Source organism: Globicephala melas, chromosome 19, assembly GCF_963455315.2.
Source record: "Globicephala melas chromosome 19, mGloMel1.2, whole genome shotgun sequence".
Taxonomy (NCBI): domain Eukaryota; kingdom Metazoa; phylum Chordata; class Mammalia; order Artiodactyla; family Delphinidae; genus Globicephala; species Globicephala melas.
Window position 1 is genome coordinate 16,547,326 of NC_083332.1, and position 288,358 is coordinate 16,835,683.

The window sequence follows — 288,358 nt, forward strand, 5'->3', positions numbered from 1 at the left end:
ACCACAACAAAGAGTAGCCCCCGCTCACCACAACTAGAGAAAGGCCACGCAGCAAAGACCCAACGCAGCCAAAAACAAATAAATAAAATAAAAAAATATTCGCTGTTCCAACATTAGAATAAAGTACTTCCATGAAGTGGGAAATTCATTAAGCAGTTATTTATAAATACCTTTAAAATATTTAATGATGTGGGGAATCCTACCATCATGCCATTAAGTGGATACAAAGTAGGATTCAAAAGCACATGTTCTTATCTATACGTTACCTGAATGTGTCCCAGACCCCATCTCCTTTTGTATCCTCAATAAAGGGTGGGTTTTGATCTCAGTTTGCTGGCTTTCTGCCTGAGAAGCACAATGGGGTGCTCTCTGGCCTTTTTCTTCCTGAGTCCAGGGGTGTGCGTAAAAGATGAACAACCAGCGCTCTGGGGGAGATTTGTACAAATCAGGAGCCCTGATTTGTACAAATGGTCAATTCTAAACTACCAACATGATGTCACTGAACAGACTTGGGAAGAAATGGGTATAATCAGCTCTCGAAAGCTAGTATGAGCTGGCTCCAATGACCACTGCCTGGGTCCCACTGTTGGAGAAAGAAGTTTCACAACAGAACTGCTGGGTCTCTAGTTCTATCATTCTTTCAACCAGAATCTTCTTTGTCTAGACAAACGGACCAATACTCGGGAGGCTAGAACAGGACATGTTCAATCTAGTCTCACACCAAACCCTGAACCACCATCTTTTCCTTCTAAGGCCCCAGATGCTGATCCTACCCAGACTCTGTCTACACTAATGGTGATTTTTTTTTTTTTTTTAAGAGAGCCCATTGTCTCACCTTGTAATGAGACCCCCTTATCTGTCTGTAGTGTCCATATTTTCTGGACCCCAATTATGGACAAAATTCAGTGGTTTTCCCACAGTCTTGGGACACACTCAAATGTCAATCACATATGGACTAAGTAACTTGGGTTATGAGGAAAGGGGGATGGCATGCAGTCAAACACCATATGGAAGAATCGCTGGGATCCACAGTTCTTTCTCTCCCCTCAGCTTACAGCAGTATTTACTTTTATAAAATAATTTTTCCTGGGGAGAGCAGAAGTAATCTTTCACCTAAAGCACACTCGTACCTCTCCCAGCTCAGCACCTAAGGGCCAGTCCTCCCATTAACACACAGCACCAGACCCAAGGTGCATGTTCTGCCTAATCCACTGGGAGTTGTGCCCAAAGGGATTTTTTTCATCCCCTTTTCTGAGGCCCAGTTCTTTCTACCAGATTGAGTCCACCAGCTTCCCCTGGTCCTAGTTCATCCCTTAGGCCTCTCTGGGGGCACAGAAGTTTCAGAGCATTGACCACTAAAGCCATAGATGGTTGGTTCCCCAATCTAAGAATTAGGGTTAGGATCTGACAATTACAGCTTGCTTCCTCCATCAGGGAGCAAGTGGCCATCTTGGGAGGACCTTCACTTTCCTGCCCTGAAACCTTATCCTGCACTCAGGAATGGGAATTTATGCACAAACTTTACATGGCAAAGACCCCAGCCAGTCTGCATCTCCATGGGGAGGAGCTATTTGGGGATGACCAAATTCCTACAGCCTTTGGAATCACATTTTTGAGCATGAGGTTGGTGTTCATGACTTTCAGTGCTGCTGGAAGCTGCCACTGGGACCAACTGGGAAGCTTGGCAACACACAGGCTGCAGGTCCTCAGATTCTCATTGCTACCTATTGCTGCCTTAAGATGAGAAGATTCGTGCACACCAGCCCTTAGTTTCTTACTGCTTTTAAAGATTTCTACAGGCTGGCAAATTTCGCAAGGTTTTCCAAGAGCAGCATAGTGCAGAGTAGGGATGCAATGTTTATAGAATGAGTGAATGATGGTATGTACAATGCTTACATTCTGAGAAAGTAAATTTCAGAAGATTTATAAAGTAAATCTTGAGGACCTTCTTGGAGCACTATACATTCTAGTAAAATTTTTGCTCAGCCTTTCCTTGTGTAGTAAGTCATCATTTGCTGCAAGATTTAAAATTCTTGGAGACTTTCCTGGTGGCGCAGTGGTTAAGAATCCACCTGCCAATGCAAGGGACACGGGTTTGATCCTGCTCCGGGAAGATCCCACATGCCACAGAGCAACTAAGCCCATGCTCTCCAACTACTGAACCTGTACTCTAGAGCCTTCGAGCCACAACTACTGAGCCCACATGCCACAACTACTGAAGCCCGCATGCCTAGAGCCCGTGCTCCGCAACAAGAGAAGCCACCGCAATGAGAAGCCCACGCACTGCAACGAAGAGTAGCCCCCACTCGCCGCAACTAGAGAAAGCCCACACACAGCAACAAAGACCCAACGCAGCCAAAAATAATAAATAAATTTATTAAAAAATAAGATAAACTTCTTAAAACTGTTATAGGGAATTCCCTGGCGGTCCAGTGGTTAGGACTCTGTGCTTTCACTGCCGGGGCCGGGTTCCATCCCTGTTTGGGGAACAAAGATCCCTCATGCTGCTTGGTCAAAAAAAATTAAATAAATAAATAAATAAAATGAATATATAAGAGAGATATATATATATACATGCAAGCACAAAGCAGCATCAGAGCCCTATAGTTCAACGCAGTTTATTTAGTGAGAGCAGTTCAAAAGGAGTTCCCTGTGTGCAGAATGCAAATAATGTATTCCCAGTATGAAAGTGTCTATAGAAATACTTCACTAAATATGTCTTGCAAAACAATCAAATGGATCCTGGTCCTCAGGAACGCTACTTTAAGATGCAAGGAAATGAGAGATCTTCACGACACCTACAAGCCCCAATGACTAGAAACACGTGCCAACAGTTTTTCTTCCCTAATTTCTTTGGGTTTGTAATAGTTTTTGCTTTCTGTATTACCAGAGGCTTAAATTTGCCCATCGTCCTTGGCCATGGGGCAAGTCCCCTTCAGACATATGTGCCATCAATGGGCCATTTTCAGGAACAGGAACATGCACTATGAACCAAACGTTTTCTGGCCGCTTCTAAGTGGCCCTTTAATCTCCTGGGAACAATTTGGTCCTCTTCTTAGTTCTCCGGAGGCTCAAATGAAGACTTCCTCCTAAGTCTCAGCCTAGCGATACGGACGAGCAAAGCTGATTTCATCAATGCCAACCCAGGAATCGCTGTAACACTTTCTCATTCCATCTGATATTTTTAATAATCTTTATTACCTTTCTGACTTCAATCATAGGATATACTCAATACGAAACTTGAAAAAGAGACAGGCACTAAAGAAAAATACAGAATATATATCTCCACTTTTACTATGAAAGTTTTCAGAGAAAAGTTAGATGGCAGAGTGAACAACGTATATAGGCTCCATCTATATTCAATGTTAATTTTGCTTTTTTTTCTTCCGGTATTATTTGCTGAGCCATTTAAAAGTTGTAGGTATTTTGAGCTTCATCTCTAATGTCACAATAAGGACAATGGCCTATATAAGAACATTACCATAGCTACGAAAATAATTCCATTATCACCTAACTTATTCCACTTTCAAATTTCTAATTGTCACAAGAATTGTCATTTATTTTGCACTTGAGTTCTAGAATATCACACATTCTATACTTGTCCAATTATTTCCTCTAAATGTTTAATTTGTTCCTGTACCCCTTCTACTTCCCGTCAGTTGGAGGTCTAGATGCTATATATAAGTTACTTTTTTCGGGGGGTGCCTAGGTGGTGTTGTGTTCTTTAAATCAACATCTCATCAGTAAGCACATACCAGGTTGTCCCATTAGTGATGCTAGGTTTGATCACTTGATTACAGTGATGACAGATCAGTCCATTGTCAAGACTGAGCTTTTTCCTTTCACGAGTTTTTTATACAGCAACATTTGAGCACTCTGCAAAGGTTCTGTTCTCAGGAGCCTTTTACTAAAGGTTTTGATATCCACTGATGATCTTTGCCTGATTAGTTATTTCGTTAATGGTTCAGGCTCTATATTAAAACACTGAATCCTTTCATGGTACATGCCAAGTACGTGGAATGATCTTTGGGACAATGAACTCTCTAGGTAAACTTGAGTCGCCAGACTGCTCCCAATGAGGCTGGAAGATGGTTTGTCAGACTGTATTTCAGGCTGGAGCTGCCAGGGATACACTATTGTGGAGCCTTGCTTCCAGCCCGCCCACTAAGAAGACCCATGTGGGAAAACCATGAATACAAGGCCAGATCTAAAGTATCTCCACTCTCCAGGGACATGGGAGCAGCTTGAATCTTAGTCTAGTTAAACAAGACACTGCAGTCAGACCTGCTTTGCTGGTAAACCCAGATTTTATAAAAACAAGTAGAAAACGGACAGAAACTGCTGGAAAAGTGGTCACAGAGTTGTTGCAAAGATGACCACCACTGCTCTGCCAAGATAGAAACACACCTCTACAGATCAAACAGGCGTTTAACGCCACATACGATCAAACGGGAAAGAGAAAACCAAAGAACGTACACAACCTGCCAGAAATACACTGTTGACAATTGTGTCTAAAAAGGCAGGGTGAAGGGTGAGGTTTTAAGGAATGGAGAGACTTTCAAATCTGGAGAGCTCTTCGGAATGAAAAATTTCAAAATGGGAGTTGATCGTCAGGGACCAACCAGTTAACCAAAACTTGCTTCTGAGAGGTGGTATTCCAGAATATCTCATTTTTATCTGTTACACAGCTCTGTAATTTTGACATTTATTTTTCTGGAGGAAAATGAAACCTCCAAAAAAATCTAGAGGCCAAGTGAACCTCACAGGGTCATAGAGTTGTGGGTGGGAACCTAGCCTGCTTGTAGTTGTCGTATCTGAAGAACGGAAGTCGGTTCATCCTGGAGGCGTCAAGCAGCATGCTCCTGCGGGCTGAGTCTTGCTCGCCACGATTTTTCTGAAGGCTTTGATTACATGATGAATTTAGAAATGACAGAGACGAGGAGTAAGCTGGATGGCAGAGTAAGAATTACACAAAGTGGAACAATACAGAGAATTATCAACTTGAAATTTGGCTGACTGTGGCCAAAAATACCAAAGGCAGAGAGGTACAGAACTGGGCAAACAGCTTCATGGGTTTCTGTTACCCAAAAACTCCAGGCACATCTGTGTGACAGCGGCCTAAAGGCCAAGGCCTTCCGAGGTCCGAGACAGAGATGTGAGTACTGCCCCTTCAGCACTGGTGTGGTCACATCTGCTGGCCAGAGTTGGGTCCTGAATGGTACAATGCAAGAAGGGATTTGGATGACCTGGGGACAACCCAGAGTGGAGGAAAGGCTTTCCCCGTGGAGTCTCAAATCGAAGGCTCCAAGTTACTGGGGCCGAGCAAAGATCACTTAAACGTTCTCAACAGAAGGCCAACTGTTTACAATCCGAATGGCATTAGAAGCTTTCTTTCAGAACATACTCACCTGTGGTAAACAGCAGAGGTCTTGTAACCTCCACGTCCGTTTCTGAGTTAATTTTCTAAAAGCAAAGAATATAGCATGCCTGCAGCAAATACAACGCATAAACCCGGCAGAAACGTGAACTGTGCAGGCATGTGTAACAAGTATGCAGATGCCATTTATTTGGTCCATAAGTACAGTATAGTCGTATTTGAGTTTTACAAAACATCAAATATAAATAACCTGAAACTGGAACAATACACAAAATTGGCTTCTTACACAGACATACCAGGCAGTACAAGCTGAAAACTTGAGTAAATTAACAACTGTTTTACATTAATATACATAGTGCCAGTTAACATTTAAAAACAAGTTTCAATGCATAGCACTCGATACTTCTTTGAATCTGTTTCAGTCAATTAAGAGTATGAAAATGGTTAGATCTAGGCTAAAAATAATTCTTCTTCTAACCAAAAATAAAGGCATAATATTTATAACCAGGTATCAACTTTACTAAACCACAATATTGTAAAACTGTTAAATGATACCTAAGGGTATTTACATTAAAAAGGCAACATGCATTGTGTTGTTCCATCTCATGACTGGTTATGCACACACTTTGTTCAAAGGGTTTTAAAACTATATTCCTACTTTCAATACAGCATACTGCAATGTTTCTAATAGTTCTAGCAAAATGAATGCTTTCAAAGGGAGCAGAATCATCTTCAAGTCACTGGTGCCAATTTTTTCCCTTTGGAACAAAGGACATAACAAATAACCTGGTTCTGCCCAGAAGGCCTACTGCAGTGAGAGGGTTCTGTTCAGAGGCATTTCCGTTCAATCTAATGCTATAACATCATCAAGCTCCTCTGTCTGCTCTGTGCGTGACTTTTTCGCACTGACATTCTCTTTCTCATCTAATTTCCTCTTGCGACTTCTTTCTTCTTCACTGATGTCGGCATTATTTGAGGGACCTTCTTCATCCGAATCAACTATGAGCACATCATCTTGCTCTTGTGCTTATTTCAGAAAAAAAGGGAAAAAATGGTTAAAAGTGGGGGGTTACTAGCAGCTCACTAAAATTTTACGTATGTGAAAAACTAACTCTTCTAATACACACCAAACTTTAGAATGGCTACCCTTAGGACCTTGGCTTTACACATTACATATTTCCGTAGTGTTTTAATGTTTTCTGTTACAAGCACCTCTTTCTTTTTTAATCAAAACAAAAATTTTAACAAGCATTATATAATTCAAAGGAATTGTTACAGTTCCTTGTTTCTACTTCTCCAACAGAAAAGAGGAGGGTGAATATCCTAATATTCGCAGCAGTGGTAGTAATAAACAACAACATATACATAGCACTTACAACGTGCCAGGAACTGTTCTGAGCACTTCACATATACAACTCATTTAATCATCACAACCACCGTATAAAGAAGATAACATTATTATCCATTTTCCAGAAAAGGAAACTGAGGCAGAGGCTTGCCCACGGTCACACAGTAGCAGAGGATGAGGTCAGGATTCAAACCTGCAGAGTGGGGCTCTACAGTGTATGCTCTTAACCCTACACTACGGTTGGTTTTGTGTCACCCATCTCCCACCACTGCACTAAATCAAAGGCAGAACACCTACCTTACTCATTGCTAGAGCCTCCAAAACCTATCCACAGCAGTGCATCGATAAATGCACATTTTGAATTATGATTTTTGAAAAACTACCAGTCCTTTCCTTAAAGGAGGATGATGAACCTTTCTATTTTCAGAGGGGGGAAAAGGTCATGAACCCATGGCCCACACACTCTGGACTACCTCAAAGTCCATCTTTACAACTCTCAGAGAACATGAAAACCAAGGAACCACCATATTCCAAAGAACACCAAAGACACAGGGTCAAAGAAATGAAAACAAGTGAAAAAGTAGTAACGAGAGACTGTGAGAGTGAGAGTGAGAGTGAGAGTGAGAGAGAGAGAGAGAGAGAGAGAGAGAGAGAGAGAGAGAGAGAGAGAGAGAGAGGGAGGGAGTTGGGGTGGGGTGAGGCAGGTAGTAAACGTTTACGTTAGAGCACAGTAAAGCACCAACACTGAACACCCAGGAAAAGAAAGCTTCTGGTGCACTTTATCGAAGTCACACTGGTTCTGAGAAAACTGTGAAATGCTAAAATGTTATACTTACCAAGCATCTGTTCACTCAAAATAGTTAGATGCACTGATTTACTGCCCCTACGAACAGGCATACAAAATCCAAAACTACTACTACTAAGAATGAACCATCTTTCTACACCAGTAAACTGACATTTCCAGTCGTAAAAACAAACGAACAAAAAAATAAAGTGTCTATTTTCCATAAAAATTTTACCCAGTCTTAAATATCTTCATGGTTCATACATTCAAAGCTTCATTAAAACAATGCCAAACCAACACACACCTCTAGTAGTCCTACGGAGTTCTACTTTATGGTCAACATTCATAAAATAATCAGTTTGTTCTAAACAGTCGTGCTTGGTGGGTAAATTAACAACCTGCTGGCCGGGGGGCCATGACTCACCTGTGGATGTGGAAGGCTGAGCTCCATCGTCACTGCCATTGGTTATGCTTTTGGCAGCATCTTCAGCTTGCTTGGGCCCCACTTTTTCTGGGGCATCACCAACAACTTCAAATTCAACATCCTTTCCTAGGTCTTCACTGTAAGAGAACCATGTACTATAACACTGGACCACTGCTATACTACTTACAAAAGCAAAGGCACACCAGACAGAAACTGTCCTCAAAGCTCAAAAAGCGTATACTACGTACACACCAAATATTTGGATTCTGATTTTCAAAGAGTTTTAAAAAAGACTATAACAGATTTTTATGATAATTCAAAACTCTAATTCAAATGGTCAATAACATCGCACTTTCAATTCAGGGAAAGGGTTTTTTAAAAAAATGTTAAGTAACTTTTATTGCTAAAGCAGAAAATGAGTTGAAAACTGTGAGGCCTGATGTAATTCTTAGGCATTATTTCTTCAGCTACTAGGTGAAAAGATTCTATACACTGTACTCTGATCTTGACCAGAGTAATTTAGTGTTTGGGGGTAGAGTTACATGGATTCTCGGTTTTCTCCCCATCTTTACAGGCAGCACCCTGCTTTTGTAATGAGTTCCCAAAAACATGTATAAAAGTTTAATGCATGAAAGTCAAACAAAAGACTTACATGTTATAAGGGGGGTTCTGTTCCCAGAGAGCTAAAAAATATGATAAAAAAAACCCTAATTATGCCTCCTTTTTTAGACACCATGTGATATATTTCCATTTTATTGTACATGTCCTTTCACAACTGAACACAAGCACACCACTAACATCCAACTGGTGTCTCATCGAGGCCAGATATCACTCCCTAGCGATATCTACCTTTCACTCAATTGTCTCATTTTATACTAATAACCCACATTCAGTTTTTCCTGTCATTTTATGCTTTTTATAAACTAAGTATATATATAATACTCTCCAAACAACTACACAAGTTCTAAATGTTTGGATATATAGATAGCAACATTGGCAAAAAACATGTGGATGCAGGTGGCAGCCTTTGCATTTTGTTAGATGCTACCTAAAGTTATGAGTCAGGGTGCAGTTTAAGGGTAGCAACGAGCATGTTACCTCATTCAGCAGATAAACACACCAAAGTGGAGGACCATCTGTATTTAAATTGTGTTACATATGTGCAAATATCCTGTAACGCAAGCACTTTGGATGCTTTTTTATAAAGTGGGCAGGATATAAAATCAAATAAAAAGAAAAAAATACATGACCCAGGAATCTATATAGGATAAATTTTAATGCTCTCTTGTTACTGTTCCGGATCACAATGAAATACTTGTTTTATGGGAGAAATATTTCTTTCTTCCAAATCATCTTTAAAACTAATTAAAATTTTTTATTCTAGTTCAATTATCAAAATGAATGCACCCTTGATTATAACTATTCAAACACCTGAATTTCTACCCTCTCTAGGTCTTTCTGATCAGCCACCACTGATGAGTTAGTTAACCCTTAAACATTTCTCGCTTATCCCTTTTCTTTCTGGATTCTCAGATTTTTCTGTAGGTCAAACCTCAGGGAACTTAGCGGCCAACTTGAGCATATACATGGTGCAGCTTCAAATGAACAGTAAGGTTTAAAGGTAAGAAAACATTTTCTCTCCACTTTATCTTAAGTTTGTATATTCAAATAACTTCTTACACTTAAAATATTAATAGTTCCTACCTATGAAGGATGTTGATCAATAAAGTGTAGTCCTGAAGGAAGTCGTCTGCTTGAAGCCGGCTCCCATTTCTAATTCCAAATTCTGATAACTTCTTGTGATTATTAGCTAGAAAATTTGAAAGAAATTTAGATGCTTTAGTTATATGTCCGTGGAGCAGTCACTTTAAGTTTTTAAAGGTAAACCCCCTGCTATAAGCTGAACTCTATCTCCCAAAAATTCGTACACTGAAGCTCTAACACCAGTGCCTCAGAATGTGGCTATACTTCGAGACAGTGCTTTTTAAAGAGGTGATTAAGTTAAAATGAGGCTGTTGGAGTGGACCCTAATCCAATCTAATTGGTATCCTTAGAAGAAGCCAAGGCGGGAGGCCTCAGGAGAAACCAAACCCATCAACTCCCCCCACCCTCCCAACACTTTGATCTTAAGAGTTCTAGCCTACAGAAATAGGAGAAAATAAATGTTATTTAAGTCCTTGTCTGTGTATTTTGATATGGCAGCCCTAGTAAACTAGTCCACTAAAGTATTACTCACTTAGCTACTCAGCCCTGAAAACTTAACTACCAAAATTACTTCAAGGGAATCGAACTGTGAGAAGTTCTGAGAACCTTCTCCCCTTGAAACCAAATTAATCTGGAATCCTACAGGAGTCAGTGACAACTTTTAGAATTGTTCAAAATATACTCTATTTCTAAAGAGGTTATCCACAGAAATGCCAACAAACTACTTTTAGCAAATTTTACAATTCAGAAGTATGAGGAAACTTTATTTCAATGAATTTTTCAACATAAATTTTCAACATTTCTCAATGGACAGCAGGGTCTCCAAAAACTAATAATTCCAACTTAGTTCTCTCTTCCACATGTCATTTCTGCTTCATTTGAATATCCCCAGCATGTAGCCCACCATGCTTAGCATCTACTGGCACTCAATAAGCCTTTGCTACATGGATTATAAATACTCCAATGAAGAACAATCTCTCCAACCAAACTTTTGGTGTCACCACCTCCTCCTACCTATTCTAGGGCCATCCTGCCTTAACTATCCTTTCTCTCCTGCATGTTCAAATGCTCCTCTCTCCTGACCTGTAAAAGCACTCAAGTTTCATTTACAAACTGCTTCCTCATTTAGCTGCCAATTTACACTCTCCCCTCACAACAGTCAGCTTTACTGAGTATCTGCTCTGTGTCTACAGACTGTGTATAACCTGTTGACCTACAGCCACCATGCCTGGCACATACTAAGTAAACTGTATTTTAAATTCTACTTACGTTTAAATTTACATAATTTTTTTACATAATCTAATAATCTTTTGCGTTCTTAGTTTTTATTTCTTATTTTACCTTTTTAGTCTCCCTGGAATGTCTCTGGAAAATAGTTTCTATCCAGACTTCCATCTCCAAGCCCTTTCACACTCACTAAAACTCCTCAGCCCAACATGTTCAAAAGGGAACCCAGTCACTGAGCATTCTATCCTGGTGAATTAGCATCACCTCTGAAGCCAGAGTCTTGGCAACAGTTCTGTCCAAGCCTAACAATGTTACTCTTCTTCACCTGTGCTCTAAATTCTGCCTCTGCAAATCTCAAATCTGCCATTTGCTTCTGCCTTAGTAAAAATCCCTCACTTCCCTCCATTTTTTTCTGACTCCCTGCCTCTACTCTTACATCCTTATCTCACCCCCCTGCAGATTATGTATTACTTCCCTGCTTAAACCCTGGTGGGAGCAGGATACTGGGGGAGGAGGAAGACAAACAGACATTACACATATGACACAGCGAATCCTCCAGCTGCACAGTCACTGCCAACCCCCACAGCACCCCACCTTCCTGTGAAACAAAATACCTGGCCATTTCTAAAGCTTTTACATTGCTTCATAAGTTTATGCCTTTGTAGATGCTGTTCATTCTGCCCAAATGCAGACTCTCCCCCCTCAGCTCTTCTTCAAGAACTGGTCCATGAGTCCTCTTTCTCCTGGGACACCCCACCCCCTCCCCGACCCTCCTTTTACAAAGCTTCAATTCAAACTTTGTACACTTTCTCTCTATAGTATTTCTTAGATGGCACTAAATCTACTTGTTGATAATCCCTCCTCTCCTTCTAGGCTGTAAGCACTTCAAGCCAGGGACAATTACCTTATTCATCTTTGAATTAGGAATATCTATGACTATGCCTGCAATACAGAAGGACTCCAAACATATTTGAATAAATGCTCTCTCACCCTCAGTAGCACAAGTATTTTGTGGAAAAGGACCACATTTAAGCCACTGAGATTCTTGACCAGTTTCCATTTTTAAGGTCCTAGCCTTTAAAAGAGACAGATGGCTAGAATGGGGCTTAAATATTCAACTAGATTCTTAAAACAGATTATGACCCAGCCAAAACGCAACCTCCAATTACTCATGACCTAATATCTCCAAATTTCTTAACAAGGAGCTATAGCCAAAAAGAATCCTGACACTCCCCGTCAGGACAAATGAGGTGTGGGAACTTCTAAGTCCAATCAGATTGACCAGTGTGGTCTGAAGGAGGCATAACCACAACACAATTCTCACTTGGAAAGCTTAAACAGAAACTAATGCATTACACCTTATATAACAAATACATTAACAAAAGGGATGAACTGCTTAAACTTCCGAAAAGGAAAGCCAAGAAAACCAAAACTGGGCACTGATTTCAGCAATACTCTCTGCTCTATATCACGAGCAGGCTATCAAGGCTTCCCCACTCTTGGACAAACATCACCCCTGTCAGCTGAGGTACTGAGTACCATATGTAGTGAACGGATAAACTAACATGCACTCCTTCACACAGGCAGTCTGCATCCAAATGAGGGGGAGTGAACACAGGCCATGTATAATAAATACCTTCTGTCTCTCCCTCTTCTGAAGATATTAGGATTGTTCCTTTTCCATCTTCAATTTGGACATCTGGTGCTACCATAGCAAATTTTTCTTTCACTATCTATAAGGAAAAAAAAGATTCAAAATATTAACATATGGAATTAAAGACCATAAAAAGCCTAGACTTTTTTTTTCATAAAGGCTCTTAACTTTCCCCTTCCATTGGAAATGAGCCAAGTTGCTCTTCAAGGTACCTTAGGGCAAGCAGGAAAGCAATGGGAATGTACCCAATTATCTCCTGCCCATGTTCCACCCCCATGTTTGACCACTGATAAAGATCAGGTAAAACTTCCTCCAGATGGGGACTGAGAACTCCTTGGCTGGCTCTTGGTATTTTGTCGTTCCCAGCAGATTAGGTACTAAGCTAGACACTTGACATATTTTATCTTAGTCTCTATTCCAAACCCGTACTGACAGATGTTTTATAGGTGAAATATTTCTCATCAATCTGATTCTCAGATAAACAGTCTTCCCCTTCCCAAGTTCCATCTCTAAATTCAGAGACGGATCAGGAGTGATAATACTGTTAAATTCTACCTGATCCTATAAAACAAACAAATAAACAGAAAAACCAAACAATGGAGGAACTCTCTAAAGGTCCAATAGTGGAATTACCTTTAGCTCAAGAATGAGTAGATACCAACTATAATCGTTTCTTTCCTAAGAAGGAAGATGGGGCAACCACCCTCCAGTATATCAAGTCCTGCTGCTTCCCCATCCAAAACATAAGCTCAAATCAACCCGCCCTCTGTAACCATTTCTGGGAGAAAGGCCATTCATTCTCAAGCAGCCATTAGGGCCACGAAGGTCTACTCCCCCATGTCAGGAGATATATAAATATGTAGCACCATGATGGACATAATCAGAGGAACTATCTGAAACGATCCCCAAAGTGGGAAGTGGAACCCATTCAGGCTTTTTTTTTTTTTTTTTTTTTGCGGTATGCGGACCTCTCACTGTTGTGGCTTCTCCCTTTGTGGAGCACAGGCTCTGGACGCACAGGCTCAGCAGCCATGGCTCACGGGCCCAGCCGCCCCGCGGCATGTGGGATCTTCCCGGACTGGGGCACGAACCCGTGTCCCCTGCATCAGCAGGCGGACTCTCAACCACTGCGCCACCAGGGAAGCCCCAGGCCATTTTTTAAATCTTTCCTAATTTAAAAAAAACTAGGAGGAACTGAAGGACCAAGCTATAGAACCAGACCATATCCTAACCCTCCATTTCTCACTCCAGAGCTCTACAGGTGAATCCAAGTGTGCAAACGATGCACCTTCTCAGGGACTAACTTAACATACCAGAATCAGGACCGTCACTAGATCACGTAAGGATACCTCCTATCTGCCAAGAAAATACAGAATTTACACACTGCCTGAGAAACAAAGAACTTGCTTACTAAGATACTGTCCACCAATGTACCACCTGTGCTCCATATTCTAGCCAAAAACACCTATTCCCTTCTGGGATGTGAAGCACATATTCTGGAACCACAGACAGGAAAGACAACAGGACCCAGATGGTAAAACAACCCAGGGTACCAGAGCAACACACCTCAGTAATTAGGGTAATTATCTGGCTTTTAGTTTGTTATCACAGTAACACTGTAAAAGGCAAAAGGGGACTTGTTTTTTCTTATAAAAAGAAAAATGAACAACCTTTCTTATAAAAAGAAAAATGAACAACCAGGAAGAGAACTAGGTCCTGCATTTACCTTATCTTGTAAGGTGAGAACAGTCACTTTATGGACGTTCAGCCGCACAGTCACCTCTGGCTTGCTGGCACATACGTAACAATTAGGGTTGGGAGGATCCAGTGCACAAGGCACAAGGAGCTTCTTTCTTGGGTTTGGTTGTTTATTCAAAAAAATCTTTGGGAAAAAAAAAACACAAGCAAAAATCAGAAATTTGAGTCATAATTCATATATCATACAGTGTTCACTTAAATACTCCCTTCCAGAAGGAAAATCAAGACCTTTTGTTTTTTTTTAAAAAAAGTTTGAGTATGTACTTATTTATTTGTTTATTTATTTATGGCTGTGTTGGGTCTTCATTGCTGCGTGCGGGCTTCCTCTAGTTGTGGCGAGCGGGGCCTACTCTTCATTGTGGTGGCTTCTCTTGTTGCGGAGCATGGGCTCTAGGCATGTGGGCTTCAGCAGTGGAGGAACATGGGCTCAGTAGTTGTGGCTCACGAGTTCTAGAGCGCAGGCTCAGCAGTTGTAGCACACAGGCTTAGCTGCTCCATGGCATGTGGGATCTTCCCAGACCAGGGCTTGAACCCGCGTTCCCTGCATTGGCAGGCAGATTCTTAACCCATGCGCCACCAGGGAAGTCCCAAAACCTTGTTAAGAGACTGATTTTTCCAACCTTCTTTTTAAATTAGCTACCTTGTAAATAAGGCTGAGCTTACTGGAAAGAAATCTCCGTGTACTGAAGACTCTATATAGACTATTCTGCAGACTAATTTGGCATGAATAAGGGCCTAACCATACTTGTCTCTGGTACCATCATTAAATCAGTTTTGGGGTTCCTTCCTAGTGGTTATTCTTATCAACTTTAAGCCAACTTCTAACAAGACCAATAAACTAATTTCTCTAATTAATGATAATGCTTTCGTAGATATATGGAACAAATGTGCTGCCTTTTTTTCAAATTTTCACATGACTATGATATTAACATTTACATAATAAAAGGAAAAATAATGTATGTCTGGCCCTATTACTATTTCCCTAATACGCAAACAAAAAAATAATAAGAAGCAAGGGGGGGAAAAAAAACTGCACTAAAGTTACAAATGTCAGAACGTTGGAAACTGATACACAAATTCTCATCGTGCAATTACCATGTAGTATGGTATCTGCTAAGATGAATTAACTCTAAAGAAGAACCCCATTAATTCCCCGAAGCTTAAAGAAGTAAATCCCTTGACAGGCATTAAGTGCTAGGAAGAGCCCTACTGTAGCCTCTCCCCACAATAAATACTAGGATATACATTTGTACTGTCAGGGCTGGAAGCAGGGTACAATGAGAGAACAGACTTATTTGATCTTGATCTTCACTGGGAAGGTAGAAATGAACAGTAATAAAAACAATTGCTAACACTACTAATACTCAGGCTAACACTATTATTAATCTATCCTGGCATTCATTTATAAATGTGAACAAATGAAGCCCGGACATACAGGTATCATTAGCCCAAGAGAAGAAGAGAGATAAGAAAGCAAAGAAATGGAAAGGATGTTACAGAACAAAGTAGACACTTGTTCAGGCTGCTATAAAAAGGTAGAAATCAAAAAATATATAGTTCTTATAAATTAAAAACATGACAACCAAAATAAAAATTTAAATAGAAAACTGAACCTAGATGGCAGGTTCACTGATCATATGAGTCTACATTCCCTCACCCTGAAATTTCACGGAAACAGTAAAAGGTATTTTAAGAGTGCATTAATAATGGCACTGGGTGCCTTCCCTGGTGGCCCACTGGTTAAGAATCTGCCTGCCAATGCAGGGGACATGGGTTCAAGCCCTGATCCTAGAGCCCGTGCTCCGCAACAAGAGAGAAACCACCGCAATGAGAGGCCCATGCACTGCAAGGAGGAGTGACCCCCGCTCGCCGCAACTAGAGAAAGCCCGTGCACACAGCAACGAAGACCCAATGCAGCCATAAATAAATGAATAAATAAAATTTTAAAGACTAAATAAATAAAATTAAACACAAAATCCTCTCTGAAGAAACACACCTTCAACAGGTCCTTAAAGAATTATCACAGATATAGTTTTAACAAATACTAATTGTTTTTTTAAAAAATCATGTATCACATAAGCAAACAAAACACTATGAGAGAGATCTAGCAGATGACTGTAAACTCATCCATAAAAAGATTTCAGACATAAACATGATCAAATATAAGTTTAAAATAAAAAAGTGACAAAAAATGACTGAAGAACAGGGGACTATAAAATAACCAAATAGAATTTTAAACCAGAGAACTCTTAGAACTGAAAAACAATTGAGAAAAGTTAATATAAGAACTCACACAATGAGTTCTTCCAAGGAATCAGTAAAACTAGAAATGTTAGAAGCAAACTAGCTTCTGCAAATGTGACAAAAATAAGAGAAGCAAATGTGTTTTCCTTTTTGTTATAATTTCCAGGAAGCTTACTTAAACATGCAACTCACAAGGTAACTTGAATTACTTTTCCATTGCTTTAAACCAATTTTATTGTTTTAATTTAAAAATTGCAAATAGAAACACTCACTGTTCTACACTGGTCTATTTTTCCTGATAAAATCTTCAATCCTTCCAATACTATCAACCCAGCAATCACTGCATTAGTAGTAGCGATAGCAGGAATAATGTTCCCTGCCATTGCTGGAAAAAAAAAAAAAAAAAAAAAAAAGTTTAGCTGTTAAAAACCTTAGAATTTTAGATGATACAACTGAAGTACAAAAAAACTTACATTTGATATCAAATCTGCTCTTCATATTCATACTGAAAATATGCATCCTGAGGTTTGCAGCAGAGGTGACGAAATCCATTGCAGATGGGTCATCCTGCCAATAATTTAAACAATTTAACAAGTCTCCCCACAAATTTACTCATTTGGCTAGTATTTCTTTCAGAACAGCAGTTTCACACATTTATAACAAGTCAACTAGAACAAGAGATGGCCTCTCTGGATGAGAAGGGGGCAGGGGCTCATCATCAGCTCCTGTGATCCAGGAATGTGGTCTTACCAAGAGCCAGCAGGTTCTAGGAATTCATTCCTGCTTAAACAAATGCACTGGAGACTAAGGGTATAGACCAGAATACCAATTCCATTTATTGATTGTGGCAATCCTTCCCTGGGTCCATCAGTCAACAATAAGGTTGTTTGACAAGTACAGACCCCAGGGAACACAAGCTGTTTTGAGAAAGCTATTTCATTGAAGCCTCAGAAACAGCTGAACTACTCCTTTTGGCTTTCCTTCTCCAAACTCCCTTCATGTACTCCACAGACCTATACTGTTTCTTTTCAGATGTGGCAGGACAATAATTTTCCCTTTACAACTTCTGTTCTTCCTGAGCCTATATCCTAGTCTCTCTAGTTAGATTTCAGCAAGGTTTCCGGCTTTGAACTGAGAAGAAACTATCGTAGCCCATAATTCAGAAACACCAAAGTATAAAAGAAAAAGCATTGATAGAACGTGGGTTCTTTACATACTTATTTAGCTGGCTATGTAACCACAGGCAAATAAACCTCCCTGAGCCAATATTCATTAATCTGTTAAACAGGGAAAATTATATAAACATCTTGTAAGGTTGTGGTGAGGATTAAATATGATTATTTAACACAGTGTCCATCAGGTACTTCCCCAGGCAATTGGCTTATCACACCCATTAGTTTCAGAGTTTACTCACAGAGGCTAACAATTCAGTTCCAAGTTTTGTTATGTAGCCCCTGTGTATAGATGAAAACCTCCCAAACCACTAGTGTAACAGTAACAATGAAAAAAAAATTTTTTAAGTTACTCCTTATAGCACACAAACCCTAAAGACTAATGTTTACAAGACTCCCCCAATCTAAATTTACCAGCTTTATTTCAGATGACTGATTCAACCCATCTCAAAATTTGCACATAAAGTTACCTTAGTTTTCTTAAACTGATCAAACTTTTCTCCTTACTTTAAAACTCACAGCAAATCTTTACCAATACATGAACATATAAACTTTATCAGATAAATCATTTACAGCCACAGAAAATATTGACTACAATTAAAAATAAGTAAACTCACCAAATTTCAAAATGTAACATTTAACTGCAAAATACTTTTAAATATTGTTTTAACTTGTAAGAAAGACTACATCTCATTTTTCAATTGAGAAGTCTCTCAGACTTTTAAGAGTTAAAAGGCAATTTTATTACTCTCAAGGCCAAATTAGGCCTATGAGCTGCTGTCTCCAAAAAGATATTATGACTTCTATTAACAAATCTCTATTACGTAAGAAGTTCTCTTAAGCCTATTTGCTTAAGTCAGATAAACATTTTACTCCATTAAAGTCACATTTATAAACCATGAACACGTGAGAATCTAAAATGAGGTTTTATGATATTGCTTAAATTCACATATAGAAAATTCATAGTTCAATGTAGTAATTAGAGATGAAAACATCCAAACAAAAATCAACATGTCCTCAAAATCTGGTAGAATAAACAATATCCCCAAATTACTAGGTTCTGGTACAGCTCAAGAACTAAAATATACATTTGATATACAAGTAATTGCCCCACATTTTCAAAACAAACCTTGTCCCATATAAGCTCAGCTCCATCTCCCTTTTCTGCTAAGTGAACTCTCAAAGTCTCAATGCTCTTTGAAAAAAGACGTGCATAGCTCTTCACATCTAGAACTTGCTGGTCTCTCAGACCTAACTGTGGTTCATTTTGTTGATCTGATGCATTGGTTTCTTCTCCTAAAGAAAAGAATATTAGAAATTTCACTATTAACATCATTCCTCTACTCTGTTTAACAATTCAATACCCGACGATAAGAAAATCAAATAATATGAAACAAATTCCATTAAAGTAATTATCACTAAGATACACTTATGTGTACAAGAAAATCGCTAATATTGATATGGGAAAGGTGCAAGACTGTCTCAGAACTTCATAAGGAGATTACTAGAGGATTCAAGAATATAATGTAGATAAGATAATAATCACTATGCCCAGAACATAGTTAGCATTCAGAAAGCGGAAGCTATTAGAGCAATAATTGAATTGGGCCATAAAGTGACATATCCGTTACTGTAGATAACTATAGAAAACTGCTCCAAACTGACATCCTAAGTCTCCTGGTACCTTTTAAGTTCCACTATGCTGAACACTGCTGTGAAAAACAAGCTGAGACACAATGTGTTGAAGGAGAGTGGGTAAGGAAGTAGTCACTACTACAATAGTTTTTCTTGCACTTAAAGTTATAAATAAGTTAAAGGAACAACACTTTATGTCAGGGAAAATATGAAACAACTAAATGTTAACTGATAAGGGACTAGTTAAATAATACTGACTGAAAAGAGCAAGTCAGAGTATATAAATAGTGTGATTCCATTTACGGAAAGTGCATATACAACTGTCTGAGTCTACGTGCACGGAGTTATCACCAAGACATTCCCTAAAACATTAATAGTAACTATTTCCCTAGGTGATGAGATTTCCAGTGATTTTCCTTCTTCATACTTTGCTGAACTGTCTGAATTTCTTACCATGAGTGTATACCACTGTACACCAAGAAATGACAGGGCTGTTTAAAGACTTTAGGTTAGAGAATTTCCAATTTAGGTTATCCCAAAGACAAAAATGTATCCTTCACCTTGACTTTGCACTTCGGCCCAATCCAATGGAACTGGAGGTTTCCTTTTCCGCCACAGTTTGTCCATTGTCAACAGATACCTGATATCATCTTTAAAAAGCTAAGATAGAAAGAAGGGAAGAAGGAAAGAAGGAAAGGAAGAAAGGTAAATTCCATGAACTCTACAGTCCCTATGCTGACAAAATATAACAAAATTTCCCTGCTGATTTACTTTAAACATTACACTATAAAATCTGATTTAAAGAACACATGTTATATACCAGTAGATTAACAATTCTCAAAGGGGCAGGGGGAGCTTAAAACTTTGTGTAAAAGGAAATTTTACACAAAACCCCCGTATGTGAAAACAGTTAAAATCAGAGATGCTGGTGAAAGCAGAGTAAGGGAACTCTGAACTGTGCTGACTGACCCTGTCCTCCCAAGTCACCTCCCCTAAATTAGCTCCTCAGATCAGTCGGAAGCACAATCATACCATTCAAGCAGACTAAGTGAATACACACGAACTCCATAAGAACTGAGCCTAAAGGTACCAGTTAGCAACATCTCCAAGTTTGTGGGACATACCAGTAAAGCACACACATTTAAAAAGGGCTCAAAAACAGAATTTCTTAACCATCTGCAACATCTTTGAAATGTGCTCCCGCCCCCCCCAAATAACCTCAAACACACAAAACAATTCCTATTTCGAAAATAAAAACATAAACATTACCACATGTAGACTGAGAGACCATCACATGAATCACACTTCCTATGTGGCAGAATACCAGATGATTTTAATAGTTTTACCTTTTCCTTAGCTATATTTTCTATTGTTGACTGATTTATTCCACAGGTTTGTTGTATGTACCGGGTATGAATTTAGATGTAGCTAAGTTAAAAGAACTATTTCTATCAAAATATACTCAATTCAATAAATATTTATTAAGCATCCTTAATCTTTGAAAACCAGCCAAATATACAACTAATTAGAGTACAACTCAGTGTGAAAACCACACAGTTCTGAGTACTGTAAGTTTTTTAAAATATTTCTTTATTTATTTTTGGCAGCGTTGGGTCTTCGTTGCTGTGTGCAGGCTTTCTCTAGTTGCGGTGAGCGGGAGCTACTCTTCGTTGTGGTGTGCAGGGTTCTCACTGCGGTGGCTCCTCTTGTTACAGAGCACAGGCTCTAGGCACGCGGGCTTCAGTAGTTGTAGCACGTGAGCTCAGCAGTTCTGGCTGACGGGCTCTAGAGCGCAGGCTCAGTGGTTGTGGCGCATGGGCTTAGTTGCTCCGCAGCATGTGGGCTATTCCCAGACCAGGGCTTGAACCCGTGTCCCCTGCATTGGCAGGTGGATTCTAACCACTGAACCACCTGGGAAGTCCCTATCTTCACACTCCTGTCTCCTTCTATAAACCTATGAATCTCAACCAAATCCCTAGTCTAAACTGCTCTATTTACCTATAGAACCACCTGTCATCTCGCTAATATCCGAGAAGAATCTCAAAATTAATTCTATCACCTTCCCCTCTTCCCCAACCCTCACGCACACATCTGTTTCCCACCCTACCTATCTCAGAGAACGGCACCTCTGTTCACCTGCTGCCCAGCAGGAAACCAGTTAGTATTATTCTTCGTTCCTGACTTTATACATACAAAGTCCTGCTGAGTCTAACTTTTCCTCCACACTCCACTGGGAATGCAGATGGGTTGTACTTCAGATTTCTCTGGCATTGCACACTCCAGAAGGCACTGTCCCATACTGGTTACAAGAGGAACATCAGGTCCTACAATAGTGCACTGCATACTTTCTATACCTTATACACTACCCTTTAATGGATTCCCACTGTCTTCGTATAACATCCTTATCGTGACCTAGAAAGTCCTGCCAGATCTAACCTCAGCTTACCTTTCCAGTCCTCTTTCCACTCTCCCGTTTAATGGGAATTATTTCAGTTCTTCAACCTAAAACTTTCTTTCTATATGCTGCACACTCATCCCCACCCTTATTCTTTAAAGTCTTGAGTTGAAATGTCAAGACTTTAAAGAAGTCTTGACAGCCTCTGGACAGCCTCTTCCGAACCCTCATACTAGGTTTAATAATAATGTTTAATAATAAGTGGGGTTAAGTTTACTTATTATTAGAGGGTTCCAACGCATCTGAACTTGAAATTCCTTGTTCAATGTTTGACTTCCCTTCTAGATGCTGAGTTCCCTCCCTAAAAAGAGCTGGGACCCTATTTTCTGTCTTTCACCACTAAATCCTCTGTACTTAAAGTGGTCCCTGGCACACAGCAGATGCTTAAAGTTACCTGCTGAACAACGGATTGGAGAGGTACTTCAGATTATTCTGGCATTCAACTGCTGCTCAGGTTGGAATGGAAATAGGTATATGGATACTAGTTTGGAAAACACTGTCGATATCCGTATCAGAGTTAAGTGCATTTGATTTTAAGTATAATCAAAATAAAAACCATTTTCTAAGGTAAAGGCTGTAGTGAGGAAATAAATGCAGTAGGTTTAAGAAAGTCAACCTGTGACATGTACTGTCACTGAGGAAAGATGAAATAGAAGCTGGAGGGAGCAGTAGGCCATTTGCTTAGGACAACAGGACGTGTGCATGTCAGAAAGCAGACAGGAGGAGCCAGGAGACTCAAGATGCAGGGGAGAGAGAAAATACTATTTGAAGAAAAAGGTACAAGACAGAAAAATAGCAGGTGGAAGCGCCAGCCTTTACTCAAAGGGATTTCTCTCAAACAGGAAAGAGCTAGTAAGAACCTACTGTATAGCACAGGGAATTCAGTACTCTGTAATGACCTATATGGGAAAAGAATCTTAAAAAAAGTGAATATACATATATGTATAACTGACTCACTTTGCTGCACACCTGAAACTAACACAACACTGTAAATCAACTATATTCCAATTAAAAAAAATTTTTTTTTTTTTTTTTTTTTTGCGGTACGCGGGTCTCTCACTGTTGTGGCCTCTCCCGCTGCGGAGCACAGGCTCCGGACGCGCAGGCTCAGCGGCCATGGCTCACGGGCCTAGCCGCTCCACAGCATGTGGGATCTTCCCGGACCGGGGCACGAACCTGTGTCCCCTGCATCGGCAGGCAGACTCTCAACCACTGCGCCACCAGGGAAGCACCCCCCCGCCAAAAAAATTTTTTTTAATTAAAAAAAAAAAGAAGCAGGGAAAAGAGAAAAGACTTTTAAAAACACAGATCTGGGGGCCTAGCTGAGCCATAATTAGGTAGATCTAATTAAAGCAATCTTACAGATTTCTCTAAAAATACTGAGCAAACAATATATAAAATGAAGAGGAATTCACCCAAGAACACAGGCTTAGGGATTCAAGAGCAATTTAGAACATGTCACCCAAACTCTCAATAGAAGATTTGAGCAGCAAAGGGATATAAGACGAGAAACAGCAGGAACCAAAAGTCAGTTATATAAAGAAAATCAAGAAGTTCAGTGAAATTCAGGGAAGGAAAGACAACCAAGAGTGAATAAGCAAGCCTCTGTATTTTACCTTCTATAAAGATGCTATACTGATTTAGTATTGATGTTAAAATCTCAAACTTGTTTATCCCACCTGCATCAATGAATTCACTAAGACAGCAGTAGGCATAAAAAGAAGTGTAATTCAATCATGTACTAGTTTAAAACAGAGTAACAAAAATCTATCTACAATTATAAAAAAAAGTAAACCTAACCTTGGTAAAAAGTTTAACTGGATCATATCCAGTTGATTTAGCCCATTCCTTGGTGGAAATACGTTTAATGTCACCATCTTCATTAGATGCTCTGGCTCTGGCTTCGGCTTCCATTGGTTCCCCTACAAAACAAACACCATTTTATTTTCAACTGTAGTTAGTATAGAACTAAGCTCTCATCTACCCTTAGGGGAAAAAAGAGTCACTCATGGAGGTCACCAGCATCTGACACATTCTGAGTTCAAGGAGACAGAATTATAACATGCTCATCACCATCTTTTTCTGCCTCAGTTTCTGAAGGCCATATGTAGAGCAGTTCCAAGTACAGACCTATAATCAGATCTGGAAACAACTCCTGGCTCTATTTACTAGATTTCTAAAATTTCCCTGAACACTGTTTCCTCACAAGTAAAATGGCAGTACCCATTTTTAAAAACACATCTTAAATACATATTATCTAGCACATAACAGCAATTATTTCCCCCCGCATTAAGCTATCAATATTAAATTAGCAAAATAAAGATAGTGCTCACCAATAAGAAAATATACCCCAACTGGTTTACTCACAGGAAGCTTCAGGGTCAGCTCTGTCAGGAGACACTTCTTGATCAGCATCCTCTTCCCCAAACAACTGGCTATAATTTAAGAATAGTAAATATTTATGTACAAAAAAATACTCTGAACAAAGGTTAACTTTTCCTACTTTTCTCAAAAACAACAAATTTAGTTATCTCAAATCTTTAGTAGGGATGAAAAATAAACAACTGACAAATTATGTTCCATAAACTTAAAAGTATTAAAACATTCTGTTTAAAACAGCTTGCAGGGACTTCCCTGGTGGCACAGTGGTTAAGAATCTGCCTGCCAATGCAGGGGACACGGGTTTGAGCCTTGGTCTGGGAAGATCCCACATGCTGCAGAGCAACTAAGCTCATGCGCCCATACTGAGCCTGTGCTCTAGAGCCCACGAGCCACAAGTACTGAGCCCGTGTGCCACAACTACTGAAGCCCACACGCCTAGAGCCCATGCTCCGCCAGAAGAGAAGCTACCGCAATGAGAAGCCCACGCACCACAACAAAGAGTAGCCCCGCTCGCCACAACTAGAGAAAGCCTGCACGCAGCAACGAAGACCCAACGTAGCCAAAACTAACTAAATAAAAAAAAAAAACTGCTTGCATTCTCATTTCAACCACAACACAGGCAAGGCTACATTTTAGTAGACCTAGGTTCACTTCTGCCAGCTAGGCTCTGCAAATTCCTATGTTAAAATCTTTGATCAAGAGACACGTGAGCAGCTTTTACATTCCAACATGGATAATATTCCACTGCCAGAATAATAATTGTGAAGTATACCTGCAGCTAGCTGTTAAACAAATACTGACCCACCTATTATGTGCGAGGCACTGGTCTAGGTGCAAGAAACTCAGCAGTGAATAAGATGGTTTTCTTTTATAAGAAATAACAGAAAAGCATTAAGCTGAAATTCTCTTTCGTTAAGCAAGTTATCCTAAGAATTGTTTAATAACTTTCCAACCATTCCTCAAGCACGTAGCTTAAAATAAAGCTATCTTAAAAAGCTATGTTTTTGTTTTTGTTTTTTTTTTGGCTGCAACACGCGGAACTTCCCCGACCAGGGATCGAACCTGTGCCCGCTACATGGGAAGTACGGAGTCTTAACCACTGGACCACCAGGGAAGTCTGATAATAAAGCTATCTTAAAGAAATCCTTTGCACAGTAAAAATCTCAAAGATCCTGATACACTTTACAAGAAAATGGCCATTTGTTTCCCACACTGGCTGTGCCCCAAAATACAGCCCCACAACGGCATATAAGAGTTCCTATCGACTTACTTCCTCTCCGCACCTAATGTTCTGCGCCAAACTAGCAAGTATAAAATAGTATGTTACTGTGGGTTTATTCATGATTTTGCAAGTCAATCATAAAGTTAAACACTATCTTCATTTGCTTATTGCCTATTTGGGTTTCCCTTTAAGTGAAAAAATGTCTGTTAGTATTATTTTGTCAGGTTGTCTTTTTCCTATTGATTACAGGAATATATTCCAGATCACAGTTTTAGTTGCTTATATGTTACAGCTATTTCATCCCATATAACAGCTTATTATTTATACATCATTTAATGTCTCTTGATGACGAAACACTAAATGAATTTGAATGTATCAATCCTTTATAATTAACACTTCTGTATCTTGAGAAATTGTTCCTTAACCCCAAAGATAAAGATTTTCTTCTATATTAGAAAAATTTAAAGTTTTGTCTTTCACATCTGAATAATTAATCCACTTGGACTTAATTTCTATATATTGTTAATTTACACATATCGTTTGAAGTAGAGAATACAATTTTTTTCCACATTGGTAGTGAACTGCCTTCCCTTCTATTTAGTCCCTTCTTTCATCTGGGATCTACTGTGCAACCTCAGTTACAGTCTGTTTTTCTATCCCTGCACCAGCAACTCACTAAATTATTTTTACCTTATATTAAATCTTGAAATCTGATAGAGCAAGTCCCCTCAACTTACTCTTTTCCAAGAGTGTTTTGTGGTTCTGCTTAGGCTTTATTCTTCCATATAAATTTCAGAATCAGCTGAACAAGTTCCAATAAAATCCCTGATGAGATTTTAATTAGAATTGCATTGAATCATATCAATATTTTATATATACAAATTAGTATAAACATATTTTTTGCTCTGTCAGCTAAGAGGGCCTAAAAGAAATGGCACCCCAGAACTATGCCTAAGCACTTGCATCTTGGTTGCTAGTATCATTCTTCAATTAAAGGAACCAGGGCTCCTTGAAGAAATGTCTAATTCTAGGGCTGAAGCAGGAAACATAAAAGATGAGCGTGGAGCATCTTGTAGTACCAGAAAGTAAGGAATTGCTCCAAAAAACCCCCACACATTGATGGCAGTATATCAAAGAGCACAAAGCCAACTGAAGAGCTCCCAGTGGCCAAAGCTGGAACAATTTGAGCAACAAAATAAAACAGTATAAGATTATAACCGAAACCATATTCAATATCAATGAGTCCACACTGATATCAATAAATGGGTGAGAAGAGACAGGACAATATAGAAAGGGGAGAGAGTAACTTTACAGTGGAGAAAACAAACACTACCTTAAAGTAATCAAGGCCTATATTAATAGTCATAAAACATGTTGACAACATGTACCCTTCATATGATATGATGAAAATGGCACTTTACCTCTGTGATCTTTCTCCCAAAAATCCATAACCACAGTATCATCAAGAGAAAAACATCAGACAAATTCCGACAGTGGGGCATCCTAAAAAATACCTGACCAGGGACTTCCCTGGTGGTGCAGTGGTTAAGAATCCGCCTGCCAATGCAGGGGGACACGGGTTCAATCCCTGGTCCGGGAAGATCCCACGTGCTGTGGAGCAACTAAGCCCGTGCGTCACAACTACTGAGCCTGCACCCCAGAGCCCGCGCACCGCAACTACTGAGCCTGCGTGCCTAGAGCCCATGCTCCGCACAAGAAGCCACCGCAATGAGAAGCCTGTGCACCACAATGAAGAGCAGCACCCACTCGCTGCAACTAGAAAGCCTGCACGCAGCAACGAAGACCCAATGCAGCCAAAAAAAAACCTGACCAGTACTCTTCAAAACTAACAAGGTCATCAAAAACAAGCAAAGTCTTAAGAAACTGTCACAGCCCCCTTAAGGTGGGCCTAAAGATATAACTAACTATAATGGGGTATCCTGGAACAGAAAAAAAGACATTGGGCAAAAACTAAGGAGATTTAAATAAACTATGGACTTTGGTTAATAAATAATGTATCAATATTGGCTCATTGTTATGTACGTCATACTAAGATGTTAGTAACAGGAAACTGGGTGTGGGAACTCTGTGCTATCTTCTCAATCGTTCTGTAAATCTGAAGCTGTTCTAAAAAGTCTATTAAAAAAGAAAAAAAAATGTCTGCCAAGTAAATAAAGCTTGCAAGTGTATTTCTTGTGAAATTTTGTTGTTATACTATTATATGTGTACTTTTCTGAGTGATTATACCTTAATCAAAAAATAAAGAAAACTAATGTTTGCTGTAGATCTCTAGAAAATATTTTTTATCAGGTTGATAAAGTACTCTTCCTAGTTTACTAAGAATTTTTGTCATGAAAAGGTGTTTGCTAAATTTTACCAAATGCTTTTTCGACATCTATGAAGATTATATAGTTTCTCTTTAAATTCTTAATGAAGTAAATGCCATTTATAGATTTTTCTAGTGTTAAACCATGCTTGCATTCCTGGAATAAATACAGCTTGGTTATGGTATACTTTTGTTTTACACCATTCTAGATTTGTATGCTAATGTTTTGTATAGGATTTTTTCATCTACATTTATGAATGAGAATGTCTCGCAATTTTCCTCTTATAACAGCCTTAACTGTTTTGTTTTTTAAATAATGTATGTAGGACATCCCTGGTGGCACAGTGGTTAAGAACTCGCCTGCCAATGCAGGGGTCACGGGTTCGAGCCCTGGTCTGGGAAGATCCCACATGCCGCAGATCCAGGAAGCCTGTGCACCACAACTACTGAGCCTGCGCTCTAGAGCCCACGAGTCACAACTACTGAGCCTGCGAGCCACAACTACTAAAGCCCGCGCACCTAGAGCCCATGCTCCACAACAAGAGAAGCCACTACAATAAGACCGCACACCACAACAAACAGCAGCCCCTGCTCGCCGCAACTAGAGAAAGCCTGCGTGCAGCAACGAAGACCCAATGCAGCCAAAAGTAAATAAATACATAAGTAAATAAATAAATAACAAAATGCCCTCTCTTAAAAAAGAAGAGGTTATTTATTTATTCATGCATGCATGCATGCAGTGCCTGGTCTTAGTTGTGGCATGCGGACTCTTAGTTGCAGCATGCATGCAGGATCTAGTTCCCTGACCCAGGATCGAACCTGGGCCCCCTGCATTAGGAGCGCATAGTCTTACCCAGTGGACCACCAGAGAAGTCCCCAGCCTTAACTGGTTTTGCTATCAAAGATATGATAGCCCCTGGGGGCTTCCCTGGTGGCCCAGTGGTTGAGAGTCCGCCTGCCGATGCAGGGGACACGGGTTCGTGCGGTCCGGGAAGATCCCACATGACGCGGAGTGGCTAGGCCCACGAGCCATGGCCGCTGAGCCTGCGCATCCGGAGCCTGTGCTCCGCCAATGGGAGAGCCCACAACAGTGAGAGGCCTGCGTACCGCAAAAAAAAAAAAAAAAAGATATGATAGCCCCAAAACATGAAGTATTCCATTTTTTAAAAAAGTTTCTCTGAAACTTTATATAAGATTAGAATGATATATCCCTTGCAAATTTAGTGGAAATCACCTATAAATTCACATAGGTTTGGTGCATCAGTCAGAGAAATTTAAACCACTGATTAAATTTCCCTAGGGAGCCTTTTACTTCTTTTTGAGTCAGTTTTCTAAGTTTTTAAAATGAATTTATCCAATCATTAAGTTTTTAAAATGTACTGACATAGGGACTTCCCTGCTGGTCTAGTGCTTAAGAATCCACCTTCCAATGCAGGGGATGCGGGTTCCACCCTTGGTCAGGGAACTAAGCCCACACGCAGCCTGAGTATGAGGGCCACAACTAGAGAGCCTGCATGCCACAGCAGAGGCTTCTGCATGCCGCAACAAAGACCCACCGCAGCTGGGGGTGGGGGGAATATGTAGCGGCATAATCTTTTATTATCATCCCTTTTTTCCCCCTTATTATTCTAATCTGTGTTGAGATTATATTCCCCACTTAGTTAACTATCCCCCTCTCCTTTTTATGATCAAACTTGCCAACTTACTTTTTGCTCTTACCTCAATTATACCGTTCCTTCTAATTTTTTTGACTTTATGTTGTTCTTTTTCTAACATAAGTTGGATGCTTTGCTCATTAATGTTCACCTCTCTTCATATGTGTAAGCCTGTATCTTTTCTTCCAACTACCACATTCAATGTATCTTACAAGTTCCACATGTAGTATTTTCAGTATTATTACGAAGTATTTTCAACTTCCATTATTTCTTTTTTAACCAATGAGTTACTTCTAAGTATGTTTTAGTATTTCCAAATACATAGATTTGTATTTATTTAGTTACATGCCTGTCTCCAGTCAGACTAAGCTTCATCATCATAAGTACAATTTCTCCAAGGTATTTAAGTAAGAATGACCCCACTGTCCATTATCAGTACTAAAAATATGCCCAGAAATATATATACTCTTACTTGAACAAATATTTTGCCCAAACGATGCAATGAATAGGTTCTGAAGGTGTGTTACGAATTGTACAGCCAGGAAAAGTTCTCTGGGTTGGTTTGGGATGACATTCGTAACACTCAGTCACACCCTGCAAAGTCAGGACATGAGAAAAACATTTATCCCATCGTAGTGGCTTCTCAATATTGTAATATAATCATAAACATTTCATTCATCTATATTCCAACTGTCAAGAAAATTTTAAAATATTAGTGACTCAAAAATCCTTACTTTACAGATAAGGAACTACAACATAAAAGTTAATTGAATCTACCATAGTCACAGCTAAGACTAAGCCAGGACTTCTCTGATTCCTGGCCCGGTGAGGAGAAAATACAAGTTTACCTTGATCACACTAAACAGACGGGGAAAGACAAATAACTTTCCAACCAATTATCTCTCAAAGTTGTGAAACTCAGTTATTTAAATATTATTTATAGATTTACCTTATAAGCTCCTGAAGATTAAGTGAATTTAAAGCACTAATTTCCAGATCTATCCAGATACATGGAAAAATCCTAAGTATTACCAAACCAAATACTCTTCATTTCGTTGCTAAAGGGTTATGTTTAAAGTTATACTGTAAGGAATCCTTCAAAGAAGTCCACGGCACCTGAGATAATTTTCTAAAACTTAGAATATTCTTTATCTTGGCAATTCTCAATCTCAGTCTTAACACACACTAGTGTCTCAGGATCATGGTAAAGACCCCAAACCTGCAAATAATATTTTAATATAAATTGCAGCAGATGAAGTGTTTTCTCCGTAATGCCATTTCTGGTGTCCTTCCAATGTGCTTTCTTGGGGGCAGCGATATGGCAAGCAGTCACCCCTCATAAACTGATATTTATAAGTCTTTGTAGAATGATATAAATTAAGCTTTCGAAGAGTAATATTAAACAGTAAAAACTGAAGCACAGCCACAATTTTCAATATGGAAAAACTGCCAAAGAGCAGACAAAAATACCAAATTTCAAGTAGAGTTTAATTCCTTTTAGTTTCAAAACCTGCAAAATAAGTCTTCAAACGTATCTATGTTTAATTTCTTAAAAGAATTCAAAGAAAAAAGATTTGAGCAGCAAATGAATAACAATGCTGAGATTGTATAAAACTGGGTTTATGAACACACACGTATTTGTTCTTATTCTCTAGTTTTATCTAAATATTTGAAATGTCAGTACTCACAAATACTCCAAAAATTTTTTTCAAAGTACTCTTCAGATCTATAAATCCAGACTTTAGACAAGTAACTTTTCAGAAGGCTGGTTTACCATATATCAACTACAACATGACATGTAGTCTCACGGCTACTAAGAATTTAAAAAGGCAAGTTTATTATGCTTGCCAGCCTAAGGATTTTAATATATAAGCTACATGAAACAAAATAGCACAGAGCTAAAAGATCTTTGCACAGAGCTAAAAGATCCAAAGTTTACTTCTTCCCTCCTTAAGGTCCCAAATAAATATTTGGGAAGCAAAAAACAAACCAAAACAAACCAAACCAAAAAAAGTACTTTACCTTTTTGATAGTGGTTACTTGCCCAAGATAACCAGCAGTTCCACTCTCAATAAGAGGGACATCAGCTGCTAGACACATTCTATTAACATGGTTTCGGGCAGCTGGAAGAAAAATACTAGTTAACAGGAGTTTACCAAAAAAAAGAAAAAAAAGAAAAAAGAAATTATGTAGTTACCTTTAATTAGGATGAAATTTACCCAAACCATTTTTTATTGTTTTTATTTCATGTACAACTTTCTTAGCTATGACCAGAGTAATACAACTGTTATAGACATTTAAGAGACATTCAACAAAATTTCAAAGGTAAGGAATTTGTATCACAAATTTACTGTAGGAGAAGCACCCCTATATATTACTTTTTAATACCGAAGTGCCACCTTCCTCCTCTATTGCTGTACCTACTTCTATTAAATATGGCTAAAACATTGTTTCAACGTTTTCCAACCCCTTAACTCTTATTCCAATAAAATTATCAGGTAATACATGGAAATAAATGGAGAATGTGGAATATCAACTTTGGAACTATTTATCTTTTTTTTTTTTTTTTTGCCTCACGGCATGCAGGGTATTAGTTCCCCGACCAAGGATCAAACCCACGCCACCTGCAGTAGAAACTCAAGAGTCTCAACCACTGGACCACCAGGGAAGTCCCAACTTGGAACTATTAAGGCAGTTTAAGGTGAGGGGAAAAAAGATGAGTCTGGTTAAAAGAGTTACCCTCTTTCTAATGCTACTTTGTATGTTTTTTCTTTTGATATTTCTGGCCCCAAATTGTTACAAACTCATTTGACAGATGTACTTTTACATGTGGAAGTAGTTACAGAAAGAGTATTTTAAGTTATTTTCACCCCACATTCCAGACACAAAGATTTGTTAACAATAACTGGCTTTATGATACTTGATTATATGAAATATCACCAACTTGTGTAAAGTTTAAATGGTCCAAAATGTGTACACGTAATAGGATCCAGTCTGATATATTGCAGCACCAGATATACCCAAAATAATTCAAGAGCCATGACTTCTATGCTAACTTTGACATCCTATTGCCTTACTCTCAAAACAGTGGTTTTCAGTCTTCATTGCCCTTTAGATCATCTGGGGAACTGAAAAAATATGATCTTTAGGTCCCATTTACAGAGTTTGACTCAATTGGTTTTGGGTGAAATTTGGGCACTGATATTTCTTAGATCTCCACATACACGAAGGAAGTCACACTGTGCTTAAGTGCTGGGATAATCTGAAACAAATATACATGCACGCAACCTATGCATCATCCTCTTTAATGATTTTAACTTCCCCTATATTCACACTAGTTCTAGTTAAAATTACAATCAATTGGCAAGCTTTAAACCTGATCTTACTTCCCTTTAGGTCTTTTAAGTTCTAACTCATAAGGAAATATTTTAATTAACACTAATTTTGTAAACAACCTTGTTATGGAGGAAGGGAAATACTTAGAATTAAAAGTATTAAAATAATCTCACCTCTGTTATCTAAAGCATTCATAACCAATATAAATTGTCGAAAAAATTCCACATTATAGTCAGGGCTACAAAGTAAAACAACAACAAAAAAAAAAGGTCACCAAAACAACCGGCCTTACACATGAGCTTCACAGTATAATACAGGGTCCTAAAAAGCACATTAAAGTAATAAAAGTACAAAAATAACTGATATTAGGGGTCTCTACAATATAGATAGGTTTGATTTTTCCCCAAACACCAGAAACAGATTTAAACCACACATCTGTTTTGGCCAGCTACCTCGGGCACAGAGCAGAATCTCAAACTGGCATGACTTCGAGAGTCCCACCAGGCCTTCTTGGGGCAGCAAGTGCCTGGGAACATACAAAGAATACATTCCCAGGATCTGCCTGGCCTGTAGCTTCACCTCACATGGTCAGGATCAGGCAGGGTTCAGGCCCCTAGGGTCCCTGCTTTTAGCAGCACTGGGAAAGCAACACAGGGTAAGGAGGTTGTAGGGCTATAGGCAAGGTTGTAGAGCAAACATCCAGAGAATGAAAAGGAAGCTGGAAACACAAATTCCCTGAGAAAGCATAAGACTTTCTCTAATCCAGGCCTCAAACAAGAACTCATTATTTTTAAAACCACTTACTTGTGGACAACAACTATAGATAAAGGACATTTTAGACGCAGGGTTCCTTTGCCCCAACGCCTCCAAAATTATATTTTTACTCTATCTTTACTGAGATCAGAGTATATTTATGTACCATCAAAACTACTGCCCCATCACAATTCCCAGTGTTATATTACAGAAGTCACAGTCCTAACAAACAAATTATTTTGAGAGGGAACCTTTTAAACTGAAAAAGGCCACAGCTGAAATCGATCAGAATGAGAGCAATATATTTAGAAAAGTCTGAATCATCATGTATATTGATTTCTTATAGTTTAGAATATCTCTTTATTTAAAACAAGAATATAAGGTCCTTTTAGGTTTCCAAGTAACTTATTTATTGAAAGTATTAGAGTAAATGACCTCTTATCTAAATCATTCAAATTATATATATATACATATATATATATACACACACACACATATATATATATGAACTGTTAAAAGAATGTCACTTATGTGGACACAACCTACTACATTTTAATTATTCTAGAAAAATTTTTAAATAAGCAGAATGACTCTGAGTTCATATATTTAGCTAATAAAAGTATTATACTTTAAAGGTTCAATTAAAAATTCACAGCAAACACAATTTTGCAACATAATAATTAGCGCATACTTCATGATGCTGTCATGGTAGGCTATGATATTAGCTTTCGGGTAAAACTGCAGTACACTTTCTTTGGCAACCTGGAAAAACAAACAACACTAAATTACTAATTTACTAAATTACTACAACATTTCTATCTGAATATGAACTCTATCTATGGCAGACAATAGTTATTTCACCTACTTACATACACTTGTACATGAATGGCAAGCTTCAGCAAAAATATCAAATGCAGTAACCAAGTGTCATTCATCCATTCAACAAATATTTACTAAGCATCTTCCATATATCAGAAACTGTATAAGGCACTTGGTGAGCAAAAGTGACATTAATCAAATAACCATCCAGATAAATTTAACTACAAACTATGATAAATGATACACAGAAAAAGTAGAGGCTGTAAAGAGTGGAAGATATGATTTAGTCTAAGAGATTCAGGAAAGCATGCCTAGAGAAAATCTGAAAAATGAAAAGGAGAAGAGTGTAAGTTTGCCCAAAAAGCTGGGAGAAAAAGCAAAGAGAAAGATGTTTTAAAACCCTGAATCAAGATGGAACATTCAAGGAACTAAAGAAAGATCTGGATGGCTAGAACCTCAGGGGAGGCTGTTTTCTTCTAAAGGGGACAATGACATAAGCTGTAGCTTCTCTTGCCCACAAACACAGGAGCAGCCAAGCTCTAGGCAATGTAGGAACACAAGGCTCATTCTAAGTAAACAATCAGAAATTTAAGAAGGGGACACCATTTACAGGATTGGGTAGAGCACTTTTATTTCCTCTGTAGATAAGAAAGGATGGCACAGTCTTCTGTCCTTTTCTAGACATCTTCTTATTCTTCCTAATCCCTCAGCTAAAAAGAGATGGCTTCCCCCATATTCTCCCTCCTGCTAGAGAGTCCAAATTAACCTAATACCATAAATAGAAGATCCACCAAAGGGCAGAAATATAAGTGAATAAATAGAAATGATATGAGAAATGCAAAGTTACCTGAGCCTTTGATCTTCCAACATGTTTCTTTTGAAACAAAAACTGCCTGTTGAGGTTGCTGACATCAATAGTATCCAGGTCAATCTACAAATGCATAAACCCCAGATAAATCACAAATTTCCTGGTATGTCTGAGCAATACGTATCCCTATCCTCAGCATCCATAACCCAGAAGTTTTGATATCTGCCACGTTAGGGGAGAAAATGCTTTTTGACCAATATACTAAAGTTGTTAAATTGATAAAAGTAATTTAATGCGTATTAAAACAAAACAAGATTTAATTTCAGATACAACTTTCTCAAAGATATTTTAGAAAGGATGCTTTTTTGTTCATTTGTTTAATCATACTGGCAAATATGTTAGGAAATTCCTTAGATGACAAAATGATGCTAAAAATGCATTATATTTCCATCATTTCTCTATCAATCTGAATACTCTTTCAAATCCAACATAATAGATCTAACTGTGCCCTGTTCTTTTTCTTAAATGATACTTGCCAAATAGATTTACTGAATTTTTGCTTTCTTTAATTCAAAAGTCTTTACCCACACACAATTTCATTTACAATCATTACTTGAGGGCTGTGGAGGGAAGCTTCTACACAAGGTTAGAAGTCTCACGTTTTAAGTCTTATCTAATTGCTGCTTCTAAGTAAATATAAGAGAAGAAATAATTATAACTAAAACCATTTTCACTCCATTTCAATAAAGTTACATGAAGAGTAATCAAATGTTCTAACTGTGAAACACCCTAATGGTTTTGGTGAAAATCACCAAAACATATAATCACCTAACATTTTTTATCTGTGCTTTCTAAATTTACTACAAAAATTAAACCAAATAAAAAAGGATCAGCATTTATTTTTCAGGTGCCCAAATTCACTGCCTTGTCTATTACAAAATGATCCTTTTGAAGAAGTATTAGTAGGTATTAGCTATGCCACATTCATATTTGGGATACAGAACTGAATGGAAAGACTAACCCTATAAAAACCAATGGAAAACGCGTAAATGCTTTTCCCCCCAGTCACTCATTTATTAGTTCAGTCGGCCACCTCTACTTTTTTTTTTTTAATTCCCTGTTTCCACTACACCTTAAGATTCTATAAACTCACATCCAAATTTCAGGCTACAACTCCAATCTCTAAAAAGTTTACATTAACAGAAATGACTTGACTCAGAATTACAGTAGCTTCCCGTCACTGTTCAACAATGCAAAAGTTAAAATCCTAACCAATACCTTTAACGAAATAATCTACGGTGATAACAATGACTGTCACGCAGATTGCACCCAGCCAGAAGAGAGGAGCGCGAGCCACAAAGGAGTCCTAGGTAAGTCACTAAACCCCACAGTACCTCACTTTTCCTCTTATCTGTTAAAAATAAAATGGGGTGAAGACAGCGTTTACAAGCCTATGATGGTAGTGAAGATTAAGTGCGTTAAGGCGAGTAAACCGCGCAGGACAGCGCCGGGCTCGGGACAAGCCCTCAGTAGGTCCTGGTTGTTACCACCGCCATCCTCTGCTCTGCATATTATTTGAGTTAAGGGGGACTTCGAATTGAACACTCACAACATCCCCAAGGGACTCGAGACAATCCTCTCCTGCCTCCGGTTAAAGCTGGGGAACCGCTCTGAAGCGAAGACACGAGGACTCTTCCACACCCCAGAGCCGCCACAAATTGGCGCTGCCTGGGAGGCGGGGGACGGCTCTTCGCGGGACGCCCGGAAGACCCGGGCCCTTGGCCTCCTCAGCGTGCGGAGCGGGCCCGGCGTGCAGCGGCGCCCGCCCCGCAGCCGCCGAAGAGCTCCCTCTAGGTGGGCAGCGACGACCCCAGGGCCTCTTGGTCCGCCCCCGCACCCACAGCTCAGGTCCGGACCTCCGGGCCCCGATCCCCCGGCCCCGGCTCCACGGCCCGCCATTCAGCCCGCGCACGCCTGGCCCTCACCAGGTCGATGTGGGAGAAGCCGGTGAGCACGAGGTTTTTGAGGAGCTCGCAGCCGATGCCGCCCGCGCCCACCACCAGGACCCGGCCCCCGGCCACGGCCTCGGCCAGCTCCCGCGGAAGCCCCCGCGACAGTGCCATGGCGGGACAACCACGAGCCTCGGCGCAGGCGGAGGCGGGAGAACTGAGCCGCGGCCGGAAGTGAGTGGGGGAGGGGCGGCCTAGCTTCCGTTCCTGCGCACTGCGGCCGCCTGTCGGCGCTGAATGGGCGGGGCCTGGGGACCTGGCCAGTCCGCGAGCGGCCCGGACTGGGCTGGACTGTGAGAAGACTCTTCACACCTCCGGCTGTACTCCAGGCTGGTAGTGCTTCGCACCGACGCGCGTAGTTCTGCTATCTGGCTTAAGATTTATTAGATTTTTGATGTGTATTTTAAAAAAATACTTTGCAGCATATATGTAAACGAGCAAAGGCCTCTTATGCCCCAAGTGAAGAAAGCCAAACTTTGACAAGGGGAGTTTGCAGCAAAGTAAGGACTTACTGCAGGGTGCCAAGCAAGGGAGTGGGAAGCACGCCTCAGATCCACTTCAACTTGGTCTCTGAGTTAGAGGGTTTTTTTTTGTTTTTTGTTTTTAAGTACGCGGGTCTCTCACTGTTGTGGCCTCTCCCGTTGCGGAGCACAGGCTCCGGACGCGCAGGCCCAGCGGCCATGGCTCACGGGCCCAGCTGCTCTGCGGCATGTGGGATCTTCCCGGACCGGGGCACGAACCCGTGTCCCCTGCATCGGCAGGCGGGACTCTCAACCACTGCGCCACCAGGGAAGCCCTAGGGGTTTTTTTTAAGGGTGAGGAATGGAATATTTCCTGCCACATCAGTAAACAAAGGATGTCAGTCATCAGCAATTGCAGCCCTCCATCCGTGAGCTGGTGAGCCCCAAGGAAACTCAGGAAGGAAAGAATACCTGCCATCTAGCAGCCATCAGACTACAGCCACTCCCTACCGTAAGCCCTGAGGGAACTGAGGATGTGAAAACACAGGATACTGGCGCCAGATAGCTGAGGTGCATATCAAAGGAATGATTTCAGTGAGCCCAGACTCTTGCATCTTCCCATACAGAGAAAAGCACTAAATTCCTTAATTTGGGGTATCTGGTTTTCTTTAATTTAGAATAATCCTTTGATGTTCCAACTACCTGCCCTGTGTTGCAAAACTTCTATATAACCTGTCTCTCCCCACCCCACCACCTCCTCAGAGCAGTTTTCTCAGGGTTACTTGAGATGCTGCCTCCCGGGCTTGAAGACCTAAAAATTCCCGCCAAATAAAACATAACTCTCAACTTTTAGGTTGTGAATAATTTTTTAAGTCCACAAGGGGAAGAACAAAGAGGCTGGGATTAATCATCATCTTGTGACATTTCTGTGACATTTCTTAATTGGGAGTTAGGATGTCTGTCTCTGGTTTACAGTTTTCTGGCCACGTGGTCCATGGTTCAGGAGTCTGTTAGCTCATCTTCCTCTGGAGAAACAACATGAGTTTATACCTTAATGATGACATCTATAATAGCAAGCTTAGTACATTAACGATGTTATCAACAGCAATTTTAGCCATCTGACTCTGGGTGATTAGTGTTCAGTTAGCACAGGATTGAGATCAGAGGGGATAAGAAAGGGAATAAAGTTTTGGAGAGAGATTTATCATAAACTCAGTAAAGGAACTCGATTTCCAAGGGACTCAGTTTCAGTTACAAAGTACGTCCTGGGAAAATATTGATGGTGGAAACGCTCATAATATTGAATGAAAAAGATACAAGGACTTCCCTGGTGGTCCAGTGGTTAAGAATCTGCCTGCAAATGCAGGGGATGCGAGTTCCATCACTGATCAGGGAACTAAGATCCCACATGCCACAGGGAAACTAAGCCAGCACCTGCAACTACTGAGCACATGCACTCTGGAGCCCACGAGCCACAATGAAGAGCCCGGCAGGCAAAAAAAAAAAAAGAAAAAGAAAACACAAAGATACAAAACCACACATATGATTAAATTTTGTTAAAAAGAACTTTTTTTAAACAGGAAGAAAATAACCATGGTTAATATTTTTGTGTATCTGTGTGTGATGAAATTATGGATAATTTTTATTTCTCCTCTAAACTTTACTGTATTTCCCAGATGCTCATTCTCCTCAAAGAAAATGTGAATTTTAAAATCAGAAAAAATTATTAGAAGAAAAAAGGAAAAGATGGTGTGAAAGGAAAATCAAAATAGAGTATTGCTAAGAGAGCTCTCCAAAATGGAGCTGGAAGGCCACTGACAAAGTAATTTATGTATGGCTCAGCCTGGATGAAATCTGACGTTTTGACCACTTACTGTCCTAAGGAAGGCATCCAGAACATCTGCCAGAAACTTGATACTTACCCTTACCCTAATATAACTCATGACAGCCTATCTATTTATCAGATCCTTAACCTAAAACAACTCGTGACCGCCATCCCTAAGGACGAGTATTTCTTTTCTTGTGTCAGAGTACAGTCTCGTGGCTTTTGCCTTTCTAAGCCCCTGACTTTTTCTCTTCCCCGGAACACTCCTTCCCTTTTAATCAAATCTGTGTCTTCCAAATTGCAATTCTTATGACGCCAAATATACTCTTTTCTTATCTTCTTTCTTCGTTTTGTTGGTTGACAGTGGAAAACAGAGGAAAATGCTTTTGACTTCTGTGGTCTTCCTCATCAGTTGCTTGGTTCACGAACCACACACCAAGCCTGATCTGTGAGGAGTACTCAGTCTGTTGCCCTGATCCATGAGACGAAGGAAGGGCCAGGGCACCCAACCATGGTTGGGGTGGGAGGCACCCTTGCATAGTAAGCTGCTGATGTTCCTTCCCTACTACTGGCTCTCATAAAGGCCCCCTGTGGCAGCTAACGCTAACAGAGGTCTTCAACAAAATGCTGACCTTCCTTCTCCCACTAGACACACAGTGGATAGAGCCACCTTCCTTTGCTTCTTTCCTGCCTCCCTCCTCTTTCCTTTGCCTGGGCTGGACACCTAACCCTGAGGCTTTGCTATTCTTCGTGGGTTGGTGTGTTGTTAAAAACAAGATACAAGCTCAGAATGGAGTCGCTTATGCTAAGCCCCATGTCACCAAACTGAGACTTAATTACAGTTTCGGCTCTCCCAGAAATGGAATTTTAAACCATCAATCAGGAATCACCGGATCAGCACTGGTTAGGTAATCTACCTGAAAGACCCCTGCCGTCCCCTAAAGGAAAGTAAGTTGGCAATAACCAACCCCCTATTTTGCTGATAAAACTTTCTTGTTCCTGTCCCTTTCTGCCTGTAAAAGTCATTTTGTTTAGCTCCTTGAAGCTCCTTCCTTTCTGCTAGATTGGGTGCTGCCTGGTTCCAATTGATTTTTGCTCAAATAAATTCTTATGCCTCAGTTTATCTTTTAACAGTGTGTATAAAGTATAAAATGCTTGCCCACCTTAACAAATTCAAATAGGATGCCAGTGCAGGAAGTAAAAATTGAAAAGCACCACTCACAAAATTGCACACCTAATCCTACTCCTCAGGGCCTTGCTGGCGTTTATATTTCCAGATCTAGATCTTTTACACAGCACTATGAAGAGTTTTACATTTAAGTGGGTTCGCACTAGTCTTGTTTTCTCATATCTTGCTTCCTTGACAATATGTCACAAACATTATTTCTATGGGATCATGGGAAATGCCCCTGCTAATCTGTACTCTATTTTGGTAAGACCTCATACAAACATGTATAACTAGATTCGAGAAATGTTTGGTTGGAAGCACAAGTTGTCTCTACCTAAAAGTCAGCCAGATATCTGCAAATGTCTGTATCAACAGTTGAAAGCAACAATTCTACCCCATCCTCTCCTCAAAAGAGGGTACTCTCTGGCCATTTAAATAAATCCAAAGTGATATACCTGCAAGTATGAGCAGTATGTTTTCTGCTCCAGTTGGAGTGAGTGGTCTGACAGTCTGAGGGATTCTCCACCCACAACGTAAGTGCCACAGGGGAACCGGTGGTCACTTCTCCAGCATGACAGAGGAGGAGTCAAAACCTCTCTCTGCAGGTCCACACTCAGCCGCAGCCCTGCAAACCCAGTGATCCTGAAATATCACTGACCAACACCTTCGCTTTCTTCTACACAGCCAGCCACTTTCCCCCAGGTGCCTCCCACCCTCCCAGGAAAGGGGGAGAGGGCAGGGCAGCATCAGGTAGGGTTCTCACCAGTCACACACTGCCCAGGAGAACCACATCTCATGATAATATGGGCCTAATGTGTTATTTACCAAAGTTTATGTTTATTAACATAAATCAACCAAATTGTTTATGTTAATACCCAGTTTCCTCATCTATGCAGGCAAACAGCAGGTCTGTACACAGCTGGTGGAGGTGTTTTCATGCTGCTGTCAAGGGGTAGCAGAATGGAAGCAGCTGATAACATAAAAACTGAATGGAGAAAGGGGAGATTGGAGAGGTAGACAGCTGGATGGAAGGACAATGTCCAGAAGAGAGAAAGGGCCCCCTTCCTGTGATGCTTTAGGGGCAGGAGGTGAGGGCGGAGAGCCTGGGGTGGGAGAACACCAGGCAAGTATAAACAGCTCATGTCACAGGGCAGGAGCCTCAAGCAGCTGGAGCAGTTCCAGTAGTTTGCTCTGTCAGCACCCAGGGACAGCAAAAGTGCCAAGGCTGCAGGGGTAGTACGTGGCTGGCTGCGCTCATGGCTCTCCAGCTGCTCTCCCTCCTAGAACCCACCGGTCTGCTTACATAGGATCACCTGCCCTCTGGGCTACAGAGGAGCCACATTCTGAGCTGCCACTGTGGACACAGGCCACTGACCCTGGAAGGGTTAACCAGCCCACAGCTGGGAGGTTCTAGTCCTGGCTCCAGACCCATCAGGGGTGCGAAAAAGCAAAAAGAAACAAGAGCTAATAAATTGTGAGTCAAAATGAGGTAAAAACACAATTTAAACATTAAAATTTGCTTTAATTTATATAAACAAAAGGAAAGGGTTTCCCAGGTGGCACAGAGGTTAAGAATACGCCCTGGTCCAGGAAGATCCCACATGCCACAGAGCAACTAAGCCCATGGGCCACAACTACTGAGCCTGTGCTCTAGAGCCTGTACTCCGCAACAAGAGAAGCCACCGCAATGAGAAGCCCGCGCACTGTAATGAAGAGTAGCCCCCTCTCTCTGCAACTAGAGAAAGCCCACGTGCAGCAACAAAGACCTAACGCAGCCAAAAATGAAAACAAACAAAAAAACACAAAAGGAAATGCACTACTTAAATAATAATTCATCTGGGTCCTCTTGGATAATACAAAATTCTTCCACGGGAGTCTGATGATTTTGAGGCCAGCAACTCTTCTCACATGTGTATATTAGAATGGTTCCGAATTCCACAGAAAGACCTGAAAAATACAACATATTCAGGATTCCAGCAAAGAGAAAACTTATGAGATACACTCAATATTCAAAGTTTGCCCTGTTTGGGGAAAGCATCTTAGGAACTTGTGTAGAAATCAGCGATTTTTAGAACATGGCTGCTGTCATCTGCCGATGCTGGCCTTCAGGTGCAACATTTCCAGCCTCCAGCCAACCCTGCTCACTTCAGACTGGTCCCCACAATCTGAATTGGTTCTGGCAAGTCCATCCTGTTACTAAAGGCAGTGGTTTTTGTATACTGACAGACTCCCTCGGTTTGTCTCATGTCTGAAGTCAAGGGGAGATTCTGTCAGCAACCAAAGACCTCTGTTCAGTCCTGAATGGCAGGTTTTTCTTCCAATTCCAGGGCTTGTTCCTGTACTTGGTGCTCCTAAGTGTATAGTCATACCACCCCTTCGATTGTCTAGTTGGTGAATATATTGGGCAGTGTTAAATACATCGCACGCTCAAAGCCGTCTGCCCATTTTGTCTTTATTTCAAAAATCTGAACAAATGGCTAGCATATACTTGAACTCTTGGTGAAATTTAAATGTTAATAAAATAGTATACCCATCAAAAAAAAAAAATTTCAAAGTTTGCTTAGTGGATAGAGCCCAGACTCTGGAACAAGATTGCTGGAGTTTAAACCCCAGCTCTACCACCCTGAGCAAGTGATTTCATCTCTATGTTATAATGACTCTATTTATCATGATGACAAGGTTGCTGTAAGGAGGAGTAAACAAGCCAATACATGTAAGATACTTAGAACAGAGCCTGGCACATCTTAAGTGTGAACTGTTAAGCAATTAGAAGAAAATACAAAGGAAGGAAAAAGATGGCTCAATATGAGGATAACTGGCGTTGCCACAGGGAGTGATTCTACCTTACACACTGAAAAAATAATTACTTAAAGCAAAAACAGTGCTCACTAGTTTTCAGTCACAATACAGTTGCAGTATTCCTACAAAAAGTGACTGCTGATTGCAAAAAAACCCACAGATTTCTCAGTAAAATATACTTTTTTTAAAAAAAATATTTATTTATTTGGCTGCATCGGGTCTTAGTTGCGGCATGTGAGTTCTTTAGTTGTGGCATGTGAACTCTTAGGTGTGGCATGTGGGATCTACTTCCCTGACCAGGGACCGAACCCAGGCCACCTGCATTGGGAGCACAGAGTCCCAGCCACTAGACCACCAGGGAAGTCCCAGTAAAATATACTTTGAAAATAAACAAAAAATCTCAATTAGTCTTCATTGCAAATGTCTAGACTATCTGACATTGAAGATCATTTTAAAATATGTCACACTGACAGAACACTACCTCCAAGAAAGGATACAGGCAAAAAGTAGAAAATAAATCGTAAGAATTTATAGAAGTTTATTGATGGATGGAGCCACGAAGAATGTCATCAAGAGAACATGAGCAACAAGAACTCCTGTTGAAATCAGAATAGGAAATCAGGAGTGAAAAGGAGCAGTTGGGCAACTGGTTTGCAGCAGCAAAAGAAAAATATTTTTTAAAAATGTAGACAGCAATAATGGAAAGAAAATCAAAGACAGTACAAAGAAAGGCCAAAATAGAGCTGATTTTGAAAAAACAACGTGGTGAATTTGAGATAATTCCCAACTAGAATGAGCAACAGGCAGTTTTCAGAGGGCATTAGAAGGCTGAAACTCAGTACTAGTAACCACCAGGAGATGAAAGAAGGAGGTGTAAAGAATTAGAGAGAATAAAATACCAAGTAGCTGAGTATTATACATGAGCCCAGAGACCTGCCACATTTGGGGGATGAGGAAGGGGGAGGAGAAAGACACGGCATATGGAGATCAAAACAGTCCCATTACACATCCAATGAAAAACATCAGAAACCACAAGAAACAGAAAAGACAGGTGAAACTTAATTACAGGTAGAAAAAAAGGCTTGAGAGAATCTCAATGAATGTAGAGGGAAAGGGAAAAGCATGCATTTGAGAGGAGAAAGGTGACCAAAGCAACTGGTGTTGCTTCCGTAGAAAAGCTGCAAATTCAACAGAAAAGATACTCAGAAATAAAAAGGAAGAAAAACTAAATATATAGGTCAGAAGACCTATCCTGTCCCACAATAAAAGGATTATAGAACAATGGGACGGCAAGACATATGTTAGTTCAGTGCCTGGACTTCATAAATAAATAAAATTCTACAGGCATCCTAGCATAAAGTTAGTTACAAAGGTGGCGGCGGTGGGGCAGGATGGAAATCAGTCCACCCTCAGACTTCTACAAAGCAACATTCAATGCCAAAACATACTTCCCGGTGAGACGCAGCCATGGGAGATGACAGGAGGTACCAGATAAAAGGACTGGCGGGGCTCTCACTGTTGACAGCATGGGCAATTACAAAGTTTTGAAGAAAGAAAGTGGGGCTTAAGAACTTTATACATAAGCTGTCCTTCAAATATAAAGGCAGACCAGCACACACATTCTAAAGTAAGAACAACACCTACGAGCCCTCTTTGAGGCTATTACTTGATAGATTCCAGCTAGGAGAGAACAGTCAAAATAAAGAATTCATAGGCTAAACAGCTATGAGAATTATGGCTATAGAATACAGATTTAAAAACCTTGATAAAGCAAAAATGATACTCAAATATTTGGAGATGGAGTAGGGTATACATTTCCTTATCTGTTATAGTAAAGATAATGCATACTATTCAAAATTGAAATACAGAATGAATATAATTCTCTTAATTTCAGAGGATCTTATAGAAACTAGGGCCTCTTGAATAAAGAACCCATTACCTAGGAACTTCCCTGGTGGCGCAGTGGTTAAGAATCTGCCTGCCAATGCAGGGGACACGGGTTCAAGCCCTGCTCTGGGAAGATCCCACAGGCCACAGAGCAACTAAGCCCGTGCACCACAACTACTGAGCCTAAGCTCTGGAGCCCGCGAGCCACGACTACTGAAGCCCACGTGCCTAGAGCCCGTGCTCCGCAACAAGAGAAGCCACCGCAACGAGAAGCCCGGGCACCACAACGAAGAGTAGCCCCGGCTCGCCACAACTAGAAAAAGCCCGCACGCAGCAACAAAGACCCAACGCAGCCATTACATACATAAATAAATAAATAATAAATTAAAACGAAGTACATGGTAAGGATTTCCTGGATATGACAGCAAAACACAGGCAACAAAAGAAAAAACAGACAAACTGGACTATAACAAAATTAAAAACTTACGTGCATCAAAGGACACAATCAGTGGAATGGGAGAAAATATTTGCAAATCATATCTGATAAGGAGGTAACATCTAGAATATATAAGCAGCTCCTACAACTCAACAACAAAAAATAAATACACTGATTAAAAAATGGACAAAGGGGGCTTCCCTGGTGGCGCAGTGGTTGAGAGTCCGCCTGCCGACGCAGGGGACACGGCTTCGTGCCCCGGTCCGGGAAGATCCCACATGCCGCAGAGCGGCTGGGCGCGTGAGCCATGGCCGCTGGGCCTGCGCGTCTGGGGCCTGTGCTCCGCAGCGGGAGAGGCCACAACGGTGAGAGGCCCGCGTACCACAGAAATAAATAAATAAATAAATAAAACTAACGTTTTTTCCTAAAGAATGAATGTTCATTATTTAAGTTGGCTTAATTACCTCCATTGGGACTTCCCTGATGGTCCAGTGGTTAAGAAACCACCTTCCAATGCAGGGGATGCCAGTTCGATCCCTGGTCAGGGAACTAAGATCCCACATGCTGCAGGGCAACTAAGCCCGTGCACCACAACTACTGAGCCCACGTGCCACAAGAGGGAAGCCCATGCACCGCGACAAAGATCCCGAGTGCCACAACTAACACCCGACACAGCCAAAAAATAAATATTTTAAAAAAATTGTTTTTCCTCCATTAAACCTAATTGTTATAATTGTCACTTTGCTGTCATAATTGTTGTTCCTGTCATCCTTATAAGGATCACCAAAGGCATTATGAGTTTGTGCAGCTGCTTACACGGTGTTTTTCTTAATTAAAATATGATTCACATGCCATAAAATTTACCATTCTAAAGCTACAGTTCATTGGTTTTTAGCATATTCACATAGTTATACAAACATCTCCACTATCAGATTCCAGAACATTTTCATCACCCCAAAAAGACACCCCAGGCCCATACCCGTTAGCAGTCACTCCCCATTCTCTCCTGCTTCCAGGTACAAGCAACCACTAATCTTCTCTTTCAATGGATTTGCCTATTAGGGACATTGCATATAAAAGGAATCGTATAATTTGTAGCCTTTTGTGTCCGGCTTCTTTCACTTAGCATAATGTTTTCAAGGCACAAGTATTTGCTGCACGTTTATCATGTAGTACTTCCTTTCTTTTCATGGCAGAATAATACTCACTGGAGATACCACATTTTGTTTGTATACTGATTTGTTGATGAACATTTCAGTTACTTCCACTTTTTGGGTATTTCGAATAATGCTGATACGAGCATTTGTGTACAGGTTTTGGTGTACGTATGTTTTCAATTATTTTGGGTGGAACTGCTAGGTTATGACGTTTTTAACAATAATATTTGCAAAACTTTTCCAAAATTTTGTACCAGATGCTGCAAAAGATGCTGGGACATCAACAACTTCCTATGTGGCTGATGGCAACAGAAACTGGTAGATACCTACCATGCAACAATTTGCTAAACATGACTTAAATAATACTTGTATACACAGCTATTAAAAAGAACTCAAAGGGACTTCCCTGATGGCGCAGTGGTTAAGAATCTGCCTGCCAATGCAGGGTTCACGGGTTCAAGCCCTACTCTGGAAAGACCCCACATGCCACGGAGCAAGTAAGCCCATGCACCACAACTACTGAGCCTGCGCTCTAGAGCCCGTAAGCCATAACTTCTGAGCCCACATGCCACAGCTACCGAGGCCTGTACGCCTAGACCCATGCTCCACAACAAAAGAAGCCACCACAGTGAGAAGCCCGCACACCGCAACGAAGAGTAGCCCCTGCTAGCCACAACTAGAGAAAGTCCACACACAGCAACGAAGACCCAACGTGGCCAAAAATAAATAATTAAATAAATTTGTTAAGGAAAAAAAAAAAGAATGCAAAAAAATAGGATTAGACAGGCACTTCTTTAACCTGATGAGAGCATTTACAAAAAACCTACAGTTAACAAGTTACTAAGTTACCTAACGATTAAAGACTGACTGCTTTACTCCTATGATCAGAAATATGACAAGGATGTCTGCTCTCATATTTACATTCAACACTGTATTGAGGTTCTAGTCAGTGCAGTAGGCAAAAAAAAGAAAAAAAAAAAGAAGAAGAAAAGAAAAGAAAAAAAAGACAGCCAGCTAAGGAAAGGAAGAAGTAACTGTCTTCATCCCCAAACGACATGATTGTCTATGTTCAAAACCTGATGTAATCAACAAAATAACAGAACAGTTGCAGGGCACAAGATCAGTATACAAAAATCAATTGTGGAAATAATGTCAAGGAACATGGCAGAGTAGGAAGCTCTAGGAATCTGACCTTGCACTAAGGCAGCTACTGAGCTGGAAGAACTATCTGAAACTATCTATTTTGGAACTCTGGAGTCTAGTGAAATACTTCATCATCTAGTAAGAGCTCAATTAAGACATTTAGAGATTTTCCTTCTTTCATTTAGCAACTAGCTCCAACACCATATCCAAGAAGCTCAACAAACTTCAAGCAGTAAAAACTCAGATATCCACACCAGACACACGGTAGTCAAATGTTAAATTGACAAACTGTTAAAACTCAAAGACAAAAGGGTAACTTTGAAAGCAGCAAGACAGAAGTAACTAGCTGCATACAAGATAGCCTCAATAAGATTTAACAGTTGATTTCTCAGAAACCAGGAAAGCCAGGAGGCAATAGGATGACACATTTCATCCTGAAAGACTGTAAATAAAGAATTATGTATCTGTCAAAACTATGTTTCAAAATTGAAGGAGAATTAAGATATTACCAGATTTTCTTTTCTTTTTTTTTTTAAAGCTGAGGGAGTTCATAACAGTACATTTTCCCTGTAAGAAATGCTAGGGGCTTCCCTGGTGGCACAGTGGTTAAGAATCTGCCTGCCAATGCAAGGTACACGGGTTCTATCCCTGGCCTGGGAAGATTTTACATGCCGTGGAGCAACTAAGCCCATGCGCCACAACTACTGAGCCTACACTCTAGGGCCCATGAACCACAACTACTGAGCCCGCGTGCCACAACTACTGAAGCCCGCACGCGTAGAGTGCATGCTCCGCAACAAGAGAAGCCACCGCAATGAGAAGCCTGCACACCACAACGAAGGGTAGCCCCTGCTCGCTGCAACTAGAGAAGGCCCATGCGCAGCAACGAAGACCCAACACAGCCAAAAATAAAAACAAACAAATAAATAAATAAATTTATATATATATAAAAAAGAAATGCTAAAAGGAGTTCTCCAGGTTGAAATTAAAGGATACTAGACAGTAACTCAAAAACAGGAAAAATAAAGAACTTCATAAAGGACAGCTTTATTATACTTCTGGTTTAGTTTGTAACTTCTTTCTCCTATACAATTTAACAAGCAAATGCATAAAATAGCAATTATGAATCTATGTTAAGAGACATACAAGGTATAAAGATATAATCTGTGATGTTAACAATATAAAGGGAAAAGAATAGATGTATATAGAAGTAGAAGTGTTTGTATACTATTGAAAGAAAGTTGGTATTATTCAAACTAGGTTGCTAAAATTTTAAGACGTTAATTGCAAAGTAATCACTAAGTAAAATACTAAAAAATACAGTAAGTCCCCTACCTATGAACCTTCAAGTTGCGAACTTTCAAAGATGCAAACATGTGTTCCATCAACATCAGGCGTGAGTGAAATTGCCGATTGCCCTCCATTTCCTATTGCTGACGATCCTTCAGCTCTATTATCTCCCACCTCCTCTCCCTCCTCCAGTCAGTAACTCCTCTTGCCTGTTCACTCGATGCCAGCCCCTGTACACCAGCTGTTGTACTGTACTACTGTACTTTTCAAGGTACTGTACTGTAAGATTTTAAATGTTTTCTTTATTTTTTGTTATTTTTGTGAATAGTATTACAAACCTATTACAGTATAGTACTACATAGCAGATTGTGTTAGTTGGGTATCTAGGCTAACTTTGTTGGACTTACGAACAAATTGGACTTACAAACACGCTCTCAGAAAGGAGCTCATTCGTATGTAGGAGACTTACTGTATACAGACAATGAAAGAGGGAATCTAAATGGTATACTACAATAAAATCACCTAAATACCAAAAAAAAGGCAATAATGGAAGAACTGAGGAACAAAAATATTATAAGACATACAGAAAATAGCTAAATGGCTGAAGTAAATCCTTTATCAGTAATGACATTAAATGTACATGGATTAAACTCTCCTATTTAAAAAAAAGCATTGACAGATGGGATATAAAAAAATAATAAAATAACACTAATCTATATACTATTAGAAATACTCTCTTTAGATAATAGGGACACAAAGAGGATGAAAGCAAAAGGATAGAAAAAGATATTCTAGGCAAACAGTAACTAAAAGAGAGCTAGGTTGGCTATCTTTTTCTTTCTTTTTTTTTTTTTTTTGTGGTATGCGGGCCTCTCACTGTTGTGGCCTCTCCCGTTGCGGAGCACAGGCTCCGGACGTGCAGGCTCAGCGGCCATGGCTCACAGGCCCAGCCACTCCACAGCATGTGGGATCTTCCCGGACCGGGGCATGAACCCGTGTCCCCTGCATCGGCAGGCGGACCCTCAACCACTGCGCCACCGGGGAAGCCCTGGCTATCTTATTGTTAGACAAAACTTCAAATAAAAAGTGGTTACAAGAGACAAACAGGGACATTATGTGTTGATAAAAGGTTCAATAGGGCAAGAAAATATAAGGGCAAGAAAATATAATAATTATAAACATATAAGCTTCTATGTGCAGAGACCCTAAATATGTGAAGCAAAAATTGAAAGATTTAAAGAGAGAAATAGACAGTGCTACAATAATACTTGATATCAATAACTCACTTATATGGGCTTCCCTGGTGGCGCAGTGATTGAACGTTCGTCTGCCGATGCAGGGGACACGGGTTCGTGCCCCGGTCCGGGAGGATCCCATATGCCACGGAGCGGCTGGGCCCGTGAGCCATGGCCGCTGAGCCTGCGCGTCCAGAGCCTGTGCTCCGCAATGGGAGAGGTCACAACAGTGAGAGGCCCACGTACGGCAAAAAACAAACAAACAAACAAACAAACAAAAAACTAACTCACTTATAATAATAAATAAAACAACCAGAGAGAAGATCAATAAGGAAACAGAAGGTTTGACAATGCAATAGTTTCACAACTGGAACTAACAGACACATAAAGAACACACCACTTAACACCACATTCTTTTCAAGTGTACATAGAACATCTCTAGGATATACCATAAGTCTCGATTAATTGAAGAAGACTTACCTCATACTAAGTATCTTTATGATCACAATGAAATGAAACTAGAAATCAATAACAGGACAAAAACTGGAAAATTCACAAATATGTGAAAAATAAACAGAACATTTTTAAACAACCAACAGGTCAAAAAAGAAGTCACAAAGGAAATTAGACAATACCTTGAAACAAATGAAAATGAAAGCACAACATACCAAACTGCAGTGAAAGCAGTGCTAAGAGGAAATTTTCAGATATAAGCACACACAATAAAAACAAAGAAAGATCTCAAGTCAATGACCTTAATGGTCTATACCTTAAGGAACTAGAAAAAGACCACACTATCAAAGCCAGCAGAAGAAAGGAAAAAATAAAGACTAGAGCAGAATTCTTTTTTAAATGGAAATATAAAAACAATAGAGAAAAACCCACAGAACCAAAAGTTTGTTCTTTGTAAAGATCAACAAAATTGACAAATCTTTAGCTAGAATGACTAAGAAAAAGAGAAGACTCAAATTACTAAAACCAGAAATGAAAGTAGAAACATTGGGACTTCCCTGGTGGCGCAGTGGTTAAGAATCCACCTGCCAATGCAAGGGACATGGGTTTGAGCCCTGGTCTGGGAAGATCCCACATGCCGTGGAGCAACTAAGCCCATGTGCCACAGCTACTGAGCCTGCACTCTAGAGCCCTCAAGCCACAACTACTGAGCCCACGTGCCACAACTACTGAAGCCCGTGCTCTGCAAGAGAAGCCACCGCAATGAGAAGCCCGCACACCGCAACGAAGAGTAGCCCCCACTTGCTGCAACTAGAGAAAGCCCGCATGCAGCAACGAAGACCCAACACAGCCAAAAATAAAAAAAAATTAGGGCTTCCCTGGTGGCGCAGTGGTTGAGAGTCTGCCTACCAACGCACAGGACACGGGTTCAAGCCCTGGTCTGGGAAGATCCCACATGCCGTGGAGCAACTAGGCCCGTGAGCCACAACTACTGAGCCTGGGCGTCTGGAGCCTGTGCTCCGCAACAAGAGAGGCCACGATAGTGAGAGGCCTGAGCACCGCAATGAAGAGTGGCCCCCGCTTGCGGCAACTAAAGAAAGCCCTTGCACAGAAACGAAGACCCAACACAGCCAAAAATAAATAAATAAAATACTGAATACATAACTACTTTAAAAAAAAAAGTAGAAACATTAAGACAAATTTCATAGAAATAAAAGATTATAAGAGAATAATATGAACAGTTGTATACCAACAAATTGAATAACCTAAAAGAAATGATAAACTCCTAGAAACATGCAATCTACCAAAACTGACTCAAGAAGAAACAGAAAATTTGAACAGACCTATAGCAAGGAAACTGAACGAGTAATCAAAACCCTTCCAGTAAAAAAAAGCCAAGGGGCTTCCCTGGTAGCACAGTGGTTAAGAATCCACCTGCCAATGCAGGGGACACGGGTACAAGCCCTGGTCCAAGAAGATCCCACGCCCGCGCACCACAATGAAGAGTAGTCCCCACTCACCGCAACTAGAGAAAGCCCGTGCACAGCAACAAAGACCCAACGCAGCCAAAGATAAATAAATAAATTTATAAAGAAAAGCCAAGGACTAGAGGATATAACTAGTAAATGTTACAAAACATTTAAAGAAGAATAAACACCAATCCTTCTTTAAGTCTCCCAAAAAATTGAATAGAAGGGACTACTTACTCATTCTCAGAGGCTAGTATTATCCTAATACCAAAGCCAGACAGAGATATTAAAAGAAAAGTACAAACCAATGTCCCTTATACGGATGCAAAAATCCTCAACAAAGTATTAGCAAACCAAATCCAGGAGCTTATAAAAAGGTTTATATGCTATGATCCAATGGGATTTATCCCAAGAATGGAAAGATGTTTAAACATACCAAAATCAATATAATATACCACATTAACAGAATCCACAGAATTACCATGATCATCTCAATTGATGCAGAAAAAAAGCATTTGACAAAATTCAATACTCTGTAGTGATAAAAATCACTCAATAAACTAGAAATAGAAGGTAAATTCCTCAATCTGAAAAAGGCCATACATATGAAAAACTCACAGCTAACTTAATACTAATGGTGAAAAACTAAAAGCTATTCCCCTAAGACCAGGAACAAGTAAAGGATGCCTACTTTTACTTTTGTAACTTCTATTCGATACAGAAGTTCTATATAGGGCGACTGAACAAGAAAAATAAAAGGCATACAAATCAGAAAGAAGGAAGTAAAATTATCTCTGTTGGGGACTTCCCAGGTGGCCCAGTCGGTAAGACTCTGTGCTCCCAATGCAGGAGGCCTGGGTTCGATCCCTGGTCGGGGAACTAGATCCCACATGCATGCCACAACTAAGAGTTCACATGCCGCAACTAAAAAGCCCGCATGCTGCAACTAAAGGTCCCGCATGTTGCAACAAAGATCCTGTGTGCTACAGCTAAGACCCAGCACAGCCAAAATAAATAAATATTTTAAAAATAAAAAAATAAAATTACCTCTCTTGCAGATGATGTGATCTTTTTTCCAAGAATACTTGTTTTTTTAAGTTTATTTCTTTTTAATTTATTTAATTAATTTATTTATTATTTTATTTTTGGCTGCATTGGGTCTTTGTTGCTGTGCGTGGGCTTTCTCTAGTTGCAGCGAGTAGGGGCTACTCTTTTTCTTTTCTTTTTTTTTAATTTTATTTTTTATTTTTTTGGCTGCATTGGGTCTTCATCGCTACACGTGGGCTTTCTCTAGTTGCAGCAAGCGGGGGCTACTCTTCATTGCAGTGTGCGGGCTTCTCATTGCGGTGGCTTCTTTTGTTGCAGAGCACAGGCTCTAGGCACACGGGCTTCAATAGTTGAAGCGCGCGGGCTTCAGTAGTTGTGGCACACAGGCTCTAGAGTGCAGGCTCAGTAGTTGTGGCGCACGGGCTCAGTAGTTGTGGCTCGGGGGTTCCAGAACGCAGGCTCAGTAGTTGTGGTGCATGGGCTTAGTTACTCCGCAGCATGTGGGATCTTCCCAGACCACAGACTGAACCCGTGTCCTCTGTGTTGACAGGCGGATTCTTAACCACTGCACCACCAGGGAAATCTGACAGGGGGCTACTCTTCATTGCAGTGCATGGGCTTCTCATTGAGGTGGCTTTTCTTGTTGTGGAGCATGGGCTCTGGGCACGCAGGCTTCAGTAGTTGTGGCACGTGGGCTCTAGAGTGCAGGCTCAGTAGTTGTGGCACACAGGCTTAGTTACTCCACAGCATGTGGGATCTTCCCGGACCAGGGCTCGAACCCGTGTCCCCTGCATTGGCAGGTGGATTCTTAACCACTGCGCCACCAGGGAAATCCCAAGAATGCTTGTTTTTATTTTGTCTTTGTCTCCATACTTACATTTCCACACTAACAGATCAAAATCAAATTATCTTCAACTCAAATATTCATATTAGAATAATGATAACAGAATTTCTGACCACAAAGATTCAGTGTTTCATCTTGATGTTTTCTAATCAGAATTGTTTAAAAAATACCTAGAACTCACCAGTTCCTAGGATAGTTACCAGAAAGTGACAAAAATTTTTTTTTTTTTTGGCTGCACTCCACAGCTTGCAGAACTTCCCCAATGAGGGATCAAACCCGTGCCCTTAAGCACCAGAGTCTTAACCACTGGACCACCAGGGAAGCCCCCAAAACTGACAAATTTAAAGAAACAAAAATAGTAGACAATCCTGCAAGTGATTTTAGTTGTTGCTATATTTTGTCCCAGGAACAAGTCACCTCTTAGAAAAACTACTCCAAGATCAAAGCCTGAAATGATTTTCAGTGTAGTAAAAAAAAATTACATGTTATTATAATGTCCATACACCTAATGATGTAGGTAAAGATAAAAAGTGATCTCTTCTTATGTACTTCAAGCAATTCAAAAGAAATATATAAAGGTCCTAAGAAATCAGGTTAGATCTGAAATGCAGTAGGGAATACAAAAAGCAAACAACTTTCCTTGTTTCTGATTGTAAAAGAGAAGTAGGCCATGGTAAACAAATACGTCACATGACAAGGTATGTTCATGTTAAGAACACTTCCATAACCACAGAAGAAAGGTTTACTGATTGCTGAAATAAAAGAGGAAATGGATATGATGTACCTCAGGGAATTACTGGTAAACCGGAAAAAGATAATGCTGACATAAAAATGCCCTCATTGCAGATACTATACATGAGTGACTATGGCAGTTGTGCAAAGAGATAGAAGCCATTATTCCTCAACTGTATATGATTATGCCAAACGTGTGCCTTGGTCAACTCATCATCTTAAGAGACAGAATTTCTGCTTCTAAAATTAAACCACGCTAACCTTTTAAAATATTGTACAATGAATAAACATGTTTTGTGAATTCGATGAGTAGATGGAATATTTTCATGTCTGTTCTAAAAGTACTTTAGATACACATAAGAATACTCAATGGTCATAAAGATCAAATGTAATCAGCCACCATCCCATGTAAAATCATTACATTTGGCAAAAACTATTATGTGTGTGTGTATATATATAAAATATATATTAGTAAATAGAGATGATCTGATCTTATATGTAGAAAATCCTAAAGAATCCACACCAAAAAATTTGGTTTAGAACACTTGTCTCTGTTGTTTTTATATTATCCTTTAAGATCTCTGCTCTAGCCTTTATTCCTTCCTTTCTTCTGTGAGCTTTGCTTGGTTGGTCTTCTTTTTCAAGTTCCTTAAAAGGTAAACAGTTAGGTCATTGATTTGAGATTTTTCTTTGTTTTCAATGTATGTGTTTACAGCTCTAAAAATGACCCAGCAATGCCATTCCTAGGATATACCCAAAAGAACTAAAAACAGGGAGTCAAACAGATATTTGTATACCACTGTTCACAGCAGCATTACTCATAATAGCTAAAGGATGGAAATCTCATCAAGTTAAAGAATTTTTAAAATTTGTATATACATACAATGAACTATAAAAAGGAAGGTAATTTTGATACATGCTACAACATGGACAAACCCTGAAAACATTATGCTAAGGGAAATACGCCAGACACAAAAGGACAAATGTTGTATGATTCCACTTGTATGAGGTATCTGGAACAGGTAAATTCACAGAGACAGAAAGAGATAGAATAGAGGTTACCAGCAACTAGGGGAAGAGAAAATGGGGGGGTTAATTCCTTTCTGGGAGTGGGCGAGTAGTTAATTCTTAATGGGTACAGATTTTCTGTTTGGGATAACAAAGAAGTTTTGGAAATAGATAGTGGTGATGGTTACATAACATTGTGAATATACTTAATGCCACTAAACTATACACTTAAAGAAATGGCTAAAATGGTAAATTTTTTTTAACATCTTTATTGGAGTATAATTGCTTTACAATGGTGTGTTAGTTTCTGCTTTATAACAAAGGGAATCAGGTATACATATACATATATCCCCATATCTCTTCCCTCTTGCATCTCCCTCCCTCCCACCCTTCCTATCCCACCCCTCTAGGTGGTCACAAAGCACGGAGCTGATCTCCCTGTGCTATGCGGCTGCTTCCCACTAGCTATCGATTTTACATTTGGTAGTGTATATATGTCCATGCCACTCTCTCACTTTGTCCCAGCTTAGCCTTCCCCCTCCCCATGTCCTCAAGTCCATTCTCCAGTAGGTTTGCATCTTTACTGCCATCTTGCCCCTAGATTCTTCATGACCACAAAATGGTAAATTTTAAGTATGTATATTTTACAACACATCTTTTAAAAAATCAATTATATTTAAATATACTAGCAGCAAACATCAGAAATTGAAATTTTTTAAATGCCATTTACAATAACATAAAAAAGCAGTTAATATTTAGAGACAAAACTGAAAAAAGATGTGTAAGACTATACATTGAAAAGTATAAGACCCTGCTGCAAGAAATTAAAGAGAACGTAAATAAATGGAAAGACATACTATGTACATGAGTTGGAAGACTCAACATTAAGATATCAATTCTCCCCACACTGATCCAGAGAATCAATGCAATCCCAATCAAAACCCCAGAATGCCTTTTACTTTTTAAAGAAACTGACAAGCTGATTCTTAAAAACACAGAAATGCAAAGGACTTGGAAGAGTCAAAATATCTTTGAAAAGGAAGAATAAAGCTGCAAGATTGACACTACCAGATTACAAATCCTACAAAGCTACAGTAGTCGAGACAGTGTGGCAGCGGTGTCAAAACAGAAAAACAGATTAATGGAACAGAATGCAGAACAGAGAGTACACAAATAAATTAATACATATATGGACAACCAATTTTCAACAAAGGTAAAAGATAATTCAGCAGAGAAAGAATATCCTTATCAATAAATGGTGCTGAAACAACTGGATATTCACATGGAAAAGAATGAACTTGATCCATACCTCACACTATATATAAAAGTTAACTCAAAATGGACATAAATCTAAATGTAAAACATAAAACTAGGAAAAAACTAGTGTCCTTGGGCTAGGCAATTATTTCTTAGACAAGACATTAAAAACATGATCCATACAAGAAAAAATTAATCAATTGTCCTTCAAAATTAAAAACTGTTTTTTGAAAGGACACTGTTTAGAGAATAAAAAGACAAGTCATTTTATTCTGACTAGGGGGAGAAAAAGGAATTGTTTTCAAGTGGAGAAACCTGAAACACCAGGTGATCAAGGCTAACATCAACAGTCAATGTATAAAGATGCACCCTTGATATCATGTGTGACATGAAGAAAATGGCATTTTACCCCTGTGATTTTCCTCTCAATAACCCATAATCTCATTCTGATCATAAGAAAAAAATCAGACAAATTCCAATATAGGGGCATCTTACAAAGTAAGTGACCAGTACTCCCCAAAATTGTCAAGGTCTTCAAAAATGAGGAAGTCTGAAAATCCATCACAGGCAAGAGACACAACAACTAAATGCACTGTGGTATCCAGGACAGGCGCTTGGGTATCAGGTAAAAATTAAGGAAATCTAAATAAACTATGGATTTTAGTTAATAATGTATTAATACTGGTTCATTAATTGTAATAAAAGTACCACATTAATGTAAAATGTTAATAAAGGGGAAACTGGGTGTGAGGTATATGGGAACTCTATGTACTATTTCTTAATTTTTCTGTAAATTGAAAGCTTCTGAAGAATAAAGTCCATACCAAAAAAACAAATAAAAAAAGGCAAGCCACAGACTTGGAGAAAATATTTATAAATTATATACTAAAGGACTTGTATCCAGAATAGATACAAAACTCTCAAAATTCAGTAATAAGAAGACAAACTATCCAATTTTTAAAAACAGAAAATGATTAGAACAGATACTGCACCAAAGAAAACATATAGTGGTAAATAAACACATGAAAAGATGCTCAAAATCATTAGTTGTCAGAGAAATGCAAATTAAAACCATGTGACATCACTACACACCTGTGAGACTGGCTAAAATGAAAAAGACAGACCATATCAAGTGTTGCCAAGGATGTGCAACTCTCATGTATTGCTGGTTGGGATATAAGTGGCACAACCTCTTTGGAAAACAGTTTGGCAATGTCTTAAAAAGTTAAACACACACTTACCATATAATTCAACCATTTTTCTCCTAGATACTTACCGAAAAGCCTATGTCCATATAAAGACTTGTACACAAATGTTGATAGTAACTTTACAATAGCCCCAAATGGAAGCAACACAAGTTTTCTTAAAATAATTCTAATTTTGCTGTGGGGCAACTAAGCCTGCACGCCACAACTACTGAGCTCGCGCACCTCAACAAGAGAGCCCACGTGCCGCAAACTACAGAGCCCACATGCTCTGGACCCCGTGTTCCACAACTAGAGAGAGAAAACCCGCATGCCAAACTAGAGAGAAGCCCGCACGCCTCAACGAAGATCCCGCGTGCCGCAACTAAGACGCAGTGCAGCCAAAAAAAATAAAGAAAATTAAAAAATAAAATAAATATTTAAAAAAAAATAATAATTCTAATTTCCCAAATTTTATGTAATATGCTTACATTTTTTAAGGAAACAAAAATGAAACAATAGTCTTTCATTTTAAAAATAATTCCAAATTAGTGCTAGAAACCCACAAACTCAAATAAATGAATGGCTTATTACCTAAATTAGCACTTCTGAGCATGCTGACCAGCGCTGGCATAAGCTGAAACTCAAATATCCTTCGGATTCCACAGTGACTGCAGGCTGGGAGCTCAGTGACTTCTGATGTAGGGCAGGTCAAGAAAAGTGGTTCTCCACTCCAGGAATACCTAGAGCAACGAAATAAAGAACCGTGAATCAGGGCCACGTACAAGTCACATTCCAACATCTAAGACCACGCTTTGCAAATTTTGTTTCTTTCTTGGAGAGTATCCGGAGCAAAACCAGAGAACAAAGAAAATCCAAAGGCCCAGAAAACTAGCTGCAAGGTTGTATATCAGAGCAAGATATCTGAATTCTTATCAATGGTTACCAAGTCTAGATGAAGGCACTAAAGCTAATGTTGAACTGAATCTAACTAAAACTGCAACAAACCCCGGGGTTTGAAAATCCCGGGGTACCACAAAAATAAATAAATAAAAATAATGTATATTAGTTTGGGAAACACAGGAAAGTATAACAAGAAAACCAAAATCTACAGTATTCCTCAAACCATGAAGCTAAGATTTTTCTTAAGTTCACTTATTTTTTATGCATTTGGATGCACACATGTAAGTAGGTTTTGCTTTTTTTTTTTTTTTCCGGTATGCGGGCCTCTCACTGTTGTGGCCTCTCCCGTTGCGGAGCACAGGCTCCAGACGCGCAGGCTCAGTGGCCATGGCTCACGGGCCCAGCCGCTCTGTGGCATGTGGGATCCTCCCAGACTGGGGCACGAACCCGTGTCCCCTGCATCAGCAGGCAGACTCTCAACCACTGCGCCACCAGGGAAGCCCAGTTTTGTGTATTTTTTAAAAACAATAATTGGGGTCATAGAATATTTATAATTTTTCTCTTTTCTTTCTTTAAAAAAATATTTATTTATTTAGGCTGCACTGGGTCTTAGTTGCGGCCCGCAGGATCTTTGTTGCAGCATGTTAAGTTGCAGCATGTGGGCTTAGCTGTAGCACGCAGGCTTCTTAGTTACAGCATGTGGACTCTTAGTTGCAGCTTGCAGGCTTCTTAGTTGTGGCAATGCAGACTCTTAATTGCAACATGCATGTGGGATCTTAGTTCCTTGAGTAGGGATGGAACCTGGGCCCCCTGCATTGGGAATGCGGAGTCTTCCCCACTGGACCACCAGGGAAGTTCCTGTGGGATATTTTTATAATGGCAGTTCTTGGTGACCCTTGGATATGAGAGTAAAAGAAGGCAACAGAAGTGGTTTTGAGCTTCTGGCTTGTGAAACTGGGTGAGTGTTGATGCTATTCTTGAGATGGGGGTTTAGGAGGCTGTTATCTGGGGTGTGGGGTCTTGATTTTTCTTGAACTACAGAGTGTGTCCTTATCAGTTTGACTTCCATCTTTGTAATTAAATCTTTGTTAATTATAATAGTTTTGATTTTATTTCCCCTGTGCATTCTACTTTATAAGTTTCATATATTGAAGACATAATACTTTGTAGTAAGTAACAAGTGCTCATAGGATATTGAATCATACGTCTTGGAAGTTCATTGCCCAGGTCTTCCATTTCTACCTGTGGGTCCGTGGGCAAGTCACTTAACCTTTCTTATCCTCAGTGCCTCATCTCTAACGTGAGGATGATGATACAACTACCTATTTCATAGGATTCCTATGAGAATCAAATGAGGTGATGAGGCAAATACTCTGTAAAATATACGTAAATACTGGCTGTTGTTTGAAATCCACTATGCTATGTTTTGGGGAAGCAGAGATCTGTTAGGATCTTTTCGTTTTGTTTTATTTTTAATTGGCCATGCTGCGTGGCTTGTGGGATCTTAATTCCCCAACCAGGGATCGAACCCGGGCCCTCGGCAGTGAAAGTGCAGAGTCCTAACCACTGGACCGCCAGGGAATTCCCTAGGATCTTTTTTTTTTTTTTTTTTGCCGTACACGGGCCTCTCACTGTGTGGCCTCTCCCGTTGCAGAGCACAGGCTCCGGACGCGCAGGCTCAGCGGCCATGGCTCACGGGCCCAGCCGCTCTGTGGCATGTGGGATCTTCCCGGACCGGGGCACGAGCCCGTGTCCCCTGCATCGGCAGGCGGACTCTCAACCACTGCGCCACCAGGGAAGCCCTAGGATCTCTTAATAGCACTGGCATATTTATCTATTCTTCATCATCTTAGGACAAGGGTCTACTGAATCACCTAATTTCTGTAAACTCTTTGGTGGTAAGGACAGTATATAACTCTCATGCAAAACACAGTGCCCATGTATAGGAGGTATTTGGTGGAGCCAATACCTTTTCAAATGTGGTATGGGTGAAAAGAACCTTGGTTTAGGTCTTAGAAGACTTGGCCTTGGGCAGATGACTTTACCTTTATTTTCTCTTCTGTAAAATGGGCCTAATACCTACTTTACAGCATGTTTGGAAGGATTCAGTGAACGTATTCATTCATCCAGCAAATATTTATTGGGTCTATTTTAGATGCTGCAGGTGCAGCAGGAAATGACACAAAGTCCGTGTTTTTATAGCTTTAGCTTTCTAGTGAGGGAAGTTAAAAATAAATAGACATGTTGTATGATTTCCACAAGTGATAAATGAGGAAAATAAAACATAGCTATTATAACTAGGATGTCAGAGAGGCCTCAGAGGAAATGACATACCCAGCAGGTTATAGTATATAAAAATAATGACATAGGGAAAACTTGGAAAAATGGGTCCAGATAAAGTGGACAGAGTAAAATAAAATGGTCTTTCTCCCCTAATACCTGATATGATGAATATAAAAGGTAAAAGTCAGCCAAAAATAAAATAGAAAAAAACAAGTATTAAAAAGAAAATCCCTTCCATCAGCATTGAAATAAGGAAAGGAACTTAATACCATAAAACTCAAGAGTGGCAGCTCAGGACATAATATCACTAAATGTCTAATACAGGTCTGGGTACCTCACATGTATTTAAATATTTATTTTTGTAATTAATTTACTTTTCACAGAGGAAGGTAGAGAAATTTCTGGAATGGTTTAGTGTGAGTTCTAACCATACAGCCTTCTTCTTTCACCTCTTCAAAATATACTGATTAGCCCACAAAATCCTGAGAATTGCAGTAATAATCTTGAATCTGGAAAGCAGCAAATAGGAAAAGAATCTGTATCTTCTGCTGTAGGGCTGTTGGCCAGAGAACTGGGTGTGGTGGGGTGAGGATGCAGGGAATTAGGAATTGCCTCTCAGAAGCAAAAGTTGTTGACTAGTTACAGTAATGATAAAGAGGTCAAGGGCAATTTCTTCCCCATTAAAATGGGATCTCCCAACATGTAAGACATTTTACACTATCTGAGAAGTCAAAGTGAAACCCAGGTGTTCTAGTAGATTGCATCTGGTCTTACAGAACCATATCCCCGCCCCACTTCACTACAGAAAAGTAGAAGAAATGAAAAATATGCTTGGAGAAGGGGAAAAGAGCAGATCTCTGATATGAGATAGACAGAAAATCAGTAAGAAAGCCCACACACCGTTTTGGAGAAACCTGGTGGTCTAAACAGAGTTGCCCCCTTCAGGCATGAGCTAGATGCAAAGTGGCATTCCACTCCTGTAATCAGTAAAATTAAAGAAATGAATAGTACAAACAAAAATGAGCCAGGAACCATATCTGGAAGAAAACATAAACTGAGAACACATAATTCCCAGCAGAGTTTTCAAGATATAGAAGAACTTTGTAAGAAAATACATTCAGTGAAACCCAAGAGCTCAAAGTTGAGAAAATGAAGTAACTATGAGAGGCCAAGGGAAATTGAATTGCTAAAGAAACCAAGCCACACATTACATATTGAATAAATTTAGAAATAATAGACTTGGCTGAAAATCGAAGTACTGACGTGGTTAAAAGAGTTGTGAAAATCTAGTGAATGCAAAAGAAAAAGACAAAGCAATTAGAGAGAAGGTGATATCTATGGAAGGTTGATAGATATAACTACTATAAGGATAATTGGTGTCCAAAATAAAGAACTCAACAAATGGATGAAAAACAATACTCAACGATGAAACAGGAAATTTTCCCCAAAATGAAATAAGAACTGAAATTAAAGTACAAGAGTGATTGAAGTGAGAGACCTAGCCTGGTGGTGGTTTTAAAAGTATTTTCTTTTCTTTTCTTTTTTTTTTTTTTGCGGTACGCAGGCCTCTCACTGTTGTGGCCTCTCCCGTTGCGGAGTACAGGCTCCGGACGCGCAGGCTCAGCGGCCATGGCTCACGGGCCCAGCCGCTCCGCGGCATGCGGGACCATCCCGTACCGGGGCACGAACCCGTGTCCCCTGCATCGGCAGGCGGACTCTCAACCACTGCGCCACCAGGGAAGCCCTATATACATTACTTTTACAATCAAGAAAAACAATTTAAAAAAATGTGCCTTTACCTCAAAATCTGCTCTTGACAAGCAGCAATTCTCTTCATGAATTTGTAAAACATCTTATCTCCACTTTTAATTATGGTCTTCTCATATTTTTCATCACCATCGCTAGAAAGACTAAAAAGAGAAGCAAAAAACACTTTTGCCTGTATATATCCAGAGAATTACAGTATTTAGAAATATACTGAAAATTATACTGAACAGCAGTAACCCCCCCGCTACCCTTCTCTCAAGCCCTGCTTCCTCGCCATTTTCAACTCTGGATAATTATTTGCAATTTAAAAAGTCATTATGTCCACTCACTCTCTCCATTTCTTTCTCCATTATGGATTATTTTCAAACACCAACACTTCTTCACACACTCCAACAGTATTCTGAAAAAGCTTACAAATGATACAGCTCTGGTAAAGAACCAGGTCAACTCCCCATATATCCTACTGTAATTCTATTATAATAGCAAAGTGATTATTCTTACTTCAAACTTTAGAGGGTTTTGGTTTATAAAGCCTTTCAAGACCTATTCTCACACTTAACTCCAAAAACCATGTGAAGAGATACACCACCCAGATATCAGTATCATCCCCATTTTACAGGGGAGAATTGAGGCTCTGGGAGGGTCTCTGAGGTCCTAGGCCAGTTCTTGAGCCACAGGCAAGAGTCAATAAACAAATGGCATTTTTCTAACTTACCTGTCTCTGTTATACATTTAACAACAGGAAAGTTAAAGAGCTAGTAAAGCCATCTTGTGTAAATACTTGGTGTCCCTAACTCGTTTGTTCACTTTCCTGAGGGTCCCTATAAACAGGACCAAGTGTTTTCAAGCTAACTCAAGGGTGGCTCGTAAGATCCCCTTGTCTGTCTCCCTTTCTCATCTGAGAGGCATGAAGCAGAAAGGTCCTACACACACAAGTGCTGCCTGAAAAAGTTTCCCCAGATACGAGGGTAAAACCAAAGGGTACCTACTGTGGCAGCTTCCTGATCAAATCACCTCTCACGCTCAGCAGTACGCACTCTCACCTTTGGGAAAGCAAGTGTTCCATGTCAATTCCCTCTCTCTGTTGATACTCCCTCAGAAGGCTCTGAGCATGATCTAGACTGACAAAGTCTCTGTAGTCATCCTCATCAACAACACAGATGTAGTAGGGCAGGAACTGTGGCAGCACGGAAGGCAAGGCCATCCCTTCCCCAGGAGGCAGAGGAAGAGCAGCACCCGGGACAGTATCCTGCAGGCGGAGGTCTTGGAGCTGGGCAGTCCAGTCTCTGTCTTTGGCACGGCTGGAATCATTTCCAAAATCTGAGATAAACTGTGGTGGAGGCGCCTCCTCCCCGTCACTTCCCCAGTCATCTGCACCTTCACACCAATCCTCAGCTGTGAGGCCGTTCTCCTGTTTCTGGAAAAATATCCAGTGAATGTGGTTCAAGCACACTTGGGTGATCTCACCTACTCCCTTGGCTTCCTGAGCCACCCATCCCTTCACCTTCCTGAGGGAGCCTTAACACCAGCACCCCCCGCCCTCCACTCTGGCACACTCTGATTCAACTTCCTGGACCCCATTTACTCAAAAGCATGTTGGAGGTGACAAATACTGTGTTTCCTTTTCAGGGGCACCATGGCAAATGCAGTACAGTGGTTTCTTCAACGTCTCTTTCAGTTGTGCTTCATGTATTGCACATGGTAAGAAAGAACTACATTTCCCAGACTCCTAAGCACCTGGGGTCCTAGGTGTGATCAGGGGGTCTGTCTGTGTCTAGAGGGAGACACAAACTTGAGACAGAGTGAAGTGGAAAGAAGAGCCATGAAAAAAAAGGTAGCTGATCTGTAGATGGAGACAGCAAGGCTCTGGAGTCAACAGTTCTGAACAGGGCAGCTTCCATTCACCGGAACACATCTCAGTTTCCTGACTGCAAGCGAGGTTAGCAGCTCCTTGACAGGCCAGTTCTGAGGTGTGGTTCCGGAGGTCACTCCTGGAGTCATCTCCTCCAGGCTATCCAAATAAGTTAGTAAAAACCTAATTTTAAGTCTGTCTCAGCTTTAAAAAGTCAAAGTGCTTTTCTATTATCTGCAATTGAACCCTGACAAATATAGGCAGACACCACCTTTTTATTCCCAGTACTGCTAGTACTGTGCTTGGCACACATTAAGAATTCAGTGTATATATAAAGCAGCATTCACAGGCAAAGGGAAGCTGAATTTTGTTCTGCAGCTACCAGCTTGCCAGATTTTTTTAATTTAATAAATTCGAGTTTTGTCGTATTAAATATGTTTGTTACATACACATATACTTATCACAGTAAGTGTATTTACTATAAACACACACATATAATGATATGTATGTACACACCCATACTTTTTCCCAAACAGAAAAATCCGTAAGCTATGTGCTTCCATATCTCCAGTGCATAATTAAAACAACTAACAAGACGTTAAGGAAGTACCATTTTACGGTTCAAAAAAAAAGCAAACTGTGGTGTGATGAATTGGGAGATTGGGATTGACATGTATACACTGATGGGTATAAAATGGATGACTAATAAGAAAAAGTAATAAAAACTAAACATAAAAAAGGCTGAAACCATTCCAAAGTACTTCAAAGAATATGGCTTAAAGTTTGTCTTAAACGAAATTCTGGAAAATACCCTCAAATGACAGCAGATCATAATATGATAGTCACAAGCGCTTTACCTGAGCGTCCTGCGTCTCTTTCTCTCGCGTTTGCAGGCACTGGGAGCGGAACACCTTCCAACTTCATAGTAAACAAAAACTGCGGTGAAGGGTCCATAGCCGACTGCCAGCCGACTGACCAGTCCCCTCCGGGTGCGCCGGGGGCTGGCCCCCCACCCCCGCTCCCGCCTACCTGCGCGCCCTGCCGCTAGCGCACCCCGGGCGGGGGCAAGCGAACACGTGCAGGAGCCGATGAAAGGGGGAGCCTTCCAGCGGGCAGTACACCTGCACGACCAGGACAAGCGGCTGCCTGCAAAGTTCACACACTGGCCTCGGCGCTGCCACGGCGGGCAGGGCGTCCTGAGGGCAAGGGAGGCACTCAGACCCTGACTCTTACCCGAGACCTCGCCCACTCCCTCACCCCGTAGCCCTCACCAGCACCCGCCGACCCCGGCTCCGACGCCCCACCTCACCGGAATGCCGCCCAGCTTGCTCGTGGTCCAGGCGCCCAGCCCCGTGGGGCAGCAGTGCACCGCAGTATCGCGAAGCCCGAGCAGCACCGGCTTCCGAACGGCCGCCATGACGACGAGGCGCCCAAGCGAAGAGGCGAACTACGGCAGCCGAGAGGGTGCGCCTCTCTGTGCACGCGCACTGCCTACGCCTGAGAGACGGCCCCGCCCCCTTCAGACCGCTTCCGGGGATACAGTTTGGAACCCGGGGAAGATCCCGGAGCGGCAAGGCTTTTTGGCTCGTAGTGCGCGCTGCTAAAGGAAGTTGGCACCCTCTACCGTGAACTAGTCTTACCAAAAAGTTTTATCTAAAATAAGTGGGATATGGGACATCTCTGGCGGTCCAACGGTTAGGGCTACGCGCGTCCACTGCAGGGGGCGCGGATTGGATCCCGGATGGGGGAACTAAGATCCCGCATGCCATTCGGTGCGTGAAAAATAAATAAATTAAATAAAATAAGTTGGATAATAGTACTGTCGTTAACAAGCCCCTCCCCCAAAAAACAAAAACACGAAGTCCTAAATTTTTATTTATTTATTTTCTAAATTACTTTTTAGATTTTTATTGGAGTATAGTTGACTTACAATGTTGTTAGTTTCAGGTGTACAGCAAAGTGAGTCAGTTATACATATACATATAGCCACTCTTTTTTTTTTTTAAGATGCTTTTCCCATATAGGCCACTATTGAGTAGAGTTCCCTGTGCTGTACAGTAGGTTCTTATTAGTTATCTATTTTATATATAGCAGTGTGTATATGTCAATCCCAGTCTCCCAGTTTATCCCTTCCCCCCCAAGAAAGCCCTAAATTTTTAGAGAAGACACATCGAAATGCCTATAGATGAAATGATATATCTGGGATTTGCTACATGATGGGCGGGACTGTAGATGAAATTAAATGGGCCCTGGGTTGATAATTGTTCAAATTTGGTGTCAGGCACAGGGTGGTCTCTATGCTATTTGACTTTTATATGTTCGAAATTTTCAGTAATAAAGTTTTTTAAATGCCTGTGGCACACATAGGTGAATTTCAAAAACATCGTGCTAAGTGAAAGAAGCCAGACACAAAAGGCCACATTCTGGAAAAGGTGAACTTTTTGTAATCAAATGGATGGTTGCCAGGGTTTGGGTTTAGGGGTTTAGGGGGCAGAGGTTGACCACAAAAGGTGCCAGGAACTTGTTGGAGTGATGAAAATGCTGTATATCTCACTTGTGCTTGTTACATGACTGTATACATTTGTCAAAACTCAGAACTGTACACCAAAGGAAGATGAATTTTACTATATGTAAATTATACCTCAATAAACCGGACTTAAAAGAGCATGTTGCAGAAGCACTATTTCAGGCTTCATACCATGGTATGTAAAAAAAAAAAGAGAAAAAAAAAGAAAAAGAAAGTGACTTCCCCTGTGTTCCAGTAGGTAAGACTCTGTGCTTCCAGTGCAGGAGGCCTGGGTTCAATCCCTGGTGGGGGAAATAGATCCCACATGCATGCTGCAACTAAAGAGTTCGCATGCCACAACTAAGAAGTCTGAATGCCGCAACTAAGAAGCCCACATGCCACAATGAAGATCCTGCATGCAGCAACTAAGACCTGGCACAGCCAAAATAAATAAATAAATAGTTAAAAAAAAAAAAAGAAAGAGGACACAGGTGCCTCCTGATGTTTGGCTCCAGCCCCAGCGAGGACCTGGAGGTGAAACCAGTTTACTTCTGGTTTATCACTGCCAATCTGATGGCTTTAAAGGTGCTGTGAAGTCCAGTCTTGCTGTTCACTTCAGGTCTAGCCAAAGAGGCTGGATGACTTGGTAGATACTTGTTATTTTAGCTAATGTTTCCCAGGATACATTTCTAAATTATTGCAAGAAACAAACTTCAAAATTCTTCTTGGGGACTTCCCTGGCGGTCCAGTGGTTAAGACGCCACGCTTCCACTGTAGGGGGCACCGGTATGATCCCTGGTTAGGGAACTAATAAAATCCTGTATGCCCCGTGGTGCAGCCAAAAATTAAAAAAAAACAAATCTTATTCTTGCTAACACAGCAAGATTTCCTCCAACAGTTACTGAGCTCTCTCCAACGTGTCATCTGTTTACATCCTAATATAACCTATTACAGCCTCTTGATCAAAGTGTGATGGCAGCATGAAGCCTTATTACTTGAGAGGAATGTTCAAGATGTTAACTGCTGCCCCATTCTGGAATTTCAGAAGCAATTTAACAACAAATTTGACACTGACATTATCGTGGAGTCCTTGGAACAACGTAAGGAGTGCTTGCATGTGTGAGACTTGAAGTGTCTGACTTAATTCAGGATTTCGTAGGGTTTGGACCTCCTGACAAACTCACACAAATCATCAAATTGTGATACAGTTTGTATTTGAGGAAGTACAGAATGAAGATGTTGAAAGCTGCTTCAGTCTCACCTGAAGGGCTGCTTGTGATGGTTAATTTTACGTGTCAACTTAACCGGGCTAAGGGATGCCCAGACAGCTGGTAAAACATTTTTTCTAGGATTATCTGTGAGGGTGCTTCAGAAGAGAATAGCATTTGAATCAGTAAACTGAGTAAAAATCTGCCCTCAACAATGTGGGTGGGCATCATCCAATCTGATGAGAGCTTGAAGAGAACAAAAAGGTGGAGAAAGGGTGAATTCTTTCTCTTCTTGAGCTGGGACATCCATCTTCTCCTGCCCTTGGACATCAGAGCTCCTGGCTCTCAAGCCTTTAGACTCTGGGCCTCCCACCAGTGGCCTCTTAGTTTTCAGGCCTTCAGACTCAAACTGAATTATGGCCCTGGCTTTCCTCAGTCTCCAGCTTGCAGACAGCATATCGTGGGATTTCTCAGCCTCCATAATGATGTGTGCCAGCTCCCATAATAAATCTCCTCATATATCTGTATAGAGATACATAGATATATCCTATTGGTTCTGTTCCTCTGCAGAACTCTAATGTACTGCTCAAGACTTGCAACAACTGGCAGCCACAGGATAAGTGGAAGCTGTAAGTGATGACAGTGGCAGTGATGAGCAGAACAAGTCAGGGCCAAGGGACACATGGCCGACTGACATATATATGCCAGGTGCTCCCGCCTAAGGGAAGACATGAGACTTGGCAGCTGGCCAAGAGGAACTCAGTGGGCCCACTGCTAAAAGATCATTCATGTGAAGACAAGCTAGCCTGAGAGGGTCTGCCACCTAGAAGTTTCCTCTCTACAGACTTGTGTGCTTGCTCTTTTGTAATAGAGGAAGTGCCTCTGATGGGAATATAGCTCACTTTTCGTCAGCTATATTAAGAAAGGAGGTGGGGGAATTCCCTGGCGGTCCAGTGGTTAGGACTCCATGCTTCCACTGAAGCGGGCACAGGTTTGATTCCTGGTCGGGGAACTGAGATCCCATATGCCGTGAGGCGCCCCCTCCCGCAAAAAAAATAAGAAAGGAGGAGAGTCAGCAGGGGCTTCAACAGAGCTTGACTGTTGAAGAACATCTTTCTATCACCTCTACAAAAGTGGGAGAGAAGTGGGCATTCACTTTTGGAATTAAAAAATAAACAATTTCCACTTCACCAATAGGAAGATGAGAAGTGCTGACAATTTCTATTATTTATTTTAAGTGGACGTTTGTACCTGTATGGTCACTTTCTACAGTCAGGGTATTCCTTTCTTTGAGCATTCATGGGTGCAGTTTGTCTTCTCTTTATAGGAATAAAAAATACAAGTCCTGGGCTTCCCTGGTGGCACAGTGGTTGAGAGTCCGCCTGCCGATGCAGGGGACACGGGTTCGTGCCCCGGTCCGGGAAGATCCCACATGCCGCGGAGCGGCTGGGCCCGTGAGCCATGGCCGCTGAGCGTGCGCGTCCGGAGCCTGTGCTCCGCAACGGGAGAGGCCACAGCGGTGAGAGGCCCGCGTACCGCAAACAACAACAACAACAACAACAAAAATACAAGTCCTGACTTTTCCCTGTTTTGAGGAAGGCATGTGACCAAGCTAGAGGACAACTCAAATGCAGGCAGCCCAGGAGAAGATGGGGTGAAGGCCGCCTGATGACAGACAGGGTTGAGGGCAGCAGGGCTTTGTGAAAGGGGCAGCAGTTTCCCAGTCCAGATCATTCCGTCATGGTCTAGGGCGTAGGTCTGGAAAGCTCAGCCTCTAGTCTGCCCATCGATTCTGCCCATCAACTCTTTAAATAAAATTCCTTTTCTGCTAAATTGGCCAGAAATATTATTTAGTATCTTGAATAGAAGTACCTTAAATAGAAGATAAAAGGACAGTTTCTTCAAAAATCCTTTTTTTCAACTGTCTATCTTATAAAAGGAAAGAATTACCCGAGCATTTGGCCAGGAGTTAGTGGTCACCCTTGATCTGGGCCAGGAATTCACCCAAAACAGACAAAATCTCAATATGGTTTTAAAAACTATCCAGTGGGGCTTCCCTGGTGGCGCAGTGGTTGAGAGTCCGCCTGCCGATGCAGGGGACACGGGTTCGTGCCCCGGTCCGGGAAGATCCCACATGCCGCCGAGCGGCTGGGCCCGTGAGCCATGGCCGCTGAGGCTGCGCGTCCGGAGCCTGTGCTCCGCAACGGGAGAGGCCACAACAGTGAGAGGCCCGCGTACCACACACACCCAAAAACCACTATCCAGTGAACAGAAGTATACAGTCACTCCAAAGCCACAGGGGTGAGGAGTGTAAGAAGATGTAGAAAAGATTCGATTACAGAGGCCACGTTGCCCTCGTGACTTGGATTATGCCCCACTCCACCCACTCTCTTCTCAAGGGACCGTCCTCCATTCTGGATCTGCTCACCAATTACAGCAAAGCCTCACACAAGGCAAACACTCCTCCTACTGGGCACCCTAACTCCTGCAGAGAGCCCCATCTCAGGACAGAGAAGAGTCTCAGCCTACAGTCTCCTTTGTGGCATCTTTATTTTCTACCTGGTATATGAACAATGAACACAGGTCAGAAAAATCAGCTGCACTGAAACACTTCAGCCAACTGTAAGACAGAGGGGGCCTGGACATGGAGAGGGTGAGGCTGGCAATTCCAGACCAGCTTCCGCCAAAGGGCTTGTGGTCCAAGCCCGAAACCAGAGGGTGCTCTGGGCAGGACCATGCGGTGCAGACTCTGGGCAGGAGGGACAAGAAGGACCAGTCACAACGGGGACTACTGCCGGGCACGAGTTTATTGGCTTCTAGCCTCACGCTCCTGCTTGATGAAGTTGATCAGCCCATTGGTGGAAGAATCGTGAGAAGTCACTGGGCTGCTGCCATCAAGCTCAGGTTCAATTTTCTTAGCCAGCTGCTTTCCCAGCTCCACTCTGCCAGGGCGAGGAGAAAGAATGGTATGAGGAAGCTTCCAACATTGCTAGTGAAATCCACCAGCCAGCTCACAGGCATTCCCCACCCTCCCCTTGAGCCAGCAACTCACCCCCACTGGTCAAAGCTGTTGATGTCCCAGATGATGCCCTGAACGAAGATCTTGTGCTCGTACATGGCTGTGGAGGGAGCACGTTAGGGCTCTACCAGCCCAGTCCGACCTACCCGAAGCTGGGACTTCCCCACTCACTTACCAATCAAGGCTCCAAGAATGAACGGCGTGAGTTTAGTGAACACAATCGAGTTGGTTGGGCGATTTCCTTCAAAGACCTTCAGAAAACACCCAGAAATGTCCCCCAGTTAGTCGTGATTCCTAACTCCTCATAAGGGAAGCACACGCTGCGCCAGAGGCTGGGATGGGCAGCTCTGTGAGGACAGCCCCTCCTACTGTGCAAGGCAGGCAAGGCACTCCACGAGCCCCTGCCCTGGCCACACAACTTTATCCTTCCAATTCCAGGATGCCACCCAAAGCCCACTTCAGGAGAAGGGCTGACCTTGTGGGGCAACAGCTTCTCAGAGTCCTCTGGACTCTTCCCTGCGGCCTGTAGCTCCTTCCGGGCCTCCTCTGTTGACTTCCCCCGCATCAGGGCCTCAGTCTGGGCCAAGAAGTTGGCCAGGAGGATCTGACGAGAGAGACATCGAGTACCATTTTGAAGCACTGTCTGAGCTTCAGGCAGATGGACAAGACTGCCTGGCACTGCCCAGCCAGGGTTAGTCTCGGCGGTCGGGGTCAGGCTGCCTGCCCCGACTCTGGAGCTTACTTGGAGCAAGGGGGGCACCAGAGCACATCTGCTGACACTGGAAAGTAGGTAACGATGATAACTACCCTTCGAGGACTATGTACTACTTGCCGAGGGCCCTGTTAAGAACTTTACCAACATCTATTTTTTAAGATCCTGAGGGGGGAGAGGCATCATCTCTTTTCTAGTTGAGCCTCAGTTTCCTCAAGTCAGCAGCACTGAATCCCAGAAGGACAGAGTGGAAGAATTAGAATTCAAACCCAGGACTCCCGCGTCCAAAGCTTGTGCCCACAGTAACCCATGCTACTCTGCACACCCAAGAAAAGGCAGGATCGGTCCCCTTCAAGGACTCTGTCAGGTCAGGAGTTGGGTGCTTTTCCCCTTTGCTGCTGTGGTAGGCAAGATCTTGGCTCCCTGACCTTTGCCCCCCTGCTGTTAACGCCTGTGTGTATTATATCGCATGGCACAGAGGGATTCTGCAGACAGAGCTAAGGTTACAGACCTTAAGATAGGGAAATTATCCAGGTGGGCCCAATGTAATCACATAGCCCTTAAAAATCACAGAAGAGGACGGCAAGTGAGTCAGCCACAAAGATGCAACAGAAGAAGATGCAGGAGAGAATCGAAGCTTCAGATGGGTTCAACCCAGCCTTGCTGGTTCTGAGACCGAGTCAAGGGGGTTTCTAGAAGCTGAGAACGACCCCCAGCTGCCAGCAAAGCAGCCAGGTCTTGGTCCTACAACCATATAGAAATGGATTCTGCCAACAATCTGAATGAATGAGGAAAAGGATTTCCCCCCAGAGTCTCCGGAAGGGAACACGGTCCTGCCGACACCTTGACTTCAGCCTGTGAGAACCTGAGCAGAGACCCAGCAGACCATGATGGGCTTGGGACCCACAGAAACCACGATAATAAATGGGTGTTGTCTTTAAGCCACTAAGTTTGTGGTGGCAGAAACAGAAAACTAGTCCTGCTGACTAATGCATCAGTCTCAAGAGGTCTAGGTGTCATGTGCGCCTAAGACAGCATGAAGAGGGTTTTTACCTTGTGATGCAAACCCTTCCTTATCGGGTGCTGCGTCTGAACAGGGATGAGGAAGTCACAGGGTATCATCTTGGTACCTGCGAAGGGCACTGTGGTCACCCAGGCGCCTATCCCCACCCATGGGATCCACCCATGTGGCCTACAGGCTAAGGCTGACCTCATGGAGGAGTCTTTCCTGGCGTGCCCTCCCCGTCCCCAGCTGCACTCCTGCCCAGGCCAGATGGGCCCTACCTTGGTGGATGAGCTGGTAGAAGGCGTGCTGGCCATTGGTCCCTGGCTCCCCCCACACAATGGGGCCCGTCTGGTGGTCCACACGGGTGCCGGACTTGGTGATGTACTTCCCATTGGACTCCATGTCACCCTGGAATGGGGCCAGAAACCCAGTCATCGATCTGCAAGTCTTTCTCCTTCATGCGCATGCCCAAAACCAGCCTGGGATGCACCAGGCACGCCTGCCCTGCCCTGGCTATGTGAGATACGGGCAGGCGTGATTCTTTTATGTCCCCTCATCTGGGAGGGCACAGCTCACAAGCTTTTTGGCTTCGACTGCTCTGAAGGACCCATGACCAGCAGAAGGTGTATACGGAGGTCCAGGGAGGACCTCCCTAAGAGCAGAAACGGGTCACAAAATCTTCAACTGATTTCTTAATGGAGAGGCAGGCTGGAATCCAGACTGTATAGCCTTTGAGGGCCATCACCCCAACTAGACTCTGGGCCTTGGGGAGCCTCAGCCCCTCCTCCAGTCACAGGATCCACTGGGAGAGGGGCTGCTCCAGGGGGGCTGTGGAGATTCCAGGGGCAGAGGGCTGTGAGTAGCCCAAAGAGGCACCACAGACTGGGTGTAAACTTGCTTTTCTGGAGGGACAAAGGCAGTGCAAACCATGGGGGTCCCAGGCTGTGGCCCACCCTGTCGGGTGATGTCCAAGAAAGAAGTGACCTGGCTGAGGCACGTGCCCTGAGCCAAGCCAGAGCCTGACTGGCCAGGGCACCATGATAGCCACTCATGCCCCTCCACGGTAGCCAAACTCAACTGACACAGATCCTGGTTACAAAGATTCTCCATGAGCTGGGGAGCACAGGGGGGCCTTGGACATGCCCAAGGGTAATGGAGGAAAAGGCCGCTGGAGGAGCAGGAACCTGGGCACCCAGGCTCATGGGCCCCCCAACCCAAGGCATGGCCTGGCAGCTGGTACCTGCTGGAAGTAGGCAGCAAAGCGGTGCAGGTACTGGTCGTAGGGCAGCATGGCATGCGTCTCACACCCAAAGCAGTTGATGTACCACACGCCCAGCAGGGCCAGCAGGACGGGGGCATTCTTCTCCAGGGGCGTCGTGCGGAAGTGCTGGTCCTGAAATGAGAACGGGGTGGGCGGGGGCTGAGCATCTTCCCAGGAGGGAAGGAGTGAGGGCGAGGGGGAGGGAGCTGGACCAACCACAAGCTTCTGGCCAGCGTCTGGCAGAGAACACACGCCTCAGCACTTACCATCCAGTGAGCCCCTGAGAGCAGCTGCTCGAAGTTATCAAATCCTGCAACACAAAAGCAGCGTCAACAGAAATGGTCATGCCCTAGGCCTCCTGGACGCGGACACAGCTTCTTCTGGAACCGGGGAAAGGCTGGAGGGGGAGCCAGAAGAAACAGGATCTGGGAGGACTTGGGCCTGTAGAAAGCCCCTCTAATCAGAGTCAGCCCTGAGCACAGAGGCAGCTCTAGGGCCACCTGGCGTGGAGGAGCGAGCAGGACCGCAGTTGTGAGGGGTGGGGAGAAAGGCCAACCTGCAAACCCGCAAGGAAACTCGGCCCTTCCCACCTGACCTGAAAGAAATGTTCCAGCCAAGGGCAGAGAGGCCCGCGGCCTGTGGGAACGGGAAGGTATTCAGGGACACGAGCCCCCAGCCCGACTTCAGACGGCAACACGGTCTCCCGAGACAGAAACACAAACATGCACACTCACCCACGTGCAGGGCAATGGAGAGTCCGATGGCTGACCACAGCGAGTAGCGGCCTCCCACCCACTAGGAGAGACAGGAAAAGGCGCTGAGGAAGGGCTGGCACACCCCGCCCCCCTCCCTCCTGCCACGAAACTTGCCCCCTGAGAACCATGCTCTGCTACAGGTGAAGCTCTGCGGCCCTGGGGCCAACCCACCTCTGGGAAGCAAGACAGCAGGCCAGGCGCCGGCAACTGCTGGGCCGACCAACAGGGCAGAGACTACACGAGGGACTGACCAGAGCCACGAGACTCAACCAAAGATCTTACCGTGGCTGACCCCACCACCTCAGACACCGACAGACCCGGCGCCTCATACCTGTGCCAGGTCCGGCCTCCCCAGGCACCAACAGACCCAGCGCCTAGCCCACCTCCTTGGACACTGACAAGTCAGAATCCCATACCTGTGTCTGGTTGTGCCTCCAAGGACACCGACAGACCCAATGACTCGTACCTGTGTCCAGCCTCTTGAAACACTAAGAGACCCAGCGCCTCATACCTGTGCCCACGCATACTTCCTTGAACAATGAAAGACCCAGCACCTCCTACCTGGCCTTGGCCCCTGCTCCTCAGATACTGATAAACCCAGTGTCTCATACCTGGGCCTGGCCTTGCCACTTCTGACAATGAGAGATCCAGTGCCTCATACCTGTGCCCATTCCCGATTCCTCAGGCTGTACTGACAGACCCAGCACCTCCTAGCTGTACCTAGCCCTGCCTCCTGGGACACTGACAGGCCCAGTGGCTCATACCTAGGCTTGACTGACCTTCAGCCTCAGCCCAAGACACACTGAGGTCTACCATTCACACTGTGCCTTCTCGTGCCACACTGCAGACTCCACTTTACCTTCAGAATCCTCAGATCTCCAGTCACGTCTTCCTAACAACTGTTTATGGAACACCTACCATGTTCCTAGCATAGGCAATACAAACAATCCACGGGGGGGAAAGATATAAATGAAACAATCATGCCAATAAATGTGAAGATGAGATAAAGTGCTTGGGAGAAAGGAAACCAAGAATAAAAGGACTCTGAGGGTGCTTGAGCCTGGATGTGAAGAATGAGTAAGTGTTACCCAGGGAAGCACAGAGGGAGGAGAAGGATTCCAGCAGCCAGAACAGCATATGCAAAGGTCCTGCAGCAAGAGCAGCCTTTCTCAACAGTGAGAGAATTAAGCCCCACGGAAAATGCTTTGAGTGACTCAATTTCTCAGTACTACCAAGGTTGGTCCAAGGCCAGCACCCTTCTAAAGGCAAAAGAGAGATGCTAATTCATTACATCCAATGGATGCCTTGGGGCATTAAGGCTTAATTCTATCCTGAAAGCCTGACGAGACAGGCTGGGCAGGAAGAAGTGTAGCACAACCTAGAAGATGAAGGAAGGAGTGAGAACTGGAGGGTAGAAGCTGAGAGGCAAGGCTGGAGAACCAAGAAGTCTGTGGGTGAGGAGCGAATGGAAGCAGGAAACCATCTAGGAGCCCCAGTGGTCGTCCACAGAATGATGCTACCCTGAATGGGGGCGGCAGGGATGCAGACCACTGATTCAGGAGGTTCAATTAAAAAGGATGAATTGGAAAAAAAAAAAAAAAAGGATGAATTGGAAGAATGACAGAATCAAATGTGGCCCAGATGTTTCTGGCTTGGATAATAAGATGAATGATGGGGCTCTTTACCTAGAAAGGGTCTGGGTTTGGCGGAACCTTACCTGACTGTCACAGTCCCACAGACCACACCATGCCTGACACTGGCTCTCAGATCTCACCCAATAGACTCAAATCCAGAAACTGGCCTGAGCAGACAGCCAGCACTCAGACCAACAGATTCCAGGCTGCTGACCTTGACTGAGGTCAGGTTCTCAGACTTCACTTTTGTTTTGGGAGGGCCCAGCAAAGCTAGTGTCCGATTTGAGCCTCTGAGACCTCAAGCTGTGGACACAGGTCCTTAGACCTCACCTTCACCTGCAGTGGGTCTCACACCACGCCTTAGAGATGTAGCTCTGCAGTCAGTTCCATGTTCTGTGCCTCACCTGCCCCAGAGCCTCAGACCTCACCTTCTCCAACCAGGTATAATCCAATCTCTTTCCCCACTTGATTAATTCAGACCCTGCCAGCTAGATCCCAAAGTGACAGACCACACCTTGGACTGGTTACAGATCCTCAGGCCTCTGCAACACCCTGAGCTCTGCCCATCACACCTGACCAGGGTGCTAAGAACAGCCGGCTGACATGGCTCAGCTCGTTCTACCTCTCCTACCTGAACCCAAGGGCTCCGCACACCTCCCCAGGTAGACCCAGGTACACATACCTACGATGACTCTGCCTTTCCCTCGATGAGAGTCCACTCTACCCACCTGACCGTGCCTGAGCCTACCACTGAGGGTCCCACCTGTGTCTGACCCACCTTCTCAGGCCTTACCCGTCATACCAATTACGTATTTCTAGGCTAGATCCTGCCCCATTCGTTTCATCTAACAAGCCCGGGGATGCCAATTTGTACCTGAACCGGGGGACAAAAACCCACCTAAGATCGTGTTTATACCTCTGTCCATGTGACCCTGATCCACGGACTCACGGACAAAGCCAGGTCCACATAGCAGCCCTGGGTATGCATGCAATGGCTTCACCTGGGAGGTCAACTCTACCTACTTGTGTTCAACTCCAGTACCTCAGACCACAGGGTTATACGCCTGTCAGAGGCAGGCTCCAGACAGCTCAGCTAATCACCCGGGCTTCACATACCTGTCTGTGCCTAACCTTGACCCCTCACATCTCAACTGACAGACCCAGGCCCCCCTCCCTGAACCCAACACTCAGACTCCTCACGCCTTCCCAAGGGGTCCAGCTCTCTCTCCACGGGCCTGATCTCGGCTCCCAGGCCTAACGTGAGACAGCCAGGTCTACCGCCTGTGTCTCACTCGGCTTTCCACATCTCACACACAGATCCAACACTATCAACCCCTGCTTGGCCTGGGCACCAACACCTCAGTAAGGAGCCTCCAGCCTCATCAGATGCAAACATCTCTGCGTATCTGTGCTCAGCAGACCCCACCGAGAGATGTGCTTCTACCTACTTGGGATTAACCCCAGACCTAACTCCTAGGACCTGGGTCAGTGTACCTCATGCTCCAAGCATGTCACCTGCGAGACCCAAGCATACATACAGCTGGCCCCAAAGTCCTTGCTTGCGAGGAGCCACATCCACCTACTCATGTCTAACTTAGAGGCTGCGTATCCGCTATGAGCCCCGCAGAGTCCCGCCTACCTGCAGAAGACCCCAGTGCTGTGGGCCTGAATTGAGGCCGCTCTACCAACCCAGGCTTAACCCTGGTCTTTCAGGCATCACCAAAAGACCAAGGGTACATACCTTTGCCTGAATCCAACACCTGAAAGAGCTAAGTCTACCTACCTGTGTTCAACCGTAACTCCTTAGGTCTCCTCAAGACTATACCTGGCAGACAGGCTTTGCCTACCTGCCTCTGACCCAGGCTGCTCAGACCACATTTGCTGGGCCAGCTCTGCCTACTTGTACATGACTCTGATTCCTCCGACCATACCTAGTGGACAGCTCTGCCTACCCGTACATGACCCTGGACCCTCAGTCCATACCTGGCAGACCAACTCTGCCTACCTGTACACGACCCTGGATCTTCAGACCATACTTAGTGGACCAACTCTGCCTACCTGTACATGACCCTGGATCCTCAGACCATACTTAGTGGACCCACTCTGCCTACCTGTACATGACCCTGGATCCTCAGACCATACCTAGTGGACCAACTCTGCCTACCTGTGCTTGAACCTGGATCCCTGGACCACACCTAGCCAAACAGCTCTGCCTACCTGTACTTGACCCTGGATCCTCAGACCATACCTCGTCAGACAGCTCTGCCTACCTGTACATGACCCTGGAGTCTTGGACCATACCTAGCGGACCAGCTCTGCCTAGCTGTGCTTGACCTTGGATCCTCAGACCATACCTGGTGGACCAGCTCTGCCTACCTGTGCTTGACCCTGGGTCCTCGGACCACACCTAGTGGACCAGCTCTGCCTACCTGTGCTTGAACCTGGATCCCTGGACCATACCTAGTCAGACAGCTCTGCCTACCTGTATTTGACTCCAGATTCCAGACCATACCTTATGGACCAGCTCTGCCTACCTGTACTTGACCCTGGGTCCTGAGACTGTACCTGGTGGACCAGCTCTGCTTACCTGTGCATGACTCTGTCTCCTCTGACCATAACTAGTGGACGAGCTCTGCCTCCCTGTGCTTGACTCTGGGTCCTCAGACCATACCTAGCGGACCAGCTCTGCCTACCTGTACATGACCCTGGCTTCTTATGCTGTACCTAAGAGACCAGCTCTATCTACCTGTATGTGACCCTGTGTCCTCAGACCATACCTACCCAGCCAGCTCTGCTTACCTGTACATGACCCAGGATCCTTAGAACCTAACTAGCAGAATAGCTCTGCCTACCTGTGCTTGACCCTGGATCCTCAGACCATACCTAGCCAAACAGCTCTGCCTACCTGTACATGACCCTGGATCCTTAAAACATACTTAGTGGACCCACTCTGCCTACCTGTGCTTGACCCTGGATCCTCGGACCATAGCTAGTAGACCAGCTCTTCCTACCTGTACACAACTCTGGACCCTCAGACCATACCTGAAAGACCAGTTCTGCCTACCTGTACATGACCCTGGCTCCTCAGACTAGACCTAGTGGACCAGCTCTGCCTACCTGTACACAACTCTGGACCCTCAGACCATACCTGACAGACCAGCTCTGCCTACCTGTGCTTGACACTGGATCCTCAGACCATACCTAGCGGACCAGCTCTACCCACCTGTACATGACCCTGGCTCCTCAGACCATACCTAGCGGACCAGCTCTGCCTACCTGTACATGACCCTGGGTCCTGAGATTGCACCTAGTGGGCCAGCTCTACCTACGTGTACTTGACCCTGGGTCCTCAGACCATACCTAGTGGACGAGCTCTGCCCACCTGTGTTTGACTCTGGATCCTCAGACCATCCCCAACGGACCAATTCTGCCTACCTGTACATGACCCTGGCTCCTCGTGCTGTACCTAGCGGACCAGCTCTACCCACCTGTACATGACCCTGGCTCCTCAGACCATATCTAGCAGACCAGCTCTGCTTACCTGTGCTTGACCCTGGCTCCTCAGACGATACCCAGAAGACCAATTCTACCAACCTGGCACCTTACACTGTACCTGGTGGACCAGCTCTGCTTACCTAAGACCACATGTGGCAAGTCAGTTCTACCTGTGACTGAGCCTGGCTTCTGAGACTGCAGCTGGACGGCCAGCTCTGCCTACCTGTGCACGACCTTGGATCCTCAAACTGCACATGGTGAGCCACCTCTGCCTACCTGTGCTTGTTCCTGGCTCCTGAGACTGCCCCGGCAGGCTAGCTCTGCTTACATGTACCTCATCTCAGCTCGCCAAACGTCATCTAAGACATTTGGTTCTTCTTACCTGGACTTGGCTGTGACTTCTGAGATTTCACTGGACAGACCCAGTTTCCTGAACTTGCTCCACAGACTTTACCTGACAGACCGTGCTCTACCCACCTGTGCTTAACTCACCCTGACAGACCCAAGGATAAAACCTGTACCAGATGCAAACTCCACAGACCTTACCTGAGAAACTCAATTCCACATACCTGTGCCTGGCCACAGCTCTACAACTTCGTAAGACATCTCTACCAGACAGGCAGAGATGCAGTTCTACCTACCTATCCTGACCTTACCTGGGAGATGCAGATCTACTCACCTGTGCCCAGTCCCAGCTCCCAAGATCTCACCTGAGACACCTACCTCTATCCACCTGTCTTCACTTCATATTCTCAGAGATCATCTAAGAGATCCAGGTCTTTCTAGATGAACCCAACCTTGGCTCCTCAGGGCTCACCTGACAGATCTGTTCTACCTACCTGTGCCTGACCTCAACTGTGGGACAGAGTTTAATGAACCTAAACATGGCTTTTCAACCTACTTCTGGCTTACCTTTGGCTTTACAGATTTTACCTGAGAAACTCAGTTCTATCTACCAGTGCTGAACCTCAGCTCCTCAAATCTGGAATACAAACCAGGGACTGACCTCAGCAGCTCAGACCTCACCTGTTCAAGAACCAAAAGTACAAACCTGTATCTCACCTCAACTCCTCAAACCTTACCTGACAGACCTGCTCTGTGTACCTGAGACAGACGCAGAATTCATGAACCTTCCAGATGGATGGAAGCAGCGCTCCATCTCTTTGCCCGACTCCAGCTTTTCAGTCCTTTCCCAGGGGACGCAGGACCATCTCCAGGACCATCGCCCTGAGCATCACCAGAACTGCTTGGACAACACCTGAGGACACAGTTCTGACCCGGACCCGATGGTGGATTTCTAGTCCCACCTGTCAGACTCAGCTGTGTCTCTGCCTACCTTTGGTTTTCGTGTCCTTACCTGACCAACACACTTCTGTCCAGATGTGCCTGATCTTGGCTCCTCAGGCCTCCCCTAAGACACCTAGTTATACACACCTTGTCTGTCCAGCTTCTGAGACCTCAAGCAGACGTGGCTTTACAGACCATGCCGGCAGACCCCACTATACAAACCTAACCTGAACAGACTCTTCCCAGAGACCTGACAGATCCCTGGCTGCTCATCTCAGCCTGAGGGAAGCCTGGCGAGAGCCCACTGGTGCCAAACAGTGTCTGAGTGACTTGGGCCGCTGACACTTCTAGAGACATTTGTCTCTAGACCTTTGTCTACCATAAGCCTCTCACAATGCACCTTAGCGACGTGCTTCCCTGGTGGTGCAGTGGTTAAGAATCCGCCTGCCAATGCAGGGGACACGGGTTCGAGCCCTGGTTCGGGAAGATCCCACGTGCTGCAGAGCAACTAAGCCCGTGCGCCACAACTACTGAGCCCGCGTGCCACAATTACCGAAGCCCGCGCGCCTAGAGCCCATGCTCCACAACAAGAGAAGCCACCACAGTGAGAAGCCCGCGCACCGCAACGAAGACTAGCTCCCTCTCGCCACAACTAGAGAAAGCCCGCGTGCAGCACCGAAGACCCAACACAGCCAAAAATAAATTAAAAAAAAAAAAAAGAACATGTACCTAATTTTGGCTCCTCAGACTCCACTTGATAGAATAAATATCTGAATTCTTCCAGAATTCACAGACCTCACCTGTACCTTTACCTGTCCTGGTGCCTCCTCTTCAGATACCACCTGTACCTGTCCTGGCTCCTCTTCAGACATCACCGGCCAAAATTAGCTCTCCGGTAATGCGTGCTGACTGCCTGATCCCGACACACAAGGCTGCCCCGTGGCTGGCCACAGCTGACCAGGCCTCACCGCTTACACGTACCTACGCCAGACTGGACTCTTCAGATCTTACCTCAGAGCCAGAGCAACATCCCTGTATCTACTGTGACTCCTCTGTCTCACCTGAGACCCTGGGTCCAGAAATTTCACCTCTTCCTGTCCCTGGCTCCTCAGATGTCACCTTCTCAATTCACCAATATACATCCTTAGCGACCCAGGCAGGTCCTTCCAGGTTATGTCTGGACTGGCCGCAAAGGCCTCCACTGTGCCCACCCTGGCCACTCGGGCCTCACTAGCCAGCCCCAGCCCCATGTTCTTGTGCCCAGCTGTCATTCCTAGGCCTTACCTGGGAGACCCAGGTCTGTCTCTAAGCCACACCCCCACTCATCTCTGCAGGCTGGGTGGTTACAGGCAATGACGAGCCAGGCTGCGACACAGCCCCGCTGCGCTGGGCTCCTTGGCTAGCAGGAGCCCCCACGTGTCCCTGACCACCACCTGCTCAGGCTCCAGATCCCGCAGAGGAGGAGGGTGGTACCTCCCCTCGTTTAACAGGCATGCAACATTTGTTAGAAGCTGCACAGTCTCTCTCGAGCGGGGTTCCTCATCTGAGCCACAGGACGCAGAAAAGGATTTGAGTGACTCTTCTCAATTCTTCCAAGGACGGTACATAACTAGTCCCATTCTAGAAAGAGGTTAACTCATTACACACAAAAGATGCCTTAGGGCGTGAGGGCGGAATCCTCTCCCAGACTCCAGGCCTTTAGAGCTTTCAAAGGAAGTTACATCTTCAGATGCTGCCGCCAAGCAGAGAGCTTCCAGTATAAAGGCCTGGAAAAGGGCCTGGCTTCCAGTATAAAAGCCCCACTGGGAAAATCCCCAACCGGACGATGCCCTCTTAGGTACACCTGCCGAAGTCACGTGTTAGGGCCACACCCACTGCATTCAAGGCACCCACGCCACGCCCTGCACCGCATCTCTGCCCCCCGAGCCTTCCCCGCATTCTGCGACCCGAGCCCTTCTCACACCACCGCTGCACTCAGGCAAGCTGCAAGGAGAGCTCCTGCTCACTGCTTGGCACCAGCTGTGGCTCTAGCAGAGATGAGTCTGCGTGACCGCCTGTCACTAGAGTGGCCCGCAGCTCTGCCACTCAGCAACGCTGGCTTTGCGAGCTGCCCAGCGGGGCCCCACCCAGGCACCTCCTCTCTGCCACCCTCCAGCTGCCCCTGCAGCTCCTTTCCAGGCCTGCCCAGTCACACCTCCCGCCTCACCCTGCCCTTTGGTCTTTACAGGTTGCGGCTGTAGTTCAGAGAAAGGTCATCACTGAGAATAACTCACAACCTCAGCTTAGTGAGGGGGACAGGGGTGGCTCCGGTTACCCCGCCCAGGGGAATGTCACCCTGGCCTTGCAAGCCCGCCCTCGGTGGGAGTGGAGCCCTCATCCTGACTGAGCGAAGCTGCTCCTGCCCCACAAGCCTCTCTGAGGGCCTCCTGCCTGCTGCAGGCATGCAGCAGGTGCTCAATAAATATCGACCTGACCTTATGGGCCCCTCATCTGCGGCTTGACCTGGCAAAGGACACATGATTCACCCACCACGGGGAAGTTGCCTTTACTTACATCCCAGAACTCGAACATGTTTTGAGGGTCAATCCCAAACTCCTTCACTTTGGCCTAAAAAGGGCAAAGGGAAAGAGAAGGAAGGAAGCCTGGGTTAGCGGCACAGGAACATGTTAGCGGCTCCAGGGCATGAAGAGTCGTGCCACCACTGGGGCTGCGCTGCAGCCACCTGCGAGTCCAGGCGGGACCAGGAGCCACCCACCCCCAGAGGCAGATGCCAGGCCAGCTCACGTCCAGCACACCCGTGGCCCAGTGCTTACAAACCCCTCCTGCTGAAAGGGGCTGCGCAGCCACCCTGAGGACCTGGCCCACACACTGTTCTGCAAGACCATCTCCTGGACCAGACCCCCTGGGACCTCTGGGAAACAACTGAGCACGGGCAGGGGCAACCTCCCAGGCCAGGAAACATACAGCCCGGACACCTGTCCAGCCCTTCCAATACTGGGATGGTGACCGCACCCCAGGAAGCCTTCAGGGAATGAGAGATCCTATTCTATCCCCTGGGCAGACAGGGTTAGCAACCCTTGCCTAGACCCCACAGGAGACGCCCCACTGACCAGTCTGAGCTCTACCCGCAGAAGGTGGACAGTGGCACTGTGGTTGGCCAGCCTTAAGATGTCCTTCTGTCTCCCCCCACAGGCAAGTCAGCACTGCAGGCATGGGTGGGGGTGGGGGTGACACGGAAGGAGTGGAGTCAGGAGGACCCGGGTGTGGTTCCGGCTCAGACTGCCCAGCACAAAGCCCACCACACAGCAAGTGCTCAGCCAGGTCTGTCTTCCTCGCGACCCCTACAGCACAGCCCCGTCCTGCCTGCTGACACGCCCCTGACCCCACCTTGCACAAGCCGGGGCCAGGAGGAACTGGCAGGTGGGTAACCACGTTCTAGTCCCGTGTTCTAATCCCGGCATCACTGACTCATGCAATCACTGGGTGACAAGTCACATCCCTTCATTGGGGCTTAATGTCCTTATGTGAGAAATGGGATGCATCCCCCACCCGTACCCAGCATATCCCATCTGGGGAGAGGCCAGTGGCAGAGGCCAGGGGAGGTCACATGTGTGGAATGTTGTGGCCATCAGCCAGGCCCGGGAGATGGGTGGGGTTAATGTGATCCCACTGACTGCAAGCCCCCTGCTGGAGCAGCAGAGGTTTGTCTGCCTTGCAGAAAAGGTAAGGATGGTTTGCAACTCACATCCCTCACAGGCAACCAACCCTTCTACCCCACCAGCTGAGCCAAGACCCCTGAACCTGTGAAACACACCTCAGCTGATGTATTCGGAAAGGCCATGACCCTGACCTGGCCTGGGCCCTCCCAGGGAGGTAGTATGGGAACCCTCATGGGCACTTACAGTGTTGGTAGACAGGGCAACAAAGTGCTTCGAGACTGCGGAAGGCTGCAAGAGATGAGGCAAGTTATACCACACCCATCCAGGGGCCCCCCAGGGGCAGCAACCCTGCCATCTCTGGAGAAACCAAGGCCCCGGGGGGGACCCACTGCTCCCAGTCCTCGGTTCGGAGGCTGTCGGAGGAGCCCCATGTCAAGATGGAGAGGACAGAGGGGTCAGAAGCCAGGCAGCCCAGCCTACCTCACAGGCGCACAAGGCCCAGGGTGTCTCCGCTGTAAAGCTGGAGGGGCCAGGGGTAGAGAGGATTCCACAGGGCCAGTGGCCTTAAGGAAACGGCCCTCAGCAGTTAGAGCAGCGTCTGCCACATTTGGCTTGTCTGGGCTGGCAAAGCCAAATATCTTTTTTTTTTTTTTCTAAATATTTATTTATTTTGGCTGCACGGGGTCTTAGTTGCAACATGCAGGATCTTCGTTGCGGCATGCATGCGGGATCTAGTTCCCCGACCAGGGATCGAACCGGGGCCCCACGCATTGGGAGCACAGAGCCTTACCCACTGGACCATCAGGGAAGTCCCAAAGCCAAATATCTTAACCAGAAAGGATGCCTCCTGCTGCCAACTTCAGGGGAAATAGGGCTACAGGGCTAAGCGTGGCCACGCAGGCTGACGGGCAGGCCCACCCTGTCCTTCCCAGCCCGCACACTGCCCACTGCCCACCCAGCACTCACATCCTTGGCCGACAGGAGAAACCACTCCTTTGCTGTCTCCGCGTTGGTGATGGTCTCCTGGGTGGTGAAGGTCTGCAGGCAGAGAGTACAAGAGTCGGTCCCCAGCCAAGGTCGGTACGGCCCAGAGCCAGAGCTCAGCAGCGGAGACCGTGTGGGTGCCCAGTTAGCACACGGAGCAGTGCATGCAGGTGTGAGCCACTCCCCATCAACTCCACCCACATGTCCACAAAGCCACGATCAGTGACTGTGTCTGGGGCAGGGTCCTGGAAGTAGCAACGTCATCCTGTGATTCCAGGACTTCACAGACAGAGAAAGGGGAAACGCTCCTAAGAGCTACACCTCCACCTGCCCAGAGCCCACCCTCCGCCCCCGCCACCCCACCACAGGTCAAAGGCCAGAGCATCCTCCAGGAGCGGCTGTGGACACACCTGGGGCTCCCTTCAGCCCAGACTAGGCTGTATCTCAGAACTCAGATGGAATTCTTAATATTTAATGTGCATGGATACGAGTAAACAGGGCATAGATGACAAAAAACAAAATGCTTACATCATCTGGGCATGGCTCTGGGATCAGAAAGGAGCAGACATTAGAGACAGATCTCTGAGAAAGATGGGAACGGTCCCAGGCTGAGCGCACATTCACTGAAGTGAGTGGGTATGCCTAAGATGAAGGCTCATACGGACCAGTCCAGGCTTTCATCAGGTAAACTGTTTTTGCCACCAGATAAGGAAGAGTCTGAGGGCAGCTGTGCCCACCTGATCCACAAAGCGTGGCTCATTCAGAGCAGCTGGGAGAGTCCAGGGCAGTGGCAAAGCATCCACCCCCCCTCGCACCCCAACACACACAGGGTTGGGAGTCAGGCCGGGTCTGAGGGCCGTACCTTGGAGGCGATGATGAACAGGGAGGACTCAGGCTTCAGGGCGGCCAGTGTTTTGGCAATGTGGGTCCCATCGATGTTGGAGACAAACCAGACCCGGGGACCTTCTGAAGAGTATGGCTTGAGGGCTTCAGTCACCATGAGGGGTCCCTGTGGGGAGACGCAGCATCAGAAAACAAGATTCCGGGGCCCACGAGAGGTGAGAACAGCCAGGTCCCATCTCTGGAGAAACCAAGGCCCTGGATGGGACCCCTCCTCCCCCATCCCAAGGCAGCCCCCTCCTTACCAGGTCAGAGCCGCCGATGCCGATGTTGATGACATCCGTGATGGACTTGCCTGAGTACCCCTTCCATTCACCGCTCCGGACACGCTGGCACAGAGCAGGGAGATGTAATCAGCCCAGATCCCTGAGTATAAACTGCTGCTCAAATGCATCATTACTTCTGTATCCTTACACCTCAGTCCCGACCTCCAGGCCCTATCACAGGCCTACTGAGACACAGTGTCACATCCTTGCCACACTCAGCCCCAACTAGACCCTTTTTCTCATCATTAATAAGCGGGGTGACATCCCCACCTCACAGCAACATTGTCAGAATCTGCAAAACAAGAGCAAACTTTCAGCAGAACCTAACATGACAGAGGCCAAGAGATGTGGAATGTCAACTACTGTGACTGGTCTGTGCCAGGGACAGAAATGACATACACGCAGCCAAGCTCCACATGGACCCCAGGGATTCTTGCCTCCCAGTATTCACATCCCTATAGGGTCCCCCACGCTGTACAGGGCTCACTATGCACCCATTAGGACACTGCAGAGATGACGGAGTGTGACTTCAGAAGCTGGGTCAGGAAAGACCATGCAGCTTCTGCCTTGCTCTCTTGGATAGCTCACTCTTGGGGAAGCCACCTACTATGTTATGAGAAGACTCGGTTGTATGAAGAAGCCAGTGTGGTGAGGAACAGAGGCCTTCTTCCAACAGCCAATGCCAACTCACCATCCATGAATAGGAACTGCCTTGGAAGAGAATCCTCGAGAACCCAGCAAACCTTCAGATAACTACAGCCCTGGCTGACATCTTGAGTACAACCTCAAGAGAGACCCCCAAACCAAGACCAACCAGTTAAGCCTCAATTTCTGATCCACAGAAACCGTGTGAGATAGTAAATGTTTACTGCTATTTTAAGCCAAGTTTGGGTGGAATTTGTTATATAATGACAAACAACTAATGCAGACTTTGGTGCCACAAGTAGAGTATTACCATAACAAAAATCTAAAAATATGGGTAGGGACTTCCCTGGTCCAATGGGTAAGACTCCGTGCTCCCAATGCAGGGGGCCCGGGTTCAATCCCTGGTTGGTGAACTAGATCCCACATGCATGCTGCAACTAAAAGCCCGCATGTCACAACTAAGAAGTCCACATGCCACAACTAAGATCCCGCATGCCGCAACTAAAAAGAACCCACGTGCCGCAACTAAGATCCGGCAGAGCCAAAATAAATAAATAAATATTTTTTTTTAATAAAAAAATAAAAATATGGGTAAAAGCTAAAAGAGCCTTGAGGAGAGTTAGTGAAAGCCTAAAAAACATTGGAAGAGACTGTTAGCAGAGGTTTAATGGTCCTCGAGGGGGCTGCTGGTACAGATTTAAAGAAGTGGGAAGAAAACACTACTGAAAATTGTAGGAAAAAGAATCCTTGTTATGTAGTGAAAGAAAATTTAATAACACTGTTGCCTGCATTAATGGGGAAAGTAAAAGATGTATCTATTATGATCTGGATGATCTAGCTATAGAGATTTTCAGGCTGTGTTATAGGAACTACCTGGCTTCTTACTGCTTACAATAAAATACAAGAGGAAAGAAACAAGCTTAATGAAGAACTTTTAAACAAAAAGAAGCCAGGAATCGCTGGATTTGAAAATTCCCAGCCTCTCCAGAAAATAACTGATGCTGAAATTAGGAGATGGATCTTTGGCAAAGTTCAAATCCAGGGCACTGTAAGAAAAGCTTCAAGAAGTAAAGCAGAGAATATAGCTGTGAAATCCTTTGTTAAGACCTCAGAAAGAACTAAGGTGGTAACACAGAGAACATTTTGGCTGAAGGTAAGGCTTCCAAAAAGCTTAAAAGTACTGTCTCTGTGGTCTTAGAAGCAATTGTAGGAAAGGACTTATCTTGAAAAAATCTGTGGGTATAGCTTTTGTCTAATGGAGTGAACCCCCCACCCCCAGTAAGCTTCACAGGAGACCCACAAAGTTTTTAAGATAACTGAATTGTCAGAAACACTACCAGCTTGGCCTGAAAGTGACAGAGATATTACAAAAGGAAAAGAGATCTCTGGGACTTCCCTGGTGGTCCAGTGGTTAAGACTCGCACTTCCAATGCAGGAGGGCGCAGGTTTGATCCCTGGTCTGAGAACTAAGATTCCACATGCCATGCAGCATGGCTAAAAAAATAATAATAATAAAAATTAAAAAGGAAAAGAGATCTTTAATATTTTTTATGTTTTAGGCCGTGGTGTGTGTATGTGTGATCTTAGTTCCCCAACCAGGGATCAAACCTGTGCACTCCTGCATTGGAAGTGCAGAGTCTTAACCGCTGAACCGCCAGGGAAGTCCCAGAAAAGAGATCTTTAAAAACCTACATTTCTATAGGCAGTAAGCAGGCTGAAAAAACTAGGCAATTACAAACACAGACTACCTTTCACGTAAAAAGGATGACTAAGGGCAAAGCCAAAAGCCTTGAGGAACAATTCCCAGGCCTTGAGTCCTAACCAAGCAATTGCCAACACGTGTCCTGCTCAATTTCAGAACTGCTTTGGACCAATGTTTCCTGTGTGCCTTCCACTTTCCTTCCTTTTTGAAAAGGAATTATCCTATAACAGTTATCCTACGCCTATCTCACCATTGTATGTTGGGTGTGTAGGGGATAAATAACTTGTCTACTTAATTCACGTATCTTCAGATCAAAAGGAACTGTTTTTAAGTTGTATTAAAGAAAATACAGATATATCTGTATCTAATTTAGATTATGAGGTTCTTCACTTCTAGCTGATATGGTAATGGCATATGGCTTAAGAGAAAGAGAACAGGGTATTTCACATGTGGAAGGAACATGATGAATCACTGGGAGCCAGAAGGGAGACTATGATAACCAAATTCTAAGATGGTTCCCAGCTATCCTCACCTCCTGGCACTGCATTCATGTCCTTGTGTAGTCCCTTCCCACTTCGATCAGAATTGACCTGTACAACCAAGAGGCTATTACAGAAATGAAAGAGTAACTTCTGATGCTACCTCAAGGTATTAAAAGACGTTGAGGCACTCTGCCTTGCTCTCTCTTGGATCAGTCACTCTGGGAAAAATCAGCTACCTTGTCATGAGGACATTCAACCTGTAGAGAGGTCCACAAGGTAAGGAACTAAAGCCTCCCAAATGTCAGCACTAATTGCTAGTGAGCCATCTTGAGTGCAGATCCTCCAACCCCCATCAAGCCTTCAGATGAATGTAACCTTGGGCCAACATCTTGACTACCACCTTATGAGACCTGAGCCAGAACCAGTCAACAGAAACGCTGACTGCTGTTTCCAGCTGCTCGATTCTGGAGTTATTTGTTACGCACCGATAGGAAACTAGTATACGTGGCTTTCCCCAAACCAGTAAGACCCAGTAACTTTATTTCTTTTAGATAATCAGCACCTGCCATGAGCAATTTTCCATCAATACAGAAAGAAAATAAGTTGCTCAGCTTTTCAACAATCAATCTCACCATGAGTTTTGTTATAATGAAGCAGCCTAGAGGGGAACTTTGTATATCTTTACTATTACTACATATACCCTTTATTTAACCAGATAGGGGTCTTACAAAAGCACACCCGTTCTGCAACTTCCTTTTTCAACTTCACAGTATATCCTGAACAGCACAGCAGGTCAATGCAACTGTAGCTCCCTAATTCCTAATGGCGCCCAGGACTACGGTTTATGAACATACACTGACTTCACTGGTCAATCCTCTGATAAATGAGGTCAGGCTGTTTTCGGTTTTTGCCGTGACAATCAAGGTCATGGTGAACATCCTCACCCAATCTTGGCGAACTCCTGAGAGCACAGCCATGGGGAGTGTTCCTTACCATGGAATTGCTGCTATTCAGCAGCTATTCTGAACTATAAATAGCCCATCAGTCTGAGTCAGGTATCCAGCAGCCAGCTATAAGGGAGGGCTTTCCTGGAAACAGCTTCCCAGACGACCAGTGCCACACACTCTCCACATGGCATGCCCGAGCACACAAGGGCTGACCAAACAGGGCACCCTGCTTCCGAGACACATCAGTTCTGCCACTCACAGCAGATGTCTGGAAACACCCAACCCTACATCCCATCCAAAGCCCATCACAAACACCAACCACTCTTAAGGAACATTCTGGAATCCAGATTCTCATCAGGATCCCAAGCCTTCCTCACCCTGCAAAGTCCCACTCACTTGCCTGCCTAGCCTCTAGGACGGATGCCCAGATCACCTCCTGCCGTTTCAGGTCTGAAGATGACCAGCCACACGTGGGGGACGCTGCTCTCAGGGACCAGCTGACTAGAGCCTAGATCATCACTCCCAGAGCACGCGTACAGACATGCGTGACCCACACGTACAGACATGCACACGGCCACACAAACCGTCCAGCCCACAGACATCAGCCTTGCACTCCACGCTTGAGGACATCCACCAACTCTTGCAGAATCACCGTGGGGTAGACACTGAGGCAATGGCAGGCGATGTGGGGAAATCTCTAGCTGGTCTCTGAGGCAACCCCTACACCCCCACACAGGAAAAGGAAGCACAGTTGTGTGCATTAATGCTGACACAGGGACAAGCTGCATGTGTGTGTACACGTGTGCCCGTGTTTCAAAGAAGAGACGACAGACATGCTAGTACATGCATAGGAAACTTCTGGAAGATTTACAGTAAACATTATAAAAGCTGCCTCTGGAGAGTTGGCTGGGGTGTGGTCAAGAAAATGTTCCATTTTAAATCTCGTCTGGTTCTAGACTAGGCAATAAGGGCACATGACTAAAGAGGTCAGAAAAAGCAAGTCTCTCCCCGACTATCCCACCCCTCAGGGGCCTCACTTTTCTTTTCAGAACTCTGTCCGGGCCAGACTGTCACCGTGAGCCCACAGGCGTTAGAGCTCAGGAAGGAGGCTGCTCTACTGCTGCCAGTGGTGGGTTCCCTGAGAACAGGGTCAGGGAAATTCCTGCCTTAGCAGAGGCTCCATGGCTAGCTGTCACAGAGACCACCGCCACCTCAGGCTGCATTGAGGGCTGGGGTCCTCTCCAAGGAGCGTGGAAGGGCGGCCCATCAGGATCCCCAGATTCCCAAATACAAGCACACACACACGGCCAAGGGGAAGTCCAGCCCAGCAGCTGCTTACGTGGCAGAAAGACTTTATCTTCTCCAGGACCCTGTTGACCTCTGGCATCACATCCTTGCCATCCACCAAAATGGGTGTGTTTGACCGGTTCCGAAGGGCCACGTGCAGCACTGCCCGATCCTGGGGACGAGAGTCAGCGCGTGAAGGCCTCCACCCCAGGGCAGCCACACTCCCAGCTGGGCATGATGCAGTGTGGCCCCAAGAGTCAGCTCAGCCCTTTATCCACTGGACACGCAGGCCCTAAGGTCTGCTAGTACCATGGTCTCATACTCAAAACCCACTGCGTGCTCATGCAAATAGGGGCCACTCCAGGTCCTAGAGGGAAGGCAAGGCGTGTGCTGCTCCCTTACGTGCTGCAGACAGTCGCAAGGGGAGGGAGACCGGAACAGGCCTGGGACAGGCCCCAACGACCCACAGATGTTCAGGGCGTGAAAAGTCAAGGAAAGCTGAACAAAGAATGAGCAAAGGCACACTGGTGACAACACAGGTCAGAGACAAGCAATGACTGGCTACAGAGGACCCAGGCTCATGAAGCCCAGTCTCATCTTTCTGGTGAAAGTACACGGTGTTCGTTGGCTCCTTTTGAAAAGTGTCCCTGGCCCTTTGGAAGTGGAGCAAAACAGGCAACTCAAGCTTCCCTCACCAAGCATCCCATCACACCCACTACTGGAAACCAAACCAGACCCTAAGTCTGTGATAGGCTCCAGGCGGCTGGCCTTAGCAAGTGAGAGCAACAGTCCCATCAAGCTGGAGGCAGCAGATGAGTCCTTGAAAGAAACAGGTCTGAGACTCCAGGGGGACAGGAAGGGATGATCTCAGGACTCCAACGCAGGGAGAGGCTCACTAAGGTGGAGGGCTTCATGCCACACTGCCTTCACCCCGCCCAACCTCACTCCTGTGCCACATTCTGTAGACAAATGCACCACTCCAGGAAGCCCTCCTTGATTGCCGTCTCTCAGCCTAGCCCAGCAGTGAAAGACAGGGGTGTTTGAATAGTGGCTCTGCCACTTACAGAATGACACTGGATAAGTGACTTGACCTCTGAGTTACAGGTTCCTCACGTGTAAAACGAGGATAATAACATCATGAGGATGACACTCTGAGTGCTCAGTGATTCTTATGCCTACAGGGTTCCACGGCGATTCAGGCACAGGGTGGCCAAGGCCTGGCCTTGCCACAGCTTCCTGATGACTCCTCCCACTGAGGAGGTTGATTTTGACATGAGTCTTCTTTTCACTGACAAAACCTGTAGCAAGGATCCTGTTGACTCCTCCCACTGAGGAGGTTGATTTTGACATGAGTCGTCTTTTCACTGACAAAACCTGTAGCAAGGATCAGAGTTAACTTCTCTGAGCAGGTCTTGAGAAGCCCTCTCCCTGCAGCCTTGAGAGAGGCTGTCCCCAGGCAGACACCGGGAGCCATTCCACGCTCACCAGACCTAGACTGCAGTCTTGGGGAAGACACACCCCAAGGCTGTGCAACTTGCTTAAGGAAATAGGCCTTCGGGCCCCTGGTTAAGCAAAAGCATTGCCTAAGAGGAGGGGTACGGACACAGGGTGATGCAGCTAACAGTCAGACGAACCCCAAAGGGAAGGAAGAGGCTGTGGAGGGTATACGGAGTCTGCCTGCTCACCTCGGTGAAGTTGATCTTCTCACCATTGAACATGCGTTCCCGAGCGGCCTCCACACCCCTGGACTTGGCCTGAGAAGAGAATACACTGAGGCCTGGTCCCACCCACGTTGGCCACCAGGAGTCCAAGGCCCCAAGCACAAGGCTTGGTGCAGCCCCCGGCGGGGCTGACAAATGGCTGCAGACTGGTGCCCTCCCCCACTGCCTGGGAAGGATCTGCTCAGACATCAGGCACTGAGTCCCCTGGGATGCAGGTCAGAACCTGAGCCAGGGGCAGGGGCACAGGGGCAGCTACTGAGATCCACTAAGAGGGGTGAGTAAAGATGTTCAAGGACCTGAGGACGTCAGTAGCCCAGCTCGTCCACAACACCATGGGTCACGGGTCAAGCCTCCCCACGCAGAACATTACCAGGTCCACCAGCATCTGCATCACAGCCTCCGTCACAAGGTTCTTGGAGTAATCCAACAGAATATGCCCATGGTTGGTGTTGAGGTTCAAGCTGCAGAAAGAAGGCAGAAGCGGCTGACCACACCCCAACCTGATCCCTGATCAGAGATGCTTCCAAAAAAAAAATCCTCCCTGTGCCAAATCCAAACAAGCCTCAGCTGGCCAGCACAGTGGTGTCGTCTGTCACCTGTCCGCCCCCCAAGCCGACCTGCAGCAGCAGCACAGGGCAAGATGCAGACCCCTGGTGAGGAGCCTTTCCTCTGCTAAAACTGAGCTGGGGCATGAGAAGACGGAGCTGGGTGAGCTGCCCCTGCCTAGGCCAGAGAGTGACAATTCCCTCCCAGAGCTTCCACTCTGCGACTCAACTTACTCAGGGAAGGACCCAAATGACAGGGCTGGCCATCAGGGGCTTCCAGTCTGGAGCCACAGACCTCCCCTCCCGAACCCCTGTGCCAGTGACCATTCCCGACCCCCAAGATTTTCTCCTTTCCTGGTCGTTCATGGGTCTCCGGACCTAGCCTCCTGGGCAGGAATCACGGCCCCACCTCTCCACCTTTCCATCGCGGCTCCCCGCAAATCCCCCGGGCCGGTCCCACCCTGACCGCACCCTGCAGAAGGTCCCGAGCACACTCTCGGCCGGGACCGAGTGGAAGGGGGCAGCCCTTCTGAGCCTGCCGCGTCGGCGAGGGCCCTTGCTCACAACCGCGGAGGGATGGCCTGCTTCAAACGGCAGGGACTGGTGGAGGGGGAGGGGAGAGAAATGTCCCCGTGGAGGGGAAGCGGCAGAGAGGCCCAATCCTCATGACGAAGCTGCCGGGGCGCCGAGACCTCCGGCGAGCACCCGGAAACCTGCTTCAAGGAGGCGTCAAGGACGAAGCGCGGCCTGGGCCTGCGCCCAGATCCGCAGCCGGGGGCCCTCGGGGGACCGCCGCCCAGCCCTCCCGGCCCAGGCCCTGCACAGCCGAACCCCGCGCGCCGCCTCCGGGTCCGGCACGTCCGCGCCCCGCCCCTGGCCCCTCGCGCGCACCTGAAGTGGTTAAAGCGGTCCTTGTCTCCTTCGAAAAGGCGGCGCAAGTTGAGGTCAGAGCCGTGCTCGTGGTACCATGCCTGCAGCTTCTTGAACTGCGGGTTCTGGGTGAGCGCGGCCATGGCGAGAGCGGCAGAGAACACGGACTGGGATAAGCACGGAGGAGGAAGCTGGGCGGGTGGCGCGCGGCAGGCGGAGGACCGGCGAGCGCAGCGAGCTTTAAGGCGCAGGTCCCCGGCTCCGCTCCGCCCCGTCCCCGCCCCCGCCCTCCTCTCTGAGGTCCGCGCCCGAGGGGCAAGCTGGTCCGCAGCCGAGGCTCGGGGGCCTCAGCTCTTCTCGCCTTGCCACCGGCGGCCGCTTGGGCTGCTGCTCTGCCGACATCTGCCTGGAAGTGACTGAGGAACAGAGGCAGAGCCCCGGCCTGCTTCATTAGTTCGTTCATTCACCCACTTAACCCAACTCCTTACAACACTTCAGTGTTACAGGTGCTGCGGCTATGTAGGTGACAAGTAAAATATATGGCATATCTGATGCTGGGAGGTGCTAGTGAGATAAGGAACGCTGGAAAGGGTGCTGGGAATAGGGGTTGCAATTCTGAATAGAATCGTCAAGGCAAAACTCACTCAGGTGACATTTGAGCAAAAGCCTGAAGAAGGTGAGGAAGCAAGCCAGTTGGCTATCTGGGGGAGAAGTGTTCAGGCAAAGGGAAGAGCAACTGCAAAATTCCCGAGGAGAGCATGCTTAGATGTTTCAGCAACAGCAAGAGGCAAGTGTGGCCAGAGGGGAGTGAATGAGGGGAGAGTGATAGAAGATGAGGTCACAGAGGGAAGGAAGGCAGTAAGTCATCGTCAGGGCTTTGGTTTTTATTCCGAGAGAGATGGGAAGCCATTGAAAGGCTTAAGCAAAGGAGGGACATCATCGGACGTGTTTTACAAAGGATCAGACCAACAGTTCAGTAGGCATGAAAGTGAGGACAACAGACAGGACGCTACAGCAATAATGCAGGCCAGGAATGAAGGTGTCAAGGTAGGAAGAGTTGGCTGTGGTGATCTAGATATATTGAGTGAAGAATTAAGAGAAAGAAAAATAACAGTCAATGATGACATCCAGTTTTTTACCCGAGTTCCTGGAAAAATGGAATTGCCATTGTATCTTGGAGAAATACAAGTTTTAGGGGGAAGGTCATGATCTTGTTTTTTGACATGTTAAGTTTTCCAAACCTATTAGACATCTAAGTGGAAGTGTTAAGTTCGGTGTTCGCGTCTGGAGTATGAAGAGAGACGGTTCAAGCAAGAGGAAAAACTTGGGAGTCATGAGTGAATAGGTAGCACTTGAAGTCATGAGCCTAGATGAGAGTTTGGGTGAGACGGAGTAAATATAGTCAGAGAGAAGAGGTCCAAGAACTGGGCACTCAAATTGAGCTTCTCCATCGCCCAGTTCCCCCGGAAATGCCATCCGTCTAGGAGTGTGCCCTGTCCTGCTGCAGACCCAGGCCTAGGTCTTCCTCTAGCCCACCTCCCAGTTCCATGCAGTCGCTGCCACCTCTGGCCTCTGCAAATGGCTTTTCTCTCTCAGCCCAGAATTATTTGAGATGAAGGAAAAAAGAGAGCGGCCAAAGACTGAAGAAATGAATGGTCACAGGACTTTGCAGGGAACAGCCCTGTCCACAAAGCCCTTATTTAGCCAGAGTTTTGGGTCAACTGTCAACTCTGAGATTTAACTCGGCTTCCCGTACCCAGCACAACCCTGACAGTTGCTGAACAGCATCTGGTCTACTAGAGTTTCTGAGAAACACTCCAGAGTTTCCCAGCCAAGCAGTTGACTGCACAGAACAGCACTCCCACCCCTCGATCCTGTGTTTCAGAACAGAACTTCATCCAATAGGAAGGCCAGTCTCAGTAGCCATTACCCCATCATCCACTTGCCCTATGACTCCTCAGATGACTCTAACCCAGCAGTAGCCACTGACTCCCTTTTTCTAGTAGGCTCTTTTTGGTGATCACAGTGGACATCTGTTCATCTGTTGTCTTTGTCTGAAACCACTACCTCTCACCCTTAGGTTTCTTCCTCTGCCTGTCTGATTGCATCAGAGATGAACACATGACCTAAGCCCGCCAAACAGGGTTCTTTCCTGGGACCCAAAGCCAGCAGGAGAAACTCAGTTTTCTGTAGTGTTAAGCTGCCTTTCAGAAAGGACAGACCCGAGGTTCAGTCCCTGGTCTCATGGAAAACAATGGAGAGTGTGACCTCCAGAGAGATGTCAGGGTGAACCTCATAGGGCCCAAGTTCCTAGGGCCAGGTCACCTCTGTCTGCAGCTGGAACACAAATCGAATCAGTTATTTCCCTTAGTGTTGATGTTGTTCTGAGCTGAGCTGTCATTTACAACTCCAAGTGTTTCCAAAAATGTTATGGGTGTTCACCTGCCCACTGCCACACTGTCCTCCCCAATGTCATCTCTCATCCACCCAAAACCCATAGGAGCAGCTGGGGTACTGAAGAGGCAGGAGGCGAGTCCTCCGATGATTACCTTTTTGAAGGTTTCATCTTCTTTTTAACATTCTATAATGTACTCCTCCAGGAGTTTGGCCTCTCTTATTCCCAGTAGCTTCAACTATTCCAGATTTCCCAGATATTCTCAGATTTCCCCATAATATATATATATATTTTTTTGCAGACGCGCAGGCTCAGCGGCCATGGCTCACGGGCCCAGCCGCTCCGCGCCACGTGGCATCTTCCCAGACCGGGGCACAAACCCGCGTCCCCTGCATCGGCAGGCGGACTCTCAACCACTGCGCCACCAGGGAAGCCCTTCCCATAATATTTTAAGTTTAACGTTGTACTTTGAAATTCCAGGGACTTGGGCTTCCCTGGTGGTGCAGTGGTTAAGAATCCGCCTGCCAATGCAGGGGACACGGGTTCGATCCCTGGTCCGGGAAGATACCACATGCCACAGAGCAACTAAACCCGTACACCACAACTACTGAGCCTGCACTCTAGAGCCCGCAAGCCACAACTACTGAGCCCACGTGCCACAACTACTGAAGCTCACGTGCCTAGAGCCTGTGCTCCGCAACGAGAAGCCACTGCAATGAGAAGCCCGTGCATCGCAACAAAGAGTAGCCCCCGCTCACCACAACTAGAGAAGGCCTGCCTGCAGCAACGAAGATCCAATGCAGCCAAAAATAAATAAGTAGATAAATTTAAAAAAAAACTATAGAGTTTTCCAATTAAAAAAAAAAGAAATTCCAGTTATGTGGATTTTCTGTTAGCAGAAAACTAGGTTCCTATCTGGAGGACCATAACTCACAGTAGCTAAGGAGAGAAAATGCAAAAAAGGAGTAGCTCAAAGGCAAGCCATTATTAATTGAAAGCCATTCATCACCCAACTACTAACATGGGTACTTTACTACTCCCACCAGTTTACTGTGTGCAGAGCTCTGTGCTAAATTCTCTCCCACATAACCTTCATAGCAGCCCCATGAGGGATATCCTGTTGTCCTCCCCACTTAAGACAGGTTAAGAAATCTGAAAATAGCCGTTCTGCTACTAAGTAGAGAATTAACTCAAGGTTGCCCCATTCCTGAGCCCAGTTCTTAATCACAGCCCTGTCCTGCCTGCCACTTCCTGACTCTTCAGCCTTGGGAAGAAGGTACAGGGAAAGTGGAGGAGCAGGCAATCCCCTCCTGCCCTCCCCATTATCCCAGTTCTAACATCAAGTAGGCCTTTGTGGTATTAGATCTGATTGACAGGGTAGAATTTTACAAGTGGAAATGGCCAAGAATGACATCTCCAACGGAAAGGACAGCAGCATGGGCAAAGACAGAGGTAGGAGAATACAACCACTGGATTAACACTGGTCCCCTTGGAGTGGATCTAAGGATCTGTGTAGGGCAGTAGAGAGAAACTCACCAGGAAAGGTGCAGTGTGTGGAAGGGATCGGACATTGGAGTGTGGGGTGGCCTCTCTGACCAAATCTCGGGGGAGTGGAGTGGGGCCTGTAATTTGGAAAAATAGTAACTTAAGGTAATTTTATGTTGACAAACGTTAAACGTGTTTTCTACCACCATCATCACAATCGGCACCACATGCTGTGCTAAGCCCCGTCTGCAAACCGCACGGTATAGGGTTCAGAATCCAGGGGAAGTGAAGCTCTCGGAGGGCTACCTGCACCCAGGCCAAGGGCTGACAATCACAACCGAAAGAAAACCTGGCTCAGAAAGTTCAACAGACTCTGCTCCAGTCAGTTAGGCACCTTCAAGTGCCCTCAGCAAAATAGTATGAGCCGGCAGAGGAGTGGATTGAAGGGTAGACTTAAGTCAGGCCTCAATTCAGGGCCGCTGGACAGGGGTCAGGCAGGACCTGGAGACCAGGGGATCACCAGGACAAGGGCAAAGGGAGGTTCGGGGACAGGGCGACGGCCGGAGGCTGAAGGAGGTCGGGTGTGGGGCGATACACGCCGATGGATTTTCGCGAGCTGCGCCGGGGAGGCGCACTCACCGAGGGTGCTGAGTCACGCTGACCAGGAAAGGGCAAGAAATCGCGGTTCGCCGGAGATACGGGGATCTCCTGGCACTGGGCCCACTCTCCGGAGGTGCGGCGCGCATGCGTCTACGCGCAGGGAAAGCGGGATCAGCTCAGGTAGTGAGGAGGTACGCACGCGTCTGCGTGTGGGCTCGCACGTCCGGGGGGTGCAAGTGTGCGCATGTCCCCGCGCCGGGACGGGATAGGGGGGCAGACCGCGGAAGTCGCAGACGCCTCTACCCGCACGTCTGAGATGGACGTGTGCGCACAAGTGCGCATACTCCGGGTTGGGGCGGACTGCGCGTGCGCAGACTAGGAGACCCGAGGACGGGGAAGCCACCGCCCCCAGGAGGGTCGGAGCTCGTACTGCGTGCTTCGTGCTGTTCGCCTATTCGGCCGAGTATTATCGCTTCGGGATGTCGCCACAGACTTTTCCCTTTGAATCCACTGTTAGGTTTTTTTTTTCTTTTTCTTTCTTTTTTTTTTTTCACTGTTAGGTTTTTAAAAAGAATTTCCCCACCGCACATGGGCATGAGTTTCCAGCAGAAGAGAAAACTCTGTACTTAGTTGAGCTACAGAGCCCTACCCGCAGCTCCTAGCGTCAGTCCCTCCTTGCAGCTCTAGTACAAACACTGATCATGGTGTATTCTTTCAGCCCGACGTGAGAACCGGTTTATTTTAAGGCTAGTTCTATTTTTCGCCCTGTATTAGAATTTGCCTCTGGCCTTAGCAACACCTCGTTTCGTCTGGCTTGTCTTGAGTTGCTTCGAGCTGTTCTGCACCCTGCACATGTGGCCATGAAGGAGACTCGCTCCTTGCTCTACTGAGGCCTTGGTTCAGGTGAGAGAGAAACATACAAACACACATTCCAGCGGAGTGCTAAGTGCTGTAGTGAAAAGCAAAGCTGGGGGGAGGCTGGGCTCTGGCCCAACAGAACTGGAGAGGCCCAGGCAGGTGGGCACTGGGTGGGGGGTGGGGGTGGGAGGCCTCCTTGAGGTAGCAGGGGTGTATGGGACACCCTGGGGCCTGAGAAGGAAAGGCAGCAGCTAGGGGAGGACCAGGTTGATGGCAGTGGAGATGTAAGAACATGGTGGAATTTAAATGTGCTTGCAGATGCACTTGTAGGACTTGCTGCTTAAGTGAATGAGGAGAGTAAAGACGATCAAGAATGTCTGCCTGTGCGCTGGGTGGATGAATAGTGGCACCTCTTACCAAGATTGGGAAAGAAGGGGTTGTCTTCCCTCAAAGACTGAGTTTTACGGTCAGACTGCATCTTCTGTGCAGCCCTGGCTCCCATCCTAGCAAGGGCCTCGCCCCTAGGTGACAATAGTAAATGTTGAAATGAATGACACTCCTGAAGCAATCCTTCCTCCTCACCTAGGTCCACATCCCCAACTCAGTCCCAATATAAGCCGCATCCAGTCCGCCTCACAGACAAGCAGAGGCCTGTGCCCAGCCAGCAGACCCCTGTGGAATCATAAGGCCAGCTGTTTGTGTTACTTGCAGGAGCCTGTCCCTGGAGGTTCCTCAGACTCCCATGCACATATGGTTGGCAGCCTGACAGTCATGTTGTCCACATACATGGCTTTTTGGTAATTGAAGAGCCATCTCCAGATCAGGAAGCAGATCACAAGAGGGGTCACACAGAGCACAGAGGAACGTCCTTTCACAGCACCATGGCTGGAATGCAGTGTTTCAGCTACGCTCCTAGAGCTGGACGCCCCAGTCTCCCAGCATCCCCTGGTGGAAAAAGACGGGCACCGTCCTCATAAGGACCTCACCTACCTGTGTGTCGTCCTCCATTTCTCGGCTGAGCTAAAGCCTCCAAGGACCTTCTTGGGGCTCCGGTGAACATCTGTTCTGCTTCCATCCCCACCCACCTGGCATGGAGCTGGGGCTACGGGACTCCTGTCTCCACCACTGTTGTGAATCAGAAGTCAGGGAACGGCACCAGGTACTAGTGTTAAATGGGAACACGTTTGAATAAAATGTGTTTTTCTGTCTAGCATTTTAATGTGTCTTCCAGTGTCTTCCTTAGCATACCCACGCAACATGGCTGTTCCTAAGCAGCCTTGTCCTGAGGTGCACTTAGAAGGCTCTAGGACTAAGTCCTCATGCTCAGCTTTTAGGCATCTCAGCAGAAAGCAGCCTGAGTGGTACTTGTACGGGTAGGTTATATATTAATGCTCACTTACTCCATTATCCTAAGTTCATGAAAAAAGTTTCAATCAAATGCTGTCTTGCTGTAAATGAAAATGAGCTGAAATTCCCCTGTAACCCACCCACCTTTTGTGGTTCCCATTTTGCAATCTTTCCTTCTCCATTAGCAGGATGGCATCAGCCAGTGAGACTAGTCCTTCTTGCCCCTGTGAGGCAGGGTCTGTCTGCCACACAGTGGGTCCCTGGCAGAACTGGGGGAGATCATCCCTGCATCTGCTCCTGGAAAGGCTGGCTGGGCAGCTCACAAGCGCCCATGTTTGGTAGAATGTGTGTGTTGGCAGATCACAACCCAAGGAGAGAGTCTGCATCCTTCCAGGTGACCTCCTTCACCACGACATTGGCTCTGCCCACACAGAGACCTCTTCCAGCTTTGGCCTTCAGGAAGCTAACAGGAGAGGTGTGGTAGGTTGTCCTGCTTTCTGCCCACCCACCCCAGCTCATCCTAATACCCCCAGTGGTATTACCCTTGCAAGGGCTCAGAATCAGATGACAGGCCGACCTAAACGTACTTGGGTGCAGCTTTTCAAAGTAATGAACCAGACAGGGCTGCTGACATGGTATCTGCTGCAGTTCATTTTCAACAGAGATACAAAAATTATTAAATGTATATTTTAATAAAGCCAATAGTTATTTTACTTATAGGAGCTTTAAAAGTAAGATACAAAATGTAGAGTTCCAGTTTGGAAGCGCTGTAACTAGTCACACGAGCAACGCAGCCACGCCTGGCCACACAAAGGACACACACACACACACGCACACACATGCGCTTTGGCGAGACCCCTCTGCCGAGCGCAGCACCTGGAATTACCAGTATTCAGAGCAAGGCGGTGCTGAGAACACAGCACCTACAAGGAGACCACACAAACAGCTTCACACAGTCTCATAGCCCATGGAGATGCAATCACAAAATGTCTTCCTTACTTGAGAAAAACAGACTGGAAAGTGACAATTAGCAATGTTGATGTCACCTGCGCTGGAGCATCAAGGACTGACCTCTGTCCAGGATGAGGTCTTTGGGGAGGCACTATTAAAACAAGAGTACTTCAGTATAACAGAACTTGAAACACAGGGTACTGTAGACACATTACTGAAGGAAATAGAAAACTATCTAACAAGTAAAACAGCCACGGACAACTTCAACAGTGATTAGTGCACACACTGTGACAGCTAACACAGACAAGAGCCACGCAGGGTTGGCGCAAAGCACGTGCCTGAAAAGTCTATGTACAAAATAGTTCTCTGTAAACATGGTGAGGTGACTGTTCAGAACCCACGGTGAAAGGATCATGAGTACAGGCAGCAATGGCATCCGCACACAGCACAAAAGACAACACCCGAGGCCTGGAAACAGCCTGGCAACACAGTACTAAAAATTCAGATGGCTGGGCTCAGACACCCTAAGGGTCCTCTATAATTAGCGTGTATACGACATATATATATATATTCTTTTTGGTATTTTTAAATATAAATTTACTTATATCCATAGAAAAATGAGAACATAACTGTGTTATTACAATCTTTGCTGGAAAAGCTTATATGGAGTTAGAAAGAATAAACCATTTATTAGTAGTTAACATATATTAAAATGGTTTAATGATTTAAGAAAATATAAAAAAAATATTAATACTGTCAAACTTTCATACCAGAAAATATTATGGATTTTTCTCAATTAGACTTTTTCAAAGATGAAATATGAAAATTTTAAATAAGTTTTATATAAAGAACTTCTGTAACCTCAATTAATATACAGTGGGGTATGCCTAGTCTATATAGATATATTTATTATTTCTCAATTTAAGCACCATTCAATTCTTCTGGATCCATTCTGGCTGGAAAAATATCCCTAAATCCACAGGATGGTATCTATTTAATAGCACGTTAACTGAAAATGAGGTTTGTTTTTTTTTTTTAAAGAAAAAACTTTTAAATTAATTCCTATCAACATCCTAATTGGTTTGTCTTGAGCCAGCTCACAATGTTACTGCAATTTCAAGTGTCTCTCTGCAGCCCCTGACCACACCTCCACGTTTGAGACTGTGTCGAAGCCTCTGGCCATGTGTGGAAGGACCTGAGGGCTGAAGGTGTAGCTTCATCCTGCACGCGGACAGCAACCAGCTGGCTCATCTCCACGCACCATAAGGGCTATGTCTCCGACATGATTTATGATCCTGCTTTTGTAAATCTGGCAGAGGCTGCACCCCCTGGGTGCTGCTGTGGGGTGGCAAGGGGCTGTCCACCTACAGAAAACCCAGGAGGTTGCTTCTGATCACAAATATTCTATACTTTGCCCAGTTCGTATAAGCTTAAATAAAGATAGTGTTGAACAAACCTCCAGCCACTCTATTTGTTATCTTAAAATATTCAATGCATTTTAGGCAGGAGATGTTTTAACTAAAAACCTATATGAAAAATAGCTATAAAATACAGTGATTGGTGTGTGGTCAGTCATCACTCAGTGTGTTAAGGAGGGGGAAGGGGAGGGTTTCAGAAGAATGGTCAGTTTTGCTCTCAGCCTTCAGGCCTGAGGCCTTCCCAACACACACAGTGGGACTACAAACTTAAGAGAGCTGTGTTTCTCAAAGTGTGGCCTGTGGCCCACCTGCATCAGAATCACCAGAGGTGCTTATTAAACTCGAAGATCCCCCAGCATCTCCCTGAGGAGGGTCAGAAAACTCCATCTTCAGCTGGCCCTCCAGGTGTCTGATGCCTCCAAAGTTTTGAGAAGCCAGGCCTTAAAGGCTTGGAGTTGCCAACCACCCCCATCCCCAAGGATCCCTGCCTGGGACAGGGGTGCACTGGTCCTCTGGGGGGCTGGTGCCAGCTAGTTAGCCCTGGGGTGGGGACACTGGCCCCAACAGCTCTGAGCAGGCAGGCAGGCTGGTCCTGGGTCAGTACTGGGGCAAGTAGGCTGGCCTGCGCTCAGCCTTCCCAGGGAAGGCCTTGAAGCCCTTGGGCGCTGCCTTGTGTGCCGGTGGGGGTGCGGGCTGCGGCGGGGTCTGCACGTAGGTGAAGGAGGCGGCGCTGCAGTCGCTGGTGGCGGCCCACACTGGGGACTGCAGCATCTGCATGGTGTCATTCCACTGGCTGCCAGGGCTGGCAACTGCATAGAGTGGTGCACTTGGGCCAGGCAGGGTGCTGGGCAGCGGGGAAGGGTGTTGCCAGGGGGCTTTGGGTGGCCACGTTTTGGTTTTGTTATCCTGAGAGACAGAAGAGGGTTCTTAGTGGCATTTCTGGCAACTGATCATCTTTTCCCACCTCCCCAGATCTCTGGTCCTTATACCCACTGAGAAAACAGGGTGAGAGCCCCAGCCCTCCCCACAGTTCTGGAGCAGCACATCTAACAGAACTCGCAACATTTCAGACAGAAATGTTCTATGTCTGCGCCATCTAGTACAGTAGCTGCTCACCGCACATGGCCAGTGCAACTGAAGAACTCGATCTTTCTTTATATTTAAGTAATTTCAATTTAAGTAGCTACATGTGGCTAATGGCTGTCATGTTAGCACAGCCCCAGAACTTCCTCTACGTGTGGCTCTGAGTCAGCTGAGATGGCTAATCATTTAGACAAAAATCACAGGAAGAAAGTTGTTCACCACAAAGAACCCCTCATTTCTTTGAGGCCCTCTTAAAAGTTAAGCTTTGGAACCTTACTCATGGTCTGTACCCACAAAGCCAGCCCTCTGTGGAGAGAGCAGGGCCCACAATACCTGGTTCACGTCCTCCACTGTGGTAAGAAGAGGCGGTGAGGGCAGCGTGCTGGTCTCCTGCTCTCCACTGCTGTGCTTCCTGAAAGAACCAAGAGCTCAGTGCAGTGGCCACCTGGCTTCCCGTCCAGCTTCTCTCTAGAGGACACCCTAGCCACTTGGCTCAGGTGTCTTCAGGCACTGGTTCTAGGTGGGGAGGCCTTGGGGCCACCGCATGCAGGGGACTAAGGTGGGTCCCCGTGGAGTGGCGCACTCAGCAGGCCATCACAGGGCTGGGCTGGGGCAGAGGTGGCGGGCATGAAGACTGGCACTGGCTGTTTCAGCTGCTGAGTCCACCAGCTCCAGCCTTTTGTTAATTTATTCAACACATACAGACTGATTGTTTACCATACACTGGGGATAGGTGACAAAAACAAAACAAAAGGCTGTTAGTTTTACTACTAACATGAAAAAATTTCTGTTATTATGTTGAATGAAAGAGGCAGGCATAGCAGGCAGAGAGCCAAGTAAACCAGTCTATCAGCGCTGCTACGTGCAGACAGCAGCCTCTGCAGAGGTGGTGCTACAAGTGCCTTTCTAGACGTCCAGTCAGCCTCTCTTTCCTGTGCCTAAAACAGAAGCCTTCAGATCTCTCCAAGGCTCAGTCCTGCTCTTCCTACAGTCCTCCGTGCCTCAGTCCACGGCACCCTCTTTCACACAGATGCTCAGGCCAAAAACTTGCGTCTCACCCTTGATTCTTCTCTCACTCACATACCCCACTGACAATTTCTCACCAGTTGCTCTAACATTTTGTTCAGCTTTCTGCTCATCAGAGGCCTCCCTGACTGCCATTCAGAACACAGAAAATCCACCTTTCCCCTCAGTTCCTGCCCTCATACCCTACTTTATTTTTCTTCATAGCACCTACTCCAAACTGACATATTTGGAATTTTTTTATCGGCCTTCCTTCAATCGAATATCAGTTTCATGAGGAAGGGGACTTTGATTTGTTTGCTGCTGTATCACCAGTGCCTGGTACATGATGGGTGCTACTGAATAAATGAAGGTGTCCCTCCCCCGCCCAAATTCAAATGCTAAAGCCCTAACTTCCAGTACCTCAGAATGTGACTGTATTTAGAGATAAGCTGTTTAAACAACTAATTAAGTTAAAATGAAGTCATTAGGGTGAGCTCCAACCCAATATGACTAGTGTCCTTATAATAAGAGAAGATTAGGACACAGACACACAGAGAGAAGACCATGTGAGGATACAGGGAAAAGACGGCCACCTGCAAGCAAAGGAGAGAGGCCTCAGAAGAAATCAACCCTGCTGACACCTTGATCTCAAGACTTCTAGCCTCCAGAACTACGAGAAAATAAATTCTTGTCGTTAAGTCCCCAGTCTGTGTTTTTTTGATATGGTTGCCCTAGCAAACAAATACAGTGTTTGTGAGAATTAAGTGAGAAAATGTACATGAATGCTTAACCCAGGGCCTGGCACAAAGAATGCACCCTAGCTTGTATCAGCAATCACTGTCATCACCAACGTAACTGCTCTGTGCATCCTACTCTGTGTGACTCAGGTACCCTTCCATCTTTATCTACCTGCTCCCCATTGCTTATCCAATGAAGCCTGACCCTGTGACACGAGGGCCATGCTACGTGGCCTCCCTGTCCCCTCCACAGCATGACTTCTGATGCCCTGGCGACCGTGCATGCTCTCTATTCCTGCCCATGTCCTTTAGAACGCCACCTCTGGGCCTCTGCTTCCTCACACCCACAACAGTCTCTGCATTTCTTTCTAAACAAATTCTTCTCTTATTTCAGGGCCCATTTTAATTTTTGTGACTACTTGTGAAAACTTCAGATCTGAATATACTATGTAACTATTTTTTTCAACTTTGAAATACCATTCAGGGGTCATTTTACCCAGTTCCACCTTTGACAAAGAAATAGAGGGTCAGAGAGGGCCAGGCCCATGTTCGGAGGTGCAAAGCCTGTTGGAGAGCCCAGTTAGAACTTGGTTGTCCTGGTCCTGCTCCTCCCACGGAAAGGGCTGCCTCCGGTAAGGCACAGACCAGCATCAGCAGACCTGGTTCTCCACAATACTCCCTGCTTGTCATACTGGTATTGTGGGCTACCACTTGCATGAGGCTGTTCTACCAGCAAAAACTCAACCCAACTTTAAGTCACCACACAAGCTTCGGCAAGACAGTACTGGAAGAGGCCCTCTGCCTCTTTCACGCACGGGTGACTGGGAGTGATGGGGCTACTGAACTTTGTAAGAGGAATAGCTGTGGTTCACATTTACAGACCCCTCTGTTCTTTGGTTTAAAATTTCTTCATACCTTCTCTGCTTGACAGCAGCAACGAGGTCAGGCCCTGAAAACATGGAGAACAAGCTGTCCCCATTGGCGGAGGACGTCTCGTCACTCGAGCTGGCCGAATCTCCCTGAGCACCCGACCAGCCGCTGTGCAGGCCATCCCTGAAAGCCAAAGAGAGAAGCTGGTTCTGGGCCTCCTGAAGCCAGCCTGGACACTGGCTGGACAGCCCGAGGCCAGCCCTCACCCCCGCCCCGGCCCTAAAACAACAGTCTTTTCCCTGTACTCATCTCACAACCCAAGAGTGGTCTCTTATCTCTCTCCTTCTTCTAAAAACTCCTCAGAAGCCTGTGGTTTATAGATGAAATTCATTTTAGACCAAACAAAAAGCTGAGATGGTCTTTAGCTGTGCAGTTATTAACCAGGTAGCAGAAAGAGATTTAAAAAAAAATTAGTCCTCAGATGTCTTTATGATGAAAATCCACAGTTCTCTCAATACACTGAACTGAAAACCTTTGGTTTTTGTAGGCTGCAAGGATCACATTCCATAAATGATACAGGTTTCATAGCCATGCTCATTTCAGCTAAAGACCGTGTTAAACATGCAATTACTTCACAAACACCACCAAATAAGATCCTTGTCTAGAGCAGAAGAGCCTGTCTCAAAAATCACCAATTTATACCAATGGTGTCTTCACAGGGACACAACATGCCACTTGGCATCCTACAGTCAGTCACAAAACTCTGACCCCCTGAGAATTTGACCATGTGCCACTCTCTCACGTGGGGGCCTAGAAATGAACTGCCTGATAAGGGTGCACAAAGGCCCCATGGGGAACACCCAGGTCCCAAACTCAGCTTCCCTCCCACATCCAGCACTCACCCTTCTGCAAAGAACTCTGGGAAAGGCCAGGTCCGATGGGCATCATCCATGGGTGGCCAATGGCCCCGGGGGTTGCCAGGGCGGCGACCGTGTTGGACTTGCCGCTTCTGCTGCATTGCTTGGCTCACTCCTGCCACATAGCGTGCAAACTCGGGGTCTGAACCCACTGTGTTAAGACAAAGGGATAAACAAGATTTGGGGCCAAACTGGCCTCTTGTTTTCTTCCCTACCTTCTGAGGATGTCTTGGTGACACACACAGTGAAAAGTGGTGACGGGCTACCAGGCTTGTGGCCCAGAGAGGGCTGCAGGATTTGCCCTGCAGTCTGCTGTGGTGAGATGGGGATTTCAGTACATGGGTCTGAAGATGGGGTATGGTGTGTACATAGGGACTGTCAGGAAGGGACATGCCTAAGACTGGGGCAGGCTGAATGTGCACAAAGACAAAACAAAGAGAGAACAAAAAGGTTTGCTTTAGCCATGACTAAATTTTAAAGACAAATGCTAGTTACTTTAAAACTTCCCAGGGACTTCCCTGGCAGTCCAGTGGTTAAGACTTCGCCTTCCAATGCAGGGGGTGCTGGTCAGGGAGTTAAAATCCCACATGCCTTGGGGCCAAAAAAACCAAAACATAAAACAGAAGCAATACTGTAACAAATTCAATAAAGACTTTAAAAATGATCCACATCAAAAAAAAAACCCAAAACAAAACAAAACAAAAAAACTTTCCAGTGTGTGGTGCTACATACTTAACAACTAAGAAAATCAGATGATGACTTCAGCCAAGAAATAAGCTGAAGGTTATAAAAGCATCAGGGTCAGATGGAGAATATCTGCCCCTCCCCCTTGGGCTCAACTCTGATCCAGTATTTTCCTGGCTATTGAAGGCAGACCTGCTAATTCAGTTTGAAGATAATAAGAGTGGTAACGAATAAGATAAAATTTTAAAATGCATTAAGAGGTAGATGGAAACGTACTGGACAGAACTGAGTAAGGATGTGCAGGGCAGTACAAGTAGGAGGAAAAACAGCATAGGAGAAATTCAGAGAAAGTCAAACAAAAAGATATGGTAGGAAAACATCTATAGGTCACAAACTGAATAGGACTCAGCAGTGTATACTTTTTAGCTTCAAGTTGGGAAAGACACTAGGGCTCAATCCCACTCTTAGCTTTTTCTCTCAGGGAGCTGCCATGTGTGCACTGCACAAAGATGCCCACACCGGGTAGAGCAGGGGCTGTGTGTGCCTGTCCAGAGGGGGCACTCTGTTCTAGCTGCCCCTGCCTGAGAGGGTGCCTTCTGTAATTCATCCATCCAGAATGCCCTTTCTTAATTTGAAAAAAGGGCTATGTAGACCTTATGCCCTTGGAGTGGAAGCTACATTAAGAACTTGAAGATCAGAAAGGCACATCCAGAAGGAAAAGCTAGTAGGATTCCTAGGCTAAAGACATAAAGGCTGTTCAGGCCTCAATAGAGATCAAAGATGAGAAAATTCTGCCAAACACCATTTATACTCTGGATTTAATTACAGGACTGTCAAAAAATGTACACACTGTTTATCAGCAATTGAGAAAACGTGCCACGCCCACCCAGCTGGTGGCAGGCAGGTGGGCTTGCTCTTCCATAGCAGGGTGGAACTGTTTGCCCTTCCCCACATCCCCAGGGGTTCCCCACACCCACTCACCCAAGGAGAGCAAGAACAAGAGAGCATGAGCAGCAGTATGAGGAATTCTGAGAAGACATACGAAAACATTTCTTTCCTTTAATAGTTAATGCTGGGTTCATTTAGTAGGGAATCTCCTCTTCTGGTGGTTATTTATATAAATATGTGCTATATTTACTTACACTATTTCACAGCCCTTGTGAATGAAATATATTTTCCACTTCCATGTACCATTTGCTAAATTAGAGGAAAAAAGTAATCGATTGCTATATATTTACCTTGCATCTACCCACCTTACCAGATTCACTTACTAATTCTGGAAATTTTTTATTAAGGAGGCTTGTTTTTTTAAATTCTATTTCCAGCAAAGAGATGTGCTCTTTAATCTACTCTTTTCTAAAGCTTATACCACTTATCTCCTTTGTTTTTGTCTTGCTACATTTGCCAGAAAGTTCAAGACAAAGTTACATGCTATTGGTGGTAGCAGTTGCCACCCTGTCTGGGTCTTGATTTTAACTGGAATGCTTTTGTTTCACTATACAAAGTACTACTTGCTACTGGTTTTTGGTAGATAAGTCTTTCATATTCAAGACATTTTCTTCTATTTATGTTTTACTTCGAGGGGTTTACTTAAGAATTGCTGGTTAAGAATTGTTTACTTAAGAATTACTTAAGAATTGTTTACTTAAGAATTGCTACTTAAGAATTGTCTTTTACCAAATGTCTTTACGGCATCTATTGCTGTATGAGTTTTTCTCATATTGGTTGAAATGACAGATTACTGTACAGGAGCAGAGTTCCTTATACTGACCTACCTTACACTGCTGAAGTAAACCAGATATAACTCCTTTGATACACTGCTAGGTTTTCTTGCATCTATCTACACTCATAAAAAGTTTTTATGGTAAAATCATGTTGGCTTCATAACTCCCTTTCCAATCTCTTCTCCTGGAATAGAACCGGGCAGGTTTTCCACTTCTTGGTGCAATTTTGGTAATGTATGTTTTATTAGGAAAAAATCCATTTTCCATTCAGTTTTTATGTATGTTGTCATCACGTCATATGTGATAATGTCTTAAAGTTCTTTTAATCTCTCCTATACCTGTAGTTATGTCTCCTTTCTCTATCCTAATCTTGTTTCTCTTTGCTCTCTCTTAATCAGCATTATAATAAATTGGTTTCTCTATTTTACTGGTCTTCTAAAGACCCTTCTTTTAGATTTATTTACAATGTCTATTATATTTTTCTTTTAAATTTAATTAGCTTTGGCTTTTACCCTTTTTTTTAAATTGAAGTATAGTTGATTTACAATATTATGTTAGTTTCAGGTGTACAACAACTTTTAGCCTTAACTAATTCCTCCTCCTAGTTTATCTTTGTTTTGTTTCTAAATTCTTTTTCTAATTTCCTAAGATAACTCTGGTGAATCTTCACACTGTCTAGGCCAGGAAAAGCTATATTCTATGAAGGCAGGAGGGTGCCTTACTACCTTTCACTGGTTCTAGAGTTTAGGCAAAAACCAATCACAGAACAGGTTATGTAATCAGGAAAAAAGCAGCCCACGAAGGGCCAGCCATTTTAGCTCCCATGAATGGGAGCCCTCTTGAACTATGGGACTTTGAGCCATTCAACTTCTCTTAGCCTCAATTCTGCCCTCTATAAAGTGAGAAAATTAGTTCCACTTACCTCATCAGACTCATTCTAACCACTGCTTCCTACCTTTGCTGGAACTGTCCAATACTTGCCATCAGACAGTGAGAAAGGGTCTTTAAAGGGGGATTAAGTCACTGCCTCATATAAGTAAGGATGTGGTAGATGGGCCCTATGAAGTCTTTGGTGATAATATTTAAGTTAAAACCCCAAGGTGGAGAGGTGGGGGCTCACATACCTGCAGGATCAAAAGGCAGAATCTCTCCCAACATCCCAAAGACTCCATCGCTTTGGTCACGGTTTGGCCAGGTGTTATTTCTAGGTCCCTGTGGCTTCTGTCCCAAAACCTCCGACATCATATTATCCATATAACTGCTCACCAGACCCAAGCTGTACAAGTCAGAACTGAGATCAGATATGCCAGGCCACTGGCCAAGGGGAGACAGACCGGCTCCAATGGGTTGTGTTGGCTGCTGGGATGAGCCGTGTACCCATTTCCCAGGAGCCCGATGCTGGGGCAGGGGCTGCTGCGGTCCAACGGGTTGGAGCAGGTGTTGGTAGTACTGGACCTGGGGTTGTTGTTGCTTTGGGGACTGCTGCTGAGGTGCCAGGCCCGGCTGGGGTGTCAGAGGTGTGTGTGCCCTAGTCTGGGGAGGCCGCGGCGGAGGGGGCACTGGCAGTGACGGCTGCTGTGGCTGCATAGCTCCTGCCTTCTGCTCAGTCACCATGGCTATGGCAGCAGAATTACGCCTTGTCACCAGTGGGGAGCCCTGATGTGACTGGCCCATGTTAAAGCCCGAAAGAAAATCTATCACCTCCTGCATTTCCTGATCGGTTGGTAAGTTCATACCCTTCTCGTCCTTGCCATCATCCCCTTGCACGAAGCTGTCATGCCTCTCCATGAGAAAACCATTGGCCATCTGATTACTGGAATTCTGAGCTGACTGTGAAGGGTCTGCAGTCCTAGGGAAATTACCAATGTTCAAAATGCTTTGTAATCTTGAATCAGTATTACTGGGCATTTTGGCCTTCTCTTCTGAACACCCAGCTATGAAGATATTTTTGGAAGGGGTATTTGGAATGGAATAATTTGTGCTGCTGCTAGAGCTGGTACATGAAGCTTTCTTGGTGAACCGGGATGTCAGTTTGGAGAAGGTCTTCTGTAGGCCACCTGAAGATTTGTTTCCATTCCCAGAAGGCAAGTCAGCCTGATTTCCAAAATCACAGATCTCCCTTTGAAGCTGGATTTGTATGCAGGGTAAAGCTTGTTCCCTATTTAAAGAGAAATGCATTTAAAAAAAGGACAAATATACAAATTGGACAATGAAATGGATCTCTTTGGTATTTAAGAAAGACTTTAAGAATAAAAAGACCTCTTTGTTTGCTATCAGGTTCATTTATTTTATAGATAAACACCCAAGAGTTTTAAAAGTACATAATTTAAGCACTTACTATCTATATTTATTATAAAAAATCTACCATGTCTAACGCAGGGCTGTGAAAACTACATTAGATTTCTGGCCTGAGGATTTTGAGTGAAACTCTCTGACCACAACACAGAAGAGCAAAACATGGCTAGAGTGGGATACGCAACTGGCAGAGGCCGGCTCTGTGCCTGGATGATGGGGACTGGGAGCTCGGCAGATCCAGCAGAGGGTCAACGGACAAATGCACACAGCAGAGAGGGGTGAGTGGGCGGGACCCAGGGACACCATGCAGCACTGTTGTCCTTGGAAGTAATTCACAGACAGTGCCAAGAACAGATGGTTGTTACTTCCGAAGTCTTCCAAGTACTTTTTTCCAGTACTGAAAGAAAGCCCTAGAGATAGAAAGGGCATGGGTAGGAGCTGGGCAGGTCATGGCTGGTGTGACCCTGCATTAGTCACCTCACTGTTGGTTCTGGGCTCATGAATGAAGACATGGGGAGGGCCCACGGCTAGATGTTTAAGGTCTCTACTGGTTCTAAAGTTAATTCACAAAGAGATAATCTTGCAACTGTCAGCTACTTTCAGATATAAATAAATGTCATGCAAGATATAAGTAAATTTTCTAAATATTTTTCTGCTCTTAGTTCATAAGGAGAATGTGAGTTGGGTTAAAGTCCTCTTGAGGTACTTAACTCTGAAATCATAAAACAAATGAAGGCAAAAATGTTAACACTGAGGAATCTGGGTAAAGGGCAATTCTTTGTACTATTCTTGCAACTTTTCTGTAAGTTTGAAATTATTCCAAAAAAAAGTTGCCGAATAGTTCCCTTTCTTGCCTTATTTACTAACATACTATCAGTGACGTACTCTCACATGACCCTGTAAGTGGTCACACTGTCCCTAGGTGTGGACCTGAACATGAACCAATTCAAGTGCTGGGTGGGGACACCAACCTTCCTGCCCTCCAGCGGGTGAGGTCCAGCACAGCCGTGTAGAGCACATCCACCAGACCCAGGGTCTTCTCGGGATCCAGGCTTCTCTGCAGCAGGGACATGGTAGCGGGGTCTTCTTTCAGGCACCTAGGCATGAACCGGGCTGCGTGAGTCTGGGCTGCACTTGTCCGCAAAGGGGTTTCAAGCAGGCCTTATACAAAAGGCCACACCTTTTGGTACCAAATAAAAATTTGGTAATTGTAAGAACATTGAGAGGATGACAGGGCTACCACTTGTACTTGTTGCTCCACAAAAGGAGGAGGAAGCAATAGGGCTTGGGGTCTCCATAGATTTCTAACTGTCTAGAGTCTGTTTAGTAGGAAGAGAAGAGTTCGGTGGAGGGTTTGCCTTCCAAGGGCCCTAATGCCCTCTCACTGTCCAACGTTGGCTTCGGCCCCTATTTTCCTCTCTACCCTGCTGAGATTCTGTGCTCTGGCACAGTATGTACTCCTTTACAAACTTTTTATATAACGTCCCACCCCTCCCTCCTGCTACAGCACTTCACACCTGTACCTAAGAAACCAAGGGTCAGTGGAGGGAAAAAATCTGTCTGCCAGCCTGGCAAACTTCAGATAAACAATAAACATGGTTTTCCCGTAAATTAATTTTTTCCCTTTCCAAGATGACTGTTTTACCTTCCCCCTCCTCAAAGCTCTGCTATCCCTACCATCTCCCATTCTTTGCTATCTCAACTCTCACTTAATTGAGAAAACACATAAGCAGATGAGATCTATTTCAACCACCCTCACCACTAATCCCACCAGTTCACCAGTGTCTGTGCCCACACACCCTGCCTGCCCTGCTGTCAGAGCACAAGACCTGCTCTTGCCACGGACTGACCCTCCACCTGAGCACCACATGCGCCATACAGCCTTGCTTTTTTCCCAAGGACCTCACTCGAGTAATCATCCCGTTTCTCCCCTGTCATATTCCCTTTGGCAAACAAACCAGCATTGCCAACCACCTGCTCTTAGCCCCACATCCACTCCAGATACTGCCCCACTTCTCTGCTCCCCATTTTAACAAAATCACAGTCTCCTCCTCTTCCTTACCTCCTATTCTCCTTTCATCACACTCTGACCAGGTGTTCATCCCTATAACTCCACTAAAATAGCTTTTATCAGACAACTCAGATCTTGCCACAGTCAAGGGTCAGTTACCTGTCTCCACTTTACTCAGTCTCTCAGCAACATCATGCAATGTCTCCTTCCTCCTGGATCACTGTCTTCTGCAGCCCTGGAGACCCCAACCTTGCTCCATTTTCCTCCTACCTGGCTGGCAGTTCCTTCTTGGTCTCGTCCTCCTCCTCCTTCCCCTCCCTCTGCATCGTGGCACGTTCCAGGCTTCGTCCCTTCTTGTAAGAGGACTGCACGTGGTCCTGTGGTTTTATAGACCATCCCTACAATAAAGACTCTCAAGTTGTCTTTGCGAGTCTAGGCCTTTCTCCTGATTGCCACCCTCACGTATCTAAATGCACCTTTGACAGCTCTCCCTGCACACCTACCAGGCAGCTCGAAGGGAGCCTGGTCAGTACAACTCTTGATCCCTCTCCTCCCGCCAAAACCACTCTGAATCCTATGACCTCCTCAGTAAGTACGCAGCACAGCTGTCTACCTAAGAGTCATTGCTAGTTTTCCCCACTTCCTACATCCAGTCTATCAGCAAATCCTGCCGGCTCTTCCATAACACAATCCGAATCTAGGCACTTCCACCACCTCTCTCGTTACTGCTCTACTCCAAGACACCACCAGCACCTGCGTCTTAGGACCAGCCTCCCATGTGGTCTCCTTTTCTCCAGTCCTGTCCCTCCAAGGCCCACCCTCCACATAGCAACAGAGCCTCCTGTAGCACAAATCAGAACACACCACTCCCCTGTGCAAAACCCTCCAGTGGCATCCTATCATGACTGAAATAAAATCCAAACCCCTCACCACAGCTCTTTGTGACCTGGCCCTCCTGCCTCTCTGGCCACACCTCTCTTTGCTGTCACCTCTCCTCACCTTGTCTCAGCTATGAGGCCTTCTCACACGCCCTGAATAAGTTGGGTTTGCCCACATCTCAGGACCTTTGCCTGGACTATTCCCCGCTGAGAGCTGCCTCCCACCATTCAGGTCCCCACTGCCCACCCAGGGCACCTCCACCAAAAAGCCTTTTCTGAGAGGTAGAACCAGGAAGATGCTATCTGTCTGTTCCTAGGCTCTCTGGGAGTTAAATGGTGAAATCAACACTTGCAAAGCCACTCTAAGGAGGCAGCAGCACACCCCAACATGTCTTTGGCTTGAGAAGAAATATATCTGTGAGGATGTAAGCCGGCCAGCCTCAGAAACACTGGAAAAAGTGAGCAATAAGGCAAGCTCTGCCAGTGCCCAGTCAGACTCTGGGCTCCTGGGAGAGAATCTTGGCCAGTGGACCTGGCCGAGGTTCATGCACCTGATTCTCTCAGCCTGGAATTGCTGATTACCAGGACACACTTGTTCTATGTTCCCCAGCCAACTTCTACTTGTGATCTGGCTGGTCGCGTGTTTGCCCACTAGATGAACATTTTTTGGTCATGCAGAAAGGAGTTCCTGGAGATAACAATAATTTCTCTTTCTAAAAATCAACAAATTGGCATTCTTATTTTATTCATCAGTCTTGAGAGTTGATCAATAAAACCCCCTGAAGAGACTAAACCCATTCTTTTGACAAATCACCCAGACTGGCTTATAACCTTCTACCTGTTCTTAGATAAAATCCAAGTCCCTCAGGGACCCTGCAAGTCCTGGCTTCTATGAATCCCCATCTTCAACACCACCTAGCATAATTCCAGCCATGCCAGCTCATTCCTCAGGCCTTTGCATTTGCTGTTCCTTCTGCCTGGGATGCTTTCCCCATCTGCTCTCTGCATGGCAGGCTCCTCTCAAATGTCACATCCTTAAAGAGACCCTTCATGACTGACCTCCTCATCCAAAATAGCCTCCTCCTGCCATCTCTACCTGTTATTCTCTATCAGATGATGTCACTCTACTCTTATTCCCCTCATACGCTTGCCAGTGCTTGAAGTTAACTCCTATGCTTATTAGCTGTCCCCTCCCCAACCCTATGCCATAACAAAGCCAGCTCTATTAGGGGCAGGGACCCTGTTTGTCTTGCTCATGATTAAATTCCCAGAGCCTAGAACAGTGTCTGTCACATATTAGGTACTCAGTAAATATTTGTTGAAAGAAAGAATGGGTGAATAGCTTAAATATGACAAGTTAAAAAAATCTAAGTAAGGTTTTTACTTTCTTTGGGGGAAAAAAATGTATCTGGCAGCTAGACACTTCGTTTTATTAAAATCAAAGCATATAATAAATTCTTGACTAGTTTTGCTAATAATTTCATTTTTTCCAAAGGTGGAATAAAGCAATCACTTCTTTTTTTTTTTGGTTCATGGGCCTCTCACTGCTGTGGCCTCTCCCGCTGCGGAGCACAGGCTCCAGATGCGCAGGCCCAGCGGCCATGGCTCACGGGCCCAGCCGCTCCGCAGCACGTGGGATTCTCCCGGACCGGGGCACAAACCCGTGTCCCCTGCATCGGCAGGCGGACCCTCAACCACTGCGCCAGCAGGGAAGCCCAATCACTTCTTTTTGTGTTCTTCTCAACAAGCACATATTCTGTAACTTGAAACAAAAACATAAAACTTTGCATTTTTACCAAAAGTAGCCAGCAGAGGGAGCCTCTCCAAGTAACTGCAGTCTATGAGGTCTTTCAAGGAGGTGCAATGAATTACAAAGGAAATCAATCATACAGGGAGAGTTGTGGAAGTAAACTGCAGGGTTAACCATTTTAGTACTAACTGTTTATATTCACCCAATTATCCAAGAGTTGAAAATGTTTTCTTTTTTTTTTTTAAGAAGATGTTGGGGGTAGGAGTTTATTAATTAATTTATTTATTTTTGCTGTGTTGGGTCTTCGTTTCTGTGTGAGGGCTTTCTCTAGTTGTGGCAAGCGGAGGCCACTCTTCATTGCGGTGCGCGGGCCTCCCACTATCACAGCCTCTCTTGTTGTGGAGCACAGGCTCCAGACGCGCAGGCTCAGCAGTTGTGGCTCACGGGCCCAGCTGCTCTGCGGCATGTGGGATCTTCCCAGACCAGGGCTCGAACCCATGTCCCCTGCATTAGCAGGCAGATTCTCAACCACTGCGCCACCAGGGAAGCCCGAAAATGTTTTCTTTAAAATGAGAATCCTGGTTAAGTTTAATATTTTTCAATAAGAACGTGAATTAGAAAATAAATTAAGAATTCAGGAACACAAAAATCTTACAAAAAAGTGAGCTTTTAATCTACTGCTTGGGGAATTCCCTGGCAGTCAGTGGTTAGGACTCCACGCTCTCACTACCGAGGGCCTGGCCTGGGAACTAAGATCTTACAAGGTACACGGCACAGCCAAAAAAAAAAACACAACTACTGTTTGACAGGAATGAAGATATGTATATAAATTAACATTATGCCATATTAATAATCAAATTTAGAAATTTGGGGAAGAAACTCATAAAAGGGAGATTTTGGGACATGAAGTAAACTGCCAACCCTTACTTGATATATATCAACAAATTCTAAAACTTTCGGCAGAATCTCCACTGGACCCCCCCCCTCACATTTCAAGAAGAAATGAGTTAAATACAATTCGAATGTATTACCCAGCTACCACTTTAGTCCACATGGGCACCAATAGTGCCACTGTTCCTTACTAACTCTATCTCTTCCTACCTAAATGCTTTATACATTTTCTATACAGTTAAATATTCATTCTGATCATAATTTTAATTGCAAAAGTCTTGCAATATAGGCTTAATTTTTCTTGTTTACTAGTAAAGCTGTGATGCCGATCCTTCATCTGAATCTGTGCGCGCATCACATGGCTAAATCCCTAGAGGTGGAACTGCTGAGGTCAGAGCCCTTATTTTAGGCGTCTGACAAATGAAACTGCCCTCCAGAAAGGCTGTGTGATTTATTCAACAACATCTGTGCCTGTTTTTGTACAGCCTGGCCCAAATCTAGTACTGTTATTCAAAACAATTCAACAACTCTGCCTGCCCTGATGGGCAAAATGACATTGTATTGTTTTTCTACTTTGCCTTCCTTTCTTTGTTAGGTGAGGTTACACATGTTCTTCATCTCTTTGTTGACCATGCCTCTTCTGATTTACCTGTCCATGTGCCTTGCCCATTTCTTACTGATCTATAGGAGCTTTTTTTTTTTTTTTTGTGGTACGCAGGCCTCTCACTGTTGTGGCCTCTCCCGTTGCGGAGCACAGGCTCTGGACCCGCAGGCCCAGCGGCCATGGCTCACGGGCCTAGCCACTCCGCGGCATGTGGGATCTTCCCGGACCAGGACACGAATCCGTGTCCCCTGCATTGGCAGGCGGACTCTCAACCACTGCGCCACCAGGGAAGCCCTCTGTAGGAGCTTTCGTTTGAATAGATTAAGAAGAATACTTTATTATAAGTTTACAAATATAATCAAATAATTAAAAATAAGAACAGCTCAGTCTGCCTACAGATTTGCAGTGACACTGGGTGTGTAATGACATGAGCTCCAGATCAGCAGGGTTGTTGCTGGAAGGAGCAGAAATGGAAGAAGAGAAGAAGTTCTATGTTCTGCACTCAGCTTTAAAGAAATGCTGGGTGACTTAGAGAAAATGATATACTCTGTTCAAAAGCTGTGGACTCAGTAACGCAAAAAGATAATATTGCTCATTATGACCCATGAGTATATAACATTTTAGATGCATTACTGGTCAATGAGACTATTTTTCAGACATCTTGGCTTCCTTATCATGTACCGATAATCACGAAACATGGCATTAACATACCTCCACTGACCACAAACCCGCACAAGTAGTAAGACCTTTTGTGTGAGCTAGCGTAGGGTTTGTCCAAAACAATGCAATCTTTTCAAAGATGTGCAAACATCAATCAGAGCTTAGGCTTGTGTTAATGTAAGAGTCACGTTACCATGTGGATGGGACTTGAACCACAATTCTGGAGCCTTCTAAACTGATTTGTGGGGCATAGGCTTCTTTATTTTCAATCTGCGCCGTATCAACCACCACCTAACAGAGAAACAAAAACAAAAATCAGCTTTCAGAGAGGAAAACGGATCATAAACAAATCAAACGCATGAGCCTATCAATGCTGAGTGACTCTGGTCTCTGGTAAGAACTATTCCCCAGCAAGACAGATACTCAGAGGCCAGTCAGGAGCCCCACGGAGACAAAAACAAGTAATAAAGATGACTGAAAACAGTAATACTTCAACAGAAACACATTCGACGTGCAGGAGGTAGCGAACTCTGCAATCATTTTCAGTACTTCTTCCAAATTGTAAATATGTTAATTAGGAATCACTTTGTTTCTTTTGTTTCATTCCTAAGTATTTTTTCACTTTATGCACTTGAAAGAAGTAAAAATGTCATTAAAAATAAAACCAATGCTTTAGAAAAGCCTATCTGTAATGACTGAATCCAAGCCAGAAGTCGATGAAGCTTTTTGTAAAGACCATTTTATCCTCAACCATCAATAAAAACAAAATTACTTCAGGAAAAATGAAGAACCAACCCTTTTCTCAATGATTTCCTCTTATTTGGAGGAGAGTTTTTATTTTTCATATTTTTTGGTCACGCCGTGCAGCTTGCGGGGCCTCAGTTCCCCGACTAGGGACTGAATCCAGGCCACAGCAGTGAAAGCATGGAGTCCTAACCACTAGACAACCAGGGAACTCCCTGGAGGAGTCTTTAATACTACACAGATGATACAGTATGCTTTGTAATTTAAAGCATCTGACAAAGTGATGAATATATTTTCAAATAACTAAAAGACTTTTAAGAAAATAGTCATAAAACACTTTAAAACCAAATCTGTAACAGTTCAGAAAAGGCAAAGCCATGCAGAGTTGCTTATTAGGATTCCAAATTCAGCCTCTAATGGAGTTGATTTCCATGGCTGTAAAGAGAGTTCTCACAGCTGGTCTGCAATGTCCTTTGGAAAAGACTTCCTGTCCAAGTAATAGCCATTGTTGCAACAGGCAGGTGTTTCCTCTCTCCTCCCATCCCCAGAACAATAATCTAAAGGTTCTTTATCAGTCACAAACAACGGTGCCCTGGGATCAAGGCGGAGGGAATTATGAAGAAGTTTTTGCTCTCTGAATAACATGGGACTTTTTTTTAAACGATGTTTTCTGCAAATAGCCTTTTGGGGACTTCCCTGGTGGCCCAGTGGTTAAGACTCTGTGCTCCCAATGCAGGGGGCCTGGGTTCAATCTCTGGTCAGGGAACTAGGATCCCACATGCATGCTGCAACTAAGAGTCTGAACGTCTCAACTAAGGATCCTGTATGTGGCAACTAAGACCTGGCACAGCCAAATAAATAAATATTTTAAAAACTAAGCTAAAATCTTTTTTTTTTTTTTAAGCTAAAATCTTAAAAACAAACAAAAAAAGCCTTTGGGTCCTCCTGCCTTATTTTACACACTCCTTTCTGGAGAGCTTATCGCCATGGTTCTCCTAGTTTCAGCTAAAATGATCTTTGGGAGCCTCCATACTTCAGCAGGGGGTCTCCAGTTTACTCTTTTTCTTAGGGGTTCCTATACTAAGGAACAGATCTTAAGTGAAACGTAACTCACCACTGTCGACAGGCCCCCACCTGGCCCTCTACAAGGCAGTACCACCCTGAGCTGGGCCACCTGAGCATGCACTCACACCAAACAAAAGGACTGCATCCTCCCAACAGCTTCTTTTATGAATAAAGTAGGAATTAGAGTAAGAAACAGTTCTTTAATTTTCTAAATCTCTAATTAGCTTCCTTTAATCTCTGAAATGCTATAACTCTTCAAAGAGCAGTCATTTAATTCTAGAAAGTGGGATAAGAACATAAGGTATACGGGTCAAAGGTACCTAACAAAAACCTAGATGTTGATTTCCTGACCCCACCCAACTTTGGCAAAAGTTATTCTTTTCACCAGAGGTGAAAAGACCAAACTTACCTGAGTTGATGTTGTTACTTTATTGCATAAACAGAGAACTGGGATACAAAGTGACTGCATGGGGGCACTACTTATACCATTGGAGGAGGTGATACTTGAGCTGACATCAGGAAAATGAGAATGAGTGAGTCACATGAAGATCTGAGAGGAGTATTCTCAGGAAAAAGGAGCATCAGGGGCAAAGGCCTGAGACAGGAAGAAGCTTCGCGTGTTTGAGCAACAGAAAGACATCCACTGTGGCTCCAGAGTAATCAGGCCAGGTGAAGGGTCCTATCAAATCGTTACTAATGTAATGGTTTCCTTACATTCAGGAAAGCCTGAGACATCATTTTGCAACTAGGTACCCTGCTAATACATATTATCGATCTATTAAAGAAAAAAAAAGAATTTTTAATGCTGTTCTTCCTTTACCTTTTCTATCTGGTCTAAAACCTGCAGCAAGCAAAGTGCTTTTTAAATTCTCCAATGTTTCGCACATGTGCCCACACCACATCCTCACATGCCTGAAACGTCCTTCTCTATTCTCTCCCCCATCCATCACATGTGCTCACTCACCAGTCCAGCTTGGCCAAACAGCAGCTGCACGGCGGTCTTGCAGGCACCCCGCCACGTGGATGGGCACACCTGGTTCAGGACTTCAGTCACAGGAAAATCGTCCCTGGGTGTGATTCCATTATAGCAGCCAGCCTCCTTGATCAGCTGTAACATCGTATGCTACAGATTGATGAAAAGAGAGTTCGCACCTCAAAATAAAGCCATACCAGGTTCTAAGACTTGTAGAAATGCATTTACAGGTACACAATAGTCCTCAAGAAAAGAGCATTTTACATACTCCCATATCATGTCATTTTAATTTCTTAAGTAATTATCGTTAATTACCTTCAAAGATTTTTTTCAACCCTGTAGCGTGACTGGCTAGATATGAATACATGTGCGTTAATACACACATGTGATTTCTATTCTAGCACAAAATACAGCATTATTTAGCAATGTGCTAACGCAAACTGGTTAAGGAATTTTGAAATTCTGAATAAGGAAACAAAATCATCTAGCAAAAGTAAATACCAATGAAAACCTCATCTTTATTTTGGATGAACAAGTGGTCAGGTATGCAGACTCTGGAAACAGACTGTATAAGCTCCAATTCCAGTCTACAACTTTCTAGCTGTGTGGCCTTGGACCTCAGTTCCTCTATCTGTCAAATGGGGAAAGGGGCAGTACCCACTTCATGGGTGAGCATTAACTAGACAATGCATGGGAAGCATTTGACACAATGCCTGGCACACATGATGCTCTGCAAATAGTCCTAATTACTTCAGTATTATGACAATATTTCTCCTCTTATTTAATTTATGAAAGTCCACTGAAACATTAATCATAAACAGCATTTTATAGTGTACTTTCAAAACCCTGTATTTTACACATTTTAAACAAAATTATGAATAAAACTAACGGCAAATGTCTCATTAAAAAAGTCACCCTAGGGGCTTCCTTGGTGGCGCAGTGGTTGAGGGTCCGTCTGCCGATGCAGGGGACACGGGTTCGTGCCCTGGTCCGGGAGGATCCCACATGCCGCGGGGCGGCTGGGCCCGTGAGCCATGGCCACTGAGCCTGCGCGTCCGGAGCCTGTGCTCCGCAACGGGAGAGGCCTCAACAGTGAGAGGCCCACGTACCACAAAAAAAAAAAAAAAAAGTCACCCTAGGAGCTTCTGATTTGGTGAACACATGGAGGTGCTGGGACAGCGGTGACTGGAGAGAACATGGAACCTCCAAGCCCCTTCCCCATGCCTTGCCCTAGGCATCTCTTCCGTCTGGCTGTTCCCAAGTTACGTCCTCTCATAATAAACTGGTGATCCGGAACTCTCCCAACAAGTTGGGATTCACAGCATCAATGTACTCAGATCAAGATACTGTAAGGAGAGTATGCTGAGGCAAACACAGCACATTATTGAAGAAGTTCAGTTATGGCCGTATAACTATAAAATGGTCACAGCCACTGCCTTAAATGCCAAAGTTTCCTTGGACCCTCTCCACACACTTCCTGGATCCCCCGGCCTCTCTTCTGGCTCCAGCGACCATCTGCCTCTGAGGACCCTGGCCCTGATCCCACTTCGGGGCTCCAGACCCATACATCCAATTGCCTGCTGAACAGTTCCACTTGGACATTTCAAAAGCAACCTTAAAATCACGTCCAAAAATATATTTTATGACAACTATCCCCAAGCCTCAATAAACAGCACCAAAGCAGCTGTCCAAGCCAGAAACCTGGGCCTCATCTCCTTTCCCCTCCCTCTCACAGCCAGTTAATCACTGAGTCCTGCTTATTATAACCTCTAGATTGCTCGTGAACGCTTCCACTCGCCTCCCATTATCACTTGATGGGGCCATGGCCAAAACCCTTCAGTGCTGCTCCCCTCCCAGCCACAGTCCATCCTGAAGTCAGGGGGATCTTTCCGAAATGCAAACCTCATTACGCAACCTGTCTTGGTGGGATGCCAGCCACCTGGGGATGGAGCCCAGCCCTCACACTGAGGGTTTTCTGGCCTCTCCGGGCTGCTTTTCCAGCCCTGGCTCCTACCATGTCTCCCCTTGTTCTAGACGGTGGCCCTCAGGTCTGACTACATATTAGAATCCCCTGGACAACTTTTACAAAATACCAGAGCCCAAGCCTTACTTCAGGACAATTAAATCCGAGTCTCATTAGTGACTGTCCTGGATGGCCAGGGGGGCCCCAGCTACAGCTCTAAGGAAGATCTTCAGCTCTTGGGATGGGCTCTCACTTCCTGGCCATCTCACAGCCTCAGCCCCACCCCCATACTTATTATTCAGGTCACTCTCTGCTTAAAGTCCTCTTCTCAAGAGTCACATCTCTTAATCCTCCAGGTGAGGCCCCCTCGTTCTGTGTTCCTATCACAACCTAGTGGGCTGTCAAATCTCCTAGCCTGGCACCAATGGATGCTCAATAAAGACCTACCAAATGGAGAAAAAAAAACAACAAAAGTCCCCTAGTCTGCTTTTAGACACCAGTTTACTGAGGAAGGTCAATGCCTCCCGTCTTCACTTAAGTTTTGCTTTTTAGTCTTGATTCTTTACAAGCCCTCAGGTTCCCTTAAGAACTCTGTTTTCAAGTTCACACCCGGTTGTTGGAACCCCAAGGAAAGCTACCGTCTTAAGTTTCAGATTGTCGGCGGCCGACTCGTTGAAGGAGACACCCTTCAGGAAGTTCGATCCTATCTGCACGGGGACGGTGGGAAGCTCACACTGCATGGGCTGCGGCGGGGTCTGCCTCCGCCCTGTCTGCTGTGCTTCTGCCTCGCTGCAGCAGCCCTGGAAAAGGGTTGGATAGGAGAAGAGAGGTGACCCACAGCTCACCTCTCAAGACATTTGCCTCATGTGGATGGCATGAATGCCACACCACAGCTCCCAGGAGCTACCAGAAAGAAAAGTGTACCTGCAAACTCGCTTCAATTGCCTTTGGATTCAGGTGGAAACCGGCTTTCATTGCGTATTCACAGTGACCTAAGCTTTCCAGAGCTATTTTATATGCCTGCAAAGAAATTGTTTTCAAGAATGAAGATTACATAGCAGATTATAAACTCACTAGGTTCAATGAAAACAGAAATTTTAAATTTCTATAGTTATTAAAAGACATGAGGCAAACTACCATCTTATTACTCTTTCCAATTGGTTCAGCATCATGACTTTAACTCCCTCCCTTGTTTTCATCCCTTAGATATTAATGTGCCGGTTCTGAAAAACGTACTTGCAGAGCACTGTCAATCTTTATGTTCAGTTCTTTTAGCTGGTGCTCAGGAATTGCTGCACTTTGAGAACAGAAGAGCTGCTGAACTTCAATTCCTGCCAGGCGGCCATCACAGCCTCTTTCTCTTAGTCTAGATGTTGCCTGCAACAGAAATGGTGACTGGTAGGTAAAAGAGGATTTTACAGATACTAGCAAAATTAAAAAACCAGAAAACAACTATAGTAAAGCTAGAAACTATCTAAGAATTAGATATAAACCAGACATTCCGGATCGCCTGTATTACGAAGTGAGCAAGCAGCCAGAAGTTCTGAAAGACTGAATCAAGCATTGAAGAGAAAGCAAACCTGACAATAGAACTGCCTTATTTAAGAAACCCCTGGGAATTCCCTGGCGGTCCCGTGGTTAGGACTCCGCACTCTGACTGCTGAGGGCCTGGATTCAATCCCTGGTCAGGGAACTAAGATCCCACAAACCACGCGGTATGACCAAAAAAAAGAAACCCTGGAAAAAAGACTTACCTACCTGTTATTTATTTTATATCTACATTACATATAAATTACATACACATTAAAAACATTCACATTTTAAATTTCCCTGCTTTAAAAAGACAGATACCCTAGTATATTGGCCCTTGGAGTTTCCAGAATTAAACAATATATATATGGTTGGGTGGTCCTATACACCAAAGTAAAAAACCTCACCAATAGGAAAAGAATAGGAAAAAAACATACACTGCAACATTAAAGGAAAAACAGAACTTTTGAAATCTGCACAGAAAAATGAAATACTTATTGTTTAGTCACTAAATATGTTTATGAAGAGTACATAAGAAAAACAAGAAGAAATTAATCTGTGTCTTGTGATGAAATGTTATCTATACATATGGGTCAGGACTAGAGAATACAGAAAAATATATATTTGATTTAGTAGATGGAAGGAAGGATTCGGGATGAACTTTCAATTTTTCAATGTCTGTTTTTATTGCAATAACATTTGTGCAACAAATAACATTTTTTAACAGTTAATTTTTGTTCTTCTAGGCCAAGGTAGGAGTTGTAATATTTACCAAAATTGCAGGACTAAAGGAAGTTAACTAGCAGCTATGATGCCATACATTTCCAAAGCTCCACAAATTCTGTATAAATACCAACCATTCCCTGAACCCTAACAGTCACACAGTTTAAAACCATTTGACTCTCTTTCTAGAACTCTTCCATTTAGTCAAATATGTAGCCCACAAGGTCTTATGTTAGGTGTCTCTGGATAGACAGTGGAGCATAAAACCTGGTCCCTACCATCTTGGAGCTGACAGCTTCATGGGTCGAAAAGGCAAACAAATAAAACATTTAAAAAATATAAAATGGAGAAAAACATCCCAAGGGAAATAGAAAACTGTAACAGGGAGCGCCCAAGAAACTGAGAAATCACCATTTAGGCTGAGTTTAAGGCAGAGGAGGCAGTAAACAGAAGTGTGGGGTGGGGGTAGGACAGGCAGAGATGTCAGCAAAGGAACTAGAACCCAGTGAGCAGGGGAGAGTGGCCACAGATGAGGCTGGTGAGGAGGCAGGGGCCAGACTATGTGGGACTAGGCAGGTCATGGGGATGGGTACACACTTTACCCGAAGGAAATGGGAGAGACATGAAGGACGGCAAGACAGAAAGGGGAGAAGCAAGTCCAGCCACTGAAGCTGTCAGGGGAGAGTAATGATTCCCTGAACTACGTTAGTGATAGTGGACACAGAAAGAAAGGGACAGATTTGCAGTCATATTTTGGAGGTAGGATATGCAGGGCTTTCTTAGGGATTGGATGTAGATGTGACAGAAAAGCTGGAGGATAAATCTCAGGTTTCTTGCACAAAGGACCCAGTGTGGGATGGCACTACATGCTAGCACAGGGAAGATTTGAGGAGGAACAGTGTGCAGAAAGGCTAAGGGCTGAGCCATCTGAAGACCTGAGGAGGGCAGCAGCTGAATATAGGGGCCTGAGCCCACGGGGGAAGTGAACCGGGCACACACATTTGTGTGCTTGTGGCCCCAGCCCACCAGCAGTTTTTAAAGTTCCAAGACTAGACGGAGACCCTCTAGGGGAGAGGGCACGTAGAACTGAGCCTTGAGAAACTCATATTCATAAGTTATGTTGAAGAGAAGCTAGCAAAGTGGATGGAGAGGCTAGCCCAAGAGCTAAGAGGGTACCTAAGAAGACCTGGTTCTCCACAAGGAGAGAGGATTTCCAGGGCTCATGTCGCTGTGAGCTGCTGAATGGAGTCATCGGGATCCTTGGATTTCCGCCAATTATCTTTGGCAACATGGAAGGCACCAATGACCTTGACAAGACAAGGTATGTTCTTGTGTAGGTGTGGAAGCCAGATTTTAGTGAACTGAATGATACCATTTATATAAAGTTTCATATTGTGCAAAACAATATATTTATGGATACATACATATAGAATAAAAATATAAAAATATGCATAGGAATCACAAACTCCAAAATCAAAAGAGGTTATCTCTAGAGAGAAAGGAATATGAATAAGATAGTGGAGAAGTACAAAGGGAATTCAAGTGCATTTGTAATAATATTTTCTTGTTAAAAATAAAAGGTATGAGGGCTTCCCTGGTGGCGCAGTGGTTAAGAATCCGCCTGCCAATGCAGGGGACACAGGTTCGAGCCCTGGTCCAGGAAGATCCCACATGCCGCGGAGCAACTAAGCCCATGCGCCAGAACTACTGCGCCTGCGCTCTAGAGCCCGCGAGCCACAACTACCGAAGCCCACAAGCCACAACTACTGAAGCCCGCGCACCTAGAGCCCGTGCTCCGCAACAAGAGAAGCCCCCGCACCGCAAGGAAGAGTAGCCCCAGCTCGCCGCAACTAGAGAAAGCCCACGCGCCGCAACTAGAGAAAGCCCACGCGCAGCAATGAAGACCCAATGCAGCCAAAAATAATAAATAGAATAAATAAATTTATTAAAAAATAAAAAAAATAAAATGCCAACAAGAAATGTGTCATCGCCTACTACATCCCCACCTAGCTACCTGGCTGACCACTTACCCTCCGTATACCCTCCAGCCTCTTCTCCCTGGTCCCTCTTCCTAGAAGCTTGGCTGCACTTCTTGTCAGAGGCCAGGCCCTTCCCCTGGGCTCCTGCACACCTTCATCACGGCCCCTCAAACCTGTTTTTGAAAGACTTTTCTCCTAGGAGGCTGTGAGTGGAGGCTACTACCTCAGTGCCTGCACATGCCTGGCATGAAGTGGGCATTTACAAAGATATTCACTGTTAAATGAATGAACAAGCTAATGACAGCAGGTGAAAACTCACACTTCTACATAAAATGGCTCTTTTAAGAACCAACAGGTAAAGGCCCTCTGGAGTCTCTGCTATCTGAACAAAGGGCACCAATCTCCCCAAAGTCAGGGTTACCTCAGCAGCCCCCCGCCAGGACCGCACAGCATCCTCCAGTTCTGGGGTGTGGCCCATGCCAGATAAGCTGCCGCCACTGCTGCTGTTCTTTTTTTCTGGCACAACAACCTCGGCAAAGCAAGAGTGAGCCACTGGCTGGACCTTCTGTAACGCCTGGGTCAAAAACTGGAAATGGACCTGCACCACTGTCAAGAAGCATCGCCCCAACACCTGTGAAAACAAGAGAGCCAAGGATTTTAAGGCTGTGGGTTGCTACTGCATGACCGCAATCAATTCTCAACTTGAGTAGAGGTAACAATTAACTGGAAATCTGAAATCATATGAAGTTAAAAAGTCACCATGCTTTAGAAGGATCAGCCTTTGTTCTCACGTTTGGACCTGGGTGGCCTGAAACCTAGAAATCAAGATGTTTGAACCAAATAGCAAGCCCCAAGGTTCGAATGGGCCTTCCCCTTCCCATCTAGCCTCCCTCCACTCCTGTTCTCCACTCCCCTCATCTGGACTGTGGCTCACACCAACCCTGGTTGTCTTTGAGCTCCTGCTGAACCAGAGCAACCCACAATTCCAATTCTGTCCACACAGTATTCAGAGGGCAGAGTAAAAGCCAGGTGATTAAAAATCCAAAAGGTCAGTTTGACTGTAAGAAGACATTCCATTGGAAATGGAATCCAAAGATACAGGTTATTTTGGTAACAGTGTTATTAACATAGTTATTACATAGTTATTAACATAGCTGTATGTCATATTTCCAGTCTTACAAAACAAAGCTCACAGATCTGTCTTCTAGGAGTCAACAAAACATACTGATAAGTCCATTTGTCAGAACAGTAGAAACCCACTCACCTGATATGTATTAGTAGTTGGTTGGTTGATGCAGTAGTCCATTAAAGTAGAAAATTCATTTAAAAAACTACCATATACATGCTATGTTAATATATACTATTAATATATAATTATAATATATGTACTAAAAATATACTACATACCATAAACATTTTAAGATACAAATGTGCCTTTATCTGCCAACCTCTGGCATTGGCTAAAGCTTGTTGTTCCCCGTTTGCTTTCTTGTGTTAACTCCAGCTACAAGGTGTTCTCTATGATTTCCTACTTCTTTTTTCTTTAAAAGACAGCAAGAATTTGCTGCTTGCAAAGCAACTTGAGCAGACACTTTCCAGATTATTGACATGTCCCCCTAATCTTTTACAGTTGTTTTAGCCATACCAAATTCAACAACAACAAAACCTTTTTGTAACTCCTTTATCATGTTCCATAACATTCAAAACATTTTTTTTTTTTTTTGCGGTACGCGGGCCTCTCACTGTTGTGGCCTCTCCCGTTGCGGAGCATAGGCTCCGGATGCGCAGGCTCAGCGGCCATGGCTCACGGGCCCAGCCGCTCCGCGGCATGTGGGATCTTCCCGGACCAGGGCATGAACCCGTGTCCCTTGTATCGGCAGGTGGACTCTCAACCACTGCGCCACCAGGGAAGCCCCTCAAAACATTTTTAATGGAAGGTATTTCATATTTCATTGGCCTATACAGTGGATTACTTACTAACAAAAAATTACTTATTTTATTGAGTTTGTAATCCAACTGGAGCATAGCTGAGAGGGCCCACTAGCTGCCAGCTCTCAGGGTGCTGCCTTGGGGAGGTGGTGAAGGTTTCCACTGCCTTTTACAAGGAACTAAAATCCAACCCCACTGCCCACACTTTGGCCCAGTCCTGTCCCTTGGAGAAGCCAAAAATAAGACTCAACCTTGGACCTATCACCTCCCAGCACACATTTCAGATGCTGCCCTTTTCCACCCTCACTGGGCAGAGCTCTTCTTCCTGGAGAAAGAGAGTCAGGCAAGCTCCCAGTGGTGACACTTACTCCCTCTTGAATTATTTTCCCCTGTGGAAATCACCAGGACAAAACTAAAGCAAACACACAAAACTCACACCAAAGCACCCTCCTTCTATAGGGAACCATCAGAAATACAGGCTGAATTCCCACTCAAACAAACCTCCTGGGTCTCCACTCACATCTCCCTCAAAGCTCCTCCCCATCAAAGATGGGGCAGAGTGAGCCACACAGAATAAGCAGACCTAGCAACCTAGGGACTTGTGCCACAAACAGAAAAAAGAGTATTTAATTAGCACTGTACATAATATCAGCCAGCCTGAACGAAACACGCAGCATGTATTTCACCTATGCTAAAGATTTCACACTGATTACCTCATTTAATCCTAGAACAACCATATGAGGTCATTTCCATTTCACAAACAATAAGACTAAGGCACAGAAAGGTTATGAAACTTTGTCAAGGGGACACAACTGGATGTGGCAGAGGGGTCACTTGACTCAAGTGTCTATGCCCTTAGCCATTGTGCTCCCCTGCCTTCAACAGGCTCTACACACCTGGAAACAACTGTGGGCTGGCAGCACTGAGACCAGACACAGGACAGCAGCTCAACCTTAACTGGCTTAGGCCAGAATGATATGGTGTCCTGACGCTCCACACAGAGCAAACCCAGGAGGAAGTGCAAAGCTGGGTCCTCAGGCACACAAACTCTCCCTCCTCCCTCCTTCCTTAGCCTCTTGGCAGGCTGTGGCTGAGGGAGGAGGAGGGAGAAGTGGAGATGCCATGTGCCATTTGCTCTAGGCTCATATTCTTTCAGCTTCTGACAGATACAACTGAGTCATTCATTCTTTCAACAGATGTGTAATTTGTGAATGCCTGATATGTACAAAGCACAAAAAAGCCAGAAGATACTACAAGAAAGACAGCGAACAAGTCACTGTCCTTGTGAGGGTTACCTTCTAATGGTGGCGAAAAGTTAAGTAGATATGCAAAGTCAGGGGCTACTGGAGAATGAACATTAAGGAGTGAGGTGGGAAGGAAAAGGCTCTCTGAGGAAAAGACCAAGGGAACAGATGGAGTAACCCCTCTCCCTTCGAAAGGAAAATTCTGAGAAAGGCCTCTGAAGGCCTGATGCAGTGTCCTGGGCCCAGAACAGGACATTCTCTGATAATGCTGGTCGATGCTAGGCTGGGGGTTGGGGAGGGTCCTCTTGTTGTTGGGGTAGAATGCTGGAAGGAGGATGCTTCTGTTGCAGGAGTAAATGGGGGGAGAGATGGTGGACAGTTTTAAAAGGCAGACATTCAGAATATTGTCTCCACCACTTATTACATGCTTGACCTTGGATGAGTCATTTAATCTACACTTCTTCCGTGTATAGAAGAAATGATGCGAACAAGAGCTCAGCATTTCCCTCCCCCACCCATGAGGTATGTAGCACACATTTGGGTTGTGACAAAATATTTGTGTTTTAAACAATTCATTAAAAGCCAATCAAATCAGTGGTTACACCCTGGACCTTGGAAAAGCTTTTTATTTATTTATTTTTTGGCTGCGCCATGCGCGGCATACATGATCTTAGGTCCCCAACTAGGGATCGAACCCGTGCCCCCTGCAGTGGATGCATGGAGTCTTAACCACTGGGCTAACAGGGAAGTCCCTGGAAAAGCTATTTAAAAAATATCTATTCTGGGACTTCCCTGGTGGCGCAGTGGTTGAGAGTCCGCCTGCCGATGCAGGGGATACGGGTTCGGGCCCTGGTCCGGGAGGATCCCGCATGCCGCGGAGCGGCTGGGCCCGTGCGCCACAGCTACTGAGCCTGTGCTCTACAGCCGGTGCTCTACGGCGGGAGAGGCCACTGCAGTGGGGGGCCCGCGCACCGCAAAAAAGAGTGGCCCCCGCTCTGGCAACTGGAGGGAGCCCGCGTGCAGCAACGATGGCCCAACGCAGCCAAAAATAAATAAATAAATTTATAAAAAAAAAAAATCTATTCTACAAGTTTACCTAAACTAACAGGCGTATAAACACCACCTTTTCCAGATAGAGGACAGAGCTCAATCTCCAGCCTGCCTCTGCTCCCCTTTTCTCTACAATATCTCCTGTCTTAGCCCAGCTTCCCTCCTGTAACAGACTCCATCCTCTCCATCACAGGGATGAGCCAGTCCTTGGGGTCTTCCTGAGAAACCTGGAAAGAAATAGAGACTCTAAAGTTTTGAATTTGGAAGCATGTGACCCAAGGGCTGAGGACGGCTACTTTCTCTTTCACAGGGAGAACGTTTCCTGGACTGCAGGATCCAGTGAAGCTGCAGAACAGATGTGGCAAGCTAGTGGACAAATGAGTGGAGTGGTCAAAGAGAGAGACATTTTAAATGTCAATGAGTTTAAACTGTCAGTGGAGCTATAGAGTTCCATGTCCATCAACCTGGAACTTCCAGCTATTATTTACTGAGTGCTTAATCCATACCAAGCACTTGATGTGCAGTGAAGTGACTCAGGGGGGTGATAGCAATTGATCCATTTTATAGATGACAACACCGAGGCTTAGACAAAGAAAGAAACTTGCTCCAGTGTCAAGCAGGTAATAAGTGGTGCAGTACAGATCTGATGCCAAGTCTGTGTGACTCCAAAAACTGTGTTCTAACCATCAGGCTATGCTATCTTCATATGACAAGATCCAGGATGTAGTCACGACAGTGACTAAGGATACCAAGAAGGGGAGAGGAACCCTGTGCAGGAACCCTGATGTCTCCCATACAGTGTCAGGCCCTAGTGTCAGCTCAGTTCCCTGGGCTGGAAACGGAGACTGAGAGGCATGGCTCAGTCTTCTCTAACTGTGGGAAAGGTACTGCGACAAGAGTAAAAAGTGGGGTAGCCTGTGGCACTTCAGTGTGGTATGAGTCTCAAAGCTCATGATCTGCACAGCAGACTGCTAAGACTGGCTGCAAACAGCAATGATAAACTGGGAGAGGACACACAGGGCTTGGGAAAAGAAGCAGCTTCTCTTATCTCTAGAGGAATTCCAAACCCCAAAACATCTGTTCAGGCCTTCAGCACATCAGTCCCACTCAATAATTATGAAGAAAGCAATCAGATTTAATCTTACCCTTGACGTTTGCATTAGTAAAAAAAAATATCCATTCATCCCAAGGCATCCCAAGTTGATGGAATCTGGGGCAATAAGAGGCTGTTATCAGACTTGCATTAAGAGAAACATTTTGGTGTGACTTAAATTCCTCATAAAGGCCCAATTCCTGGATATAGACAATAAGCGACCTTGCCACTTCTGCCTCCAAATATCCATGGAGCATTCTGGATTACTATAAACAGCCATTGAGGATCTACTGAAATGAAACCTTGTTTTCTGGGAATCCCTGATGGCAGAGGAAAAGGGTACACGTTCACTTTCTCATTCCCCTATAAACGTACCACATGTGCTGCTAAGGGGGTTATGTTCATGAATATAACCAGGAAACCTTTTCTTTTTGGTGATTTTTATATTTTATTAATTAAAACCAACTTTAGTTTAAGGTCATCCTATTTTGAACCCTAAAAGACCACTCTTTCTACACCAGCATAGTCAACTCTACCTTCCTAGAATATTTTCACAATTTTAGTTACTCCTCTTCTAGGGCCAGGGCCTGACTCAGCCCCTACTATATCTGCACGTGCTGAAATCACGAAGTGCCCAACTCCACCCCACCTGCCACACACCTTGTGATTTTCACATCAATATACACAATGTCTAAGTTCATTTTTTGCTCAATCTCACTGAACAATTCGTCTTTCTCACATCCCTACAGAGTGAAGAACAAGTAAAAGTGTCACATATACCACATACTGTCAAACATTTCCAGGGGTTCTAGCATTTACTTCTGATCAGTTTAAAAGTCGAGAATGAATGAAATGAAGTTGATCCGGATTGGCTGCTTTTATTAGAAATTCCAAACTCATTCAGTCATTTCTCTCTCTTCAAAACTTACTTGTACCTTAAACATTACCGTTGGTTCCACGTGTTTCCAATCTTTTATTCTTATGATAATTCCAGAGTTATTACATAATGACCTAACTAACAGACCAGAATGTGATACAAAGACCTAAATGTGCCTCCAGAGAAATACAGAATGCAGTAGACCATGCCTGGACTATGGAAAGTACCTTATGGAGATTAAATTATGGCATAAAAATGTAAAAAACAAGCTTACTGAAACTAACATGTATAGTCTGACCTAAAAACTGATTAACAGTGAGCGCTTAAATATTAAAAAAAAAAAGAAAAAGCAAGTAACAAAACAATAATCTCTTTGCAGTCAGTATTAACCTAGAGCACAAAGAAGCTGCCATGCTATGTACAGAAGAAAGAACTAGTGAGGAGAGAAAGCTAACACACCCCCAAGGGCAGATGAGCCATCACCAAATGTTAATCATTCAGACAAGATTACGTTCTGCCCCTGGACATGCTGCTTTACTGCTGGTAAAAATATCAACAGACACAGTTTCTGAACTCCTACTTCATGGGCCAAACACTGTGGTGCACAAAACCTTTTACACCAGTAAGACATATTCATTGCAAATAAATTACGGGGAAAAGATCAGCTAAATAAAGAAATAAACAGTATCAAATATTACTAAATAGATATAACCACTGATTACATGTTTCTGATACAGCCTACATTTGCACCTGTAGATTTTTTTTGGTAAAACTAGATCATGTTGTATGTTATTTTATAGCCTGCTTTCCAAAATAAAATATATCAAAAATTTATTACATGCAACACACATAGGAAGTTATTTATTTTTTTATTTATTTATCACCGCACTGCTCAGCTTGCAAGATCTTAGTTCCCCGTACAGGGATCTAAACCTGTGCCCCTTCAGTGGAAGCACAGAGTCCTAACAACTGGACTGCCAGGGAATTCCCAGGAAGTTGTATATTTCAGCTACATTGCTATCAATCGTAGTAACTAACAGGATAATTATAAACTATCATCCAGGACATGAAAAAGTGAAAGGCCAGTGAGGGGAACTAAGTCTATGGTAGACAAAGGAGGAATGGTTGTTATTGTTCAATAGGTACAGAGTTTCAGTTTGGGAAGATAAAAAAGTTCTGCAGATGGCTAGTGGTTGATGGTTGCAAAAAATATGAATGTACTTAATGCCACTGAACTGTACACTTAAAAATAGTTAAGGTGGCAAAATTTATGTTATGTATAATTTACCACACACACAAAGAAGTACAAGTGCTTCTAGTCACCCCCTCTGCTACCATTCTATTCCAAGCTATAATCATCTCTTGCTTGGATTACTATAACAGCCTCTTAAACTGACCTTCCTGCTTCCTTTCAATTAGGATTAGTTTTATCTACACGTAACAACAACAACGACAACAACAACAACAAATGCAGTGGTTTAAATAAAAGCAACGTTTACTTCTTTCTAAGGTAAAAATAAATCTAGGGTTAGGCAGTCCAGAGCTGGGATGGAGGCTCCTGGGTATCACAAGGAGCCCAGTTCCCATCTTTCTGCTCTTCATCCTCACACAAGGCTTACATACTGGAACTACCTCATAGTTCTAAATGGTTAAATGACCTTCAGCCATTCTGCCTGCATTCTAGATAGTAAAAAATGGGGGGGGGGGGCGGGGAAGAAGGTAGCACCCTTTTTCCCTCTAAGGAAACTTCCCAGCAGTCTCATCCAAAACCTCTAGTTACATCTTCATGAACCAAAACTTAATTCAAGTGACCACTCCTAGCTGTAAGGGAAGCTGGGAAGTATAGTCCCTTTTCCATGCATAATATTCCTGAAAAAACAAAAACGAACAAACAAAAATCCCTCCAGAGTTTTTGTTGTTGTTGTTTTCTGGCTGCGCCATGGCAGCTTGTGCGATCTTAGTTCCCCAACCAGGGACTGAACCCAGGGCCCCGGCAGTGAAAGCACCGAGTCCTAACCACTGGACAGCCAGGGAATTCCCCAGAGTTTTGTTATTAAGGAAGAAGGTGACACTAGATGTTGGGAGGCAACTAGCAGTCTCCTCTCTCCCTTAGAGGCTACTTTCCACACAAGAAGTCTTATAAAACAAAACTCAGATTATTTCACTCCCCTGCTCAAAGTCTTCCAATGGCTTTCCATTACAATCAGAAGAAAATCCAAACTCCTCATCTGTCCTACAATACCTTACATGATCTGGCCCCTGACTAGTCTCTGAACTTATTATTTCCTATCCCACCTCTCTCTACTCTTGCCACACCGACCTTCTTGCTATTCCTCAAAAACTGTGAGCACAGCTCCGGTCTCAAGTTTTTGCACCAGCCAGTTCCCACTACCTCAGGGTTTCTCAACATCATGACTACTGACATTGGGGGCCAGAGAATTCTCTGTTGTGGAGGGCTGTCCTTCGCAGCGTAGGATGTTGTTAGCAGCATCCCTGCTCTCTACTCACTAGATTCCAGCAGCACTGGTTGGGAGATGCAGCCACGGACAACCCCTCAGATCATACTGTTTTGAATAAAATGTCAAATCCTTACTGGTAAACAAACAGACAAAAAATTAAAGTTAAAAAACAGTAGAGAAATCTCTTCCTCCTAGGGTGACTTTTGAGCTGCAAAAGAGCTGCAACAGAGCTCACATGTGGCAGTCGACAGGAGCTTTTGAGTATCCAGGCATCTGTTTTGCTGCAGGACTAAAACATAACCTGAAGGGCTACAAGGAAGAGATATATCAAGACTCTACCTTCTCCAAATCAATTTGAATTAAAAATCAGAAATCTAAGAGCTTTGTGCTCCTGCAAACTTCTGCCTTTCATGATCTGGGGTCTGAGTCTGGTCACCTAATGTTCTATACTTCATGCAGAAACACCATCTGGCCATGGGTGTTTATGTGCGGGGTAGGGGAGATGGGACATTGGTCAGAGGCAGAAAGAGAAACTGAGATCCTAAAAGATGACAAAAATTGTCCCCTAAATACATAGTGAGTCACTGAATTTCTGATTCCCTAACATGCAAGTCCAGTATCTTTTACTCCATCGTACCTCCTCCTTCAAACCACTGCGGGTCCTCTGGTGTAACACTCGAGTTCTTCTAAATGAGTAAGATTCCTCTCACTCTAGCCCTAGCATAAAAAAAAAAAATGCCATTTTTCTGACAATCAAAGATACTTCCAGACATTGCCAAGTGCCCTCTGAGGGAGAGCCCACCCTGACCCCATTTGCAAATGAACCACTACCCTACCTGGAGCATCCTTCCCCCTGGAATTGTACAACTATCGCTCTGACAGGCATTGCTCAAATGTCCCATCCTCAGAGAGGCCTTTCTTCTACGTCTCTTTCTTCATCATTCTTTATTTCTCTTCATAGCACCTCTCACTACCTGACATTATGTTTGTATGTGCCATTTATTTTTTCTCTGTTTCCCTACCTAGGAGTTGAGTTGGATGTGGACAGGGTCTTTGTTTTGCTCTCTGTTGCATTCTCATTGCCTGGCACACAGTAGACAATCCTTCTACACATATTTGTTGAAAGAAGAAAAGAAAGCAGTTGCTACTCTCCACAGAAAAGCACCAAACTAGGCCAAGAGCAGCATGGTGACTGCAGAGCTGAGGGCAGGACATCATGATGTCAGCATCTATGCGCAAATGACAACTCATTCTCCCCCCCCAAACACTTTCTGCTTTCTTTCCCTGGACAGCTCTTCTGCAGCCTGCCCACAGACACCAGCTGCAACCTTGAGCTTACTTTGAGGGTGATATCACCAACAGGCATGGGGGAGATCATGACTCTTCTGGAGAGAGAAAGTCCATAAACCACGCAAGGCTTTCCTGCAAGTGACACACTCATCCATTGAATGACGAATCAGGTATAACATTTGTTACGCCTTGGAACTGTATGCTTATTCTTTCAAACCAAGAACCAATATAATAATTAACGGGTATGCTGTTGAGGGAATAAAGGGTATATATGATGGAGTAAAAAGATGTATTTTCCAGATATGTTTGCATATGCATGTCTGCTGCTATCTGCACAGATACATAAAACAATTAATAGTGGTTCTGTCTGGAACTGGGATGGAGTTGGAAGAGAGAAGCATTACCTTTGGAGAAGGGACTTATGCCACTCAGAAGTGTTTGAATTTTTTACCTAAGCATTCATCATACATAAGAAAAACTAATTTGTTAAAATTAATAATCAATAGTAATACATCCAAAGTATTCCCATTAAAATGAGGACCAAAACAAAGATGCTCATTCTTTTTTTTTTTTTTTTTTTGCGGTACGTGGGCCTCTCACTGTTGTGGCCTCTCCCGTTGCGGAGCACAGGCTCCGGACGCACAGGCTCAGCAGCCATGGCTCACGGGCCCAGCCGCCCCGCAGCATGTGGGATCTTCCCGGACCGGGGCACGAACCTGTGTCCCCTGAATCGGCAGGCGGACTCCCAACCACTGCGCCACCAGGGAAGCCCAAGATGCTCATTCTTAACACTGACTGTTTTATACATTAAAATCTATGATCAGGGAGTTCCCTGGTGGCCTAGTGGTTAGGATTCCGGACTTTCACTGCCATGGCCCAGGTTCAATCCCTGGTTGGGGAAGGTCCTGCAAGGTGCAGCCAAAAAAATTTTTAAAAATTAAAATTAAAAATAAAACCTATGGTCAACACAATAAGATATACAACTACTGGAAGGGAGGAGATACATGTAGATGACATGACCACATATACAAAAATAAACCAATTGAAACATTAGAATTATTGAATCCAGTCGCATGGCAGGAGACAAGACAAAAATATAAAAATCAGTGGTGCTTCTGTTATAGAAAAAACTTTTAAATATAATTTCATTCATGATAGCAACTAAAATAAAGATTACGTAAGAATGTTAAGAATATACATAGCCACTAGAAAGGAAATTATGGAACTTTACTAAGAGACATAACAAAAGGCCTCATAGAAGACATAATAAACTGCTAAGATCCTGAAAACAAAACAATTTAGCAGGTGTATCCAGGATCACAAATATGTTCCCCATCACATCCTTTGACACGCACCAGCTGGCATCTGCAGTGTGACCTCCCCAACATCTAGTCCCGTGGCTTTGGAAGCAGCCCTCAGGGAACCACTCCCCCTGCACTCTCAGTCTGGTGGTACCCTAGCCCCAGGAGTGGGCACACAAGTCAGGCCTGACCAGTCAGTGCGTTAGTTTAACCTTTCTGGCCACAAGGTCCAAGGACAGGCAAGTGACCCAAGCCAAGCCAACCAGACTCAGTTTTAGAACTTTTGTCAGAACCTGGGGGAAAGCAGAGGTGCTCTTTCTGCTGAGTTGTTGGCAACTCTGGCATGGACACAGTCTGAGTCTATTCAGCACTGTGTGAGTCCCTGGATCCAGCCATGCCCAAAGAGCTAACTTTCTTCGGTTTCATGGAGTCAATACATTGTTTTGTTGAGAGGCAGTACAGCCAAGAATTGGTACTCCATTATAGAGTCAGACTGCCTGGGTCTAAAGTCTGGATCTGCCATGAGGCTTTTGATAAGCTGTTTAACCTCTCCACACCTGTTTCTTCGTCAATAAAATGGGAATATGAATAGTACCTAACTTACAAGGTTATTAACAGAATTCACTGAGTTAATGTGTACAGTCTCAGAAGAGCGCATAGCGTAAGTACTATGTAACTACCAGCTTCTTTTTGCTTTTATTGTTGTCTAAGCTGTTTTGAGTTTGGTTTCTGTCACTTGTAGCCATAGTATTTTTTTTTAAAAAACATAACAAATCATATCAGTCAAAATCCCCCCTTAGGACTTCCCTGGTAGCGCAGTGGTTAAGAATCCGCCTGCCAATGCAGGGGACACGGGTTCGAGCCATGGTCTGGGAAGATCCCACACGCCGTGGAGCCACTAAGCCTATCTGCCACAACTACTAAGTCTCCGCTCTAGAGCCCGCGTGCCACAACTACTGAGCCCACACGCCGCAACTACTGAAGCCCGCGCGTCTAGAGCCCGTGCTCCACAACAACAGAAGCCACTGCAATGACAAGCCCGCGCACCACAACCAAGAGTAGCCCCCGCTCGCCGTAAGTAGAGGAAGCCCACGTGCAGCAACAAAGACCCAACGCAGACAAAAATAAATTAAAAAAAAATCCCCCTGAAAAAAATCCTATCTCACTCCATATAAAATTTAAACTCTTACCAGGGCCTACCAGGTTCTCTCACAGGTTAGGTAGGCGGTTCTGGTGTGGGGGCTAGGCCCCCTCACAGTGAGCTGGGTGGGGGGGACACTGAGCCCACAGGCAAGGCTTTAGGCTATTTTCCATCTGCGTCACAGCACTGCTTACACCTATGGTCACAATCTACTTATCAGTCTTGCCCACCAGGCCTAGAGCACTTTTTCTTTTTTTTTAAATTAATTTTTATTGGAGTATAGTTGATTTACAATGTTGTGTTAGTTTCTGCTGTACAGCAAAGTGAATCAGTTATACATATACACATATCTGCTCTTTTTTAGATTCTATTCCCATATAGGTCATTACAGAGTACTGAGTAGATAGAGTTCCCTGAACCATACAGAAGGTTCTTTTTTTTTTTTTTTTTTAATTTGTTTTATTATTTTTTGGCTGTGTTGGGTCTTTGTTGCTGCGCACGGGCTTTCTCTAGTTGCAGCAAGTGGGTGCCACTCTTTGTTGTGGTGCGCAGGCTTCTCATTGCAGTGGCTTCTCTTGTTGCAGAGCAAGGGCTCTAGGCACGTGGGCTTCAGTAGTTGTGGCATGTGGGCTCAGTAGTCGTGGCTCGTGGGCTCTAGAGCACAGGCTCAGTAGTTGGGGCGCACGGGCTTAGCTGCTCTGCGGCATGTGGGATCTTCCCAGACCAGAGCTCGAACCTGTGTCCCCTGCATTGACAGGTGGATTCTTAACCACTGTGCCACCAGGGAAGCCCTCTTTTTCTTTCTAATTAATTAATTTATTTTTTATACAGCAGGTTCTTATTATCTATTTTATACAAATTAGTGTATACATGTCAATCCCAATCTCCCAGTTCATCCCCCCACCATCCCCCCACCCCCACCCCCTGCTTTCCCCCTCTGGTGTCCATACGTTTGTTTTCTACATCTGTCTCTATTTCTGCCTTGCAAACCGGTTCATCTGTACCATTTTTCTAGATTCCATATACATGCGTTAATATACGATATCTGTTTTTCTCTTTCTGACTTACTTCACTCTGTATGACAGACTCTAGGTCCATCCACGTCTCTGCAAATGCTTTTGATAGTCCTCACTCATCTTTGCCAGCTTGCAGCCAGCTCATCTGTATTTACCTTGGAGGGTGGGTGGTAGCAGCTAGGTGAAGAAGAAAGCAGGCCAGGTGACTGGGGCCTCCTCCAGGAGCTAGTGGGGCCTCAGAAGGGATTGGGAGTGAGCAAGGACTCACAGCGGTTCCTTTACTTTCCCATGTCTGGACACCTCGGCATTAGCTAGGTCAGAAAGGCAAGTCTCTTGGAGGGAATGGACACTGCAAACAAATACCTTGGCACAAAGACTGCACTGGCCTGGAACAGTGGAGAGGTAAAGGACACAACCCCTGTATATGTTGGGCCCAGAAAGATTTCAGGCAAATGTCATCTTTACAGACACTCAGATTCCTGATCTGTAAAGATGAGGAGGCTGTCAAAACAGGCTATTATCCAATTCTGTGAAATCTCAGAAGCTGACTAGTAATCATAAAAATTTAGAATAGGAAGTAATTCAGGAAAGGTAGTCCTATGTTAAATTACATTCCATGAACTGTTTTATTTCTGTTTCATTCTAATTTGCCCATCAAACCTCATTTTTCCTTACATTCACTCAAGACTTTTTAGTAACTATGAAATGTTAAATCACATTCTCCTAAAAGAAAGCAACGTTGCCATTTTAGTCACCAAAATTACAAGCACAGCATTCTTTCCCTGACTCCTACCTGCTGCTGGGGTCCTGCCTTCAGAGGTTTCTTTTCTCTATTCTCATTTTCTTCCTTGATTCACTTTTATTTTCATTTTTCTGAAAAGCACCTGCCTTTCTTCTCATCACTATACCTTACTCAATGACACTCTCTGTGATATTGTGATTTATAACAAATATATATTTTTGTCTTCTTCCAAGGTTCCTGGCACACAGCTCCTAAAAACCCTTGGAATTTTCTAAGTGATAAGAGAGAGAAAGTATCTTTTATTCATAACAAGCCTCTTTCAACCATACCTGAGTTTATGTCAATGAGGTGACTTTTGGAAAGCCCCTAAGGATGCGGGCTGGTTGCCAGGGGAACCAAGTTTGAAACTTTCAGACCAACCCCTCTGGAGAGGGGAAGAGGCTGGAGACAGAATCAACCACCAGTGGCCAAAGATTTAATCAACCACACCTGTTTAATGAAGGCTTGGAAAAAACCCAAAGGACGGGGTTCAGAGAGCTTCTGGGTTAAAGAACAGGTGGAGGTGCTGGGAGGGTGGCACGCCTGGAGAGGGCATGGAAGCCCACACCACTTCCCACATACCTTGCTTTATGCATATCTTTCATCTGGCTGTTGCTGAGTTACATCCTTTTATAATCTAGTAAGAAGAATGTTTTTCTGAGTTCTGTGAGCTGCTCTAATAAAGTAATCAAACCTGTGGGGTGGTCATGGGGACCTCTGATTTGCAGCAAGTTGGTAAGAAACATAGGTAACACCCTGGACTTGTAACTGCTGTCTAAGGGGGCAGGGTTGGGGGGCAGTCTAGTGGGACTGAGCCCTTAACTGTGGAATCTGATGCTAACTCCAGGTAAAAAACGTCAGAACTGATCCAGAATTGCTTGGTATGGGAAAAACCCCCACCAACAAACTTATGACCACAGCGCCAGAGGTGCAGTATTTTGTGAGTAGACAGAAAACAGAGGAGTTTTCCTAAATACTTCCCTTTCTGTTAGAAGACCACTTCACATGCACAAATCACTTATGTAATGGAATCATTTATTGTGTGTTCCTAATACATTACTTTTATCATGTGGTCGAAAGTTTCTCTCTCCCTTTTTTTAAACTTGTAAAATGTCCAAATATACACAAAAACAGAATACAACAAACCCCCGTGAACCCATCAAAAAACTTCAGTAACTATCAACGTTTTGCCATGTTTTTTCATCCTTTTCCCCTACTCCACCTTTTTCTGCTGGAATGTTTTGAAGCAAATCCCAGTTGACCAGGACCCAGTACATGTTCAAAGTTCCCAATTTATCATTTTTTAAATTAATTTTTATTGGAGTACAGTTGCTTTACAATGTTATGTTAGTTTCTACTATACAGCAAAGTGAATCAGCTATACAACTCTTGGGAACCCTGTACCAACACTGAGGGCTCGAGGTGAAACTGGAGCCCCAGAGCTGCCACGGGGTAAGAAAGCAAGGGGAGAAGTGTCATCACTTCATCTTGCTGCCCTCCCTTTACCTTCCCTTCAGAGGATGACCTCTTTACCTGTCTGACCTCACCCTAGTGTCTTTGTTTTGCTGTTTCAGCCACAATAGGCCCTCACTGCTCTTCAAACACTCAAGTTTGCTCCTGCCTCAGGAACTTTAAACTAGCTGTCCCCTCTGCCTGGAATCCTCTTTTCCTGGTTATTACTGGGGCCTACTCCTTCATCTCCTTCAGTTCTTTACTCACATATCATGTTCTCAGTGATGCCTTTTCTAACTATCTTATCTAATTAGATCACAGCCCTCATCTATCTACGTGAAGGGAGGAATTTCTATCTTGCTCACTGCTGTATCCTCTGTGCCTGAAACAGTCCCTGGCACAAAGTGTGCAATAAATATCTGTGGAATGAACGCATGAACCACAAGTCAATTTGATTCTTTTATTTACATTTGCACTGAAAAGTAATTTTATTTAAGACACGTGATAGATGTTTATAAAAAGAAGTTGACATCTTTGACTTTCTAATAAATAGAAAACCTAATTATGGGGTTGTCTATACTTCTTTAATATGAACTACATGTTTTACTTGCAAATGATCCTTAGTTAGGATACCAGATTTCTAGGACAAATAAAATTGAAGTAGATAAAATCAAAGAGAACTCACAGCCACTCAATTCATGTAGCCCGGCATTTTACAGGAACATTAGAAGTAACACACCAATGAAGATGCCCCTAGACTTGTAAAGAAAGATAGAAACAGCAGGTTCCGTATGGTCTACCTCTAAAAAACGTTGTGGGGTGTAAAAGCTTTGTATAATGAACAAATTCAATATGGGAAACCATATTTTTCCTGAGTTCACACTTTGGCTGGACTGGCAGTTCGAGACTTACATAAAGGAATCCCCATGAAGCACTTGATTAAGATCATATTTCTCATTTTAGACAACACTCCAGTTCATATATACAATGTAAACTATACATTTTCTATAAATCCAAAGCGGGGAAAATCCTACCTAAACTATCAATTGGCTTGCTCAAAGATACCTAGCTACAGCAAGTGGACTCCAAGACACCCCCCACTCCACTTCCTTCCCTATGTACCCCCATTCTAGGTGCAAGGGAAATAGAGCAGTGACTATTAGAAGAGGTCCCCTAGGGCTTTTATGCTGGAAACGTTCTGGCAGTTTCTACATCAGGCAAGGTAATACTGCTGCCACCTTACAACACCAAAAGAGAAAGTAACACAGAAGAGAAAGGGAGGTGCTCACCTCAAGAACCAGCAAAGAAATGAGTAGAGCAAATGTTCTAGGAGTGGCAACTTTTTCCACCTAAAAGGGTTCCAGTGAGACTAATCTGCTGTATATTTCTCTCTTTTGTTGGCTCTGTACATGATTGTGCTCTGTACTGCAGAGAAGGACTAATAACACTTTTCAAGCCATGTTGGAAGCAATAATAATAAGTGATGATGATGACAACTAGCTGGGTACAGTGTTTCACACACGCTAATCGCTTCTGATCGTCACAAGAACTCTGGAAGGTGGGTGGTAATTCCATTTTATAGATGGACAGACTGAGGCTTAGAGATGTTAGAAGATTTGCTCAAGGCCATACAGACAATAAGAAGCAGAGTTGGGGCTTTGCTGGTGGTCCAGTGGTAAAGAATCTGCCTTCCAATGCAGGGGACACGGGTTCGATCCCTGCTTGGGGAACTAAGATCCCACATGCTGCGGGGCAACTAAGCCTGTGTGTCACAACTACTGAGCTCGCGCGCCTCAACAAGAGAGCCCACACGCTGCAAACTAGAGCCCACGTGCCCTGGAGCCCACATGCCACAACTAGAGAGAGAAAACCTGCACGCCACAACTAGAGAGAAACCCACACGCCGCAAAGAAGATCCCGCATGCTGCAGCTAAGACCCGTCGCAGCCAAAAAAAATAAATAAAATAAATATTAAAAAATGTAGATAATTAAAAAATAAATACAACACCTTTATAAAAAAAAAGCAGAGTCACTTTCTACTCAAAACTTATTTCTCTAACAGAGAGATTATGAGGTTGAATCACCTGGGGTAAGGGGCAAAGTCACTGATGAGTACAGACAGGACAGGACTCATGTACACCCTGCCTGCCCCAGAGCACACAGTTGGCAACTGCAGTTCCTAGACACAGGCACCAGGATCTGTCAATCAACGAGCATATCCGAAACCTGGCTGCAAGTAAGGGAGCATTAGAAGCATGTTTTGGCTACCTGCAGGGGTGGGACAGTGGAACTGGTACTTTGTCTTAGGTTTCAAATGGTCAAGCGTTTGAATACTGAATTCAGGGCTTTTCTCAACCGCAGTCCTGGGCTAAGCTCTTGAGAAGAGGTCCTTGTCTAGCCAGTCAAGTTCATCAGTGTTAGGCCACAGACTTCTTTCCCCAAGGATGAATGCTAAAGAGCTTCTCTGGCCCTTGCTGATAAAATCTTTAAAAAACCAACAGGAAAAAAAAAAAAACAAATGCCCAGCTATGCCATCTGAGTTGGTGAATATCCTGAGAGAAAGACCACGTCAGTACATAAATTCCAGAAACAACAAATACTGTTCTGTGGAAAGAGCAAAATGTTAAGTCTGCAGGCCTACATTTCACAATCACATTTTAGGATTTAATTATAAGTCAGCAGTTTGAAACCTAGAATACACGCATATATTCTAAAACCCATCAACAGCACTTAGTTTCCAGTTTAGCCTCTGAAAGCCTGTTTAGTCCATTATATACAAAAACATGGTAGTATTCCAGCTATCCTAATCGCATTTCAATGGGGGAAGTCAAGCCAAAATTCCAAAACACAGCAATAAGAAATATTTCCCCTTCTCAGCTCAAATGGTCCATGCTGGTCCCAGGAAAGCAGAAGGGACAAGGTAGGTGCTATTGCACACAGTGGTTTTACTAAACCCAACTCCTCAGGGTTGGTTCATCCTTCTCTAGCTGTCCTGACCTGGGGAACAAGGGCACTTGCCCCACAGGGTTGGAGGGCAAACAGCCCTGGAGGCCTAGCTCTGTCTCCTCCAGCACCTGGAGGCATGGACTGAAGAAGAGCCCAATAATGTTCAGGTTAAAATAATAGGCTTTGGCCTCATTTTCAAACCATTCTTGCCTGAAATTCTAAATAAAGCTAAAGGTGCTTGTGTCATTGCAGGTTGGGAACTGAAACAGTCTGGGTCTAATACTGTTCAGCACATTCTGAGAGGGCAGAGGCCCTAACTGCTCTCCTGCCACATCTCTGCACAGCAGTGACCAGGCATCCTGAGGGCTAAACATGGTTCTTCACATAAAACAAACAGAAGTCAAAGCTGTACATCTGTGCCTATACACACAGTAATCTGGAATGGCACAAACCAACCAGTTAACAGTGGTCTCCTCTGGGAAAAGGAATGGGATGGGAGAGTAGAGCAGTAGTTTTAAGTTTCACTGCTTGAATTTCTTTTGAGAAGTACGTTTCTTAAAAATACGCTTTATGTATGATTTACATGTGTAATTTAAAAACTAAACTACTTGCAAAATAGTAAAATCATAATTTCTCTGAATATATGACGTGATCATAGAAAAAAATCAGAAAATAAAAATAAACTTGGATAGGTTCAAAATAGAATGAGCCAAGGAGGATATCATACATTTATACCAGCAGATTCAGCAAACTATAACTCATGGGCCAAATCCAGTCCAACAGACAGGTCTACAAGGTAAAACTGGTTTTCGCATTCATAAAGGGTTATTTAAAAAAAACAAAGAAGAATGTGAAAGAGACCCACGTGGTCCATGAAGCTTAAAATTTACTTACTATTTGCCCTCTACAGAAAAAGTCTGATGATGCCTAATGCCTAATTTACACCAAGACTATTGTGTCTTTTCAAAAATAGTTTCTGGGCTTCCCTGGTGGCACAGTGGTTAAGAATCCGCCTGCCAATTCAGGCGACACGGGTTCGAGCACTGGTCGAGGAAGATCCCCCATGCCACGGAGCAACTAAGCCCATGCGCCACAACTACCGAGCCTGCACTCTAGAGCCCACAAGCCACAACTACTGAGCCCACGTGCCACAACTACTGATGCCTGCATGCCACAACTCCTGAAGCCTGCATGACACAACTACTGAAGCCTGCGCACCTAGAGCTCGTGCTCCACAACAAGAGAAGCCACCACAATGAGAAGCCTGAGCACCGCAATGAAGAGTAGCTCCCGCTCACCGCAACTAGAGAAAGCCCGCGCGCAGCAACGAAGACCCAATGCAGCCAAATATAAATAAATAAAAACAAACATAGTTTTAAATTCCTCTTGGAAATGCCTTCAAAATCACGATATGCCTTTTAAACACAATAAAAAATGAGTCATAATACTTAATAGCCTAACTTTTTTTTCCCCTAAACCCACAACAGTATAAGTTAGCTTATTCAGCTACCACAATCACCAGATTTAGTTCAGAAGACTAGTGATTTCCTAAAATCAAACACAACCCCAGGATGGGGAAAGGAACATTCTCCCTCCTAGCATCCAGAAACCTAACCTCTAATGTGCTGCTAAAACGTACAAGGACACATGGAAAAATCAAACTCAGAAGAACTCTCTGAGCAGGTAAAAATAATTTAAAAAATCTAGCAGTGAAGCTAATTTAAGTTTAATAAATTATTTCCTAAATGAAGGAAGGAAAAACATCATGTTTATTCTGAATGAAATTTGTATTCCAATCTTACACTCTAATGTAGAGCCCTGAAAAAGGGAGAATATTTCATTTTGACTACCAAAGACCCTAAGAAACATACTGAATAAGAATCAAATGCATCCAAATGTAAATAGATGTAAATTTAGAACTGAAAAAGTAACTTCTCCTGTAAACATGTGTAGAACTTTCTACATTAAACCAATGGTTCTATATAATGAAAATTCACAAAGAAATCTTCATAATCATATTTAGAATTCTCAGTCCCTACTATGTACTTTAACAGTATGTTATTTGGAAATTAAGTTCCAACTTGAAAATTTAAAGAACATAAAACATAGGCTGATTTGTTTAATAATCTTCTATCCTACTTAATTTGAAATGAAAGCAATTCAGAACCTGGCATGCAAAAATTTTTTACAAGGACAGGGTATCAATGGAAGAGGACGAAGACCATCATTTCAGTGATTTGAGAAAAAACTAAGACAAACATTCCCACTTACCTCTGGAATACATTTTCCTACCCAAGTATGACACAGAAGATACTCTACCTCAATGTCCTGGAGACTGAATTCCTTCTGATCTGTAAAGTTTGCAGCCCCGGCACTAAGTTCCATCAGCATCTTGGCGATCTCAGGCTTTATGGCTGAAGTCAGCCGACTGGCTGCTTCCATGACGTGCTCCTGCACATCTTTGAGTTGCATGGCTGCCTTGGAATAGTGAGAGTTCCTGAACACAGTGCTGAAGAGATCTGTGAGGAAAGTACTGGCACGGCAGAAGACGTTGAGGGCGTCCAGGTATTTGGAGATGCCCTGCTGGATGTCAGCAATGGGTGTGGAGTGGGGCATGGCATGGTGGCAGCTGCCTGCAGCAGTCAGACTGCCCAGGGGGGCGGTGGTGGCCGTAGATGCCAGGGGAGCACTCAGTGCTCGGCCAAGCTCAGGCAGTGGGTACTGCTGGTGCTGCTGCACCTTCTGCTTGGACCCGCCAAGCAGGAAGCGCCGCTTGTAGTCCATTTTACTGTCCTGGGCACTGCAGCAATACATGCGGGAAGGGGAACTGTCCCAGGGACCGTGAGAGGGTCAGGGTCCTGATTCCTTTTTTTCCCCCCTAAAACTGTAGCTAGGTATAAAAATAGTGGAGTTCTGCAAATCTAAGTTTTAAAAAAGGCATTTCCATGAGGCAGGTGACCATGTGATCCAATGTAGTTGTGAAAAGGACAACAGGTTTATATAATTAATATTTTCAGTGTAGGCAGGACCTCTGACAAAAAATAAAAGTGTGTCCAAAATGCTATATAAGAAATGTTAGCATTCTACTCTCTTAATAAAAAGATATGCTTGCTGAGAAAAATGTTCACCTAGAATTGCTTTGCAAGAATATTTTGATACTTGTATTTACAATGGCAGAAAAATAACTTAACTTAAAAAAATGTAATATAATGTATCTTCAATATACCAGAAAAGTCAGAACCCAAAAACCCACAAGCTGATCAACAGCAATTTAAAAAGCAGTACAGAATTACTTCACACTAAGTCCTCAGTAAGATCAAATCTCTGCAGAATTTTGACAGAGCCTGCCTGCCAAATCGATTTACCTGTAAAATGTCTTCTCAATGCGAAAAATTTCCTTTAATATTTTCTGAAAGCAAGTTTTTATTTTTTTTTAAATGGCATTTATTATAAGTCCTCTCCTTCTTTTCTTTTGTTTGCTGAGGTAGCAGTTTCCGTATAACATTAATAAGAGGTGCTTCCAGACTGGGTTGGCCCTCAATTGTAAAGTCTGAAGCAAGAATGCACAGATGTATTTGTAAGGCTTCTAAGTCATTTCCTGTAAGGGGGAAAAATAAGATAGAGTTAGGAAAGTTACAAGACAGTGAGTAATTCTGGAACATTAACTCCTGAAATGCTATTATCCACAAAGGTGGGCTCCAAATGAATAAGAAACTATATAAAAACCTTATAAAAGCAGGTACAACAGTGAGAGTGCAACTATGATATGATGACTGTTAGAAAATTCCTCAAGTTGTAGTACAAAAATAATGTAACAAAAAGTTTGATTCCCCACTAACCACTCCAAAACTCAGGCTGACAAGTGACACATCAAGCAGGGCCTGGACTCATGTTTGTGTTTCCTCCTCAAAGAGCTCACAAATCCATAAGAGGATTAGAAGAGTACACAGATTAGGTGAGGGCTGTTGACAAGTAGAGAACTCACAAAACCTTAAGGGGGATTTGGAAGTGGAGTGATGAGCAAAGACTGAGAGAAATCAGAAAGGTTGTTATGAAGAAAATGTTACTCGGAGGTAGGCCTTGATTGTAGGATAGGTTTTGATAAGCACAAAAGGGATGGCTGGGGCTCACCAGATGAAAGGACCACCACAGCAAAGGCCCTGAAGCAGGATGGCTTAAAGTCTGTTCAGGATACCCCGCTGGGCTTAAGTGCAGCATACAGAAAGACAGAGCCTGGAGAGATAAGTGGCTGGCAGGTTTGTAGACAGGATGCTACTCATCCTCACCCAGGTACCAATTTCCCCTCCAGATGTTCGAAAGGAAGCCTCGGAGGGTGTGCAGGTTCTTACACCCTGGGGAAGCTTCTATAGAACCCCTGGCTCTGGATAGGTGCAAAGAGCAAGGTCTGAACACCTCTGGTTGCAGTTTCTGAACTACTCTACAATAGTAGAGTAATGTGATTCTTCCTACACAGCTACAACTAGGTTTACACTTGCCTGAAACTATCTATTCTTCCAAACATAACAACAGTTCAAATATGTTTTACTGAATGATACATGTAGTCTATATTAAACTTCAATGTACATGATGTTTGTATATAGTTTGGTCTACTTATTGATAACTAGGCTTTCTTTCCATTTTCCTTTTTTTTTTTTTTTTTGCGGTACGCGGGCCTCTCACCGCTGTGGCCTCTCCCGTTGCGGAGCACAGGCTCTGGGCGCGCAGGCTCAGCGGCCATGGCTCACGGGCCCAGCTGCTCCGCGGCATGTGGGATCCTCCCGGCCCGGGGCACGAATCCGTGTCCCCTGAATCGGCAGGTGGACTCTCAACCACTGCGCCACCAGGGAAGCCCTCCCTTTTCCTTTTTTGATAGATAAAAATAAATATAAATCATACCTTATCACTCATCATGGCCAAATACCATGCCTCCTTTACAGTTCTACAATTGCATTAGGAACACAGGAAGGCAGACAGGTTATAAGAGCAAGAGATGAGGAAAGTGCTATGGATACAAACACATACTCTAAAAGTATAGCAATCCTAACCCAGCTAGCATATAAATCCAACTAAACCAGCCACCATTTGTAGCTCTGTGTTCAAGAGAATCTTGACTCTCTAAAAACTCTCATAACCTTTTCAAGAAACAAGACATCAAACAGCTATATGTAAGAAATCTGTTCCCAAATGTTCATTTTTCAGATTCATTACAATAAGGCAATCATATCTATTCCTAGCCAAGTGCTCCATTGTTATCAATGTGGCTGTACAAATTCCGAGGTACAAAAGAAGCACTCAGCAGGAGTGCTGAAGGACGGAAGGCTGCTCACACAGAAACTGTGTGGTCTGTGAAGGAAAACCATCACCTTGAATTGGCCACAGTGTCTTGAGCAACCCTGAGGAGAACCTTTCTTTGTTCTGTGTTGTACACTGGTGCCCCTGGCTCTGAGAGTTCACCCTCATTCCTCTGCCAGATGATCCTAGAAGGTCAAGTAAGACCCATATACTTACTAATTTTTTTTTTTTGCGGTACGCGTGCCTCTCACTGTTGTGGCCTCTCCCGTTGTGGAGCACAGGCTCCGGACGCACAGGCTCAGCGGCCATGGCTCACGGGCCCAGCCGCTCCGCGGCATGTGGGATCTTCCCGGACCAGGGCACGAACCCGTGTCCCCTGCAACGGCAGGCGGACTCTCAGCCACTGCGCCACCAGGGAAGCCCCCTACTTACTAATTTTTTAAAAGTCACCATAAACATTAAACTTTTTTCTGCTTTACATGCTTCCAAAGTTTATGTAAATGAAACTTGTAATACTTAAAAATATACTACTTCACCAAATTCATCTACAAATTCAATGCAATCTCTAGCAAAACTTGAACTACCTTTTTTACAGAAATAGGCAAGCTGATCCTAAAATGCATATGGAAATGCAAGGGACCCAACACGACCAAATGAATATTGAAAAAAATATGGAGAACTCACACTTCCTAACTTGAAAATGTACTGTAAAGCTATAGTAACAAAGACAGCAGAGCACTGGCATAAGAAATGACATATATGTATCAGTGGAATGCAGTTGAGAGTTTAGAATAAACCCATACCTCTATGGTCAACTGATTTTAGACAAGGGTGCCCAAACCATTCAGTTGGGAAAGAATAGTCTTTTCAATAAATGGTGATGGGACAACTAGATACCCACATGCAAAAAAAAAAAAAAAGAATATGAACCCCTATCTTATATCATAAACAAAAATTAACTCAAAATGGATCAAAGACCTCAATGTAAGAGCTAAAACTATAAAGCTTTTATAAGAAAATACAGGGACTTCCCTGGTGGCGCAGTGGTTAAGAATCCGCCTGCCAATGCAGGGGACACAGGTTCGAGCCCTGGTCCGGGAAGATCCCACATGCCATGGAGCAACTAAGCCCATGTGCCACAACTACTGAGCCTGCGTTCTAGACTCGTGAGCCACAACTACTGAGACCTTGTGCCACAAGTACTGAAGTCCGCGCAACTAGAGCCTGTGCTCCACAACAAGAGAAGCCACTGCAATGAGAAGCACGCGCACGGCAACGAAGAGCAGCCCCTGCTCGCTGCAACTGGAGAAACCCAGCACACAGCAACGAAGACCCAACACAGCCAAAAATAAATAAATAAAATAAATAAACTTTTTAAAAAAGGAAAGAAAATATAGGTGTAAATCTTTGTGATCTTAGATTAGGCAATGGTTTCTTGGACATGATATCTTTTTTTTTTGTTTTTGTTGGAACAGACACATATTTTTTAATGTTTCAATAATTATCTCTTCTCGCCTAGTGTTTTCAAAATTGGTTGGCCAGTCAAATTTTGACCAAGCTGAAAGGTTGTCTCAGGGTCTCTATACAATTTAAGGTCTTCTGTAACTTACAGGATTTATATTTCCAGTGATACTACTTTGTTTCTAGCTACCTGAAATGAGTCTTTACTTACATTTGAGAACCATGAAAACTTAAGAAAAATAAAAAGGCTGTCACCTTACACAAACACAATCTGATTAGGTAAATCCCAGTCCAGTTCTGAGGTCAGCTATAGGGTTAGGTGGGTGTGGACAGTATCTGGGCCCCACAGTTTGACCAGTATCCCTAGGGAGTTGTCACCATAGTAAATTGTTTTAAATGAGTTTCTTTTTTTTTGTTTTAAACCAAGTCTATCAGGTGACACAAACTCAAGTTGATAAAAGTCTTGGCCCTCAGATCCAATCTCTGTCTCTGATGGTGCAGACATCGGGAAATTGCACCCTGTGTCCTCAGGCTGACTCCAGACCCTCACGCCATCCTGCTCCTGAGATGGCTTCCTTTGCTGCCACTACGATCATTGCTGCTACTTCAAGGACACAGCTCCAGCAGCTTCATCACTAGGCACAATGAGATCTTTTTCACCTTTTAGTGTCCTGGACAGGGGTGTTATCCTCTGTCTTGGGGACCTCACTGCTAGTGTCCGGCTGGGCATGGCCAGTGCCAGGGTCACAGCCTGGCTCGAGGACAGCCCCCTCCATCTTGCTTTTCCTTGCCGGTCCCCTGCTCAGGACTGTGGTCGCCCTCCCCTCCTCCAGGATGGGCTTTGGGGGGTCTCCTCCCCGACAGCTCCCTCCTCCAGCCCCTCTGTGTCTTGGCTCCTCTGTCTGGGCTCTTCTTCTTCACTGGCCACCCTCTCCTTCACCTCTGTAGGCTCTTCCATCTGCTCTTCAGCTGGTTTCTCCTCCATGGGGCTCCCACACCCGTCCTCTGCCTCTGGGCTGGAGGCTCGGGCTGGACGCTGGCTGGCCCCCTCCTCGGAGTTCCCCATGGCCGTTTCGTGCTGCTGGGCTACCCCCAAGGCCCTTCCCTTCTCCTCCTGCTTCTCTGTCCTGCTGGGCGTCCTCCTCAGAGGAGGGGATCCTGGAGTCTTGCTCTTGGCTGGGAACACCTCGTTGCCATTCTCTTCCTTGGCGCCATTCTCCTGGGAGGACTCCATGGCCCTGAGCTTCCCCAGGTCCCCACAATCCGATTGGGACCTTCTGAATAGCCTGGAGGGAGGGCACCTTTTTATGGAGCCCCTCGTCTGCACCTTACTGTAAGAGGGCAGATGACTGCCTTCAGGAGGCTGGTCAAAGCTGATGGGCACCTCCTCTGGCTTGCTGGCCCGAGACCACACGCCAGGGCTGCTGGGGGTAGAAAGCTGGCTGTGAAACGGTGATCCCATGGCCTTGAGTTGGGGACTCTTGGGTGAGGCCCCAGGCAGCAGGGTCGCTGGATCAAAGGCTAAACTGGCCTGGAGCTTCTTGATCAGAGGCGAGCTCTTCACCTTGACTTTAGGAGGCTGGTATGCATTGGGCAGTGACTTCTCTTCACCATTCTGGCCCAGTTCTACCCTGGGGAGGAACAGAGAGAGGGAGCAGGGCAGTTTCCTTCTTGTTGGTTTACTGGCTGGTGTCTCCTTTGCAGCGGCTGCCTGCTCCCTGAATCACTCGGCTAGCTGGGCCACAGAGGGGGGCGCCGAGTCGTCCACACTGGCATTGGTCTTTGCCGGCCTTTCCTCCATGTCCTCCAGGTGCCAACTCAGCGGAGGCCGAACGCACTCGCTCTGGCCAGGGCTCGTGATCCCCACTCTCTGCTTGGCTCCCGTGCTGGCTGCAGAATGCCCCGCCTGCCCGGGCCCTGTGCTAGAGGAGGAGGGAGGAGGGAGGAGGGAGGGGGAGGGGGAGCTGGATATGACATCTTAAAGCACAAACAACAAAAGAAAAAATGGATAAACTGGACTTCATCAAAACTAAAAACGTTGGTGCATCAAAGGTCACTATAAAGGTGAAAAGAAAACCCACAGTATGGGCAGAAATACTGGAAAATCATGTATCTTGTTAAAAGTCTAGTATCCAGAATACAAAAAGAACCCGTAAAATTCAACAATAAAATGACAAATAATCTATTAAAAGGTGGGCAAATGATACTAAAAGACATTTCTTGAAAGATATACAACTGGTTAATAAGCAAATGAAAGGATGCTCAACATGGATAGTCACTAGGGAAACACAAATAAACCACAGTAAGATACTACTTCATACATGCTGGCATAGCTACAGCAAAAACAAACAAAAAACAAAACAGAAAATAAGTGTGGGTGAGAATGTGGAGAAACTGGAACTCTCATAAATTGCTGGTGAGAACGTGAAATGATGCTGCTACTGTGAAAAGCAGTTTGGCAGTTCCGAAAAATGTTAAACAGAGCTGCCATTAAGACCAAGCAATTCCACTCTTAAGCATATACCCAAGAAAACTGAAAACATATATTTATATAAAAACTTGCACATGAATGTCCATAGCATCATTATTCATAATAGCCCCAAAGTGGAACAACCCAAGTCTATCAACTGCTGAATGAATAAACAAAATGTGGTAGAGCCATACAATGGCATATTATTCAGCCATAAAAAAGAATGAAGTGGGACTTCCCTGGTGGCACAGTGGTTAAGAATCCACCTGCCAATGCAGGGGACACGGGTTCGAGCCCTAGTCCAGGAGGATCCCACATGCCGCAGAGCAACTAAGCCCGTGTGCCACAACTACTGAAGCCCGCGCACCTAGAGCCCATGCTCTGCAATGGGAGAGGCCACCGCAATGAGAGGCCCATGCACTGCAACAAAGAGTGGTCCCTGCTCGCCGCAACTAGAGAAAGCCCGCGCGCAGCAACAAATACCCAATGCAGCCAAAAATAAATAAATAAATAAATTTATTTAAAAAAAAAAAAAGAAAAAAAGAATGAAGTATTGATAAATGCTACAGTGTGGCTGAACCTTGAAGACATTATGGTAAGAGAAAGAAGCCAGAAACAGAAGGTTATATACTGTGAGATTCCATTGATATGAAACATCCAGATAAAGCAAATCCGTAGAGACAGATAAAAGTAGCTCAGTGGTTGCCAGGAGTTGAGGAGAGGAAGGGAATGGGGAGTGACTATCAATTAATACAGTTTCTTTTTGAGGTGATGAAGACATTCTACAGTTAGATGGTGGTGATGGTCGCACAATTTTGTTAATGTACTAAGACTCACTGAATTTCACACTTTAAAATGGTGAATTTTATGGTATGAGAATTATATATCAATTAAAAAGGAGAGAAATAGGGAAAAATATATATTACTGGCCTCCAGAAATGTCTACTTAGAATAGATGAGCATCTGCTACATCTGAAAAATGATTTACTGGGTAGATGGTCAGCTTTGTGGGTGGCTACCCACTAACCAGGGTGGTGATTATTTGGGTATTTACTTGGAGATAATAAAATCAAGCATAGTTACTATAATTTCTGTACTTTCCTATGTGTTATTCTTCAGTGAAAGTTTAAGGAAGAAACAAAGGATTAACTAGAACAAAAAGGAGGGAAGCTTGGGTAAAGAAAGTTTCATTCCAAGTGGAACAGCATGAGGGAGGGGAAACCCAGAAGGCAGTACCGCAGAGACTACCAAATGGCTGGTTTCAATCAAATCTCCTTCCTCCTTTACAATAAACCAGCGGGGCCAAGAATATGTGCACCGCACTACTCTGAAATGTACATGCTTACATGACTAACTGGGGTATAATAAAAAGTTCTAGATGAAAAGCCATGGCAAACTTTAAGATTCAGATCTAATCCAAACTATAATTTCAGTACTAAGAAGAAAGCAGCAGGTTCATGAAAATAAAAACCTAAAAAGAAAGGGGAGGGAAGTAATGTCATAAAAAATGGCAGAGTAGGAACCTCCAAAAATTCTCTCCTCCATAAAAACAGTGATAAAACTGGCCTAATTGGTCAGAATCAACTTTTTTTTTTAACATCTTTATTGGAGTATAATTGCTTTACAACGGTGTGTTAGTTTCTGCTTTATAACAAAGTGAATCAGCTATACATATACATATATCCCCATATCTCTTCCCTCTTGTGTCTCCCTCCCTCCCACCCTCCCTATCCCACCCCTCTAGGTGGTCACAAAGCACCGAGCTGATCTCCCTGTGCTATGCGGCTGCTTCCCACTAGCTGTCTATTTTACATTTGGTAGTGTATATATGTCTATGCCACTCTCTCACTTTGTCCCAGCTTACCCTTCCCCCTCCCCGTGTCCTCAAGTCCATTCTCTAGTAGGTCTGCGTCTTTATTCCCATCCTGCCCCTAGATTCTTCATGACCTTTTGTTTTTAGATTCCATATATATGTGTTAGCATACGGTATTTGTTTTTCTCTTTCTGACTTACTTCACTCTGTATGACAGACCCTGGGTCCATCCACCTCACTACAAATAACTCAATTTCGTTTCTTTTTATGGCTGAGTAATATTCCGTTGTATATATGTGCCATATCTTCTTTATCCATTCATCTGTTGATGGACACTTAGGTTGCTTCCATGTCGTGGCTATTGTAAATAGTGCTGCAATGAACATTGTGGTACATGACTCAGAATCAACTTTTTAAAGACTAGAAATTAACAGGATTGAAGCAAACTGGGGAGCATTTATTCAAGAAAAACGGCTGAATCTCAGTAAGAATACAGTAGTACCCCCATCCATGGGGGCATATGTTCCAAGACCCCTAGTGGATGCCTGAAACCTCAGGCAGCATATACAGCGTGGATACACTGGACAAAGAGATGATACATGTTCCAGGAGGGATGGAATGGGACAGCATGATATTTTATCATGCAACTTGGAATGGCGTGCAATTTAAAACTTATTTCTGGAATTTTCCACTTAATGTTTTCAGGCTGCACTTAACTGCAGGTAACTGAAATGGCTGAAAGTGAAACTGTGGATAAGGGGGGAGGGGACTGCTATAGTCAGCTTTGTAGCATTTTAACTCGATCTAGTTCCATTCCCTGCTCTCGAACTCTATGGTAACCTTGAAAAATAACAGCTGCATTTGCAGTGAAAACCAGAAGGCAGGCAGCAGAACTGGAGGGAGCAGAACTAGGCTAGAGCTCCTTCAGAGTTTCATTCCTAGAAAATTATCATTATCTGACTTATCTGCAGGTTCCCTGGAAGATCCCACTTGCAAGGATCTCTATTTGATCTGACTTGGAACTCACTTGGAGAGGGAAGAGAATCTGATTTCCAGTTGCCACATTATATCATAAAAAATGTTCAGTTTTCAATTAAAACTTAACAAGACATGCAAAGAAACAAGAAAATATGGCCCTTATACAGGAAAGCAAACAAATAAACAAACAAGAGAAACAACTGATGAGGAAGCCCAGATGTTGGACTTACTAGACAGAGACTAAAATTGGCTATTTTCAATATGTTCAAAGAACTAAAGGAAACCATATCTAAAGAACTAAAGGAAGTCAACTATACTTCTGTTTTTTTAAAGTAAAATCATTAAAAAGAAAAAAAAAAGAACTAAAGGAACATATGAGAATGATGTCTCAGCAAATCCAGAATACTACTAAAAGAGAGAAATATTTTTAAAACAGAACCAAATAGAAATTCTGGAGTTGAAAAATACAACTAACATAAAAAAATTAACTAAAGGCTCAACAGCAGATCTGAACAGGAATCAGTGAAACTGAAGATTAACCAACTGAGATTATCCAGTCTGGGGAACAGGAAGAAAAAAGAAAAGAGTCTCAGAGACCTGTGGTACACCATCAAGCATACCAGCATCATATAATAGGATTCTCAGAAGAGGAGACGGAGAAAGGCACAGAAAAAAAATATTTGAAGAAATAAAGGCCCCAAATTTCTCAAATTTGATAAAAAGCACATGAATCTACACATCTATGAAGCTCAACAAACTCCAAGTAGGATAAACTCAAAAAAATCAACCTAGGCATATTATAATCAAATTGCCTAAAGCCAAAGCAAGAATCTTGAAAGCAACAAGAGAAAAACAATTCATCATGTATAGTTGATTCTCATTATTTACAGGCAGTTATAAAAAGTTGCCATGTACACTGAATTAGCAAATACTGAACCAGTACTCCTAGATCCTGTGAGCCTCTAGTCAAAACATTTTCACCAACCAATCAATATATAACCTTGTTTTATGTGTGTTTCTGTTTAAAGACACCTTAGTTAATATTTACTGTTGATTCATTAACACTGAACTCACAGGTAATGGCACTATAACTCATGCCTGAATGACACTCATCTAACAGGTCTTTTCTCTGTTAGGTACATCACGGCCTTCTTGGGCTTATGAACACTAAACAGCACTTCAGCAATACACTTAGGGGCCATTTAAAACAGTGAAACTGCCAACAAAAAGTATAAAAATGCAAAAAATGTGGCACTAAATAGACTATGAAAAGAATACTTGTTTATAGTCTGAGAGCTGAAATGAGAAGGCAGAGCGTCACCCTGTTCATCCTCAGCTGGGGGTGTGCATGTTGTGCAATTCAAATTTTTTGCCACTCTGCACATGTCTACAACTGACCACAAGAGTTCTACAAGTATTGTTCCAAATAAATTTTAGCCAGTAAGCTTATCTGCAAATACAGGATCTGAGAATCGTGAGGATCAACTATATATAACACTACTTGAAACACTTGTGCTCCCAACATAATGGGGTACTCCTCTTTTTAAAAATATAATATACAAAAACATCAATCTATGAAACAAATAATCAGAGGGTTACTGACCATCTTACAAGATACAGAGGTTCCTTTAAGTACTGAACCCATGGTATATTTAATGTAACAATTCAGCAATTCTATTATGTACAACCTTTCAGGATTTCATTGTGATTTTTAAAAGCTCAAGCCTATATATTTAAGGTACAATCTATCTGTCAATTTAGAAGTATATAATTTATAAAGACAAATTTATGCTTTAAGAAAACAATTACATTTGGTGAATCACATTCACTCCTTTTTTTCCCCTTCTAGAATGCATTGTTTTAAAAATAAAAAATAACATTTGTAAAAGCTAAACAAGTTGAGGAGTTATATTATTATTCGTTAAACTTTTTATTTTAGTGCTAAGCTCATGGTGAAATTTTTTATAAAAATGCCAGTGGATATTACAAATGCTTAAAGAAAAACTTAACAAGGTAAAATATATATTAATATCTCTTCACTGACTAGCTTGCATATAGCTGCTTCATCAAAGATGATTACTTCAATCGAAAAGACAAACAATAACAAGTATTGGTGAGAATGTGGAAAAATTGGAACCCTCATACATTGCTAGTAGGATGTTAAAATAGTACAGCACTTTGGAAAACAGTTTGGCAGCTCCTTAAAATAAGTATAGTGTTAGCACATGACCCAGCAATTCCACTCTAATGAATATATTCAAGAGAAATGAAAAATATAAATCCACACAAAAATCTATACATCAACATTCACAGCAGCATTACTCAAAGTAGTCAAAAAATAGAAACAACCCAAAAGTCTATCAACTGATGAATGAATAAACAAAATGTGGTATAGCTATACAATGGAACATTAAATATATATATTATGTACATATAAAGGAATGAAGTACTGATACATGCTAAAACATGGATGAACTTTGAAAACATTGTGCTAAGTGTGAAAGAAGCCAGACACAAGAAGCCACATATTATATGCTCCCACTGATATGTAATACCCAGAATAGGCAGATCCATAGAAACAGAAAGTAGGTTTGTGGAATGGAGAATCACTGCTAATGGGTACAGGGTTTCTTTTTGCGGCAATGACAAGGTTCAGAAGTTAGATAATGGTGATTGTTGCACAACTCTAAATATACACACATATGGTATGTGAATTATATCTCAATAAAGCTGTTATTTTCCCTATGTAACTTCATTGCCATTTTCCTTATGTAACTTCTCATTTAATAGCAAAAGGTACATAATAAAAAATAAGTTTTCAGGACTTCCCCGGTGGTGCAGTGGTTAAGAATCCGCCTGCCAATGCAGGGGACACGGGTTTGAGCTCTGGTCTGGGAAGATCCCACATGTGGAGCAACTAAGTCCGTGTGCCACAACTACTGAGCCTGCACTCTAGAGCCCATGAGCCACAACTACTGAATCCGCATGCTACAACTACTGAAGCCCGTGCGCCTGGAACCCATGCTCCACAACAAGAGAAGCCACCGCAAGGAGAAGACTGCTGATAGCAACGAAGAGTAGTCCCCACTCATTGCAACTACAGAAAGCCCGTGCGCAGCAATGCAGACCCAACGCAGCCAAAAATAAATAAATAAATAAAATAATTAATTTAAAAAATAATAAGTTTTCCAGAGATACCTTTAATGCCAGACTTAGTTTCCTTTTCATACTTCAATTAGAAATCTGGATTTAAATGCTGCTATCCCAAATCTGGGAATGTGAATACTGAAAAGGCCCTTAAAGATCATCTAATTTAAGCCCTTCAATTTACAGACGAGGGAAGAAAGTCTCAGGATACTAAATGTCTTGCACTAGACCACACAGCGCCCGTATCTTGACCCTCAGAACTCTAAATGTATACATAAATATTCTGTTCAGCACTATCTAGACTGACACATTAAGCTACGCTACAGGAATAAATCCTGAAAGGAGTGGCCTAACCTAAGATTTATTTTTTGCTCACATAAAGTTCAAGGCAGCCCTTCAACTTGTAGGGACATCATTGGAACTTTTGTTTTCCACAGTCACCTTAGCACAACAAACTCATATCAACTCTTTACTGCTTCCCACTGTAAGTGACACACATCACTTCCCATCACAGCCCTTTGGCCAGAATTAGTCACTTGTGCTAATGTAGCCACAAGGTAAACTGGGAAATGTAGGGGGACACATGGAATACTGGGTAAGCAATACAGTCGGCCACAGCTGCCCATCCAGCCCAGCTGTGGGTTGCACAGTTTTTACAAGATGGCGAAAGCAATTCTGATTCCACCCAGGAGAGGCTGGTTTGCAATGTGGAGTCCCTACAGTTGCTTTCCAGAGGCCAGGTGATGCTCACATAGGCTGCTCCAGGACATGGTTCTTTGCTGTGTTTATGTATGCAGGGTGGGGGAGTGGAAGGAGGTAGAGAAGGAAAGGTCACAGAGTCCTTTGAGAAACTGATGACAAAACACTCCATAGTCTTAACACTATCCAAAACACCAAAGTTTTCATTCAGTTTTGGATTTAGAGCCCCAGGTGAAGAACCACCTGCCATCCACACTCGCCATGTTTCCCTTCCCTACAGAGGAATGCTACACAGAGCTGAAGGCAGCAGATGACTTCATCCAAACTGAGCCTCTCTTCCTGCACTTAGTGTTGGTCCAGCAATAACCAAATAGGGGAGGCCAAAGGCTCAAGCTAACGCAGTCAGGGGGCACCAAAGAGAAATATATATTGGATCCTCTGTGGGGATTTTTGCTTTATTTTTTAGCTTAATTTTTTGTTTGTGTTTTGTTTGTTTGTTTTTTGGCTGCGCCATGTTACTTGTGGGATCTTAGTTCCCCGACCAGGGATTGAACTCATGCCCCCTGAAGTGGCAGCACACAGTCCTAACCACTGGACTCCCAGGGAATTCCCATATTGAACCCTTTGTATCCATATCACTTATTACCCGTGCACCTGTATCCTCAAGGTGTGGTCCTCAGGCCGTGAGCATCAGAATTGAATTGCTAAACACCAAAGGTGCACCTGTATTAGGATAAGTCTGTCTATAGGCCATATCAGTGTACAGGGCATGGTTATAATGCCCACTGAACATGTTATTAAGAGTGGAAAATTTTTAAGCAATTTTTTATGAGATGCCATATTAACATTAACCTTGTTAAGACTAGGATGAAAAGAAAGAAGCCAACCAAAGCTTAAGGACTTCCTTCCCTGACATTAGAATCAGAACATCCCTTTAATGGAATGACTATTAAAATGCTGATTCCTGGAATACAATCCAAATCTAACGAATCAATCTTTGGAGGCAGGAGCAGAGAATATGCATTTTTTACAAGATCCTCAGGTGAGTCTAGATGCATGTTATAATTTGAGAGTCAAACTGGTCAGCTAAAAACCTGCTGAAAGCCACAAGGATGACGACACCTGAGCATGGACATCTGAAGCTGCTGACTATATAAACACCACTTAAGGCAACTCAGGTATTTCACCAATATTCCTATTCATCAAGAATCCAGAAAGGGACTTCCACCTCCATGTGATAAATGACTCTACTTCTTAGAACCAAGGGGCTGGTTGGAAAATTCAATGAAAACTTCTGTTTGTATCATAATTGCTTCTAACAAGACCACTCCGGTCCAACAGTCAAGCCTGGGGTTCTTCTCCAGGCAGAAAGAACAAACAAGCCCCTGAAGAAAACAAAAATTGGTTTTTACTTATTCTTAATGGATCCGGTGTTCCTGTGCTGACCTTTGCTGTAATCAAAACTAGATAGTGTTGAATTCAAGGAAATATCATGGAATTGAAATACCATTCAAGTTCTATCATTTTCAAATAGGCTTTTGCCAAGAAACAATATGCAAAGAAGGTGGTGACATCCATCTAAGGAGTCATCTTCATGGCAGTGATCATAATATCCCCTGACAAAATACTGATGGAAGCTCGGTGATGGGTACACATGAGATTCATCACATTATCTGCTCTACTGTTGTATATGATCAAACAGTTCTGTAATGAAAAGTTTAAAATGTACACAAACATGTATATAAGCACGTGGATATATCTCTTTTACTTTTTTTAATAAAATTATTCTCAATACTTGTCTTATTGTTTTTTGAAAGCTTTTCCTCCATATTTATCTCCCTGAAGGGCTAAAATATGTTCAATCCATTTAAGGACATTTCTGCTGTGTATTTTCTTAAAAAGAATTTTCACTGGGAAAATATTCACCATTTATGAATCCACTATTCATGCTACATGGAAATAAATATGCATTGTGAAAGATCTCAGAAGTCAGTTGTAGCCAAGACTTGTAAGATTTAAGTATGGTATTCATAAGTTTTAACGCTGCCTAAGATTCTCAAACACATGGCAGAAAAGGACATTTTAGTAGATATCACATCTTTTCAACATTACAATAATTTGCAAAAATTCTCAATAGATTAAAATTGAACTCAGACCTGATTACATCATTTAAAGCATTCCTTTCTGCATCAAAGTCAACAGGAATTTGTATTTCAAACAATAACAAAGAACATGCTTGAAACTAGACAAAAGTTAAGTATAAAAGGGTTTTCTTATACCCATAACTGATAAAATTTTTAAAAAGTGGTCATCCTGAGAAAATTTGAAGAGCTTCCCTTTAGAGATGCAGTGGAAAAGAAAGTGGCCCTGGTGGCTAACTAACTGGTTGAGATCCTGGCTCTGCCACTTACCAGCTACGTGACTTGGGCAAGTTCTTTAACCTCTGTGTGCCTCAGTTTCATCGTCTGTAAAATAGGGATAGTAACAGTAACTACTGTTATTGAGTTAAATGAGTTTATACATACAAAGCATGTAGAATAATGTCTGGCACATATTAAGCACTACTTGTTTGATGATCTTATTATTATTATCATTCCAGTAAGTGAAAGTAACCAGGCCTTATTATCTTGCTTGTCTGGAAAAAAGTTACTGACAAACAAGAAAGGTCTTGTAAAGTCACCCAATCCCTAAACTGAGTAGAAATCTACGTATTCTAGGGTGGGTGGCATCACATGTTTCAGTGATGTGATAGTTATTATTTGTGAACACAGAGAACAATTTTAAATCCATTTCAGTCATTAAGCCAATAGAGAAAAAGAAGTGAAAAGCAGTCCTGTTGTCAGAAATGGTATGGCACAAAGTAGCTTCATTTCAAGATGACAGGCTAAATAAACAGGCACATATACTTACCTCCCCACCTTCCTCAAATTCCAAAGACAACAAAAAGATATTCACAAGGGAATCACAACATAACGGTAATTAAAATGGCCGAGAGACATAGTCGATTTGAATGCTGGCCACTTTCTAGAAGACAGAAAGGAAGTGGAGGAAATTGTATGACAAGATAGACCAGAGCAGAGCTAGACACTTCTCAGAACATGTAAAGCCAAAGGCGGGCAGAGAAGCAGAGCCCTTTTCCTGGAGGAGCTGGATAAATGCCCAGCTTTGAGTCAGCAGGTACAGTCAGGAGTGGGAAATAGGTTCATCTACCTGATCTCCTCCATACTTCTCACCCCTGGTCACTGAATCAGCGAACTCCTATTAAGGCAAGAGGACTGTTGGAAAAACAGGAACCTCTTGTCAATAACCTATATAATCAACCTGGTTCTTCATCGATAAGCATCACCAGATAGTGAAAGAAGAGGACATAAAGGAAAACTAAGATGAAAAGCAGATCAGACTCCAGGAGAAACATATATTTTAGGTCCCAGAAAAACTGGTATCTAAAGAAATTCTAACTGGTATCCTCAGAGAGAGATGAGAAGATAATGCAACCTTAAAACAAAAGCAAGCGAAACATAAATGAAACAGAAATCAAGGAAGAACTCTTGGAAATAAGAAAGATGATTGCCAAGATGAAAAACAAGGGAATAAATAAAATAGGAGTGGAGTAGCATGTAGGGGATACACACACACACCCCCCCCACACTTGCTTATATTTTTTTAAAACAAGCAATGGAAGAATAAACCAAAAACCAATAAAAATGTTTACCTATGAGGTACAGAGAAGAACAAAGGCAAGGAAGGAAGCCATACTTCTCTCAGTATAACTGGCTTTTTATATAGTTTTATCTTTAGAACCATGTAAATATATTATATAATTATAAAACAAAAGTAAATAAAAAATAAAACAATCCTAAAAATAAAAAAGACAAGTGAACCTAAACTATTTATCAAATTGGTGGCATAACCACACAGAGAAGGATTTTTCAAGTTAAAACAGGGTCTTGACTGTACCTCTCTGGTGTTACTGTCAATAAAGGAGAAGAGACACAAATATAAAGTCAAAGAAATAAAAATCCTGTAATCCTTCTATTGAATTTGAATCATGAGTTATCCTTTTCTTTCTAAAAAGTACACATTTACTTTACTGAAAAGATCTAAATTCACATCCCATTTGCAATTAATGCCCTTAATACTATTTCCTCCCACCAAATAGGATGAGAATTCCTTATAGAAATGGCTGATTCTAGATATGGCGTCAAAAACAAAAAGATAAGCCCAGGAATTCTTATCAGGCCAGAAATAAGGGAACCCATCTAATACTACCCAGCCCATGTCACAGGACCCAGGGTAAACCTGAAGAATAAGTTCTTATATTAATGGCCAATAATGGTAGAATTTCAGAATCAAAAGAATAACTCTTCTGGAGCAAAATTCATTAAGTATATAAAAATTAATGAGTTCGGACTTGGCAATGATTCCTTGCATATGATACCAAAAGCAAAGGCAATAAAAGAAAAAACAGACAAATTTTACTTCATCAAAATTAAAACTTCTGTACATCAAAGGACACAACTGATAGAGTGAAAAGACAACCAAAGAATGGGAGAAAATATCTGTAAGCCATATATCTGAAAAGGAATTAATATCCAGAATATATAAAGAACTCATATAACTCAAAAACATATAACCAAACAATCCAATTATCAAATGGGCAAAGGACTTGAATAGACATTTGTCCAAAGAAATAGACTAATGGCCAACAAACACATGAAAGAATGCTCAACATCACCAACCATTAGGGAAATGCAAAGCAAAACCACAATGAGATACCACTTCATATGCATATATGACTATTATAAAAAGAAAAAACCAACACACAGAAAACAACATGTTGGCAACGATGTGGAGAAACTGAAACCCTGTTTATTGCTGGTGGAAATGTAAAATGGTATGGTCACTATGGAAAACAGCATGGCAGTTCCTCAAAAAATTAAACATATAGTTAATTACCATATGATCCAGCAATTCCACTCCTGGGTATATACACAAAAGAACTGAAAGCAGGGACTCAAACAGATATTTGTACACCTATGTTCATAGCAGCATTATTCATAATACCAAGAAGGCTGAAACAAGCCAAATATCCAACAATGGATGAATGGATAAACAAAATGTGGTATAACCACATAATGGAATATTATCCAGCCTTAAAAGGACGGAAATTCTGATATATGCTTCAATATAAATGAAACTATATTTATCCATGTGGCAAGTGACCTCTCTACTTGTCAGGCCATAGATCTGCAGAAACCTGGCAGTGGTTGCAATATCTGTGGCCTTAAGACAGGTGCTGTGGGGAAGAAGGTGGAGACCATGGTCTCTACTTCCAAAGTCACAGCTAAATAACAGGATCATCAAGCACCCTGTCTCTTAAGCTCAGGCCTGATATGGGTGAAGAGTGCTGGTTATTTTTCTGGGGAGCCTGTCCTTTATCTTTTACCTTCTGTTTACAGCATCTTTCAACACACACACACACACACACACACACACACACACACACACACGCACACACGCTTTTCTCTCATTTCTCTAGTCAAATATGTTCATCTGTTCTTTCACAGTGTCAGGTTTTACAAGTTAATCTACCTTGCCCAAACTGATGATCAAATATAGTTGAACCCTTTGAAGAAGATATACAAATGGACAATAAGCACATGAAAAGATGCTCAACATCATTAGCTATCAGGGAAATGCAAATCAAAGCCATGAGATACCACTTCACAACTACTAGGATGACTATAATAAAAAGACAGACAATAGGGCTTCCCTGGTGGCACAGTGGTTGGGAGTCCACCTGCCAATGTAGGGGACATGGGTTTATGCCCCGGTCCGGGAAGATCCCACATGCCGCAGAGTTGCTGGGCCTGTGAGCCACGGCCGCTGAGCATGCGCGTCCGGAGCCTGTGTTCCGCAACGGGAGAGGCCACAGCAGTGAGAGGCCCGCGTACCGAAAAAAAAAAAAAAAGACAGACAATAACAAATGTTGGCAAGAATGTGGAGAAATTAGAATCTGTGGGAATGTAAAAGGGTGCAAATACTTTGGAAAACAGTCTGGCAGTACCTCAAAAGGTTAAATGTAGGGCTTCCCTGGTGGCACAGTGGTTAAAAATCTGCCTGCCCACGCAGGGGACACGGGTTCGAGCCCTGCTCCGGGAAGATCCCACATGCTGCAGAGCAACTAAGCCCCTGCACCACAACTACTGAGCCTGCGCTCTAGAGCCCGCGAGCCACAACTACTGAAGCCCGCACGCCTAGAGCCCATGCTCCACAGCAAGAGTAGCTACCACTCTCCACAACTAGAGAAAGCCCGCGCGCAGCAACAAAGACCCAACGCAGTCAAAAATAAAAAAATAAAATTAATTTTTAAAAAGGTTAAATGTAGAATTATCATATGACCAAACGATTCCACAACTATGTATATATCCAAGAAAAATAAAAGACATGTCTACACAAAAACCTGTACATGAAAGTCCAGAGCAATACTATTCATAATAGTAAAAAAGTGGAGGGCTTCCCTGGTGGCGCAGTGGTTGAGAGTCTGCCTGCCGATGCAGGGGACACGGGTTCGTGCCCCGGTCCAGGAAGATCCCACATGCCGAGGAGCGGCTAGGCCCGTGAGCCATGGCCGCTGAGCCTGCGCGTCCGGAGCCTGTGCTCCGCAACGGGAGAGGCCACAACAGTGAGAGGCCCGCGTATCGCAAAAAAAAAAAAAAAAAAAAAAAAAAAAAAGTGGAAACAACCCAAACGTCTAACAACTTAGTGGTATAGCCATACAATGGAAAAATATTCTTCAATTATAAATGGAATGAAGTACGGGAATTCCCTGGTGGTCCAGTGGTTAGAACTCGGCACTTTCACTGCCAGGGCCTGGATTCAATACCTGGTTGGGTAACTAAGATCCTACAAGCTGTGCTGCAGGGCCAAAACAATGGATGACGTACTGATACACACAACAACACGGATGAGCCTTGAAAACAACATTATGCCAAGTGAAAGAAGCCAGACACTGGGCTTCCCTGGTGGTGCAGTGGCTGAGAGTCCGCCTGCCGATGCAGGGGACACAGGTTCGTGCCCTGGTCCGGGAAGATCCCACGTGCCGCGGAGCGGCTGGGCCCGTGAGCCATGGCCGCTGAGCCTGCGCGTCCGGAGCCCTGTGCTCCGCAACGGGAGAGGCCACAACAGTGAGAGGCCCGCATACCGCAAAAAAAAAAAAAAGAAGCCAGACACAAAGTTCACGTATTGTATGATCCCATTAACATGCAATGTCCAGAATAGGCAAATCCACTGAAACAGAAAAATTAATGGTTGCCTATGGCTGGGGCAAATGGGAAGAATGAGGAATGACTGCTAATGGGTACAGGGTTTCTTTTTGGAGTGATGAAAATGTTCTGAAATTCTGGTGGTAGTTACATAACTCTACGAATACATTAAAAATCACTAAATTATACACTTTAAATAGGTGAACTGTATGGTGTGTGACTTACATTTTAATAAAGCTGTTATTTAAAAAATAAAGGTGAACCACTCCATAAACAACTTCTTCAGAGGAAAAAAATACAGAAAATTCTCTGTCCTCTCTAGACAACAACAATGTAAATCTAAATACCCACCCTTAATAATCTGGGGACACCACAGGAAATTAGGGAGGTTAGTAAAGTTATTGCCCATGAAGTTCAAAGCCCAACCACTTCCATGGTGCTTTTTCGGTCAGTTCAGAATGACACAAGCCATATTTAGAAATGCACTCCAAAAAAATGCTTTGAAGATTTTTATTCTCAACATTCACAAGTTTAAAGTATCTATCCAGACAAGAGAAAATGTCTGATTCAGTTCTTAGTTCTCTCTCTCATTAGGGCTCTACTTTTTTGGCTCCCCTTGTGTTACCACATTAAAAAGAGTGATATGAAAAGATGCTAGTTCTCCTTCCTTTCTTCCTGTCCCTCTGGCCGTTCTTAGTTGCCTCTTTGAGCCACTGCCCATCTGACAGACCCGAAGTGCTGTGGTTCCTCAGAGCTCTATGCTGTGCCCTGTTTCTAAGATCAACATATTCTCACTGGGATGATCCCCAAATCCATCTCTCTAACCCAGATCTTTCTCTTGTACTCCAGATCCCAAATATTCAACTACCCAATGGACAGGTCCCCAAATCAAATGTCCAAAACCAACTCTCCCCAGTCTTTCCATATTCCTTCCCTGTCTTGGTGAATGGCATCACCATTAACCTACCTGAACAAGCCAGACACCTGGAGTTATCCTCTACTCCTTACTCTTCTTTATATCCAATTAATCATTTAGTCATATCCTTTCTGCCTCCTTAACATCTTGCAAGTCTTTTTCCTTCTATTTTCACTGCCAATCCGAAGTTCAAACCTTCTTTACCTCCTGTCTGAATTACAGAGGAGCCTCCTGAGTTATCTTCTTTTTTTTTTTTTTTTTTTTTTCCGGTACGCGGGCCTCCCACTGCTGTGGCCTCTCCCGTTGCGGAGCACAGGCTCCGGACGCACAGGCTCAGCGGCCATGGCTCACGGGCCCAGGCGCTCCGCGGCATGTGGGATCTTCCCAGACCGGGGCACGAACCCGTGTCCCCTGCATCGGCAGGCGGACTCCCAACCACTGCGCCACCAGGGAAGCCCCTGAGTTATCTTCTAAATGCCTGGACTGCTCCTCTCTGGTTGCTGTGTGATTAATCACGCCACTCTCCTGCTTAAAATCGATTATTGCTCTCCATTACCTTCCCAACTTTCTCCCAACTTCCCCCCACCTCCCTCATCCCATTTCTGCCTAGTTCTTGCTTGTGCCATCTTTCTTCTCACCATCTACACATTCAGCTCCCTCTGCATGGAAAGCTCTCCTGGCTTACTCTCACTCCTCCTGGATGTCTAACTGAGATGTCAGCTCCTCTGGGAAGCCACCTTGACAAAGACTGAGGTAGAAGCACCTCTGTGTGCAACCATAACAGCCTGTCTTTAGCCCTATCTTAGCACTGTCTTTGTTGTATTGTAACGTACTGCATCACAACTGCCAGTTTCCCCTGTGCTTCTCTGCCACCTCCAACCACCAAGATCACCGAGCTCATTCAAGATATCAGAGTGCGCCAAGCACAGATGTCTGTTGAATGATTAGTTCATCCTCAGTATTTATTTAATGGTTATTTCTATACAGCATTCACACGGTCAGTCTTGCTATCCACAGAGGCAGTAGCTAAGTGCTAGATAAAAGGTTCTGCTTTGGAAAAAAAAAAAAAAAAAAAGCTGATGACATGACATGTTCACGCAAGTACTTCTCAACAAAACTACCATTCATTAAGTGACTACAATGTGTCAAGCATTATACCTGGAGCTTTGGATACATAATCTCATTTAATGCTCACTAGAACTGTAAAATAAAAACAACTGACATTAACTGAACGGGTACTGAGTGCCAGGCACTGTGCTATGCACCTTACATCTGTTACCTAATTTAATGCTCACAAGGATCCTGTGAGGCAGTTAAAGAGCTTGAGTGAGTTCTTCAAGTTCCTGCCACACGGGTAAGGTAGCAGTCCCCAACAGAGCTGGGTTTGGGGCCTGGGAGTCTGCCACTAGCAGCGGAGGTCTCCATCACTGCATTATTCCACCTCCATCAATGATCTAGACCAGGACATTCTGTTTATTACCCTTAGGAGATGGTTTCAAGCTGTAGGATTCTTGGCAGGAATTGGCAGGAAGTTGAGCTGAAGCAATGAAAAGAAAGGAAAGTGGTCTCTCTTTAGGAGATCATAGCCATATGCATTGCTAATGACCCAAATTCACCTCTCCAGTCGAGACCCCTCTCTCCTGGGACTTCAAATGTTAGTCATCCTTCCATTCCCCGGTCTTCCTCCTGCATTTACTGCCTTGGTTAAAGGCACTACCAACCCTGCACCTAAACGTAAGGTATTATCCCAGATGGTCCCTATCCTGCTCCCTTTCCTTACAATCCCTTACATTCAGTCCTGCTAATCCTGTTCACCACAGTTCATGGTTCAATCCTGTTCACCTGGTCTCACCTGGGCTATTGCAACTGCTGCATAAATGTTGGCTATTGTTACTGTTACATCCTAAATGCCTCTTGCTCTCTCCTTTATGCCAGCACTGTTCAGCTTCCAAAGAACTAGCCTTCAGGAGCAAGCATGTAAGGCCAAGAGAGAATATCTTCTATGAAGACCAAAAGCCAAGCTTCCAGATGCTCAGGTCCCAGATCTTTCAATGAAAGCATAATAGATAGACAATAGCAAAATCTAAGTAGCATGCTAAAAATGTATGAGAATGTCAGATACTGGAATAGAAACTAATAAATAGCTCCAATCCCAAGAAACCATTCTATTTTATTCCATTTCACAAAATTAGTAAGTCAGCATTCAATCTTTTAACACAGTGGCTCTCAACAAGTGAAGATGATTACACACACACACACACACACACACACACAGACATCTGCCCAGGGGACATTTAGCAATGTCTGGAAACATTTTTTGGTTGTCACAACTGGGAGGGTGCTAGTGGGTAAGGCCAGGAATGTTGCTAAATATCCTGCAATGCACAGGACAACCCCCCTGTCCACCTAAAGACAAACAATTATCCACCCAAAATGTCGATAGTAGTGCTATTGAACAACTCTGCTAAACAAGTTCCTTCTATATTCAAGTACCTAATACATAAAAAAGTTACTTCTTTCTGGGAAGATGATACAAACTTTCCCCGTAAGTTAAGCTACAACAGGTCCATTTGAGGTATCACTGGAAAAGAGGCAGGTAAATGCCAAATACCTGGTTGAAAAAACAAATGCCGTGAGTTGGGAGGACGGCGAGCACCATAGAGGCCGAGGCCTCGTCAAAGACCTCAGAGAGCAGACGGGCTGCTCACTTCACACGCCAAGCCTGCCAGTCCAGGCCCGCCCAAATCCAGAATCACCTCTCCAGCCTTACTTGCAACAGGTCTCTTCAACCCACCTTTTGTTCCTGCCACACTGTCCACCCACAACAGCTACTTCTCCACAGCGCCACTATGTTCTGTTGTTACTGCTAGAACAACCTCTCATCTACCTCACAAAAGCTCTGCCCTCCAGCTGAGCGGCACCCAATTCCCCCCAACCCCAGGCTGACAAGGACACGTGGTCATCTCAACCCAATCACCCAATCATAAGAGCGTGTTCCTACGATTCCTGAAGAAGGAGGCAGTGCAAAGTCAAAGGTGTAAAATGCTTTGAATGGCTTAGGCCCTAAGGCCTTGTCCTCTGCCACCTAACATCAGAGCTTAGCAGCAGCCAGCCAGGAGCCGCCTCACTTCCTGTAGTTGCTCAGTAAAAATAGGAAGTGGGGGGAGAAATTCACAAAGCAGAAACAAAGGTAATCACTGCCTAGCTTCCTGAACACAAATCACTGAGCAGGGAGGGTATCATTAAAACATCAAAACGGAAAGGGAGGCATGGAGAGCCAAGGCCAGAGGAAAGGAAGTGACACTTCTGGGTCCACCAAGCCCAGACTACTTCTGTGCCCAGGAGACCGCTCCCAAAGAAAACTATGTTCAAAACTGGACACTAGTTTATATAGAAAATTTTCAAGGAACACTAACGCATTTTAATTTAAAGAATCATGCAACAATTCCTGAAACATTAAAGTTCTATCAGAGTAAAAAAATGTCAATGAAAAAGTTTTAAGGAAGTCAAGATTAAACTACATTTTTCCTAGTCAAGAAGTGGCTACTAAAACTGCTATTAAAACAAAACAAAAGGAAAATTACTAAATAACTGACTGGTTGACAAAATCTGAAGCCCATGCTTTCCTATACTGAGGTATGAAAACTCAAGTAGATAGAAAAAACCCTACTAAATAAAAATTCTATTCATAGAATTCTAAAAAATTCTAATCACAGCTGGAATCTATCATAGTTAAAATAAAGATGCTTCTACACCTGTGCCCACAGGCATGGCTCAACCCTGTAAGTCGTGCCTGAATGCTCCAGGCACCCAGGATGCAGAGGTTAACAGTGCTGACGTCAAGGAGCTTCTGGTCTAATGGAGGAACCAAGTGCTCCCACGTGGTGACTGACACCTGACTGCCCCTTGTACTGACACTTGCTCTAAAACAATTTATCATCACAAAATATGACACTCCTCTATAAAAACAAAGCAAGTTGTCATTAGCAAATTTGAAGAGCTTTTATATCTGGTAATCTACAAATAACTGATAATTTCAGTTAAGCAGAAGAAATAAATTTTCTAACCACAAAGTCAACAGAGTTGAAATTTAGTTTCAAAATAACACAGGTTAAAAACAAAATAGGCCAGGGAATTCCCTGGCGGTCCAGTGGTTAGGACTCTGTGCTTTCATTGCCAAGGGTGCCGGTTCGATTCCTGGTCAGGGAACTAAGATCCTGCAAGCTGAGCAGTGTGGCCAAAAAAAAAAAAACCAAAAAAACAAAAACAAAACAAAAAATAACAACAAATTAAATATAAGAACTTTTGAATTTTATTTGAGAAACACTCTAAGCCAAAAAAATATTTGTTAAACAGAAATCTTCAAAAGAAAAGGAAAAAGGGGGGTGGTGGTGGTCAGAGCCTTGCCAAGAAAAGGTTTATCTACAAGCAACTACCATACACCACCAAAAGGTGAACAAAGTTGGCTCCTAAACATCTGAAAAAGTTTACTCAGGTGAAACAAAGTTTACATCTGTAAACTGAAATGGTCTCAGACCAATAAAAATTTGCATATCAGGGCCTTCCCTGGTGGTCCAGTGGTTAAGACTCCTTGCTTCCAATGCAGGGGACGTGGGTTGGATCTCTGATCAGGGAACTAAGACCCCACATGCGAGTGGCACAGCCAAAAATAATAATAATGATAATTTAAAAATTTGCATATCAAAATGCACCCAAGCACTACGAAAACGTTTGTGATAAACTGTGCTGCTGAAGGAAATTCGAGTATAAATCAAGGAGTTAGAATAACTTACTTTAAAGTAAATCATTACTTTAAAGTAAAAATCACAAAACATTGATTAATTTTTCAAATCCAATTTGTTAAAAAAATTTTTTTAATCTACACCTATTAAAAACCTGCAGTTTATTTTTTATTTATTTATTTTTGCAGTTTATTACAGCATGATAAGGCCTTGATCTACTCAGCTCTGTTTAAGCCTAGTTTTAGCTCAATTATCCAAAAAGTTTCCAAACTTGTAAAAAAAGCATGTTGAACTAGTGAAAACTAATGTATCCATTAGAAAGTTATTTAAGAACTCAAAAGTTGTATAGTGTTACTCATTCTTAACAACTTGCACTGTGGAACCTATCCAAAACTAACCTCAAATGGGGAAAAACAAGTATTTATCAAGAAGCTTATATACAAACAGGTAAATCAAAACATAATATGGAAATTATTTCTCTTACTACAGAGAGGAACTATATAAACTTTAGATAAATACACTTCAGATTCAGGACCATTTCTGAAAATTTAAGGTACCCATGAAAAATTTCATCAGTGGATATTATAGAAGCTCCTTCCTCCAGGCTGGGAACACTGACTCCAATTTTGCACACCCAGCAAGCCTTTCCATCTCTCAAAAAGAACAGCAAATCCGAGTTACAGCTAGGGAGCTCATTCTTCTCCACAAACATTTCAGCAGGTCAAATATTTAGCAATGAGGACATTCAAGGAGCCTCCTGCCCATCTCACCCCTACCTCCCACCGCTTCCTGAGGCAGGGAAGACAGCCCTAGAGAGCAGGCCTGCAGTGGCTCATGTTCCTACCTCGTGGGTAAGATGAAATCTCTCAATGCTGAGAGGTTATGCAGTAGTTATGGGTATGGGTTTGGGAGACAGATTGACCCTAGATATGAAATCCTGCTCTCAGTAACCATCAGTCGAATGAACGGCACTTAATCACTCTATGACCTCAGGCAAGTTACCTGAACTCTTGTGCCTCAGTTTCTTCAGTACTGCGGTGAGGATTAAATCCATAAAGGACAGCACTCAATAAATGGAACTACTGCTCTGAAACAGGCCAGGAACCAGTCAGAAGGCGGCATTTTATCTTTTTTAAAAATTCTTCATTCTGGCCTACTAGCAGTAAAAATACTAACTCCCTCTCCCCACCCCCACCCCAAATACCACACAGTTACAACAACTTTCAAAAATATTTCTTACCTTCTTGCAGCCCTGGCCCCAACTCCCAAAGTCCTGGCAACAAACTAAAAGGAGTGCTGCCCTGTGTTCTCAAGACGGGAAGGAGGTCATGGCTCCTCCCATTTCCCTGCCTACCACTCCCTCTTGCAGCCCCAAACTAGAAAAAGAACACGGACAGTGCTAAGGAATGAATCACCTTGCTTTACAAAGCACATTACAAAGTGACTTAAGGACAAGGACAGGCACGGTACATCCTTTCCTACCTGGAGACCCAGAGACAAGACAGGTCCTTGTGAGCTGGTGAGAGGAACCACTTTCACCTCTCCCTCCCTAGGTTACCAGCCTACAGCACTCAAGTCTGGGAGCCAAGCCAGCCTTCCTCTACCTGTTCTCAGGCACATATATCCCCCTCTGGGACCTGGGAGTGGGGTAGGGGAAGACTCAGGTATTCCCAGGTTCCCCAGTCATACGACCATCTCACTAGCACCTAATCCCAAAATCATTTTCAATAAGAAAATTTGATTTTTTTTAGGTAATATCTAGCTCTAATTCCACACTCAAAAACTTTCACATTATGATTCTTTGCAACTACCAATCTGGAAAAGCACGTATCTGACAGTGGCCTAGACACAGGAATATAGTCAAAATGGCTTAAAAAAAAAAGCAATACCATCTAGGAATGAACCCAGAAATAGATTCAGTAAATGTAGAGGCCTGCATCCAGGATGCCCACTGGCAGCACTGACTATAAGCACCAACCTGCAAGTAACCCACATGGCCTATATGAAGGGGTTCATTAAAAAAATTACACAAGGGGCTTCCCTGGTGGCGCAGTGGTTGAGAGTCTGCCTGCCGATGCAGGGGACACAGGTTCGTGCCCCGGTCCGGGAAGATCCCACATGCCGCGGAGTGGCTAGGCCCATGAGCCATGGCCGCTGAGCCTGCGCCATCCAGAGCCTATGCTCTGCAACGGGAGAGGCCACAACAGTGAGAGGCCCGCGTACGGCAAAACAAAAACAAAAACAAAAACAAAAACACACACAAAATAAAGAAAAAAAAATTACACAGGAACATCTCACAATCACTTGAAAGTTCAAGGTAGAGCTAGCACATTTCATCAAGCCTAAACTCTCATCGCTATAAATCCCATCATTTTATATATGCTAAGAAAAACTCTGCCGGCTAACAATGACCTGCCATGGCACGACATATTCCACTTTCAGGCTCCCTCAAGGCGCTTTCCCGTCTCATTTCTCTGCCTCAGTCCATCTGGGACACACATCACACCTGGAACAAGCCTCTTTGCATCCTTTTCTCTCCTTTCACTTTTTCTAGAAGTTACCCATATTTAAGATCCACTGTTTCGATGACACCATCTTAGGCCCCTTTAGTTCCTATGGAGCCTTTCCTGAGCTCCTGCAGCCTCCACTGCCATTACTCATCATTAGCTCTGTGTGTCTTCCCTTTCCAGATGAATTGTAAGCACACAGAGAGATTGGACACATCTTCACATTCACTTTGGTGTAAAACACAGGGCCATAACACTACCACCACCAACAAAAACCCACACCTGTCAGGAACTGTTCTAAGGACTTCACAAATATTAACTCCCTTAAGCCTCACTATAACCCCAGGAGGCAGGTACTGTTACTTCACCCATTTTCAGACAGGGTAAATTGAGGTAAAGAGAGGCTATATGATTTAGAGGTTAGTGACTAGTTAAGTGGTAGAGGCAGGACTTGAGCCCAAGCAGTCTGGATATAGTCCTTGCCCTTAAAACTCTATGCTACATTCCCTCTCTAAGTGACTGCTATGTATATAGCAGACATTTAGATTTTAATTCCTATTACTTTTTCATTGAAAATACACATACACAGTGGAAAAAATTCGTATTGTACAAAAGAGTATTCAAGAAAAAGCCAGGTCAGTCTAACAGCCTAGATTTCTGGGGCCTCATCCCAAAGGCAATCACTCTTTCTTTTCTATCATTCGAGAATTGTTTTTCTGCACTTAGAAACCTATTTCATGTGTATCCCCCCTCTCTTTCTTTTTTTACACAAATGGGCACATATACACATTGTCTTGCATCTTGCCTTTTTCACTGAAATGATATTTCTCTGAGTTTGATGCATATCTGCACCTATGCTGCTTTTATTCAGTTGTAAGACACATATTTTCACACTTTAAAGATGATTTCATGAAGTCAGAGAATCTTGGTGGGTTTGGACTTCATCAGGAAACAGAAGTCACAAAAGGCTTTTAAACGTACAGCAGATGTCAAGGGTTAGCCCTGTAGCAATGTGCAGGCTGAATCGAGGAGACATCCAACATGTCATTTCTCTTATAATAGTAAATAGCTACATCAGAGGGTTGTTATGAGGACCAAACAAGGTATTATACACAAAGCACTTCACACCAAACCTGGCTAGCACAGTGAGTCGAAGGGATGAACATAGCACCTGACACACTGTTATGCCCAATAAGTTAGAGACTGTTATTAATTATACCTTCAAAAGCTGGCCCCACTTTCCAATCTCATTTCCCTCTACTCCCCTATTCATATCTATCCACCCTTCAGCCTAAATCTCCTGCAACTCACATACCTCAAACTTGCTCAGCTCTATACCTTTACAGCCGTCGTGGCCCTCCCTAAAAGTCCTCTCCCCTTCCTGTGGTGCTGGACTCACCAATTCCCACAGTACTCAGCTCAAGCACAGCCTTCACCTGACAGTCTTCCCTAACAACTGCAGCTGGATTCTCTGAACAAGCAGTTTGGGAAGAGCCTATCTGTCATGACTTCCCACCTTCTGGTTCTCAGCTCTGGTTCCCAGTGCACCCAGGAGCAAGTAGGTTCAGGGGGACTGATTCAGGCTATCTAAGCTCAAAAGGTGAATGATGTATTAACCAGAAGGCCAGTCACAAAGTTTATAAATAATGATGAGAGCTAACACCTACTGAGCTCTTACCGGGGGCCAGGCAGCGAAGAGGAAGGTGCTACTACTATCCCCATTCCTCGGATGGGGAACCAGAGAGGTTAGCCAGCAACTCAAGTCCAGGATCTGACCCAGGAGTCTGGATGCAGACCACTCTCAACAGGAAATCTCCATGTGAAACCATGTTCTAATCAAAGGGCATTAGGATCATGGAAGCAAAGCAAAGGAAAGATTCTCTCCACCAGAGGCATCAACAGAGATGCACCCATCCGTCTGGAAGAGCAAAGGCCCAGTGGAGGACTGCACAGAGCTCCTCTGGCCCAGGTCCCCAGAAGGTACTACAGACACATCACCCAATTCTTCTCTTGGACCCACCACCCCAATTTCCATAGACATCATCCCAACCCTCTCCTTCTAGAATCAAAATCTTTCTTCTGAGGATATAAAATTAAGCATCTGGCCACAAACACATTCCAATCATGCCTTCCTAGGGTTATAGCTGGGTCATTTTGGTTGAACTTAAAAGTTTTCCCTGAAATTCTCAAAACTACATTTACAAAATGTCTCTTGGCTTATATCTATTCTACAGATAGCTGATTTGACATTTATTCTGATTTCATTCTCAGATGATCATTGATTCATTCAACAAATACTTAATTGTTCCCCAAACACTGCGTTCTAGGCCCTGGAGATAGCAGCAGTGAACAAGACAGGCAAGATCTCTAAAACCTGTCTCCTGCTTCTAGGCACTTATGATACTTGATGGCAACTGCTTATTTGGTTTTCTTTCCTAGGCTGTGCCTTCCAGCTCTGTATTCCAATCCTCCAGTGCAGTAACTGGCCTATACTGTAAATACTGCAGAAATGTGAGATAACTAAATTCATGACTAAATTCATTGGGTCTCATTTTTCTAATCCAGGGTGGGATCAAATTATGTTTGAAGTCCCTCAGAGCAAAGGTACAAGTTTAAATCAAATTGTAGGAATAGAAAGCAAATGGCAATAGAACCCAAATCAAGAAGGAAGAAGAGGGAATTCCCTGGCGGTCCAGTGGTTAAGACTCCTCGCTTCCACTGCAGGGGGCGGGGGTTCAATCCCTGGTTGGGGAACTAAGATCCTGCATGCCACATGGCACAGCCAAAAAAAAAAAAGAAGGAAGAAGAGTTGTGGTAAGTCAGCTGGTAAGAACTTTAGAGTCATGAAGGACAGGCCACCTTGGGAAGCAATGAAGGGCTTCATAACCTGCAGAAAGTATGGCCTCAGAAACATGTCCAGGGGTCAGTTAGAGGAAGAGAAAGAAATTACTTGCATCAAAGTCTGAGCTGGGGTCACCGACTGGAAAGAGGATGAGGGGGTGAAATGGGTCTCTACCTAGAAGTCACATGCTGGACAAGTGGGAAGGAGCATGCATTGGGGGAAAGAGGTAGAGATATTAAGCTGGGCCTTAGAAAATGCTTCCAGGCAGATGTGGGAAGAAGAGAAGCAGCAAAGACAAGTGAAAAAGCACAGTCACAAAGTTAAGCTAATGATCACAATAGCTTAAGTCAAGAAGGCCAACCAAGAGGAGATGCACAACAGCAAGAAAGTGTGGCTCACCATGCCAAATGCTTATGGTCAAGGTCAAGGGAAATGAGAAAGCAGCAGCCACGGCATCTATCAATCAGAGGACTCTCAGGAGGACAGTTTCATTATGGATAAAGACATTTGAAGCACAACCCCTGAAACATTCAGGCTCTTGGTGAACTTAGAACTAAGAGAAAATGGCATCCTGCTTTTTCTGTAACTCCAAAAAAGCAATTCCTTATTCAAACCAACATTCTCTCTCCACCTTGGAAGGTCATCATTTTCCACTAAGCAGAAAGTCACAGGAGGGAAAAGGAAAGAGTGGACACTCAACTCATGTGATGCCCCAGTCCACTAACTCTCAGAAACAATCATTTTCCTATAGACTTGTTAGACCCGCTTGACAAAAAGCTGCTGGTGTATTAGGCTTCGGGTTTTCAACAGAATAAACACTTAGTAAAATTTTCAGCAGAATCATGTGCAACTTGTTTAAAAATTTTTAAAGAGGATGCTTAAAACATGTTGTCTTCCAAAAATCCAGAGATAATTTTAGATTGAAAAATCTAGGCTTGCCAAGGGAATCTGAGAACTTTTCTATCTTGGTCTCCAATGCTAACCTACGTATTCGTGTGCAAAAATAGAGGAAGATTAGAATCTCAAATGCCAGACTGAAAAGTTGCCACAACAAACCTGAACTCTTCATATGGAGTTTGTTATCTTGTCAGCAAGACAGCAAATGAAACAGCAATAACTAAACTTTTTTTTACTTCAAGAGAAAAAAGTCTCAAACATGAAATACATCCTGGACTTGCAAAGGAAAATGATTTTTAAAAAAGATATTGTGAATGGAATTATAAAACAGCATACACAAAATCTAAATATCAAATCTGTAAGTAGTCCTTTACAAACACAAACTTAGAACTTTAGGTCTAAAATATGATAAAACAGCAATTACAGTTTTTTCAGTAAAGTTGGGAAAATTAACCTATTTGGAAAATAACTTCATATCTTCAACCAAAACCAAATTTTAAGTAAATTTAAAACAGCTAAAAGTAAAAATAAAACCATGAAATGAGAAACAAATATGGATGGATGTTATGAATATTGGGATGGAGCATAATTTTTGAAGTGTCAACAAAGGAAAAATACTACTATGTATTTTTTAAATGAATGTTACCTTTGACCTCATTTGTAAATTTAACCCAAAACAACAATCAGACAAATCCTTTTGGCAGAACTGTCTATCTTGTGACGAATTAGAAACAATCTACATATTAACTTGGTATATGTTGGCTTGGTTAACTTATGATATACAATGGTACATTATGAAGTCCATAGAAGTGATAATATCTGTATTTATTGATATCACCAAAATGTTAGCAATGGCTGTCACTGAGCGGTAGGTTGGTGGATGACTGTCACTTTAAAAAGTATTGTCACAACACTTTTTGTGCTGTCTTGAATGTGAAGAAAGGAGAATGAGTTGCTTTTATAATGGGGGCAAGGAGCGGAAACAAGCTATTTTCAAATTAACCCCCCCCCCAAGCTGAGTATTTATCTGGCAAAATTTGTGAGGAGAATAAACAAAATTCTTATCATGCCAACCAGGCATGCTTCTTTCCTCGCACCGCGCGGAGCAGGAAGACACACCCCTGACCCTACGCTCGCCCCTCAGCCGTGGGTCCTTCATCCTCAGCCCCGGCCCTCCGGCGGTCCCCGCGGAACCTCCCCTGGCCCGACTGCGCCAGCGGGCTCAGCGGGGCCGGAAAATCGTGTTCCTCGGGGCCCGGCCCGGCGGGGAAGGTGCGCGCAGCCGACCGGCAGCCGCGGGGCGGCGTGAGGGCCGCGTCCCTAGGCAGTCCCGGTAGACCCCGGGACCCACAGGCCGCCGTCCCTCCGCTAACTGCTCGGCGGGCTTCCGGGAGCGGGTCCCGGCGCCAGCCCGAGCTCCCCGGCTCCGGCGGCCCGAGGAGCGCCCCCCGCCCTTCCTGCCCCGCGTCCGCGGGGTCCCCGCCGCGCCCCCGGTCTCAGGCACGAGCCAGGAGGCCCCTCCAGGCTTCCGTCCGGTCAGCCAGCGCTCCCAGAGCCCGGCGTCCTCCACAGCGGACGGGCAAGGGGCGGGAGCCGACGGCCCTGAGCCCTGCGGCCCCAAGCGGAGCGGCGCCCCGCGGGCTCGTCCAGTCGCCAGCCCCGGCCGCGGCCCACCACCCACCCACCACCCCCTGAGCCCGCCCGCCTGCGCCAGGCAGCACTTGCTCGCGCCCGCTCCTCACCTGCGACGCGCCCCGGCCCCCAGCTCACCGCCCGAACCGGCTGTGTACACCGGAAGTGACGTCTCCGGGCAGGCCCCGCCCCCTCCCCAGGCGGACGCCGGGTGGCTGCAGACCAAGCGGCTAGGAGCGGTCCCCAACCATTCCCTGCGCGAGCGGGGCGGGGAGGGCCCTGCGCCCCCTTGCCTAGGGACGGAGGACCTCCAAATGGGACAGCCAGGGCGGGGGTTGAGGACCGGTGGCCAGAGTCCGCAGGGCCACCCTGGTTCTCCACTGTGACTTAGCCTCCGGGCGGGAGGGGTCAGCTGTGTCCTCACAGACTTACTATGAAAATTAATTACTGAAGAATTGAGCACTTACTAGATGCCAGGTCCTCGCAGGAGCTGTAGGAAGTGGATAATGCCCTCTCCCTCATACGTTTATTCTCTAGTGGTGGAAACAATCATTGTTATAAATGCGCTTGATGGTATAGTGCCAATTGCGACAAGCGGTAGGAGGGGAAAGTGGAAGAGGGAGGGAGAGCGTCCCTTGACCTAGTGAAGGAGGGTTATCAGGGAATTCTTCGCTCAGGAAAAGAGCAGGAGTTGAGGTCCTAAGAGGGAGAGGAGTGGGGAAAAGAAAAAGTTGAAGAAGCAGGGAGGAAAGGACATTATGGCAGAAGTAACAGCAGGTGTCTTTGGTGGCTTTGTGTTCAAGAAACGAAGGTAGTGAGAAAGTCTCACCTGAGAGCAAGGGGTGATTTTACCATACTTGTGGGTTTAAAGGGATTACTTGGGCTACATTGTGGAGAAGGACTAGAGAGGAGAGGCAAGAGTGGATGTAGACTTGTATGCCCATGTTCATAGCAGCATTACGCATAAAAGTCAAAAAGGTGGAAGCAACCCAAGTGTCCATCGATATATGAATGGATAAACAAAATGTGGTATATCCATACAAAGGAATATATTCAGCCTTAAAAAGGAAGGGAATTCTGACACATGCTACAAATGGATGAACCGTGAAGACATTACACTAAGTGAAAGAAGCCAGTCACAGAAAGATATATTCTATAATTCCACTTATATGAAGTACCTAGAGTAGTCAAGTTCACAGAGACAAAGTAGAATGGTAGTTTCCAGGGACTGGGAGGAGGGGCGCATGGGGAGTTTGTAATTAATGGGTACAGAATTTTGGGTTGGAAAGATGAAAAAGTTCTGGAGATGGATGTGGTGATGATTGCACAACAATGTGAATGTACTTAATGCCACAAAACTGTACACTTAAACATGGTTAAAATGGGGGACTTCCCTGGTGGCGCAGTGGTTAAGAATCCGCCTGCCAATGCAGGGGACACGGGTTTGAGCCCTGGTCCGGGAAGATCCCACATGCCATGGAGCAACTAAGCCCGTGGGCCACGACTACTGAGCCTGCGCTCTAGAGCCCGTGCACCACAACTACTGAAGCCTGTGTGCCTAGAGCCTGTGCTCTGCAACGAGAGAAGCCACCACGATGAGAAGACCACGCACCACAACGAAGAGTAACCCCTGCTTGCCGCAACTAGAGAAAGCCCCCGAGCAGCAATGAGGACCTAATGCTGCCAAAAAAAGAAATTGGTTAAAACGGTAAATTTTATGTATATTTTACCATGATAGATAGATGGATGGATAGATGGTATGTAGATGGATGTAGAGATTGGTTAGTAGTCTATTTCAGTTGTCCAAGCAAAAGATGATCCTGATGTAAACCAGGACCTCCACATTTTTTTGTTCTTGAACATCTATCAGGAAAAATGTTTGAATATCGTCCATATTTATTTTACTTATAAATTATATGCACTACACTACTAATATACTATTTACATAATGGAACATACATTAAAAGAATTTTAAAAGATAAGTCTTAAATTCTAATATTTTCTTCCTCTACCCCAATAGATTGCCTTCTTACATTAGTAGCTGTGTGAATCTCATTTTGAAAGCCATTCACAGACTATGGTAGTGGCAGTGGGGAATAAAGTCAGTGGTTGAACTAGACATGGAGGGTTGGAAAGAGGAGGGAATCCTAAATCTCTCCTGGGTCTCTGGGATGAGCCATTGGAGTGGTGACACACAGTGCTGGGAAGCTCCTGAAGACCACATTTGGAAGGGAGGAAGACAGGAAGAAGGCCATGAGTGCCGTTGTGAACATGACATCAAAGAAGAGGCACCGAGTAGGCAGTTGGGGCTGGAGGTCTGGAGCTTGGGCTTAGGGGGCTGTTGAAGCTGTCACTGGGAGATGTCACTGGGGCTTAGGGGGCTGTTGAAGATGTCACTGGGGCTTAGGGGGCTGTTGAAGCTGTGGGTAGGAGCTGAAGGTGGGTGTAGATTGAGGGAAGACTTTTTTGTGGTTGGTTTTTTAAGGTGGAAGAAACTTAAACATGTTTCAGTGTCAGAGAGGAAGATCCAGTTGACAAAAAGAGACTGAATATACAGGAGAAAGATGATGTGATTCATCTTGTGAGGTTCTGAAAAGGCTGGAGGGGATCTAAAATGCTTGGCCATGGGTTTACCTGAGGCTGCAGTAAAGAGTGAGGGGAACTTGCAGACAGAGGTGTGAGGAGAGTGAGAAAGGTCTGAATGCGGAAAGGAAAAATGTGGTAGAATTTCCAAATTGTACTGAGGATCTATTTCAGGTCGATAGAGCCTTCTCTCATATTAACTGCCTTGCCCCAGCAGCTTTCAGGTAAAAGTAAGAAGATGGAGAAAGGCTTCACCTGGGGGTTGAATAACAGAGAGAGGGGTGAGTGTTACTGACATAACAAGCTGTGGAACCCAAGCTACAGGAGAAGGGATGTGACGTGGAAGAGGACAGCTGGGTTGGAGGAAGTGTCCCCGGGTACTGGTGTCATCGTACCTATGTAGGCTGGAAAAGGGATCAGAGATGATGGTGCCCGGCTTCTGAGTGGGCCAAGTGTGGCTCCTGCAGTCTCAGGACAAGCCCATCTCTTCTTTTCTTTTTGGCATGCGGGATCTTGGTTCCCTGACCAGGGATCGAACCCGCCGCCCCTGAAGTGGAAGCACCAAGTCTTAGCCACTGGACCACCAGGGAAGTCCCAGGACAAGCCTATCTCTTGTTCGGAGGTTCTCCTAGCTCCTAATACAGGGCCCTCCAAGCCTCTAGTGGCCATGCCTAGAGGTACCTGATAAACACTGGATGGGGGCTTTAAAAGGGCCCCCTGGCAGGCTCTGACCTGCACACTCAACCACCGTTGCTCACTTCACTCCAAGCTTCATGGTCCCAGAGTAATGTGCTGGAAACCACTCATGCCTGGCACCATCTGGGCCCTTCTCTAGACTTCAGTCCAGGACCAGGAGGTTCCAGAGACCTATTCAGCCATGCATACAGTTTGTTTTTTTTTTTTAATTTTTTTGACCGTGCTGCGTGGCATGAGGGATCTTAGTTCCCTGACCAGGGATTGAACCCGCACCCCCTGCACTGACAGCGCGGATTCTTAACCCCTGCACCGCCAGGGAAGTCCCATGTGCGCTTCCTATTGGAACTCAGTATGGACATTGCCAACCTTGGGGCCCCTTTGGTGGCGTCTGTGGTGCTCTGAGCACCAGGCTGTCTTGGACCTCTCAGACTTACCTGAGGACATCTTGTATTGTGGATAAATCAAGTCTGGTTTGTGAGCACATCTATAACTATCATACCCACCTCCTAGAGCTTTGAACTATTTTCGTTCATCAAACGCACATACATATGGAGAGGAAAGGAAAAAACATCCATGTACCCACCACACAGGTTTGAGACATTTGTCACTTCATATCACCTCTTTATTCCAAGCTCCCTTACACCAGAGTGCCCAAAAAGAGGATGGAGCCCACAGGTCTAGAGGTGGAGGCTGGACCTTCCTGGAGCCCCCATGTCCTCAGGTACAGAAGCTTTGATTCAGCTCTGCAGAGAGGTCTACGGTTAGAGACTCAGCATGCACAGGGGGATGGGATGGTGCCTCAGAGACCACCAGACAGACACCTCAACTTGCCCCTCAGGAAGCCAAGAAGGCCCAGGCCAGGAAACAAAGGCCTCTCCCTGAATCCACCTGCCCTCCTGTGTATTGTTTAAAGGCAAAGTTGGAGCCAGACCCCATGGAAGCGATGGGAGCCTCGGAGGTTGTTCTCTGGCAGGAGTGAGCAGAACAGGGTTTCAGGAGCTCCTCAGTGACCCAAGAGCACTGTGTTAGTGAGATGGGCCAGAGGTGCACCTTGGCCTTGACCTGAGGTGCCTCCCCTTGTGGAGAAAAACAAAGCTGGTTTTCTACGTCTAGCTTTTATGAGGGTTTCACATTCCTAACATCAGCAGAGCTGCAGAATAGGAGCATCCCACAGAGAGGGGCTCATAAGGGATTAGAGAAATGATTTTCTTAAACAGCCGAAGTTATTACTGTTGGCTTGTGTGCTCTTTATGCAGTCAAAGCCAGGGCTTCCAGGCTGGGCTTTTACCTGTTGGCTTTAGTGGGCATGTCTGAAAGAAGAGCGTTCAGGGAAGAGGTTTTCACAGCCAGCTGAGTGTTCTTGGTGGTGATGGTCGTGGGGAGGGGGTGGGCAGGGGCAACGGGGTTGAGTTTGGAGAGTAACTTTTCTCCTTTACCTTACTGGTCTCGCTTGGGCAGAATGTGAAAGCTGCAAGATGGGCTGTGAGCGTCAGGAAGGGTAGCTGCATTCCAGAATCCACAGGATTTGGGAGCCAGTCTGGAGAGGGCTGGCCAGACATTCCGGGCACAGAGCAACTGGCTGGCTGCTGAGTACGGAGAGACCTGGGGCAAGGCCAGTCTAGTCTATTGGGTGGTGAGCCCCAGGCAGGAAAGGGGGTGAGGGCAGCATGGGTCATGTGCCAAAGGGGAAACTTCTGCCCCAGTGTCCAGGTCGTCTCCCTGAGGAAGTCGCTCCTCACCCCTCCCTTTCCCCGTAACCATTTGAGCATCCTGTTGTTCTTTCTCCATTTCCACCCTCCACTGGCTGGAAATGGCTGTGCTGTGGCCAAGAAGCCCTTGCCAGGCTGAGCCGTCTGCTTCTGTCTCACCCCCACCTCTCAGATCCCAGGTTGCCTTTGACCCTTCTGAGGGTCTGGGGCTGGCCAGGGGCCTGGGAGATCCCTGATGGGTGGGCTGGACCCCAGGATTCCAGGCCCCTTCCCCTGCAACCAGGACAGGATGCCTGGTACCACCTTAGGGAACATGTAAGATACGTGCAGGCAGGGGGAGCTGCTGGGGGACTCCCTGAGGGCTCTCCAGGGTGAGGTGAAGCAGAAGGGGCTGGATGTGTGTGGGGTGGGGGAGGGGGAGCTGCTGGATGCAGTAGGGACCGCCCTAGAGGCTGTGCATACCACAGTTATCAGCTGTGAAGGTCTGCACGACGGAGATGGATATTTTCCAGGACTCACACACTGTCAGGGATCCAAGGACTTATGACCAGGAAAGGAAAGAAAGGTGTACTGGGGAGGGAACCAGGCAAGGTTCTGGTGCTGGTGGAGCCAGAAGGGCTGCACAGCTTGAGGTCAAGTTATCCTGAAAACCAGAGGGAGCTCCAGTCCATTCTATAGCTGACAGACAGCCAAGGTCCGGCTCTCCTCAGGTTCCAGCATGTCGACCTGGTGATGGGCACCACCCTAGCTCAGAAGGTCTATGCTGTGGTCTTGGTCCAGAAAGAGGTGTCTCCCAAGAACTGCGGGAGGGTAGTTTGCAGAGTTGATTCTGTGGCCTTGTAAAGAGTTCAAACTTGAACACTTGGAGTTCTGAACAATTAAATTTATGAGCATCCCCTCAGATTTGTAAATCTACAAGGGGGCCAAGACGGAGGGGCATGAGTCCCCCAGATGGGTCCATCTCGCTGAAGAAACCAGAACTCTGTCCCCTTTCCTGAATGTGGGTGGACTCTCCTTTTGGTTATCAAAATGTAATAACCCCAACTCATTGTCACTGAAACAAGAGCGGATTTATTAGCCCAAACAAAAAGAGCACTGTAGCCACTAGAATGGCTGTCCTTGGCAGCAGTCCTGATGCCTGGGAGTAACTTACAGACTGCCACCCTGTAGCTTGTCTGCTCCCGCTAGGCTCAGTGGGAAGGAGCGCCTCAGGGGCTGTGTTGTTTCTTCCGTTTCTTCAACACATCATGTCAGAGTCCTCCGACCCGACGACTTTGAACTTGTTTAGGCCTCCAGAGACTTTTACACGTGGTTGCCCCTAGTTGCGGTTCATTTAGGGCATCTCAATTGGGTCTTCAATTTGTAGCAAGCAGGGACAGTAAAGCTGCCACTGGTTGAGTTTCCGGTGTCAATGTTGACTTGACAACCTTGGGCACTGGTCACAGAGCCTGGACTCCCTCCCAAGAGATCTGGGATACTCAGCTCATGTTATTTATTTATTTATTTGGTTACGTCAGGTCTTAGTTGCAGCAGGCGGGCTACTTAGTTGAGGCTCTCCGGCTCCTTAGTTGTGGCATGCAAACTCTTAGTTGTGGCATGCATGTGGGATCTAGTTCCCGGACCAGGGATTGAACCTGGGCCCCCTGCATTGGGAGCACAGAGTCTCAACCATTGCACCACCAGGGAAGTCCCCTCAGCTCATGTTTGTTGTAGGTGCTGGATGGTAGGACCACACAGATCAGACTCCTGTTCTCAGACAGCTGGCTGCCTCCCATGTGGAATTTGGGGCACCCGGTGTTCCAGCCAGGTAGGAGAGCAGTGTGTGTGAGTGGTGAACAGTGAAAGGGGTTTCTCCCCACTCACTCCACAGGGAGAAATGGGCTCGGGGCCCAGACCTCTAGTTTTCTCACTGCTCAGCAATGTTGTGCCTAACCTTAACCCTAAGCCACACAGCGGCCAAATATTCATGCTTTCCATTTAGGGGCAAAACTGGGCAGAACCAAATAACATTTTAAAGCCAAGTTACTAGAAATATTTGAGAAAAGGCTGAGTTTATAAACTAAAATTTGGCTCTTAACCTACAGTGATTTCATTGCCATGAAACATTGCTGTTAAAGTGCAAAATAATGAACCATGCTCACTCTGCACTGCAACAAATGAGTCTGGGCAGCTCTATCCAGTTCTGAGACTACAATGAGGCTCTCAGAAGGAGCTGATGAAACTAAAAGCCACCTTTGACTTATAAGCCAACACTTATAAGAATCACCAAGGAGGGAATTCCCTGGTGATTCCAGTGGTTAGGACTTGGCGCTTTCACTGCTGGGGCCCGAAAAAAAAAAAAAAAAGGAGATTGGGCTTACTGAAAGGGAGTTAGGTTGCCTTAAACATATATGGAGAACCCTGAAAGTGAAACTTTATCTCACATAAAGCCTGTCAGATCAGTAAGAAGAAATGAGATTACTTCTCAAAAATCCTGTGATCTCATCAAATTAGCAATTTCCACATCTGCACAGGCATAGTCACAGGCAAATCCAAGAGAACCATGAGTCCAGAAGCTGTCACAAGCTTGGTCCCCTCTCAGGACAGGTCTCTGGTTGTGGGGCTCTTTAAGTTGTTTGAAAGCGTGGGTCATGGACCTCCTCTTCCAGGAAGGCTTCTCTGAAATCCCCAACGCTATATTTTCCCAGTCATCGTATTTATCTCACAAAACAGTTAAGTTTTGCCCCTCCTGGACTGTGAACTTCTGTGATATTCATCTCATACCCAACTGTATCTCCAGCACTTGGCACCGCATATAGCAAACAGCAGGCATTCATAAAGTAACTTGCTCACTTATTCAACAAGTTTCTAAGCACCCACCAGGGGCCAGGCATGGTGCCAGGTACTGGGAATGGAGTGGTGAATAATACAAAAGTGATCCTTCCCCAAACAAAAATGACAAAGGTAAAACACAGACATGCAAGCATAGTGAGGACACGTTGCATTGAAGAAAAATAGTCAAGGAGAACTTAACACATTCTGGAAGGTCCTGAAAATGTAATGTTTAAACTGACATTTGAAGAATGAGAAGCAATTAGTTGGGGAAGAGACCTCCAGGTGAAAGGAATTGCAAAGGCCTTTGGAATTTGACTCATTTTGGAATTTGGAACTAAGGGAAAGCTAAGGGTAGTTCCCCAGGGACTAGATCATATAAGGCAGGCTGGGAAGGATGAAACTCTTTCTTAAGAGAAACAGGAAATCACTGGAGAGTTTGAGGCAAAAACTTGTGTTTCCATAGCGCTGGGGTGGGGAGGGCAGAGGCAGAGGGAGTTCTCAAGACACTCAGGGGTCTCTGTGTGGTCTCAGAGGGCAGAGCAATGGAGAGAATCTAAGGTCCCCTTCCATATATCTTTTATCTTGATGTTTAATTTACATAAAATACACAGGTCTTAAGTGCACAGTTCAAATTCTCACTTACATACTGTGCCCACCCCCCCAATCAAGATATAAATACTTTAGCAGGCCCTGCCTCCTCCAAATATAACTACTGATCTCCATCACCAAGGTCAGTTTTGCCTGTTTTTGAGTTTCCTGTAAATGTGATCATACAGTATATACTCTTCTGTGTTTGGTTTCTTTCACTTATTATGATGTCTGTGAGATTTATTAATGTCGTGTAGAGCAAGTTTTTTTTTTTTCCACTGTACTCCATTGATAAAATACCACTATTTATTCATTCTACTGTTGTTGGACATTTATTTCCAGGTTTTGGCTATTATGACTTACACTATGAGCATTCTTACCTGTCTTTTGGTGGACATAAGCCAATCACTTCTACTGAGTATGTACCCAACAGTGAAACTGCTGGGCCATAACTATACATATTTAGCTTTAGTAGATCCTGCCCATTAGTTTTCCAAAATGGTTACACCGATTTACACTCCTACCATTAACGTGTGGAACGCTCAGTTCATCCATGTCCTCACCAACACTTCACATTATGGTCTTTATTTTATTTTTTTTTTTGGCTGCGCGGCTTGTGGGCTCTTAGTTCCTTAACCAGGGATCGAACCCGTGCCCCCTGCAGTGGAAGCATGGAGTCTTAACCACTGGACCGCCAGGGAAGTCCCAACATCATGGGTCTTTAATGGCATCTCATTGTGGTTTTTTTTTTTTTTTTTTGGCGGCACCCCTCAGCTTGGGGATATTAGTTCCCCAGCTAGGGATGGAACCTGGGCCCCAGCAGTAAAAGTGCAGAGTCCTAACCACTGGACTGCCAGGGAATTCCCTCCTTGTGGTTTTAATTTGCATTTTTTGATGACAAAAAGTATTAAACACCTTTTCATACGTTTATTAGATATTTATTAGACAGAACTTATTGTCTGTTCAAGATTTTTAAAATTGAATTGTTGGTCCTTTAAAAAAAACTGACTTGTAATTCTTTATATATTCTGGATTATGAGCTCTTTGATGGCTAATATTCCATAATGCAAGTATCTTCTCCCAGGCTGTGGCTCCCATTTTCACTCTCTTGGTACCTTTTGATAAAACAAATTTTTAGTCTTAATGAAGTCCAATTTCTCTTTCATGGTTATCACTTTTTTCATAGTTATCACTTTTTGTGTCTTCTTTGCCTACTCCAAGGCCTTGCATATATGTCCTTATTTTTTCTCAGAAATATTTTGTAGCTTTGTAGTTTCCAGTGTAGAGGTCTTGCACATCTTTCATTAGATTGCTAGATATTTGATTTTTTGGGGGGGTACTATTATAAACGGTAATATTTTAACTTTTCATTTTCTAATTACTTGTTGCTTGTGCATAGAAGCAAGCAATTTTTGTAGCTGTTGATAATTCACCTATTAATTGCACAGTTTGTAGATAGGTTTGGATTTTATACATACCCCACTGTGTCATGTTAAAAATGATAGTTTTCTTTTTCCCAATCTTTATACCTTTATTTCTTTTTCATTCCTTATTGCACTAGCTAGGACAGCCAATACAATGCTGAATATAAGTGATGCTAATTGACACCAGTCACGAGAGGAGTGTTCAACATTTCACCATTACATGTAATGTACATTATATTACATGTACATTTTTTGTAAATGTCTTTTATTAGATTAGGAAGTTCTCATCTATTCCCAATTTCCTGAGTTTTTAAAATCTCTTTTTGAAAGGCTGAAGACTGTGTGCACACCCAGTTTGTTCATGGGGTGTCTAGAGAGGATCCAATGTGAAAAGATGTCAGCCTGCTCCATTAGGTGCCCTGGGACTCATGCCAGCAATTTTTGGGATACTGCCAGCCTTTCCACCAACAGTCTCTGTGGCTCATCATTGCCAGGTCATCTGTAGCTGGCTGTTACAGACATTACTTGCACCCACTAGTATTGGTTCTATACTTCCCTGCCTCCTTAAGTGAGAACAAGGGAAGTTTAAGTTGGGATAATGCAAAAATGAGCATGTCTGACAGTTCCTTTCTATTCCTGGGAAAAGAAAAAGCAGCTATCTTCTGACTGTGCTAGGAATAGACACCAGGACAGTGGCCTATCTCCGTTCAATGGAAGTCTGAAGACTGCAGGATTTCCAGATTTAAACCAAGTAGCAGCTGAAAGAAAAAAGTAAGCTGGCTTAGACACTAGGTATGTTTTGAGTATAAGTCATGACCTGGGATGATGAAAGCTGCAGAGAAAATCCATTGACAGTCTGGAAACCAGACATAGAGAGGCATCTGACCAGGAACACATCCAGGGAGAGGAGATAAGAAGTATGGACAGGCTTGGCATTTCTTGCTTTGTCAAGAAGCCCTTTAGATACTTGCAGAGAATAGGCCTGAGGTTCTGATCATTCACAACTACAGATAAACCCAGTGCCAGGTTACAAGCAGCTCCAAGGCCTAGTCCCTGTGGGAGCTGAGCTGGATCTCCAGGCTGTCTGGAGCAGTAGCAGTGCTGGACACAAATTCACTGCTGCTGAACACCAGCTAGCCACAGAACCAGAGGTGCGCTGCTGCCCTGCTAGCTCACAGCCCTGCGACTTATTTTTACATCTGTGACTCAGAGGCCTAGACCAGGACTGAGGCCTTGGGGAGAGAGAGGCCCTGCTTAGGGGTTGGCTCTTGCGACCAGCATGGGTCTGGCTGTTTGACACCATGATCACATCCATTTCAGACCGTAGTTGCAGTGATACCATTTCCAGTAGGACACAATCTCTTGAGGCCTCCATATTACATGCCTTCTCTAAGACACGTGATATAACCTGGCAGTCAGATTTGTATTCCCAAAAATTCATTCTGGCTACTGCATAGAAAATGAATTGGAAGAGTGTAGTATGGGTGGAGGGTGACCAACGAAGAGGTTATTACAGTAGTACAGGCAAGAGTTGATGGTGCTGGACTTCCCTGGTGGCGCAGTGGTTAAGAATCCGCCTGCCAATGCAGGGGACATGGGTGCAAGCCCTGGTCTGGGAAGATCCCACATGCCTCTGAGCAACTAAGCCCACATGCCACAACTACTGAGCCTGCGCTCTAGAGCCTGTGTGCTACTACTGAAGCCCGCGCGCCTAGAGCCCATGCTCCGCAACAAGAGAAGCTACCGCAGTGAGAAGCCCCCGCACTGCAATGAAAAGTAGCCCCCGCTCGACACAACTAGAGAAAGCCCGCGCACAGCAACAAAGACCCAACGCGGTGGGGGGGTGGGGGTGTAAAAAAAAAGGGTTGACGGTGCTTCACATTCGAGTAGAGGCAAATAGATTTCTGGTTCAAGACAGTAAACCAGGGCTTCCCTGGTGGTGCAGTGGTTGAGAGTCCACCTGCCGATGCAGGGGACACGGGTTCGTGCCCCGGTCCGGGAAGAGCCCACATGCCGCGGAGCGGCTGGGCCCGTGAGCCATGGCAGCTGAGCCTGCGCAACGGGAGAGGCCACAACAGTGAGAGGCCCGCATACCCCCCTAAAAAAAAAGACAGTAAATCAACTACAAATGTTCACCTTTTCCTTTAAGACTACATTAAATTGTCAGTAAATGACTAAGATGATATTTATAATATAAATAGAATTGGGCAGGGAGGAATCTGTGAGGTATTTTTTCAACAAATTTCTAGACTGATTAGAGCAGATGAAAGAAGTACGGTGACCCAGGGCAGAACAGAGGGTGCTGCCACCTGGACCACACCCGGGGGTGCTATTGTACAGGAGGAGCCACTTGCCCGAAACTCTGAAATGCTGCAGACTCTGAAGCAGGAGGTACGACAGAGGGCAAGCATGAGAAGGGGGCTTGAAAACAGGAAAACTAATCTAAGGTCTGTCTGCACAACAAGCAGTGAACAATCTTGTTTCTCACTGCAGTTAGAATGACCTATAATTAGACAACACACTCCTAGGAAAAACAAACAAGTACAAGGAAGACTCTTTCCTGCAGGTACAGTGTTTCTGTGGATCTGGAAACATTGGCACCTCTGAACAAGTCCTCAGAGACCTCAAAGATAATGATCACAACTTAGAGCATTTGTCAGATGACAAATCCTGGCCACACCCAGAGCTCCAGGGCAACTCTTCTGCTTCCTTCCAATAAGAGATAACCAAGAATTGTCAGATATTTGAATAAAGTCTACTACAGGAAGTCTACTACCAAGATTAACAACCTTGGTAAAAAAACTAAGAAACACAAAGCTTCGATTCAACAGGTTTTTTTTTCCTTATTTATTAAAAAAAATTTTCTGGCTGCACTGTGTGGCATGCAGGATCTTAGTTCCCTGATGAGGGATCGAACCCGTGCCCCCTGCAGTGGAAGCGCAGAGTCTTAACCACTGGACCACCAGGGAAGTCCTTCTCAATTGGACAGCTTTAACATTTGAGTAAGAGGGAGATCTAGTGAAAGAACAGGGTGGGTAACATCAAAGAAGTTATCTAAGAAGTAAAAAGAGAAAGAGCTAAAGGAAAGACACGAATCTTTAAGTCAAAAGGGTCTACATGGGAGTTCCCTGGTGGTCCAGTGGTTAGGATTCAGCGATTTCACTGCTGTGGCCCTGGTTCAATTCCTGGTCAGGGAACTCCCACAAGCCATGCCGCACCCCCCCCCCAAAAAAAAGAGGAAAAAACACGTCATCTATCATGGGAAAAAAATCAAATTTGCATCAGACTTGGCACCACTGCATGTAAGATGAACAGTCAGCAATTGAGCTAAGAATGATTTTTATATTTTTAGAAGGTTGTTAAATAAAAAAAAAAAAAAAGAGGAAGATGTGACAGAGAACTTACTATCTGGCCCTGTATACTTTTTAAGAAAGCTCCCTAAGTAAGAATTCTAACAAGAAAATGGAAAACATGCATCCAGGAAACTGTGACTCTAACCCAGGAGAGCAATGAAGAGAAATCCCAGGGTCCTAAGTTTCCTGAAGATCTCGAAAGCAACATGTTTGTATAACCTTTTGCAGAATGGCGAAAGTTTATAGTACAATAGTCTCTAGGAAAAAAGGAGACTTCATAGACTAAATCAAATGTTAACAGTTTGGAAAAACTTTATTATATGATGAAGGCAACAAATACAAGCAAAAAAGAACATTCAGAAACTCCAGGAAAATCGAAAAGCTGTAGGGAAAATAATGGTCCAAGGAAAAAGTGGTCTAAATGAGATTTGAAAATTGGTGAGCTCAAGAAGAATGGAGTAGATTCCAATTAATAGAGGATATGAGAGAGAGCACAAGAGAACAAATACACACGTGCAAGAGCCAATCAGAAATTCTACAGATGGGCTTCCCTGGTGGTCCAGTGGTTAAGGCTCCACGCTCCCAGTGAAGGGGCATGGGTTTAATCCCTGGTCAGGGAATTAAGATCCCCCATGCCGCTAGGTGCAGTCAAAAGAAAAAAAAAATTCTATGGAAAAATATTGTGAACAAAAACAAAACCAAGATAAAATACAAACTTCAGGATAGTGGTTTCCTTTTGGGTGAAGCAGAAATGGAATAGGAGAGTGGTAATACATAGATGCAGGTTGTTAGTAATGCTCTAGTTTTTGGGTTAAGTGACAGGTTCAGTTGCTCATATTATGGGTCACACATCCTTTTGCATGTATTAAATGTGAAAAAGGAAAAAGATAAAGGAAAAACAATCTAAAAATTGAAAAAAGGCAAGGTCCAGTCACGAAGCAAATTAAAATGTAGATGATCTTAAGAAACTGATGGAATCCAGAAAAAGACAATCTATTTAATCTTGATCATAGTAATATATATTTTTGAAAGGTACAGTATTTATGGTTCTAGAACTGTAGAGAAGGCATATCACTTGGCTCTGTGCAGAAGAATTCTTATAAAATCATATCAGAATATTATTGGTTTTCAGCTTTTAAAGTCAATCAACATGTGAAAAAAAGGCAATTTTTGGTGGCGGGAAGAATAAAACATTCTGTAAAAAGGAAACACAGACAGGGTTTGTACTACTTGGCTCATCCATAAAAATTACTTACTTAGTTGTAATGAGTATTCCTAGCCGCAATTAAGTGTTACAGTAAGTATATTAAGAGGATACAGAGCAAGGATGTGTGAATTTCTGTGTGTGTGTATGGGGGGAATTAGGAGAGTAAATCTATATATCAGGAGGTCCGTAGTTGATAAACACATGAAAATAACAAAGTAAAGAACAGTTCACACAGGCTCTTCCTACTGACACATTAACAAAAGGGGGGACGTGGGTATGGTGCGTACACATATATACACACACGATCTGGAGAGGGACACTTTCTGGAAGAATACAGATAAACTGTTAATACTATTTGTCTTTAAGGAAGAGAAGTAGACAAACTCTATACTATTTTGTTTCATTTGTAGTAACTATGCACAGGTATTATTGAATTAAATAAAAACTTTTTTCCCTTAATAAAAAAAGAGCTCCTGTAAATAACCAAGAACACTAACATCAGAGGAGACAAAGAATATTTACACAAAGTTCACAGAAAAGGAAATATTAATACCCAACTCATTTAACAATGTTCAACCTCCCTCAAAGTGAAATGCACGGGGTACTGAAATAATACTTTTCGTTCATCAGACTGGCAAACGTACTCAAAAGTTTGCTAATGCTGTACTGGTGACCATATAGGGTAATAAGCACCCTGAAAAACCAGGTGAAGTGTAAATTGCTATAATCTCTATCAAAAGGGATATAGGAATATTTATTAGAAGTATGAAGTTAAGTCTCCAGTTATCCAGAATCTCCAGTTATTAGTTTATCTTACAGATACATTCATCTATTTGTGAAATGACTCATGAAGGGTCATTCCAGCACTGCTTGGACTAGCAAAATTTGGAAACAACCTGGCTCCATGTGAAGAGGGTAACTGTAGGTCTGAGGGACAGTGAGAAAAGGGAAGCAGCTTTTCATTGGAAATCCTATTAAATTATTTTTTAACTGTTTGAATGCATACATTAAAGCCTCAGCCAGAGGAACAATCCACTGAGGAGACCAAACCACAAAGGCCTCTGCAGCAGATTCAGTACTGGAAGGCTAGGCTATTATGTTCTAACTATCAGGGAGCAGGGAGAACCACTCCGGGTTACTGCACTGGCTTCCTAACTGGCCTCCCTACTAATTTATTCTCAACACAGCAGCCAGAGATTCTTTTTATTTTTTAAAATTTATTTATTTATTTTAAATCCAAAGATGTGCATTTGGAAGAGATTCACTGACAGTTGTAGCAGAAGTGTCAATTTTTTTGGGGGGGCTGCACCTCGAGGATTGCGGGATCTTAGTTCCTCACCCAGGGACTGAACCCAGACCCACAGCAGTGAAAGTGCTGAGTCCTAACCATTGGACCACCAGGGAATTCCCCAGAGATGATGATGATGATTTTTTAAAATATTTATTTATTTATTTTGGCTGCACCAGGTCTTAGTTGCAGCACACAGGATCTTCGTTGCGGCATGCGGACTCTTAGTTGCGGCATGCAGGCTTCTTAGTTGCGGCATGCGGGCTTCTTAGTTGCGGCATGCATGCGGGATCTAGTTCCTCAACCAGAGATCAAACCTGGGCCCCATGCATTGGGAGTGCGGAGTCTTACCCACCGGACCACCAGGGAAGTCCCAGAGAATCTTTTAAAATGTAAGTCAGATTGTCACTCTTCCATTCAAAACCCTGCAATTGCTTCCCATCTCGGAACAAATGACAATCATTACAGTGGACTCCACTATTCCTTCCCTGTCCAGTCTCCACTGACACTCTAACCTCACATTCTACAAGCCTCTCCTCCCTCACTCCACTCCAGCAATACTAGCTTCACTCCTGCTTCAGGGTCTTTGCAGCTAAAATTTCTTCTGCTTGAACATCCAATCAGCTTCTTGAATCATTTCTCAAATGTCAGCTTCCTAACCTATTTTAAATTCACGCAGCAATCCACCCTCAAGCCCACACACCCTTTCTTGTCCCCCGCTTCTTGGCTTTTTCTCCATAGAACTTAAGCATCTTTTTTTTGGCCACACTACACAGCTTGCAGGATCCTAGTTCCCCGACCAGGGACTGAACCAGGGCCCCTGCAGTGAAAGCGCAGAGTCCTAACCACTAGACCTTCAGGGAATTCCCTTAAGCATCTTCTTAACATACTTTATATAAATTTTACTCATTTCTCTCCTCCCAGAATACAAGCTCCAAGGTTTATTTTGTTCACTGTTGCTTACCCTGCAAATGAACTATATCTCTTCTACATAAGGGCTCCATAAAGATCTGTTGAATAAATAGTTTCCCCTTTTCCACAGAAAATCAGTAAAACTAAAAACAAAAGACTAGGGGTAGCAAGAGATGACTGATTGTTAGCATGACTGAGGGCTTTCATTATAAGCCTTTGTGAAGCATTTAGATTAAAATACATGCATACACATCTCTTACCAAAATAGTTAAACGTTTTAAAAATAAAAGAGGTATTAGATATACTGAGAAAGTAGAATTTGGGACTTCCCAGGGGCTTCCAATGCAAGGGACGCAGGTTTGATCCCTGGTCGGGCAACTAAGCCCACGCGCCACAACTACTGAGCCCGCGCGCTCTGAAGCCTGTGTGCTACAACTAGGAAGAAGCCTGCGCGCCACAACGAAAGATCCCACGTGCCACAATTAAGACCTGACGCAGCTAAAAATAAATAAAATAAAATAAAAGTTAAAAAAAAAAGAGAAAGAATTGATAGAAGTTGGTAACAGGCATGAAGCTGGTGCAGAACTGAAGATAAATGGAGTGTCAAAGGTGATTTCCACATTTCCAGCACAGTCGGGTTAGTAGGTGGTGTTACTACATAACTGGATCAAGAACACTGGAAGAAAAGCAGAGGGAAGATCATCACTTCAATTTGGGGAACATTACATTTGAGAGGCTACTATAAGACCTTCAAGCACAGGTATCAAGAAGTCAGATCCAGGCACTTCCCTGGCGGTCCAGTGGTTAAGACTCAGCGCTTTCACTGCTGTGGCCCCAGGTTCAATCCCTGGTCGGGGAACTAAGATTCCGCAAGCCTTGAGGCTCCGCCAAAGGAAAAGTCAGATCCAGACTCAGAAAAGATCTGTGCTAGATAAGTGAATGTGAGAATAACTCCATGTAGTTAAGGCCAGAGAGAGTATGCAGCTTAAAAAGAGGGGGGGAAAAAAGCAAACTTATCTGGCAGGAGAGGTAACAAGATCACGAAGTTGGTTTTCCCAGGGTGAGGCTTTTCCGGATGTGCTGACCCCTGTGATTTCCCCAAATGTGGGAAACTCCACTGCATAATTTGTGGTAGTGTTGTGTGTGGGGAGCAGCGGGGAGAAGGAAAAAATGCTGAAGTTGAACCCTGAGGAACATTATTATTTCAAAATGGGGTGACTGACGAATTAGAATTGGGCAGACCGAGGATCTGGCAGCCAGGAAGACAAGAGTATTTTGAGAAGGGAGAGGCAGACTGCATGGAATGCTTCTGTAAAACAAGTAAGAGAGGAAAACTCTGAAAGGCTCACTGGAGATCATTAGTGACCTTACCAAGAACTGTTTTAGCGGTGTATGAAGTAGAACAAGTGGGTTAAGAAGTGAAAGGGAGATCAGGCATCTAGATAGTTCAAGAGCTAAGGAGGAACTGGTAGGATGTAGGATTCAAGGATAATTTTCATAAAAAAAAGTCTAACATAATAAATGCTACATAGTTACAATTATAGGCATACTTCGTTTTATTGTGCTTTGCAGATATTGCATTTTTTACAAATGGGAAGTTCTGTGGCAACCCTGCATCAAGCAAGTCTATCGGCACCATTTTCCCAACAGCATTATTTTAAAATAAAGGTACGTACACTATTTTGTAGGCATAATGCTATTATTGCACATTTAATAGACAAAAGTGCAGTGTAAATCTAACTTTATATATACTAGGAAAGAAAAAAATTCGTGTGACTCACTTTATTGTGTGATATTTGCTTTACTGGGGTCTCGATCTAAACCCACAATATCTCCAAGTTACGCCTGTATATATAAATATATGAATACTAACACATTAATATGCTATATAATATGCTAGCATTATAATTAAATGCGAATGGAAAGGATCCTTTATCAAGGAAGAAGTTGAAGACACAGAGAAAGAGGTAATTCAGTAACGGGAACGGTGGGAATTAGGGAGCCAGAGCACAAGCAGTTTTTTGACACGTGATATTTTCTGTTTTTAAAGGACAGCCAGGAAAAGGCTGGATGCATATGTTAGAGAGTGTGGTAAGTGCCTGAGGCAGTTTCCATCCAATGTCTTCTAGTTCTCTTTGAAATGGGTAGCAGGGCCATTTGCTGACTACAGAGAGGTGATTACAGAAAAGTACTAAGTTTTGCTGGCAATGTTGAGGGCCAGGAGAGAGCAGTAATCAGATTTACAGTGGTACTAATGTATTCAATTGTGATTCTCTTCTGCAGGACACAACCCTCCGAGTGAATACTGATCATGTGGGTGGTTGGATGCTTTCAGGGTTGAAGTTTCTCTAAACAAGAGCACGAAAAGCTCAAAAGAGGTGCAAGGGAGTTTAAGGTTATTTGTAAGATAATGATAGTTCAAGGAGTCTAGGCTGGTTGGAGATGGTGGTAGGGAAAGTAGAAGATGGAAGCTAACGAATCCAAAGTAGAAAGATTCCTGACCTGGGGGTCTGCACCAAGCTAAAAGCAGTTACTGAGCAAAGGAGTGGTTAGGTCACTCCATGTGTGTATGTACTTATTTATTATTTCTTGAGCAAGCCAGTTGGAAGATGAAAGCGTAGGGTGTCTAAATCCATGATTCAGAGATGATGCAGTTGAGGTTGATAGACAAGGTCCAGGTGTGTCTACAGGTTTGGGTGGGAGGAGGTGAGAAGAAAAGGTCACAGGGAAAGGAACAGGGGCCAGGGTGTAGGATGGGTCCAGGAAAGTTGACACAGCAGGCCTGACTCCTATCCTTTATGAAGACTGCTTACAAGTTTGGCCCTTGGCTGACATCTGGAAACTAGGACTTGAGGAGGGTTTCCATCAGTCCCAGAACTGATAAGAGTGGCTCACTGTGCCTAAACTGTACAGTCAATGATGTGTATTTGTGCTTTACTTCTGGGAGTCTGGGATTTTAGTATGTGCCACACAGAAGATGCCTAAATAACCAGACCCTGATCAAAACCCTGGGCCCTCAGCCGCTGATGAGCTTCCCTGGTAGACAACATTCCACACATGTTGGAACAATTCTTTGCTGGGGGAACGAAGTACATACTCTGTGACACCACTTTCAAAGTCCCCTCTGAAAGTCTGAGCCTGGTTCACTCTAGACTTCGCCCATACACCCTTTCCTTTGCTCAATTTTGCTTTGCATCTTTGTGCTGTAAGAATCATTGCCATCAGTATGATTATCTTGGGGACTCCCAACACAGATGGGTAAGCCACACAGATGACGTCATATGGAAGGATGGAGGTATAGAGGAAGAGAAAGGCAGGAATAATTTTTTTAAGATGGGAGTAATCAGGTAACCAGGAGAGTGAGAGGGTCACATAAGCCTGAATGGAGTAAGTAGGGGTTTTACCAGAAAGGGAGGGAGCAAGGACACCAAGTCTACATCTTGAACACAGTTTGCAGGGCAAGAAATACTCCAGTGCTGCCACTGGGAAGGGTGGTAGGTGGAGCAGCGTCCTTCGGGAAAAGGCTAGGCCCACAGAGGAGGATTAACCCTGCATCTGCTCTAATATACATACCTATGTCTACATCTACAGCACATCATGGTTTGCTAGTACTTTTTCCTTAGTTACAAATTCCTTGCAGCAGCACACTAGTGTGGAACAGCTCCATAGCTGGGCACTGCTATCTTTCACAATATTCAAAGTCCGCGTTCCTCTTACCCACTCTAACTTCAGCTTCTCTTGTGGAGGAAAAAACTGTGCCAGCATTTTTTTAACAGCCAAAAGCTAGAAATGATGCAAATACGGTATCAACAGCAGAATGGATAAATCATGGTCTGTTAACACAATGGAATACTATACTGCAACGAAAACGAACGGTCCGCAGCCAAATGCAACAATATGGATGAATCTTACAAACACAAAAGCTAAGCACAAAAGCATATATGCTGTTTAATTCCACTTATGTAAAGAACAAACACAAGCAAAAGCAATCTAAGCTGTTAGAAGTCAGGATAGTGGTTACCCTTGAGGGGGTGGGGGCTACCGGAAGGGAGTTTTTTTTTTTTTTTTGCGGTACGCGGGCGTCTCACTGTTGTGGCTTCTCTTGTTGCGGAGCACAGGCTCCGGACGCACAGGCTCGGCGGCCATGGCTCACGGGCCCAGCCGCTCTGCGGCATGTGGGATCCTCCCGGACCGGGGCACGAACCCGTGTCCCCTGCATCGGCAGGCGGACTCTCAACCACTGCGCCACCAGGGAAGCCCCTGGAAGGGAGTTTTAAGGGGGCTTCTGGGTACTGTTTACATAAGTAATCATGATATGTGTGCTTTTCTGTGTGCATAATCATACTTTAAAACAAAACAGTGCTACTCAATACACCAAGTGAAAAAAGCAAGTTTCACAATAGTACGTATACTATGAATCTATTTTTGCTGAAAAGCACATGCCGGTACAGAACAATGCCAGGTTGAATATATAGCCAAACAGTGTTACTAATGGTTAGCCCTGAATGGTAGGATGGTAGATTTTCTTTCTTCTTTTATTTATCTATTTTTAAAAACCATCTTCCATACTGCCCATATCCTTTTTACAGTGTATTACTTATACAAAAATGAAACTATACCTCATTCCTCTGTAAACTGAAATCTGCAAAGCTCCAAAACCCATTCTGGGACAAAAGAAATGCTATTAAACACTGGGGAATGGAGTAAGGGATAACTGTCACCCAACTAACCCATTAAAAGAAATTTACAAAACAATTTCAGCACAAGCAAAATCCTGAACTGCAATGTTGGGATTTGCATTCTCATCAACAATCCTGTGTGAGGCCAGCACCCGAGGATTATAAGGATTAAGTGAGTACCAGGATAACAGAAGCACACTCCAGACATCTAGTAAACACGTTCCTGTTCTCTGTGCTGGGATGACTGTAAACCATTCACTGGAATTCATTACAATCTCGCCTTGGCCCAGGCTTCTCACACTTCCTCAAACTGGCATTCTTGGCTCTCTGCTCTTCCACTCCCAGGCTGCTCTTCAAGTTTAGAGGCAAAGGCAAGACTTTCTGGGCCACGAGCTCCTTGCTGGCCGCTCTCAGTTGTTTCTGTGCACCTAAACTATGAGTCACTCTATGAAAGCCTTATTATTAAACTGAAATATGCTTTGGCCTCACAGAGCTGCTTTGTTTCTTTATAAACCACAATACAGACACCAGTGCATTTTAAAGCATTTCCCTAAAAATCAACATTCATTATGAACTAGAATCAGATTCAGGTTGATTTTGATATGTTTATGAGCTAACCGTGAAAACACTTTTATCAGTCAGCCAAGTCTGTTAAAATACGAACCGAACTGGAATTTAAAGAACACCCATATAACGGGCACAGCTTGGCACCATCACTGAGAACAGAAACCACATTAGATTCATAGTCTCATCATGTGCTCTTGGAGCCAGATTTCAAACTGTCTCAAAAACCACAAGCTCGCTTTTACTAACCGTGGCTTTGAAAAACAGGATAAAAACGTCTGCGTCACTCCTCCTCAGGAGGTTGGTTTGACCCCCACACAGCAGGGCCTGGGACCTGCATCTTCAGCTTCCCAGTGTATACACTAGCTGGCCGACAGACTGCTGCTGGCCTCCAGGTCTCTGCTGCTCAAAGCTACACTCTCCCTTACTTCCCTCACCTGACTAGCTCCTATGCCAAGAAGTTGTCCCAGTGTCTCTATACTGGGAGAAGCGAAGGCAGCCTGCTCTGAGCAAATCCCCATTAAGCACACCCAGATTCAGAGATTAACGGTGCTACTTTACTTCCTTAAGTTTGATTCCGATTGTACTCATACTTGTCATCTTTTAAAATCACAGTCAAAGGAGGTAAACTAAGCAAACTGGTTGACATCTGAGCTCCTCTAAGAGCTCACTCGCCTTCATTACTTTATTCTGTGACACTCTCCCCACTGTCACTACTTAAACCAGCTTTTAGTCTCTGAACTAATAGGGCAGGGGGATCCTGTAACAATGAATCCAGACACGATCAGATGTGAGCTATTACCACAGGGCTGTGCAGAAAGAGCAGCTTTTCTTTCAGACTGACAACCCATGGAGACAGGGACAAAAACTATGTAAAACTGAGACACAGAAACAACACACACTCATTTCCTACATGCTAGGAACGGAGCCTCGGTACTCAAAGCAGCCAAACCCTAGAGGAAACAAGTCTCAATCTTCCTGTTTCCCCTTAGATTCTATCCTGCAGAAATGCACCCCTGCTCCATTTAGTTCTTTCCCACTCTTCACGCTGGAGTCACAACTTAGATATACTGAATTTGGGAGGACAGAGAAATGATAAAATAGTTCTACATGGAAACATCACCAAGACCCTTACAAGGAGGGGGGCTAGATTAGATGAGTCAGCTGTGATGTTTTAAAATTGGCTTTCTAAACCTGGCTGATCAGAACTACCTGTGGGACTTAGGCAGATTCCCAGGTTTCACTGCAGAACTTCAGAATCAGACTCTCCAACTGTGGGGCATGGGAATTTGTACTTTAAAAAATGCTCCTCAGGTGCTTCTGGTATGAGATTTATGAACTACTGACAGAGAACAGGATGAAATGGTAATTCCTATGTGATGATAAATGAGTTTCCAAAATGTTGACAGTACTCTTGCAAGTAAGGTCCTTTTCCTTTCACATACCATGTAAAGATTCTTTAGTAAAGTTTTATTAAAAATTTTTGGGGAAAAATTAATTCCCCACTCATTGTCTTTCCATGTAGAGGGACTTTAGTCAGTATTTCTCGAAGTGGAAGGGTCACTGCTGCACTTGGGCTGCATAATCAATTATGGCACTGTCTAGCATAGCACAGAACATTTACCATCCTGGCCCTTACTCTTAAATGCCAGTGGTGGGCCCCGAGTCATTGTGATAACCAAAACACCTGCTTTCTCATTCCTAAATGCTCCCTGGACGGCAGTTCACCCCTGATTAAGATCCATTGAGCTGAATTAACATTCCTGACCACTCTCCCTACCCCTCACATTAAGTCGTGCTTTTGGAAGGAGAAATGGTCTATCCAAAGACAAGTTTCAGCAGAATCGGCCCTTCCCTTTTTTGCCTTCTGCATGTGCTTGCCCACAGAGGGTGCATTCTAGCCTAAGGTTTCCAGCTTGGCCTGTGCCTGGTTGGCTTAGTCTCCTCATGTCATGGATTGTAACTCAGGAGCTGTCTGTACTCTAGGAGGGGGAGAAAGGGCTTCCAGCTTTAAACACAACACTGTATAAATCCTAGGAAAACAAATTAATTTAGCTATTTTAGGGAATATAAACATGACCATAATTCCATTGTTACATGTTAAAGATGCCCTTCACTATACTTCTTTCTACTGTAAGAAAATATTAGTGTTTAAGGAGAAAGAACTTTGACGAACATTTTTTATTGAACAGTTTTATTCTGTCTTAGAATTAAAAACCTTTTTAATATTGTAAGGTGCACTGCAGGTATGTCACGCTGCTGGTTATTACTGGGGTACCAAATGCCCTAGTCAATGACACAGAGGGCTTGGAAAATGCATGAATTCATACTTTCAGAGCGTGTAGAACTGGTATTTACAGTTTTTTTTTGTTTTTTTTTTTCAAATCAGCCCAGGACATCTCTAATAGTCTACACAGGTATTGCCATAGCACTTGCTCTGATGTTCAGAATGCCTCAGAAATGTGTTCAATGCCATGATTTATGGGTCCTCCAAAAGATTTTGTTGTTAACATGCGAGCAAACAGTATTAAACAATATTATCTAAACTATGGCTGCCAAGTACTGGACCTTAATAATGAAACCAAATTACAAAACATTTTCTTGTAGAGCTACACAAAAGATATAAAATTAAAATTATCAACCACCTTTATATACTCCAATTCTCCTACAGTGCAATTTTCCATATCTTTATCACTACTGAATATTTTAAGGAGAAAGTTAACAAAAATCAAAATAGATAAAAATATTTAATCTTTGGATCCCTTTATTCCACGGCCTTCATAAAAACACAAAGTGGCCAGATTTTTTTTCCACTATAGCTTAAAATACCAAAAAGATTTACTAATAATTTTAGCAATTAACTCTATACTGAGTCATTTGTGGGTCACAGGCCTAAGGACCAGTGTTATGATATCTTATAGGTTGCCAAAATAATTTCTAACACTCTGAATCATCTTGAAATATAATGGAAAGAGTCAAGGTATCACAACAAAACTCCAGGCATATCAGGAAGAACAGGTTAATTGACACCTAGTTTTATTGTCTTAAAAAAGGGGGGGGTTACTTATTTGAAAATACAGCTAAGTACATTCTTATCTATGATTATTTACATTTGTATACTGAAAATATCTATTATGTGGATAAATCCTGTGATATGCCATTTGCTACAAAATAAAGTTCTTACAATGAGCATAAGTAATTTACCCTTTTTAGATAATGAAAGAATGTATCAAATCTTCATTTACGTTCCAAACATTTAAAAAAAAATCAAAATCAACAATCTTAAGCCTGAAAAGCTATGAAAAAAAGACCCACCCATACTTCTGCTCCTCAGCACATCAACTTCTGCAAGGACACAGTATGTTTGCTGACTTTAAAATGTTTATTCTTTAAAAAATTAGTTGCTTTTTATACAGCTATACAAAGTTCTTAATGTTTCTTTGGCAATGGAATATAATGGAATTTTACAACTATATAAAAAAGTTACCTTTGCCTAAGAAACAGTATTTACTGTGTGTACATAGTTGACTGATAAAATTCTCTACCATCCAGCACCCTAATTAATTGACGAAATAAGCTACCTCAGAAGGGTTATTACAGGATTTCCAAAAAAAGAAAGAAAGAAAGAAAGAAAAAGAAAGATATAGACAGACACACAGACACATAGACACACAGACCCTTCCTTCTGTGGCTCAAAACAGTAACACGGCCCTATCTGCAGGCAACTCACAATAATTGCCAAATACAATTTAGTGATAAGAAAAATCCTTTCAGTGATGAAAAAATACTTATAAGTTCCACTGGAGTACTGCTTTAGTTTAACTATACATAAGAAATTACTTAACCTTCTGCTATTCCAAATATATTTAATGCTCATTTATTAAGATGAGCCTTCCCTCCCACCCCCAAAATTAACTGTATTGTATCTTTGAAATTAAGCAGAAAAACAAACAAACAAACAAACAAAAACCCAGTGCTGGTGACAAATATACAGCAAATTCACTTTTTCATTCTTCTCAAAGACTGAAACCAATTCTCAGGACCACGAAGAGCTAAAAATCCATCTATTTTCAAAGACTTGTTTGCAGACTATGCAGCAACTTTGTTGTCTTTCTAAAAAGGAAAAAAAAAAATTAGCTCATGTTTCAAACTATTGGGGTTTATTAATAAGTATTTCTTTTAAATTTGCTTTATTTTAAGTATATTTTTCATAACCTTTAAATATATCCTCCTCTTACTTTCATGTATAAACTCGTTTCACTGATTTCCAGGAAACACTTTTTATAACTTACATACCCAGCAGTAGCTCATTATTTGTTAAGTGTATTTTCCAGTTAGTAGAGGTTAAAGCAGTGGTGCTGTGGGCTTGTCCTAGCAAGAAGGCCCCCTGCTAAGATATAGGCACACCCTACTACCTTTGGTGCTGTCCTAATAATTTAAAAAAAAATTAAGCCTTCATCATAGTAGTCAAACTCATCAAATACAACTGACATTTTTTGGAAGAAGATAAATAAAATTCCCGAGTCTTTGATATCTTTACTATGCAATAAAATATCCAGGTGGTAAAATAACATTTCTCTCCTCCACAGTTTCATGTCAGGAGAAAGCAATGATTTGGCAATTCATTTTAAAAGGACGACTTTTAAATCTGAAATAAGTTCTGAAAATCAGAGCGCTGCCTGGGAAATGTTTTCAAAAGCAACCAGGGAGAAAGCAATAAAAATCTCAAGGAGCCTCTAGCTTTCCAGTGAGATTAATCCTAAACCAAATGCCTGTACACAGAGCCAAGAGCTTCTCTTTTCCTCAGGACTAGTTGCTACCAACTAGCTGCTACTAGTTGCTACCTGATTTTTACTGCTGATTCTCACCCTGACTGTTAGAAATACACACTGCCTATGTTAAAAACTTAATTTTATCTGTGTATACAACACCAAACCATTTGTACAATGTTATTAAATTAGAATACAAACGGCATGGTGTAAGTTGATACAGAAAGAAATAAGCTGAAGATGATCCTGATGTCTGTCCCCCACCAATGCCAACCTTCACATGCCCTGTGTTTTTTTTTACCTTTCAGAAAGCTGTGTGATCAATCCAGACCTTTTAGGGTTCAAAAGCTGTGATTTTCTGAAAGGTAAAAAAAGAAAGCGAGATAGAAAGGGAAAGAGGGAGGGAAAGGGGAGAAGGAAACAGAGAAGTAGCAGGAAGGAAAGGAGAAAATAAAAGGGGAAAGGGAGAGAGTACCATGCTGAGTCATTTCAGATACCTTGTTGTCTCTGGACCCTCTCTGAAGAAACACAGACTCAAATGAAAGGCAACCTGTCTCACCCACCATGGCAGCTTAACCTCCTTAGCAGCAGCGTATAAAATAGGAGTGGGCCACTCTCTCATTAGCCCCAGCCTGATCTCCCAGCCCCCAAAAAAGAAAGAAAAGAAAAAGCACCATAGGACCAAACTCACCACAAGTTTATGTTTCTAACATTATCCTAAGGAAAACTCAGAAGCCGAAGAGTAAATTTTGGCTAAGCTTATACCTAGATCAAGAGAGTTAACTCCTCTGGGTCCTTGGTTTCCTAACTATCTATTGCAGTAGGGTGGGAGAGAAGTTCTAGTTTGACTGATATTTCTAAGGAGTTCTAAAAAAAAATATATGATCCTATCACCCATGTTTTCATTAAACAACCAGATCTGCTTATAATGTTCATGTCAGTAGAGCATAAAGAACGAAGCTAACCCATTACATGAAGGCTGCTGCAAATGCCACTGTACTTCATCTCTGAGAAGTATTAGATGCTTCAGAAACAAGTATAATCTTAGAAGGTAAATTTCCTTTATGTAATAGTGGTCAATCACTACTTCCACCTTTAAAGGTGCCAGATGCTATGATTTAGAAGGAACAGGCTGCTGAGAAGGTCCGGGATCTAGTGGCAGACAGAAGATCGTTCAACTTTGGAATGGACAAGCAATGGCTAGCCACACTGATGGACCTTCAGCCTCACTGAAGTAACTTATTCCTAATCAACATGCTAAGTACTTACTTCAAGCCCACTATGGCTCCATGCTGAGATAGGTGTTCTGGTGGAAAGAAAAGTAAAATACATATTCACTAATGCCAAGAGGCTCCCATCTAGTTGGCGATGCAGAACAAAACAAAACACATGAAATAGGGAATATAAATATACGTAAAATGTGTGGTGATGAAAGCAGATACCACAGGAGGTCAGAAAAGGAAGAAATCAGTGGAGGAAGGAAGAGAAGTTTCTAAGGATAGAGCAAACCTTAGGCAAGACTGAAAGGAAGCCCCTGTCTTTCAGCTGGGTCTGTCTTCCCACTGGACCATAAACATCAAGAAAGCTGGGACTGCATGTGTTTTGTTACCACCAATGTCAAGCATAGAGCTTGGCATATGTGAAGAATTCAATATATTTGGTCAATGAATGAGGTCAGAGTTGGAATCAAGCAGTGTGTATAAGAGATGACCATGAGTCAACTGCTTGAATCGGACAGGTTAAAGGGTAATAATAAATGGGGCTGGATATATCCAGTGGGACCCTTACAGAGTAAAACGAGCAGGCAGTGCAACGTCACATTAGAACCTTCTAGCCATCAGCCTGAGGTCTAGTGAATCTATCACTCCTTGAAACACCCAAGCAGAGGTTGAACTATCTGTCAGGGATACATTAGTGCGGATAAAGACTCATGCAGGCAACCTCTACAATGCATTCTAATTCTACAATATATATGATAGGAGTTTTAACTAAAGGCTCAAAATGGCTGAACAGTGAGACACGGCCTCAAAACGAAGGTTTGCATTAATAAGTGCATATTCTATGCACACAGTGGTTACTCAAAGGTTTACTGATGACTGCTCAGATAAAGGGAGTTAATGATCCAGTCTTACACAACATGACAGCTAATTTTTTCAAATATATGAAAAATCATTACGAAGAAGAGTATATATTCTGTGTATAGACAAGGATAGAGTTAAACTAATAAGTTTAGAAGGTAGAGGGAAAAAGATTTTTTCAAATTATGTGTGTGTCTGTGAAATCCTAATAATTAGAGCACCCTTGGGGTGGGATGGATGCTCTTAGAAAGTGTAATAAGTTCCCAGCCCTCATAAAGGATACCAACAGAAGAGGTGTTTGGTTTGGCCAGGAGGTCACAACTCTCAGATGCTTTCCAACTCTGAGACTTTAATGGTGTGTCTGAAATAAAACTGTGCAAAACTGAGGGCCAGAAAGGTTTAACAACTCAACTGAGGTCATACTAGCAAAAATTACTAAAATTCTCATCAGGATCAAGGTCTAATTTAAACGTACTTTTTCTCAAACCAAGCTGACTCAATGTGGTCTTCAACAGGAGTTGCCACACGTTCTTCAACAGGTAGCTGATATGCCTGAAGTGAGGTAAAGAGAAACTGAAGGTCTAAACACCAATCAGTGGGTTATTATGGTAGTTGGCAGAAACGCCTCAAAGGAATGAACGTGGTGATGTGGAAATGGCCCATGATCATGGATACCTCCACAGCCTGGGAGACAAAAGAATACCAAACTGAGATGATGGGAAAGTGAGAAGATGATGAGGACATTCTGAGGAAGGTTAAGTTTAAGTTGATCACAGGACACAATGCAAGTAAATATAGAAAAATGTAAGTGAAAGCATACAAGGTCCAAGTTGAAAAACTGATTAGAAGCTATGAATAGACAAGCTCAGAAAGGGGAGGGGGAAATTGCTGCAGGAGAGGAGAGAGGGAAAGCTCGAGCCTATGCTAGAGTGCAAACATGAACACAATGGAGCAAACTGAACATTGCAGGCAGAAGGAATGGGTAAAAAGGTCGTGAGATAGGAATAAGCTTGGCACTAAACAAGAGCAAGAAGACCCACATACGTGGAGCAGAATGAATGAAGAAAAGGGCAGTCCCACTGGCAACAAGATCTAGAGCAAGTACTAGACCTCTCATCTGGAGAAACAGGCAGATCATGAAGCACCTTATAGGCTGTGTTAAGGAACATACGTTATTTTTATAAAGAGAAAAATATCAAAAGTGTTAAAAAAACAAAAAGCAGGAAGAAAGACTCCACGTTGGGTAGGCAGTTATCAGTGTCAAATATTGCAGAGTAGTTAAGGGCAAATATTTGTGAAAAGGCTACTGAATTCTATAAGCAAAGGTCACTGGCAACCTCAAGAGGAGTAATAGTGGCAAGGAAGAGGAGTTCTGTAGTTCCTAAGACACAGTCCCCTAGCTGGAATGGCCATTTTGCAAGTTAGAAGTGCTGAAGCTACATCAGGCTGCATTTACTGTGGCTGGGTATCCTGAGCTAACGACTTGAGGCTAATTTTCAGCAGCCCTGGCTGTGATGACACAATATTAAAGGCATCAAAATTAATAGAACAGATCCAAAAGCCACTAACAATGACCCTTCAAGAGGGATCTCAACAATGACCAGTTTTAAATACTGAATAATGGAATTCCTGCTAGTAGATCTTTTTGTTTCTTTTCCTTTTCTTTTTTTTTTTTAATTTTTTTTTAAATTTATTTTTGGCTGCTTTGGGTCTTTGTTGCTGTGCGCAGGCTTTCTCTAGTTGCAGCGAGCAGGGTCTACTCTTTATTGCAGTGCATGGGTTTCTCACTGCGGTGGCTTCTCTTGCTGCAGAGCAGGGCTCTAGGGTGTGTGGGCTTCAGTAGTTGTGGTATGCAGGCTCAGTAGTTGTGGCGCACGGGCTTAGTTGCTCCGCAGCATGTGGGATCTTCCCAGACCAGGGCTCAAACCCATGTCCCCTGCACTGGCAGGCAGATTCTTAACCACTGCGCCACCAGGGAAGTCCCGGTCTTTTTGTCTCTAGCTGCCCTATGTAATTCCTAGTAGACTTCTTTATGATAGGATTTTGATCGTTTCTTTGATTATATACTTTCCTCTCCACTATCCCTAAAATCGATGACTAGGATAGTAACACTGACTTAAAGACCCCTTTAAATATGTTCTTCCTAGATTCTCTTGGTATTGAAGCATACTTTGTAATATGAAATAAAGGTGATACAATATGGCTCTTTTCTGTACCGTATAATATCTTTTAGTGATCCCCTGTGCCTCCAACAACAACAAAATTTTTTTAAGGAAAAGAAATTAATCCTAAGTCAGTCTCTTAACAGGTTTTTGGAAGAAATTTTACCAGTCCATTAAATCTGAAACCATGGTTTTATAACAGAAAGATAAAAAAGAATATCACATTTCTATCTCTTTACTTCCTCCAACTGAAAAGAAAATAGTTAAAAAAGAATTAGATTCATTAACCAAGAAGTTACTGCTCCTTAAAATTATATAAATATCCTAATCAGGTACATCCTCCACTGAAAAGTCAAATGGAAGTTATACAAATGCCCTAAAAATATTCACCTCTAATAGATAAGAGTTTAAAACATTTTGAATTTCATACAACTGCAAGCCAACCCCAAAGCACATAATAATACTTACCCTATATTCGAAATCTGCAAACTCCCTGCCCCCACGACCTCCTCTGAATCCACCACGAAATCCTCGAGGAGTGGCAAAGTTACCACCTCGGCCGCTACCACGTCCTCGGCCACCACGGAAACCAAGACCTCCCCTGCCTCTGTACCCTCCACGGCCACGGTTTGGACGAAGTGGGATTCCAAATGTTTCTGCATTTAATCTTCTTTCTTCAGCCCAGGTTGGTCTCCGTTCTCTATTATGAGAACAAATAATCTTTAGTGTATCAAGTTTTAAAGAACATTTTCCAGCAAAACTATGCAGCACTGATTCCCAAATTAAGGCTAAGTAATTCCTAAGAATCAAATAAAAATAAGCACCTTATCTAAGTCATCACAAGCTGTCCATGGCAATATGTTCCTATAATTCATGTGAAAATATGACTGGTATTAAGCTTCTTGCAAATGCAGTTGATAATACAAAGAAACTGACTACAGCCCCAATAAATGGGATTGGCAATTGACTCTACCCTCCAATCAGCCCCAAAGGAAGAAATGGCAAAGCCAGGAAAGGAAATCCTGTCTCAGGATGTGAAGAGATGGAGGATAGATCCCTGAGTTCCTAGTATGCTCCTGGCCCAAGCTCTGAACCTGACGCCTGAAGCGTCTGAATTGCTGCTGCTGGCCCACAGCCCAGATAATCAGAGGATTCAGAATCATCCCCATCCACGTTTAAAGTGAAGTAGAAAACTGCCACCAGGTGGCACCAAACTGCAGCCAGGAGGACGATTAGGATCAGGCAGCAGAAACCCTGGAACTCTTAGTTTGTTATGTTGGATCCTTTAATTAACCAGTTTTCTGGATCCACATTTACTGCAATATAGCAGAGCTTTACTGTATCAGCAAACTTCATCTGAACTACATTGTAGAGGGGTAAAGTAAAAGGTGTTTAGGTGTTAGATGAATGCCTCTATTTTTATTTACTAATTTTCAAATGTGAATGCATCCCCAAACAAAAGTATATGATTATTTTTCTCAAAGAGTAATATCATTTAAAATTTTAGTATAAATTATTTTCTTTTAGCAAAATAAATCATTAAACAATTGTAGTCATTAGATTTTTTTTTTTTTTGGCCACACAATGCAGCATACGGGATCTTGGTTCCCCGACCAGGGATTGAACCCGTGGCCCCCCCACCCAGGGATTGAACCCGTGCATTGGAAGTGCGGATTTTTAACCACTGGACTGCCAGGGCAGTCCCTAGATATTTTTAAGTATTCATTAAACTTTGTGAATTTATAAGAATTCATTTCACACTTCAACCTCCTAAGAGCATAAGAGCAGCTTAAAAGACTGTACCTGTTATCATCACAAGAAATATTATCAAAGAAAGATTTAGTTTTGTCATAATAGCAGTTAGGTCCAAGTGGATCTTCTTCATCTGCATTTCCTTCACTGTTTTGGGTGTCAACTCCTGAGTCTCCTTTATCTTCACCATTTACAGGCTTCTCCTGTTTCTCAAGTTTATCTTCTAATGAAAAACAAAAGCACATACCATAAAAGTCAAGACTTGTACTAAACATCCATAATTCACAAGTCAAATAAGAGTATTTTTTGAATAGAAAAATAAAAACTCACCTTTCAATTTAAGTTTATTATGAAACTCTCTGTCGATTTCCTCCTTGTTAAATTGTGCATTTGCACTTTCAAAGTCAAAGTCTTTCTCAAATTTCATTGGACCATCTCGTCGAATACCAAATCTTCCCCTGCCACCTCGATGACCCCCACGCCCTCTCCTTGGAGCTGAAGGAGCACCTGGAACTATATTAATAAAGAAAGAACAAGCTGGTTTAGAGCAGAAGCTATTATTGTGGTCTTTACGGTCAACAAGAGAAATGCTTACAAGTCTCCATACACATGACGATATTTGTATTTTTTAATATAAAAAAGATGAAGTTTCACAAACATTTAATACATAATAGACTGAGAAGAGCACATATAAAATTTATAAACATGAAATTTATAAATGGCACACATGAAATTTATATCTATGGGGTTTACACTCATACATGCTACTGATACAGTATACAACCAAACAATTTGGGAGACTTCTGTACTAAATTACTTTGTTTTTCTTATATCCCTAATACCTACAAAATGTCAAATATATATTGGGTTCTCAAAATTCAGGAAGACTTTTATGGAAAGGATCATAGAAATCAAGATTTATAGTGAGAAAAATAGATGAACATTTAGCAGCACAAATTGCAAGATAACACAAAAGACAAGAAGTACATGGTCTCGGACTTCCCTGGTGGTGCAGTGGTTAAGAATCTGCCTGCCAATGCAGGGGACACGGGTTCTATCCCTGGTCCGGGAAGATCCCACATGCCGCGGAGAACCAAGCCTGTGAGCCACAACTACTGAGCCTGTGCTCTAGAGCCAACGAGCCACAACTACTGAGCCCGTGTGCCACAAGTACTGAAGCCCACGCGCCTCGAGCCTGTGCTCCACAACAAGAGAAGCCACTGCAATAAGAAACCCGTGAATAGCAATGAAGAGCAGCCCCCGCTCACTGCAACTAGAGAAAGCCCGCGTGCAGCAATGAAGACCCAACGCAGCCAAAAATAAATAAATAAATTTATATATTTTTTAAAAAAGAAAAGACGTACATGGTCTCAACCACTTCCTGCTTCACCTTTACTGTCTCCCTCTAAATGGCTCCATATTTTTCAAGTCTTCCTGTATCTATTTTTCTCTACAATTTAATACAATAACAAGATTTATGAGGTATGATAAAGCAATACCAAAGTAGCATAAATTATAGTGAAAACTTGAGAACCCAAATATCCAACACAAGAGGAACAGTTAAGAAGAAAAAAATTAAAGAGAAACATGGAATAGTATTTGATGTCAGTTAACAGAAAAATATAGAGCACAAAGCACTATGAATTCAATGATTATAATTATGTGAAATGTTTAACACATACTGATAAAGATCAGAAGTGACTACAGAGTAATAGACAGGTTTGTGCTCACTGTTCACTAAAATTTGGCAAATTGTCTAAGTTTGAGAAAACAAACCTCAAAAACCCACAGCAGTATATCCAGACACTTAAATCTAGACAAGCAGGATGTTTAAATATTCAGCTCTACTACTGAAAATGTCTTGGCCAAAAGCCAGAAATTACAGCACAGTATTTCTGTCTTAAATTTTGAAGGGCAGTGAGAGAGATTTTATTTATTGCTTTACATGATTTATATTTTATTTTTTAAATTGAAGTATAGTTGATTTACAATGTTGTATTAGTTTCTGGTATACAGCAAAGTGATTCAGATAGACACACACACACACATATTCTTTTTATATTAAAATATGCAGTGTTTCACGAATTTGCATGTTATCCTTGTGCAGGAGCCATGCTAACCTTCTCCGTATCGTTCCAATTTTAGTATATGTGCTGCCAAAGCGTGCACTACTTTACACGATTTTTGAATGATGGAAGCATGGCAATTATTTTATCTTGAGAAGAGAGGGGTTCTTTTTCCAAATTAAAAAAAGTGAAACGTAGTACACCAAACCAAAACCTCTGTAATTCTATGGCACACAGCACAAATAAAATACATATAGGGACTTCCCTGGCGGTCCAGTGGTTAAGACTTTGCCTTCCAGTGCAGGGGGTTCGGGTTCAATCCCTGGTTGGGGAGCTAAGATCCCACATGCCTCATAGCCAAAAAAACCAAGACATAACTCAGAAGCAATACTGTAATAAATTCAATAAAGACTTAAAAAAAAAATGGTCCACATCAAAAAACAACAAATAAAAACATAAACATATAAAAATGTACAGAAGAAATAAAGTGTTTTTACATTTAAAATTGTATCTAGCTTTCTAAAATTAAGTGAAAGAGCATCTTCCAATTATTATGTAATTAAAGAGATCACACACTGCTTTTATTTTTTAATTTGGAAGAGTTTATAATTTATTCTCTGCTAATAAATTTGAAAAGAATAAAATGGATGGATTTGGGGTAAATGTCATAGATTACAAAACAGATAAAGAAAGTATACAATCATACTAAATCAATAATAATGAAAGAAAGTTAAAGTCCTTGAATAATTACTTCCAAAAAAAAAGGAGCCCAGAGCTTAACTTTAATGAGAAAACTTCTCAATTTTAAAGGTACAGATAATTCAATTCTTTTTTAAAACATTTATTTTATTGAAGCATAGTTGATTTACAATGCTGTGTTAACTTCTGTTGTACAGCAAAGTGACTCAGTTATATATATTCTTTTTCATATTCTTTTCCATTACGGTATATTACAGGATATTGAATATAGTTCCCGATAATTCCATTCTTTTTTTTCTTTTGGCCATGCCACGCGGCTTGCAGGATTTTAGTTCCCTGATCAGGAATTGAACCCAGGCCATGGCAGTGAAAGCACTGAGTCCTAACCATTAGGCCACCAGGGAACTCCCAATTCCATTCTTAAAAGCATAGAAAACAATTTTATAATGCTAACATGAAACTGACACAAAAACATAAAAAAATACAAGACAGTACAAAAGAGAAAGCCATAAAACAATGTAAATATAAACATACAAGTCCTACTTGCAGATAACATTCAAGAACATATCAATAGACAACTGCCTGCCATCAAGTAGGGTTTATTCCAGACACGTGATTAAAAAAAAAAAATCTTTTGAAATAATTAGGTTAAAAAAAATTGAAATAAAAGTAGCGTGGTCCTATGTGCCTATCACCCAGCTTCCCCTCCAACAGTTACATCTTGATTATCTATTATACATTATCAAAAACCGGGAAAAACCAGGACACTGGCACAATATAATTAACTATACTATAGATCTCATATTCAGATTTCAACAGTTTTGGATGTTCTCATTTTTTCGTATGTCGTTACGTACAGTTCTATGACATTTTGCTACGTATACAGCTCCACAGTACCCCCACCATAAGATAAAGAACTGTCTGTTACCACAATGAAACTCCCCTGTGCTACTCCTTTATAGTCACCAACCCTTGCTATTCTTTCTTTATAGTAATTATGCATCATACATTTCAAATGTTCCCTCTATTGAAAAGCACAGGATAAGGCTTTCAGATCCAAGTAACAACTTACCGATTTGTCTCTTGCTATCATTTCTGAGTTGCTCATTTTCTGGTCTTGAAACCTTGTGTACTTCAGCTATAGAACACACAGAAAGTGACAGTTAACTTAGGACACATAATCAAAAACTTCTGGAAAGTTAGAAATGGAAAAACAAACAAACCCAGAACAAAACCAAAAATCTATATATCCCCACCACCATCACTACTTTGAGTCAAATTTGAAAGACTGAACATTCTATCAAGTTCAGTTTAAACTTTCTAGGATCATTTACATAGAGTAAATGTTTTTAATGAAAGTAAGTTGAATGGAAGATGTTGACCAGTCAATTAAAAAATAGTAAATAGCTAAAGTTCTACCTCGCCTGTGCTCTTGATTCTCTATTGCTTTTTGGCTGGTTGATGGTAAAGGCCTGGTTGATGATACAGGGCTCCTTCTCCCAACAGGTGCTGGAGCAGGTAAGTGGGCCGAGGCTGTCTGCACTGCTTGTTCCATGGTTGGGCTTTTTCTCAAAGGGTCTAACTGAGGGCTTGAACGACCTGAAACGTAACCAAAAGATAAGAAACTATCCCTATCCTCTGGGGGTTTCAAAATAACCTAGATCCTAAAAATAGGTCTAGAGTTTTACTTCTACCAATTCAAATCCTCAGCACAATCTGAATCCATCTACTCATTAGACCAGAGTTTAAAACTGTTTATCTTTAGTGGGCTGGTCACTTGATCAGTAAAAAAAATAAAATAAACCCCAAAACAAACAAACAAAAAAACTCTGGTACAAAATCCCCCAGGAATATTATCAAAGATAACTTAGGCAGGTCAGGTGTAGGCTTTCCCCAATAACCACAACCACCAGATTACACTGAGACTTTAGCCATTATTTCTAGAGGCTTTAACTTCTTTTAAAATTTATTTTTGGCTGCGTTGGGTCTTCCTTGCTGCATGTGGGCTTTCTCTAGTTGCGGACAGCGGGGGCTACTCTTCCTTGTGGTATACGGTCTTCTCATTGCAGTGGCTTCTCTTGCTGCGGAGCACAGGCTCTAGGCGCGCGGGCTTCAGTAGTTGTGGCTCCGGGCTCTAGAGCGCAGGCTCTGTAGTTGTGGCGCATGGGCTTAGTTGCTCCGCGGCATGTGGGATCTTCTCAGACCAGGGATTGAACCCGTGTCCCCTGCTTTGGCAGGCGGGTTCTTAACCACTGTGCCACCAGGGAAGTCCTAACTTTTTTAGTACTTTCTGAAGATATGTCTAAAGTGATACCCTTATATCTATAAGTATTATCTGCATTAAATTTCTATTATAAAGGAAGTAAAGAACTAGAAAGTCAGGTGAAGTTCTTCGATTCCTTAGAGTCTTGGGTAATTAAACATCAATACTAAAAGGCCAGCAACAAATAAACCCTTCAGATAATTACACAGTAGCCATACTCACCCTCTGCTGTTTGAATGATCACTTGGCAAATTTTTGCTTAATATGGGTTTTGTACTTACAAATTCCATTTTTTCTTCCATGAGGTCAGAGCCTGGTCACAGTATGAACAGAAGAATGTAACACTGGGTGCTCCCATCATGCTTTTTGTCTCTAATGTTTGCCATAAATCTCCACTCAAGATGCTCTCACATCCCATGATATTGCACCAAAATAGGTTTTGCTTTAAAAAATTGTCCTCATTTTATGTAAAAAAAATATATTCCCAAATATGCTGCAAATGTTACTACCCACCTGTGCTACCTGCACAGGCTCCAAACTGGGGAACTGGTGAGTACTGACAGCACATTGGTGGTTGTGCACCAGATGCTTCAGGGACTGTTTAGTAGTAATACTCCCCAAATATATGGTTAACTAAAGTATGCAATTACAAATGTGTGTCACCATTTCCAGCATTAATGACAAAGTTTACTCTGCCATTAATAGAAACACTGTAATTTTCCCACTGATTATAACGGGAAATCATAGTGGTTTATACAAGTTTTGGTCTAAGAGAAAACATTTTGTAACCACTTATCACCTTATAAACAGATTTATTTGTCAAACAAGTGTTAAGTTTTTGGAAAAGCCTATTGTTTAGGTAATTTTATCATAGTACATTAAATGATCTTATAAACTTACAAAACTTTACTTCATTAAGGCTTTTCTTTAAGATCCTGTGACTCACAATATTACAGAACTGCAAGTGATAGGGCAATCACAGTAAGTAATAACTCACTGCTGTTTTTTTTTTTAATATTTATTTATTTGGCCGCACTGGGTCTTAGTTATGGTATGCGGGATCTTTTAGTTGCAATATGTGGGATCTAGTTCCCTGACCAGGGATCAAACCTGGGCCCTCTGAATTGGGAGCACGGAGTCTTAGCCACAGGTAAGTCCCTGTATTTTGAAAACCTTTGTAATTAAAGTCTGGTACTACATCATGATGGCAATTTTGTTATAAACAGGGAAATACAGGTGATACTGGACATATTAGGAATAAACTCAAAAGCTCTTTTATAATAAACACACCCCCTCGAGTTATCTTCACCTTCTTATTCTTACAGTTACAAGAAAATTCTAGGTGTTAAAATTTTATAAACTTCAAAAATTTTAGCTGGTGAAATCAAAATGCAGATTCCCAGGCCGCCTCTCCCATTGTTTTATTTAAACATACCTCTTTCTTCTAATAAATATGTAATTAAATTTTTAAAAAACATTTTAATCTATTCAAAACTTATTTTAGCCTTAAGTATGAGGGAAGGATTCTAGAGTTACTTTTCCAAGTGATCAGGCAGTTGTCTGTTCACATCATTTATTGGATGGATCATTTAGTAGTCTTTCTCTACTAATTTAAAAATAATATCTTTATCATATATCAATTACTTATTTATACTTGGATCTATTTCTGACTTTTGCTCTATTCATCTCTAAATTTATTCCTGTACTGCTTTATTTTATGTATACTTTATTAAGGAGGTAAGCCCTATCACATTACTTTTTTTTTTTTTTTTTTTTTGCGGTACGCGGGCCTCTCACTGTTGTGGCCTCTCCGGTTGCGGAGCACAGGCTCCAGACGTGCAGGCTCAGTAGCCATGGCTCACGAGCCTAGCCACTCCACGGCATGTGGGATCTTCCCGGACCGGGGCATGAACCCATGTCCCCTGCATTGGCAGGCGGACTCTCAACCACTGCGCCACCAGGGAAGCCCTCATTACTTTTATTTTTAAAACATATCGAGGTATACTTGCATACTTATTTTTAAGATAGTCTGTGTATCTGTTTTATTAGGTTCTCTTACTATTCCATGTAGATTTATTGAAAGTACAGTAAATTTAATTATTATGAGAAATAAAGTCTTCCTAATACTAAATCTTTTTATCTAGGAATAAGATATCTTTCTTTGATTACATGTAACTTCTTTTATGTCCCTCTATTATATTTTGTATCTTTCATCATAGAGACTGGCCATATTTCTTATTATGTATTTTATATATAATTTCTATTTCTCATCATTGTGAACATCTTCTTTTATCCCCATTAATAATCAGTGGGTTAGGTTTTAGGACATCTATTTTTTTTTTAATTTATTTAATTTTTGGCTGCATTGGGTCTTCCTGCTGTGCAAAGGCTTTCCCTAGTTGCAGTGAGCAGGGGCTACTCTTTGCTGTGGTGCACAGGCTTCTCATTGTTGTGGCTTCTCTTACTGCTGAGCATGGGCTCTAGGCACATGGGCTTCAATAGTTGTAGCATGCGGGCTGAGCAGTTGTGGCTCACGGGCTCTACAGCACAGGCTCAGTAGTTGTAGCTCACGGGCTTAGCTGCTCTGCGGCAATGTGGGATCTTCCTCGACCAGGGCTCGAACCCGTGTCCCCTGCACTGGCAGGTGGATTCTTAAACCACTGAGCCAGGGGGGAAGCCCTAGGACATCTACTGATTTTTATACTTATTCTCTACATTTTACCTCTATCTAATTTAAATCTCATATTAGTTCTAGTTTTTCAGTGAATTCTCAATTCCAAGTAGGAAGTCAGCATTGGCAAATAATGCTATTCTAATATTCATACTTGTTTCTTTTTCATGTATTCCTGACATAGCTAAAAATTCCAGAACAATGCTGAGTAGCAATGAGAAAGGGAATCCTTACTTATGATTTTAATAAGAATCCTTCTGGTGCTTCAATATTAAGGTTAATGTTGGTTATTAATTAAGATAGCTAACATCTACTGAGCACGTTCTATGTGTCAGGCATTATGTTAAGGACACTGATACATTAAAAAAAAATTTAACCCTTACAATAAGTCTGTTGTTTTATCAGTAAAGTCCTGTTTTATAGTATGGAACACTAAAGCTTAAAAAGATTAAATATCTTCTCTAAGAAGGAAATCTTAAAAAAATTAACAAACCAATAACATACACACACAAATATACACTTATGTTAACCTAGATGAAAGCCTGGATGTAAATATTTGTTATTTCTGGGTGGTGAGATTATAGGTATTTTTATTTTCTTCCTATGCTTAGTGTATTTCTTTTTTAAAAAATTTATTGAAGTATAGTTGATTTACAAAGTTGTGTTAATTTCTACTGTACAGCAAAGTGATCCAGTTATACATATATATGTACACATATATATTTTATATATATATACATTCTTTTTCATATTCTTTTCCATTATGGTTTATCACAGGATATTGAATATAGCTTCCCGTGCTATACAGTGCGCTTAGTGTATTTCTAATTTACCTACAAAAAATCTTTAGAATGTTAAAAAATTAAAAATTAAGTTTTTTTAAATCAATATGAATAAAAGTAACTACAACTATTTCAAAATATCTAAAGCGAGATACACAGGATTATGTTTAGCATTGGCTTGATTTTACCCTCAAGTGCTTTAAAAAATACTGTCCTGATCATAATAGCATCTTTCTGAAATGACTTTACATTGTTTTATTTAAAAGTAAACATCCATATAAAGCAATGGGCCAGTTTCACCCACTTTAGCAGCAGATAAAGAATCCTGGGACCACTGAAGGTTATGAGACTGGTTGGTGGAAAAACAAAATTAAAAAGAAATGAAACAGGATCCTTTAAGCTTATTAAAATGCAGATCTCCAAGCTCCAGGGATTCTGATGTAGCAGTTCTCAGGATCTACATTTTTAAGAAGCATTCCAGATCAGATGATTTGATTGTGAGTGGTCCACACTGAGAGCCACTGCTCTAGATTCTATGAGGATGCTAGGAAAGATGCAACAGCATAATGAATAGTTTGTTTCCTCAGTTACTATTTCAAATTCATCAAGGATAGTTCATCCTCAGTGGTGAGTCTGAGATTGACCAGTAATATTTAAGTATTATATACAAGTAATATAATTGCTTTGTAAAAAAAAAAAAGGTCAAACTTAGACAATGTTCACCATTTCAGTTTTATGATCTAAGAATTACAAGAAGTCTGAACAGTGGAAGTCATTCAATAATGTACTTATTGAACAACAATTTAAAAATTTTTTTAAAGAACTAAGTAGAAATTATACATATGAGTTACAAGCTGCAAAAGCTCTTACATTCAGAGAAAGACTACTATCTATAGAAATTTAGAATGGAAAATTTTGGAGGAAAAAACAGCTTACCTTGAGATGACTGTGTTTTTAGAGCTCTTGTATCCTGTGTAAAGGCAGAACCAACTGCACTACTTTGGGACAGGGTACCGCTGTTTGATGCTTCTGTTCCAAAGGATGTCAAGGAGCTTCCAGCTTTAAGAAAATTTTTTTGAATGACAAAAATTTTTTAAAAAAATTTTAAACCTCTCAATTATATAAAGTAACACAGCATTTTAATGATAATTGTCCCTCCCTGTAGCACCTGTGTAAATTAATAATACTGGAAATTAGTGAAACTGAATCAAAAAATAATTTGAGAAATTTTTGACAATATATAAAAAGCAAGCCCATATATATACTCCAGCATCTTTGAATGCAAACAGTTTTTTTAAACATATGCAATACTCTCCTGGACAGTTATACAGATGGGACAGCAAGGATGTACATCAGATAGAGAAGTAGCAGAAATGGTACAGTCCATACCAACATTACGGTTCAATTATCTTAACACCAAGTATCTGCACAAATAGCCAAATCAGGAGACAGGTCTATGAAGAGCTTTCCCAGCATTTCCAAGGCAGTGGACAATGGACTCCAGTCCATTTCAATGCCTCCCCTCAGTACAGTATTGTGGGGCTGCATTCTGCCTAAAGCAACCACAAAAAGTTCTGGTAATATGAGGAACAAAATATGAGGAAAGGACCTTTGCTATACTAGGTTATGTCAATCTTCTTTTCTACATTTCTTCAGAATTTATGGATCACTTTCCATATGCTGTGCTCTCTTCTTAATATTTAATATACATAGGTTTTCTCTAGCAGGAACTGTTTCAATAGCCCCTCTTCCCCCACCTCTAAATCCAATATAAAAGTGGTACTGAGAATAATGTTTTATGAAACAGAAAAATAATCACATCACTACAGTGCTTAGGACTCTCTGATGGCTTTCCACTGCCCTCAAGAAAAAAGTTCAAACTATTAAAAAAAAAAAAAAAACAAACAAAAGTTCAAACTATTTACCTTAGTTTATAAGGTCCTCCCCCTTATCGGCCTACCTCTTTTCTCATTACTCATTTACACCTCTTTGTTCCACAACAGAAGTTTAACTACCTGCTTTTAAATTACTTGAAGATTATGATCATGTTCCTCACATCTTCTAATTTCCAAGCTAAGCAACTCTAGTTCCTTCAACAATTCTCATCTTCACATGCTCTTTAAGCCTTGCCTCTTTTGACTTCTCCTAATTTAATGAATTCTAGTTGTTCATCTCTTAAAACGGGGCATCAAAACTCAGCAAAGTACCTCAGACAATAAGAATGAATGGGACTCCTTTATAGGTGTAATCCATTCAGGTTGCAGTCCCAGCCAGCTAAGGAGAGGCCTAACATAACCTCCCACAACATCCCCAGAAATGTTGAGACTACTGCTCTCAATAATTCTGTGGGATGCTGAATCTATCCCATTATCCCTAGTATTTCTGGGTAATGACCAAGACATAAACCACTCTGATGATGTGTATTCAACCTCCATCCTGCTCTGACTCAATCTCCCACTGCTTGCGCCTGCCTCCCCACCGCCACCCAACCCCATGAGCAAACTCTTCTATATCCTCCGTCTCTTTTCTGACTTCCCAGTCATACTACACCCACCTCCCTCGTGCCATTGCTGCTATTGATTTATCTCAAATTATTTTTCATGTAGAGTGTGAGGCAGGGGTCATTGTTAATTTTTTCCAAATAGATATCTAGCTGCTGCAAGATCATTTGTTAAAAAGATTTCCCCTTCTATCCACAGGAAAATAAAAGTGAAATTTATAATCATCATTCACAAAAAAACCAAAACAAAACAAAAAAGACTTCCCTTCTCCATTGAACTGCACTGGCATCTTTGTCTTAAATCAGCATTTAAGTAGGTCTATTTCTGTACTCTCTATTCTTTACCCTGGTATATCTGTGTATTCTTATATCAATAATTCCCTGTTCTGAATCTTGAAATTGGGTGTATACCTCAAACTTCCTCTTTCTTCAAGAGTAGTTTGGCTATTATAGATTTTGTATTTCCATACAAATATTAGAATCAGCATGTCAATTTCTATTTTTAAAGTGTGATGGGATTTTGATCAGGATTGTGTTCAACCTGTAAACCAATTCTGGGGAAAGTGTCATCATAAAAATAATATTGAATATTCTAACCCATAAGCATGGATTAACTCTCTATTTATTTAGATCTCTAAATTCTCTCAGCAGTGTTCTGTGATTTTTATTGTAGAGCAGAGTTTTCTCAACTTCAGCACTACTGACGTGTTGGGCCAGATAATTTTTTGTTGAGAGGGGTTGTCCCATGCATTGTAGGATGTTAAGTAGCATCCCTGGCCTCTACCCATTAGATGCTAGTAGTATCACCCAGTTGTGACGAACAAAAATGTCTCCAGGCATTACCAAATGTCCCCTGAGGGAGGGGGGTAAAATGAACTCCCCTCCACTGAGAACCACATAGAGATTTTCAAATACTATCTTTTGTTACATTCATTCCTGGGTATCTGATGTTATTGGTGCTATTGTAAGCTGTGTTGCACTTTATATTTCATTCACCAATAATTTGTTCTAGATCTGCAAACTTTATCTATAAGTAGCCAGATGGTAAATAAAATATTCTAGGCTTTTCAGGCCATATGCTCTCTGTTATAACTATACAACTCTGCCCTTGTAGTGTAGAAGTAGCCACAGACCACATGTAAATAAATGGGTATGGCTGTATTCCAGTAAAACAGGAGGCTGGTGGGATTGGGTCCACAGGCCATAGTTTGCCAAACTGTCTGTTCTGAATACAAAAATACAGTTGATTTTTGTATATTTACCATGTATTCCCTTACCATGCTAAATTCACTTATTCATTCCAGTAGCTTGAATATTCCTTTGCATTTTCTACATACACAATCATGTCACCTTCAAATAATGACATTTTTAGCTCTGCCTTTCCAATCTCTAAATCTTTTATTTATTTATTTATTTTCTTGCCTCACTGGACTGACTAGGACCTCTAGAACAACACTACATGAAATAAGACAATAAGCGTTCTTTCGCTTTATTCCTTACCTCAAGGGAAAAGCATTCATTATCCCACCATTACGTGTGTAAGGTTTTCATTTCACTGTTCAGATTAGGAAACTCCCTCCTATTCCTTAGTTGTTGATAAATGGGTATTGAATTTTACCAAATGCCTGTTCTGTATCTCTTGGGATTGCAGTTTTTCGCCTTTATTCTGTTAATGTGGTAAATTACTAATGATTTTTAAATGTTAAAACATCTTTGCATTCCTGAGATGTCATTATGTAATATCCTTTTTATGAACTGCTGGCTTCCACTGCTAATACTATGTTAAGGATTTTTACATATATGTTCAGGGAAATTAGCTGTAATTTTATTTTCTTGTATTGATTTCATTTAGATACCATTTAGGTTTTGGTATCTCAGCTTCCCTTGGTTATCTGGTTAGGAAATGTTCTTCTTTTATTCTCTCAAAGAGTTTGTGTAAGATTGGTAAAATTATTTCTTCCCTAAATGGTAGAATTTATCAGTAAAGCAAATAGTCTAGAATTTTCTTTACAGACGATTTTAAATTAGTTTCAACTTCTTTAACAGGGTGATACTGAGACTGTACTTCCTCCTGTGTTGGTTTAGGAAAGTTGTATTTTCAAGGAACTTGTCTATTTCATCTGAGATGTCAAATCTGTTGACATAAAGTTGTTCACAATATCTTCATATTATCCTTTTAGGATCTATAGTGATGCCTACACTTTCATTTTTTTTTGATTTTTTTTAAATTAATTAATTTGTTTTTGGCTCTATTGGGTCTTCGTTTCCGTGCCAGGGCTTTCTCTAGTTGCAGCGAGCGGGGGCCACTTTTCATCACGGTGCGTGGGCTTCTCTTGTTGCGGAGCACAGGCTCCAAACGTGCAGGCTCAGCAGTTGTGGCTCACGGGCCTAGTTGCTCCGCGGCATGTGGGATCTTCCCAGACCAGGGCTCGAACCCGTGTCCCCTACTACGTTGGCAGGCAGATTCTCAACCACTGCGCCACCAGGGAAGCCCTATACTTTCATTCTTGATATCAGTATTTGAGTCTTCTTTTTTTCCTTGTTTAGTCTTGCTAGGGGCTCATTAATTTTATGAAATTTTTCCAAGAACCAGCTCCTGGCTTTGATGATATTATATATATATTTTTGACTTGTTTCTATTTCCTTGATTTCTGCTTTAAATTTTTTCTTCCTTCTAGTACTTTGGGCTAATTTTCTTTCCTTTTTTTTAGCTTCTTAATAAGCTGGCAGCTTAGAGCACTGATTTTAAAATATTCTTGTTTTGGGGGCTTCCCTGGTGGTACAGTGGTTGAGAGTCCACCTGCCGATGCAGGGGACATGGGTTCGTGCCCCGGTCCGGGAAGATCCCACATGCTGCAGAGCGGCTGGGCCCGTGAGCCATGGCCGCTGAGCCTGTGCGTCCGGAGCCTGTGCTCCGCAACGGGAGAGGCCACAACAGTGAGAGGCCTGCGTACCGCAAAAAAAAAAAAAAAAAAAAATCTTGTTTTCTTATATATGTATTTAAAGGTATGAAATTTCCCCTAAGCAATGCTTAAGCTCCACTCACAAATTTTGATATGTTGTACTTTATGATCATTATATTTAAAAATATCTTATTTCTCCTATGATTTCTTCTTTAATTCATTAGTGATTTTTGTAAGTTTGCTCAATTTCTGTATTGAGCAAACAGAAATATACTATTTGTATATTTTTCAAGTTATCTTTATTAATTCCAAATTTAATTTCTTTGTGGTTTGAGAAGATACCACGTATGATTTCAATCCTTCTGAATTTAATGTAACTCATTTTATGGACCAGGATTTGATCTATCCCATTGATTGATCAATATTTACTTAAAAGAATCTACTTTCTGCAATTGTTGGTGTTGGTGTACTATTTTATAAAAGTTACATACACATCTAGGATTGTTACAGCTTCCTGATGTACTGTTATGAAGAATCCTTCTTTATCTTTGGCAGTACTCCTGATCTTTAAGCTGCTTTGTCTGATGTTAATTTTCCTAACATAGTTTTCTTGTTATCAGTGTTTGTAAGGTATGTCATGCCTTTTTCTGTTCTTTAACTTTCTGTCTTTTAATTCATCTCTTATAAACATCACATAGCCGGGTCTTTTTAAAAAAAATTCAGTTTGATGATCTCTGCTTTTTAACTGGAATGTTTAATTCCTTTATACATTACCAAAGTAGATATATTTATTTATTTATTTAGGCTATACCACGTGGCATGAGGGATTAGTTCCCTGACCAGGGATCAAACCTGTGCCCTCTGCAGTGGAGGCAGGGAGTCCTGACCAATGGACTGCCAGGAAATTGCCCCTAAGCAGATCTTTAACAATCCTTTGTCATCCTTAATGCATGAAACACCCTCCTGGTTTATGCTAACTTTATTTATTTATTTATTTTATTTTTGGCTGTGTCGGGTCTCAGGTACAACACATGGGATCTTCGTTGCAGCATGTGGGATCCTCTGCTGCAGTGTGGGCTCCTTGTTGCAGCGCGTGGGCTCCAGAGCATGTGGGCTCTGTAGTTGTGGCATGCGGGCTCTCTTGCTGTGGCCCGTGTGCTCAGTAGTTGCAGTGTGTGGGCTTAGTTGTCCTGCGGCATGTGAGATCTTAGGTCCCCGACCAGGGATCGAACCCATATCCCCTGCATTGGAAGGCAGATTCTTAACCACTGGACAACCAGGGAAGTCCCTATGCTAACTTTAAAGTTCATAAGCATGTTAAGTATTCATTTAACTCAGTGATTAAAAATTAACGTGTACAAAACACTAGAGACCTAAGAGAATCACTGTCCAATATGGTTCTGCTATTTAAGCAGCTAAAATGTACCCACTGGCTGAACCCATGTTCAGCCAATATGCCTCCATCTTGCCCACAAGAGTAGTATGAGACTTAGCATGTCATGGTTATTTTGATGCTTCAGTTTACTGTGAGATAATTAATTTTTCCTAATTAACATCAGTAATGACCTAATCTTTGCACATAAAAATTATTTGTGCATCAACTTAAAAAAAACAAAGTATGAGAGTATCTCTTTCTTCACAATCTTGCCAAAACAGAATATATTCAAACTTTTGGGTTTTTGTCAAATTGATAGTGAGAAATGGTGTCTTGGTGATGACTTAAGCTGTATATCTCTTATCATGAGCAAGATTTAAGCATCTTTCCATGTTTAAGCGCCATTTGTATTTATTTTTTTCTGAAAAAGGCGAAGTCAGCTTCTAATCTTTACAAATTTTTCTGTTGGATTGTAGAGCTTTATTTTTAGAAGCTCTTTAGATATTCAGGATATTAACCCTTCATGATATAAATTGCAAATAAAACTATGAAAATTAAAATAGAAAAAATTCCTCCCAAACAGCAATAGTGTAATCTTGATTTATTTAAACTTTCTCTTTACATCAGAATATTAGGCACAGAAAATGAAAACAAGAGGCTTAAATTAAAATCTGGCTTAATTTTACCAACACAAACTATATCTAAGTTAATTCCGTTTCTAAAAAACATCTGCCACCTTAATCAATGCTACAGTTTTCCTCCTCCTCGTTTAACTACTTCTAAATACTATATATAGTTCTCTAATTAGCCACTCCAAAAATTGTTCTGCCAGTATGAAAATCAAACAATCAAAAATAATCTGTCAGGGCTTCCCTGGTGGCACAGTGGTTGAGCGTCCGCCTGCCGATGCAGGGGACACGGGTTCGTGCCCCGGTCCGGGAAGATCGCACATGCCGCGGAGTGCCTGGGCCCGTGAGCCATGGCCGCTGAGCCTGCGCGTCCAGAGCCTGTGCTCCGCGACGGGAGAGGCCACAACAGTGAGAGGCCCGCATACCGCAAAGAAACAAACGAAAAAAATCTGTCACTGCAAAAATTAAGTCTACCCACATGGAAAGCACAAGCAAAACCTTCTACCTTTCTGACACCCAAAGAACACTAAACCAGCAACCTCCAATATCAAAATTAGATAAAAGCATTTATAAGGAATATATATTTCACCACCACAAAATACTTTGATTAGAGGAGCAGGATGTGAAGAATAGCAGAAGCAGTATTTATTATGTAGATACTTTGTGCTAGATACTGTTCAAATGCTTTATACATATTAAGTTATGCAAACTTCACAGTAATGTAGAAGGTAAGTACAATAATCCAAATGTTAGCTAACTATTCAACTTAGTGAAAGGAGTCTCAAAAGGATAATATAATTTGCAACTGTCCCTTATCTGAATCCTCAGAATAGGATTCTAACAGTTATAACTAACGTAGAGTATATCTTGATTAACATGTATAAGCAACATTGATCTTCACTTGACTAGGATTAGAAGGTACGTGGACCAAAGCTACCCTATTTCACCAATCCAACAATAAATCTGAAAGTAATTAAATATTTAAATTTTGATTAGGGATGAATGTCTGGGTTACAACCCACCCCCCAACAAAAATAAATAAATTTGAAAAATGTCAAACCTGTGTCAAAATTGAAAGAGGAGTACACTGAATATCAATATATTCCTCCATCTAGCTCACCAACTACTAACATCTTGCCACGCCTATTCCATTTCTTCATGTTGTGATATACACAATTCTCTTTTTCCTATATAGACTACAATCAGTTTGCCTCTTCACCCTTAAATACTTCAAAATTATCTCCCCAAAACAGACATTCTCTTATATGGTTAACCACAATACCATTACCACATCTAAGAAAATAAACAATAACACCATCCAACATTTAGTCCTTACTCAAAGTTCCTCAGTAGTCCTAAAACATTCTTTATTATCAACTTCTCCTAAAACTTGCGATCCAATCACATATTATATTTGGATGCTATGTCTCTTCAGTCTTCCCAAGTCTAAAACAGTCCCAGGACTTCCCTGGTGGCACAGAGGTTAAGAATCCGCCTGCCAACACAGGGAATATGGGTTCGAGCCCTGGTCCGGGAAGATCCCACATACCACGGAGCAACTAAGCCCGTGCGCCACAACTACTGAGCCTGCGCTCTAAAGCCCACTCGCCTAGACCCCGTGCTCCTTAACAAGAGAAGCTACTACAATGAGAAGCCTGCGCAACACAACGGAAGAGTAGCCCCCGCTCGCCGCAACTAAAGAAAGCCCATGCACAGCAACAAAGACCCAACACAGCCAAGAATAAATAATAAATTAATTAATTAAAATAAAATAAAATAAAGATCGAATGCAATTAAAAAAAAACCAGTCCCGCTGCCTCTGTTCTTTACAACATTGAATCCTTTGAAGAGCCTGGCATTCTGAATATATATCTCAATTTCTTCATGATTAGAGTCTGCATTTTCAGCAAGAATACCACAGAAGTGAAGTTGTTTACCCCCCTTCCCCCATATCATCACATCAGCAGACATATAATCATTAATTATGGCAATGCCAAACTTGACGACTTAATTAAGATGGTGACCATCAGATCTCTCCATTATAAAGGCACATTTTCTCCCTTTGGAATTAATAAGTAAACTGGGGGATGATACTTTTAAGATCATTTAAATATCCTGTTCCAACACCATTCACCCAATGATTTTAGCATCCACTGATAATCCTTGTTAATTATTTCACTAGAGATTACAAAATGGTGATTTTCTATGTCCACCACTCTTTCTATTTATTAGCTAGTGTTATTCTAAAAGCACTGTTTCCTCTTTTTCCTCTTCTTTTTAAAAGGGGCCTAGATCCCTTTTAGTGGGGAGAGGTATTTAGAAAGCAAGAACTGGGTTTATACACGTTCTTTGCTACTAGGTATCACTGCTTCCAGGCCCTTTCTATGAACAGAGTCAGGAAACAACCAGTTTTTAAAAAATGAGTTCACACCTATACCTCCAATTCACATTCACCACCATAGCGTTCTTCTTTACCTTTCCCCATTCCATATTTATATCTCCCTTCTCCAAGGTAAGAATACCATTTCTCAACAACATCAATATATTACTCATTTGCCCTATCCTATAATACATACAAAATAGTTTCAAAATTAACACCACCAATACCACTACCAATAATAAACCCTAAGTCAAGTTTTTTTTAATAGTTGTATTTATTCCTACAATATATCTTACTAAGAGTGTAAAAATTTACTTGAATTCTTATTTCTGTGTGGTTATGTTATCTGATATAGTTGTTTCTGTTTGTATTCATTCAATTTTTGGATTTACTTTTTTCCCATTGTTTTTTATTTTGTGAATAAGTAAAACATTTACATACTTGGAAAGTCACAACTATATAAAAAATATTCATAGAAAGGAATTAATTTTAACAAAACCTGTTAACATACTAATGAGTTTCAAGATAAACCTGAAACTGGATTTGTGATCAGTGAAATAAACTGATAAGTGATTATTTCAATGGAATTAAAAAAGATTAAGGGCTAGAGTTTGAGAGTTAAAACTCTTCTTTATTGTGGAAATTTCAGTAAAGGTGTACTTAAGAGCTAAAATGCACAACTATAAAAATAAACACAAAAAAATCTGATCTGATTATACCTAGCTTTTGTACATGATAACCTTTGTTCTCCAATCATAAACAGGACTGTTACTAGCCTAGCCCTCCTATATTTTCTCCTTATAGTGTTATATATTGATATTGCTCCCTAATAATGGCATTATCTCTACTTCCCTTTTTGAAAACCCACAATGTTGGAAAAAATGCTTATTTTAAATGGATATATCTTATGTAAATTTAAAATAACATTCAATAAAATTTGGTAATTGGATAGATCTAGATTTTTTTTTAATGTTAGCATTCTAAGAGACATTAAGGACATTAAAATAAAGTCTTTAAAATAATAGGCTACAAAAGGAACACCAAACAATATGTCTGAAAATTTGTGGTTTTATATATCTTTGTGGTAAAGACAGGGAAATATACAAAAAAGAAAGAAAAAAAAGGAAAAAAGCACAACATACCAACACCAACAGCCCCAAACTGCTGCCCGACTAATGAACTTGGACTGAATTGACTGTATGTTGGCATCCTGCCGAAAGGTCCATAGGAGCCCACTGACTGGAATGAAGAAGTAGATGAGCCTAGTGAAGACTGAAGAAGAGATCATGGGTTAATTTTCCAGGCTCTAAACAATATGTACATAATGGAAAGAAATTCAGATATTTACATTTTAAAGAAAACTATTAAATTACAACTACTAGACACAAAAGCAATTATAACAACTTGCAACATGCATTTAATGTTAAAACAGCTGAATAACCTGATTGCAGAATTTATATACATGTGTCAATTGTACGCAATGTGATTTATAAATGCTTTTTTCTACAATGAACTCCTCCTCTGAGTTCAGTTTTACAACAGATTTAGGAAAGAACCGAAGAAAAGTTACCCGAATAAGTAAACTAACTTTGCTTAAAGAAAAAATATGAGAAAAATCAAATTTCGTTATAGTACTAAGTTTCAGTCTGGTGGTGACATAAGTAAGACATCTCACTTTTGATTTTACTCTTATTTTCAATCACTTGAGGTATACTATTAAATTTATGGGAAAGAAATGCAGAAACAAACTATCCTGTACAAAACCACTTACTACTTACACTTTTAAATAGTTATTATTACGTTAAAGAGCACTTTATAAAAAGCTTCTTACTAAACCTAAAATACATATATATAAATATATTAATATGTATATATATACATTAATTTATCTTAACATAAAATGTTTGATAATATAAATATGAAGTGTACTAACAGCCACTAGGATACAAGTTCACTGATGGCAGAACCCTATCTGTATGTTTGCTGCTAGTATCAGACACATGGCAGGTATTCAATAAATACTACTGAACGAATGAATCAAAAGATCAAAAGCCAAAATTTACAGTGGTTGGAAGAAGTTTTTAAAAATCATTTTGAATTGTGCTCTCTAGGTTATTGTCATTCCATAAAACTGACTGATGAAATAAGTTGTTCTCTGGAGAGTTATCAAAAGATATGAGAGTCTGATAACATCGCTCTTTGGTGTAGGCAGCTATTTCTATGAGAATGTGTCTCCTCTCCCTCCATTTAAGAAGTTTGCACTTTCTCAGGATTCTTTCAGACTTAATTCGTCAAAAGTAAGACTTAAAAAGCAGGGGATAGGTAAGAGTAGAGAATTTCTCCAGTTTATGTTGCAAGAACCAAATTTTTTATTTCTTAAAAGGCTTATCTTATACTCAGAAAAATAGTAAGTAAATGTTAAAAGGTACTTTCTCTTTTTTTCCCCATTTTAATTTTATATAGTACTTAATATTTTCTTTAGAAGAGTTCATTAGGTATTTCCTTTTAATAGCTGGAAGGCACATTCTATGCAAGATAATATATATTTTAATAGTCAGTTTTGTGAAAACCTAAGATTTTTATCAGTCACAGCATAAAAAAGAGGAAGTTAAAAAAACCCAATAAGCATATTTTACTGCAAATGACCAAAGACTTTTGACAAGAAAAAAACTTGAGAAGAAAATGGATTCAGCAGAAAAACCACATGGGGGCCACAAAGTTTTTAATCATCTATGCCAGGAACTAAAAACACTCATGTTAACCTGCTTCCTCTGCTGCTATAGTAGAAATTCAGAGCTTCTATGTGCTTCCAATTAACATATAAACAGGTACTATAATGAACATCTTCTTTAATTCATAATTTACAATCTTTTAGACATCATGTGTTTCTGTTTTAAATAAAATACACAAATTTTATAATTCCTCGGGCTTCCCTGGTGGCACAGTCGTTAAGAATCCGCCTGCCAATGCAGGGGACATGGGTTCAATCCCTGGTCCGGGAAGATCCCACATGCCATGGAGCAACTAAGCTCATGCGCCACAACTACTGAAGCCTGTGCACCTACAGCCCGTGCTCTGCAACAAGAGAAGCCACAACAATGAGAAGCCCGTGCACCGTAACGAAGAGTAGCCCCCGCTCGCCGCAACTAGAGAAAGCCCGCGCACAGCAACGAAGACCCAACACAGACAAGAATAAAACCAAATAAATAAATTAACTCATTAAAAAAAACCTTCTCTTAATGAGAATACTTAGGATCGTCTTCTTTAATACTTCATTTGGGAATTGAACAACGTATCTGTACGTGTTAAAATCCTTTTATATTTTTGCATTGCATGTATACTATGTAACAAACATATCATATATAATGTGATTTAGCATTTTTTTCATTAAACTTAGTCATCTTACCTAAGAGTAGCCATCACCACCCTGGTTTGTAATATGATCCACATGTGAATAGTATAGTGGCATGGATCCTGGATTCTAGAGCCAGAATTCCTGGGTCTGTTCAAATTATGGGTCTACTTCAATTTCCTCACTTATAAAAATGAGGATTATAAAAATGAGAATAACTATAGTACCAAGCTGAGAGGGTGTTGTGAGGATTGTCCTATTATATGTGCAGTGCTTTGAATAGTGCTTCTTATAAAGTCAGATCTCAATAAATGTTAGCTATTTTAACCATTGTTGAAATCAGAAAGTATCTTATGATAAAAATTAATTCCTCAGCTATTTCTTAATCTATTTAGTCCCAACTTATTATCTAAAGAGAAAAACCTGGGTGAGAACATTATCCAGTTATTTTGGGTATCCAGGTAACTAGAAAACGGTAATAAGCTTATATGAACATTTAATCGAGAAAATTTAAAAAACAAAAACAAGGAGAGGCAAAATCCAAGGCTAGTTATGTGCATGAAATTTACTTGAACTCCAAGACAAATTTACTATGTTACCTGAACGATAGCTGGGTCCTGAGGCAAAGAACATTGTGGTTTTGGTGGCTCACAAACAGTGAGGTCTTTAATATCACTCCCACGGAATATAATGTATTCAAAGACTTCATCTCGAGGTGGTATTGGACGATCTGTTGGTCTGTCTTCTGTACCAAAGGACCGAACTGGTGAGAAAACAGAGGATATGAGATACATGTCTACTCACTGTATTCAGCTAGTGCCTCTTACAATGCACTGTTTCAAGTACTAAAGAGCAGTTCTTAAATGCCATCCATAAGAAAGTATTCATTAATTTGTAGCTAAGTAAATTTTTTTTCTTAAGTGGAAAACAGAGTGGGTTTTGCATAGAGCTAAATGTGTTCAATTTAAAAGACTATTGGCGGGGCGGCGGGGCTTCCCTGGTGGCGCAGTGGTTAAGAATCCGCCTGCCAATGCAAGGGACACGGGTTTGAGCCCTGGTCCGGGAAGATCCCACATGCTGCAGAGCAACTAAGTCCGTGCGCCATAACTACTGAGCCTGCGCTCTAGAGCCTGCGAGTCACAACTACTGAGCCCACGTGCCACAACTACTGAAGCCTGCACGTCTAGAACCCATGCTCCACAAGAGAAGCCACTGCAATGAGAAGCCTGCGCACCGCAACAAAGAGTAGCCCCCGCTCGCCGCAACTAGAAAGTCTGCACAGAGCAATGAAGACCTAATGCGGCCAAAAACAAATAAATAAAATAAATAAATTTATATATTAAAAAAAAAAAGAATCTGCCTGCCAATGCAGGGGACACGGGTTCGAGCCCTGGTCCGGGAAGATCCCACATGCTGCTCAGCAACTAAGCCCGTGCACCACAACTACCGAGCCTGTGCTCTACAGCCCGTGAGCCACAACTACTGAAGCCCGCGTGCCTAGAGCCCGTGCTCCACAAGAGAAGCCACCGCAATGAGAAGCCCACGCACGGCAACGAAGAGTAGCCCCCGCTCACTGCAACTAGAGGGAGCCCGCGCGCAGCGACAAAGACCCAACACAGCAAAAAAAAAAAAAGTTATCTTTAAAAAAAACAAACAAGACTATCGGTATTATGAGGTTGTGTTCTTCCTACATTTTTACTTACTTATATCTTTGGTGGTTGTGATAAGAGGAGGTGTTAAAAATGTCCTTCATTGTTATTTATTTTTAATGCCCTCATTCAGCAAAATAAAAAACTGGCAACATTTCGTGTGTGTGTGTGTGTGTGTGTGTGTGTGTGTGTGTGTGTGTGTGTGTGTGTGTGTGTGTGTGTGTGTGTGTGTGTGTGTGTGTGTGTGTGTGTGTGTGTGTGTGTGTGTGTGTGTAGTGAGTGAAGATGTGAAGATTTTCCCAATCTACAAAAATCCCAAAGTTTTGGAAATTGACCTTTGGGTTTAAGAGAAGAAAATGGAAAGAATATCCATCTTGGTGAATAGTACGTCCTCTAGAAGCCAAGGAAAGCAGCTGTCAAACTATTCAGCTCCATGGGATAGCCTGAAATGCCCTAGTTACCTAAAATATCTATCTCATAATTAAATCTGATTATTTTAACACTTAAGATAGCATTACTCAAAGGTGAACTGTGGACCACCTGCATCAGGGTAAGCTAGAAAGATCCTCAAATCCACTGACTCAAATCTTCTGGGAAGAGGGTATAGAAATCTGCATTTTAAACCAATTCCTCAAGAGTTTCTTATGAATACTAAAGTTTCAGGTTCACTATCTTAGGAGACTTCTGATGTTGATATCCCTATAGAAACTCCAAATAAGAAAGTTTTCAATATCAGATATTATTCATTTAAAGAGTGTCCTAGAGGAAGTAAACACCTTAACATTGTGCAAAGTTTTGAATGTATGCATTTTTCTGCAGAATTGATCCATAGCGAGATAGAAAATAAAGATTTCAGTTTAAATAATGCCTTTTTTTAAATCCTAAAAATTCTTTCTAGTACTTATGAGACTTCCAGGAAAGATGATGGCATGGTTGTAGGTTTGCAGAATATGCCTCCCTAAAAACTAAAGAAAATTAAAAAGTTTAAATCTCCTTAAACCAGGAAAATACCTCAAACCTATACCATAAAGCTTTATTAAAAACTATCATTCAGATACTGAATAAGTTAGTACAAACCAGAAGACCAAGTCCAGAATCCACATGTAGCATGCTGAGAAATTTTCCCAGGCACCCTCCAACCTGGTGGATGGGGACACAGATGTGATAAAGGAAAAGATGTAGGACGTCCTAGCTGAAGCATCCCTTCCTCTGGTGGCCGAACAATACTTTATCAGGGCGGGAGCAAGTGACAAGGTCCTACATCTTGTCCTTTAACCAAAAGGAAGGCCAAAAAGAATTAGAAAAAGCAAAACTAATAAAATTACAAGTAGGCCAATCTCACTCCTAAACTTAGCACCACCACTATCGCCACCATACAACGCTTTATAAAGTCCCAGACCTCCAAAGTAACAGATTAGCTCATCCTGAAGCTGCAGGCAGGTGGGGTGGGGTTAAAGGTCTTCCATCTATTTACAAAACCAAAGAGACGCTCTACTAGGCTTTCTAAGGCATAACAAAACCATTCAAACTATACCCATGTAGTCAAAAGAAAGATGAAAAATCCATTCAGGATTAATATTTATCACAGGAAACAGAAGAAAATTTCAGAAAGAACTGCTTTACATTCTCAAGAAAAATAAAACTCTTATGATCAAAATGATACTGAAAAGAAAAGGTAGCATAGTTAAGGAAAGAAAAAATAGACAAGGCAAATATAACAGCAGAACTAATAAAACATATCAACAATAAGCAGAACAGTCTCTGAGAAAGACAACAGAACAAATAAGAGAAAATATAACTAAAGATATAACAAGCATCCTGACATAAAGACCTAAATTTGATCAAGTTTCACTGTACTTCCAGGAAAAAAAAAATTAGTGCACTATAAGCCATACAGACTTATCCTTTGCTACATCAAAATAAAGAACTCACAGAAACAGTGCCATCAAAAAATAAGAGATGGACAACAAATCCATTTAAGCACATAAATATATGTGACAATTTACTAAGGCGCTAGAATAGAATGTAAATTTAATAGTTCTGAAAAAGACTACAAAGTTACAAAGTGTTGCAAAAATTAGGATGGTACCTATTTCACACAGTATTCTAACAAAAATTGGGAGATGAAAATGATAAGAAGCAGAGGAAACACAAAAGGAAATTTATAAATTAATACTCATCTTTTATAGTAGGAGTCATCTCATAAAATTTGGGGGGAAGTTGATAAATTAACATATGTAGGCTTAAAAATTTGTTATTTGCAGTCCTAAAGGTAACCAACAATAGAGTTGAAAACTAAAGGCATACTTTCCAAAATATGGTATGAAGAAAACCGTTACCGGGCTCCCCTGGTGGTGCAGTGGTTAAGAATCTGCCGCCAATGCAGGGGACACGGGTTCGAGCCCTGGTCCAGGAAGATCCCACATGCCGCGGAACAACTAAACCCATGCGCCACAACTACTGAGCCTGAGCTCTAGAGCCCGCAAGCCACAACTACTGAGCCCTCGTGCCACAACAACTGCAGCCCGCGTGCCTAGAGTCCGTGCTCCTCCACAAGAGAATCCACTGCTATGAGAAGCCCACGCACCGCAATGAAGAGTAGCCCCCGCTCACCGCAACTAGAGAAAGCCAGCGCAGCAACAAAGATCAATGCAGCCAAAAATAAATAAATAAAAATAAAAGTTCCCTTAAAAAAAAAAAGGTACCATACAGCAAAAGAGGGAAAATGAAAAAGTGTGAAAACAGAGACTATGAGTTTGAGAAACAGGCTCTAATGATGGAAACCGATTTGATCAGATTTAATGTTTTCAACAGACAGTTCTTGTAGCATTATAAAGAATAAGTTAATTAGAAGAGCAATCAGAAGGGAACACATGTCTGGAAGATAACAACAAATGAGAGGTGGTGAAGGTTGAAACCTGGACATTGAGAATAGAAAGAGAGAAGGCCGGACAAACACAGAAAAGGTAGAAAATTACTAGTACTATTCTGCTACAAAACATTTCAATACATGAATTAGCTCATGTGCAACTGGTTAGTAAGGGAATTATGTCAGTACAGTCAAAAATCACATTGTTTCATCCCTAAGTTTTTTAACCTGTTATTTTTATTTATTTATTGCACTTTAGGGGGCAGCAGCTAAACACAGAAAGCCACAGAGTAACAGTATATGATGCCCAATCACCCCAAGTTTCCTCTTGGCTCAATTTGGCTATGTAATCAGTCTTATAAGTGCTTATTGCATGGTTCTGCATGGTTCTCCCTGATCCTGATGCACTCTTTCATTGTCTCCAACAGCAGATTCAACACTTTTTTATACTTTCTTCCATCAGGCTACCTTACATTTTTTTCTTTCAAGCTGGTAGATGACTTCATTGTTAGGTATACTTCACCAGCATTTTTGTTAACGCTATCATTTCCATTCATTTTCTTTTTCTTCTTTTCTTTTTTTTTTTGGCCACACCACTTGGCTTGCAGGATCTTAGGTCCCGGACCAGGGATTGAACCTGGGCCCCAGCAGTGAAAGCGCCAAGTCCTAACTAACCACTGGACTGCCAGGGAATTCCCTATTTTTCTTAATTGTGGTTAAGAATACATAACATGAGATCTACCCTCTTAACAAAATTTTAAGTGTACATCACAGTATTGTTAATTATAAACAGAGCTCTACAACTTTACCACCTTGCTTAACGGAAACTTTATACCCACTGAACCACAGTGTATCATTTCCTCCTACCCGTAGCCCCTGGCAACCACTATCCTCCAGTATATTTTCTTCTGTAGCTTGGAAAATAAAATCAAAAAGGAAGCAGAGGGCCAGTTTGGAAATTACTGGGCAAGTGCTGGTGAAAAGGTACCTAAAGAAGGAGGTCAAAATATAACATTATTTATCAAATGTAATTTCTTACTTAGAGTTCTACAACTCTGTCCACTTTTTTTCAAAATAAACTGCTATATTATTTGTTACATCAAATAATATATTTGATATACAATAATATATTGTATATTAGGTAAATATACAGTAACATTAAACATGCTATGTATGAGGCAGATTATAAAACTATTATTTTCAAAAGATTACAACTATCTGAAATTAAAACATATATGTGAGTGACATCATGGAAAATGGTAGAGTAGGAAGATCCAGGAATTGGTCCCTCCACCCAAACAACTATTGGGCTGGCAAACAGTCTGAATTAACCTTTGTGGAACTATGGAATCTAGTCAAATGCCTGTAGCATCCAAGGGAGCACCTAATGAAGAAAGAGGCAGTAACCTTTGGTGAATTCTGGCATTTTGCAGAGTGGCTGGCTATTACCATTCATCATCTCCCATCTCTGTCAAGGGCAGCTGTGGGGACAGTGGCCCATGTTTCTGGTGCAGCTTGCTGATGCCAGGTGGGCAACAGGGATCCTGTCCTCCAAAAAATTAGGGTTGTATGACATGATCTGCCTGAAAATTCACTGAGGGCCCAGCACAGAGGCTGGCCATTGTTTCAACCCTCAAGGGCAGGGCACAAGTGGCTTCTCTAGTAGTGCTGGTGAAGGCATTTAGAAGAGTTAGCATATCCTTTCCCCCCTCAACAACAGCAGAATGTACTTTATTCTAAATTGCACATGGAACATTTTTCAGGACAGACCAAATTTTAGGCCAAAACCAACTCTCAATAAATTGAAAAGGATTGAATTTTATGAAGTATTCTCTGACCACAGTGGAATGAAGCTAGAAATTAATAATAGAAGGGAAACTGGAAAATTCACAAGTACGTGTAAATTAAACTGACTCTTAAAGAACCAATAAGTCAAAGAAGAAATCACTAGGGAAATTAAGAAAAATCTGAAGACAATTGGAAAAGAAAATACCACCTGCCAAAATCAGGGGATGTAGAGAATGCCATACTCAAGCAGGAAATTTATAAATGCTACACTAAAAGAATCTCAAATGATCTTTATTAAGAAACTAGAAAAAGAACAAACTAAACCCAAATCCAGCAGAAGGAAGGAAGGAAATTATACTGGATTAGGGATGAGATGAACAACATAGAGAACAGAAAAACAGAATCATCTTTGAAAAGATCAACAAAATAGACAAACCTTTAGCTAGACTAGACTGACTAAAGAAAAAGATGAGCAGATGTAAATAACTAAAATCAGATGAAAGCAAGGACATTACTACCAACTTTATAGAGATTAAAAGACTCAGAGAATACTACAGACAACGTATGCCAACGTATGCCAACAAAATAGATAAACTAGACAAAAAAGAAAAATTCCCAGAAACATACAAATTACCAAAACTGACTCAAGAAGAAATAGAAAATCTCAACAGGTCTTAACAGGTCCAACAAGAGACTGGACCAGTAATCAAAAACCTCCAAAGAACCAGGTCCAGTTTCACTGGTGAATTTTACTAAACATTTTAACATCAATCCTACTCAAACCTCTCCAAAGAAACAGAAGAAAAGGGAACACTTCCTAACACATTCTATTAGGCCAGCATTACCCTGACACCAAGGACAGACAAAGATACTGTAAGAAAACTACAGACCAATATCTCTTATGAATACAGACACAAAAACCCTCAACAAAATACTGGCAGACTGAATTCAACAGTACATTAAAAGGACTATAAACCATGACCAACTGGGATTTTATTCTAAGAATGCAAGGGTGGTTTAACACACAAAAAAATTCAATGTAATATGCCACATTAATAGACCAAGGTAGGGGGGAACCCCACAGGTTTACTGCAATAGATGCAGGAAAAGCGGTTGTTAAATTTAACACCCTTTCATGGTAAAAATACTTAGCAAACTAGGAAAGGAAGAAAACTTACTTTACATGATAAAGGGCATATATGAAAAACCCACAGTTTACATCACATTCAGTGGTGAAAGACAGAAAACATTCCCCTAAGAACAGAAACAAGACAAGGATGTCCACTTTCACCACTGCTATTCAACAATGTACTAGAAGACTTAGCCAGCACAATTAGGCAAGAAAAAGAAAAAAAAGGCATCCAAATAAGAAAGAAGTAAAACTCTTTTTGCAGATGACACAATTCCCAAATATAGAAAAGTCCATAAAATCTATTTTTTAAAAAACTACTAGAGCTAATAAATGAAGTCAGCAAAGTTACAGGTACAACATCAGCACAAAAATCAGTCGTGTTTCTACCTACCAACAATGACCAATCCAAAAAGGAAACTAAGAAAACAATCCCACTTACAACAGCATCCAAAGGAATTTCTAAGAATAAATTTAACCAAGGAGGTAAAAAACTTGTACACTAACAATTACAAAATGTTGCTGAAAGAAACTGAAGACCTAAATAAATGGAAAGTCATCCCAGGTTCATGGATTGGAAGACTTAAGATTACAATGCTCCCCAAAGTGATCTACAGATTCAGTGCAGTCTCTATCAAAATTACAATGGCCTTCCCCCTTCCCCCAGAAATGGAAAAGCTAACTCTCAAATTTATATGGAACTTCAAGGGAGCCTGAATAGACAAAAGAATTTTGAAAACATTGGAGGACTCATACTTCCTGATTTCAAGATCTACTACAAAGCTACAGTAGTCAAAATAGTGTGGTATTGGCATAATGACAGACATATAGATTTATGGGATGGAATACAGAGTCCAGAAATGAACCCAAATATCTATGACCAATTAATTTTAGACAAGGGTCCAAGACTGTTCAACAGGGATAATAGAACAGTCTCTTCAAAAAATGTTCTGGGCTTCCCTGGTGGCGCAGTGGTTGAGAGTCCGCCTGCCGATGCAGAGGACATGGGTTCGTGCCCCAGTCCGGGAAGATCCCACATGCCGCGGAGTGGCTGGGCCCGTGAGCCATGGCTGTTGAGCCTGCGCGTCCGGAGCCTGTGCTCCTCAACGGGAGAGGCCACAACAGTGAAAGGCCCGTGTACAGCAAAAAAAAATAATAATAATAAAAAAGTTCTGGGACAACTAGATAAATGTGAAAGAATGAGGGTGAAATCGTACCTTACTCCATATACAAAAATTATCCCTAAGTGGGTGTGATATTAAGATATCATAAGAAATACACACATATATATATATATATATGTCTTTATTTCTAGCTCCTGGCCAGAGTGCCTAAAACTTCTGTAATTTCCTAAGAGATAAAGGTACTAAGAGCATCTTTTGCTCTAATGTTTGGTCTTTGACCTTGGCTTCTGACATAGAGCTCCTAAATCTCTTGGAATTTCCTGGGTGATATCAGAGCATCTTTTGCTCTAATGAGGAGACTCTTGGTGAACTCCTGGATAGCTTCAGGAAGGGGGCTGGACATCAGAAAGATGAAGCTATGATAAGGAGCTTGAAACTTTCAGCCTCACCTCCTACCCTCTAAGGAGGGAGAGGGACTTGAGATTGAGTTAATAATTGATCACGCCTATGTGATGAAGCCTCCATAAAAATCTGTAAACTATGGGGTTTGGAGAGCTCCCTGGTTGGTAAAGATGTGGAGGTGCTGGGAGGGTGATGTGCCTACAGAAGGCACGGAAGCTCGGCACCACTTCCCACATTTTACCCTCTACATCTCTTTCATCCGACTGTTCCTGAGTTGTATCCTTTTATAATAAACCAGTAATCTAACAAGTAAACTGTTTTCCTGAGTTCTGTGTGCTGTTCTAGAAAATGATCAAACCAAGGAAGGGGTTGTGGCAACCCCCAATTTATAACCAGTTGGTTAAAAATACAGGTCACAAGCTGGGCCTTGAGACTGCTGTGGGGAGTGGGTGGGGGGAAGTCTTATGGAACTGAGCCCTTAACCTGTGGTATCTGACGCTAACTTCAGATAGACAGTGTCAGAATTGAGTTAAATTGTAGGACACCCAGTTGGTGCCCAAGGAGTTGGAGAATTGATTGATGTGGGAACCCCCCCCCACCCACAATTTGGAAGCTAGAATGGAAGAGAAACACAGAATTTTTCTTTTAGTGGGTCAGTGACCTAAATATAAGAGCCAAAACTATAAAAATATTAAGAGAACATAGGAGCAATCTTTATGACCCTGAATTTGACAACGGATTCTTAGATTTGACACTAAAAGCAACAGCGACAGAAGAAAAAGACAGATGAATTGGACTTCATAAAAATTAAACCCTTCATAAAAATTAAACCCCTTCTTAAACAGTATTAAGAATATTAAAAGACAAGCTATGAAATAAGAGAAATGTTTGTAAGTCATATATAAGCGTTTAATATGTAGAATATATAAAGAACTCAACAAATTGTTAAAGACAAACAATCCAATTAAAAATGAGCAAAAACTTGGAGACACTTCTCAAAAGAAGATATACAAATAGCCAACAAGATCATGAAAAGATGTTTAATATCATAAGTCATTATGGAAATGCAAATCAAAACCAACATGAAATACCACTTCACAACTACCAGGATGGCTTTAGTAATAAAATCAGAAAATAACAAATATTGACGAGGATGTGGAGAAATAGGAACCCTTGCACACTGCTGGTAGAAATGTGAAATGGTGCAGCTGCTGTGGAAAATAGCTTGGTGGTTCCTCAAAAAACTAAACATATAATAACCAAATGACTCAGCAATTTCACTCATATATAAAAAACCTATGTCCACACAGAAATGAATGTTTCAAGTAGTATTATTCATAATAGTCAAAAGTTGGAAACTACCCAAATGCCCATCAACAGATGAACAAACTGTGTTTTTTACACACACACACACACACACACACACAAACACACACACACACACACACACACAAACGAGTATTATCCAGCCATAAAAAGGAACAAAATGCTGATACAGGGCTTCCCTGGTGGCGCAGTGGTTGGGAGTACGCCTGCTGATGCAGGGGACACAGGGACACGGGTTCGTGCCCCGGTCCAGAAGGATCCCACATGCCGCGGGGCGGCTGGGCCCGTGAGCCATGGCCGCTGAGCCTGCGCGTTCGGAGCCTGTGCTCCGCAGCGGGAGAGGCCACGGTAGTGAGAGGCCCGTGTACCGCAAAAAAAAAAAAAAAACCAAAAAACAAAATGCTGATACATGTTACAGCTAGAAAGAAGCTCCAAAGCATTATGCTAAGTGAAAGAAGACAGACACAAAAGTCACCTATTATACAATCCCTTTTACATAATATATCCAGAATGGGAAAAGCCAGAGAGACAGAAAGCAGATTAGTGGTTATTGAGGAAAGGCGGGGAAATGGGGAGGGAATTACTTAATGGGTAAGGGGTATTTTCCCAAGGTGATGAAAAAGTTTTGAAATTAAGGAGAGGTAGCGGTTACACAACACTGTGACTAAACTAAATGCCACTGAATCATACACTTTATAATGGTTAATTGTATGTTATATGAATTTCACATCAATAACATACACCGGGACTTCACTGGCAGTCCAGTGGTTAAGACTCTGTACTTCCACTGCAGGGGGCACGGGTTCAAGCCCTGGTCTTCCTGGTACGGAAACTAAGATCCCACATGCCACACGGTGAGACAAAACAAAAACAAAAACAAAAAACCACACACACACATCCCTACAAATATAGCTGGTAAGAGAATACACAAAATGATAATAATAGTTGGATGAGAATGTTAAAACTAGGCGTGGTTGTCCTCTATATTCTCAACTTCATCATGTTGTTACCTTGCTTTAATAAGTATTCTAGTTTTTCTTATTCCCCAAACTAGAAAAGCCCAAATTTTAGGCCAGTGTTCAAAACAGGGGGAAGTAGGGAAAATACTTTTTTTTTCTATTAGTCTTAAAAGAATATAATCAATTCCCCACTCTGGCTACAAATAGCAAAGATTTATTAATAAAAATGTATACCATGATACTCTTTTTTAAAAAAAGAGATAGGGTCAAAGTTCTGGCAAAATCATTTATCTAAAATATCTCTATCTCTAAATCAAGGCAAGCTCAAATATCACACTGTCAAACCTGGTTAACAGTATATTAACACCCATACCCATAGTCATAGTACATGACTACAGGGAAGAGCTATAGTGACCAAATTCCCAATACAATACGTCCATTATAAAATACCAAAGCTTTCTAAGTTTAAATGATAAATATGTCCATAGTCAAGTATGGTTACCATCCTCAAAATAACATTAATATTTTCCAAAAGCCTTAACTTTTTTTTTTTTAAGTCTTTACTGAATTTGTTACAATATTGCTTCTGCTTTATGTTTTGGATTTTCAGCCCCCCTGAGGCATGTGGGATCTTAGCTCCCTGACCAGGGATTGAACCTGCACCCCCTGCAATGGAAGGCGCAGTCTTAACCACTGGACCACCAGGGAAGTCCCAAGGCTTAACTTTTGGACACAAACTAAAAATTATAAATTAGGCTCTAATACTGACTGATGAAAAAGAAAAATAAGTCTGTTGAATACTAAAATGGGAGAGCAATAAACAAAAGGTTGAATCATTCAAGAAATGTCCAAAAGTTAGTTGCGAAACTAAGGCTAAGTTCAAATGGAAATCTAGAATAACATTTATAGTGTCGTTTTAAAAAATATATATTATTTTTTAATTAATTAATTAATTTATTTTTGGCTGCGTTAGGTCTTCATTGCTGCGCGCAGGCTTTCTCTAGTTGCGGTGAGCAGGGGCTACTCTTTGTTGCAGTGCATGGTCTTCTCACTGTGGTGGCTTCTCTTGTTGCAGAGCACGGGCTCTAGGCACATGGGCTTCAGTAGTTGTGGCTCACGGGCTCTAGAGCGCACGCTCAGCAGCTGTGGCACATGGGCTTAGTTGCTCCGCGGCATGTGCGATCTCTCCAGATCAGGGCTCGAACCCGTGTTCCCTGCATTGGCACGCGGATTCTTAACTACTGCACCACCAGGGAATTCCCCTGATGTAGTCTTAAAGTTAAAACTCCTGTCAAGTATCAGTTGTAAGACCTGGTCCCAGACACTTACCCAAACTTAAGTTCCAACCAAGCTCATTATTCTCCATACACGGAGCAGGTTTTCCATCCTCTACCAAAACTCCTCCCCACATCTGACCTATCCTAAATTTCAGCTTGGATACTACTTGTATTCCTCATGGTTCTCCAGAGAAACAGAACCAACAGGATGCACGTATACACACACAGACACAGAGAGATTTATTTTAAGAAATTGGGCTCATGTGAAAATCCCAAATGTGCAGAGTAGGCCAGCAGGCTGGAGACCTGGAAAAGAGTTGTGTTTGAGTCCAAAGGTGGTCTGCTGGCAGAATTCCTTCTTGCTCAGAGGAGGTCAGTCTTTGTTCTATTAGGGCCTTCAACTTGACTGGATGAGGCCCACCCACGTCCCACATCATGGAGAGTAAATATGCTTTACTTTAAAGTCCAGTAATTTAAATATTAATCTGGTTAAAAAAACACCTTCAGAAAGGTCCAGAATATTTGACCAAATATCTGGGCACTGTGGCCCAGCCAAATTGACACAACACTAGCCATCACACAACTCCACCAGTGATATTCCCAGATGGAAGTAACACATTCTTCCTCTAAAAATCACACAGTATTCTACCATTGGATATACCTACCTCTTCTAAAAGTGAAAGATCTTCAGGACAAAGATCTGTATCTTTGTTAACTACCACAGTATCTAACACAGTGCCCTACATATTGCTGACATTTGAATATTTCTTTTTTTTTTTAAACATCTTTATTGGAGTATAATTGCTTTACAATGGTGTGTTAGTTTCTGCTGCATAACAAAGTGAATCGGCTATATGTGTACATATATTCCCAAATCTCCCTCCTGCGTCTCCCTCCCACCCTCCCTATCCCACCCCTCTAGGTGGACACAAAGCACCTAGCTGATCTCCCTGTGCTATGCAGCTGCTTCCCACTAGCTATCTATTTTACATTTGGTAGTGTATATATATCAATGACACTCTCTCACTTCCTCCCAGCTTACCCTTCCCCCCCGCCCCGTGTCCTCAAGTCCATTCTCTATGTCTGCCGTCTTTATTCCCATCCTGCCCCTAGGTTCTTCATAACTTTTTTTTTTTTTTTTTTAGATTCCATATATATGTGTTAGCATACGGTATTTGTTTTTCTCTTTCTGACTTACTTCACTCTGTAGGACAGACTCTAGGTCCATCCACCTCACTACAAATAACTCACTACAAATAACTCAATTTTGTTTCTTTTTGTGGCTGAGTAATATTCCATTGTATATATGTGCCACATCTTCTTTAGCCATTCATCTGTCGATGGACACTTAGGTTGGTTCCATGTCCTGGCTATTGTAAATAGAGCTGCAATGAACATTGTTGTACATGACTCTTTTTGAATTATGGTTTTCTCAGGGTATATGCCCAGTACTGGGATTGCTGGTTTGTATGGTAGTTCTATTATTAGTTTAAGGAACCTCCATACTGTTCTCCATAGTGGCTGTATCAATTTACATTCCCACCAACAGTGCAGGAGGGTTCCCTGTTCTCCACACCCTCTCCAGCATTTATTGTTTGTAGTTTTTTGATGATGGCCGTTCTGACTGGTGTGAGGTGATACCTCATGGTAGTTTTGATTTTAAATATTTCTTGAATAAATTCTACAGTGGAAAAAGCTACTAAGTAAGCTATTTCCAAAATTGCTGAGCACTGTTTAATACCAAAGGAATTGAATTAAGTTACACAATAAACCTACTTAGAATAAAATGGGAAAATGACTATTTACAGCAAAAAGAAATAGCTGGACATCAATAGGATGGGCAAACAGAAAAAACAGCACATGGATTTAAAAGCTGCACTTGGTATTTTTTTTTCTCCTTCTGATATTTATCCCTAAGTACAGTTCTTGGTGCAAATCCAATATCCAATATTTATCCTTAAGTACAGTGCTTGGTGCAAATCCAGTATCATATATAAACTTTTGCTGAAACTATTTGCGATACTATATATTTGGAATAGCTGTTATATAAGGGTTTAATACAAGGTTTAATTATTTAAATATTAAAATATCTTCACTCATCAAGCTATCTCTCCAAAATGTACTACCCTACACAGACCCTGACAGCAGGACAGTAGTAAGCAGCTCTGGATTTTTTTTACTTGGGCGGGGAGCTTTAAAAAATAAGATTCCACAGGCCTGGACTTTGAATCATACCACAGCCTGTCACCACAAACCTCCGCCTTCTGCACACCTGCACTTTCTCCTTTGGTCCATTCTTCACACTACTTTCCTTCTATTAGGGAATATTACTGCGCTGAATAAAAACATCTGTCCCCAGCCTCTGTAATCTCTTCCTGTACCCACTATATACTTGTCATCCCTAATAGAGACATTACTACTGACCTCTCCGCAATATTCTCAATCTCCTCAGCGCTGTCACATGCCAGTCACTGGTGACTCTAAGATAACAGAGTTCACAGCCCAGATGACTTTCCTCTCACCTTTTCAAACATATTCTTAAAACCAACTCCTTATCACTTAATTCTAAAAGTAAACTCCTGTTTGACTAAAAAGACTCCAAATGGTCTTGTCTTTTTCATTAATACATTTCATTATCTTCACTCATCTTCTCCCCTCTTCCTTGCAGTCTTGGGGGAAGTAAGATCCATACATTTCTTTTAACCCAATGTCATCTTCCACGATTATAGGTTTGAGACCTTGCTCAGTCTTACTTGCAACTTCACTTGCTTCCTCCTGTTGGATTACTAATACATGCAGATTTACTCAGACATATCTTTGCTCAACCATGAGAATTTCAGACTGAGCTCAAGGGAATAACGACTAGTGAGAATAAGAATTTAGAAAGAGTGCCATGAAGAGAGAATTGTAAAACCAGAAAGCAATTTGAAAATTTAGATGGTGATGCAAAACAACAGTAATAATGCAAAACACATAAATAAGGACCTCTTTGAAATTGTAGATCCTGAAACATTTCTATAAAGCACAGGATGGCAAAAGAAAATTTGTTTATACTTATTATTACTAATCTGAGAGAATAAAATATTCTCAATACTGTCTTAATTTATCATACTGTCTTTTCCTATTAAATGTCAAGTTCAACCACACATTTTCTGACCGAGGAGAATTTTCAGAAATAATAATTCTTTATGTGATCAACAGTTAATTTGCTATGCACAAGGGACACAAGGGGGGGAAAGATGCTGAGGTCTAGTAATGAAAGATAAGAAAAGCTTGATAAGCACAAAAAGAAAATAGAAGGTAAAACACGAACACAGAAGATGCAATGAACACTTCCTGACTAGGGTAATCAAGGAAGGCTTTGCAGGGGTGGTGATACTGAAGCAGAATCTAGGAGTATAAACCTGATTCCCTCCTGATCCATTCCCAATTTTGGTCAATAGGAACCATTATAGGTACCACCATTCGATTCCTCCCTGTTCCTTGTTCAATTCTTTAAAGGCCAACCCATTCTCCTAATTTCTCATGTATCTGCTCTTTCTTCTCTATTTTAACTAGTTTAGGTCTGTATTTCTTCTTTCCCAAACTCTTAAAATATTCCAACCGAACTCAATATTGTTCGCTCATATTGTCCCTCACCCCCAATTTTTGCACAATGCTGTCAGCATAAACTTCCTAAACCTGGACTCTGACACATCACTTTATTGGCCAAAAACTTTCCGTGGCTCCTTACAATCCACCAAGAAAACTCAGACTTGTTCGCATGTCATTCAAATGACAAACGGAATAAACAAAGGTAAATGTAGCAGTGGAAAGAAGCAAAATAAAAGGGGACGGAGTGCTTGAATCTGTCATCTGACACATTTTCCTTGGGACTTGAGCCTTCCAGAGCGGTTAGTCCTTCTCTTTCGTTTGTGATTTCATTATCAATCTGTTGCTTTGTTCCATTTCTTCAACAGCCATGTAAGAAGGAAGAACATTCCAGTCAAGAGAACCTTGTGAAAAGGCCACAAATCTGAAGGAACTTGACTGATCTGAAGACCTAAATGACAACTAGTGTGGTCCTACCTCAGGTGAGTTGCAAGGTGTTGTGGGTAAGGATAAGTCTTGGACTTTGTGTTGTAGTTGTCTCTGTTCACTTCCCTGACAGACTGCAAACTCCCTGTGACCAAGGATTGGACACTTCTTCCTAGATATCCTCTTCATGTGGCTAATTGTGACTATCTGTCAGGCCCTAACTTAGCTGCTGGGTCCTCAAGAACCTTGTCTCTGTTGCTCTCTTTTGTTTACTAGCACCTAGCATAGTGTTTAACATATAGTCATAGTAGGCGCTCAGTAATTCTCTTGAATGGATATAATAAGCACCAGGCAGATACAAGCTTCCCTTATGCCCCATGTGCTCCATGCTGTCTTTAGTGTGGTAGGTATCTCTGCTCCCATATGTGCTAAGGTTTCTCCAGAACCTCTAGTTTACCCTCACCAGAGAGCACCAGGGTTGGAAAGGAATGGCTATCCAGTTGTGTAAAATGCAAAAGGGGCTTTGGAAATCTGACCACTGTTGAAACAAATTTCAAGTTAATCTTCCAGTTTTTACCTCTATCTTACCTAATTACTATAGTCCTTGTTTCCATTGCACATAATGATGCCAATTCCTGAGACTTTTAGGAGTTTGGGTGCAAATCAGGTTTACTTCGTGGCTTTACCCACTGCCTACTTAGGCTGCAGCTTTCTAAGTACTGCTAAGAAGACATTTAAACTCATCCATTTGTTTTCAGCCTCCAAAATTTTGTGGCTGTTGTCTCCTTTCCAAATCTACTTTGTCCTTTATGGGTTTATGTCTTTAAAAAAAGGCCTTCTCATGTAGTTTTAGTAGGACTTATAAACAGGAAGAAAAAGTAGAAGCATGTCCAATCTGCAGTCTAAATTTAATCTTGACTCTCTAAGCTTGCTTTGTTGGGCATTCTTCCTTGTGGTTGGTTTTTCTATTTTAATCTTCCAAACATATAACCCACAGACAGAGATATAAAAATATTTCTAAGAGCAAATTAATTAATTAAAAATAAATGTATCCAATAGGAATTAAAAAACAAAACAAAAAACACCAGGGTGGAAGAAAAACTAATCTGAGAGTCAGACAGAGAGAGTAAATTTATTAGGTTACAGTAAATTTATTATGGTACAGATGAACCGGTTTGCAAGGCAGAAATAGAGACACAGATGTAGAGAACAAATGTATGGACACCAAGGGGGAAAAGCGGCAGTTGGAGGGGTGGGATGAATTGGGAGATTGGGATTGACATACATACACTAATATGTATAAAATAGATAATAAGAACCTGCTGTATAGCACAGGGAACTCCACTTCACTGTACAGTAGAAACTAACACAGCATTGTAAAACAACTATACCCCAATTTAAAAAAAAAAAGATTGTTTTTTCAAGATTTACAAGATCCACAGAGAACCACTCAGGAAAAAAACATGCCAGTGTGGCAACGTTTCTTAACTCAAGAATAAAGCTTCCAGAGAGACAAGTGACTGAGAATCAGACTGGCATCAGCAACACCAGCATGTGAGAACACAACATTCCAATAACTTCAAAGCTCCATAGAAAAAAAATTCTGAATTTGTAACAATATAGCCAGCCAATCAAGTAATCAACAAAAAGATAGGTTCACTAAGAAAATTTTCCACCCACACATCCCCCCACCCCTGCCCTGCAATACTAGGGGAAAAAGAGAGTCAACTAAGAGGTCAACTTGTAAACAAGAAACAGGAATCCCTGAATGTCTCTGAATAGACTGGTGAGAGATAATGGAACAGTAAAGCGGTAGAGGTTGTAAGAAGTAAAATTCTGCATATATTTTGAAATTAGAGCTGACAGGATCAGAAACACGTATGAGCTGTGAGAGGCAGAGAAATTAAGGATGACTCAAAGGTTTTTGATCTTACCAACTAAAAGAATAAGTTGTCATTCGATTAGATGGAGAAACAGGTTTGGGACATGCTGAATGGGAGATGCCTAGTAGACATCCTTCCAGGTGGAGATGTTAAGGAGGCAGATGGATATACAAGTCAGGAGTTCAGAGGAGGGGTACAGGTTGGAAATAACAGTAATCTATAGATAGTATTTGAAGTCATGAAGAGAAGAGTCATCAAGAGAAGAGTGCAGATGATAAAATAAGGAAATAACTTGTAAACAACAGAAAAGAAAAAAGAGAGAGGAGAGAGAGAACGAGAGAGTGAAGTTACGAACTAAGCCCTGGCATGCTCCAACATTTGGAGGTTTAGGAGTTGAAGAATCAGCAAAGGAGACTGAGATGCAACCAGTGAGGTATTAGAGAAAACTAGGATAACATCAAGTGAAAAAACTGTTACAAGAAGAGATCAATTGTGCCATATATTGCTGATCAGTCAAGTAGACTGAGAATAGGAACCAACCACTGAATTTAGCAACATGGAAGTCTTTGGTAACCTTAATGTAGACAACTCCTTCAAGGAGTTCTGGTGCAAAGGGAAGGGGAGAAATGGGGCAGTAGATAACAAAGAAGAACTGCATTAAGAGTAGTGCTTTTTTGTTGTTGCTGTTTTTAAGATGGGTGAAATAACAGCATATCTGTGAGTAGACAGGAAGGATCTGGTAGAAAAAGAAAAACTGAATACATAGGAGAGAGAGAGTAGAGAACTGCTAGAGCGATGTCTTTGAATCATCAAGAAGGGATGAAATCTTGCACAAGTGGAAGGGTGGCCTTAGAGAGAACAGTTTATCTATATTGACCAGAGAAAAGGAGAGGTTTGGGGCAGATGCAGGTAACTAGGTACATGTGGGATGAGTTGATAAAAATTCTCTTCTGTTTGCTGTTCTCTTCTCAATTAAATAGGAAGCAAGGTTCACAGGCTGAAAGTGAAGATGGGGGAAGAGGTGGTGGAAGTCTGAGGAAAACAAGGAATGGAATAGTCATGCAGAAAAATGGAACGAATGGACTATGGAAATACAGTATATATATATGGGAAGTAGCCATGACCGCTGGGCTTAGTGAACATAAACGTACAGTGAAATTGGCCAGCATGTCTGTGTTGACACTTGTACAAGAAAGTGGGAGAGGGAAAGGGGGATTGACAGTATATGCTCTGTACTGACTGTAACAACTCCTTGTGGAATTAAAGCAGGAAGTAAAGTTATGAGGGGAGTGTGGGGCAGTGAAAGGTAGTAAGATCAACAGACTATAGACTACAATAGATCTGAATGACTGATGGAGTTCGGGTACCTAGACAAAGATGGAGACAGTGGTTGGAAATAACACTGAGATAGCTACTCCCTGTCAAGCACCTACAATAAAACAGTTAACTTTTTTTTTTTTTTTTTGCGGTATGCGGGCCTCTCACTGCTGTGGCCCCACAGGCTCCGGAAGCGCAGGCTCAGTGGCCATGGCTCACGGGCCCAGCCGCTCTGCGGCATGTGGGATATTCCCAGACCGGGGCACGAACCCGTGTCCCCTGCATCAGCAGGCGGACTCTCAACCACTGCGCCACCAGGGAAGCCCAACAGTTAACTTTTGATATTATCTCATTTAATTCTGAGAATGACTCTGAAAGATGGGCGTTATTATCCTTATTTAAAAGATGGAAGTTAAAGCTAACGTTAAATTACTTGTCCAAGGTCAAAGAGCTACTAAGTATTCCAACTGGCCTTTTGGGTCACATTTTCTTTCAGAAACGAACACCTCACAAAACTAGAATAAAATCCTTGTGAATAAAATATTTTACAGACTAACTCACACTTTATCCATTAAAAAAACGTACTTCAAGGATATCCAGTTTTTAAAATGGCTAACTGAAGTATTACTTTAAAGCATCATAAATAAAAGGTAAATTGTTTCCATAGAAAACACCTTCTATCATGGAGTAATAAATTCAAGTTAAACTATCTACAGTTACTGCTATTATTACTTTGGCACTGAGTTAAATATAAAATTCTTGCTATGTGTCATGCACAGGTAAGATCTCTTTACTCTTAATATTTCCTTCCTTCTACTATTATTTTCTTCAGGCTTTACGTTGTTTTCTTTACTTCTGATTCAGAAAGTCACGGCTTATTTTACTCCACTGGAAAATGTACAGTTAGTTTTTGGCACTTGACCCGAGACTCCCAGAATTACCAAGAATTTCTGCGGACTATGTATGCAACAACAACAAACTGTTTCCAAGGCTCCAAGTTCTGGCAACCTCACTAAATAGGACGACCAAAAGAAATCGCAGCATTAAGTTTCACTGGATCTTTGCTGTTCTAGGTAGTGATTTTGTGAATTGCTAGATTTGGATCTCCAACTCATGCGAGAATGCAAGAAATCAATAAAGCACTTCACAGGCATTTCATCCATCATACAAAACTCTCCCACTCTCTGAAGTTTATGACTATGTGGCTAATCAACAGTCAAGAAGTAGGTAAGCTATGCCAATGGGCAAGACTTAGCAGATGAGTAAGGAAATAATCCATTGCCAATTTACCCACTTTTATATTCCTCCACCAGTCACTTGATTTTAAAAACAAATCATTTTAAAAGCAGCTGGCTTATATAATCATTCTTCTTCACAAAGTCTCTTTTCCTAATTCAGTGGCAACCTGGTTTTCACTTGAGGGGTATATTATCCAGGTACAGCTAACTAAATATATGTTACATAAGAATTTCATTTAATTTTATTTAAATACTTTTAAAATCTACGTATATAATGCTTATAGGAAATGTAAACTTCCTCCAACTTTGAGATTCCCATAATTAGAAACCTTCAATAACTACAAGTATCCTTTTCATTTATTCAAATATTTATCAAGGGTCTGCTATGTGCCAGGCACTATTCCAGGTACTGAGGATAGAGCAATGAATGAGACAAAACTCTCTGCCTTCACGAAGCTTCCATTCTGTGCGAAATCTCTTAGTATCCAGGATCTAGTATGTGTCTGGGCGTCATATTCACAAACACAGGTGCAAATACAATTGGAAGTATCCCACAAACTATTGATGCATGTCATCACTTTGCAATTCCCTCAAATGTCCTGAACTGATTCTTCTCTTAAATTTTAAATGAAAACTATAATTGAGCTTGAGTCATAAGGTGAAACTCTGTCTCCCCAACAATGTCATTTGAATCATGTCATAAGATTTTTTCCTCTTATATCCCTATTCTCCAAAATTTCTTACTGTTGGGGGAGGGAACATACCTATGTATTTTAATTTTAAAGAGAGATACAATTGTGAACATGGAATTTGGAGATATCCCCAAGAGACTTCTATAAGATTAATAAACTAAAATGCTAATTAACTTCCATTTATTCATTCATTTAATAAATATTCATTCATCCCAGGAGCTCAGACTCTACGTGGGGAGCGAAGGTGGAGACAATAAACACATGCAAATAAACAAAGATGATTATGTGTAGGTCATGATCAGTATTAGGAAGAAAAAAAACGCAGAGCTATGACAAAGACTATAAGAAACAAACTACAGCCCAGGTTATCTACTAACATACTTAGACCTACATTAAAGTCTTTCTAGGTTGCCTTTAAAACTTCCTGACATTGATTTAGAAGACTGAGTATTAAAGTTCATCAAACTTACCTCAATTTCACTTTATAGAACTAGAGCTAGTCTGTGAAATCTCTAGCAGAAAATAAAAGACATCACCCATTCAGCAGTACCTCTGGGATTGGGCTTTTGATTATATACAGTGTGACCATACAATTTATTATCCAAACTGCAACATTTTCAAGAGAGAAAAGGGATGTTTTAACCATTATGCCAGAATAACAGGCACAAACAAGGACTTTCCACGAGGGCAAACCAGGCCATATGGTCACCCTAATTACATACTACATCAAGCAGAAATAGTCCAAAATTTCAGGACTATTTTATAGTTCCAGATGGATTTAAATTGTAAGTAACATCCAAGTAAAGAATCTAAATTATAATCTGGATCATATAAGCCAAGTGATGCCCTTACTAAATTTAAAGATTTAAATACCTCACAATATATACAAAATTAATTACAGGCGTATTATAGACCTAAATGCGAAAAGGCAAAATAAAAAAGTTTTGAAAAGATAATCAAAGTAACTCCATGACTTGGGATAGGGAAAAACTCCTTTAAAAAAAAGGAAAAGAAACACTAGCCATAATGGAAAAGAGTGATAAACATGTCTACATTAAAAGAACTTCTATTCACCAAAAGAAACCATTAAATGGGAAAAGATACTTGTAACAGATACATCCAGCAAAGGATTCATATTCTAAATATTGAACTCTAGAAAAAAACATGCAATTCAATAGGAAAATGGGCAAAAGATTTCAAAGGCACTTCACGAAAAGATGAAATCCAAATGACCAAGATATGAAAAGGTGTTCACCTCATTAGTAATCAGGGAGATTAAAACCAGGTACAAATACATACCCACCAGATTGGATAGAACGAAAACATAAAATACCTTATACTAAATATTATTGTTGAAGGATGTGGAACAACTATAACTTTCATATACTGTACTAATAATTGAAATAAAAACTAGTAAACAACTACTTTGGAAAACTGTTTGTCATTATCTAATAAAGACACACAATCCCCATGATCCTGCAATTCAAAGTATACACCATAAAGAAAATTACGTAAACATGCATCAGTAAACTCAAACACAAATGTTCACAAAGGCAGTGTTCATAATTGCCAAAAACTGTAAACAATTTAAACAACTGCAGAATATCCAAAACAACTGCAGAAATAAACATATCATATGCATGACGGAATACTATCTCCCAACAAAAGCCAAAATAAATATATACAAGATGATTCCATTTATATAAAGTTCAAACACGGACAAAACTCTATCATTCAGAGATGTAAACTTAAGTGATAAAACTATGAATGTCAGAATAACATTTATATCTAGTTTAAGAGGGTAGTAGTTGATGGGAAGATGCAGGGGGTGGAAGGCTTGTGGGATGTTGACAATGCCTGTCTTACCCTGGATGGTAGTTACAAGGATCTTTGTTTAAAGATCTTTGTTTATCTACTTATCTTTTCAACATGTGTGGTTATATTTCACAATAAGAAAAAAAAAAGAAACAGCTCCCTAGAGAGGAAAAAAATTAACATCCTAAAAAGAATTCTAAGAATGTTAAAGAGATTAACTCACTCCATAGCTTAAAAACAGTTAACAAGGATCTCTAAATCCAAATACACACTGTATTCTAAACATACAGTATTCTAAAATCCATGAATAAACTTCTGGCTTCAATCTGTTATACTGCCACTCTTCATCCAAATTTTGAAAAAGGTGGAATTTCAGATATCAAATTACTCAATAAGTCATGTAAATTCTAAAATTTTAAGACCAAACACCCCACTTCTAATTTTGAAATTTGAAATAAGTGCCCGGTTGTTGACTGGACAGTTATAAAGTAGTTTTAGATTAGATACCGCTAGGTAGAATAATATCAAGATTTGATAACTCCAATTTTTTGCAAACACAAATTCCCAAACCTCTGTTACACATTAAATAACTCAGATTTCTTAAGAAAAAAGAATATATTATGTATGTGGGGTTAAATATCAAAGCCATAAGTAGAGACATAAATTCAATGATTAAAAAAATATTTTCATTGCTGTACTTATATAACATATTTATCAAGTCATGATAAAAAAGACAAATTATGTTTTGCATATGATTTTAACTATTACAGACTAACAAAATGTTCACTGACCCTAGAAGCTGTTGAAAGGATAATTTGTAAAAATGTGGATCGTTATTAAAATACAGACTTTTTAGGTTCTTGCATAAGAGTATACAGATTTTTTTTAAAGACTGAAATGAATACATTAGCAATCTTTACAATGTACAGATTTTTTTCTTTGTGAGGAGTGAAGGAACTGGCAAGACACCTTAAAATTCAGATTAGGTAAAACAATGCCTTTTTAAAAAGCTATTAAACCACTTTAAAGAGAAATACTGTTTTCAGCTTGTATGTGGCTCTCACCAAGAACTGTAGAGGACCTTTTCCACAATTTCACAAAATCATAAAAATTAAAACATTATACAGCTAAATATGCACGCGGGGGGGTCGGTGAGAGGGGAGAGGAAAGAAAATTAAGATAAAATAATTTAAGGCTCCCTACCCAGATATAAGATTTGTCCCAACACGAGTGCTATTAAAAAGGATGTACCAGAGAATCCAAGAAAAATGTCACTAAATACTTGCGTGATACCGCGAAATGACTCTCCTGGGTCAAAGATTAATCTTTTTTAAAAAAATAGATTTAGAAAATATTTTTCCTATCGCCGTACCTCTCTCCTTACCATGCTATTCATTCTATAACTCTACCATGTGCTGCGAAAATTATCAATACCTTAGTTATCTTGCTTCCCTCTCCTAAGTGTTCCAAAAACTTGTGAGGTTTCTTTCAAGATCAGGAGCTAAAGTTTATTTTCTTCCTGGTTTCCCGGCGGAGCTAAAGCCCAGACGTGTAAACGGAAACAAAACCCAGAAGACTGTGGCGATGCTAAATATTTGGGGGAGAACAGCTTCCTCCCCGACCCCAGAACTCTGTCCCGGGGAGCCTGCACGGGGGTCGGTCAGCGCCCACTGACCACTCAGATCTGCCTTGTGAACAAGGGTCCCGGAAAAAGCTTGAACACTTCTTTCCCCCGAGCTTCCAGAAACAAGGCCGAAACGAGAGCAGCAAACATTTTTAAAGAGATGGTTGCACAACAGGTTTGGAGAAGGATTCCGGTCTAACAGGTAAATACCACACAGGAGACAAGTGTGATGTGATCTGTTCCATGGTACCAATGGCATTTCGAGACCGTCTGCGTCGCAGAGGAAATCCAAAGTTTGGGCACATCACTTACAGTTCACCTGAGGGATATGCAGCGAATTGAAATTAAGAACGCGAGAAAATGGGTGCCGGAGAATCAACAAATCAGCACTTTAAACTAAGACTAGGCGGAAAAATTCTTTGACTACTCAGGCTTTGTTTGATGCTAAGACCGAATTTCGGAGTTGGAAGACGCGTATCTCCGTGTTCTTCGGCCCGTTCTCGGACTTCAGGGCCGCCGTGCCCGCCCAGCTCCCGGTCCTTAGTCCCCGGATTGAAGGCGCGGACCTTGGGGCAGAAGCCTGGGAGCCCGGGGAAGGCCGCGGCCCGGCCCAGCCCGCGACGCCTGGGCCCGGAAGGAGGGAAGGGGGCGGCCCCGCTCGGGAGGACGGCGGAGGGAGTAGGGAGGGAGCGAGGAGGTCGCGGGCCGAGAGCCGGGCGCAACCCCGAGCGCCCGGCCCGGCTCCACACCCAGAGGCCCGCCCCGGCGTACCTTTGGCGAGAGCTACGGTAGAGTTCTCGGTGTCGATAGTGTAGAGGATGCCCTCGTAGCGGATCTCCGCCTTGGAGATAAGGCTAATCTTGCTGCCGATGTAAGGGGTGCCCCCGCTCATGGCGCCGCCGCCGCCGCCGCTCCCGGCCGCTCGCAGAGAGGCAGATCCCGCGCCGCTGTGGCCGCTCAGCACGCCCGCTTGCTCCGTAGGCGCCTACAGCAGCCGCCTCAGACCCAACATGGCGGCAGCGCCGGCTCCACTACCCTCCCCCAGCCTCCCGCCCTCAAGCCCCGGCGCGGCGGCTGCAGCGGCGGCTGCGGCGGCGGCGGCTGCGGCGGCAGCACCAGCGGCGGCGGCGCGAGGCATGCTGGGCCGGGGAGGCCGCGCTCTCGCGAGACTCGGCCGGCTGTGGGCGGCTTCGTACGCATTGGCAGCCTCAGTAGTTATAGCTTCGCTGCTTGATCTGATCTGTCGCTACCGTGCCCGCGCGGCCTGAGAGGACATTCACGGAGAGGCCAAGTTCCTCGGGACGCGACGACACTGTGGGCTGGAGTGGTGGCGCGCGCGATCCTCTTGACCTCAGCTGCGGCTTCCGCCATTTCCAGACCCATTGTATCTTGTCCTGAGGCCGGTGTCATTGCAAAAGAGGATCCCTCCACCTGGAAAGTTTCCAACCCGCCTCCAAGCTCCTGGTGAGCCTCTTTAAGACCCAGGCACTTCGTCTTTGAGGCAGCTGCGCCCCTCATGGAACCCTCATGGCCCCATTACAGCATGTTACCTAGCGAGTCTCCCCTCTTCTTCCCTTCGCTGCTTCTGGAGGTGGGATTCTGTCCAGCACTTTCAGATTGCCTCATCCAGGCTCATTGCTTTCAATGCCATTGCACACAGACCAATCCCAAGTGTTTGTCTGCAGTTTTGTTCAGTCCTGTGAACTCTGGATTCATATAAGCCATAGCCTTGTTAACTAAAAAAAAAAAAAAGCACAACCTAAAGGTTGAGAATTGTGTTTTATTTCGGGATTTTGCTGAGGATTTAAGCCTGGAGACAGCCTCTGATATAGCTCTGAGGGCCTACTGGGAAGAGGTAAGGGAGGAGCCAGGATATATAGGAGTTTTTGAAAAAACGAAAACAAAATAACAACCCAGGTAGCCTAACATCAAAAGATTACTCTTAACTGAAGAAAAACCAGACATCTCAAGTTAATGAATTTACCACCTTTCTATGTACGGGAAGATGTAAGAGTCTGGGCTCATTGAAATCATTCTTTTGATATGCACCTTAACTATCTAGGGTTAGTAAACTGTTTTTCTCCGTCCTGAACCCCCTCAGGGTGCACAGTTGGGGGTGGCTACTGTGACTGACGGCTTGATAGCTGTAAAATCCTTATGTTTACTTATACGGCAGGGGACGTCCACAGCCTCTTCAGCATCAGCATCTCCAGCTGAATGTCGCTAATTGGCAACTTTGTGTGTCCGAAGCCATAATCCCGATTTCCCCTGTAAACCCAACCTTTCCACTCAACTGTTCACGCCCACATCTGTTCTGACTGCAAAATCATGTTCATTTCACATACAGAATATATCCTGAATCTGAGCACTTCTCACCATCTTCACCCCTACCCTACAATAAGCCACCCTTACTCTGGCCAGAATTATTGCAGTAGCCTCCTAAAAGGTCCTTCTACCTTTGCCCGTGTCCCCAATAGTTTATTCTCAACACAGCAGCCAGAGGGATCTTGTTAAAAAATCTAAGTCAGATCATATCCCTCCTCTATTCAATACTCCTCTCCCAAGTGATCTCATATCACACAAAATGAAAGCCAGACTCCTTACTTTGGCCTATAAGGACGTACATGATTTAGTCCCTTGTTACCTCACTTCACCATTCTGTTCTAGCCACTCCTTTTTCACCCAGAACTTTCCCACTTTATTCAGATCTCTACTCAAGTGTCACCTCTAGAGATGACTTTCCTTACTGTTTTGTTTAAAATAATACCACCTAGGACTTCCGTGGCGGTCCAGTGGTTAAGACTCTGCACTTCCACTGCAGGGGGCACGGGTTTGATCCCTGGCTGTGGAACTAAGATCCTGCATGATCCCATATGCTGCATGGTGTGGCCAAAAAAAAAAAAAGATAAAATAATACCACCGTCAACACTTTACATACCCTTACTCTGCTTGCTTTTTCTTCATATCTCCCTCCAATATCTCTAATTATTTGTGTCTTTCTCCTTCACTAGAATGTAAACGTTTTGAGACAGGGATGTGACTTTGGTCACTGCTATATGATCAGAACCTAGTACAGAGCCTGGAACAGAGGAGCTTTTCAGTAAATTGGATGAAGTTGGATAAAGGCAGAGCACAGGCAGGATGTCTGGTGAGCTGAGCAAACAAATGGTGAGAAGCCTGGCAATAAAGAGAGGGAAGCAGGAGAGAAGACTAGAGGCTGTGTTGGGTCTGGTGCACAATAGCTTCAAAGGAAGGCTGTGAAATACCTGCTTCAGTACAAAGTCCCTGCCAGGGAGTTGAACTCTTATTTCTGTTCTTTCCTCCCCCTTCCAGGCCTGGAACCCAGCTTATCTTCTCATGCTTCTTCAGTGAGCTCATGCTGTTCCATATATAAGCTGATTCCCAAATTTACATCTTCACGCCAGATCTCCTGATTTCCAGGGTCGCACTAACTACGTACTTACTAGATGCAGTTGCTTGGGTGTCCCTCAGGCACTTCCAATTCAACATGTTCAAAATTATCTGCATCTACTCCCCTCCATCCCAAAAATAAACCTGCCCTTTATCCATGCTCCCTGGCCCTATCACTGGCCCCAGGACTCACTCAGGTGTCCAGTCTTGAAACCAGAGTCCTTATCTGGCTACATGTAATCAATCACCAGTCTTGGTGATTCCAGTTTATGTTTTTCAATTCATAGTTTCCTGCACCCTAGGGCACCAGGAACTGTGCATAAATGCAGCTGATCAGTGTGGTAGTCCATAGTGTATTATGCATGTGAATCTCTAACTTAGGTGCTAGAAAAAGGTTGAGAAGGTGACAACTTTCACTACCATTGCTTCTGAAAACCGAAATCTCATGTTGCTCCCCTGCTTAAGACCATCAGTGATTTCTGGTAGCCTACAGAAACAAACAAACAAAACTACTTCTCCATTGAATGTTTTCAGCAATAGAAACTCTAGAATTTATACATTGGAGGGCTTAAGGAGAGGCAATCAAGTTGAAAGAGGAAATGAAAAGGATGGGAGGCTTGTCCAAAGCTATGTTTCTAGCTGGTACACTGTTTTGTTTTTTTTTTTACATTTGTGTTTGCTTGGTGAGGCTGGGGAGTGGCTGATGGAGAATATGGGAGAAATAGACTCCTGCCACTCACCATCTTTTGGTGTGGCCACAGTTATTCACTGTAACTCCCAACATACTCTCTGCATGCCTTAGGCTCTGGCCACACTGAATTCATTGCTTATCAGAACATATGTATCACTCTGCCACTTCTAACCATTCTTTCATCTCCTGTTTGATATGAAAGACTCTCTATTCCATCTCCTCTTGACAGGCAAGATTCAAAGTCACCCTCACAGTATAGATAAAAATTAGCTCAGAATAGATCAAAGACCTAAATGTAAGAGCTAAAATTATAAAGCTCTTAGAAGAAAACATTGGGGTAAATCTTCTTGACCTGGATTAGGCAGTAGTTTCTTGGCTATGCCACAAAAAGCTCAAACAACCAAAGAAAAAATAGTTAACTTAGATTTCGTAAAAATTAAAAACTTCTGTGCTTCAAAGGACATTATCAAGAAAGTGAAGAGACAACTCACAGAATGGGAGAGACTATTTGCAAATCATAGATCTGATAAGAGATTCAGAATATATAAAGAATATATTGATATAAAGAATTCTTAAAACTAAAAGAAATTAAAACATTAAATTAAAAAACACAAATTAAGTTGCCCAATTAAAAAATGTGTAAACCATAATGGAAAAGAATATAAAAAAGAATGTATATATATATGTATAGCGGAACCACTTTGCTGTACAGCAGAAATTAACACAACATTGTAAATCTGCTATACTTCAATTAAAAAACTAAATTAAAAAAAATGTGTTGAGGGATTTGTATAGACTTTTCTCCAAAGAAGATATACAAATGGCCAAAGAAGCACCAAAAAAGATGCTTAACATCATTAATCATTAGGGAAATGCAAATCAAAACCACAATGAGATGCCACTTCATACCTACTAGGATGGCTAGTAATGAAAAAGATGGTCAAGAACACGTGTTAGTAAGGATGTGGAAAAATTGGAACCCTCATACATTGCTGATGGGAATGTAAAATGTAAAATAGTGCAGGCTGTTTGGAAAATAGTTTGACAGTTCCTCAAAAAGTCAAACATAGAGTTACCATGTTACACAACTATTCCATTCCTAGGTATATACCCACAATAATTGAAAATAATGTCCCCACAAAAAACTTGTGCATAGATGTTTATAGCAGCATTATTTATAATATAGTGGAAACAACCCAAATATCCATTAACTAATGAATGGATAAACAAAATATAGTATATCTATGGAATGGGATATTATTTAGCCATAAAAAGAAATGAAGTACTGGTACATGCTACAACATGGATGAACCTTAAAAATGTTACGCTAAGTGAAAGAAATCAGCAGGAAAGACACATAATGTATGATTCCATTGATATGAAATGTTCAGAATAGATTAGTAGATTAGTGGTTACCAGGGGCTGAGGGGTATGGCTGGGGAGTAGGAATGGGGAGTGACTGCTAATGGGTGCAGGATTTCTCTTTCAGGTGATGAAAATGTCTGGAATTAGATAGTGGTGATTGTTACACTACATTACAAAGATTCTAAAAACCAGTAAATTGGGCTTCCCTAGTGGTGCAGTGGTTAAGAATCTGCCTGCTAATGCAGGAGACACGGGTTCGAGCCCTGGTCTGGGAAGATCCCACATGCCGCGGAGCGACTAAGCCCGTGCGCCACAGCTACTGAAGCCTGCACGCCTAGAGCCTGTGCTCTGCAATAAGGGAAGCCTGCGCACCGCAACAAAGAGTAGCCCCCGCTCGCGCAACCAGAGAAAGCCCTCGCGCAGAAACAAAGACCCAACGCAGCCAAAATAAATAGATAAACAAATTTATTGAAAAAGAAAAACAAGGGCTTCCCTGGTGGCGCAGTGGTTGAGAGTCCGCCTGCCAATGCAGGGGACACAGGTTCGTGCCCCGGTCTGGGAAGATGCCACATGCCACATGCCGCGGAGCGGCTAGGCCCGTGAGCCATGGCCGTTGAGCCTGCGCGTCCGGAGCCTGTGCTCTGCAACGGGAGAGGCCACAACAGTAAGAGGCCCACATACCGCAAAAAAAAAAAAAAAAAAAAAAAGTCTCCTCATATTATGATTCTATTACACTAAGGTTACATAGCCGAATGGACACATGCTTAAAAGAGAATAATTTTTTTTATTGCAGTATAGTTGATTTACAATATTGTGTTAGTTTTAGGTGTACAGTAAAGTGAATCAGTTATACATAAGAGAATATTTAAGTTAAAAAGCTAAATACAAAATTGTATGAGTATAAAGACTTTTTTTAAAGGAAAAAAACAGGCAGCATATGAAAATAAAGCAGGAAAGTAATAACTTCAAAATGCTATTGTATCAAGGTATTAGATATAAGATTTTATGTTAATTTTTTCTTTCTGTATTAGTTAGGAGACGTGCTCTGGTTATCTATTGCTGTATAACAAACCACCCTAAAATTCAATTATTTATTTATTTATTATTAATATCTTTATTTATTTATTTTATTTATTTATTTTGGTTGTGCCGGGTCTTAGTTGCAGCAGGCAGGCTCCTTAGTTGCGGCTCGCTGGCTCCTTTAGTTGCAGCATGTGTGCTCCTTAGTTGTGGCATGTGAACTCTTAGTTGTGGTGTGCATGTGGGATCTAGTTCCCTGACAAGGGATCGAACCTGCGTCCCCTGCATTGGAAGGTGGACTCTCAATTACTGCGCTACCAGGGAAGTCCCTAAAATTCAATGATTTAAAACAATTACCATTTTGTTATATTTCATAATATTTAGAGCAAGGCGTGACTAAGTAATTCTATTTCATGTAGCATAATCTAGGATCATTGGGTGGCCACTTGCCTGGTCTAGCGGGTCCAAGATGGCTTCATTCACATGTCTGGCAGGATAGAAGGCTGGGACTTTTATGACACTGTGAAGCCACCTTACCAGCTTGGACTGTCAACTATCTTACTTGTGTCAGTGTTTTATATATATATATATATATATATATATATATATATATATATATATATGCCGCACAGCATGCGGCATTTTAGTTCCCAGCAGGGGTTGAACCCATGCCCCCTGCAGTGGAAGCAGAGTCTTAACCACTGGACCGCCTGGGAAGTCCCATGTCAGTGTTATTTTGTCTGTCTTAGCTAGCAGTCAAATACATTTCCTAAGTGATGCAAAAAGAAAGGCAAATGATTGGGTCAGTCATTTTATATACATTGGAGGAGCCACATCTTAAACAGGGTTGAGTTCTAAACTCAGCATGTGTGTCAGCTGGTTCTCCTTAGAAGTAGATTCTGAGACGTAAGTGAAAGAGGTTTATTGGAGGTAATGCCTGTGAAAGATAAAAGGGAGAGGAAGCAGGATTCAGCAGGTAGAGTTTGCAGATCTGACAAAGTCTCAGGCAACCTAACAGGGGGTCCTTGAGCAAAGATTGCTCTTTAGAATAGACCCACATCAGGCAGAAACTATCAGGCCCTAGGACCCTTGCTGTGCTCTGTCATTGGCCTGGGCTACCCAGGAAGAGCAAGGACTTGGATTGAAAGCTGTCCACTAACTTCACTCCTTGCAGTACATTGCAAGTAAAAATTAGGTAGAGCCAAGTAAAAATTAGGTAGAGTCAACAATTCCCTAAAGTCTTTTTATGTGATCACATCCCACTTTGGCAAGTGTTAGTGAATTTGATCCCCGATTTAGTAAGTTTCTCTTCTATAAAACACTACATTCATAGACTAGAGTAGAACCTTTGAGATTTCCTATCTCTTCTTATGTCGACTTCACTAAGTTTTTTTTTTAAGGAATTTGATCTGAGTTGTGAAATTGTATTGGCATAAACTTATTCATAATACCCTGTTAATGTGCATTTAATGTTTGTAGGCTCTGTAGTGATATTTCCCCATAATTTGAATCTTCTTTCTGTTTTCCCTTGATCAATCTTGCTAGGGTTTATCAGTTTTATTAATCTTTTCAAAGAACTAGATTTGGTTTTGTTAATTTTATCTATTGTTTGTTTTCCATTTCATTGACTTCTGCTGTTATCTTCACTATTTCTTCCACTTATTTTGGGTTTAATTTGCTCTTCTTTTCTCAGCTTCTTAAGGTAGAAGCTTAAATTATAGATGTTAAACTATTCTTCTTTTTTGTATAAGCATTTAAACCTGTAAATTTCCTTCTAACAACTACTTTAGCTGCATCCCACACAATTTAATATGTATTGTTTTTATTATTATTCTGTTAGAAACATTTTCTAATTTCCTGCTGTGACTTCTTCTTTGACCCATAAATTATTTCCAAGTATGTGGCATAATTCCAGACTTTGGAGAATATTCTAGATGTCTTTCGTTAATAATTTTTCATTTATTTTCATCATGGTCAGAGATTATGCTCTGCATGCAATGCTTTGAATTTCCTGAGACTTGTTTTACAGCCCGACATCTTGATGAATGTTCCATATGCAATTGAAAAGAATGTGTATTCTGCAGTTACTGGGTTTAGTATTCTATAAATGCTAAGTCAAGTTGGTAGATAATGTTCTTCAAATATTTTGATTTTTTTGGTCTGTTTGATCTGTCAGTTACTGAGAGGGGTATGTTAAAAGTCTCTATGATTATAGATTAATCTATTTTTCTTTTTATATCTATCAGTTTTTGCTTCATTTATGTTATGAAGTGCATGTACTTTGGATTGTTACTCTCTCCTGATGAAGCAACACTTTTTTTTTTTTTTTTTTGCGGTACGCGGGCCTCTCAGCGTTGTGGCCTCTCCCGTTGTGGAGCACAGGCTCCGGACGCGCAGGCTCAGCGGCCATGGCTCACGGGCCCAGCCGTTCCGCTGCATGCGGGATCCTCCCGGACCGGGGCATGAACCCGTGTCCCCTGCATCGGCAGGCGGACTCGCAACCACTGCGCCACCAGGGAAGCCCGAAGCAACACTTTTATCACTATGAAATGTCTTTCTGTAAGGTGCTTTACTTGATACTAATAAAGTTATAACTGCTTTCTCATGACTAGTGTTGCTTGGCATATATTTTTAGTCCTTTTACTTTCACCTATCTGTATCCTTTTATTTATAATGTGTACTTTGTAATAGCATATAACAATGTTCTGTTTACATTCAGTTTGACAAGTCCTAACTTTTACTTGGAACATTCAGTCTGTTTATAATTAATATAATTATTGATATGATTATGTTTAAGTTTACCATTTTGCTATTTGTTTTCCTTTGTTCTACTTTTTGTTTGTTTTTTCTTTTCCGCTTTCTTTTGTATTAATCAAATAATTTTTATTATTCCATTTTTTCCTCCTCTATTGGAAATTTAGCTCTACCTTTTTGCATTTATACTAGTGGTTGCCCTAGAAATTATAAAATACATCCACAACTTACTGTAGTCTAGACTGAATTAGCTTTTTACTACATGTCTCTCATGGTCTGTTCTATTTCCTTTTTTTTTTTCTCTTTGTTTCATTTTGGGTAATTTCTATTGGCCTGTTTTTTGGCTCACAGATCCTTTCTTCTGCTGGTCCCAATCAATTATTCATCCCATCCAGTATTATATTTCTTCAGTTCTAGAATGTCCATTTGGATCTTCTTAAGAAAGTGTATTTTTCTGGGCTTCCCTGGTGTTGCAGTGGTTAAGAATCCACCTGCCAACGCAGGGAACATGGGTTCAAGCCCTGGTCTGGGAAGATCCCCCATGCTGTGGAGCAACTAAGCCCGTGCACCACAACTACTGAGCCTGTGCTCTAGAGCCCGTGAGCCACAACTACTGAACACCACGTGCTGCAACTACTGAAGCCCACGTGCCTAGAGCCCATGCTCTGCAACAAGAAAAGCCACCGCAGTGAGAAGCCTGCGCACTGCAACAAAGAGTAGCCCCTTCTCACCACAACTAGAGGAAGCCCACATGCAGCAATGAAGAACCAACGCAGCCAAAAAAAAAAATTAAAAAAAAAGAAAGTGTATTTTTCTGTTGAAAATTTGCATCTTCTTATCCACTCTGTCCAACTTATGCTCTGATTTCTTTAACATAATTGTGATAGTTATTTGAAAGTTCTTTCCTGCTTATTCCAGCATCTGGGTCATATGAGGATCTGTATGTATTGATTTTTCTTTCTCTTGACTATGGATCACATTTCTCTGCTTCTTTGCATCTCATAATTTTTTAAAAAATAAATTTGTTCATTTTATTTATTTTTGGCTGCGTTGGGTCTTTGTTGCTGCGTGCAGGCTTTCTCTAGTTGCAGAAAGTGGTGGCTACTCTTTACATTACATTTGGGACTCTAGGCACAGACTCTAGGCACGTGGGCTTCAGTAGTTGTGGCATGTGGGCTCAGTAGTTATGGCTCGCGGGCTCTAGAGCACAGGCTCAGTAGTTGGGGCACACAGGTTTAGTTGCTCTGTGGCATGTCGGAGATGCAAGAGGGAAGAGATATGGGAACATATGTATATGTATAACTCATTCACTTTGTTATAAAGCAGAAACTAACACACCATTGTAAAGCAATTATACTCTAATAAAGATATAAAAAAAAAAGCCAAACATAGGGGCTTCCCTGGTGGCTCAGTGCTTAGGAATCTGCCTGCCAATGCAGGGGACACGGGTTCAAACCCTGGTCTGGGAAGATCTCACATGCCATGGAGCAACTAAGCCCGTGTGCCACAACTACTGAGCCTGTGCTCTAGAGCCCGTGAGCCACACTTCTGAAGCCCGCGCGCCACAACTTCTGAAGCCCGCGTGCCATAACTACTGAAGCCCGCACGCCACAACTACTGAAGCCCTTGCGCCTAGAGCCCATGATCCACAACAAGAGAAGCCACTGCAATGAGAAGCCTGCGCACCACAACAAAGAGTAGCTCCTGCTTGCTGCAACTAGAGGAAGCCTGCGTGCAGCAACAAAGACCCAACGCAACCAAAAATAATAAATAAATTAAATAAATAAATTTATAAAAACACACAAACATAGAACATAGGTGCAGTCAATTGATGTCCTACACAACTCATTTTAAGCCTTCATGTATTAAAATAGAATCTTCAAAACTACAAGTAGTTCCTTCTATAGCTTCTGTTTTTTAAAAAGTCACCTCCTACTGTATCTTTGTTGTAAATTCACAAAATACAAAAAAAAGAAAAAATCTATTAGTTCATCTGACAGAGAGGTTTTGTATGTCTACTCTGTGCAAGGTCCGAGTTGGTGCTAAGAATGCAGTGGTGGAAAGGCACATATAGTCCCTGCTCTCAGCACAACTTACAGACTAGGGTAAAATGTGCATATGTAAATAGGCAATTTCACCACAATGTGACAGCACAAAGGACTTAGTACAGGTTGAATAGGATCGTTTAGGAGGAGCAACTATCTCAGGACAGCAGTGAGAAAGCTTGTGTACTAAGTTAACATGCAAATTTCAGTTGCCAGTTGAGTAGTTCTATATGGCAGACACCCATGGCTTTCTCATTCACCCCATCTGGGCCTCCAGTGTGGTCTAATTATCCTGAAGAGCCAAGATGTGTTAGAGCTGAGCTTGGTTACTCTAATGGCACACAATGTTTTTACAAATCTCCCAATTTCCTGAATAATTATCATTATCATGTATATGTGTTTAGCCAAAAGCTTAATCGGAAAATTCCAGAATGAAACAATGCTACATGAGAAAAAACCTTCCAGTCATTTTCTTTGAAAAACAACCGTGTTTTTAAAATCAAAGTACCACTAATACGTGCATAAGTTTAAACCATCAAATCATGCAGAAGGGCTTATGATGCATAACAGTTATTCCTAGCCTACCTCTCCCCAGCCATGGACCTATGGAGGCCTCCACTTCTAACTCTTTTTAGCTGTTTCTCCTGGTGGTTATCTTTGTCTCTAAATAATATGCTTACATCATCAATCTTGATTCATCCGTTGTAGACATTATCTATTGATTTCCAGCTATGATAAATGAAGATTTATCTCACAGGTCAAGTACTTAGAGATATTTTAAAGTTCTTTTCCTGAGTTGCTTTTATTTCCTCCATGCAGGATGGAGGTCCAGCATGGGATCTCCAGGGAGGTCCCTGTTGTGACTTTTACAGGCCTACCATTGTAAGGTAGGCCTGCTATGTCCTGGTGGTGCCTAGTTTGACTATGTATAGCCCTTGCTGTACTGTCAGTTCCATAGTATGAAGATGCCCCTTGCCTCTTGGCTATGATTTTGTTTGCTTATCTTAGAGTGAGTCTTTCATGTTGGAGGCTTTCATCAGAGTATGGTGACCATTGGAGCATATGTAAGAACGAGATCATAAATCATCTCTGTGATGGGGCCTTTTGTGTTTATAGTGGACTCGCTGACTGAAGGACTTCCCTTATGGTGATCGGGTGGGAAGCCACTCATTTATTTATTTAAAACATTTTTATTTTTTTGTAGAATTTTTAAAGCTTACTTTCCATTTACAGTTATTATAAAGTACTGGCTATGTTCCCCACGTGGTACAGTGTATCCTCGAGCCTACCTTACACCCAATAGTTTCTGCCTCCCATTCCGCATCCCTGTACTGCCCCTCCCCACCCCCACTGGCAACCACTAGTTTGTCCTCTATATTTTTTTTTTTTTTTTTTTGCGGTACTTGGGCCTCTCACTGTTGTGGCCTCTCCCGTTGCGGAGCACAGGCTCCTGGACGCGCAGGCTCAGCGGCCATGGCTCACGGGCCCAGCCGCTCCGCGGCATGTGGGATCTTCCCGGACCGGGGCACGAACCCGTGTCCCCTGCATCGGCAGGCGGACTCTCAACCCCTGCGCCACCAGGGAAGCCCTTGTTTTTGGTTTTATTTGTTAGTTTGTTGTATTTTTTAGAGTCCACAGGTAAGTGATATCATACATTATTTGTCTCAGAAGCCACTGTTTAGATGTTTAATGGGTACACCTCTAAATGACAGGTTATGGAAGTTTTGAGGCATTCAATTCCTTTTTAGAGAACTCCTGTAGTTTTTCTGGGGGATGCATGTCAGGCCATCACGAGGCAGCTAGGTGAGAGTGGTGGGGAGAGGAATGGCATTCAGCCCCATGTCTGGCTCCTACCCTTTGCTGTACTGCGCACAACACACAAGCCACTTGGGCGTCTGAGGGATGATTTGCTCCCACTGGGCTGCTGTTCTCCTTCCTACTGTCCACCACATGCGTTCAGTCCTTGGCCTCCTGTACTTGGCTTCATCAGTGACCTCTACTCTCTATTTTTGTGTATCTGTGGTGAAATATATACAAAATTTACCATTTCCACCATTTTTTCCCTTTTATTGGTGTGTTTGCTTTTTGATTTACTTTTTAAAAAAAATTGAAGTATAGGGCTTCCCTGGTGGCGCAGTGGTTGAGAGTCCGCCTGCCGATGCAGGGGACGCAGGTTCGTGCCCCAGTCCGGGAGGATCCCGCATGACGCGGAGCGGCTGGGCGCGTGAGCCATGGCCACTGAGCCTGCGCTCCGTGACGGGAGAGGCTACAACGGTGAGAGGCCCGCGTACCGCAAAAAAAAAAAAAAAAAAAAAAAATTGAAGTATAATCTATACTCATGCTTCCCTTCATAATCGAGTGAATCTTTTGCCTTTTACTAAGGATTCATGTGGGAAGGGAAAAGCACGACTGTTGCTTCAATTTTTTGAAGCCTTGTGGAAATAAAAAAAAAATTGAAGTATAGTTGATTTACAGTGTTTTAGGTGTACAACAAAGTGATTCAGTTTTATATATCTATATCTATCTAGATATCGCTATCTACCTACCTATCTCTATATATTTATCCCGCACTGTGCGGCATGCGGGATCTTAGTTCCCCCACCACGGATCAAACCTGTGCCCCCTGAATTGGGAGCATGGAGTCTTAACCACTGGACCGCCTGGGAAGTCTATATATATATATGCTTTTTCAGATTCTTTTCCATTATGGGTTATTACAATATATTGAATATAGTTCCCTGAGCTATACAGTAGGTCTTTGTTATTTACCTATTTTATGTATAGTAGTGTGTATATGTTAATCCCAAATTCCTAATTTATTCCTCCCCCTACCTTTCTCCTTTGGTAACCATAAGTTTGTTTTCTGTCTGTGAGTCTATTTCTGTTTTGTAATAAGTTCATTTGTATCATTTTCTTAGAGTTTACATATGTGATATCATATTTGTCTTTCTCTGTCTGACTTACTTCCATTTTCACCATTTTTAAGTACAATTCAGTGGCATTAACTACGCTCACATTGTTTGTAACCATCACTATTATCTACCTGCAGAACTTTTTCAGTTCTTGAAACTGAAACTCTGTACCTATTAAACAATACCTTCTCATTGCCCTCTCCCCACAGCCCCTGGCAACTACCATTCTACTTTCTATCTCTATGAATTTGACTACTCTAGATATCTCACATGAGTGGAATCATACAATATCTATTCTTCGTGTTCACCCTTTACTTTACATCCTTAATAAATCTGTTGAAATGTCTTATCTCCTGGTTGTTTCCCATCTCTTGTTGCACCTTTTACCTCCTTTACTATTATCTTAGTGGGGTATTGGGAAGGCATGGAGATAAAAATGTAGGTTAAACAGCCATCTTTAACCAGTAGTTCACTCATTTTGAAAAGGGAGTGTTCTAACAAAAGGACAAATACTGTATGATTCCATTTACATAAGGTACCTAGAATAGTCAAATTCATAGAGACAGAAAGTTGAATGGTGGTTACCAGGGGTGGGGGCAGGCAAGGAGTAGTGGGCAGTTTTGTTTCATGGGTATGGAATTTCAGTTTGGGATGATGAAAAAGTGCTGGAGGTGGATGATACAACAATGTGAATATACTTCGGGCTTCCCTGGTGGCACAGTGGTTAAGAATTCACCTACCAATGCAGGGGACATGGGTTCGAGCCCTGGTCTGGGAAGATCCCACGTGCCACAGAGAAACTAAACCCGTGCGCCACAACTACCCAAGCCCGCGCACCTAGAGCCCGAGCTCTGCAACAAGAGAAGCCACCGCAATGAGAAGCCTGTGCACTGCAATGAAGGGTAGCCCTTGCTCGCTGCAACTAGAGAAAGCCTGCATACAGCAACGAAGACCCAACGCAGCCAAAAATAAATAAATAAAAAACAAAGAAACTCAATGTGAATATACTTAATGCCACTTAAAAATGGTGAAAATGGTACATTTTCAGTTATGTCTATTTTACCAGAAGAAAAACTAGATAGGGTTTATCTTCACTGTATATGATTTTGTTACAATTAAGTGTCTAAGTAAAAGTAGCTCCTTTATTTGTTTATTTTTAAAATCTTTATTAAAATTATAGAAGAACATAGATTTAAGAAGCAAATAATTCTACAAAGTTTCTACCAAGAATTCTACAAAACAAAAAACCTAAATGGACATCATACTCAGAGGCACTCCTTTTAGCCTTCTTCTCTTTTCTTTCTTTTTTTAATTTCCCCACAATTACCCCATGATTTTAAGTGACATGTTGTTCGTGAATTTTCAGTTTTAGTGTTGTCCATTGTCTCTCCACTATGGAGAATGACGATTCAGCTTTCTTTCTTACCCTGTCTTGATTGGACACTGGTATTCAGCCTGCTTCCCATCTTTTCCAAGGGGCCTCCCTAAGGAGTTTTTAAGGGCTCTCAGGCGGCATGCCAGGGCAAGCTTCCCAGCGTCTCACCTGTTGTGACGCTCCACGCCGAAGCAGCCCCTTTAAAATGCTATGGAGGGCTTCCCTGGTGGCACAGTGTTTAAGAATCTGCCTGCCAATGCAGGGGACACGGGTTCAAGCCCTGGTCTGGGAAGATCCCACATGCCACAGAGCAAGTAAGCCTGTGCACCACGGCTACTGAGCCTGCACTCTAGAGTCCACAAACCACAACTACTGAGCCCAGGTGTCACAACTACTGAAGCACGCACGCCTAGAGCCTGTGCTCCACAACAAGAGAAGCCACCACAATGAGAAGCCTGCGCACCACAACCAAGAGTAGCGCCTGCTCGCCACAACTAGAGAAAACCCATGCGCAGCAACGAAGACACAACATGGCCACACACACACACAAAAATGCTATGGAAGGTGAGGTTTTAATTTTGGAAATGACAGTATCTTGTATTGAACTGACTTATCTGTTGATAATAATTATTAACCCTGGATCAAAAAATTCTTTTAAGTGCTATTACTTGAAGGCACCGGTGAGCAATCTAAATCAGGCAGGAATTGAAGAGCACATGAGTCTTGTAAGAAGGGAAGGAAACTGGTTACTTCCAGTTTATCAGACTTTTCCTCCAAGGGCACTTCCATTTTTCAGCAACACATGACACAAGGTAGAATAGAGCTAAAATAGAAAGTGGTGGGGAACTATACTCAATATCTTGTAATAACCTATAATGGAAAAGAATCTAAAAAAAGAATAACTGAATCACTTTGTTGTACACCTGAAACGAACACAACATTGTAAATCAACTATATTTCAATAATTTTTTTTTTAAGTGGTGGTCTTACTAGCTGAAGAGACTGAGGTTAGATTTTAGGGCTGCCAAAATAGCTGGAAATTGATAGAGGACATCCCAGAAAGGAGAGAGTCATAGAGAGAAACTACAAAATCTGCATGTAAATTCCCCTCAAATCCCTGGCTGACTTCTAAAAGGAACATGTGCAGGGCAAGACCTCAGCGAACCCAGCTGAAAGTTTTAGCTAGAATTTCAGGCAGAAATTTCTGTACTAGTTTGAAGTTCAAGTCTTGACAAATAAGAGGGGCTCACTGAACTCCTAAAGCTTTTTACTGAAATCCAAAAGGGCCATGTCTTACAAGTAAGCCCAGGATTAAGGATTATCAAAAACATCCACGGGATAGACTTAATAGCAGAATGCAACTGCAGAACACAGGAGAGTCAACTTGAAGACAGGTTCGTAGAAATTATTCAAATATAGGGAGAAAACTATTGAAAAAGGTGACTTGTGGAACAATATCAAGTCGTCTAATACACGTGTAGTTGGAATTCCAAAAATAGAGGAAAAAAATATATCAAAGACCAGTGGTCCAGAGCTCCCCACATTTGGTGAGATACATGAACCCACAGGTCCAAATTCAAAAGAGAATCTATAGCAGCGCTTCCCAGTCACTCTTGCACATTTTTTTTTCCCTGAAGTGTATGTGCAGATGTAAAGCAGACTTAGACAAGATGGGACACGAAGTTAAAATCTAATGACTTCTAGGCCTACTGTGAGCCCAATGCAGAGGAATGCAGAGGGTCAATCCCTCTACAATGGAACTTCAGTACCAGAGCACAATAGACCAGGAAACGATTACATTGGCTTATTCCTGCATCTGCAAGCTTTGGAAGTGTCTCCCTCCAAGGTATCTGGGCCAGGGATAGGGTGAGACAAGGTAGGCAACTAGTGTGGAAAATTTAAGGAGGTAATCATTGTCAGTGTACACTTCCAGTAAGAGAGAGGACTACTCCAGCACACTGCCACACCACTGCAGCATTAGGAATCATGATCTAATGAACAGATTTTGCATGCTGTGGGATGATCACAAATAGCGCATTAATGTACTGTTAACAGAGCATTTTTATCTGTTGATCTTCATACAACTTGATGTGTAGTAGAGCAGAGGATCCGTGTTATCATGCTCCTCTCTTTACACTGGGGAAACCAAGGGCCAGAGAAGGTGATGGTTTTAACCTCAGTTGACAATGGTTGAGCCAAGACTTGTACTCAAGGCTTTTCAGCTCAAACCTCAGCACCCAGCTAGAAGAGAAAGCAGTCTACTCAATAACTGATTCAGCTCTACTGCTTTGTGTGCAAAATTCCTGTTTTGCTCTACTGCATATCTTGACTGATTTTGCATTCTGATAGTTGACCAGAGTTATTGAAGATATAAATAAGTTATGATAAGTAATAGGCATAACTTGGCAAATAAAAATGATGGAGTAACTAATCAATGTGTTATTGCAAAACACTTTCATAAAAATTGCCTTTTTCTGGAGATTCAAAGCATCATAAAAAGAAACAAATTACAATGGAACAACTTTTAGAGTTTACATATATATATATATATATATATATATATATATATATACACCACACTGTCGCAGCTTGTGGGATCTTAGTTTCCCGACCAGGGATTGAACCTGGGGCACCGGCAGTTAAAGCGCCGAGTCCTAACCACTGGACAGCCAGGGAATTCCCCAGAGTTTATATTTATAGAAAGTAATTTTAGGACAAAAGTAAAAAAATTGAGCAAAATTATGAAAACAACAGTAAATTACATAACAATAAATTGTATGTTACTATATTATAGTAATTATGTAAATCATGTAGCAGTAATTCTTAAATTTGGATGTTATTGGCTGCCTTACCGACAGTATTATATTATTGGAGGTGATATTTACGTAATTTATCTCTAAAAAATATTAAAGGTTAGAGGTACTTACTGGGGTAACATTTTAAAAAATTGCTCATTTTTCCAGATATACCTCGCTTCTAAGATCTGGGCACCATATTGGTGTTATTTACTTAGTTGGAATTCCAAGCTGTCTTGGACATGAGTGTACACTAGTGTCGGTAAGATGCAACCCCCTACAATATCTTTTGGCTTTGGAGAGTTCTGGGTAAGGGAAATGTGCCTTAAGGCCCTGTGCTGACCAGAGGCAGTGGTGGCAGTGTGGGTGGCTGTAGCCATGGTGGTGGGGTGGTAGCGGTGGCAGTAGTGTGTTAAATGAATGAGAGGGAGACACAGAAACCTCCAGAGGTCTTAAGTCCGTCATAGGGGATTTTGTTGGTCAAATATCAAGAGGTTCAAAGAAATTAGACAAATTAGAAAGAAAAGACATTCCAGAGGTAGAGGGTAGAAAGAATGAGGAAATGGCCAGTTTGGGGTCTGCCCTGAATTTTTAAAAAAATATTTATTTATTTTTATTTATTTATTTTGGCTGTCCCAGTTGCAGCATGAGGACTTTTAGTTGTGGCATGCTAACTCCCAGCGGTGTCACGCATGTGGGATCTAGTTCTCCGACCAGGGACTGAACCTGGGCCCCCCCCCCCCCCCCCCCCCGCATTGGGATCATGGAGTCTTATCCACCAGACCACCAGGGAAGTCCCTGCTCTGTATTGTTGAAAGGCTGAGCACTAAGCCTGGGGCTTGTTGCCAAGCTGAGTGGCTGCAGGCAAGGGAGGCTGGGAGGCATTGCCACAGGCTGCTCCTGATTCTCCCAGGGACAATAGGAGCCAGCTTGCAGATTCCCTTCGCAGGTGAATACCTGTGGGGACCAGTTCACCCTGAGACTGTTCTGAGAAGTGTTTGTGGTTTTTACCCAGGCTGCCTCTTGCATTATGGAGCAGGGGCAAATTACAAATGAAGACCACGTACCATATGTCTAAATGTTTAAAAATTGTAATTCAAGTACTTCCCTGGTGGTCCAGCGGTTGAGGCTCCACACTTCCACTTCAGGAGGCACGGGTTCGATCCCTGGTTGGGCAAGTTCCACATACTGTGCAGTATGGCCAAAAAAAAAAAAAAATTATAATTCAAGCAATAAACAGTTACATAAGATATGTTATTTCCTTTTTCTCTGGATAAACTGTACCTTCAAACCGACCAGGAAGGCCAGGTCAAATGCAGACTTCTCAGACTCCTTGGAGTTCCATGTCAGAACATGGTGAATGGGGAGACCCAGCCCCAACTGTGGCCTGGTCCCCCTTCTATTCTCACTCTCAGCTCTTTCCAACAGTATAAAGGCCCCATCTGTGTGGTTAAATCTGTCTACATCCCTCCAAACAGCCACCTGAGGTCACACTCAAGCCTAGGGAAATGCACACCCTAAGTGGCAATGTGCCAGGCCTCAGGATGGTGGACATGGGAAGAGAGGCCCATGGAGGCCCACTTAGAAATGGGCTTGAGGCTGTTTGGGCTTGGAATTCTGGAGTCCTGGGCCAGTGGGACCTACGGAAATTTTCATAGGTCTGTTAATTAGGTAATAGCATTGTACTGATGCTAATTCCCAATTTGAGAATTATACTGTAATTATGTACATAGACGTTTTAGTTTTAGGAAGTACACAATAAAGTATTTAAGGGATATGATGGCTGCGACTTACTCTCAAATAATAATAATGATAATAAAAATACATATATATGTGGAGAGAGAAAAAAATAAAGCAAATGTGGCAAAATGTTAACAATTGGTCAATCTTCTGTGAAGTCTTTCTAGGAGTTCTTTATATTCTTTTTGCAATTTTTATATATGTTTGAAATTATTTCATAATAAAAAGCGAAACAATAAAATGTGGGGACAGGGCATTCCCTCTCCCCTTTTCACCCCTGCACCCCTCTCCCTCCCTTCACCATTATGCTCACTGTAATTCAGTGAATTATAACAAATAACAAATGAAAAGGAAATGAGCATAGTTACGGAAAACAAGTCATTTTTGGCAGCTGGTATAATTACCTATGCAAGGCCCACTAGTGGTCTCTTAGGCTTATTCAGACTCACAAGATGACCGTAGGTCACGCTCAGCCTCTTTAGAAGGAGATAGGGCAGGGGAGCTTCAGACTTTCCCTGCAGCTACAGCCAGTGTCCTTGCTATAGTTCACTCGGTAGGTACAAAGATGCTACATACACATTGCGCCTTAATGAGAGCTGCTTTGATTTAAAAGTCCCATGCCTCACAAGAGACAATCTCACAATTCCATAGGCATAGTTTCCAGGGTTTCTGCAAGGAATGTGCCTAGTTATGAGTTCTACACTCATGAAGCCCAAAACAATGTTTTCCCCATCAGGTAGTTACAGGTCTGTCAGTCCAGATGCAAGTTACCAATGATCATTTTTTTTTTTTTTTTTTTTTGGTACGCGGACCTCTCACTGTTGTGGCCTCTCCCGTTGTGGAGCACAGGCTCCGGACGCGCAGGCTCAGCAGCCATGGCTCACGGGCCCAGCCGCTCCGCAGCATGTGGGATCTTCCCGGACCGGGGCACGAACCCGTGTCCCCTGCATCGGCAGGCAGACTCTCAACCACTGCGCCACCAGGGAAGCCCACCAATGATGATTTTTAAAAAATTAAAAATAAATTTTTGGCTGCACCACACAGCATGTGGGATCTTAGTTTCCCAAACAGGGATTGAACCCATACCCCCTGTGTTGGTAGTGCAGAGTCTTAACCACTGGACCATCAGGGATGTCCCACCAGTGATCATTTTTACCATAATGTAGCCTAGCAACATACTTAACATACATTCATGGAAATAAACCTAAGGTTAGATTGTCATGCAGAAATGTTTTGTTAAATCTTTGCCTATAGTCCATCCCCATGTCTTTGGCCATCTGTTTTTTTTGGCTGCATTGGGTCTTCGTTGCTGCACGTGGGCTTTCTCTAGCTGCAGAGAGCAGGGGCTACTCTTCGCAGGCTTCTCCTTGCAGTGGCTTCTCTTATTGTGGAGCATGGGCTCTAGGCGAGCGGGCTTCAGTAGTTGCAGTGGCATGCAGGCTCACTAGTTGTGGTGCACAGGCTTAGTTGCTCTGTGGCATGTGGGATCTTCCCGGACCAGGGCTCGAACCCGTGTCCCCTGCATTGGCAGGCGGATTCTTAACCACTGCGCCACCAGGGAAGTCCCAAGGCCATCTGTCTTTACAGTGCCCACAATACCTTCTTTATTCTGGGATTTCTAGGCATTTTACATCTAACAATATTACATGATAGATTTTAGGAAATGGAACCTACTACATTGAAATTTATTTAACTTTTTTAGAAGAGGAATCTGTTCCCCCTATATACCATTTGTAAATCAAAGTTTTTATCCAGTCTGAAAGCTTAGGCCTTTAAAACAACCTATTATTGCTTTAACAATCTCTTGTCACTTTAGAAAATGTTTGCATTCCCATCAAGTTTTCACTAGATGGCAGCAGAGGACACTGGTCAGGCTTCCGTGTAGCCTTAAATGACTTCAAGAATTCTCAGTCCACAGCTTTTACCAGACCCATGGATGATGTTCAGGTTGACCTGGGATTATCCCTTACCACTTTCTTTAACCTTTTATTGATGACCCCAAATGCTATTACACTGTTGTTTCACGTAGCCCTGCTTGGACCTGATGGCCACCACACAGCCAGCTGTCTACTTTTGCCCTCTACTGTCTCAAACATTGCTCTGTAGATTAAAGTTTGCATGGAGTCAGTCTCCTTGGCAGTTCCACCTGCTTTATCAGGTGGCAGCCCCATCACAAGCATGGTGTCTTCTGGTTCATTCTCTTGTCTTTGCCACCCCTATCCAACACCCACCCAGCCAATGTCTATTAATCAGTTCCTGTGGCCCAGCTGCAGTGAGTCCCTTTAAGGACAGTGAGCAATTTCTTCTCTCAGTGTGAATTTGGTTTTACTCTAGCCCACACCTGCCCCCACAAGGGGATGATTTATCCCCTGTTATATACAGCTGAGTTTTCAACATCAGAGAATGGGTAGATGGCTTCTCTCACACAGGCATTTAGCACCTTGTCAGAATTTCCTTCTTCCTTCCTTTATCTCACAGCCCACTGGTCAAACTGAATTGATGGTCTGAAAGTCTAGCCTACTGCTGCCGCCACTCTGCAATGCCCATGGGGGGGTCTTCTTAGATTTGACTAAATATTCAGACTCACAAGACTATCGCAGGCCACACATGACATTGGCCTAGTCAGGGACATAGGACAGGAACCACACGTGCCAGCAAACGCGGTCAGATATTCCTAGCGGTGGGAATCTTTGCAGCAGTTCACTCAGCAAGATGGCTCTGGGTCCCCACCAGGGACCTTCAGATTAAAAAAGGAACCCAAGGCTAGGTGATTCCCAGTCCAGATAAAAGTTACAAACTAGGGGTCATTGTAATTATAAACAATGTTGCCTAGTTGACACATGCTATCTTCATCTGTTTCCAGGAAAACATTGTTAGAAAATTAACCACAAGTCAGATTCTCATACAAAGGAGAAAAAGTTTTAACACTTTACTACAAGCTAGAAATGGAAAGAATCAAATGAAAAACTACAAAAATGAATGAAGGAGTTCAATAAGGTGGCCAGATATTTAAAAAAGAAAAAAGCCTTTTTACATACCAACAATAGAGAATGTAATGGGATAAATGTTTCCATTATAATAGCAACAGAAACCATAATTGTGCAATTACATCATATACGTATCAAAAAAATGTTCAAGCCCTACGTAAGAACACTTCGTTGAAAATTCCTCAATAAATGAACCATGTTAATTGAATGGAAAGACTCACTATTGTAGTTGCTTTACAAATAAACTAAATATATGGCATATTCCCAATAAAAATCACAATAGGAATTTTCTAAGGAATTTGAAAAATTGATCCTAAAATTCACCTGGAAACATACATGTGCAAGAAATTTTTGAAAGAAAAGAGGTGGCCTTATTTTGTAGATTTCAAACCT

General features: G+C 42.7%; 7 protein-coding genes, 2 non-coding genes and 1 pseudogene across 25 annotated transcripts; 3 read left to right on the forward strand and 7 right to left on the reverse strand.

The window, feature by feature from the left end:
* Positions 1-5,542: 5,542 nt before the first annotated feature.
* UBA2 (ubiquitin like modifier activating enzyme 2) lies at positions 5,543-37,281 on the reverse strand. 4 transcript variants are annotated; one of them, XM_030874418.3, is made up of 18 exons: positions 37,069-37,194; positions 36,362-36,494; positions 35,123-35,206; positions 34,148-34,218; positions 32,877-32,941; positions 31,390-31,490; positions 29,840-29,961; positions 24,150-24,217; positions 23,583-23,704; positions 19,888-19,987; positions 18,822-18,988; positions 16,994-17,087; positions 16,793-16,905; positions 14,245-14,400; positions 12,501-12,597; positions 9,638-9,743; positions 7,934-8,070; positions 5,543-6,403 (listed from the first exon to the last, which is right to left on the reverse strand). In XM_030874418.3, the coding sequence occupies exons 4-18, from the start codon at positions 34,150-34,152 to the stop codon at positions 6,222-6,224; spliced, it is 1,635 nt and encodes a 544-aa protein (XP_030730278.1). In that variant the 5' UTR covers positions 34,153-34,218; positions 35,123-35,206; positions 36,362-36,494; positions 37,069-37,194; the 3' UTR covers positions 5,543-6,221. The 4 variants fall into 4 exon arrangements, with proteins under 4 accessions (XP_030730278.1, XP_030730277.1, XP_030730279.1 ...); XM_030874417.3 differs by lacking the exon at positions 36,362-36,494 and having other exon boundaries at positions 37,069-37,279; XM_030874419.3 differs by lacking the exon at positions 32,877-32,941 and having other exon boundaries at positions 37,069-37,193.
* Positions 37,282-38,341: 1,060 nt separating this feature from the next.
* On the reverse strand, positions 38,342-66,726 carry PDCD2L (programmed cell death 2 like). 3 transcript variants are annotated; one of them, XR_009560106.1, is made up of 9 exons: positions 66,602-66,726; positions 66,322-66,488; positions 66,150-66,210; positions 64,484-64,857; positions 63,473-63,583; positions 59,082-59,230; positions 50,545-50,692; positions 41,002-42,493; positions 38,342-38,578 (listed from the first exon to the last, which is right to left on the reverse strand). XR_009560106.1 is itself a non-coding variant. In XM_060289368.1 (8 exons), exons 1-8 carry the CDS (start codon positions 66,707-66,709, stop codon positions 42,451-42,453), a joined length of 1,161 nt encoding a protein of 386 aa, XP_060145351.1. In that variant the 5' UTR covers positions 66,710-66,726; the 3' UTR covers positions 38,342-42,450. The 3 variants fall into 3 exon arrangements, 2 of the variants coding, with proteins under 2 accessions (XP_060145351.1, XP_030730280.1); XM_060289368.1 differs by having other exon boundaries at positions 38,342-42,493; XM_030874420.2 differs by lacking the exon at positions 50,545-50,692 and having other exon boundaries at positions 38,342-42,493.
* A 4,811-nt stretch (positions 66,727-71,537) lies between these two features.
* Positions 71,538-100,867, reverse strand: GPI (glucose-6-phosphate isomerase). 2 transcript variants are annotated; one of them, XM_060289410.1, is made up of 18 exons: positions 100,703-100,867; positions 95,139-95,229; positions 94,733-94,801; positions 93,100-93,219; positions 87,964-88,047; positions 87,681-87,827; positions 86,801-86,872; positions 86,078-86,122; positions 84,729-84,782; positions 75,739-75,799; positions 75,271-75,314; positions 74,984-75,136; positions 74,022-74,151; positions 73,791-73,867; positions 72,501-72,629; positions 72,201-72,276; positions 72,059-72,125; positions 71,538-71,948 (listed from the first exon to the last, which is right to left on the reverse strand). In XM_060289410.1, exons 1-18 carry the CDS (start codon positions 100,807-100,809, stop codon positions 71,813-71,815), a joined length of 1,662 nt encoding a protein of 553 aa, XP_060145393.1. In that variant the 5' UTR covers positions 100,810-100,867; the 3' UTR covers positions 71,538-71,812. The 2 variants fall into 2 exon arrangements, with proteins under 2 accessions (XP_060145393.1, XP_030730287.1); XM_030874427.3 differs by lacking the exon at positions 100,703-100,867 and adding an exon at positions 96,205-96,428.
* Positions 100,868-103,541: 2,674 nt separating this feature from the next.
* GARRE1 (granule associated Rac and RHOG effector 1) lies at positions 103,542-185,723 on the reverse strand. Of its 6 annotated transcripts, none has more exons than XM_060289405.1 (15): positions 185,674-185,716; positions 167,174-167,227; positions 151,222-152,500; positions 130,745-130,954; positions 127,328-127,468; positions 127,016-127,111; positions 126,730-126,891; positions 124,120-124,278; positions 121,540-121,637; positions 115,524-115,649; positions 113,382-114,415; positions 109,835-110,000; positions 108,978-109,115; positions 106,654-106,732; positions 103,542-106,143 (listed from the first exon to the last, which is right to left on the reverse strand). In XM_060289405.1, exons 3-15 carry the CDS (start codon positions 151,714-151,716, stop codon positions 105,835-105,837), a joined length of 3,213 nt encoding a protein of 1,070 aa, XP_060145388.1. In that variant the 5' UTR covers positions 151,717-152,500; positions 167,174-167,227; positions 185,674-185,716; the 3' UTR covers positions 103,542-105,834. The 6 variants fall into 6 exon arrangements, with proteins under 6 accessions (XP_060145388.1, XP_060145389.1, XP_030730283.2 ...); XM_060289406.2 differs by lacking the exon at positions 185,674-185,716 and adding an exon at positions 167,673-167,769; XM_030874423.2 differs by lacking the exon at positions 167,174-167,227 and having other exon boundaries at positions 185,674-185,723.
* On the reverse strand, positions 156,209-157,471 carry LOC115862507 (capZ-interacting protein-like). The gene is given in 3 exon segments (XM_060289598.1): positions 156,209-156,428; positions 156,430-156,489; positions 156,491-157,471. Coding segments are annotated over 3 exon segments (1,143 nt in total). The 5' UTR covers positions 157,457-157,471; the 3' UTR covers positions 156,209-156,311.
* Positions 185,011-185,949, forward strand: LOC138842448 (proline-rich protein HaeIII subfamily 1-like). Its single transcript, XM_070044349.1, has 2 exons — positions 185,011-185,203; positions 185,285-185,949. Exons 1-2 carry the CDS (start codon positions 185,011-185,013, stop codon positions 185,947-185,949), a joined length of 858 nt encoding a protein of 285 aa, XP_069900450.1.
* A 17,197-nt stretch (positions 185,950-203,146) lies between these two features.
* LOC115862711 (U1 spliceosomal RNA) lies at positions 203,147-203,293 on the forward strand (annotated as a pseudogene).
* A 6,669-nt stretch (positions 203,294-209,962) lies between these two features.
* On the reverse strand, positions 209,963-265,978 carry LSM14A (LSM14A mRNA processing body assembly factor). Of its 6 annotated transcripts, none has more exons than XM_030874433.3 (11): positions 265,642-265,976; positions 240,361-240,524; positions 237,552-237,681; positions 227,559-227,681; positions 222,326-222,505; positions 221,979-222,044; positions 218,472-218,654; positions 218,193-218,364; positions 216,858-217,089; positions 214,703-214,779; positions 209,963-211,493 (listed from the first exon to the last, which is right to left on the reverse strand). In XM_030874433.3, the coding sequence occupies exons 1-11, from the start codon at positions 265,760-265,762 to the stop codon at positions 211,451-211,453; spliced, it is 1,491 nt and encodes a 496-aa protein (XP_030730293.1). In that variant the 5' UTR covers positions 265,763-265,976; the 3' UTR covers positions 209,963-211,450. The 6 variants fall into 6 exon arrangements, with proteins under 6 accessions (XP_030730293.1, XP_030730297.1, XP_030730296.1 ...); XM_030874437.3 differs by lacking the exon at positions 214,703-214,779 and adding an exon at positions 212,451-212,507 and having other exon boundaries at positions 265,642-265,975; XM_060288420.2 differs by lacking the exon at positions 209,963-211,493 and adding an exon at positions 212,514-213,455 and having other exon boundaries at positions 265,642-265,977.
* LOC115862705 (U6 spliceosomal RNA) lies at positions 220,204-220,310 on the reverse strand. The gene has a single exon (XR_004043190.1). It is a non-coding gene; the product is annotated as a U6 spliceosomal RNA (small nuclear RNA).
* A 12,514-nt stretch (positions 265,979-278,492) lies between the features above and the next one.
* Positions 278,493-278,605, forward strand: LOC115862717 (U5 spliceosomal RNA). Its single transcript, XR_004043201.2, has one exon. It is a non-coding gene; the product is annotated as a U5 spliceosomal RNA (small nuclear RNA).
* The last annotated feature ends 9,753 nt before the right edge of the window (positions 278,606-288,358 follow it).

Excerpts from the sequence above, each read along its gene's own strand:
- GARRE1 (XM_030874423.2), bottom strand. The coding sequence starts at position 151,716 with ATGTATTGCTGCAGTGCCCAGGACAGTAAAATGGACTACAAGCGGCGC. Across the intron at positions 130,955-151,221 it reads TCAGTCTCCAGGACATTGAG|GTGTTGGGGCGATGCTTCTT; the intron begins GTAGAGTATCTT and ends TTGTTTTCACAG. Across the intron at positions 127,469-130,744 it reads CCTGGCGGGGGGCTGCTGAG|GCAACATCTAGACTAAGAGA; the intron begins GTAACCCTGACT and ends TTTCTGTTGCAG.
- LOC138842448 (XM_070044349.1), top strand. The coding sequence starts at position 185,011 with ATGCTTCTTTCCTCGCACCGCGCGGAGCAGGAAGACACACCCCTGACC. Across the intron at positions 185,204-185,284 it reads GGCCCGGCCCGGCGGGGAAG|GCCGCCGTCCCTCCGCTAAC; the intron begins GTGCGCGCAGCC and ends CGGGACCCACAG.
- PDCD2L (XM_060289368.1), bottom strand. The coding sequence starts at position 66,709 with ATGGCGGCCGTTCGGAAGCCGGTGCTGCTCGGGCTTCGCGATACTGCG. Across the intron at positions 63,584-64,483 it reads GAACACTTGCTTTCCCAAAG|TCTTTCTAGCGATGGTGATG; the intron begins GTGAGAGTGCGT and ends TTCTCTTTTTAG. Across the intron at positions 59,231-63,472 it reads TGTCAAGAGCAGATTTTGAG|GTATTCCTGGAGTGGAGAAC; the intron begins GTAAAGGCACAT and ends TCGTTGCTCTAG.
- LSM14A (XM_060288420.2), bottom strand. The coding sequence starts at position 265,762 with ATGAGCGGGGGCACCCCTTACATCGGCAGCAAGATTAGCCTTATCTCC. Across the intron at positions 240,525-265,641 it reads TACCGTAGCTCTCGCCAAAG|TTCGGTCCTTTGGTACAGAA; the intron begins GTACGCCGGGGC and ends TTTTCTCACCAG. Across the intron at positions 214,780-216,857 it reads TTGCAGATTTCGAATATAGG|GCATATCAGCTACCTGTTGA; the intron begins GTAAGTATTATT and ends ACCTCACTTCAG.
- UBA2 (XM_030874417.3), bottom strand. The coding sequence starts at position 37,206 with ATGGCACTGTCGCGGGGGCTTCCGCGGGAGCTGGCCGAGGCCGTGGCC. Across the intron at positions 32,942-34,147 it reads TACCATGACAGCATCATGAA|CCCTGACTATAATGTGGAAT; the intron begins GTATGCGCTAAT and ends TTTACTTTGTAG. Across the intron at positions 17,088-18,821 it reads CTGAGCTTATATGGGACAAG|GATGACCCATCTGCAATGGA; the intron begins GTTTGTTTTGAA and ends AATTATTGGCAG.
- GPI (XM_030874427.3), bottom strand. The coding sequence starts at position 96,326 with ATGGCCGCGCTCACCCAGAACCCGCAGTTCAAGAAGCTGCAGGCATGG. Across the intron at positions 75,800-84,728 it reads ACATGTTCGAGTTCTGGGAT|TGGGTGGGAGGCCGCTACTC; the intron begins GTAAGTAAAGGC and ends TGTCTCTCCTAG. Across the intron at positions 73,868-74,021 it reads CTACCAGCTCATCCACCAAG|GTACCAAGATGATACCCTGT; the intron begins GTAGGGCCCATC and ends TGCCCTTCGCAG.